The sequence below is a fragment of the Hippocampus zosterae genome, chromosome 1 (genome assembly GCF_025434085.1).
Source record: "Hippocampus zosterae strain Florida chromosome 1, ASM2543408v3, whole genome shotgun sequence".
Lineage (NCBI taxonomy): Eukaryota > Metazoa > Chordata > Actinopteri > Syngnathiformes > Syngnathidae > Hippocampus > Hippocampus zosterae.
This window is the reverse complement of record NC_067451.1, coordinates 29,739,735-29,980,234: the sequence shown is the minus strand read 5'-3', so window position 1 is coordinate 29,980,234 and position 240,500 is coordinate 29,739,735. Positions and strand designations below refer to the sequence as shown.

At 42.7% G+C, this 240,500-nt stretch overlaps 6 protein-coding genes, 2 long non-coding RNA genes and 1 other non-coding gene across 13 annotated transcripts; 6 read left to right on the top strand and 3 right to left on the bottom strand.

Moving 5' to 3' along the window:
• The first annotated feature begins 722 nt into the window (after positions 1-722).
• On the top strand, positions 723-5,485 carry LOC127608244 (uncharacterized). The gene is made up of 2 exons (XR_007964217.1): positions 723-1,074; positions 4,798-5,485. It is a non-coding gene; the product is annotated as an uncharacterized LOC127608244 (long non-coding RNA).
• Positions 5,486-16,748: 11,263 nt separating this feature from the next.
• On the bottom strand, positions 16,749-16,819 carry trnag-gcc (transfer RNA glycine (anticodon GCC)). The gene has a single exon. It is a non-coding gene; the product is annotated as a tRNA-Gly (tRNA).
• A 16,400-nt stretch (positions 16,820-33,219) lies between these two features.
• Positions 33,220-102,347, top strand: flt4 (fms related receptor tyrosine kinase 4). Of its 2 annotated transcripts, none has more exons than XM_052073136.1 (30): positions 33,220-33,506; positions 61,534-61,630; positions 63,002-63,276; positions 66,234-66,370; positions 66,454-66,619; positions 72,801-72,940; positions 73,040-73,211; positions 74,587-74,704; positions 74,863-75,047; positions 78,945-79,110; positions 82,384-82,519; positions 82,989-83,097; positions 83,910-84,260; positions 85,647-85,793; positions 88,218-88,349; positions 90,210-90,316; positions 90,699-90,834; positions 91,255-91,359; positions 93,392-93,505; positions 93,876-93,964; positions 94,052-94,214; positions 94,848-94,942; positions 96,445-96,567; positions 96,695-96,806; positions 97,020-97,119; positions 97,826-97,931; positions 98,007-98,131; positions 99,498-99,618; positions 100,059-100,144; positions 100,965-102,347. In XM_052073136.1, the coding sequence occupies exons 1-30, from the start codon at positions 33,449-33,451 to the stop codon at positions 101,182-101,184; spliced, it is 4,191 nt and encodes a 1,396-aa protein (XP_051929096.1). In that variant the 5' UTR covers positions 33,220-33,448; the 3' UTR covers positions 101,185-102,347. The 2 variants fall into 2 exon arrangements, with proteins under 2 accessions (XP_051929096.1, XP_051929087.1); XM_052073127.1 differs by having other exon boundaries at positions 99,495-99,618.
• LOC127608307 (uncharacterized) lies at positions 63,665-79,273 on the bottom strand. The gene is made up of 4 exons (XR_007964235.1): positions 78,995-79,273; positions 74,927-75,010; positions 65,681-65,802; positions 63,665-64,813 (listed from the first exon to the last, which is right to left on the bottom strand). It is a non-coding gene; the product is annotated as an uncharacterized LOC127608307 (long non-coding RNA).
• A 1,179-nt stretch (positions 102,348-103,526) lies between the features above and the next one.
• On the bottom strand, positions 103,527-130,404 carry ergic1 (endoplasmic reticulum-golgi intermediate compartment 1). Of its 2 annotated transcripts, XM_052076081.1 has the most exons (10): positions 130,239-130,404; positions 119,070-119,131; positions 114,099-114,171; positions 112,912-113,006; positions 110,931-111,055; positions 109,828-109,932; positions 109,676-109,736; positions 108,170-108,270; positions 107,451-107,573; positions 103,527-105,199 (listed from the first exon to the last, which is right to left on the bottom strand). In XM_052076081.1, exons 1-10 carry the CDS (start codon positions 130,256-130,258, stop codon positions 105,092-105,094), a joined length of 873 nt encoding a protein of 290 aa, XP_051932041.1. In that variant the 5' UTR covers positions 130,259-130,404; the 3' UTR covers positions 103,527-105,091. The 2 variants fall into 2 exon arrangements, with proteins under 2 accessions (XP_051932041.1, XP_051932049.1); XM_052076089.1 differs by lacking the exon at positions 119,070-119,131 and having other exon boundaries at positions 130,239-130,402.
• Positions 130,405-135,886: 5,482 nt separating this feature from the next.
• On the top strand, positions 135,887-138,744 carry dusp1 (dual specificity phosphatase 1). Its single transcript, XM_052075355.1, has 4 exons — positions 135,887-136,531; positions 136,753-136,898; positions 136,991-137,210; positions 137,724-138,744. Exons 1-4 carry the CDS (start codon positions 136,123-136,125, stop codon positions 138,077-138,079), a joined length of 1,131 nt encoding a protein of 376 aa, XP_051931315.1. The 5' UTR covers positions 135,887-136,122; the 3' UTR covers positions 138,080-138,744.
• An 11,415-nt stretch (positions 138,745-150,159) lies between these two features.
• neurl1b (neuralized E3 ubiquitin protein ligase 1B) lies at positions 150,160-198,551 on the top strand. Of its 3 annotated transcripts, none has more exons than XM_052074809.1 (6): positions 150,160-150,387; positions 184,624-184,865; positions 186,307-186,640; positions 194,360-195,094; positions 197,207-197,332; positions 197,716-198,551. In XM_052074809.1, exons 1-6 carry the CDS (start codon positions 150,288-150,290, stop codon positions 197,961-197,963), a joined length of 1,785 nt encoding a protein of 594 aa, XP_051930769.1. In that variant the 5' UTR covers positions 150,160-150,287; the 3' UTR covers positions 197,964-198,551. The 3 variants fall into 3 exon arrangements, with proteins under 3 accessions (XP_051930769.1, XP_051930785.1, XP_051930777.1); XM_052074817.1 differs by lacking the exon at positions 150,160-150,387 and adding an exon at positions 171,899-172,165; XM_052074825.1 differs by lacking the exons at positions 150,160-150,387; positions 184,624-184,865; positions 186,307-186,640 and adding an exon at positions 171,898-172,165.
• A 7,783-nt stretch (positions 198,552-206,334) lies between these two features.
• On the top strand, positions 206,335-221,491 carry mtnr1c (melatonin receptor 1C). Its single transcript, XM_052075718.1, has 2 exons — positions 206,335-207,068; positions 220,155-221,491. The coding sequence occupies exons 1-2, from the start codon at positions 206,876-206,878 to the stop codon at positions 221,018-221,020; spliced, it is 1,059 nt and encodes a 352-aa protein (XP_051931678.1). The 5' UTR covers positions 206,335-206,875; the 3' UTR covers positions 221,021-221,491.
• Positions 221,492-235,857: 14,366 nt separating this feature from the next.
• On the top strand, positions 235,858-239,244 carry vma21 (vacuolar ATPase assembly factor VMA21). Its single transcript, XM_052076909.1, has 3 exons — positions 235,858-236,012; positions 236,171-236,280; positions 238,521-239,244. The coding sequence occupies exons 1-3, from the start codon at positions 235,906-235,908 to the stop codon at positions 238,658-238,660; spliced, it is 357 nt and encodes a 118-aa protein (XP_051932869.1). The 5' UTR covers positions 235,858-235,905; the 3' UTR covers positions 238,661-239,244.
• Positions 239,245-240,500: the final 1,256 nt, after the last annotated feature.

Below are 240,500 nucleotides of genomic sequence, written 5' to 3'. Positions count from 1 at the left end.
GGCAGCGAGTAGGCTTGCCGAATGTTCAGTGGAAGGTCATTCCAGAGAGAGGGACCAGCAACAGAAAAGGCAGTCAAGAGGCGAGCAGCGGCATTCTGGACCAGCTGAAGGCGCTTAATGGAGGACTGGCTGACTCCAAAGTAAAGGGCATTGCAGTAATCGAGCCGGGATGTGACAAACGCTGGATGCACAAATAGCCCCCGAAAACCATACGATTAGCCCGCGAGCCTCTTCTAGAAACAGCTTACTAGTGATGGGACATTGTGATTTTATAGGACTGTTGTAGATTTGATCATTTGAAAATGTTAACACTGGCACAGATTTCTAGAAATAGTGTTGCATGTTGATATTGATCAATTTCGTAATTATTGTGTGAAATCATTCTCGTGATCAGTGTCTCATGAGGCTACTGGAACTCACAGCATAAAGTACTTGCACAAGTTTCTTAGCATTAAGTATTAGCGCAGGCCGACGCTCTTCATCATCCCAGCAACCAGCACTAAGTGGGTTGTGCAGCGATGGCACATTTGTGATGAGTTTTCCATCTCATCTGCTCATCATTGTACAGGAAATAAACGCAACGCCACATCAGTTTATAAGTCGTTTATCTGATCTTTACGTTTAACTCCATAAAGGGCAGCTACTTCCGTATGAGTCAAGCAAAACAACAAACTTTGGAACGGCTATAAAAATAAATCTATAACACTTTACAACAGGTGCCCGGTCCTCATTTTAGTCACATGGACTCCAGACGTTTAATCTGATGATAGGTTCATTTATTCGAGCTAAGGCCTCATCCTCATCTGTAATAGATGATGAGTCAATTATTGAAGCTTTTGTAAGTCATTCACACGGGCTTTTGGAACACTGAGAGTTTAGTATGCCGGTCATGCTTTCAAGCTTAACCCTGACACATTTCTCTTAATGGTTACTAAGAGTGGACATGTGGGCTCAAAGCTTTTACAAAGCTTTCTGCATCTGCCTTATCTGGAGAGTAAACAATTTGTCACCAGCGAGAGTGTTACACATCATTTGTTCTATTCACCTCCAACTATGAAGGAACATCCAGTCCAAGTAAGTTTTTTTCAAACTTTTAAGCAGCTCACATTTCATGCACCATATGATATTATTCTGACGCCAAGTGGGCCTTTGTAATTGCATTCGCTACCAGGAGGTATTGCTTGTTCTATGAAGTAAAAATTGCTTGATGAGTAGCCTGGTAGTGAAATAGACGAACATACATAGACAACTGTGTAAATTTTTAGTTATCCATCCTGGAGCTCAGGGAGAGAAACCTCTGCCAATTTTATCCTACATTCAACAGCACGTCGACCTCACAGTGCAGAGGTGCAGGATTCGCTTCAGACTCCGACCTCCCCATGTGGAGTTTGCATATTATTCCTGTACCTGCGCGGGTTTTTCCCCGGGTACTCCGGTTTCCTCCCAGATTCCAAAAACGTGCATGGCAGGTTAACGGGACACTCTAAATCAGTGGTTCTTAACCTGGGTTCGATCGAACCCCAGGGGTTCGGTGAGTCGGTCTCAGGGGTTCGACGGAGCCTCTGCCATGGAGGCTAAGACACACGCGACTCAACATGTTAATTAGTTATGACACGCCCACTTTACATTGCTTGTCCAATCAGTGCTGCGGGAAATTTTGTTCACTCTGGAGTCACTGTGTGAAAAAAACCCCAAAAACGTATACTTATCTCTTGAATTTTTATTTACTTTTTTCTGTTTTTAGTAAATGAATTTTTTAAATATCTTGAATTTGTTAAAAATACATATATTTATTATTCACTCATGAAGGGTTCGGTGAATGTGCATATTACCTGGTTGGGTTCGGTACCTCGAAAAAGGTTAAGAAACACTGCTGTAAATAGTCCCTAGGTGTGAGCGCAGATGGTTGTTCGACTATGTGTGCCCTGCGATTGGCTGACGACCGGTTCGGGGTGTCCCCTGCCTGCTGCCCAAAGACAGCTGTTATAGGCTCCAGCACCCGCTGCGACCCTTGTGAGGGCCAATCGCAGGGCACACAAAGACAACAAAACAACCATTCGCGCTCACACCTCGTGACATTTTAGAGTGTTCCGCCCTGCATCTTTTTGGAATGTGGGAGGAAACCGGAGATCCCGGAGAAAACCCATGCAAGCATGGGAAGAACATGGAAACTCCACACAGGAAGGCCGGAGCTGCAATTCAACCCTGGGCCTCTGCACTGTGAGGTGGACGAGCTAACCAGTCGTCCAGCGTTTCGCCCTATTTGTCCCCCAATAATTTCATTTTTTTTAGTTATTTCTGTTAAACATACACATTTTCGAATAAATGGCAAAAGGATAATAGAAAATCGACATTAATTGTCACGTTCCGTATTTGACAGCAGGGGGCAGGCGTTCTTGCTTGCCGCCTGCACACCTGCCACCCATTTGTAGGCGATTGCACCTGCTATATTTAGGCGCTCCGGCAGTCAACTCACTGCCGGAGTATTCCATGCCGTGCCATTGCTATTGCCTATTCCTTCTCGGTTAAAACATTGCCTTAAAGACTATTGACAATTTTTGCGTTCCTAGATATCCTCTCGTGAGTGATCATAGTATTTTGCCTAAATTTTCTCCTTGCCGTTTTTTTCCGCAAGCGTTTTCTGTTGCCTCGTTACAATTATTTCCTGGTTCTCTTTTAGACCAGCGTTTTCTGCTGTCCATTTGGACGGGGATTTTGTGTTGTAATAAATATCATTTTTGTGACAAAGTTCCTTTCTGTGTCTGCTATTTCGGTGATCCACTTATCTCTAATTTGTTGCGCACGAAGCGATTACTCTGTCGCTTCGGGCACAACGTGACATTAATTCATTCATTTAATGGAAAAATGCTATCTACTGTAGGTTTTTGTCATTGTTTTTTGGAAATTTTACATCTCAGAAGTACTCGTGGTGTCCACATTTGGTAACGATATTGGTGACTACTCAAGAGATGAGTACTCGCATTGGTATGTGTCTGGAAAAAAAAAGTATCGAACATTCCTACCTTTCACCCAACACGAGGAAACAAGGACAAGCTTGTCTGAATTGTTTTGTAATGCAACATTCTCCTTCTAGTCCAAGTAGCTTGTTATTTGCCCATTTATTATGCATTTCAATTTGACTCTGAACTCAGTAATCAGGTCATACACAAAATGTTATTTGGGATGTCTCACAGGAACCACAGCTCCCTCCAGGAACACATTTGATTTGCTTTTAAAATGAAAGTGCTCAGCACCATAGGCTAACCGAAAGTTACTTTTTGGAAAATAATTGGACCGGCAATTCCTTCCGGGCATCGTTTGACAAACCCTTTTCCCCTGTATAAATAAATACATGTGATGACATGGAGAGATTCCAACTTGGAATGAAGCAATAGACTGGCTAATGACTGTACATACAGTGACTGAAAATCTGGCCAATGAAGGCAAAGAGTTTCCATAGTCAAACCATGAAGCAAAGGGGGTTTTAAGTGAGGGAGAGTAGGCTGAGGAACAATCAGGCGGACTGATGCAATGACATCTCGTTTTAGAACTTCTGGGATAATTTGCTTGTGGCTCCCTAAAAACATGACTTTTCTGTCAAAAAAGAGGGCACCTCATTTTAATCCATCACGAACCGTCTGAGTAGGAGCCACTGACTCTTTAAGCTGTGTCACCGTTTGTGTATGAAAAGACGCACACATTAAAAAGCCGTCTCAGTACGTCCATTGCTACTGAAAATGGTTCAATATAAATACATGAAGTGCTATTTTTAGTTTCAGGATCACGCAGACGCATGCAAAATAACGGGTTGGCCTGATTGTTTCAAACTTTTGGTCGTATTTTTTTGCCCAAGGTCACCAACACTGATGTGTTTTTATGTTCTGATTCATGAGACGCAACTTTAACCTTTTAAGGTTGAAATGTGAGTGAAAAGAAAATGTTGTCGGAAATGTGGTCGGAAATAATAATACATTTTGTGCCAGAGTGCAATTTAGTAGCAACAAAGAGCGGGGTGATGTTGGAAAGACTGCTTTCTGGGGTTGGAGGGTCGTTTTGACATTTACACAGCCGAGGCTGTTGTATTCGTACCTTAAATGGATGACAAAATAAAATGAGCAAACATTCTCAGCATGCGTACAAGGAAAGGAAGTCATTCAATCTCATTGACTTGGTTTTATGAGTCCCAAGACCTGTAGATTGTTAACTTATGATAAATCAGAGAAGGAGGTGCCATCGATGGAAGTGGGACATAAATAAAGAGAGACTTTGACCGGCTTGAGGTCCGTTCCCCCCGCTAAAAAGATCTCATGAGAATTTGATAGCAGAATGACAGGTCATCCGGGACGGTTTTTTCTGAGCTCTTGCCTTTCTCACCCAGAGTTATCATTCCCGGTGTTCTTTGTATATTTGATGACACAGAAATGTTTGGCTGGCTTTGTATTGATTGGCAATCCACCTCAATTGATACTTACGATCATAAGCGCCGCCACAACTGACCTCTGAATGTATGCTGAGTCAATTTGCAAACGAAGCTGGCAGATCCCCTGGCTGCAAAATGGGATCTATGTCCCTGCGAGAATCGTTGTGATCTCTATCAGTCCTCCGAATTGTGGTCGGCGGGTTTTGAAAAAGTGCTGGTGCAGAACAATCCACTCCAACAAGGTCATTTTCAATCTTCTTTTGCTACCTCACACTACTTTGTACCACCGGTGGGATGAATCTTTGCAAAGCCAAAGTGAGTGCACGGATGCTGCTGCGTATGTACTCAGTATCTAATCGCGGTTTCTGTCTTTCCAGGGGTGGTGAGAATGATGTGAGTGCACAACGGTAATCTTCTGTGGACGTCTTCTCAGCACACGGCCACAAAACAAAGTGCATACACAGCTTGGCTAGTTCTTCCTGTCTTTCTGTCTGTTTCTGTTTGACGTGTGTGGACAAAGACTGAGCGAATGGAAATGTTGAAATGTCATTCAGGCTTCTTATGTGTCATGATTTGGTTTGAGACCAACAGGTGGCGCTGTAGGGCTTACCCTGCAGCTGCACACCTGTTGGTCGTTATGCCATTACGTAATTAGTGCTTTAAAAGGACTCCCAGCCCGACCACACATTGTCGGGTCATTGCTGCTGTTGGCTGCTGTCATGTTTGTTTATTGGTGTGTTCGCTGCTGTCATGTTTGTTCAGGTCTTGTTTCGGTTATTTGGTACTTTTTTGCTTCAGTCATGGTTATGTTTGATACCTTGGTGTCATTTTGTTTTCAGGACTTTGTTTGGGATTTAGTTTCCGCTGTTTTTATTCGATCTGTCAAGTTCAACCTGCTCCTCCCTCTTGCCTGCCTTTTGGGGTCCACTACCACCACGCAACGTGACAATATGGAACTGTCATAGGAGGGGAAACTTGACCTCGTTCCAGCCTCGACTTCCAAGACAGATGAGAGCTATTAGTTCTTTAGTCATTACAAAGAATTGATTAAAGGGACTGACTGTGTGTGAAGTTTTCTAATTGGATACTGGGTAAACAATTTCGTGGGATGTTTTAATTCCATCCCCCACTGTTTTTTCTTTCATTCTAAGGCCTGGCGGATAACGCTCGTTCCTACCGACTGCTGTCAGGCTGCTGAATAAAAATAACAACAGTAATTAATAATAATAATACTTAAATGATGTGGGCGGCCCGGTAGTCCAGTGGTTAGCACGTCGGCTTCACAGTGCAGAGGTACCGGGTTCGATTCCAGCTCCGGCCTCCCTGTGTGGAGTTTGCATGTTCTCCCCGGGCCTGCGTGGGTTTTCTCCGGGTGCTCCGGTTTCCTCCCACATTCCAAAAACATGCGTGGCAGGCTGATTGAACACTCGAAATTGTCCCTAAGTGTGAGTGTGAGTGTGAATGGTTGTTCGTTTCTGTGTGCCCTGCGATTGGCTGGCAACCGATTCAGGGTGTCCCCCGCCTACTGCCCGAAGACAGCTGGGATAGGCTCCAGCACCCCCCGCGACCCTAGTGAGGATCAAGCGGCTCGGAAGATGAATGAATGACTTAAATGATGTGAAGGACAATTGTAAATAGCACTACGATTTATCCATTTTGTTTTTATATTACACTTTATTGAACGGTGTTTGTTGTTTTTTTTTCTTCTTTTTTCTTTCTACCTACATTCTTGCTGCTGGAGGCTGTAAATTTCCCCAGTGTGGGACAAATAAAGGATATCTTAATGAGGAGTACATGTCCTTTCTCTGTCTTTCAGACTATATCAATCATCACGTTTATTTTGTTCAATCTATTTTCTCAACACAATGGTCAAGACTTTTGTTAACCGGTTGAGAGCAAAATGGTCAATGGAAAAGATGGATTCCGAATCATACTCAAAAGCAAATGTCATCCAACCTCTGTGAATCGTCCGAAGCCAACTCAAAACGGGACGCAGTTGTGTGTATGATTTCGTTGCGCACGTGAATGTTTTAATGACATGAATAATGTTGTCCTGAGCGACCTCTTTCGGAACCTGGAGGAATCAGGTCCTCTGTCAGTCCAGCAGAATTTTCTGTGTAGCATCTCCTGTCCATCACATTTGCTCTGCGTGAAGCGGATCTCATCTGTCAGTAGAATAGAATGTCCGTGGTGCGTCTTGACTACAAATCTCCAAAGAGGCTGTGGTAGCACCCCTCTTGTTTCTCTTTCTTTCTCCATATCGTGTGACTGCATGGAGATACACTGTGATAATAACGTGCCCCCCTTCTTTATTATCTGCAGTGTGTGCCTGAAATTCTGTAAAAATAGTTCCAATTTGGTTATTATTAAATGTGCCTTTAAAAAAATGAAAGCAAACAAATGGTCTTTGTGTCTTAATTTGAGGCAATGCAAGATGTTCATACAAAATTTACATACTTTTTTTGGTTGAACTTCAAACCACAACTGGCAGACGCACTGCAGGTCCTCACTCAAGTATTTTATTATACAGTACTAGCTGGTTCGCCGCCCTGCGGGCGGCTCATCAGCTAGTTCCTGCGGAAGGCTGGTAAGGTGGGCCTTTGGCCCACAAAATCAGAATCAGAATCAGAATCATCTTTATTGGCCAAGTATGTAGAACACACAAGAAATTTGTCTCCGGTATAACACGCTGCACTAGTATCATCGTAAACAACAAAATCATTGAACCATTTTAGAGTATACCAGTAGTTTTGTAGTACCATTTTGTGGTGCAAGAAGAGTGACTATGTCAGTGACTGTTTAAGGAGTTAATGGCTAGAGGGAAGAAGCTGTTTAAGTGTCTACTGGATTTGGTGCGCAGGGATCTGTAGCGTCTGCCTTGAGGGGAGTGGCTGAAAAAGGTGGTGGACAGGGTGCGGGGGATCCAGGAGGATTTTCCGTGCCCTTGTCTTGATTCTTGCAGTGTGCAAGTCCTCAAGAGTGGGTAGGGCGGTGCCAACGATTTTTTCTGCCGTCCTGATTGTCCGTTGAAGTCGGATTTTGTCCTTTTTTGTGGCGGCCCCAAACCAAACCATGATGGAAGAACACAGGATTGATTCGATGACTGCCGTGTAGAACTGTCGTAGCACCTCCTGTGGCAAGCCATGCTTCCTCAGCAGCCTCAGGAAGTACATCCGCTGCCGGGCCCTTTTCAGGATGGAGATGGTGTTGACTTCCCACTTCATGTCCTGGGAGACTGTGATTCCCAGGAACTTGAAGGTCTCGACGGTTGACCTAGGGCAGTTGGATAGTGTGAGGGGCAACTGAGGAGAAGAATGTTTCCTGAAGTCCACGATCATCTCTACAGTCTTGAGCATGTTCAGCCCGAGGTTGTGTCGGCCACACCAGAGCTCCAGCTGCTCCACTTGTTGGCGGTACGCAGACTCGTCGCCGTCTTTGATGAGACGATGACCGTGGTGTCGTCTGCGAACTTTATGAGTTTGACAGCTGGATCTGTTGAGGTGCAATCGTTTGTGTAGAGAGAGAAGAGCAGTGGCGAGAGGACACATCCCTGTGGGGCTCCAGTGCTGGTGGTGCGTATTGATGATGTTGTTGCTCCCAGTCTCACCTGTTGTGTCCGTCCCGTCAGGAAGCTGAGGATCCACTGGCAGATCGCAGGGGACACACCGAGGTGGAGTAGTTTGGGGGTGAGGAGTTCCGGGATGATGGTGTTGAACGCAGAGCTGAAATCCACAAACAGAATCCTTGCGTAGGTCCCTGTGCTGTCGAGGTGCTTGAGGATGTAGTGCAGACCTATGTTGACTGCGTCTTCCACAGACCTGTTTGCCCGGTAGGCAAACTGGAGAGGGTCCAGCAGGGGTCCAGTGACGTTCTTTAGGTGGTTCAGCAAAAGGCGTTCAAAGGACTTCATGACCACAGACGTCAGGGCGACAGGCCTATAGTCGTTCAGTTCCGATGTTGCCGATTTCTTGGGAACTGGGATGATGGTAGACTGTTTGAAGCAGGATGGGACCTCACACAGCTCCAGGGATCTGTTGAAGATCTGTGTGAAGACCGGAGCCAGCTGGTCAGCGCAGACTTTCAGGCAGGAGGGGGACACTTTGTCGGGCCCCGGAGCTTTCTTGATCTTTTGCTGCTTGAATAGCCGTCTCACGTCCTGTTCGTGGATCTGTAGTGGAGAAAAAGAGGGTGGGGGGGGGGGGGTTGTGGTAGAGGTGGGTGTGAGTGGGAAATGGGGGTGTCCTTTTCAAATCGGCAGAAAAACATGTTTAGTTCATTAGCAAGACCCTTATTGTTCACTGTTTGGGGGGATGGCATTCTATAGTTAGTGATTGCTTTCAGGCCATTCCATACAGATGCTGAGTCATTAGCAGAGAACTGGTTTTTCAGCCTCTCTGCATAGCTTCTCTTTGCGATGTTAATTTCCTTCGTCAATTGGTTTCGGGCATGTTTGTACAGTGCCCGATCTCCACTTCTAAATGCGGCCTCTTTCTCTTTCCTGAGTTGCCTGAGTTTGGGAGTAAACCATGGCTTGTTATTGTTGAACGAGCGGAAGGACTTCGTTGGTACACACATGTCCTCACAGAAACTGATGTATGATGTTACAGTGTCTGTGTATTCATCCAGTGTGCCCGTTGAAGTTTCAAAGACGCCCCAATCAGTGCAGTCTAAGCATTCTTGTAGAGCTAGCTTTGCTTCATCTGTCCATTTTTTCACAGTCTTAACAACCGGTTTAACACATTTGAGTTTCTGTCTGTATGTAGGTATTAAGTGGATTAAATTGTGGTCAGAAAGACCCAATGCTGCACGGGCGACCGATCGGTATGCATTTTTGATTGTTGTATAGCAGTGATCTAGAATGTTGCCTTCTCTGGTGAAACAGTCGATGTGCTGCTTATATCTGGGAAGTTCACGTTTAAGATGTGCTCTATTAAAATCGCCCAAAATGATCAGGGGTGACTCTGGGTATTTTAGTTCGAGTTTGTATACTTGTTCGGCTAGCGTTTGTATCGCCGTGTTAGCGTTAGCTTGTGGCGCAATGTAAACACCGACTAGTAAAAAGGAGGTGAACTCACGTGGCGAGTAGAATGGCTTGCAGTTTAAAGACAGCGACTCCAGGTCCGGGCTGCAGTGTGCGTCGAGCTTCGTGACATTAGTGCACCATTCTTCGTTGATATAGAAGCAAATCCCACCACCTTTCGATTTCCCTGATAGCTCCGTGTCGCGGTCGGCTCGGAGAAGGCGAAGCCGGGTAGATGTAGCGCGGGATCTGGATGGCGGTCACTGAGCCAGGTTTCAGTGAAGCAGAGCGCAGCAGAACGTGCAAATGTTTTGTTGGTCTTTGTGAGGAGAAGAAGTTCATCCATGTTGTTTGGCAGAGATCGTAGATTAGCAAGATGGATCGATGGGAGCAGGGTTCGAAATCCACGCTGCCGGAGCTTGACGAGCACGCCGGCTCGCTTCCCCCTCCGGCGGCGTTTCCATGCTGCGTACAGCGCAGCCGCTCCGCTCGCGATTAGCTCCGAAAAACCTTGTGGATTTTTGTGTACTGGTGAAAAAAGACCGAGCGTAGACTCCCCAATGCACAGCAACTTTTCCCTCGTGTAAGTAAGCCGCTCAGGGTCGCCAAAAACAAACGAAAATGACAAAAACAGGGATAATACTAGGGAGCGTGTGACCGAGGCTGCCATACCTGACACTTGCTGATGACGTTATCATCAGCAAGTGTTGTTGCTTGGTTCAACTTTTTGTTCATCTTCATTGCTTATCGCGAAAATAAATAAAGAGATGTTTAGCTCTACTAAATAACTAACAATTTCATTGCAATGCTTGTGGGTAGACAACATTTGTTCGCTAAGATGCCCGCGCGATCGTAGTGAGCCATTGCCTGAGCGGCGCAGTGGCGGTGCAGTGGCGGCGCAGTGGCGGCGCGCAGCGGCGCGGTGAAATAGGTACGTTTTGAAAAGGGACAGACGGAAGGACAGACCGCGTGCGGGACGACGCGCAATATATATATAGATTTGTGAAGGATTCAACGGTAAATGCTTTTAAACTCAAAGCATAACATTGAAAATTGCACAGCTTCCAGACATTTGGTACATACTGAACTTCAAAATACATTCGTCAAACGATCATCTTCAAAACAGTTCAACAGTCATCCTTTAAACACTTTGTATGGTTAGTTAAAATAAATAAATAAATAAATCACCATATCATTACTGGCCATGTGTGATCCTTATTGGTGCCCGTTGTTATAATGAAATGAACACTTTCATTTACTTTCAACTACTCTCTTTTCGTCAATGGACGCTACAGCTTCGTGTTTGCTTTCAAAACTTAGCTTGTAGCAGACGTGTGCACCTTTTCAGCATGAGGTCTCTGACCCACTGGTAAAAGGACACTTTGATCCTCTCCTCTTTCATCTATAACTGCTTCAGACAACAAAGTGTATGCAAAAAAGTGGTGAAGATTGCACGACTGTCTGTGTCCTATGTGTTGTGTTGTGTTATTTTTGTTATTTTGACTTCAAAATGGCGCCGCGAGAGTGGCTGTCTTTCCAGCAGCTCCTATATTTTGTTGTTCCACTTCTTCCTTTCATAACTATGCTGCTGTGAATTGGGAATTTCTCCATTGCGAGACTAATAAAGGTTTTCTTATCTTACTTAATGCTATCACTTACGAACAGAGTTAATGTACACAAATATAAAATATTCTATTGTCGCTGTGGAGCGAAGTGACTCTAGCCATCAATCAAATGTTATTATTATTATTGTAGCTGACTAAGTTTGTGAACTAGATCAATTAAAGTTCAATACAATACAATACAATACATGCTGATTTATATAGTGCTTTCACAACAGCAGCAGCTGTAACAAAGGGCTTAACAAAACAGTTAAAAACGTAAAATAATAAACACAACACATAACATAAAACTTGGACAGTCATGCAGTCCTAACCACTTTTCCGTCACACACTTTGTTGTTTAAAGCAGTTTTTGATGAAAGAGGAGAGAATCAAGGTGTCCTTTAACCAGTGGATCAGAGACGTCATGCTCAAAATGTGCACACGTCGGCTACAAGCTAAGTTTCAAAGTCAACAAGAAGCTGTAGCATCCACTGACGAAAAAAAGAGATTGGTTCACTTCTCCTGTCCCATGGAAATCCATTTCAATTCCAAGCGGCGACTCTCGGTTCCAAATACGCATCGGCGCTCTACGCCAACGCTCCTCTCTCCTCATCCTCAACTTCGGCAGCCATCCATCCCACCGCACCAACGCCGACTGTCCAACAGCGCCGACATCTCCACTGAACAAAATGCTGCCCATTACAGGCGCAAAAAACACAAGCGCCCCAGGACTGTCCAGCACCGACAGTCAATGGCGCCGACATTCCTCCCAATCAAAATCTGTGCTGGCACAGGTGTCCTGCCGAGAAGGCGCAACCACCAAGCACAGATACTTCTCCTTTGACGAATGCCGTGGCCAGAAAACGCTGAACACAGTCCATATCAGGTCCACATGATGAAACAACAATCAACATGTGACAAAACAAAAGACAAAAACAACAAAACAAGAACAAAAAAGCAAGGCTCTTGAAGAGCACTTGCCGAAGGCTGCCTACTCGGGCGCCATCTTGGAAATGACAATGCACATACATTGTGCATGCAAATATACATGTAAATGAGACACACACACATACATATTAAACAGGCAAATGTTTTTTTCAGCTTCACAAAACTGAGTGTCTGTGGATGCTCGTACAGTTTACTCTTTCTTTCTCTCGTCCCCTCGCGGTCTGGTGGGATGCCAACAATAAGCGCAAGAACTCACAAAAATCAGTTTACCCAAAATGTTAACATAATTCCGGTACCATGTTTGTCTTTCATGTCATTCCAAATCTGCAAAATTTTAGGCACAGTCACGTTGCAGTAAAGGGTGGAAGCGAAATCAAGCCAAGTCTGCCATCTAATGGTGAATGGTGATATTACAATATATGCGAATTAGAATATGGATGGATGTTAAAAAGGTTTCATCTTTGGTTTGATTCAATACAGTATTGTATTGTATACGTAATAATTGTAAAATGAGTACCGTATTTTCACGACTATTCGACGCATCGTACTAATGGCCGCAGTCTCATTAATGGGTGACATTTCTGTATTTTACACATACACAGGACGCACCGTACGAATGGCCGCAGTTTTACAGTGGTAAAACATACGCCAGCTTAAACATACGGCATGCATGCGCGCACTCTAACACGTTAGCTTGAAGCATACGGTAGCATGCCAAAACATACAGATAAGATAAAAACACGTTTTTAAAAAGGCAACGAAAGCAGAACTGAGTTCGGGTGTATTTTATTTAGCCATCGTACAATGTTCTCACGTTTTTCGATCAATCATTACCCAGAAATCCATCAAAGTCCTCATCCTCTGTATCAGAAGCAGAGGACTGCGCATCTCAGTTGTCATTGAACGCATCACATGCTAGTGTGAGTTGCTACGCATTGCCGAGCGGAAAGAAGGAGTAGCAACAGCAAAGTCAACATTTCTCTCGTGTGAAGCTTTCCCACATTTGAAAGTAAAGAACAGAGCGAAACATGGTGGCAGCGCGTGTGTGTGTAGAAAGAATTGAACAATTGTGCAAGTACCGTAATCAATCAAAAACGCCGCGTTCCTTCTCGTTGTTGCGTATTGTGGCGTAACTCGCTAAGCGCTGCCTCTCACTCTTTGTAAAGTTGTGTTTGCCACCGATCATCCATTGTTCCCATGCCGTTCGCAACTTTACTTTGAACGCCCGGTTGATGCCAATGTCCAGCGGTTGGAGTTCTTTAGTCAAGCCTCCGGGAATAACGGCAAGCTCAGAGTTCATTTGCTTGACTTGTTTTTTTTCACCGCTGCTGTGAGATGGGCACGCATGCCAAAAGCATAACCGGTGGCTTTAAGTTTGAACTGAGCTTCGTAGGCGTGTCTTTTTGTCAAATTTATTTTCAGGGGTTCTTAGAAACCAAAACCGGAGTTGTTTTGCAACAATGCACATTGCCACACTCTATACAAGTGTTGGTACTGGCTTCAGGCGTCCACTTACACGCCCACCCTTCACCATTGGCGGACTAGCTTGCCTGTCCTCTCTCTCCCTCTCCCTCTCCCTCTCTCTCTCCCTCTCCCTCTCCATATATGTATATATACACGCCCACCCTTCCCTGATTGGCCGACTTTCCGGCATGCCTGGCCACAGTCACTTCCGCCTTTTCTCTATATAAACAGCGTGTCGGCTGTCAGTCAGATTTTGGAACTCAGCGCATATAAAGGACGCTCCGCACCATAAGGCGTCCTGTCCATTTTGGAGAAAATGTAAGACTTTTAATGGCGCCTTATAGTCGTGAAAATACGGTACATCACTGATTACACTTACCACGGGTTCTTTTGTAACGTAACCCCCGCGATAAACGAGGGATTGCTGTCATTTGAAAATTACAATGTTTTCGAATCTGAAATCTGAAAGCCTCAATGTAGTAAAATACAGTAAAATAAAAGGCAAAAATAATGACTACTATTGTTGTTCATCATTTTAATATAAGTACCATTTAAAAAGTGACCACTATTGCTGTACATGTTTTAATATAAGTGCCTTGCATCGCAAAAAACAAAAACAAAAACATATAGTTATAAATGATCAAACACTGAATGAGTTGTTAATATAAATCATGTAAATAATATATATTTTGGGTAAAGAGTACTTTCATTAAAAAGCTATGAAATCATGTACTTACAACATTAAGTCAGCTTCACTTTTGGTTACGTTTGTACGCAACACGTGAACCTAGCCATGCCGCAAGTCTCAGGTGGTAGAGTGGTTGCCTCCCAAGCCAGAAGTTGTGGTTTCGATCCTCATCCCTTGTGAGCAAGTCTTTATGTCCTGACGCAAGATTCTGATCCCCCACGTTGTACTGATGCTGCCTCATCAGTTGGTAGAGATGCAAAAGCCCATTCACATGAAAATGATCCAAGTATCAAGTACAATTATCAAGTACAACATTATTGTCAAATGTGCTGTACAGCACAGATGACATTTCTTCCCTCTCACAACAAGAGGAGCCGCTGCGGGTGCCCGCGCCACCATCAAAAGAAAAATTCACATAAAATGACAAAATAACACAACACAACACAACACATAAGACAGAGACACTCGTGCAATCTTAACCACTTTCCTGCATACACTTTGTTGTCTGAAGGAGTTATAGATGAAAGAGGAGCAAATCAAAGTGTCCTTTTCACCAGTGGATCAAAGACGTCATGCTGAAATGTGCGCAAGTCTGCTACAAGCTAAGCTTGAAAGCAACAAGAAGCTGTAGCATTCATTATCAAAAAAGAGGTTGGCTCTCTTCTCTTGTCTCATGTAAATCCGCTTCAATTCCAAGCCGCGACTCCCAGTTCCACACACGCATCCGCGCTCTGCGCTGACGCTCCTTTCTTCTCGTCGTTGGCGCCTCATGCCATGCATCCATCCAGCCGCAGACTGTCCATCAGCACCGACCTTTCTGCTGAACAAAGCGGGGCTGTGAAAATGCTACCAACTTCAGGCGCAAGACACAAGTGCCCGGGGCTATCCAGCAGTGACAGTCAAATGGCGCTGACATTCTTCCTAATCAAAATATATCACAGATGTACCTATCTAATCAAAAATATACCATAGGTTTATCTCAATTTTAAAGAGTACATTAGTTCTGGGATGCCGTAAACGTGAGGTCAATTTTACTTTTTTTCTTTAAATATTTCATAGCTTTCAATTAAGGTACTCTTTACCCAAAATACATGATTAAATTTGAGCCAATAGACGTTGTTGTTTTTTGGGTAGATTTTTTTTTACCATGTGACTTATTACCTGATTGCATTTCAGATTGCTGTTGCCTATATTGTACATTGTAAGCAGAAAAAAAATATTGTTTATTTTGTAAAGGTGCAATACCTGTGCTATCTGCAGACTTATATAAGATTATTTACGTGCCTCCTCATCGTATTCTTTCATTGCTTGTAACAAATCACATAAAAAGAATCTCTCTCTCGCTCTATCACTCTCTCTCTCTCTCTCTCTCTCTCTCTCTCTCTCTCTCTCTCCCTCTCACACACACTCCTTCCAGCTTGGAGAAAGTGTTCCTCCACCACGGCTGAGACTGCAGCAACCACCAATGTACCAGTGTATCAGTGTGTTAAAAAAAAAACTGCATTCCAGAATTTTGTCCATCAGTTGGTGGTTTAAAGGTGAGCAAAAAAATAAAATAAAAACAACAACAACAACAAAAAAGCCTGCTGTTCAACATCAAGTATGAGAAGAGGTAAGAGTTAGAAGACGCAAATGAGACTGAGGAGGGGGTGAGCCATTCCACCTTGGAAGTCAATTCTTGTCCAAACAACGAAGAGAGAAAAAAACAGGCCATAAAACGGTGCAGGTGTTGTCCTTTTTGTGATCAAATGTTCACTATATGGTAAATAATCTTCAAAATGATAGCCCCCAGCCCCAAAAAAACCCTGAAGAATTGCATTTCCATATTTTTTCATTGACCAAGGGGGCGGCCCGGTAGTCCAGTGGCTAGCACGTCGGCTTCACAGTGCAGAGGTACCGGGTTCGATTCCAGCTCCGGCCTCCCTGTGTGGAGTTTGCATGTTCTCCCCGGGCCTGTGTGGGTTTTCTCCGGGTGCTCCGGTTTCCTCCCACATTCCAAAAATATGCATGGCAGGCTGATTGAACACTCTAAATTGTCCCTAGATGTGAGTGTGAGTGCGAATGGTTGTTCGTCTCTGTGTGCCCTGCGATTGGCTGGCAACCGATTCAGGGTGTCCCCTGCCTACTGCCCGGAGACGGCTGGGATAGGCTCCAGCACCCCCCGCGACCCTAGTGAGGATCAAGCGGTTAGGAAGATGAATGAATGAATGAATAATTTCATTGGAAGTTTGAGCTTTTTGTTGTTATCAAGACACGATGCAGGAAGGTCCCCAAGTCATACTTTTGGTATTCTGACAGCTATACCCAAAAGCACAGACATTGAAAACGCAGACTTTCCTGATTTTTCTTTGTATTGGCCTCCCCCATCCACCCATCCTCTGAACCGCTTAACCTCGTTTGGGTTGCTTGCGTGCTAGATTACTCTCTGCTGTCTGTGGGTGAGAGGTGGAGCACATACCATGAATTGGTTGGTAGTCCGTCTCAGGGCACCAAAAAAAAACCATTTAAGTCTACTGACAGCTTTAAGTGTCCAACGAAGCAACCATGCGTGTTTTGGGTATGTGGGAAGAAAACAAACTATTTGGAGGGAAAAGAAAATATCCTTGCATTGGCCGGGAATCGAACCCGGGCCTCCCGCGTGGCAGGCGAGAATTCTACCACTGAACCACCAATGCTTAACGCTAATATTCAAAAGAGTTCTTTAAGACTCATAGATATTTGCAGTTGTAGCCCCAGTTGTCGAAAGCGGAGCTGCTCTGCTAAACAATATCTCGTCGAACAAAACATTTATTTGCTTGTCGGATGCCAGTAGTTAAAAGAGCAAAAGCAGGATCAGCAGGCCAGCTTTCCCACTCTATAAGGCTAGGGGCGGGTTGCTGCATTGACGACTTCATCAGAGGGATTTTCAGACACAAAGCCAAGGTGGATACCACATAAAGGGGCACTTCTGCAGAACACTTAGCAGATAAGAATGCATGCGTCCCTCCATAATGGCTGTTGACAGTCTGCCATTGTACATATGTAATTATGTTTGTGGATGTAAATGACGCGTGCTTTGATGTGAACGATGGCAGCGTGAAAGCTCATATGTCATTCGAAACCTATAACTCATATCGTCATTCGTGTGTGCTTGAATTTACAAAAGTGGATTCATTTAACTGACAAAAGTGCTTTAAACACAGAAAGGGTGGATGGAAATGAAGACAGATTTCACAGTATGAACGGTACGTGCTCATGAGATAATGGCCAGGAAATACCGGACACTGCTTAAACATTCTCTCGTTTTTGACAACTGGCCGTGCAAGTCTACTTTCTTCTCACGTGTACGTTTGCAGAAGTGTTCTAAGCACTCGTGGAATAACATCAAAGTATTCATAGTCTTTGTATATTCTAGCCGCGCAGTAAAAAGTAAATCGAAGCTGCTTTGCGTGAGCTGCAAAAATGCCCCCCATCGGTGCTTAAAATAAGACGTGCAGTATTCCACAGGATTACTTCTTATAGATTGCTTGCATGCTGTTCAGAGCAATGCATTCTGGGGCGTCTTTTTTTTCTACAGTGGCCATCTTGGGGGGCGGGGGGGGGGGGGGTGGGTGGCATTGTCAAGTCAAGTCAACAGTATTTATAGAGCACTTTCAAACAGCCATCGCTGCATACAAAGTGCTGTACATGGAGCAATTGTTACACATGATGCATGCACACACAGTTGCGTACCCTCCTTGTTCCTCCATCCATCCATTTTCTCATCGTCTTTATCTTCACAAGAGTCGTGGGGCGTACTGGGGCGCATCCTAACTTTCTTCGGGCAGTAGGCACGGGACACCCTGAACTGGTTGCCAGCCATTCGCAGTCCTTGTTCCTCAACTTGCTAAATTACAGCATTTTCAAACTATTGAATACGACTTGCCAGATCTAAAACGCGCAATATCAGCAGAAAGTTACTTTTTGTGAATGAGCCATACACTGTAAAATGCAGTTTTTCCGCAGACAGACAGACATGTTTTAGTACCTGGTGTTAATGACATGCTCTGTCGGTCTGTGACACACCACCTGATGAGTAAACATCATTGGTGGATTACAACTATTCAGTAGGCAGATGGATACAGAGTGTAATCTTAAAAATCTTAACCGAGGAAGCCATAGCAACTGTTGTGTGTTGTTTATATTGTACTGGTTCTGTTGCTCTATTGCACATACCGTAACCACACAGTGCAGCCAGCTTTTTTTCCTTCTACAATAAATAAAGTTGTTGTTTGCACTTTATCTGTGCATTGATGAAAATACCGTATTGGCCCAAATATACGACGGCCCTGATTATAAGACGACCCCCTCTTTTTCAAGACTCAAGTTTGAAAAAAGCCTTTTTGAACACCCAATTAATTTTTATACAGAAAATAATTACAGTACATCGGAAACAAATGATTATAACAATATATTTGAGAGAAAAAGCATGTTATTTTGCCTCATTCAAATTTTAATATCTGAACATATGTAAACTAAAGTGCAATCACATTCGTAAATGAAAGGCTTCTGGTTTTTGAAATGTAAATTACATCATAACTTCTCCTCAGCTGCCGGTTAACCTGGCCAATCTTCGACCCACTTTTCTCCAGATTGTCGCTACGTTTCTCCATTTTCTGTTTTCTCTTGAATTATTTTCTTCTCTTTTTTTTCCTACCGCTATTTTTTTTTCTTTGTGCTACTGCTCTTTTTATTTTTATTCTTCGTGATAGGGGTTCACTTTGCCCTGGGGAGTCAAGTTCAGCATTTGCTTCAATGATATCTGGCGCTGTCTAGCGTCGTGAATGGGTATAACGTCTAGACCCCCGAATATAAGCCGACCCCCACTTTTTCAGTCTTATTTCAATGCAAAAAACATCGTCTTGTATTCGGGCCAATACGGTAATTACTCTATGTGGCGAGGAAGCGCCACGTTCGTTTGAAAGTTTGTGAACTTTCTCGGGTTTTGTCAAGTAGATGGTGAACGAAAAAAAATCCAAGATGATGCCTACTTGTCTTTTGCCTTATAGGGATGCGTAGCATATCACACCAGCAAACAGCTACTACTATACAACGATCATTAGCTTCCACCTTGAATTTTTTTTAAGGTGCAGCCATCCATCCAATAATTATCTGAAGCGTTCGTCCTCACGAGGGTTGCAGGAGTGCTGGAGATGATCCCAGCTGTCTTCAGGGCAGGCAAGGCACACATAGACTTACAACCATTCACATTCATCTCATGCATGTCCAGTACGTTCAAATCAATAATGAAAACAATTCAGAGGAGTGTACATGAAACTTTTATAAAACTTTGCATCTTTTCCCGGCATTCTTGACATGTTTAGAGATGATTTCGCAACTTAAATTGAAGGTGACACCATGGCCTTCTACTAATTAAAGAAATTCTGAGGGAGAGAAGAAGGTTGGAATTGAAGATTTCCAAATCAGAAAGGCAATCAACAGGATTTAACAAGTGAAGTGCAGCTTCCTGCTGTTCGCCAACTGGTTGAGTGGCAGAAACACTGAATGCTTAAAGAAGGTCAGAAAGAAATACTGTATGCCCCTTCCTGGTGGGCAGCAGAGTGCTTTGTGAAAATATTCCCTGTCATTAAATTGAACAAGCAGATGCAACTGGAATATTTGAATGTTTAGTTTTGGCATGTTGGTAAAACTACTCACGGTGTTTGAAGAATGCAGTATGTTGAGGAAAACTTTCATGAGTCATCTTCGTCCCCTCACGTTAAAAATAATAATCACACCGACGTGAACTCTTGTCACTATTTGAGCTGGCAGTCAATAATGTTTTTTTTTCTTTAATTGTCACCTCTGTCGCTCCCACAGATCAGGTACATTTTCATTTTGGTGTGATGACTAATGGGTTGCCTTTGGCATGTTTGCTTGCTGTCACACGAGTTTAATTTCCATCTCATTTCAGACCACAACAGTGGAATTTTTGATCAAGGAAAGAAAGACCAAATGCATTGTTACATCTGTGTATTTTCTGGAGCAGGGAGTCTTGTGAATGTGGACAGTGAGAAAGATGTTCCAGTCGCAGAAATCAGTTGATAACTTTTGCATGTGCTTTATTTAACCCAAATTACATCTGGACTGAGAACGGTCTTAGCGACCACAAAGCGAGTTAATTGCCACAAAGAAAATTGCTATGGGGTCACACCGAATGGGGTAGATGGACGACACAAATGAATTTATTGTTTCACTAGCTGGCGATACTTTCAATTTAGAAGGCCATTGTATAAAATATCATCAGTGCGGCAAGTTAATGGATTCTATCAGCTGAAAGGTCTCTCGCCATTAACTTTCAATGTGGAGACAGCGCGACCGTGCATTGTCAGCTTCTACGAGAAAACAGTGATGGCATCACCTTCCTCCAGTGTGCGAAATGTCCTTGCCCGCTTCTGGGAGGTAGAAGCAAGCCCATGTAAGACCAGCAGGCGTGGCAAAGTAATAGGTAGACAGCAAGGTTATTATAACGAATACTCGTGAAATAACTAAGAACTAAACTTGAACAAATATTTTCGTTACCAAAACAATTGTAACTGTGTTCAATGGCCATGCTCTGACCAACCCGCTGATGACCTTACCTGCTCACTTTTTTCACTAAAGGGCCAGGAGGCAAATCATTGCCCTCCTTCAGCCCCCTTGAGCCCCCTGGCCCAGCAGTCGCCTCTGCTACTCACCAGTTGCCCTTCCTGAATAATGAGGTCGCAATCAATATAAAGCTACTCCTTCTTTTATACCAATCAAAGCCTCTTATCACTGCTACGTGACAGTTCATAGATAAGAAGAATGTATTTGAAAGAAGTCTGAGGGCATTAAGAATATGTTGCTGCGATGCCGTTCACACAGACACACAAATTTTCGAACTTTTATGACATTGTGGGTCAATTATTTTGTATACGTGCTGTCCTGCAGGAATGTCCTCCTCTCCTTAGTGTGTGTGCGTGTGTGTGCGTGTGTGTGTGTGTGCGTGTGTGTGTGTGTGTGTGTGTGTGTGTGTGTGTGAATGAGGAGCAGCTGTCACCGTTAAGCCTTGCCTGATTGCCAATACGCAAGTGGTCAAGGAATGGGTCCTGATATTTTAAACAGCTGCGCTCTCTATCTTCTCTCCGGCCTTTCTACCACCGGAGAATGTCGGTTAGTTCTTAATTTGTGTATGGTCACTGTAACAAAGTGTTTTCCAACTGTTGGTTTTGTACTTTCTGGAGACTCTGTTGGCGTATCTCGAAAGCTGTCGGACAGCCATCGTTAATACCTGTAAGTATCTAGAAAGTCAAGTTGGTCAAGCAGAGCAGTTACAGTTGGGGGGAACCATTTTGGTGTCCCCCCCCCCCCCCCCCCGCTGTTTAGATTTAATGAAAGTGGGTTAGAATTGTTGTCTTTTATTCAACCTTTATTTTGTTTAAACAAGGTAGGGATTGTTTAGATTGTTTTCTTAATGTTGACTAAATCTCCCCCCCCCCAAGAGTAAAACTGCTCCATTAGGACTCGGGTCACTGGTCTTGCTGGCCTTTTCTGGGAGTGGGAAGACTGCGGGACCACTCGTGCATGTTACGTCCAAGGTTCCCCTCCACTGAGACAAAACACTAACACAGCAAAATCCAATGGACGAGTCAATCGAATGAGTTGCTGACCCCACGCACTTTGGAACAGATCAGTTGGTTTCACAGACACCTCATGACCAATCGTCGAGTAAGTCACATTGCGTGGGCTGCGATGTGTCAAGGCAAATCAGAATCTGGCATGAGACGCTACGTTTGTCTGCGTCACATCTGTCAAAATCGGGCTAGTTTCGTGTAGTCTGATTTCCGCTTCAGACTTTCCACTCTTCCCCCTGATAAAGTCCTTTGTGTTGGCGGTGTCTTTTGGCGCGTTATCTTGTTAGATGAAGCTTCTCCTGATTGTTTGGATTCATTTTTCTGTAAATTATTAGATAAAGCCATTTTGTAGACTTCAGAATTTATTCTGCTGCGACATCAAGACTTCAAAAGATGCCAACCACTAATCAGCAAAAAGAATCGACGTGATGTTTGAATAATGTTGCTCACTTCAAAAGTGGGTTGCTTCAAACACAAGGTCCTCTGTCTTGAGTCGTTTAACAAATCTAGCTGTACATACCATGAAATAAAAGCTGGCATTCTGAACTTGTGCCTCACCCAAATTTTTTGGTGTACAACAAAAAACAAAGGAATTGACTGTGCCGTTCGTAAACCTTTGGAAGGGACCATCAATGAAATTCCCAAACAAGTGCATTAAAGCTTGCGCCGGCACGAAAATCAGGATGCGGCAGTTTTTATGCTCGAGCGCAGATGGGCTGCCTATGAATAAAGAGCCCTATGTTTTAAGCTCCAATCTACATTTCATGCATTAGTGTGGTTCTTTGAGTTTATATTTGAAGAAAACACATTTTCATACTCCCTGATATATTTGTTTAGGATTTATGGCAGGGTTCACATTTTATTTTATTCATTTATTTTGATTTATGCCAAAGTGAAACATATTTTACTTCAGTTTGTAGTTGTCTTGTTTTTAGTAAATGTTTTGTTCTGAAAAATTTGTGTTTTCCATTTATCAGGTACAACTTGATTTTCGTCATGAGTTGTGCCGCAAAAATAGACGTTTAGAGGAACACGTTATTATGTTATTTACTTCTTCCTACTCCTTTGAACATATAACTGTGATGATGTCTGTTTTTATTTTTCTTCTTTTTACAATTTTTACTTGCCTTCACTTTTGTCAATCTGTTATTGTATTGTATGTGCTATATATGTTCCATAATCAAATGTCCAGGCACTGATGGACGCAGTGCTTTGTATTTATTTTGGAAAACAAATATTTGTTCTTTCATATTACAGAACAGAAACTACCAAATTAGAGGTGGAACAATTAATTGACAACGAATCAAATTAATCCTAAATATTTTTTTTATCACTACCTAATTAAATTTAAAACTGTCCATAACCTTTGAATTTAATCACAGCAGTACATATTTAAATTGTCTCCATAAAAGCAGCGATTGTTTTCTTTTTAAAATAACACTTGCTGCCATCTGTTTTTTTTTTCCCTTTGGAAAAACAATTGTCAATATTTTTGTTGATTTTCTGACGGCTATTACGGGCTAAACCTGTCACTGAATTGTAATTTGTGCTTTTTTGGGGGGGGGGGGTCATTTGAAAAGGATAGAAATTAAAACATGTTTAAATCTGATTGTTCAATTAATCACAAAAATAATCAACGGATTAATCGATTATGAAAAAAATCATTCGTCCCAGCCCTACAGCTGACATTGATCCTGTATATTGTAATGATGAGCCAACAATGATTGATCATGTTTTAATTTGACAAATTCATTGAACAGTTGTATACATTTTCTTATTTGAAAATGCCATCGCAGCTACAATAGCACTCAGAAGCGCGCCGACCTATGCCAAGGATTAACAATCCTACAGTGACCTGGTCCACTCTATGCGTCACTCCTACAAAATGTGTGATTGTTGTGAAGTTTTTGCATTAACTCGGGAACAAACCAACGAAATGTAATTTCCTATATATATTTTTAAGACTTGTGCTCCGCAGAGGGAATAATTCCATCCTTGAATCATTCCTCTGCAAGTGCACTCAAGTGACACTTTGTAGTTGTTTAAGCGGCGATGCATCTCTTTTCCTGATTCGTCCAGTTTGCATCTCAGGATTGATTTGTCATTTTGTACATATTGTTTCATTCATTGTGAGCACCTTTTGGTCATGCAAATTCATTAGGTACTGTATTGATAAAATACTGATGTGATTTGTGAAATTATTCATACCAGATTTGATTTGACTTCTCTCTCTATATGAAATTGAATATTTTCTTTTCCAAAAACATGTCTTCCTGGTAAAGAATGAAACGCCTGGAGTGGTGATTTAGTTGCTGCAGCTGCGAGACTAATTCCAACTAATCAATTAGGCACCATCAAAGCTTAAATCCATGAATGGGAAGTAAAATGAGTTGTAGAGCCGTTGGGCACTTGGATGAGAACTTTGGGATACACGGGCTCATCTCCTGACATTCAAACTACAAGCGTAAGTGCGCTCTTTGTCGTTATCTGCACACACACACACAAACACACCGGAGCGCTCGCGTCCTGTTTCCTCCCGCCGTGTGAAAGGTCAAGCAAACAGAGTGACAGCGGGGATGGCTCTGGGCCGCTTCACGAGGTCGCGGCCACGCAGCAGCAGGATGTCGCTGACTTCTCTGCTATGTTGACATGCACCGGGGTGATTTGTGCAGATTTCAAAAAGCCAGCGTTTGTTACATTATCGGGGCCTGTTAGTGCCCATGAAATGGCTCACTTGTCCATCTGTGAAGGCACCATAAATGCTGAAAAGGTGAATGCAGGTTTTGGAGCAACATGCTGCCATCCAGGTAATGCCTTTCTCTGAGATAGTTCTTGTTTCAGCAAAACAATGCCAAGCCACATTCAACACGGTTACCACAGCCCAGTCCAGTCTCCCACTTACTAAGCACAAAACGCTACGTCCGAAGCCCCAAACCTTTTGCGCTCCTAACGATTTACGTCCAGCGAGAATGGGGATACAGAATGACATTTTTCTCCATTTGAGTCCCCTCTCAAACTGTTTATCCTGTTTGATAAACAGATGATGACTATCGCTCAGATTGTTTTTCTTCACTACTTTTGTTTCTGAAGCTCACTTGGACAAGTCTAAGCTTGTCATTTGAAAAACCCATGAGTTGGGGCACTTGTGAGTCAAGGTACCACTTATTTAGCCAAATACATCTGCCGCACACGTCAGCGATTTGGCATTCAAATCTTCACATTCTCCAGCTTCCTCGCACATTCTAAAAACATGCGTGGTCGGTTAACTGAAGACTGTAAATCTTCCAAAGTTTTTCAATGTGAGTTTAAATGCTTGTTTGGCAACCAGTCCAGGGTTTACCCTTCCTCTGGTCCGAAGTCAGTTCGAAAGCTCCAGTTCCACCCGTGACTCGAATGAGAATCAGTCGCACCAAAAATGAAAGGACGGGGAGTAAGACAAACAGCAACAGTCAAACCTGCCAACTGCGCTTCCACATGCATCACTGAAATGTAGTCTTAAATCATGAAATCTCCACAGTCATCACTGCTGCAGTTTTTGTTGAAAAATAGGAGAAATACTGTTTACCTATTTTGTCGAGGTTCAGTGCCTTCCTCAAGGGTATCAGGATTGTTGGGAAAGCAAAGAACGTCCATTTCAACAACTACTGTTTGGCAGCATTCATGAAACGTGGATCATGAGCCTTGATTTCACCTTTAAAAAAACAAACAAACAAACAGACAAACCAAAAAACATCACAAAAGAGACTCAAACCTTTCCACAGAATGCCCATTGACGTGTGAGTTCACTTTCCAAAACCGCGCATGCTGGGTTAATTGATGGCTCTGATGTTTCCTCTCGGTGTCAAAGTGAGTGTGGATATGTTTGTCAGCCTGTGCCTCACAACTGGCTGGCGATCAGTCCACGGTATACCTGGCTTCTCGCTCTAAGTTAGCTGAGATAGATTCGAGCTTACCCACTACTCCAAGACAATGCCTTGCTCAGAGGCACTTCAACGGCAGTCAGCAAGCAGCACACCAACATCTTTTTCAAATTGAGATTTGCCTGTAGCAGGGTTGAATGTGTGCCTAATACGCCTCTTGCTTCAAGGTTTTGTTTGTTTGTTGTTTGTTTGTTTTCGTATTTTAGCGTTAAGGGCAAGAAAACCACCGTTGCATTCCTGGATAAACGGCACAGCAGTTGACCAACAGCCATGCCGAATGGTCACCTCAAAAGTGTGCCGCAGGGTCTCAGATGTAAACGTCAACCCCTCTAGTTGTGAGTCGTCTGGGCCTCAACGTTCCCTTCATGCGGAAATCACAACAATGTCTTCCATCTAAGAGGCTTCCCATGTTATTGTAATACAAGGTCTGACAATGGATGGTGTTTGGGGCCAGCACGTAAAAGGATATTCTGCAGGGCATGGATTTCTACTGCCGAAGCTGCGTGAACAATTCTCCTGCCAATCCCACCACAATGACTCATGCAGCAATTTGAAATCCACAAGTCCACAACAATCAGACATCAATCAATAGGTAAGTCTTCTGCCATGAGCTGTTTTAAAGTTGTCGGACACTTTGTATTCTGCATTACTATCACCGCAAGACAGGCATGGAACATGAGGTTAGTATAATTGATTTAGGAGCTTTTATCACAAGCTTGCGTTATCGCTATTAGGAGCTTCTTAGATGTCACTGTTGAATGTAGTCTGTTATCCTGTCCAAATTTGTATCTCTTAAGGACCCCGGAAGATGAATTCAGTGATTTGTTTGACATGATTCTGTTTTGGTTTACATTACATTTGGTTTTGTTTCACAGTTTTGTGTCCTCGTGGGCTTTTGTCTCCCTCATTTTGTTTTGGTTTCCACCTGTTTTTGACATCCGGGTCCCTTGTGCCAACCAATCAGCTCCCACAACCCTTTGTGACTGTGTTTCTTGTTGTGTCGTCAGTCTGCATGTATTTAGTTCCCTGGGTTCTGTCAGTCTTTGTTGGATCATTGTTGCTGTCACGTTGTTTTGTGTTTTTGTTATGGTTTTTGCCTGTTTATTTGTTGCTTTTCTTTCTTGTGTTTTTCAGGACTATTTCTGTTTTAGTTTTTCCAGTCTACCTCTGCAAGTGCTTTTTAAAAAATTTATTTATTTATTTATTTATTCACATTTGAGGTAGTGGCGGCCCGGTAGTCCAGTGGTTAGCACGTCGACTTCACAGTGCAGAGGTGCCGGGTTCAATTCCAGCTCCGGCCTCCCTGTGTGGAGTTTGCATGTTCTCCCCGGGCCTGCGTGGGTTTTCTCCGGGTGCTCCGGTTTCCTCCCACATTCCAAAAACATGCATGGCAGGCTGATTGAACGCTCTAAATCAGGGGTGTCAAACTCGGGCCCTGGAGGGCCGCTGTCCTGTGTGTTTCCAAGTCTCCCTGCTGCAACACACCAGATTCAAATGAACAGGTTCAATGTCAGGCTTCCGCAGAGCTTGCTGATGATCTGATCATTTGAATCAGGTGTGTTGCAACAGGGAGACTTGGAAAACATGCAGGACAGCGGCCCTCCAGGAACTGAGTTTGACACCCCTGCTCTAAATTGTCCCTCTGTGTTAGTGTGAGCGTGGATGGTTGTTCGTCTCTGTGTGCTCTACGATTGGCTGGCAACCGATTCAGGGTGTCCCCCGCCTCCTGCCTGAAGACAGCTGGGATAGGCTCCAGCACCCCCGCGACTCTAGTGTGGATAAAGAGGCTTTGAAAATGAATGAATGAGTGAATGTTTGAAGGTAATTGCTGAAAACATGCAAAGACTGAGACGTACATTGTGTATTACTGATTTGTGGAGATACAGTATACGCTAAGACCGATTTTCAGTTTAACACTATACTGAGCGGGGTAAAAGTGGCACCCAGGAATGCACATTGGTGTCTGGCTTGAGTTTCCCCTCCCCAACAGTAGAATCTGAGTATCATCGTTCTCATCAGCGGTGATTTAGCACAATCACAAAATGCAGTTCGCTAGGTAAGAAGGATGCACCCTAAAATGACATCACTTCACTTTGGAAAGGCCAACATCACGGCCCTGTTAGAGTGCCTCATCGTCGGCCATAAGTGTGCAAATGTCACACAGGGGATAAGGGAAGCTTTAGGAGGGGAAAAGAAAACTCGACCACCACGGAGGCTTTGAGCTGGCATGCCCCTTTAAGAGTGCCTCATTGTCAACTATGGGTTCGGTTTTGAAGCCTCATTTTATATACTTGACAATTTTATTTGATTTTATCAAATTAAGAAGACATACAGTATTTATTGTCATTTCACAGGGACCTTAACTCTCTAACTTCTCAGCCACTTTTTTGTGTCATTTATAACAAGCAGATAATCATTTCTTTTCACTCGATGTAGGTAAAATCTTTTTATCATGCACCTTCAGAGCAGATGCTTTATTGAAAGCCCAAACTTACTCACTTTGGATTGCTAGAGTTCTATATTGCCAGTATTTGAACACAGTTTTGCAAGACAGAAACGTGGCCAATATCTGTCCTGAGTCAGAATTCTTCAGAGGAAGAAAAACATTTCTGTTGTCATCATGAATCATTCTTGTCTTGGTAAATTATGACTGAGATTGCCTCTTTGGCTGGATTTACGTCTATATAAATCCACAAGTCCATTCTGCTGTATCATTCACCCTAATCGTGGTGCTTAAAGTCTAATATTAACTATCCTGAGGCACAAGGCTTGTCCAATTCGATTACTCCACTCAGATAACCCACTGTCAACCGCACACCACATAATTGTGAAATATAGGATTCTGCAGCAAAGAGCCAAATAGTTCCCTCCGGAAATATGTTAATATCTGACTGACCTGTGTGGAGCTCGACGAATGCATATTAATGCAGATGTTTCCCATTTATGCGAGGGATTTGGGCTAGCATGATTGCTCACATATAAATGTTGTGTTCCCTCCAAATGCTACCATAATGTCGATTGAAAGTGAAGATTTTTGCAAATCTGTTCATGAATAAACGCAACCAAAACTTGTCATCAATCATCATGCCACTATAATGAATGACGTTTTAGTGGGTGCCCTCATGCTTGTTGATGTTCGGATCCCATTTTTTTTTTTTTTTAGCTTTTTTATCGAAGTCTTACTTTTACAATCGGAAGTGTGACGTGTATTGTAACTGCATCCAAACAGATAGTGCGACCGTGTTTAAAATTGTACAGCGTCTGACGCACTTAAGAGCAAAAGTGCTTTGAACAGGAGAATACGCACAAAGCCAGATTTCACGGAGAATGTCCACATTGCAGAGTTATTCCACTAATAATGCAGACTTGGCACTGACCTAAGTCGATATGACAATATTCACAGCCAAAAAATGCAAAACCTCTCATGCACATGGCCATATATAGTCCGGTAAGAGCAGAAAGAACATTTCTTTGTCATGTGTGACTTTTGAAAGTGTTCAAGACAACCAAGACCCACCTGGTGGAATAATGTGAAATAGTAAAATAGAAGTCACAATCGAGAGCACTGTAGTTTGCTCGACTCAGAAAACGTCTGAGGCGCCATTTGTTTCACGCGGAAAGAAAAAGCAATGTAGAGGCTCTTGCAAAATTACACGTTGGTATTGCGTTTAAAACAGCGGAAATAGTGTGTTGGCACATCAAAAGTATATTATTAACAGTACCAGGTTGTGTTGAGCTCGGTGGAAGCAATAAAACGGAAGGTTGGTCTCTCAGTTGTCAGATGAGATTTGTTTGTTGCCACAATCTCAGCAAAGAAAAATGTTCTATATATAAAAGTGTGCTCGGAGTAGGATGGCATGATGCACGGTGCTGGATTGACCCACTGGCATGCATCACAGCGTAAGCCACTTGCCAGCATGAGCTACATCCTTCCTTTGCCTCTCGGCTGTGGATCCCTAATGTGTTTCCTGGCCTGGAGATGAGCCGGATGGAGTGTTGGCACCTCAAGGACGGATCCTTGACTCTTTAAGTTGTCTCTGAGGACCCTGCTGCATTATAAACTTTTGGAAATGACACAGCAGGGACCACCGCGGAGGCCCCGCGCAGCCGCTGCTGTTGTTTGTTCTCACTTTTTGCACGGATGGCTTGTCTGAATGCTGATGCGCGCAATGCAATATTCTATTGGACACTTGAGTGTTTTCCCAACTTTATGACATTATTGGTTTTATATTTGGGATGAGATTTGGTAATTCCCTGCCTAACGTTTTGTTAGGTAACTATCAAGGTGATTTAGTGTGTTTATCTTGCTCTGAAGCTACGGAGCCTGCCGGGGGAGAGCTGTGAACATTTTAATTACAACCATTCAATCTCAACATTGTGCTTTCAGGTCACAGAGGTGGCTCGCCATGAGGGACGGGGAGGAAGAACCACGCACAATGATCTCACGACTGCCTTTTACGCACTCCTGATATTAGTTTCTTTGTTCCCGTGGTTTAGTCTCTATCATTGACGATAACGGCATCATAAAATTGAGAAAGACAATCAGGCGTATACTGGGATTCTGTTTGAAAGCCTGACTTCAGTCTGGAGTCATGCAGCGATACTATTAGGCCAAAAGGATATGAAACTGGCGGACAAAAAAGAAGCGCATTCATTTTCTTCACTTACCATGCTGGGAATTAAACATTGATCTTACCGGTGTTCCGGTCAGTGGTAGAAATTGCTTAAGAAATGACACACCTGAAAGGCTGGGCACAGTAAGTGTATTCATCTTCAGCCTCCCTTGTTATGTTATGTGTTTATACAATCACATTTAACGGGCTCAACTTCCCTTCAGGGGACACAAAGTAATGACACAGCAGGGAGTGACCACCTTGCGTTTTTTTTTTCTCTTCTATGTCGGAACTCATTTGCATTCTAGAGACGTTGCGAAGTGGGTGAAGGAGATAGATTTTCTTGGTCTGAGCAAGAAAAACAACCTCTTCAATTCATTTTTGTTGTCCGGAATTCAGATTCAAAATTTTAAAAAAAATGAATCGCAGATATGTTGACCTGCGCAGATAAATTTCTGGATATTGGAAAGATTTAGTACCTTGGGGATTAATAACAGCTGACCTTAAAGTATGGGCGCACAGTGTGATTCATCTTGCATTTATTTGTGTCTTCTAAATGCCTGGGGTAACTCTGTATAAATGTCTGTTGACATTAGGAATGCTCAGCAATTATAAATTCCCCCAAAACACTTCTGGCGCAAGGGCAAGGACGTACGGTATAGCTGCCTCTGCCTAGGATGGGATGTTTCCCTAGCAATCATTTCTTTGTTAGAAAGTTATACAAAAGCAGTTATATCTTCTTTTTTTCTTTGCTTGGAGGAGGAGGATGTTAAAAAAAATGACCTTTTGTTGTTGGTTGCATAGCTGGATGAAGGTTTGTTCACTTCTTAAGGCGCACAAAATTTGGCCTTATCCATTCAATGCCTTCATGCACTTGTTTAACTCTGAGAAATGCTTCAAACGGAACTAAACCCAAGATGTTAAAACTTTTTGTCATAATGTCTTCAACTCCATGTACTAATCTTGAATGGAGTTTTCAAGAGTGAAAATAGGATCATTTGGTACAGACCTGATCAGGGGTATTGTACGTATGCCTTATTTGGGCCATATATAAACTTGTTTTTGCTGCTCTAAATCAGTTCTAGCCCAAGGTTTTTGCAGATCTGTGAAATTACTCGATACCACACCTACATACATACCAACTGTTGTTCAAAATGTCACCCAAATGGGTCCATTTTGCGAATTTGGACCACATTCTTGAGCACATCTGGCCCATATTTGGTCCAGTTAAATGATGTTACCCATATACCGAGTTGTGAGCCCATCTGGATTTCTTTTTGAAGATCTCCAACACATTAAGAAGTTGATGTACAACACTTTGACTCTTCGCTCCACTTGCTCTGGTGTTTTCCATCCTAGTCATCGCGTGCACAGGATGGAATGACTCCATCATTGTTCTCAACGATCTCTCAGCCGACACAATACAATCGTCCGCGAGCTGTATTAGCTGGCAAGATGCTACTCTCGCGTCAATGTCACTTCCAGACTCCGGCTGAATTGCATCCAGCATGATGCCGCCACACGCTGCCGAATTATTCAATTTAATTTGTATGCCAGAAATGCAATATTAATCAGAGAATCATTTTTAAAATTAGTTGTGGCACAAAGTTATCAATGTATTCTTGCGTGAAGAAATTGGGGTTTAGTTCCCCCTTAACAACAATTTTATTTCAGCAGTGGTTATATTTTTGAAGGACTTTTCAATTATTCTGTGTACATTTGTGTATGTGGCAGCACAGTACATCAAGGAATGACAACAAAACAATCTAATCCCAACCAAAAATCATCAGCGTAATAATTGGTGCTGATCCAAACACAGAATTGTCAATCTCTCCACAAACTTCATCATCCATCCATTTTCTGATCCGCTTATCCTCACAAGGGTCGTGAGCAGTCGGTAGGGTAAAGCCAATCACAGGGCACACAGAGACGAACAACCATCCACTCCCACACTCCCACAGAGGGACAATTTAGAGAGTTCCATTAAACTGCCATGCATGTCTTTGGAATGTTGGGAGAAACCGGAGTACCCGGAGAAAACCCACGCAGGCCTGGGGAGAACATGCAAACTCCACACAGGAAGGTCGGAGCCAGACTCGAACCCCACACCTCTGCAGTGTGAGGCCGACGTGCTCACCAGTCGGCCTCACGTAATCTTCAACCACAATTATATTCTATTGTCACTGGTGGGATGAAATGGAATACATACTGTACACTTCAAACAAATGCCGATGACAACAGCATGTAAAAAAGTAGTCTGTGAACAATGTGAGACCTTGAGCTGTTCAGGAGTAACATGGAAAGATGTCACCCAGGAAGCAAGATATTGGCCTCAATTGATTATGTGTTGCGTGTTGTGACAACCTAAAAACCACTGCGGCAAGAGTGATTCTATTTACTGTTGTTGTACAGGTGTATTTTTTTCATTTGCAATCATGAGCTACTTTGCATTTTTATTAGTCAATATAAAAACATGAACATGCCATGCATGCAATCATGTTTTTATTGTTTGGCTGTGTGGCCTTCTCAGGACCTGTATTATGCAAATTGATAAAAGGGGCAACGATTGAATTGTGTGTGTGTGTGTGTGTGTGTGTGTGTGTGTTGTTTGTCCTGGTTTCAAAACAATATTGTAAATAATGGACTTTTTTTATTATTATTATTATTTCACTTTCATTCAAATCTTTTTTTTTTTACTCAAATGAAAAAAAGACAACATGTACTTTTACCACATTAGAGTGACTAATACCGGTACTTAAATCCAATACATTTTGAATGTCGCACGCTTTAGTGTGTCACCATTATTGTACGCGTACGAGTTTGTGTCACGAGGAAAGGAAATGGAACTCATTCACCTCCTATGTATCCTTTCCACAAACCAGCTCCCAACACCCCCCGCCTCCCCAACATTTACAAACGCACACACACTTACAACTTTTGGTATCAGCCCAGTGTCCAGAACACACGCATCGCACGCGTCGCCGGGCCGCGTTTCACCTGACCGACTCCTCCGTGGACTCACAATAGCATCAGCCCACACAGCAGCTTTTTCTTTTTTTTCCCTCCCACACTTTTTAAAAAAAATACTATTTACAAGCACGTTATTTAGTGGAAACACCGTCCAACCTGTTGGTCTTGTGGAGCGGAGTTATTAAGAGATGAAGACATATTCGAAGTTTTTCTATCGCACGTGGATTGGAGTTGCTTACGCAGCAGGTGAGGAGATTTCGAGATCTAAATTTAGCTCGCTAAAAGTTGGGCGTGTAGAGAGGTAGATCGATAGATAAATAGACATGAAGGGGTTTTTTTGGGGGGGGGGGTCAACATGTTCCATAGCTGTGGTGCAAACCTGTTCCCTCATCACAATGAATTATGCATCAAAACGCAGGATACAGTATTTTGCACAACTGTAACGGAAAGGGCGCATTTATTGACACCTAACAATGGACTTTTTTTTAATACCGTCAAATTATTTATTTTATTTTTATATATTTTTTCAAATTGGTCAATTTTATTTGACTTGGCATGAAGGTGCAGAGTTGCTCCATCCTTCTTGTTTCACTTGTTCTGCATTTCCCGGTATCAGCACCTCAAGGCTTTAATTTGTTGTTCAAGTCCATTAATTACTTTTTGATATATTCAAAACTAGCAATGTAATGTAAGACAAATAACGTTTTGGATTTCATTTAGATGTAGATCCATGGCAAATCTGTTGCTGATCCACGGATCACTCTCTGTCAATGTGTAATACTAATAATGTGTAATACACAAAGCACAGGTCTCAATTTCAAGATTCATGCATGTATTTGCGGCCCTCCATGTCATTTTATTTGGTAACTGACTGCCGTTCATAAGTAGTTATGCATCAAAAAATATATACAATACTTATCAAATGCAAGCTTAATTATGTAATACAAGGTCCATACAATTAGGGTCACGTCACAGAACATTTGGTAAGACACAAGAAGTGTAACCGCCTCATGCTCTTGCCACACATGTAGTCCACCATCAAGCACAGTGCAGCTCAGCTTCTGGCTCTCCAATGTCATTGCTAGCACTATAATTTTTGCACAATGTCAAACTCGTTGCCTCACTTGAGACACCATCAGTGTGCGGAAAATCGTCACCATAAAAACTAGTACCGCACAAATGCCACTTTCAGTGGTGCTACATCAACAGCCTCTGCTGTACTTTTCATATCAAGCTAAAGCAATAACAAATACCGCTGATGTTTAGATAGATAGATAGATAGATAGATAGATCACAGTCTGAATATAGTTCAATTGCCACTCCTATGGCCAAACAATTAGCAAGAGGAAATCGCTGGTTGTTCAAAAACTGAACTTGTGCAAAACCAAATATGCTATACTGTATGCTTTAAATCAAACTCTCCTGCAGTGTGCTATGCATCAATAAAAGCAGTTCATTTAGCCCATTGTTTGCAAGAGTTTGTTAAATATGGTGGTCTATGCTATTGGTATTGTTGTTTCATGGACACCAAACACTGAGCATTCAAGGACCAAATTGTTTTTAAATGAATTATTTTTACATTTGAAATGTTTCACTGCCTTCATAGAAATATATTCAGTTGAAAATTTTAGACAATTACCAATTGTCCAAAGAAAATTACCTCTAAATGTCGAACAGATGGGAAGAATGACCACCACACTGTATCTGTTGTTTTCAAGCAGCATGGTGGACACCATAACTATTTAGCTGTTCTCTTTGCAAAATACGAAATGCCTGCAGCTGAACTTCATGCCTTTCAAATCCTGCCTACTCACGTGCAAGAATACATCCCCCCAAAAATAGTGCGTACAACTAGCATGAAAAAAAATGTAGCGATTTATTCTATGGCTCGATCTTTACCAATTGAACTTGACACCGTGCTTGGCATGTAGACTACTCAGCCGTTGCTGGATAACAAAAGAGTTATTTGTTATGTTAACACCATATTTTAAAGTAAAACCAGTGAGTTCTATTTTTCAAATACCGTAGTTTAATCTGAAGGGTAAAGTGAAGAACAGTTGTAAATTGCCTGAGGTAATTGTCTCTGTGGATTCAAAATGTAACGACCATAATGGGCATCATTAAACTCAATTAAACGTTATTGTTTTGCATTTAGATTCTGCCAGTTAATTGGTAACAAATACATTTGAAACCGATACATTCTAAGCGAATAAAGGGTCGTATTTACACGGTCGTGTTGTTATGTCACGTACAGTAAGTAGATGCAATGGCATCTGCAAATTTGGTTACAAAGAGTCAACTAGATTTTAGCCTCGTTAAAAGCAGCTCTAAGTCGCAGGCGCAGGTGATGTAACCTGATATGGTGTATTAGACGGAGGTGCAGGCAGACACAATTATCATTGTATGGTGGCTCACACCACATTTCATTCGGAAATATGACTACAGCGTGGGAGAGTCCCTCTAAATCATTGAAGAAATCAATCCATTGAATTCATTATAATCATGACAATTTTTTCCATTATTTGAATAGCATCCCCGGACAAGAGGAGGGACATAGACCAGTTCAAATAAATGAAATATAAAATATCGATGTGTTTCTATGCAATGCACTGTGTCAAATTTTCAGGATATTAAAAAAAAAAAAGATTTGCCAAAATTATTGTCCTGCGAAATTATACCCTGTGTAATGACATGAATAACTGGAATTACGTAAATAAGCAGTGAGTGTTTATTAGTTTTTTGTGTAATGTGTATGTTTTTGTTGTTGTTTTTTTTTACACATTGTTACCTTACTGTGTCGAATGGGACCGAAACCATACCCTTACCAAGCCACGACTCTTACATCTTGCATCATCTCGTGATTTTACATTTCAACGTTTTCAGTGTTCTAAACGACCCCCACAGGATGGCCATAACCACTTGTTTTCCCCATGGTGAAAACTATTTTGACACAGCTTGTTCCAAGCTTAAAATGCCAGCTGAATGAGCAATCCTGCAGTGTCCAAGCATTTTGCGAGGCACCAGGGGGAGGCACGATGTTCTCTTGTGTATTGCCCTTTTTTGATGTCTGCCCAATTGCATTGAGCGAGTTTATACCAGAGGAGTGCACTTCGAGTGCATGGAAGTCATGGTGTGAATACAGTGTCAGAGTGATGTAGATTGGATTGACGTGTGTAGGACGTACGGAGGGTCGGATCTGTCTGAGGATGTCACTTAGACTTGTCGTGTTCTGTGATTTGGCTGAAAAGTGTAGCTGAAATTCAATTTCAAAAAGCCCTGTCACTCAATGACTTTGTGATGTGGGAGTACAGCTGAGGTCATTTGATGTCTCGTTCAGAGACTTCATGCGCACGTTGGAGTCGTTCATCAATCATTACAGCAGAGCAGCTGTAGCTGAAGTTAATTCATATTAAGGACCACTTTCTTAAATCCCCACTCAACAATACATGAGTCATTTCACTAATTTGGGGCGTAAGTGTCGACAAAGCTCACGCCAAATGATGACATCTCTTAAAAAAGTGTGACCCCGCCCCCCCGCTTCGCATCACAATACAATGCATCTTGATTGATATAACGCTTTCACAATTGCTCCAGTTGCAACAGGGTGCTTTCCGGAACATTTAACATAAAGCAACAATAATATAACAGAACACATAACATAAAACATCAACAATAATACAATCGTAGCAACTATTCCAACGTACGCCTTGTTGTTTGAAGCAGTTATAGATGACAGAGAGAATTACAGTTCACGGTAACCTTCAAATTCAAATGTCCCAAGGGTCTTACAATTGTGAGTCCTGCACAATATTTTGTTAAAAAAATATTGTGTAGAAGTGTTGTACAGAAGCTTGAACATAAAACATAAACTGCAACAAATGGAATGAAAATTTGAATCATTAAGGCAGCAGTTTGATTTGCATCTCGTTGCACAGCGTACAAGTTGTGTGAAGTTGCCAATGAAAGAGAAGCCACAATGAGGGCATGAGGATGCTGAAATTGTAATCCCGTAATCACAGCGTGCATGATGTCACTTGTGTTTGCTGTGGGCGGTTTGAATGTAAACAAACTTGTGCAGTTTTTATGAACAGCTGTCAGCTTGTCCATTGGCGAGCAATACTTTTATCGTTGGCTCGCTAGGCGTTTTGGCGGACCAAGGTTTATTTGCACTTTGTATTACACGCCCTCGGTGAACCCGACAATTTGGGAACAGAAAACAAACTAATCATTCGTCCAGATGAAACCAGTTCTAAATTGTGGCGCAGGTTTAGGTTTTAAGGTTTTAAAGCGATTTGCGGTGGATTTGATCCAGATGCGGGCAAAAAGATTCTGCACTAGGCTGAAATGTGTGGTGGATGTCATCGTATTTCAGTCATGACATGAATGCGCGTAGAACCCTCTGAGTCAATGTAGAAATCAATTAATTGTCAAGAGGGGGCATCTCTTTCATCATCTCTCTAAGCAGTAGGTTATCATTTAGTTTTATAAAAAGCAAAGTTGTAATCTCATGTGATTACCCTTCAGATTTACTTTGACATACATCTTGATATTCAAATTATTGTCAAAGAAAGATGACATATTTCTTGAAGGGGCATCTTACCTCCCTCTCATCAAATTTGAATAATCAAAGAACATGTTTCAATCATGAACAAAATCATTCCATCCTCGTCATGGTCGGTGGCAAAAAACAACACTGCACTTCAGTCTTGATGAAACCTCTCCATCCATTTTCTATTGTGCCTGTTTATGGTGCTGGATGAGCTTGACTTTATGCAAGCTGACTTTATGCAAACGGATAAACAGTCAACAGCCATGGCCTTGGAACACATTCCTCTAGCCCTCTTAACGCTCCCATGTTCTTTCTCCCATACACATGCATGACATGAAAAGAAAAAAACAACGTTTGAATGTGGCACAAGTGTTTATGTAGTCACGGGCCTGGCTTCATTATTATCAGAGCGAGAGAGAGAGTGGGCATGGAGGTTGGTCATCGGGGGCCAACAAGAACTTATATCACTGAGACATAGTGACACGACGTTAAAACGCAAGTCAATTTTCAAGTAAATTAGTCCCTCGTTTTTGGCGGTTAATCTGTAAAAAAAGTGCGAAAAGTGAAAAACCGCGATGTAAGCTATCCTCACCACCCCACTCAACACTACGAATTTTCGTGTTTGTATGTGCATGTAATGTTTGCGTACCGTTAAATGTGAACTGGGTTTTCACGGCTGTTCCACAGTATGTTAGGACCTTGTGTTGGTGAAGGTCTGAGACTACAGACCGTTGGCAACATACCAGTTACACGTCACCTGCCTGATCATTGATGTTATTGCAGGCAAGAAACATCACAGGTACCAACATGTTTAAAATATGTCAACAGTATTTTTACTTTACATATTACAGACAGAGATGACAACAGTACATATATTTACTTTAATATTGAATCTTATCATAAAACCTTATACAGTAATTAACACTCATCAACATTTCCTTCTGAGAGAAGCAAAGAGGTTTGTGCTGGTGGCGTGCAAGGCGGCTCTAACTGACCCGTTACAGCAATGTGTCCTTATTGGTAGTGCCAATGGCTAACATGTTCTCACACAGCTGGGACGCAAGGGGTTGGAGGGCAGTTTAACTAATCAAAAATCAATAAATTATCTCTTCAAGAAAAAAAGCTCTGGCGAACACAACACTAAGCTACAATATGCGAGACAGTCAGCAGACTGACAAAGATGTGCAGCCAATCAGCTCATGGGATAAATTCACTAGTGCTCTTTGGTTGATGTCACGCCGGGAGCCAATCACGCGCGTTGTTTGGGTAGGCATGTAAAAAGCCTCTCAGTCAAGTTAGCTTTTTGTTCGACATGCAAGGAAACCTTTCTCGCCGCATCAACATGAAACGGGTCTTCCCGCAACATAGATGCCGATATGACTTTTTTTTCTAATATTGAAAAAGAAAAAGTGAAACACTGAATTTGCAAAACTTGAAGTGCAAAGTGGCGAGAGATCACTGTACAGTATCTCTCTATCGTGCCTCCCTGCCTTGCGTTTCGGAGATGTTACGACTATTTAAAATGCTGCGGAATTTCGTGCCTCGTAAAAAGCGCAACTTGGCCGGTGTAAAAGATGAAATTGCATTGAGTCTGGAGTTAATGACAGATCCGTCTCTGCTCGGCTTCCTCGTCTTTGTCAGAGTGTAATTAGCCATTGAATGATATTCTGATTAAAGAAGCAACGCACGTGAAGGAGCAGAGCTTTTCCACTGAAACAGAGATCATTTTGACTGTGTCAATGTTGCTTTAAGATGTTTTAAGTACGCATATTGCACCTCCACTTGATGGGATCATATCCGAAATGTGACTCTCGGTTGTAGGTGTCTGCAGTGGCCCACTTTTATGGTCGTCTCATTTCAGCCAACAACAACCAACGTTTCCTTCCGCCGATCTCACGAAACAGCCTCAGGACTGCATGAGGTCATGTCCTTGAATATTTTCTTCTGTCAGCCAGAGAATAAAACATAGGAGAGAGGAATTCTGCTGCCCCACATGAGAAGCTTGCCGCAATCCAAATAAATGGAGACCAGTACTTCATTCATCACGAGTGCCGAGCAGCAAGGCCTCTATGGGCATATACATGTCTGCTCAGTCACTTTCATATCAGGTTAGAGCACCAAAAGCCCAAACACGACTGAAGATGAGAGATAAGCTTTTTCAACTGTAGGAAGTCACATACAAGGCCAAAAATGTGTCTGTGTTGGTAGAAGATAGTTAATGGGAACCATCTGTGGCATTTTTTTCTTTCTGAGCTCCACTTGTTTTCTGCACATCTATCTATGCAAAGGCAGCGTCATTTTTCAAATGAAGCATTTCATTCGTTGTTTCATTCCTCAACGGGCGTGGATAAATTGGCATCACCCTTGAACTAGCATTTTTGTCATACCCTCCTTTATGGATAAATTACCTTTCGCAACACATCATGCAGGGTGCCGTTGTACCTCATTCATTTGATCACGTATTCCTTTTCCCTCCATCCATCCTTCCAGTCATCCATCCATTAATCATGTATCCCTTTTCCTTATATCCACCCATGGTTGTTTTAATCTGTCTTCATCACTTTTGGAGAAAAAAAAAATTACAGAAGAAATGATTAATTTTTCATGTTGCTTTTCTGTTTGAAATGCATCTAATCTTTCCATCCAATTTGCCTCATGACTTTGATTTTATACTCCGTAACGATCCATTTCATTCTCACTCATTCGCACAGAATGAACTTTTAATTAAAAGCAGGGCCGACACTAGCCATTTCGATGCCCTAAGCATAAATGCTTAGTGCTGCCCTCCCCCACCCCCTTGTGTTCCTCCTTGAATATATTGAAGCATTGATTTTCATAAATACAAGACAAAATATCCAGGGATATTGTACAGTGAAATATAGTTTTGAACCGTGGTACAAACATTTAAAGTTAATTATGTTGTTATGCCTGTATTTAAAATACAGTGAAACTCCTCTAGAATGAAACCTACATGGGCGAAAATACCCACGAATGTGAAAAAATCGTCATGCATTAACACCATTCCCATTCTACTGCCCCCCCCCCCCCCCCCATATGACGAAAAAAAAACCTTGTTGCGTTATACGAATTCATTTTCTCTGCTCCAGCCTCGCGACCACCACACTGGTTTACATAGTGAACGATGTTTATTTCGGTCACAGCTGCGAGTTTCCTGAACGCAACATGCTCTGCCATTGGCTTACCGAGCATCATCCTCGCCTCTGATTGGCCAAGAGGGACCTCACTGTCTATGTGTGTAGATACTGAGCTAGATCTGTAGAAGATAGAGTGGTATGCATTCGATTAGCTGCTCAGAGTAGATTGCTTATGGCTCGACGGGCATTCAAATAAACGAACGTTTCCTCGTGTTATCATGCTAAAAACATTACGCTAACTGGAGCGCTAATGAGAGAGAAGCGCTCCAATTAACGTCAGGTTTTTAGCCTTCGAGAGCTAACTATGGCCATTGAGGACTACGAAGCGTCCCGTGGCTGGCTTAAAAGTTCATTGCATGACATCAGCTGAGCAACGCTGTTTGGGTGGCGATCGAGGGGAGGTCGAGTTAGAGACAATGAGATGGTGGAAAGAAAAGACACCGGGTACAGGAAGTATTTGTTATTGTTAGATTCAGACGAGCATGGACGTTGCATTGCTAAAATGGCTACAAAACGGACCTTTGGATGTAAATCAGCTAAGACAAGAAGCGCTCTGATGCTGGAAGAGAGGGTAAAAGTGATGTAATTATAGAAAGACGGAGTAAGCAAAATAAAAGACAATATCCAAGAAATTGATGGAAGTGAAAGTGAATGCTGATTGTAAATTTTGCAATTTCTTTCTCTGTTTTTCTTTCTACACTGACAATATGAAGTGTCAAATAAGCGTGTGCTCATACTTATGCACTACAGTGATCCATCGCTACTTTGCGGTTTGTTTATCGCGGGTTCAGTGCATCGCAAATTTTTAAAATAAAAAAAGGATTTATTTATGTACTCATTGTATATGTTGCTCTGTGATTCGCTGTTGTTTCGCAGCTTCTCACGGACTGTTTGCGGACTTTAAAAAAATATATATATGTATATCTATATATTTATTGCGCGTCGTCCCGCACGCGGTCTGTCCTTCCGTCTGTCCCTTTTCAAAACGTACCTACTTCACCGCGCCGCTGGCGCCGCCACTGCGCCGCTCAGGCAGTGGCTCATTACGATCGCGCGGGCATCTTAGCGAAAAAACGTCTACCCACAAGCATTGCAATAAAATTGTTAGTTATTTAGTAGAGCTAAACATCTCTTTATTTTCGCGATAAGCAATGAAGATGAACAAAAAGTTGAACCAAGCAACAACACTTTTGTGGGCCGAACCAACACCTTACCAGCCTTCCGCAGGAACTAGCTGAGGGCGGCGAACCAGCTAGTACATATATATACACATATACATATACAGTATATACTGGATATATATATATATATTTTACCTGTTTATGTTGATTGGATTGGCTACTTTGCGGATTTTCGTTTATCGCGGGTGGTTTTGGTCCCCATTAACCGCGATAAACGAGGGATTACTGTTTATCGCACATACGTTTGTGAGTGCATGTACACATGTTTGTTTGTGTGTGTGTGTATGCTTACATCTGAGATCAAATCTGAGATCAAATTTGCTACAGTGAAAACCCCCCTATGTCAAAACTGTAGCTTTGTGTACCAGGACTGATAAGGCCCTATATAAATATTCTGGAAATAATGTGAAAACCGTGAATACGAAAGGGAGAACTCTCCACAGCCTGAAAATTGTCCCCCCCCCCCCCCTAAAATTAGAGATTCGCCAATAGATGCCGCCCTTGACCCATATACCTCTGGAAAATGTTGGCGTAGTCATTACATATGAAACAATTTTGTTTTGTAACATTCCATTTCATTTTCATAGTGTAATCAGTATGCAGGTCACCACTTTTCCACAACAGCGTTGTATAACGAAATTGCCACTAAAGGTAGGCCAAGATGTTCCTGCAGGAGATTAAACTTTTTTTTGCGTAAATAGGCCTGTTATTTTTGTATGACACATATTTATCAATATACTTTACAAACCTTCATTTATTTATTTACTAGCTCGATTTGTTTTATTTTTTTTTAATTTTAATATTATAATTTTTTTGTGGTGCCCCCCCACCTCCCTACTTTGGTGTATGATCAGCGTACACCGAGCGCCGTGCCTGAGTTAAGGTTTGCACAATTGGACACACGTGTCTGCATTGCTTACCATTTTTATGAGTCCACAACTTCACACGCGTTGTGTCGATGTCAATTAAAAATCTTGACAAACTCTACAACAGCTTGGGAATATATTCAAATCCAACCATCACATACCAAGGAATATTGTTCTGTCATCTTGAACTTCTATCGCTTGGCCATTCCACACACGTGCAAATGGAAACCGAATCCTAAACACGGGGACTGTTTTGTGAGCATTACAATGCTCCAAAGTACTATGTTGCTTGGCAACAAGCATCATTAGAAGACTCAGAATGAGAGCCACCTTTGCTATTGTGTTCCAATTGATTCCCAGTTGCAGGCAGCAGGGTGATTGTAATTTGGTGGCATACGCACACTTAACCTAACACACTTCTTGTCTCGTCATGTACAGATGCTTGGTATTCATAGGTAAGGGGTCACTGGGAAAATTTGGTGAAATGTCCCGCTTGCCTCCGTTTAGGCATTAAGCATGCTGTTGACCCAGCAGGCTTCACTTTGGCCTCTCTCCTTCACTTCAGTGCTACCCGCTTCAGTGATTTACCTCTCAGCAACAAAGACCTGTATATGTGAGCACAGTCTTGAGGAATTGGATAACTAGTGCACTTGAAAGTGCAACCTTTGGGGAGGTACTGCGGTTTGACAGTTTCGGGACCTTTGCAGCCATCACAGGAATGCTCATCTTTTGTATTTTCTGTACTCAAAGGGAAATTTTAACTGCCTCATCATTGAAATGTCATCATTCACACTCGATGCGTCCTCAGCAGGGGGACGGTGCTAAAAATGATGGAAGGCATAAATGGATCACAGCAGAGGAAGAGTGTTCCTGTGAGGCAGGTACAGGAAGAAAATAGGCCGGGATAGTGGATTTAAACATTGGAAGCTGAGCCAGATGGCTTGTCGTAGCATTCTTAATTTGGCACCCTTCCCCTGGCAGGATGTTGGAAAAACCAAACTGCCCCAAATGTGGAGAGGACAGGGACGTAGTGAATGTCATCCCCCTTCACACGCAAACAATGAAATCAAAGCCAGTCATGCCGACTCCTGGCTGGCCTTGTGTCCACACGACGGAGGAAGTGGGCCCTTTCTTTTCGGGGAGTCAGAGGGAGTACATTATAGCCCGACACCGGTTGACTTCGTATTCAGAGTGCGGGTCTGCTCTGTGGCCTACATGGCCTCCCGTTCCTCACCGGATGTGCAGAGTGCCCCAGTTTTGGTACTTGGCCACATTTCTCGTTACTGACATGAATGTTTAGCAGTCCTTGTCATTCTTGTAACGCGGAATGGGAAAGCTGTGAGCAAATCCATTCGGACAACTTGAATAGGGAACATGAGTGTCTAAGCCAATTCTGTCAATCCCGGAATGAGTTTTGGATTGTTGGTCAACCTGCTACCACATCAATATAAAAACAAATCGCTTAATGACTCCCATGATGCATCCTTACGCAATCTTGCTATTTTCCTGTTCCTGCCGTACAACTGCTCAGGGAGCAAACTACGGAGGAGCAAGGAAACAGGAGCGCGAACATCTTCGCCGTCCATGAAAAAGGGAAGTGGGAGATGCACAAATATGATAAAGAAAACAGGAAATTTGCTGGCCATGAAAAACAGAGCGCTACTTTTCACAGAAGCTTTCATGTGCCTTCCTCCGTTCCCATGAAGAGAAGCATTTGCTTCATGTGCACCATTGATGACGTCCGCCTTGCATTCGTCTGCCCGTCAAAAGGAGCTTTACATTTTTAACTGGCTTAGAGTGCCTTGTCGCAGCTTTTCTTTGCACATGCACATGTGGCTTATCTGTCATCAGCAGGTGTGTTGCCCCCCAACACACATACACACACCCACACACACATTGGTTTGAAGCTAGAGGTCAGTGCTCCTTGACGGAGAAAAACAAAATCACATGTACAGGAAAAAAAAAATGTGTTGACTTTTTCTTAGAGAATATGCAAACTCCACACAGGAAGGCCGGAGTCAGAATCGAGCCCTGCACCTCTGCACTGTGAAGTCAACGTGCTAACCAGTCGCTCACCATGTGTGGGTGCGTGTGTGTGTGTGTGTGTGGGAGTGTGTGTGTAGGTGTGTGTGTGTCTCTCTCTCTCTCTCTTTCTCTCTCTCTATGTATATACTGTATATATACACATACTGTATACAGTATGTAGTTTTATTTTTTTATTTTTTTTACTGCAACGCACTCTGTAATCAACATATTGATTTGTCCCCTGTGGATGGACAGTCCATTACTGTAGTACCCTACTATTAATAAAGTTTAAGATAAGCCTTTTGTTTTCCTTGAGAAACTCTGAAATTGTTGACTGGAAATATTGGTGAATGGGAGTTAAGAAAAACCATTTTGCTTTAATATCTGTGAAGGAAATGTTAATTTTCATAAGCCTCTTTTCATTTGGGGGATAAACCTCTTCGCGTGGTGTTGTTTTTAAAAATTCATTGACTTTTTGCTCCATTAAAAGGGGTGGGGGCTACAGAATGGGGGCAATATTTAAGATTAATTCCTTCTTTGTGTGTGTGCGAGCGTGCATCTTTTTTTTCATACAGGACTGTAAAGGCGAAAAGAGAGGATAACACACCACAGCGGGGTACAAATTACAGGCAGTCGCTATGCAAAGACAATTAAGCCGCCATGAATGATATACAGTATATGAATGAATGATATATACTGTATATATATATATATATATATATATATATTAGAGCTGTCAGTTTAGCGCATTTTTATTGGCATTAATTTAAATGAATTTTAACGGGGTTAAAATTTTTCTCGCGAGATTAACGCGGCACACGTCACAAGCGGATGTTACGTTGCTCTATAAATACACCAGAAACAAAACAACAAGCGCGCTGCAGAAGTCCACGCCCATGTCTGTTTTACCAGCCACGGCAGCCCGAGACACCAAAACCGGATACTTAAAGAGTTTACAAATGGAAAGTTTACTTTTACAAAGTTGCCAGATGGTTCCACTGACAAGACCAAAGTTACCTGTATGTTTTGCAGTCGTAAACTGAACTATCATCATAGCATGTCGAGTCTGAAATACCACTTAATGGCCAAGCACACATCTGATGTGAGTACTCCACCCCCTCGTCTCAGACAGACAGCTATGGATCATTTCAAAGTGAAGAAAATGGATGACACAACAAAGAACAAATTTGCTGAAGCCATAGCTAAATGTATGGCTACTGCAGCCAAGACTGTCGACATTGTCCAAAGCTCGACTCAAGCTGAAATCATTCGCATTGCATCGAACGACTCCACTACGGATTGCCAATGAGAGCCTCCATTACAAGCTATGTACAGAAATTGTATGTAGCGGAGAAGGCTAAGGTACACCAAGCGGGAGAAGACACTGTTTCGGGAGAGAAATAAGAGACGAGGTTGATGAGCCTCTGGTGAATAAAGAGCAGGTAGCCTGTCGAATACGATGTATGCCGCTGACACAATTGTTACTTGTTTGGAACTATTTTGTGTGGAAGGTTACAGTGTTCAGTCTCCATATAAATAAAGCGGGTGGAGCTTCTCTGTATTCGTCTGACAGTGACGGTGTGCTCAGGTACGTCGAGAGTTCAGCGTGCAGTGGTAGCGACCGAGCAAACACACCGAAAATAAAACGTCTCCAGTGTTGTTATCGAACCAAGTGTAGTCATCCGAAATGATGTCTGCACAAAACCGTAGAGAGACTTGCGCGCAAGAAGGACCAACAGAATCAACAAAGCCTGACTGCTGTGTTGAAAGCAAACTTGAGAAAAACGAAGTATGCAACCATGGCTTAAATCCACTATAGGCTGAGTACGAGTTGACCTTAGATGTGCACTTTATAATATATATTATATTGCTCTGTTTTGATTCCATAAAAAGAGCTGTTAAAGCAGCGGTTGTTGGCAAAATATTTGTTTTCACTGTTGTTGATGGACAGTAATATTGTGTGAGAGATTATGTGTGAATAACTGCTCCAAGTGAAAAATGTTCATGTAAAATTGAAAATTGAAATTGTTATTTCAGTAAATATTTGCATTTGACACATAGAAAACTGATTCATGATTCCATATTGATGAGAATATTAAAATGGGGAAAAATAGGACTAAAAAAATATAAAAGGAAATTCAGAAACGATAAAAAAATACATGTGTAATGACGATGATTTTTTTGTGAATTTGAGTTAATTATGACAGTTGCATTTTTAATTAGATAACATTTTTAATCGTTTGACAGCTCTAATATTTACATATATATGCATACACATAAGCACACACAAACACCTGCAAAATTTGCTGATTCACAATGTCTGCATATTTGCCTCAAGCTCAGACCCGGCTTTAAAACTGCAAATGTCATTCATGGCGGCTTAATTGTCTTTGCATAGCGACTGCCTGTAATTTGTACCCCGCTGTGGTGTGTTATCCTCTCTTTTCGCCTTTACAGTCCTGTATGATTGTAAGACCCCAAAAAACCCACAGGAATGAATCTTAAATATTGCCCCCATGTGGGCTACAACACTTTTAATGGAGCAAAATGTCAATGAACTTTTAAAAACAACACCACGCGAATAGAGGTTTATCCCCCAAATGACAAGAGGTTTATGAAAATTAACATTTCCTTCACATATATTAAAGCAAGGTGGCCCGGTAGTCCAGTGGTTAGCACGTCGGCTTCACAGTGCAGAGGTACCAGGTTCAATTCCAGCTCCGGCCTCCCTGTGTGGAGTTTGCATGTTCTTGCATGGGTTTTCTCCAGGTGCTCCGGTTTCCTCCACATTCCAAAAACATGCATGGAAGGCTGATTGAACACTCTAAATTGTCCCTAGGTGTGAGTGTGAGCGTGCATGGTTGTTCGTCTCTGTGTGCCCTGCGATTGGCTGGCAACTGGTTCAGGGTGTCCCCCGCCTCCTGCCCGATATATATATATATATTTTTATATTTATATATATATATATATATATATATATATATATATATATATATATATATATATATATATATATATATAAAATCATTCAGCTCGGGTCCTCTACCAGAGGCCAGGAAGCTTGAGGGTTCTGCGCAGTATCCTTGCTGTTCCCAGCACTGCACGTTTCTGGACTGAGATGTCCGATGTTGTTCCCGGGATCTGTTGCAACCACTCATCTAGTTTGGGGGTCACTGCCCCGAGTGCTCCGACCACTACAGGCACTACTGTCACCCTTACCTTCCAGGCTCTCTCCAGCTCTACTCTGAGCCCTTGGTATTTCTCGAGTTTCTCGTGTTCCTTCTTTCTGATGTTTCCATCACTTGGGACCGCTACATCCACTACAACTATCTTTTGCCCTTTATCTATGATCACGATATCTGATTGGTTCGCCATTACCATCTTGTCAGTATCTATCTATCTATCTATCTATCTATCTATCTATCTATCTATCTATCTATCTATCTATCTATCTATCTATCTATCTATCTATCTATCTATCTATCTATCTATCTATCTATCTATCTATCTATATCTATATCTATATCTATATCTATATCTATATATATATATACACACACACACACACACACATGTATATGACTATATATATATATATATATATATATATACAGGGGCGGCCCGGTAGTCCAGTGGTTAGCACGTCGGCTTCACAGTGCAGAGGTATCAGATTCCAGCTCCGGCCTCCCTGTGTGGAGTTTGCATGTTCTTCCCGGGCCTGCGTGGGTTTTCTCCGGGTGCTCCGGTTTCCTCCCACATTCCAAAAATATGCATGGCAGGCTGATTGAACACTCTAAATTGTCCCTAGGTGAGTGTGAGCGTGGATGGTTGTTCGTCTATGTGTGCCCTGCGATTGGCTGGCAACCAATTCAGGGTGTCCCCCGCCTATTGCCCGGAGACGGCTGGGATGGGCTCCAGCACCCCCCGCGACCCTAGTGAGGATCAAGCGGTACGGAAGATGAGATGAGATGAGATATATATACAGGATTATATCAACTAATTAGCTTCATTTCACTTTAAATCAAATTACAATTATTTATCTGGCTTCAGTTTGACAGCAACCAATTTGCACATTGTTCTCTGAAAACTCCTTTGAAACTGAAGCTGAAGCTAATGAGTCTGTTGCATTCTCAGCCTGATTGACATTAAAACCAAACATAAACTAAAGCAGGTTTTAATAAGGTATTCTGATTGAGCCACAATTAGTAATCGTCAAGCATGAACCACTTGTCTAAAACAAACCGTGCTGAATTAATATTGATTAATTAAAATGACCTCAATGTGCTTATTCTGGAGAGGGTTTGAAATAGGAATCTTGCGGTCACTTTTGCTCCCTCCCTGCTCTTCCTCTTTCTTTCTTGTGTCTTGTTCACACTCATGGCGGACATTGAGGCGCTCGAAGCGTCCGCTCCAGCAGATTCTACAAAGAAAAGATGTGTTTCGGGTTTTCGGCATTGTAAGTTAACCACTTACACAATTGTGCCGGATAACTACTGATGAAAAAGAAAGCATTGAATTTCTTATGTAGTCGGGGAGAGGTGACCCAAATGCGTCACTGAATGCTGATGTTGCCAAATTCCAGCTGTTGCTGAACCTAAACCCTTAATTCATAAGAATTACTGATTATGTGATGACATTACATATATGATGATGATGATGATGATTATAATCATGAAAACCTGATGTGCTAGACAAAAAAAAGTAAAATAGAAGTAATTTAGAAAAATGTACTTGAATCCCTGATCAAATATTCATTTTTATTTTTTTTGTTGCGCCATCTTCAAACCAGCGTGATCTATTTACAAGCATACAGTGCCTTTGAATTCACTATACAGGGTCTGTTTCTTGTGCGCCACATTTAAATGTGTTAACTTTTTCGAGAGATGTAACCTAAAGATATTCTTTTCTCTTTGAGTTCAGCTTCAAAAGTTTTCCAGGCCATTCAGGTTTGGGTTTTTTTTTGTTTTTTTCACACATCTTTGCTTGGTTGGTGTAGGTGAAGGCTACGTGCACATTACTTCCACGGAGAGAATGATTTTTCACAAGAGCACAACCACATATCTCAGGGGGAATGTCTGGACTTGGCAAGGAAATGTTTACTGAGGTTTTACTTTTTGTTCCCCTCCACCAATGATTTAATCATTCTTACGAGTGTGAAGTGATCACAGGATTTGAAAGATTGCATGTTTATCTCCATGCAAGCTTCGAGAATGCATGGGGGACGAGAGCATGAAGCTTGGTTATTTTTTGGCTCCTCACGACGTGTTTGATTTATAAAGTGGTTGTCAACAAACCTGCCATCATTCAGTTTTTAGGTAATCCTCCTGGAAAATCATGTGCTGCCAAAGCCCTCTGCAAATGCCGATTCAATCAAGGATCAGCTGTAATGGTTTGCAGAAGAAAATAACCGCACACCCCCATCATGCTCAACCTTTTTATGTACAGATTTTTAAAAAAGCCTTTAAAAAGCCTTACTAAATGCATGTGCAAACATCCGTCTCATCTTTTTTGCCAAACACTTCTCTGCATGCTTCTTCAAATTGGCCAGGTCAGCTACAGCCACTGGGCTGATCTCCTTTCTGAAGCTTTGCTAAAGCAGCAGTAAGAAATAATTAGTTCTGGTGATGTGTAATTTATTTTAATGCCACTGTCGAGACAAGGTTACATTTCATATATTGCTCTGACTTCTGCCACAATTTTTTTTTAAATACAGTTCTGTAGTTGGCCAAAATATTGATTAAAAAACAGACAATGATTGAATCCCTAAAATTGCAATATTACAATAAAAAATCCAATGAAGTTCCATGACAAAGTTGTAAAATTTGTGGAAAAACAACACCGTAGGGTTCACAGGATTAAATATTTCCTGAAATATTTCAAGAAAAAAAATATCCGAGACTAATAGACAAAACACAACAAAAATGTCAACTGCAGAATAAATTACAAGAGGAAAAAATGAAAATGAAACTACAATAAAGCTTTTATCTCACATGAAAGCATTTGTCATTTCTGACAGTAAAGACACGCTATCAGAAAATATATATTTTACAGTAATGTTACATATGACTTGCACTCACGTACTTTAGGCTGGAGATCAAATGTGAAAGTGTGAATTGTTCCCTTTAATAATTCTTCCTGGTTGAAAGGAAGTCTTGTCTCTGTTTTATGTCACCTGCCAATGGACGAAGAATGAAAATGACAGTAACTGTAATCGAACTTACGTTGGTAATGTTCCAGAGTTCATCAATTTGGATGACCCCGTTGAAATATATAATAGAATGAAATGAAAACTTTTTTTTCCAGATACATGTCAGGTGTATTGAAGGCTTAATTGTCCACTTGTGCCTGTGTGAATTCAGTAACCTGTGCAGTGTCGGTCATTATACTAATAGCAAAAAAAATTAAAATAAATGGAGAACGAGGGTCCGATTCCAGGAGATGAATTGTATTCAGACGGCTCGGTGCAGGGTTCGATTCCTGTGTGAAGTTTGAATGTTCTCCCCGTGCCTGCGTGGCTTTTCTCCAGGTACTCCGGTTTCCTCCCACATTCCCAAAACATGCAGGGCAGGTTAATGGGACACTCTAAATTGTCCCTCGGTGTGAGTGTGAGCACGGATGGTTGTTGGTCTATGTGTGCCCTGCGATTGGCTGACAACCGGTCAGGGTGTCCCGCGCCTAATGCCCATGACAGCTGGGATGGGCTCCAGCATTACCGCGACCCTCATGAGGATAAGCTGATCAGAACATGGATGGTTGGATAGATGGATTGTATTCAGGCAGAGACTGAGGAAGTGGAAGAAGACGGCTGGATGGACGGAGGCTGAGGGCAGTGAGAAAACTAATCCTTGCAACAAAGTGGGAGATGGGGAGAACACATGGCTGAACATAATTCATTTTGGTCGGCTTCTCAGAGAACAACCCGGGGTTGTTGACCTCATCCGTTTCTTAATACATTTTTCAATTCCACTAGCGGAAAAAAAAAGAAGAGAAAAGCATTAAGAACTTCCAGAACTGGCTGCAACTAAACAATGGCCCGTAAAAGTCTCATAGGCTGTGACCTTACTCTGAAATGACTCCTCCTTAATATCATCAGAATGATTTAAACAAAAGAGTGCTTTTTCAGTATTAGAACATTAATTAAAATATGGCATTTCAAGCGTTGACATTTTTTGCTCCTATTTAAAAACTGAATGTCCTGTTATCAACAGGTGCCATTATTCTCAGCATTACAGTAGTATATTTTTTTTGGGGGGGGGGGGGGGGGATAGCAGATATATTGGAAAGGACTTGTCCTTTCTTCGTGGTTCAACTTCGAAATTGTTTGCGTCCGCAAGTCAACAACTGAATCCGAGCCAAAATTGTCCATTGTGGACCCGGTCCACTCATGGGCATTTCAGATGAGAGGCAGAATCCATACTCCTGTCCACGTCTCAAACAGCAATTGCTTTAATGCTGATTCTTTCAAATTCAGAAAGCTCTCAACTCTTGAACGGGAATCATTTTTACACTCAAAATATGAACTGGTTCACTGGGCTTCAATGTTTCCCTTTTTTGAAAATGTTTTTATTACACATTTAATTTGGAATAAATAATAATAATTTGGATGAATGCCAGTGTTGTCACTTTGTGGTAGCTGTTGTATTTACTGACACTGCGATCGTCTAATTAGCGGTTGACTGCACCCTGTGAAGTTTGATCAAATAATGGGTAATTATGTAGCTTGAAATGTGACTTGCTCGTTTTGGTCTGTGGCCTCCTTTCCAAAGGAGTTACCTGGTTGTCTAATCTGCCACATTTTAGGAAAGCAAAAACAGCACTCTTAGGTTTATGTTCCAGCTAAAGTATTACTTGTTGGTATTCATTAGGGGTGTGTGTATTTTTGCATGTTACCTGTACATGGATTTAATCAGACACTATCAAGAGGGATCTTCAGTTCATCATTTTAATGTCATGTTAATGTCATTTCAGTGTTCTGAGTGACTTTGCAAGAGACCTTCCCTACTCTCAGTTCTTATATTAATCTCTCTCACAACACATTTTGGTGACCTTTATATTGAATTTTGTGATTCAATGCCATAATGTAACTCACAATGTTGTTCATGAATAAACATTTACATTTTTTCTTAAAGCGATGAGGACCAAACTCTGCTTTGCTCATCAATCCTTAAGAGCGGTGACATTTACGTTGAGTGTGGAAATGAATAAAATTGTCCATGTTTGGCCTTGAATAAAATGAATTATGAGCAGTCAGTGGTTGGACAAATTTAGGAGAAATTGCGTTCTATTAGGAATGATGAATCAAATTATTTCTTTTGAAAGCACTTGAATTCGGCACTCCACCTGCTGAAATCGCCCCTTGAAAAACGAGCTTGCGCACATTTGTCTTGAGCTACTCTGTATTAGGCATTTAGATGCACGTTTGAAACTGAAGATGAAGATTGAAACCGTAACTGTCAATCAACTGTTATTTTGTGAATGCAAACACTTTGTTTTTCTTCTTTCTTCTTTCTACCCACAATCTTACTGCTGTAGACTGTAAATTTATCCAGTGTGGGACAAATAAAGGATATCTTATCTTAAGTGCTGGCAAACAACACCAAGGATGTGTGAAAAATTTCAGAAAGTGTTGACAAGGCGAGTAATTTTCAAGATACTCCAAATGACTAAACATTGAGGACTGGTGTGTGCGTGTGTGTGTGTGTGTGTGTGTGTGTGTGTGTGTGCGTGTGTGTGTGTACGAATGGCATGATGGATGACCTTCTGCATTTTACACACTTTGTTCAACACAAAACGCATGATGGTTTTGCAAAATGTCCATCAGCGGTTGCAATGGAGCCACAAAAAAAAGAGACCTCATATTTACCTTATTTAAAGTTCTGCAAAGTCTCTTTGCTCTTAATTCAACTCAAAGTCACACCGGAAGCCAATGTCAGAGGTGCGCATATTCAAATGATAACGCAAAATTTTCCCCTACATAAGCCATCACCTTATCATGTTGGAGGGGTTTGTGTGTCCCAAAGATTCTAGGACTTAAGTTGTCTGAGGCTTTGTGCCCCTGTCGGGGCCATCCATGGCACACATGTCCTCGTGAGGGTGCGCAAAATGCAAAGCCCTTGATTTATGGCTCGACATACATTCCTCCCCTCACTTACCCTCTTTTGGTCACATCCCACAGCCCGTTAGCAAAAGAACAAGATCCCGCATAAAAACGGTCCGAATTAGTTTCTTACGCAAGGGTGTCTTGACTCTCCCTTCGAGAAGCTCGGTCATCCGGGAGGGGCTCAGAGTAGAGCCGCATTGAGAGGAGCCAGATGAGATGGCTCGGGCGTCTGATCAGGTTGCCTCCCGGACGCCTCGATTGGGCCAACTAGCTCGAGAGAAAGAAAGAGAGAGAATTGTGGGCTTCCTTGCTAAAGCTGCTGCCCATGGAGCCTCATCCAAAACAAGTGGGAGATAATGGAGGGATGGCTGGGTGCATAAGGCTAGTCCTGAGGAAGGGATTTTTTACAATGTGATGCCGTCTTTTCCTTCTGCTGTGGTTGCTATAAGTTCCGAACAGCAGAAGCTGAAGACTAAGCAAGAGTCTTTGCTTTTGTGTTCATGACCCGATGCTGGGCCTATCAGGGCATGCGAGTCGTTCATGGCATTTCATATAGACTCACAATTTGCATTCTGTCTGTCAGGGGACGATTTCACCACTGATTGGTTTGGGTATGCAAGCATTCATCACAAAAACTGTCATGTTGGGAGCTTATCATTCGGTTCACGTCTTCCGGAAGGAATAATAATGTCAACACTTGTGTATGTGCATTGGAATTTATTCAGAAATATTCAGCAAAGCTGTTTCATTTTTTGGTTGCTGGCTTGTCTGTACCCACTCACGTGGGCATTATTGGTAGCCTCTTGCTGCAAGAAAGAAAAAGATTCTTGAAATAACTAGAAACTGAGAAATGTAATGAGAATACTGGCAAGCACATTTTGCTTTGTGAGTTGAGATTTGGTAGTAGAGAGGTGTTCCTTTGCCACTGATAGATTTTAGGTTACTGTGTCACTTGCGGTATTCCCTGTTACTTTGCAGTTTTGGATTCAGCCTGTTTGGGATTAATCATCGTTTGCCTCAAGTTCTTTTTGTTTTCTGGAGGATCAAATATTTTGTCTATTTTCTGCCTGCACGCCTAGCTATTTTTGTTTGAATATTCCTTTATAAGCAAGCCAAATTTTAATTGAATTTATATATATTTTTTTAAAAACTTGACTTTTAGGCTTGAGGGAAAATGGTGCTCGTCACATCCCTCTTGGTGTTATACATGCTTTTTGCACCGTGTAAATTGGGAGGACTTTAAAGAAGTCTGTAAGGCTAAAGGGTACTAGAGTGTTGGGTGGAAATCATTAGGAAAATGACGAGTTAAGCCATTTGTTGCAGTAAAGCAGAAAATCCTCAAACAAAATAGGTTATGTCTAAAAATAGTATCCCCCTGGCACCATACACCCAAATTGCGTTATTACTTTTCCTGGGCTACAGTTAGAATCAACGCGATGTTTACACTGTCTTCCCAGCTGTCATTGCAGCCCCCTGGCAGGCGACAAAATGGGATAGTCATAAGATGAGCAAAAGATGATAAGCTGTGAGTGCCGTGGATGCGTGGCGAGATTTTTAAAGATAAAAACATTTGCCACGGCAGTCACCAGAAAAGAATCCTAGTCCGCCGTGGAAAAATGGGATAAACACAACAAAAGGTGACAGTATGTTACGGGGCATAAAAACTAAGGCAGTCCGCCGTGCGACCGGAAGCATAGGAATTCCTCAGCGTCTCACAGTATTTTTAAGTTGTGTCACATTCTGCTGCAATGTGAATGCACTGTCCACCGTCTATGCGAATAATAGGCATACACAGGCCCTAGATTTGTGAATCAGTTGTTGAGAGAAGTCAAGTCAAGTCAACAGTATTTATAGAGCACTTTCAAACAGCCATCGCTGCATACAAAGTGCTGTACATGGAGCAATTTAGCATGCACAATAAACGTAAGACAAATCGGTAATAACGGTGGTAGAAAACACCAAACAGTAAAACCAAGAACAAATCTAAGTCATGCTGAGTCGAATGCCAAAGAATACAAATGAGTCTTGAGGAGGGCTTTGAAGATGGGCAGCGAGGAGGCTTGCCGAATGTTCAGTGGGAGGTCATTCCAGAGAGAGGGACCAGCAACAAAGCAAGAAAACAAAGATGATCAAACATGAACAGACTGTTTTTCTTTTAGCTGCAGATTGTGCCGTCAAGGTGTGATGCAGACTCTCGTCATTCTATACTGCAACAAACATGGTCCAAAGCTGCCCGCATTCAGCCATAAGAAGCCTTGAGAGAGTGGCAAATAAATAAATCAAATGCAGACAGCAGCACAGTGTAACTTTGAGCCTCTGGGAGCCAGCACCCCTGTCACCATGCCCTTGTATCGATACCGTGAAAGACTTGTGAGTCGACTGCTACCAAGTAATTTGTCACAGGTTGCGGATTTCCTCAACAGAAGCGGATCCCATAAATGTAGACAATGATAAATCTTTTACACAAATTTATTAAAGTGCGACACAAGACCGACAAAGTCCAAACAATGACGCTCTCAGGTTTCCGAAAAGCTCTGAACAGAATTGGATTCCACAATGGTGAACTCGGAAAGAGTTGACAAAAAGGTTTGTTAAACAGGTTTGTTAAAAAGTTCAACAAAGAACACGAGACAGCCAAAAACGCTTGCAAAAGGTGACGAGTACAAAAACTGTGACTATAATTACAACGAAAAATTACTTGCAAAAGTAAGTGCAGAAATCCTGCCGTGAAGAAATACAAAGAGAGAGAACATGGAACGTCTAGAGCAGTGGTTGTTAACCTTGTTAGAGGTACCGAACCGCACCACTTCATATGCACGTTCACCGAACGCTTCATTAGTGAAAAATTTAAAAATTTTTTTTTTTTTTTACAAATTTAAGACATTAAAAAACACATGTATTAAAAACAGAAAAAAGTTAATAAAATGCCATGGCCTAAGTATATATCTATTTTTAAAATTGTATGTTGTAAAATGTATTGACTTACTATCACGAGTCACACGGTGACTACAGAGTGAACTAAATTTCCCGCAGCACTGATTGGATAAGCAATGTCATGTGATCATCAGGAACCAGTGATGGCCAAGTGGGCGTGTCATAATTAATTGACATGTTGAGTCGGGTGTGTCTTAACCTCCATGGGAGAGGCTCCGTCGAACATCTGAGACCGATTCATCGAACCCCTGCGGTTCGTTCGAACCCAGGTTAAGAACCACTGGTCTAGACGAATTCAACACTTGGTGGCAGTCGTGAGGAAACAAAATTTTCCGACAGACACATGAGCACATGGGAGTCCTTAAATAGTTGGCGGATTACATTGGCAGCAGGTGTGCAAACTGGAGGGATGGCCCTCCTCTGCCACTTGCTAGAGAAACACAAGAACACGATCATGACAGACACTGGTAACAATGAACTAGGAAAAACGCACAAAAGAAAAGTGCTTTCAAAAGGCAATGAAGACGATATAAACATTAATAGCTTGCCACAAAAGGAAAAACAAAAACCAATTACTAAGACAAAAAAACAGAACTGCCGTGAGACAAAAATATCAAGAACGTGTCTAGAGCACAGGTCCACATCCTTTTTTGCCCCACGGACCAGTTTCATGTCAGACAATATTTTCAGGGACCGGCTTTTAAAGCAGGATAGATACAACAATATATGATATGACCTGCAGGAAAAGTGTGGTATTTTTGAAAGATAAACCCGAATCATGACACCAGGAACGTCCTATCTGGCTGCAACATTCTCTGGTCGCTCTGGTAACATTTAATCATCCCTTCAAGATACGCCGCAAATAAAAAGTGCATAAAAAATACGACTCACCGTCTCCGCTTATTTTGCAGAGTAGGCTTGGTGCGTGTGAATCTCCTGTTGAGATAAAGCCGTATTTGAAATACGACTCCTGATACTGTCTATTAAATGTAGCCTTCTCTTTCTTGAAAGTCATAGGCTCCTCTTCTGTCTCCTGGCTGGGCCTTTTCCCCTTCCCGAAAAAAAAGAACTTTTCAAAGACGTTTGTTTTTTTATTAATTTTGCTAGCTCCTGGGTTTCATTTCCTATCACGTGACCGAGAAGCGTGCATTCAACTGCGTCAAGAGTAACATACTGTATACCAGGGGTGGCCATTACGTCGATCCTGATCTACCGGTAGATCTAAGCCAGGTCCCAAGTAGATGCCGGTAAGGGTAGATCCCGGGAGGTTAGTTGATTAAAAAGTAGATCTTCGGTCCAAAAAGTTTGGGCACCCCTGCTGTAGACTGATGTAACAGACAATCTGGTAATTTTCCAAAATAAAATATCTTTCAAATTCCGAAATGAATAAAACGGAAGGAATGTAAGTTATTTATTCTTTCTGTGCGGCACGGCACCAAATGACCTGCGGACCGGCAGTTGGGGACCCTTGGTCTAGAGGACTACATGACGCATGAACAACAACATCTAGAAAGTTCAGGCACTTGGTACGAGAGTGGTGAGCAAGGCTGGAATAATCCGACAACAGGTTGTCATCATGGCTGCTTTCAAAGGCAGGTGACGATGATGACGATGATGATGATGATGATGATGATGATGATGATGATGATGATGATCAGGTTCAGAGCTGGAGGAAACTGACTCCATCTCGCCTACTACAAGACCAAACAAAACAGAACCATATTATCAAGCAGACAACACAAGTTGGATTCTGGTAGTTCTAGTTAATGACTAACACAAATTTGAAGAGTTTTTTTTTTTATAGCGTGTGTGTGTGTGTTTTGTGGCAAGGAGGTAGTATTTTTTTTTTTTTTTTGCCAAGATGCTATTTGGCAGCATTTCTGATCTGAGGAACAGTACACAAAGCTTATGTGTTGTGGCAGTGTGCTGAAGGGACACTCTAGTGGGTGGCAAGTTCACGTCGGCCTCGAGAAATTAAGTTCGGCCGGCTTTTCTTGTCATCAGAAGGAGAGCAGCGGGAATTGCCTGTTGGGAGTTAAGTTGTGAAGGACTCATGGACACACCATTTGCCACTTGAAGGCTTTTGTGCTGAGTGGTCTTTTTGTGTACATTGGGAAGGACAAACTAGTACTCGAAGAATGACAATGGCAATTGCTGAGGTTAACCAATGTTTTTTAAAAGAATGCCACCGGAGATCTTAAATGATCTTATTTGTCCATCTGGTACATGTTAGCAGATAATGTCTTGGTTGTAGGTCAGAATTGAAGGCAAAGGCACCATTTTGGACAGCACAGTGGAATAGTGTTAGCACATCTGCCTTACAATTCTGAGCTTCAGGGTTGTGAGGCAGTTCATCGTGGCTTTTGCAGGGTTTTCTCCAGGTTCCCAGAATTCCTCCCACATTATTATTCCTGTTCTATTATGATTTGAAATGGAGAAAGAGAAACGGAATTCATCTGCATATGTAATGCAGGCCGGCAAGAGATTTGAATGTATTCAAAGGTTCTGCAAAATTTCACGGAAATTGTCGATATGGTTTTTGCTATTCTGGTCTTGGTATCAACAAACCAACCAGCAAATAGCAATCATAACAATGCCATCCATCCATCCATCCATCCATCCATCCATCCATCTTCTACCGCTTCTACAGTGCCTCTAGTCTTAATATGACGGTGACTTTAATTTTGCTGAACTTACTGCCTGGCGCGCATGTTCCTCTTCAATCTTCTTTGCGGTGTGAGGCAGTGGAGCCCTGGTTCTGTTGCCAAGGATACAACACACTGAGGAGTGGCATTAGAGGATTTTGGCCACGAATAATTGTTGGCCTTCAGCAGGAGGCTCCAACCTTTTAACACAATGAGAACTGTGACACAGCTACAACTTTATTGATCGAAAAAAATGGCCACATTTACTTGACCTGCAGATATCTACCCAAACATATTATGTGTTGCCTGTTTTGTAAAGTGTTCATTGTTAGAGTTTCTTGACGTCCACTTTCAAAACTGCATAGTCAAAGAAAACCCATTTTTGGCTGAAACAGCTAACTCAGCAGGAGTGGGTCAAGTTTTTCATCGAGCAAGGGGTTAAAACTGCCCAAACCGATGGGTTAAAGCTACCAAAAAACTGGTTACAAGGTTATCAGTATCACCGTGGTTAAAAAAAAAAAAGACGCATTTTACTATCAAAGTTTTCGAAGACGAAGCAGCCACTTTCCCCTCTCAGGAATTGTCACAGCATATCTATCTAGCGATCTAGCTGTCTATCTATCGGGATGCAGTACGGTTCAAGGGCAGTACATTTGAAAGTGTAGCGACTTGATCTGGCTCAATTTGATGCACTCACCTCTTTGAAATGAAAAATGATGTCCCGATCGAATTTGGTTTTCTTTACACACCTGATAATTCGTGTTCTCGTGGCGTCACGCTCCACCATTTTGGAGATTGACGTACTGTGTTGTAATGATTGAAAAGTCTTTACGCTGCTTTTTCTTTGACCAAACAAAGGGAAAGTAAAGCAGTGTTTCCTCACCAATACAAATGATCCCGTTGATCATTAACAGAGCCTAATGACGTTTTTATAAATATAAGGCTTGAGATTTTCCTTCCTTGTTCGTGGAGGAAACACATTGGATGAATGGATTTGCATCGGCATGTGACTCACCATATTTTTTGCAGTTGAATGATTGCCTGTCCTTTGATTTTCATTTCACCTTTTCTATTCAAATGTATGCAGCCGGTGACAAACAGTACCGGAATGCTTTTCCTTGTACGCAACTCAGCCCACATGGAGTAATAACATTCAAGGTCCGAGGAGTCAAGGGTATCTTTGTTACAGTGGTTGTGTGCGCGCTTATAAATGCTCAAGCAAAGATATTAGGGAACACCAAGTGTGAAATTAAACAAGGTGACACTATTGTTCCAAAAATGAGTTTGTGAGTGAGCCATTCTGAATTTAAATGTACTAATCACCCCCACATCGAGTTTCTCTGCCTATGACTTGGCAGCTTGGTTAGATGAAAACTTTTCACTCTCATGAAACAAAGTCAAACGGTTGCTAAGGTAATTATTAGTAGGCGCATAGATAAGCATTAGCTAGCAGTGTTAATTTCCGATAAGTGCCTTCTACTCGCTTGCTCAACGAAGTTGTCATTGTTTATTTACTCACAAAGCAACAGCTGCAAGACGATCTGCCTGATCTTTTCAAGGTGAAGAAGTCAGGAGTGCTGGTTGACCTTTTGAATGACCCATAATTTGTCTGTCTGGTTGCTTCTCAGCCAAAATCACGAGATTTCCTTACAGCTTGTAAATGTAACAAACAACTTGCCATCTGGGCTCATGCTCTTAAGTCACGTTCCAGATTACTGAAGTGTGTCTGACATTTGACAGCACTGCAGCCGTGCCATTAAAATTGCAGAGCCTGTCTGAAACATGAATCTAACAGAGGTTGCTTGTTCCCATCCACAGGTCTGGTGATCGGCTTTTCGATGATGCCGCCAATTCTCGACAGCTCCAGAGACGACCTTGTGATTCCGGTCCATCAAACCCTCACTATCACATGCAGGTATGTGTATGCTGTGCCTTGGGGGCAACAGTAGTTTTTTTTTTTTTTTTTAATTGCGTGATTTTTCTGTGACAGCTAATACGTTGGCTCCACAACAATGTAAAAAAACAAAAAAAGAGTGAATAGGTGCAATATTCACAGCATTTTTTTTCCATGCCTCATACAGAATCAAGCCTGGAAATAATTGTTCTCAGAAGTGCTAGCAGGCGACAAAATTCATCTTTCAATGATAGCCAATCACTTGCATAAAACGTGTCGAAAATGACTTGTCACTTCCATTGTCCACAGACATGACCATGTCCTCTTTTCAACAGAAAGAAAATTGCATGAATTGAAAAAAACAAACATGATTGTCAACACTGAAATCCTTTGTGAATTTGGCTCTAAGAGCATCACTGTTTTATCATCATTTGATATTTGCCATGCATACTGCTGCTAAGTTGTCAATCATTCGCAAGTTTTCTTTCACTGTATTGAAAATTGACCTCTGATGCATATTTTTTGCTCTTGGAATTTTTCCCAAGAGCAAAAAGACTCTTATTTGGTCTTTCTCGTGCAAAATGTCAGCATCTTCTGGGAAAGTATTCATTGTCAATCACATTTTTACAAAGAAAAATGATCCAAATAGTGACCCTCTCACAATGGCTGGAAAACAGCCCAAAGAATACGTTTATCTCCATTTGCAGACTTGTTTCCAGTCTTCATCATTAAGAACTGTCCGCAGATGTGGACATGCGTAGGTGGCGAGAGCGCTCACAGAGTGCCTGCAGGTTTAAACGTACTCATGTAACTCAATTTAATCCAGAGAACAAACTGGGATGTGTGAATCGTTGCGCAAAGGAAATTACAGGCTGTATCCGACAGGCTTCCACTCACACACGCAAACAATTTCAACTCTTATCGGTGTAAACCTTCGACATTTAGCAGGTTTTCACAACACTTCCATGCTGTTGAAATTAACATCCTGACTAACTTGTAGGGCCCGGTGGTCCAGTGGTTAGGGCGTCGACCTCACAGTGCAGAGGTGGTGGGTTTGATCTCGGCTCCAGCCTCCCTGTGTGGAGTTTGCATGTTCTATGTGGGGTTTTTTCCGGGGACTCCAGTTTCCTCCCACATTCCAAAAATATGCATGGCAGGCTGATTGAACACTCTAAATTGTCCCTAGGTGTGAGTGTGAGCGCGGATGGTTGTTCGTCTCTGTGTGCCCTGCGATTGGCTGGCAACCGGATCAGAGTGTCCCCCGCATACTGCCTGAAGACAGCTGGGATGGGCTTCAGCATGCCCGCGACCCTCGTGAGGAAAAGCGGATCAGAAAATGGATGGATGGACTCACTTGTACCTGTATATGAACTCTGTTTTTTCTCTCTTCAGGGGCCAACGCACACTAACTTGGGCCTGGCCTGATCGGTCTCTGGTGGAACGTAAGCTAAGCGAGCGCCACAGTCAGGCGCCTGTCACAGAGCCCCTGAGGGAGCGGGCGATCCTGGTCAGCGAGTGTCCAGGACAACGTGAGAGGCCATATTGCAAGAAGTTGCTCCTTACCGACGTGCAGGCCCGGGACACTGGCTACTATCGCTGCTATTACAAGGATGTGAAGGCCGTCATTGACGGCACTACGGCTGTGAGCACTTATGTCTTTGTCAGGGGTGAGTCATCATACACACACAATAATAGCTGACCACAAAACACTTATTCCCGTTTCCCACTTAATTAGCTTGTTACCATTTCACTCACAATTGATGCTATTTTTGGTACCCGTTCAGAAGTGATTCCAAGCGGACTAAGCCGTGACACAAATCACATATTCATTTTCCTTCTGTTCTCAGTCCAACCCCAAATAAAAGTGGACGTTTAAGAGGTAAAACATAGATTGTCCTCATTCACTTTGATTTTGTTTTTGTTTGTTTGTCAGCATATCTTGGTCTGTATGTGAAATAAACTCAACTCACTTAACCAGCAGCATTTTAGCAGATAGTGAACAATACATGAAAAAAGCTGTTGAAGTTGACTGTCACATTAAACAACCATAGCTTTGTCTCTTAGTCCGCTCGCATAATGTATACACTAACATATATGTGAACACAAATGGTGCAGCAGCAACATGTGCACTGAGAATATAATAGTACTCACATTTATGTATCCTTTATATCCATCCATAGATCCTTCATCTGCATAGAAACACTAATATTAGTGCTGTACTAAGGAACTGAGAGGTGTGTTGAAGTGTTATTAAAAACACCACTTGAGTTCTAGACAGGGTTCGCCATTACCTTCAGTACCCATTTACAGTTACTTTAACTGAGTGGCAAACAGTCAAGGGTAAGTGTTATAAAGCGGATGCATGGATGAAATCACTACTCTGTATTAAATACAACATTCTTTACACATTGAAGGTTGAAATGAATGTCCCCCGCTCCCCTAATACAGTTAGTACTACACACACACTGTTCATTTGAGGCTTATTAACAATTATTCATCGCATTTGAGACAGTGTAGAACTTAGCATCTGGGGAGAGAGGGAGAGCCAGCTCGGCTAACCATGATAAATATGGAAGGGCGTCCGTAAAACATATGCCAAAACTTAAAAAGTAATGAGCCTTAAAATTGGAGCGCTCTCATCCAAAAGACCAAATAGGGAAAAGCCGAAAAAAAGGTGATATGCAGTGCGCGCTTTTGAAAAAAAGATGGGTTTGGAGAAAACATCCTCTTCCCTGCGTTTGAACAGTCATTTTGTTTTTACTGCTGCTGCAATGAGTCGGCAGTTTCTCTTTTTCATCCCAAGTCGTTCTCTCACTGAAGAAGTCATTTCACCTTGTGCCAAAGATGGTCAGCCCAACCATCTGGGCTTGGTGTTTAGTTTCTCATTTTGTTGGGAATTTGGGGGCAAAAAACATCAGCTCTTCTACGAAAACACTTCTCCCATTCCAATATCATTTCAATTTCAAAGCCGCTTCGGCGTAATTAGAAGCGCGGTTGTTGACTTTGCATCAGTCAGACCCCAGAGACAAGCTCGATTAACCATTTATAAATTAGAAATTCACAGTGGTTGATAAACGTAAGCGTGGGCAGCTACATTCACATTTTGTATTAATTGGAGAGGTTCATGAGTATTTGATGAAAAACGCAACATGAAGCTTCAGGTGTCTACAAATTCATCTCCTCCTGGGACAGTTCTGGCAGAATCTACGAGAAGACAAATATGTCAGATATGATCAGGACTGAAAAAGGACTTTTACTGTGAACTCCCTTGGTTTCACATTGTGCCGTGTGGTATTGAAATTCATGGCTGCATCTTCAAATTGTTCTAACTCCAACCTCGACAAACCTCGTCAAATATGCCTGGCAGTCCCGTGTGAATCTGCACCTTGTTTGTTGCTCTATCTCTCCCTGTTTGTTCCTCTCTCTCTCTCTCTCTCTCTCTCTCTCTCTCTCTCTCTCTCTCTCTCTCTCTCTCTATCACACACACACTCAGTCCTGCTGGATTCTTCCTGACAGAATTAAGAATGAATATGAAAATTCTGATCATTTGTTCAGGAAAGTGAATGTGTGTGTTGGGTTGGCAGCTCTGACACTGCCATTGTTGTATTATAAATGTTTCAAGTTTAAAAAAAGTTGTTTTTTTAAGACATTGAAGACAAGATTCTGATGAATAAACATCAGTGTGTGTCTCTACAAATGGACATTGACATCTGGATTGTTTCGAATCATCTGATGTCACATCTTGACGTCCATTAGTTTGAATTGCATTGATGTTAGGAGACATCTAGAATGTCCCCTCGCCGTGCAGCTTTTAGTGGAACACTGGAAAATAGGGAAGAAGAAGAGGGAAGTGGCTAAGAGAAGCCAGTTCCAGCCTTGTGAATGCCTACTGACAAGGTGCCATAACAACTTACACACGTTGAACCTGGTGGGCTGATCAAAAGCAGATGAAGCCATCAATTACAGTTCGGTGAGGGGCGAGATGTGATGAGGCCGCATGCGAATGCAGTTAACTAGCTAGACGGTGGCCCTTTAACCTGTCTGTCCTGGAAAACATGCACCCACACTCACGCAAATTTGCTACATCCTCGCCTAATACCAGCTGTGATAGCCTCCGAAGAGTTGTCCCTACATCTCTTCAGTGGAGCCTTCTGCCACTCTTCAGTGTTGAGTGGGGCAATAACAGAAATGGCCTTGGAAGAGACGGCGAAATGAAAGAAAAAGTGAGGAGCTTTCAGCGATCATACACCATCCGAGGCAGGCGTGCAACAGCTCACGGCGCTGGCGGGAGAGCGTAAAGAGATAAGCGTGCTGTCGCGCAATCATGCTGCGACAATATGAGCATTTGCGACGATAACAGCTGTGGCGTAAATAGGTGACACAACATTATGGCCACATTAACTGCGAGGAAAGGGTATCAGGATGTTGGAAATTGAATGAAATATGTGGGTGGTATGCTGTGCACCTATGCATATCGAAGTAATATCGATAAATCTCCTGTATGGCTTGCCCTTTGGGGTCATTTAGAGGCTGCGATATATTTGGCTCACTGAAATTGCTGCCATTATCCCAGTTGCTATGAGGTTGACTCATTAATGACCTGCTGTTTTCCATCTGCATCCAGACCCCGAAAAGCCTTTCCTCAGGAGGGACGAGACTAGCAACAACAATCTGGAGACCATTTTTATCACACGCCACTCCACGGACGTCATCGTGCCGTGTCTGGTCACCGTGCCCGACCTCAATGTCACACTCTATGCGGTATGTAAAACGATGCAGATTTTTAGTTCTCTAATCAAAGCTTATTGAGCATTTAATAGCTTGTTATGCTTCTGTGATCGCAGTATCCCAACCCGCTGGACAAGAATGCGCTGACATGGGACAACAAGCGAGGCTGGTCCATTCCCAGACACGTCATCGACACCGTGCCGATGCTCATCGGGTTTTCGTGCGTGGCCGTCCTCGAAGGCAAAGAATACCACTCAGCGAACTACCTGATCCACACTACAGGTAAATAGGCAGAAAAGAGAGTGTGCATACTGGGTGAGGCAATTGAATATTAATGTAGGGAAACCAACTCGGATGGAGGTCAAGTGAAATCACCACCAGTCGACGATAGATAGCACGAAGATAACATTGTTCGGCGCGACTATTTGAATAAGAGCATTGATTGTTGGGTGGGCATCACGGAAGGTCCTTTTCATCAGGGGAAGTTACCTGCATTGGCGGGATTTGAAAAATGAACTAAGGATTCAGTGTTGGGGACGAAGCAAAGCGGAGGTCATTCGGTTCAAATGTTGGCACAAATGCAACAATCATGGCTAGCAATGGTCCGCGTATAAACTAGTTTGGACAAATAGTTTCCTTCTTTTGGATACAGCGCCACTATTAGTCACCGTGCATATCGTCCACTTAAGATAAACGATTCTGTCAAACAGACGACTCCATCTTCCCATTAAGAAAAGAATAGAATTACCTCGGTTTATTCAGGGACATTTATTAGCTGACTGCAGAGGTCATTGACAATCTGTTGCGAGCCAAAACAGGCACGTGCACAGTCTGTGAGGTGTGGAGTGTAACCTTCCATCCATCCATCCATTTTCCGATCCGCGTATCCTCACAAAGGTCGCGGGGCGTGCTGGAGCCTATCCCAGCTGTCTTAGGGCAGTAGCCGGGGGTACACCCTGAACTGCTTGCCAGCCAACCGCAGGGACTTTAACCTAATCTTTTAAAACATAATCTTTCAAAAATCCAATTCACACAAAAACTGAAAATCATGCTTCCTGGGTATGCTGTATTCAATTACTTTTTTTTCTGATGCCTGAAGAAACTATACAGCAGGCTTTTGTTGCAAAACTCCGCACACAAATAAGAAAACCTTTCACCAAAATTGAAAACATCATCGTTCTCTTGCAAAAGTAAATACGTCTTGCTTAACTCTTCAAACCTTTGTAGAAAATATATTTTTGTATCCAACAATTTATACAGGCCATCATATTAGTAAGAACACAATGTGCCAACTACACACAGATGGGAAGAATGAAAAACACATCTGGCTTTTGCTTTCTCTGTGTACAAAGTAGGCTATGTCAGGTTGAGGTCAGACATTTATCATAATACAGTATCATGGTTCTGTAAACACAGGGATCCAAATTTACAGTATTTTTATTCAAGGTGCGTGTTCCCCCCGTGCCTGCGTGGGTTTTCTCCGGGTACTCCCGTGTCCTCCCACATTCCAAAAACATGCATGACGGGCTGATTGAACACTCCAAATTGTCCCTAGGGGTGAGTGTGAGCACGGATGGTTGTTTGTCTATGTATGCCCTGCGATTGGCCGGCAACTGGTTCAGGGTGTCCTCGCCTACTGCCAGAAGATGGCTGGGATAATCCCTGTGAGGATAAGTGGATCGGAAAATGGATGGTTGGTGTTTATTGTACTTACTGTAAACACAAACACAAAGTAGTGTTTTTTTTCCCGTGACAAAACACACACATCAAAATCCTCCCCAGTAATTTCATTGAGGGATAGAGAGGGAAAAAAAACCCTCAGTCTCCATTGTGTCGTTCAAATTCCGACCTGGAAATATTGTCTTGAAACAAGGGGGATGCGGATGTGACAATCGTCAACGAGTGGGCTGAAACGTGAACACAGACCGAGGGTTGGTCCTCCTCCACGCCATCTTCACCTCCACGTCTTCCTTGGCCTCCTCTAATTCTCACTCTTTCTGCGCCCTGGATTGTACTCCTCACGACAGTTTACTTTTATTTTTGGACGGGTTGTAACTGGGAAAGTAAATTGCCTGTCCGTTTACATAATTGGCCAATAAATCGGATTCTGATTCTGTAAAAAGAGTGCTGGGCACTCGTGTGTGTTCCAAAATTACAACCGCACTACAAGGCAGCGTTTGTGCTTTTAGTTTCTCAAACTTTGTCAGTGGTTTTGCGACAGATATAAACATTTTTGGAAATTGTGCTTCAAGAATTACTGTTAGATGTTAAGCATTCCCCTCCCAAAAAAACACCAAACAACAACAAAAAACTGTTGTCAACACTGGAATTAAACTGAACTCCTTGAGTTGTCACCTTGACAGAGTTTGACTGCTGATGACACAAACAAAATTAGAACTAAAATAGAAATAAAATGGTGTTATAGAAAACTTGTCACTGCCTTTTGAAAGTCACAGAAAGCTGTGATGAGACGCAACAGCCCATGTGACAAAAAATAAATGATCTCATCATCAATTACTGTTTAGTCACCCGTAATTGTTTGCAAATTTGATTGTCCTTCAGATGTTTACAAGGGCTTGATCAGCATGATGCTTATATGGAGATGATGGACTGTCTCGGCAAGGGGGATTGTTGTGATGGTGGAAGACACTGAGGAACCTTTCTACATTTTACAGAAACGTGCGTCCTCAATTTAAAATCATCCAAAAATATATCAAAAGTACTGGTACAGGTGCACAACAATAGATTTCCAAATTGTGGACAATGCTAATATTGCGGTAGTTCACCGCACGTGAGTCAGGCAGTGTGAAATGTCCATCCATCCATTTTCTGATCCGCTTTATCCTCACAAGGGCCACGAGGCATGCTGGAGCCCATCCCAGCGGTCTTTGGGCAGTAGTCAGAGGACACCCAGAACTGATAGCCAGCCAATCACAGGGCACACAAAGACGAATAAGCATTGGCGCTCACAATCACACCAAGAGACAATTTGGAGTGTTCTATTAACCTGCCGTGCATGTTTTTGGAATGTGGGAGATGACCGGAGTACTCAGAGAAAACCCACGCAGGCACGGGGAGAAAAATGCAAAGCCCACACAGAGAGGCTGGAGCCGGAATCGAACCCTGCACTTCAGCACTGTGAGGTTGACGCGCTAATTATTCGACCACTGGGCCGCCGAGTGTGTAATTTATTAAGCATTTTAAAAGTATTAAACATTTGGGAACTTACTTTTCAGAAGGCCAGTTCATTTGCTTTCTATTACATTTATATTCAATTCAATTGAAATATTACAATAAAGACATTTACTGTTTATTAAATATCATGTATTGAGATGCACCTGTAACAAGGTCACTCAAGAGATACATTCATGACCTAAATCAAACATGCCCCGTTAAAGCCTTTACCTGTGCTCATTTCGTGTTGAATGAAAAGAAGCAGATGAAGCAGAAGAAAATATTGCCAATATTATGCATGAAGACGCTTACAGTCTTTTATAGGGTAGGACCTCCTCAAAATAATATGTCACATAAAATCAGTCACATAACGAAGGAACTATTGCTGATTTTATATTACACAGCTACAAAAACACAATTGATGCAATTCTACTACGGTCCAACAAATATGAGCGCAATTGTTGAATAAAGAAAATACTATAATTGTGCACACCAAGTAGTCCTTATTTCTGCCAGGTTCTTTTATTTTATGTCCACATTTCCCCCAAAAGTGACTCCCTTCTTTTATGGCACCATGTGTGCCACTATGTGCAGGCAATCAAAGGCAAAGAATAAATGAAATAAAGGAAAAATTGTGCTTTGAGCAGTGGTGGTTCGAGACTAATCTGAGTGGGCCTGGCTAGGACCAGCAATTTTGTCAGCAGGGTGCATTCAGGGTAATTCTGGCTAATGTTAGCTTACCGCAACACAAAACCAAGCACGCCTGCAACAGTGGCCTGTTATCATCAATGTTTATAAGGGGTGTTCACACGGCACACATTTGCTCCGGCGCTACACCGATGTATTTTGTTGCGATTAATTTTACACCGGAGCAAATTTTGTGGAGCGGTTACACGTACAAAGCCGCTGAGCGTGTTAGCACCGCCGCGGCGTCGGTGCAGCTCCACTTGCGGTCACACGACAGTTTCTGCAGTCGAGCAAAACGACAGAAAACAAAGACCTGTTGTGTTGGTTCTTTTTAAAACATACACAACTCAAGCAACTACCGGTACTGTACAGGCACGTCCTTCTCCTTCTCGGTCTCCGTGCCTTCTGCTCGAGAGTGACCGGCCCCGAAAACGTAAATCAACGAGGACTTCAATGATACGCAGAAAAGCAAACATATAATGTGCCAAACAGAAAATCAAGAGAGGAAATCATAAAATAAATTCTATGGGGAGCGGGGGGTTGTCAACACACAACAAAGGAACAAACGACACATCCTACAAAAGGAAAGATGACGTTTGGGGACTATTTCCCCCGCCTCCCGTTCTAGTTGAGATGGTATAACCCAAGTGGTGCCGCTACCAGCCATGTCTTGTGTCGTTATTAAACAAACACATGACAGAAGTGGGCACACAACAGGGCACAAAAGCAAGGCATTCTCGCCGTACGTAATAAACTCCCCTCATGGGTAGCGAGGCTACTCCCCCCTCGCAAACGAGCATTTGCTCCAGAGAAAATTGGAGAGTTCACACATGAAAATTTACATCGGTGCTGCTTCGCAAACGAGCATTTGCTCTGGAGCAAATTTGATCCACCTCAAAAATTTGCTCCAAAGCAAATGCTCGTTTGCGAAGCAGCGGTGTAAGCTGTTTTCCGGGGCTACGCCGGAGCTAATTTGCACATGTGAACACCACTATTGACTAGGCTGCTAAATTATTGTCTATTCCTCCCCTTCACTTCTTGTCTGTAGTTCAAAATGAGGGAAAAAAGCGACAATGTTGTAGTTTTGCATCATTGAGAACAATTAAAAAACTGACAAGGGATTGAGAGAGAGACAGCTGTTTTTGGTGTCATGGCTTCTTTTTTATATTGAAAGCTGAAATTTCGTGCTCTGGTGATTTTTTGATGTTGCAGAGCGATGTCACCTTGGGAAACCGAGCCCTTTTCTACAAAATACAAAAGCTCCAAATAGAATATTGATGTATGCGCGTTACTTCCAACTTTGGTCTCAGCAATTCTAGTCATTTCGAGAGTGTATCATCTTTTATCGTTCACAGTGTTACAGCAGCCCTGAGAACCCACACTAGTTTTGAGTAACTTCAGGGAGATCTCATGTTTGCTTTTTTTTTTCTTGATATGAGGTAAGGAAAGAAAAGCAAACTTTATGCAAACTTGTTCACCTTTCACTTCCGAGGGTGAACTGAAAGTCACAGCCATCTCGTTACCTCTGCGCCGCGTGTCCTTGATGCACAATTTTCCGGCCGGACGCACCGTCCCAAAATAATGTGCGTTTTTGGGACGCAAGGAAATTTCTCAGTCAAAAACAAAAACTACTGTAAATACTTTTTTCCAGCAACGATAGTAGTTTGATAATCGCCGCCACTGTTGTTTTGGTCTCACGTTAAGTAATCTCGTGTGATGAAATTTCCGTTCTCGGGAGACGAGATTGGCGAGATCGACCGTCATCTCGTTGAAAGCAGACGATTGCCAAGTCGTGTAACGTTAAAACAAGTATTGCGAACAAGTGTTGCGAAAGATTAGAGGAGCAGCTAAAGTTGGATAGTTTTTTTGCGATAACAAATTGACTTTGAGAAAGCCTTGTATTATTGGAAGCAGAATAAAGAGAGGAGAATTGATGAACTCAAAGACTGAATCATGGGATGAAATAAGAAGCTATTTCTCGGCAGATCTTGTATGCCTGTTTTACATTTTTGCAACATTTGTTTATAAGAAATAAACCTATTTTCAATGTATGTATATTGCTGTTGTATGTGTTATGATCATATGCAATTGAATAAGTAGACCATTTCAGAATTCGAAATTTGGGACTCTCTAACATGCAAAATGGGACTCATACTATTCTGATGAGCGAGTCCATGGGACTCGCAGGGCTCAAACTGTAAAATGATCACTGAAGTCATATCTGCTGCTGGCGGCCAAGAGCAACAGTCACATGAGTCAGGAGAGGGAAAATCGAGTAGGTCTCGAGCCTCAACCTTTATGGGCCATTAAAACAATCAGACAACCGCCGATTCCTGCACATGCAACAGCACGATAGAACCACATCGAGCAGTGTCTAAAGATATCTGACTGTGTGTCTTTTCTTTTCTATCGAAAATTCACAACATCCTCGTCATGTCAAAATAATCTGACAGATCAATGGAAGCACCGTGAGTTTGTGTTGAGTAGGATGGTTCTTCTGGTCCAAAGACAGCCATTTCCTTTGGTTGTGTGAGAAAGGAGAAAACTGCTGACGATGTCACTGTGACCTCCCTGCCTCCCTCCCTCGGTCTTTCCCGGACAGGAAGTCGGGTTTATGATGTCAAGCTGTTTCCCGAAGAGCCTGTGGAGATGATAGCGGGGGAGGCCCTCACGCTGAACTGCACAGTACAGGTGGAGTTCGACACTGGGGTGACCATCCAGTGGTCCTACCCAGGCAAACAGGTGAGCAGAAACTGCCAGAAAGGCAGTTGTCCTGTATCGGATCCCCAAGTTTCGGCAAGGACGTTCGGCAAAGATCACGCTTTTGTTTCCTCTGACCAGACCAACAACTCAGTGGACACTAAATACCATCGGGATGCACTGTCTCACGCCACAGAAGCAGTCAACGTCCTGACCATCCAAAGTGCTTCTACTACGGACTCTGGACCGTACACATGCAACGTCACAAGCGTGGACTCCACACAGACCAAAACAATGCAGGTCATAGTTCACGGTATGCAATGTTTACTGCTTTGTTTGTTTGTTTTGTATTATAGTTTCTTTTCTAGCAGGTATAAAGTATTGGGAATCACACAGACAAATGTTTTGATCATTACACAGGAAACAACAGTTTAACACCCTTGTGTCGCGAACTGTGTGGAGGTCACTATCGTTAATGAAATAAAATAAAACTGTGGTTTTAAAAATGACAACTAACTGAAACTACATTGAATGGTTTTAAAACTAACTAAAGCTAACAGGTAAAGCAAAACTATCCTTGGTTTTGGTCTTTTCTAAATCAAGGTATATTTAACTCATTCAGTACCAGCCATTTCTGGACCAAATATGAAAAGACGTTTAAAAACGTATTTGGGAGTGAATGAGTTAATTTGGTATTACAGTATGTCATACATGAGAAGATTTTCGAACTACAAAGTAAAAATAATAAAAACTAACAAACTATTCACTGTCAAACCTGCTCTAAAAACCAAATAACACTAATAACATTTAAAAAACAGAATCCAAAGGAAAGAAAAACTAACAACAGTGGAAACCGGCTATTTGCTGGGTATCGGGACCAAGCTGGCCAACTAATAGAAAACATCTATTTCAATATGTTTTAAAGGGGATACGATTCTATTTGATGCCCTCACATTCTTGAAATTATTATTTTTTTCCCTTTCAAACCATTTTATTTTGTTACACCCCGAATAGCGGCACTTGGACAAGGTACCGAAAGGTGTTGTAAATGTAACAGAATATGTTGACATAACAAACATGTAACATATCCACATCTAGATTGTAACTTGAGTGATGAAAATTTAACCTTACTGTCTACCCACTATTTCAGACAAAGTGCATACCACAATCAATCAGTCAATACTGTATATATGTATGTGTATATATATTCATTCATATATATTCATCTTCCGTACCGCTTGATCCTCACGAGGGTCGCGGGGGGTGCTGGAGCCTATCCCAGCTGCCCCGGGCAGTAGGCAGGGGACACCCTGAATCGGTTGCCAGCCAATCGCAGGGCACACAGAGACGAACAACCATCCGCACTCACATTCACCCCTAGGGGCAATTTAGAGCGTTCAATCAGCCTGCAACGCATGTTTGTGGGAGGAAACCGTAGTACCCGGAGAAAACCCACGCAGGCCCGGGGAGAACATGCAAACTCCACACAGGGAGGCCAGAGCTGGATTTGAACCCGGTACCTCTGCATTGTGAAGTCGACGTGCTAACCACTGGACTACCGGGCCATATATATATATATATATATATACACACACACACACACACACCGAGTTAACGACCAAAAAAGACTCTATCTTCACCACTCTTTATACCATACGCTGAGTAGAATATTGTGTCTTTTATCCCAGAAAAGCCGTTTATAAACCTGGACTACAGGAGTGGAGCGGTGGTGGAGGTGACATCTGCCCAGAAGTCATTCAAATTGCATGTGAATGTGTCTGCCTTCCCTACACCTGAAACACGATGGTAAGTTGAGGCCCCCTGTTGTGTCCATTAAGTCTAACCGCAGATACTAAAAGCACAATTAGGACTCCCCACCTTGAGATTTGCCCACTTAATTAGGGGCAGTGCACCTCAACTGGAGGCACTGGAGCAGCTGTGCTCTCTTATGTTGTGTATCAAAGGTACAGAGACGGAAAGCTCATTAACGAGCGGCCCGAGTTCAAGATGAGGCGTCTGAGAATTCACCTGAACCACGCCTTGGAGATCAAGGATGTCGGTCCCGGCGATGCTGGCCTCTACACGGTGGTGCTGAAGAACAATGCAGCGGCCCTGGAGAGGAGACTCAACATCACACTTGTTGTCAATGGTAACTGCTCCCCACACAGGGATATAGCCATGTGGTTATCTCTCAAAGCAGAACTCACTTAGACTTGTGGACTAATTGTCTTTCAAATTTGCCGAAATGGCGAGGGACCATAGAAACAGAATGGATTTGCAGTATGGGCATCATTCCCATTTGGAGAGGAGATTTCTTGGCAATTTTGTTTTGGATGGCTGAAGGGGCCATGAAAACATTCCCAATCCCGCTGAGAGAGGAACATTTCAGAAAGGGAAATCTCAAACAAAATTTGGACGTAAAAAGATAAACAAATAAAAGTGGTCTCTGCGAGAACAATATGTCCCAAAAGTCATCATTTTCTTCTTTCAAATAAATTACAGTACATCTCTCCCTGTTGAATTGGTGAAAGTCTTAACAAATTCTCTCTCTCTGTATATATACATATATATACTGCTCAAAAAAACAACAACGACCAAACAAACAAACAAAAAACTGTCACATTGTGCTGTTTAAATGTTCCCTTTATTTTTTTATTTTTTGGGGGGGGAGCAGTTTATATATATGTACCATAAACCGTGTGTGTGTGTGTGTGTGTGTGTGTGTGTGTGTGTGTGTGTGTGTGTGTGTGTGTATATATATATATATATATATATATATATATATCTGTGCAGATATATATATATATCTGTGCAGTATATATATATATATATATATATATATATATATATATATATATATATACACACACACACACACACACACAAAACACACTTTCGTGTCACTTTAAGTACGGAATGGGCATACCAATATAAAAAATTAAGTCAATGATTCTCTCTCTTTAATGATCCGTGAAAGAATTACTGCCGAAGCACAGTTCAGTTTTGTTTCACTTTTATCAGCAAATCCTCATCTCACCCCTTGGGTGGTGTCCGTCCCTCATTCAGCTCGGGTCCTCTACCAGAGGCCAGGAAGCTTGAGGGTTCTGTGCAGTATCCTTGCTGTTCCCAGCACTGCACGTTTCTGGACTGAGATGTCCGATGTTGCAACCACTGGTTGGTTTGTTGCAACCGGGATCTGTTGCAACCACTCATCTAGTTTGGGGGTCACTGCCCCGAGTGCTCCGACCACCACAGGCACGACTGTCACCTTTACCTTCCAGGCTCTCTCCAGCTCCTCTCTGAGCACTTGGTATTTCTCGAGTTTCTCATGTTCCTTCTTCCTGATGTTTCCATCACTTGGGACCGCTACATCCACTACAACGGCTTTCCTCTGTCCTTTATCTATGATCACGATATCTGGTTGGTTCGCCATTACCATCTTGTCAGTCTGGATCTGGAAGTCCCACAGGATCTTCGCTCTGTCATTCTCCACCACCTTCGGACGTGTTTCCCATTTTGACCTTGGGGTTTCCAGTCCATACTCCGCACAGATGTTTCGGTAGACTATGCCAGCCACCTGGTTATGGCATTCCATGTAGGCTTTCCCTGCCAGCATCTTACACCCTGCAGTTATGTGTTGGATTGTCTCAGGTGCCTCTTTGCACAACCTACACCTTGGGTCTTGTCTCGTGCGGTATATCTGGGCCTCAATGGCTCTGGTGCTCAGGATGAGTGCCTCTGTGCTGTCCTTCAGGCCAGCCCTCTCTAGCCACTGATAGGACTTCTTGAGATCAGCCACTTCAGTTATGGTCCGGTGGTACATCCCGTGTAGGGGCTTGTCCTCCCATGATGGTCCCTCTTCCAGCGCCTCATCTTCTGTTCCCCATTGTCTGAGACATTCGCTGAGTACGTCATCCGTTGGAGCCTTCTCCTTGATGTATTCATGGAGCTTGGATGTTTCATCCTGGACAGTGGCTCTCACACTCACTAGTCCCTGGCCTCCTTCCTTTCGGCTTGCGTACAGTCTCAGGGTGCTGGATTTGGAATGGAACCCTCCATGCATGGTTAGGAGCTTTCAGGTCTTAACGTCCGTGGTCTGAATCTCTTCCTTTGGCCACCTTATTATTCCTGCAGGGTATCTGATCACTGGCAGGGCATAGCTGTTTATTGCCCGGGTCTTATTCTTGCCATTGAGCTGGCTGGAGGTATTTGGCCGTAGCCGCTTTCCTTGTTGCCAGTTCGAGGTTGCCATTGGCTTGTGGTATACCAAGGTACTTGTAGCTGTCCTCAATGTCTGCATATATATATTACACACACACACACATACATATATATATATATATATATATATATATATATATATATATATATATATATATACACACACACACACACAAAACACACTTTCGTGTCACTTTAAGTACGGAATGGGCATACCAATATAAAAAATTAAGTCAATGATTCTCTCTCTTTAATGATCCGTGAAAGAATTACTGCCGAAGCACAGTTCAGTTTTGTTTCACTTTTATCAGCAAATTTTCGGTCTTCAATTATGACCAACAAAGGTGTACGGTAATCCACAAATGAGTTAAACTATTTTTTGACCAGTCTAATTCGAAACTTTTTGACTTTATGGCCATTCAACTTTAGATGTTGCACTTGACTTAGTTACCAAGCGGGAACAAATAATCCTGGATAAGCAGTGCAGAAAATGAATGACTGGACGGTTGTTGCTATTTTTCATTGCCCAAGAATATCCCTTGCACATAATTAAACACCTCCACAAAGAGGATATGGGTTGGTTTTTTTTTGTTTGTTGGTTTGCTTGTTTTTTTTTTGTCAGCAGATCACAGAAAATATGTCCAAACATTTTCCATGACAATTCGTACACTGACCGGTTTTGCAGAGGCCAAGGCAAAATGAATTATAGTTTCTCCCCATGTATCTATTTTGTAAAAGTGACACAGCCACAGAAATCGGTTTTGTTCTGCCTTGTAAGTTGACTTGCAGAGCCGTGAGAGTAATTCCACTACGTGCAGTGGGGTGTGAAGTTAACCACTCAGCTCTTCCACACTGTTTTGATGAAAGCAATTGTCACCGTTCAGGTGTTTTATGCAGCACACCAGACATTGCTGCTGACATGCGCTCAATCTTGGCAATAAATTGCTTTGCTGAATTCTGTATAAGAGGCACACAGGCTGTTATGACTTCTTAATCAAGCAACATCTCTGTGAAAAAGCTCCTGTTTCTCCGGTTTTATGGTTGAAAGTGATTCTGTGAATGTGGCTCCCTAAAATAAAATTCAGGCAAACACAGGTAGCCATGTATTTTTTGTTACAAACAAAAATGTCTGGTGTAGCATCGTAAAAGAGTGTTTGGTATGTCTGCCTGACAGTTCACTTACAGAACTGTATATTACAGAGCTGGCAATGATGGAAAAATCCATCCATCCATCCATTGTCAACATCACTTATCCTGAAGAGGGTCACAGGGGTTGCTGGAGCCTATTCCAGCTGAATTTGATTTTACACAGAGTTATGTTTCTTTCGTTTTAACTTTTGTTTTTTTTTTATTTCAGTTCGATTTTTTTCGTTTTTAGAACAGGTTCATTCATTTTTATGAATTCATGTTTTTTTCAAAATCTCTTCATTTTAGATTCGTTTTTCTTAATTTTTCATTAGTTTGATTTTTTTTTTAGATATGGAATATTTTCTGAGCCCCGGGGGTGGGGGGGGGCACCCAAAATCTTATCTGCTGTCAAATGACAAAGACGATAACAAATGACATTTTCACTCTAATGAGAGTTAGTTTTGGTATGTGTGATAAACGTATGATATAGGTTCCGTTTTTTTCTTCAGAACTTTCACATTTATTTCATTTCATTTTGTTTTTTCAATTTTAGTTTTAGTTATTTCGTTAGTTTTCATGTAACCTTGCTTCCCGACATTACGGTTTGCACTGTACCATTCTAACTGACACGCAAAGAACCAGTTACTGTAAATATGGCTGTTTTCTGAACGCTCCCCCCATTCTCCTCTTACCACAGTTGCTCCTCAGATAAACGAGAAAGAAGTGGCAGAACCGCCCAATCCTTACCCCAGCGGCAGCGGCCAGACGCTAACGTGTACCGCCTATGGCCTCCCAGCTCCCACGGTCAGCTGGCAGTGGAGGAAGTGGGGACCGTGTGTCCTCAACAGTACCAGCAACAGAGTGTAAGAGAAAACATCACCCTCACTCGGGCAGTTTTTACTCTCTATAATTGGTGTGGGAGCTGCAGTTTCGATCTGACCCACAGCAAAAAAAAATAAACAAAACAAAGTAGAGCGGGATGCAGCGCATCAAAGTGTGAGGGTGAGTGAAGAGGAGAGGATGAAGGCGGTTGCACAACGAGTGGAGGAGGAGGAGAAGAGAGAGACAAAAGCTGGAGTCTGTCTTTTTCTGCTCAGTAACATCATCCACTATCCAACAGTCCTCCTGCATTCTAACAGCACCACCACACCTATGCGAATGTGCTTGAATGGAAACCTCCCAAAGTTGTGTGCACTCACATTTGGCGGCTATAAATCACACACAGCCCAAATTTTCACACATCCACACACGTTTATTACCAAGCATATATTTCCCCGCCTTGGGCTTTTTCTCCCATTCTCCATCTGTACTCAATCCCTTGACATGAGCCAATAGTTCCTTTGCACCACCATGCATAGCAAATTGTCGGGCTTTTTCATATTCCTTTAACCCCAGGCCTTACGCTTGCTTTATTTTTGGAATATTAACGTCTGTTCCACGAAGGCTACAAGCTTCAGGCAATCATGGATATCTTCACCTTTTGTGTGTGTGTGTGTGGGGGGGGGGGGGGGGCGGGGGGGTTCGTCCTTATCGGTCACTTATTAAGCTCAAACATTTTCTCATAATTTCATGTACCTTCGCTATGTTTTTTAACCTTCTCTTCCATCCATCCATCCATCCATCCATGTTTTATGTTTTTTGACCTTCTCTTGAACTAAACAATTTCACTTTCTTTATTTTTACTGCAGTGGAGAAACATGATGAAATCCAGCCTTCTTTGGTCACGTTAGCTGGTCGGTTTTATTCCATAGATTCCAACACGGGTCAGTAGATTTATAATCAATTCAGTGATTTATAAACATGTTTTGAAAACAGGTATGTCTTCTTACTATGGAAAATATTTTGGAATGCGGCGGAGCGTTCAGCCTTTGCAAGAGAACTGTGCATGCATGTGTACATGCCGATTCAGTACACATAAAGTGAAATATATTTTCAAGATTATTAGTGGTGAAACTAATCATAATTAGTTGTTTTCCAGGGAAAGTTTGTATATGTGACCGCCATGTCGATCAAATCCTTTGATTGATGATCACAAAAAGCAATCACCCACGGCTTGTTCTTTGTAGCCTGCAGTCATTTCGAGACCGGCCTGTGTGCCCTTTGCTTAACACTGCACATAACAGACCAAAGCAGTAATTGAATCATAATATATGATTTTTCTGGATTGTCATTTTGAATTAATGGGATGAGAATTTGGAAACATTTTTGAAAATGTAAATAATCAATTAATCCCAAAAGGAATTGACAGATTAATTGATGATACAAATAGTCGTGAGTGAGTAGTTCTAAAATTGAAAAATATGCTGCTAATCCGTGTGATCGGTATCGCAATCAGCATCAGCTCTGCTCACTCATGGATGATTACTATAGGAAGTGCTGGTGTGAAACCCTGATCGGAACACCACTATGAATTAGAGTTTACAGCTAATGGGGAAAAAATTTAATTTACCGAGAAGGAATTACAATATTACATAAAAACAAAACAGTTTTTAGGGATTGAAATTAAGTGTCGAGTGGTTAGTGCGTTGACCTCACAGTGCAGAGGTTGTGGGTTCGAATACGGCTACGGCCTTCCTGTGTGGAGTTTGCATGTTCTCCCCGTGCCTGCGTGGGTTTTCTCCAGGCACTGCAGTTTCCTCCCACATTCCAAAAAACATTCATGGCAGGCTGATTGAACACTCCAAATGATCCCTGGGTGTAAGTGTGTACGCGGATTGTTATACATCTGTGCGTGCCCTGCAATGACTGGCAACTGGTTCAGGCTGTCCCCCGCCTACTGCCCGAAGACGGCTGGGATAAGCTCCAGCACCCCCCGCGACCCTTGTGAGGATAAGCTGATTTGAAAATAGAGTGTGTGTGTGTGTGTGTGTGTGTGTGTGTGTGTGTGTGTGTGTGTGTGTGTGTGTGTGTGTGTGTGTGTGTGTGTGTTTGAATGTTGTCGAGGTGATCATTTGAAAATCACTGGCAGAGATTTATATAAATATAGAAAGCATTGCATGTTGATGCTATCGGCTTCCAAACATGAATATCATTGATTATTAATCGCTTACGTCCATACTACCATGAGAAGGCCCGATCTTGTCCGATCTCGGAAGCTAAGCAGGGTCGGGCCTGGTTAGTACTTGGATGGGAGACCGGCGGGTGGCCCGGTAGTCCAGTGGTTAGCACGTCGGCTTCACAGTGCAGAGGTACCGGGTTCGATTCCAGCTACGGCCTCCCTGTGTGGAGTTTGCATGTTCTCCCCGGGCCTGCGTGGGTTTTCCCCGGGTGCTCCGGCTTCCTCCCACAACTCCAAAAACATGCATGGCAGGCTGATTGAACGCTCTAAATTGTCCCTAGGTGTGAGTGTGAGCGCGGAGGGTTGTTTGTCTCTGTGTGCCCTGCGATTGGCTGGCAACCGATTTAGGGTGTCCCCCGCCTACTGCCCGGAGACAGTTGGGATAGGCTCCAGCATCCCCCGCGACCCTCATGAGGATCAAGCGGTACGGAAGTTGAATGAATGAATGATTATTAATCATAGTGAATGACATATTATTCAAGGCAAATTGATCAAATGTGTTATTCAAGAAGTGGGTATCAAACTCGTAGCCCTTCGCATTAATCAAGTGCCAAAAAAGTAGTTCTCACGTTCAAAAAGGTTGGGGACCCCTGGTATAGACGGTATCTCACAAAATTATGTACATCCCTCACATTTTTGTCAAATCTTATTCTATCTTCAAGGGACAACACTTGTCAAATGAGTCAGTTTGCAGCTTGTATCACAGTTTAAATTGAATGTGCTCTTGCAATTGCGGCTAATAGCCACTGATGAAATGACATTGCTCCGTACGCCCCAGCCTACTACATGCATCATTCGATGAGTTTCTCAACAAATCTGGACCACTGCGAAGGTGAAGTTAAACAACACATCTCAGAAACAAATCACAAAAAAAAGGCTCCACAGGGTCTTTAATATGCCATTCATACATTGAATTTCCATCACTGATAAGCAACTTTTTTCCATGTGGGCAGAGTGGAAAGTGATGGTGAGATTCCGAAAGTATGTCTGGTTTGATATGGTTCTCATTTACCCCCACCGTCTCCCCTCTGCTCTGAATGTCAATGAGGGCAGATGCCGTCAATGTGTTTCTCCCCAGGGTCCGACCAGACAGGAAGGGCCGCGGTGACACGATCCCAGACTGTCAGGACTGGCAGGACATTTACTCGGAAGGGGCTGTGAATGAATTGGAGGCTATCGAAACAGCTGTTGAACTCGTGGATGGTCGACAAAAGGTTAAACAAGGCTGTCTAATTTTGACTTGTGACGCTTGTCACGGTACAAAATGTGATCATGTGAGACAGACAATGATTTACATAAGTAGTCTGATCCATGAACTTTGATGTTTTCGTACAAGCGTCCTGAATTTCTGAGCTCCATAACAAAATGTGTCAATCAAAACCCATTTCCACAGTAGAAATATTTAGAACGGCCTTCCTTTGCAGGCTTCCTGCAAGGCTTACACGTAAACACCCACATGTGCACGTTCTCACTTCTGCACAGAAGAGGAAATCGCCGCAGGAAAACAAAATGAAACTGAATGAAAAATGAAAATGAACTTACGCTCACACACCTCATGTTCAGTCATCGCTGACTGAAGTTGGCTTTGTGTAAACCTGACAAAACACAACCAACACAACTGTCTGCTTAAGAAAAGCACTTGACAGCCGGCTTCATCTCTCCTCCAACTTCTCTCACCCGCAGACAGTCAGCCGGCTGCAGATTCGCAACGCCAGTCAGTCTCTGCTGTACAAGTGCTCTGCGGAGAATAAAGTCGGCAAAGACGAACGGCTCATTTACTTCTACGTAACAAGTGAGTAGGCTGTGTCGAGCTAGCTTTTCCTGGCCTGAAATTCCCCACCGCGGCAACTGATAGATGCTGTCCGCTGTGGTGTTATTCGTACGTGTTTGAATTGTCACTATTTCTGATTTCTGCACCCATGACACTTGAAGTAACACCACATTTGTTTGTGCTTACATATCTTTGAAAGGCGGCCTTTTAAAAAATTCAATAGAAAAATCCTTTTCAGCCAAACAACACAGATGTATTATTCAGTAGGACACTGTTGCAAAAGCATCTTTCCTGTAATTGAAAAAGCCCCGTCTTATATCTTCAAAAAAAAAAAAAAGATAGGGGAAAAAAAACATTCTTTTGAAGTGTAAGAATGCTCACTTTTGATTGGCAGCTTTAGGTGTATTGAAGGCGTGAAGTGGTGTACAGCTGCGGTCACTCTGACATTGTTCAATGTTCCTAATGGCTCAGTGACGGAAAGTTTCTTTCATGCTCTATGTAATTCACAATGCTGTGGTTGGCCGAAGCGGGTGAAAAGTATTACTCAGACAGGATGGATATAAACTTCATTTGATCACTTAGATCCCTTTTTGGAAAAAAAAAAGTTGAATGTTTTGAGAAATTGGCATCGACGACATCAGTCAATGAATTATTATTATTATCAGTATTATTGTTGTTGTTGTTGTTGTTGTTATTTAAGGTGTTATTTATTTTGATAAATGTATCATTCAATAAATGGACCAATTATCCCATTTATTTGCATCGAAGCAAAAAGTCAATTTTAACTGTATTCACCCATTCATTAGATTTTTTTAATTCTTTGTCAAACACAGCCATCCCTGAGGGATTCAGCGTAAATGTGTATCCATCAGAGAATCCCCTGGAGCAAGACAAGGTGTCTTTGTGCTGCAGTGCCGACAATTACACCTATGAGCAGCTGCAATGGTATCGCCTGGACCCGCACGCCCTGCAGGGCAAGCCCCAGGAGCTGGACTGCAGAAGCGTGCACCTCTATGCCGTCGCCCTTGACGGAGAGCTTATCTTCCAGGAAGCGTCCAACAGCTGGGTCCTGGATTTCACCCTACCCGCTATACAGCTGCAAGATGAGGGTCACTATGTGTGTGAGGCTCAGAGCAGGCGGAGCGGCGAGAGGCATTGTCTGTTCAGATATATGTCTGTCAAAGGTGAGGGACAAAAGAGATGGAGCCGGCAGACTCAACCATCTCTGCGCGATATACCCAGATAGAAATAGCCAGATAGTCCTGAAATGCGCCCCGGAAAACACTCAACCCTCAGTGGACATGGCTTCCGAATGCACACTAATGCATCGAGCAGCCCACGCAAGTCCACATTCGCATAATGAAGAAAGTAACATCGACGTCACTGAAAGTTGAGCTAAGGTGCCGCAGGAAATAACACAATGTGGGCCTCTTTTGCATACTACTGTATTATCTAACTCGGGCACCTGCAAGATGAAATGTAATTCCCGGGATTTTCTTCACCTCTGCTCTCTCTGCCATTATATGTGGACAGGGAGGTATGTGTGAATAATTAGTTTTTCGTAATTAGGTACAGATGCAACAAACTGGCAGCCAAGCAATTAAAAGAGAGGATCATAAACCATCAACAACATGCTTCAAGCATTTTCACAATCCTGAACCCATGTTACGTAAACATGTATTCGATTCTAAAATTATTCTACCGGTACATAACTTGCTTCCACATAAAGATTCTCAATATCATTAGCGAGCACACTTGGCTGAATAACAAACACAAACTGACACGACTGTGACACTGAAAAATTTGCGAATATCCGGTTGCTCACGATATATATATAAATATATATATATATATATAATGTATATATATATAATGTGTGTGTGTGTATATATATATATATATGAGTGAAGGACAGCTTAAATTCTGGAAGGTTACACAATTTGTATTTATTTATTTATTATGATTTATTCACAGATTTTGTTGTTTTCCTTTCATTTGTTCAATATGTTTCCCCATACACTCCCATTTTTCATGGAAGTCCATCCATCCATCAATTTTCAGATCCGTTTATCCTCACAAGGGTCGTGGCGGGTGCTGGAGCCTATCCCAGCTGTCTTTGGGCAGTAGGCGCGGGGCACCCCGAACTGGTTGCCAGCCAACAACCTTTGGCACGCACACTTGCACCTCGGGGCTATTTAGTGTGCTTCATCAACCTGCCGTGTATGTTTTTGGAATGTGGGAGGAAACCGTAGTACTCGGAGAAAACCCACACAGGCACGGGAAGAACTTGCAATCTGCACACAGTAAGGCCGGAGCCGGGATCGAACCCACGACCTTTGCACTGTGAGATGGAGGTGCTAACTGGTCGATCAACATGCAGCCCCTCTTGGAAGTCATTTTTTAATCAAACAAGGACCCCCACTGTGGTCCAGGGTGGTCGCGGCCCACAGGTCGCCAGTTGCCTCCCCTGTATTTTGTACTTTGATCCCGTTTTTACATGACTGATACCATTTCACACATGGTATGACACATATACTCATCGTTTTTGATCCGTGTGCTTTCTTTTACAGGGCTGGAGGCACCTCGTTACAAACGCAGTCTCACCAACCAGACAGTGAATGTGACGGAATCCCTGCACATGGAGTGCGACGTGGAGGGAAGGCCCTTGCCGCACCTCTCCTGGTTCAAAGACAACCAGCCACTCCACCAAATGTCAGGTGAATGTGTGTGTGAACATGTCTGCTTTGTCCACGATGCTCGAGCTTTGTTGTTTTAATGACCCTTATGTCAGCATTCGCCTTCATTTCGGAAAACCGGTTCCACTTCTTTCGGTTCATATCCCAAAAGCAGTGGAATCGCTCAACTAGAACTTCACCAGAAAACTTTTAGAAAAACACCAATTAATTGTTGTTGGTCGGGATTTGTTTTGGAGTTTCAAAATAACTTTGTTCTCCAAATACATTTCATTGAGTGTCAGTTATACGTAGATTTTTGCTATTCACGGGCTGACCGAGTCTCTGAGTCGTGTGAATAGCGTGGGTCTACTGTACGTATTTATATATACAGTATATATGTATATATATACTGTATATGTATATCGCCATCCATTTTCATACCCGCATATCCTCACAATGGTCGCAGGGTGTTTATATTGAAAACTGTAAAACTAATACTAAAACTTATCAAAACTAAAATAAAAAAACTTTTTTTAAACATAAAAAATAACAAACACTTAAAATTGATTAAATCAGAATTTTAAAAAAACAAAAGTTAGTTTAAGTGTGAAACAAAAAAAAAAGCAACTAATGAAAAATCCAAATCTATTACAGCCTTGGTGACATATGGTTTCATGATAAAATGCTTACTTTGTCTTTGTACTTGCATAGCCTTTTAAAAAATTACTTAATAATGCCTGAACAGTAAACAATTTGGATTTATGGGGGAAAAGCATGTGGAATTGAAACACTTTGTCAGTCAACCTGTGTTACAGAACAAATTGTGTTAGAATTTTGAGGTGCCACCATCAATTCAAAAACAATTACAGCGAAACATTGAAGATGGATGGTGCAAGAAGAACCCGTTCAATTTATTGCACCAGAACCCTCCTGAATGGCAATGGAACTGTCCATGTTTTTGTCACCCATGACAAAAATATACCATTGTGTATATATATAAATCAGCAAATCTAAGGGAACACTACTGTAGGGAATGCATATTTTTACACAGCAGCTCAACACCCACCTGGGCAAGCTGCACACACTCTCGTGCCCCCACATTGTTTGACTTTGTATATTTTGGGACATTGCTAAGATCAAACTTTCCACTTAGGCCTAAAAGTTATACAACATTGTTCATTTTTACTCACGGTGTCTACCTGACAGGTGGGGCTTTTTTTGGTAATCCAGTCCCCCCACCATCCTCTCATGCAGTCATACAGCTGAATTATTATTTCAAACAAACCAAATTCAGACAGATGTGTACCATGCTTGAATGCATAGGCACACAAACACAACAATCCATGGAAGGAAGGGCTATAATTGAGCAAATAATGTGTGACTCCGGGGAATTGTTTCAACACACAAGTGGACGGTAGGATGTTGTGCTCACCATTACATGCAGGGGCGGAGCTACAGTACTTAGTGGCCAACGGTTGCCGCAGCCAGCCTGCCTGAGTAAATGTTGAGACTATTGAACTGCACACAGAATATGAAAATCTTTCACAACATTGAAATAGAGGATTCTTGTCGTGAGCATTAACCAGGGTTATTACATTCACACCTTAACACATAGTCAACGTGACCGAGAAGTCTTTGTTTATCATATCATCCACAGTCAATAGAGAGCACATTTATACCAACCCAGGTTCTTAACCTGGGTTCGATCAAACCTCAGGGGTTCGGTTAATCAGTCTCAGGGGTTCGACGGAGCCTCTGCCATGGAGGGTAAGACACATGCGACTCAACATGTTAATTAGTTATGACACGCCTGCTTGGCCATCACTGGCTGTAGTTGATCACATGACATTGCTTGTCCAATCAGTGCTGTGGGAAATTTAGTTCGCTTAGTAGTCAATGTGTGACTGTCGTGATAGTACGTCGTACAATTAAAAAAATAAAAAGTATACTTATCTCTGGAAATTTTATTGACTTTTTTCTGTTTTTAATATATGCATTTTTTTTATATCCTGAATTTGTAAAAAATATATACCGGTATATTTATTTTTCACTCATGAAGGGTTCAGTGAATGTGCATCTTAACTGGTTGGGTTTGTACCTCTTAAAAGGTTAAGAATCACTGTACCTGTCATACCCAACACTCAAAATGCAAGCAGGAGCAAATCTTTAAGACAAAAGCTAAATTTTGGAATTGTGAAGAATTAAGAGATTATTGTGTTCTTGTGCTTCTTCGATATCGTTTAAATAAATGAGCCTTCAATTGCTAGCCACCTAAAATTGTTTTTGCTTTTGTTATGAGTGTGTTGGGCTAGGTTCTGTGTGTATCTTATTTCCTGAGAATCTGACTATGGATGAGACGGCCCAATTTCGCGTGTTTGGTAGTGTTTGCGAAAGTAGCTAATGCAGAATCGTGTTACCCTGGCCAATGCACTGAAAAGGTGCCCCTGATTACTTGACACTTTGCAGGGATCCAACTGCAGGACTCAAACCGTACTCTCAGCATCCAGCGAGTTCGGGAGGAGGACGCTGGCCTTTACACCTGCACTGCCTGCAACCAGCGGGGCTGTGTGCACTCAACAGCTTCCATCCGCGTCATTGGTGAGACACACAAATACACAACCGCAATACGGAAACCTCCTCACTGCTGACGCACAGCATATGCACAGCTCGAAATTTTAATCAGTCACCTCTCACACTTCACCGCTGGAGGCCTGTTCACACCACGGCAATAAAGTCAAAGTTACTGACTGCTGAAGTAATTGTGTGGCCGAGATGAATAATTCAATAGGTGTGCAGTAGACTGCTTGATGGGTAATTGATCGCATTGATGATTTGCTCACTGGTACACCTTAAAGAGTTAATGGTAGGGTGTTAATAGAATGCAGATTATCAATTGACTGTATTGAAGTGGCACCCTCTAGAGTCAACGCCGTGTCATATCATAATAAGGTAATGTCTAAACCCAACAGTTGAACACAGTCCGTTCACGTAATGTTCCGTTTATTTAAAAATTGTCCGCTAATAAAAATATTGGAAATAGAATTCAGTCTGTTCCTGGGTCAAAATACCGCCATCATAAGTCATATAACATCTGTGGCTTATTGTGAGTTTGGACTGGTACTGCTTTGGTGGGGGTCATCATTTTTTTTCTTCATCCTTTTGCATTTGACGGCCATTAGTATTGTACTGTAAAAGCATACAAAGGCTCCTTCAAATGCAGGTCACGGATGCAAAATGTTTTTCTTTTCTATCCTGGAGGGTGCATTCTTCATGGGCATGCCTATCCTCGGTATAATGAATTATTCCAGCACAGCAGCACACATGGGCCTTCATTCAACATTCATCCATTTTCCGAACCGCTTAATCCTCACTAGGGTCGCGGGGGGTGCTGGAGCCTATCCCAGCTGTCTCCGGGCAGTAGGCGGGGGACACCCTGAATCGGTTGCCAGCCAATCGCAGGGCACACAGAAACGAACAACCATTCGCACTCACACTCAAACCTAGGGACAATTTAGTGTTCAATCAGCCTGCCATGCATATTTTTGGAATGTGGGAGGAAACCGGAGCACCCGGAGAAAACCCACGCAGGCCCGGGGAGAACATGCAAACTCCACACAGGGAGGCCGGAGCTGGAATCGAACCCGGTACCTCTGCACTGTGAAGCCCACGTGCTAACCACTGGACTACCGGGCCGCCTTTCATTCAACATAACACCGGATATGTTAAACCTCCTCAGACAGGAAAAAAAAACTTCTAATCCCTTTTAGATGATTTGACACTGGCATTCCATTGAGAAACACGTGACGCAAGCAAGAAAGAAGTCTGGATTGCTCTATTTAATAAAGAATGACACGGGGCTTTGAAGGCGTTGCCTCTGAAGATCCCAATGCTGGCTAAACCCAAAGCATCAAACCAGTATATGCTATTACAAATCACTGCTTGACGTCCATATTTTGTACATGTGAAAACATGTCCTCCTTTTGTCGGTTTGGCTGCACACATACAGTAACTGTATTCAACTTATTTGGAGACTTGAAACCAGAAGGTATGATTGACAGTCATTTATTGATGTCTGTCTTCATATGCTTCCACAATGTACACACTTCCTCCATCTATTTGGCAGCACTTTCAACGGAATGCCCAAGCCTACTTCTTATCTTACATGCGACATCCAGGTATGTATGATTAATCGGCATTTGATCACATCCATACATTTGTAGCAGTGTGTATGCATGCACTCCAAACCAGAAAACAGTACGATTAAGAGACTTCATTTGGCATGCATAGCCCCCCCAGCCCCCAATTTTTTTTAATTTTACTTTTAATTGGGGGAGGAGTGGGAGGAGCGATCAAGGTGGCCACTGTCAGATTGTTGTCACAGGCCACCAGTTGCCCATCCCTGCTTTACAGATTTCAAATGTTCCCGTCCTGAGATGTCTTTCCTCTCTTTCTGCTTAGGTTCCAGTGATAAAGCCAATGTGGAGATCATCATACTCATCGGAACCGGAGCGATTGCTGTGTTCTTCTGGGTCTTGCTCATCCTCATATTCTGCAATGTGAAACGGGTCAGACGCCCCTGCTTTCCGCCGTTGTGTTTCTGTCATTCTGTTTTTGTGGGACAGAATGAGGCTGACCGTTATAAACCTCTGACTCACCCATAAAAACGCCTCCTCTTTGATCGCTGTCGTTTACTCCGGTGGCTTCCAATGTCTCCTTGGAGTCCAATTACACTATTTGTAGCTATTAACCCTCAGAGCAAGGAGAAGCATGAAGACTCCCAAATTGCCTTTTATTTACTTTTTGCTCACTTTGTCACAAATGACATCACCTCACAGCTGCTCGGCAGCGGGATGGCGTCATCCATGGGAATACTCGGTCATGCCAGAATGACTCTCGTTGCATTTTTCATTTCCAGCTCACTGCAAATACATCATATCTTTTCCTCAGATTAACCCAGCAGACATTAAAACCGGCTATCTGTCAATCATTATGGACCCTTTGGAGGTGCCTTTGGATGAACAGTGTGAATATCTGCCCTATGACTCCTCCCAGTGGGAAATCCCCCGGGACCAACTCCGACTGGGTGAGTGGGATGAACGCAGATGTATGTTGGGATGATGACATTAACGGGTGGCAACGGCGCATGAGGGAAAACCAAGGCGAGACTACATGGACGAAACCAAATTGGTTTTCCATTTCTGTGAATTCTTAATGGGCAATTTTAGGTTGCCGACTGCCAAGAAAAGTGTGAATGTTTAATATTGCACTCGTTCCCTGCACGGGTCTTAAAAACACCTCGGAGGAAAAACGCATCTGCTCCGTGGCTGCAACTCATTGGAGCGTTCTGTTTTCCAAGCGCTGTTGTAATTTTTCTGGCTTCTCTGCCAGATGCATTTACATTTTGTAACTCCTTCATTGCCAAGCCATTTTCAAGGTGCTGAGATTGCTCCAGTAAATATCAACGGCTCTAAATATTGTGTCTGTTTGGTGTCCCTCGACATAGGAAAGGTTTTAGGCCACGGTGCCTTCGGCAAGGTAATTGAGGCCTCAATCTACGGAATCAGCAAGAGCGTACGTCTGGACACTGTGGCTGTCAAGATGCTGAAAGGTCAGATTCATTGTTTCATCTGCATCACTACATTCTCAGTTTTTGCATAGAGCGGGAAAAAAGGGCCATAGCACTTCATCTAGGTTGGGTTAGGCCAGCCCTAAATGTTTTTTCTTAAACTTTCTGATGTATTCGACAATTGGATGTTCCCAGCGAAGAGTTTGGTGTGCCAGACTATATTCACGTAAATGGATGGATACATATTGGGCTTTTGGGTGAAATTTAAGGACGAGCCTAAAATGCATTCAAACCTTTAGAGGTGAACTGAATGTGACCTTCACTAAGCTTTTGAATGCACGTATCCAAATGTTTCGGTACGTTTTGCACAAGTTGCTGTTCTCCAGCGAGGAGCTTAGCAGCAAAATTCACAACAGATGTTTGATACTTGAACCAACCAATAAATGTCTGGTATGGTTCAATGAGAGACGGTTTTTAAACAGCCGTCCTCATCATGCTGTTCACATTTTGGCATGATGAGACCAAGACGACACCTCGCAATAGATCAACGGTATCTTGCCAGATACGGCAAGATGTGGAAATAGATCAGAATGAGGGACCAGTGGGCCTCAGAGCTGTTCTCTGCTCAAAGTCGATTCACATCGAGCGGAAATGACCGCCAACGATGTGGGAGACGTCAAGAAGAGCGCCGTGCATCAGCCACTGTTGTCACCAATCGAGCTTTTGGTGGTGGCGATTTTACAGAGTAGGCACTTGTTTCCAGTCGGTACAGAACTGCCCTACACTTTGTGAATGGTACAGTGACGAGCCCATACTACCTGAAGAACATGATTTATCCAGTGATTGTACCCCTACATGAACAACACGGGCCTAATTTCATCTCCACGGACTACGACGCTACAACTCATCGAGGCCGCATCATCAGGGAACTGCTGTTGCAGACTGGAATGGCATCCGATGGAATGGCCTGTCCTTTCTCCTATTGAAAACCTGTGACATCAACTGAGTCGCCATGTTTAGGCTTGAAACTCTCTAGAGAATGTCAATGACCTGACGGCTGGCCTTCAAGAAGAGTAGGATGGCAGGGATACATCAGTCTTGGATGTAATATGCCTCAGTCAGTTGTGATCAGTAAAACTAATAACGGCAAGTGCTGTCGGGGATTTGACAACATTCTGCCTATTGAAAGGAGGAAGGAGGTGCTATGCAATTCAAAACAAGCAAACACAAGTAAACCAAAGGTTTCCGGCCAATGCAACATCATTCCACAAAGTAACGTGAAGCCAGACCTGACTGCGGGACAATAAAGTGTACCAAATATGGGGCTGGGCAATGGGCATATGAAAATGAAACGGTAAGTAAGTAAGTAAGTAAGTAAGTAAGTAAGTAAGTAAGTAAGTAAGTAAGTAAGTAAGTAAGTAAGTAAGTAAGTAAGTAAGTAAGTAAGTAAGTAAGTAAGTAAGTAAGTAAGTAAGTAAGTAAGTAAGTAAGTAAGTAAGTAAGTAAGTAAGTAAATAAATAAATAAATAAATAAAAAAACAATACAAACAGCTTCAACGGGGCTACACTGAAAACGTTTAAAAAGAAAACAAAACCTACTAATTCTCACTTAAACAGAAGCCTCACAAAAGAAAACCGTAGTCCACTTTATTAGGAATCAAAGTTGGGCTTTATGTACTTTTAGTCTTCATATGTAGGAAACAAAGTTTTCCTAATGGTATAACGCAGAGGAACTCTGATTGTTTCTTTTCAGGGAATTACTTTTTTTTTTCCAAAAGGATTTTCCACCAACCGAAGACACTCGATAAACAAGTGAAATGATTGCATTGCTTAGCATTTGCTGCTTGATGAGCAGGAGTAAAGTTTAATGGAACTTTGTTTCAACAAAATACCAGGACAGTGCGTGTCTTGATTATGTCATGTGACGCGTGCTGCTTGTGAAAGGCGTTGAAGTGTGGTGGACCCAGTTGCGTCAAACACGTTGACACGTTGGAGGATTGAGCACACTTTGCTTCTGAAAGCCTACATTCGATTTCAGATGCGGGGATGTTTACCTTCCATTCTGTTCTTTCAGACGGCGCCACGGCCAGCGAGCACAAGGCTTTAATGTCTGAGCTCAAGATCCTCATTCACATCGGCAACCATCTGAATGTCGTGAACCTGTTAGGAGCCTGCACCAAACCAAATGGTCAGTTTGAAGTGCATGAATGCACTGAATGCGCCCTGTGCTTTTCCTCTTTGTTGAAACAGATGTTTTGTCCTTGCGGAAACCCTTTACTGTTAGTTGTACCTTGGTTAGCTCACAGCAAAACTTCCTTTTTTGGTTAAGTGCATTCCTGTTGTTTCTCTCCAGTGCCATTTATGCTTAAAGCGCAAACAAGTCTTGTCAAGGATATTATATAACCATAGCAGGGGAGCACAGCAAAGATCTTGGGCTAATCCCGATATGGTGTCAAATTGGGTGTTAGATGTATTTTTTACTGGTTTGGAAAGCAAGACTAAAACTTGCACTGCATTTTCGAAAGACGACTGGGTCTCATTTGTGTTTGTCTGAACAGGCCCACTGATGGTGATTGTGGAATACTGCAAGTATGGGAATCTGTCCAACTTCCTGCGAGCAAAGAGAGAGTTTTTCCTCCCCTATAGGGTATCAAACCCCGCCGTCAATTATAAGGAGGCACTCGGGTGTGATTCCAACTGGTGAAATAAAGCTTTCGCTCATGACTCCATGTAGGATCGCTCTCCCAAAACTCAGAGCCAGGTTAGACGGATGATTGAAGCCGGTCAAACGGACCAAAGAACCCACCACCGTCCCCCCTTGCCACCCTTCCCCCCGCTCGTCGGCCTTCAGACGCCATCATCCAGCACGAACAGTCAGAAACCTGCTGTGGAGAAATGTGAGTCCCATTCGCGAAAAAAGAGCGCATTGCGTGTGCACACGAATGGGGCTTTCCATCCATCCATCCATCCATCCATTTTCTGATCCGCTTATCCTCACAAGGGTCGCGGGGGCGTGCTGAAGCCTATCCCAGCCCTCTTCGGGCAGTAGGCGGGGTAGACCCTGAACTGGGTGCCAGCCAGTCGCAAGGCACACATCGACGAACAACTATTTACACTCACACTCACACCTAGGGAAAATTTAGGTTGTTCCATTAGCCTGCCACGCATGTTTTTGGAATGTGGGAGGAAACCGAAGTACCCGGCGAAAACCCATGCAGCCACAGGGAGAACATCCAAACTGCAAACAGGAAGACCGGAGCCGGAATTGAACCCTGCACCTCTGTGCTGTTACTCCTTTTCCACCCAAAAAACTTGCTGCTCGCTCGGCGTCAGAGACTTGGCCCAACAAATAATTGGGGCCAACATTTTCAAGCAGGGCTCAAGCCAAAAGAAATAAGTGGTGTTAATCTGGGCACTGGCCTGGAACGAGGATGAGCACAAGCGCAGTGGAAAAGGAACATGTGAGGCCGACGTGCTAACCGGTCATAATGTGGCTTTCATCTTTGTTTTTCCTTTCCCTTTCCCCACAGTGGAGGATTTGTGGAAAACGCCTTTGACGATAGAAGATCTAATTTGCTTCAGTTTCCAAGTGGCCCGTGGGATGGAGTTCCTGGCATCTAGAAAGGTCCATTATCAGCACTGTAGCAATTAGTCTGTGAGCAGTGGTGATTTGTCTCTCGGGGTTGCTTTTGCGGGAAGTGGATTGTCGCCCAGATTATTACCAAGTTAAAGAACGACAGCAGGCATTCGTAAATGGTTATTCTTTTGAGCAAAAGAAAGCCATTTAAAGACAAATGCAGTCGATCTCAATGGTAAGAAGGAGCCCAAATACGGATCCCATGTGGTCTTAGTCAGTTGTGTCAGACATTACTGCATTATAAGATAAAATAAGATAAAATGAGATGAGATGAGATGAGATGAGATAAAATTAAGATTAGATAAGATAAGCTGTATTTGTCTCACAATGGATAGATTCCCAATTTACAGCAGCAAAAATTATGAAAGAGAAAAAGTCGAAGACAAACTCAATTCAACTCAATTGTATTTATAGAGCACTTTGAAAAAGCCATCGCTGCATACAAAGCGCTGTACATGCAGCAACTAACACATACAACAGGAAAGCAACAAAAATTATATACAGCACACGGTGATAGGAGCTGCTGTAAAGGCAGACTGACACTCTGATATTACATTGATGGATGGTAGTTTGGTCATATTCTCAACTTTATTTACAGAACAACCACAGTTGCATACAAAGCGCTGTACATAAAATAAAAATTAGAACACAGAATTAATAACATAAAGAGCACTTTAGCTTTTCATGTTTCAGAAAACAATGATCTGTAAACGTGGACTGCAGTCCTTAAGCCCTGAATTTATTTTAGGCACTATATAAAATCGAATATACATGTTTTTTGGGGGGAAAAAATAAGGCAGAGTGACCAGTTGAACTGGCGCTTATATATTTAGCGATCCAAATTGCAGCCGTTGCGATTTGAAAATTGCATTCTTCTACGTTGCTTTGTCGATTTGAATTCAGTGAACTGTTGGTGGCCACATAAAATGACTTGGAATTGACTCTGGCCCATGTGCCTAGAACTTGACATCAATGATGCGAAACAGTGTCGGGGGAAAGACAATCGCCATCAAGTTTGTTTAATGAACCAAGTTTCGACAGCAACGATTTTGGACTTTTGTTAGTTCTGGTTGTTTTCATCCCAGTTGATTTGGTCTTATGTGAGACGAGAGCAAATCATTAAAAAGACAGCTCGCTGTTTCGTTGAACCCCTTCAGATATTTTTGCTGAAAGTCTGACTTCAAAAGTATCACATGCATCCTATTCTAATTGCGCACACTGAATACATCATACGGAGGAGTTTTACACATCAAACAATTGTACTGTATGGCACTGACTATGTAGGTCGCAGTGGCTTTTTAATATGCTAAGCAAAGCAGCTGTGGGGGCTGCCAGACAAAGTCCAGTCCCACATATCACCGTGCACGCAAACAAAGTCAAACTAACAGATGATTAAATTCCCGTGTCAGAAACAATGTCGTACACGCATGCGTGTAGCAACAACATTTTGATGCACGCGTGCGTGTGCGTGTGCGTGCGTGCGTCTACAGTGTATTCACAGAGACCTGGCGGCCCGCAACATTCTGCTGTCAGAAAGCAACGTGGTGAAGATCTGTGACTTCGGGCTCGCCCGCGACATATACAAAGACCCCGACTACGTCAGAAAAGGCAACGTACGACATGTCGGCTTATGTCTTTGTTTTCAGAGTCAACAACATTGCAATTCACTCTTGTACAGGTGCGTTTTCTGCTTTTATGCGTCAGCTGGAATAGTTCTTTGGTTCTCTGACATCCTCACAGGCCCGACTGCCTCTCAAGTGGATGGCTCCAGAGAGTATCTTCGACAAAGTGTACACCAGCCAGAGCGACGTGTGGTCCTTTGGAGTGCTTCTCTGGGAAATCTTTTCACTTGGTACAAAAGCATTTTATAACGGCACATACTTGAAAAGAAAGGGGAGTTCAAACACAGTCTTTTCTGGCAGTGTGGGGTCGCCATTGAAATGTAAATCTCTCTGTCTGCACAGAGCAATTGGGGAATTATGTTGGATTTCGAGAAGTAGATGAAATCGTCATGCCTAATTTTTCATGCACCACTTTCTTTGTTTTATCTCGCTCGCTCTTCCAGGAGCCTCTCCATATCCGGGAGTACAAATTGATGAGGAGTTTTGCAAACGATTAAAAGATGGCGTCAGAATGAGAGCGCCAGAAACAGCCTCCCCTGAAATGTAAGATCCTTGTTCATGGTGGAAAAAGCATGACCGCGACCGACTTTGGCTCTTTAGCCTACCCAAATCCAATGTTCAACCCGATCGGACGGGTTAATTACGGATGCCAACATTTTACAAAATAATTGCTCTTCTTAAAAGAAACGTATTTTTTTTAATGAACCTTTTTTTTTTAACCCTTTCTATGAATGACCTGGCCCCTCTTTTTATTTTTAAAGTCAAATGTGGCTTTTGATCACAAATGTTGATCGACTTACCGTCACTTACAGTATACCTCCACTAGGAACAAAAAACAAACTAAAAATAGTTGTTAATCGATCATCATTTGCACTTGAGTGAAGAGTGTTAAATTAAGATATTGCTAATTTCCAAATAGACAGTGACATCACATTTCAATCATGTGCAACTGACGTACATGAAGAAATTAAGCACTCTTTTTTCAGCGTCCCCACCTTTATGCTGTTTCTATCATCAAAGTAGTTGGAGTATCACCTTGTGATGCAGCACGGTAGTCCACCACGCAACTAAGCAAAAATTCTTTGCTTTCCAACACTTGGGTTTCCATCGAAATGATATCAATAACTGACAACCCTAAAGAGAATACCTGTACTGTATTTCATTAGCGGATAAACAGTGCAGAGAACGGATGGATGGATAGTTGGGCGTTGAGCATTCTTTGTATGACTTTGCTGCCCTCTGCCGGTAGATACGGCATCATGTTGGCGTGCTGGCACGGAGAGCCCAAAGAGAGGCCCCAATTCCCCGCCCTGGTCCAAATCCTGGGAGACCTGCTGCAGGACAACAGTCTGGCTGTGAGATAAACCTGTTGAAGTAACAAATCCAGCGAGAGTGCTCCCTGATGTTCCTCATATCAATTTTGCTCCCAGGATGGGAAGGACTACATCCCTCTGAACCACTCGCAGAGCTCCGAAGATGACGGCTTTTCTCAAGCTTCATCACGGCCTCCATCTGAAGAGGAATTGAGGCTAGCCGGCAGCGCGCTGCCGACGAGGTACTTGTGCACGTCCATTTCTTGCTTGCTCTTACATGGTACTTCATGTAGTAATAATCGTCGGAGAATACCTTTAGATCGCTGTGTCTCAGATACAGCAAGAGCTTGTAGTGATAAACAAAAACTGCCCCATAGACCTGTGATTTCAGTGCTGCGCCATGAGAGATCCGCAGGTTCACTTTCATACAATTCATCCACCGCGAATAATGTGACATTATTCATCTTCGTATGCCGGCGACATGCAAAATGATTTTCCACGACATGGCAGACCAGGTCCAGTTAAGCTTTGTATCCTATTGCTATGCATACAACGGAAATAATTGCTTTGTCTTCAACTGTACGAGCCCAGATTTCACACAGAGTAAGTCAAATGTGTGAGTCAATTGAGATGAGCTCATCATCCTGTGTTTGATTTGTAAAAGATGTGCCTTGGCTCATAAAAGTTGGGAAACACTACCACGGGCAAATAAAAATCCATCCACACTAGTACACCAAAGTACGGGAATAGTCGGAAAGAACTTCACTTTTAATGTAATATCAACTGTGATAGGTCACTTCAAAGCCTGGATATAGAAGTCTTAACTTGACAGTTGAAATGGTGGGACCTGAAAGATTGGAAATTTGTCTTGGGCCAAAGTCAAGTACTGTTCGGTCATCCAGTCAGGGATGCTCAGACTTTGTTGTTGTCCTAACTGACAATTTACAGACAGCAGGTTGTCGCAGCAGCCACGGGGACAGGCAAACAAACCCGCTAAGGCACAGGGGGTCCACGGGTTAAGTGGTGTAGCATTTGCAGGAGTGACTGAAAAGAATCTGCCAACGAGTGTGTCATCCACAAAGCCTTAAGTATGGGAAAGCGGCTCACTGACCGATGGAGGCTTGACTGACAGATTGACACCTTTCGGAACGTTCATGGAATAACAGTTTTATAATTCCGTATTTATTTGCAACAATTTTTCATGACTTTTGATTTCAAATTCAATGCGTTAACAATACATACAGTATGCTCTAAGAATCAAATGCAGGTGTAATTGTTTACAGTACGGGAAACAATAACCTATGACGACAAAGAGTTGGACGCCATTTTTGTTAACAGGTCAACTTCCCTTGAGCTTTTTTTTTTTTGGCCTATAAAATCTTTCATTTCTCTATTATTTTCTTTTTTTTTCAATGGAATGACCTGACTGTTGGTCATTAAACTTAGAAGCCCTTGGGGACAGAATTGAGATCATTTAGCTGTTGATGACGTGTTCTCTGAGCGGAATAGGTCACCGGAGGTCTATTTTGAGTCTGAATTCGATGAAGTCTCATTGCGATGCGCTGTCACGTATTTGATGTGCTGACCTCTCGCTCGGCTTTCAAGCAGGTATTATAACTTTGTGCCCTTTGGTGGCTGCACGCTTGCGGGGCCCTCAAAGGCGTGCCAGCCGAGAGTGAAGACCTTTGAAGAGCTTCCTTTGGAGATTTACCCTCAGAAGAGCACTCAGGTGAGAAGTGACAGACTATTATTAGCAATATATACAGCGTATGGGCTGGGTTCTCCTTCAAAGTTCTTCACATTTTAAGGCGTTATTGCTCCACAGAAACGCACAGTGATTTGGAGTTGTATCAGACCGCTGCGCAGAAGGGATTCAAACCCATCTCGAAGGCAGACGAAACCATAAATCTTTGTCATCTTGGAATGTACAGCAAATAACTTTGAAATGAGTGTCATTTACCGAATATTGTGCAACATTACATTGGGGTTTTATTTAGAAATATTTATAAAATATCTATTTTTCATCTGCCATTTTCAATCAAAGCATATGTAGACAGGATCAAGAGTGAATCATCCAACTGAGAAAGAAAGTTGATTTTAGGAGCGTGACTGTTGTGCTTTTTCTGAGCTTAGCGGATCACAAGATATCATGTCACGTTATCTCTGCAGGATAACCAGACGGATAGCGGGATGGTTTTAGCCTCGGAGGAGTTAGAGAGACTTGAACACAGGCACAAGGGGGCTCTCGCAAAAAGGTGAATTAAACAACAGCTATTGTTGGAAAGTGCCCCCCCGGCATTGCGATTCTGATTTAATATGCAATTCGGGGTTTTTCAAGCTACTCTTCCCGTATTTTTTAACAAACACAAGCAAGAATGAATCTGTAATTTGTACTGTATCATATTGATTATGCATAAATGTTTCATAGGTCAGGCTTACGCTTACGCTAAACACGTGGATTACACTTCTTAAGCATTGAATTTATGTAGAATATATAAAATATACACATATGGGTGGTTCTCAGAAAGTATGGTTCACGAGTTTGACATGAGAACCCCAAAATGAAATTATTTCAAACCAGGTCAAAAGGATATCTGCTTTAAATCAAACCTTTGTGCAATGTGCTCTGAATAAATATACCGGTAGTTTGTAGTTATAGTTTGTTTGCAAGCGATTGTTGAATGGCATGGTACGCCATGGTTTCATAATGGAGCACATGGTACTTGAGCACCAGTTAGCACACAAGTTCAAAAATACCTATTTTAAATTAAGACTTTTTACAGTGCGGCCCGGTGGTCGACTGGTTAGCACGTCGGCCTCACAGCGTAGAGGTTGTGGGTTCGATTCCAGCTCCAGCGTTCCTGCGTGGAGTTTGCATGTTCTCCCCGTGCCTGCATGGCTTTTCTCCGGGTACTCGGGTTTCCTCCCACATTCCAAAAACATGCATGGCTAGTTAATGGAACACTCCCTCGGTGTTGTTGTATGATACACTGTAATAATCATAAAATGTAGATAGCAAGACAACTCTGACATGTTTTTGCTTACGTATTGCCCATTTTGGTGTTTCGCCTGCAGACGCATGAGCAGCAGCAGCAGCACGGAGCCTCTAACGGCTTCGCATGGTTGTTTTGGTCGCAACTTTGGCTCAACCAGCTCCACACATGCAAATTTCTTCAATCAGCTGTCGGGTCAGACCTTTTACAACAACGAGTATGGACACTTGTCTGAGGAGGGCTTCTGCGCCAGTGACTTCTTCTCGCCAAATGCGCCCTGCTTGGCCTCCTCCAATGTGTGACCTAGACACACATGTATGCCCAGGCAAATTAAAGGGGTTTAAAAAGAGTGGACAGCTCAAAGTGTTACATTGTAGCATGTCAGTGTAAATAATATATAAATACATGGTGAACTTTAACCTGGGTTGACGATGGACTTCAATTCATGTGCTTAACAGCACAGCAGCCACTGGGTGGCAGCATTATGACTACAAAACAAAATCAAAGTATTTTCTCAACACATTTACTAGATATGTTTTAGCTTTTGTATTCAAAGTGATTTATTTGTACAACTGTTACCTTTTATGGGAAGATATAAAGATTTTTATCTCCTCCCTTCTCTCTGTTTTCAAATCACCATTGCACATCTATCCGCTGAATTTTGACTCATGGGTGAGCCATAGCTGCACTCATCTGATTTGGTGGGAGGGGACGGAGCACCCTCGATTGGTTACCAGCCAGTCAGGGCACATAGACCCCAAATCCAACAACTTCAAATAAAATTCAGATGTTCGAGTATTCCTTTCCCGATTTTTTCGTTGTGACATCTTACAGCACTAGCCATGGTGGGCAAAGATATTCCACAGCTCATTCGAAGGTATCAGTCGGGAGAAGAATCGAAAATAATGTTCACTAGATTACATGCACCATTGAACACAAAGACCTAACCACCGAGTGGAGAAAAATATGGCACAACAATGACATGAACCAAAAACTTGACATTTTTCTTTCAGAATTGAGGCCAACCTGAACAGGTTCTAGCTGCTTCATACATTTGACAACAATCTGCTGTCTTTGTCATACATTTGGACTATTGGGTAGAATGGCAAGATGGAAGCTTTTTTTTTCCTAGCAAAATCATGCAAGCCCACCAAGATTTTGTAAAATCACACTTGAAATCTCCCCAATACTTTCTAGTCCAGGGGTGCCCAAACTTTTTGGATCGAAGATCTACTTTTCGATCAACTAACCTCACGGGATCTACCTTTACCGGCGCGCGCGCGCGCGCGCATACACACACACACACACACACACACACACACACACACGCACACACGCACGCACACACACACGCACACACACACACACACACACACACACACACACACACACACACACACACACACACACACACACACACACACACACACACACACACACACACACACACACACACACACACAAATTTAAGATTTACCTGCTTTATTTTTAAATCTTTTTTTAGTGAAAATCAGACTGATTAGTGTGCAGTGTATATTAACACAAAAAATATATTACTAACATGTACAAAGACACACAAATGGTTGTTTGTTTTTTTTCTTCTCGACACTCCTCAGATCTACTTGGGACCTGTCTTAGATCTACCGGTAGATCAGGATCTACCTAATGGGCACCCCTGTTCTAGTCTATGTAATCAAGGTTGAACTTTTTGGTCCCAAATCTAATGCAGACACAACACTGCACAAAATTATGCTTTTCTATCCCCTTCAGCTACAACTGGAGGCTTAGTTAAAGTGACGGGAATTTTCAATGGTTCAAAAACAGTCAGTGTTTGTACAAAACCTTCAGACATGTTTACAAAAAAAAAGGGGGAAATTGGGCAGGAAAAGCCCACTAGAAGAGCCGTGCTTTATTTGAGGCTGTTCTCGTATGCTTTTTCAATTACACTTTGTATTTCAATTAGGTTGAACCGGTTATAGAACCCATCAAAGGTGGGAGGGATTCATTTATTATCCATCCATCTTCTGATCCGCGGGGTGGGGGTTGGGGGGGTCTGGAGCCCATCCCAGCCGTTTCGGGCAGTAGACGGGGACACTGAACCGGTCGTCTGCACAATATTCTACAGATTTTTCACTTTGTCATGATGAGCTGTTGTGTGTAGAGTTTTGAGGAGAGGAAAATAATTTATAACAAGAAAAAAAAAGAGAAATGCATCTATAATGAGCTTGCGTTGTTGTTTGACAAGCTGAGTGATGATTCATCTTACATAGCAGGCGCATATGCAGCAAAGCTGTCATTTTGTGGAGGCAGCAGCGCGTTGAATATGTAGGAGGCCACCTGAGAATGAAATATGTCTGGTGAATAAAAAAAAGCAGTTGAGTCACACTTAAGTGGCTCTTATCAGCGCCACACGTACGCACAGTGACGGCTTATCAAGCTCTTACAAGCTGACATCACACATGACGACCTGAACTGTAAATGAGGTGGCCGGGAGCACGGTCCACCCCACGCACGTGCACGCACGCCAAATGAAGTTGCCCGTTTTCAGTTTGATGTACTCTGACACCTATTTCCGATGCTGTTTCTAATGTGTCACTTTTTAACCTGAATCGAACATCTCCGACATAACACGGACAAACAACACTTTGGCATCTGAGCTTTTATTATGAAATGAAACATCTAGTCTGTGTTCCAGACTACAAAAGTACCATATTGTGAATGGGACCTGAAATTTTGTTTTCTCAAAGAGATTACAGAGTTGACCAAAAAAAAAGGCAACAATAAATAGTACCTCGTTTCATCAAAATCAATGAAGTGTGACAGTAACTTCATTGGCACCTTTATCAAACACAAGAATCTGATACAAAATGGGAAATGGGTGACCTCAGTCTTTTTTTTGTTTGTTAGATAAGCGTTCCGTCAATGAATAGGAAGAAACAGACAGGACAGTACTTGTTTTTCACTTGAAACACTTGCAAATCTATGAATGAACATTACAATCATACAGAAAAGGGGGGAAAAGTCGTTTTTTTAAACAGGTAGCCCAAACCATTTAAAGCCCAACAGCTTTTATTTTGATGTGGAGACTTTCCATGTCCTTATGGAAGCAGGGGGAAAGGGTCACTTCAGCAAAGTCATTTTTGTTTTTTCCTTTGTACAGACATGTTTAAAACCTAAACATTGACTATTTAATTATCTGTGAAAGTTTTAACACACACATTTCTTAACAGTCCCCTTCATCACGCCATCATTATTTTATTAGGACTTTATTCTCAGAGAGCCTATGTTTGAGTTTTTCCTAATATTGAAACTTTATACTCATAGGTTAGGATTTTTTTATTTGAAACATTGCAAGTTCTTGAAAGATATGACTTCATACTTGTAAAACTGTTGAGGTTTAACGAGAAAAAAAAGAATTTCATAGTCCTTAATATTATTCTTTAATTGTTCTTGGTTTTTTTTTCTTTTTAAACTAAAACTAAAAATACAGCATAACATTATAGACAACAAGTTACCAAAACTGGTTTGAAATAAAAAGGGGGAAAAAAATGTTGGATGGCAGTCATGAACTGGTAAAAGCATCCAAAAAGGGCATTGGTATGTCAAGTGAAAATGTGTAAATACTGTGAAATTGACTGTGAAATGCAGTTTTCCATTTGTGAAATTTACCAACCCACTCATTTTTGGCAGTGGAACTTATTCTTAGAAGTTGCTGAAAAACTTGCCAAGTCACTGAATTTTTTTTCTTAGTTTGGGCAGGAGTATAATTGCAAATTTCCAATTGCTTGTAATTGCAGGTAAACACAGAACTGCTTCTTGTGGATGGCACGAATCAAAACATGGGATGCTTGTGGAAACTCGAAAAGCACAATCACATTTTACATTTAAATTTCATGTTATAAAAAAAAAAGTCTATATCTGTAGCTCACTTAGGCTGACGCCCGACTCATTCTAAAGTTGGCCAGAGGAGGCGGACATGTAATAGTCTGCATGAGCCACACTTCACCAGAGGAGACCGAGCCCGAGGGCAGCGTCGCTAACCGAGATGAGAGCCACTAGCCTGAACGTTAGATTAGGTGCTTTAAGCACCTTCACTCAGCACCAGGGTACATTCGCTACGAGCAGGATTGGATTGAGCTAACAGGCTATTTTGTACATATAAATAATAGCGTGAGGGTGGGTGGGGGGGGGGGCGTTTGAGGTTGGGTCCTAAGAGATTTTTCCAATCTGGATCTTCTTCCAGGCCTCTGATGCGGTAAAGATGCAGGAATCAATGATGCCCGCCACTGTAAACGTCCCTCCAACGATGGCACAGATCTGTACACAAAGTAGAGCTGACAAAATGAATCCAATCCAAATTGACACACTAGATTAGCTGAATGCAATTTTTCAAATCGCAAAGGCTTACAATTTAAAAAAAAAGTAAATAAGAAAAGTGAAAGAAAAAAAGGTTTGTTTTATTGTATGTATATTTGATACATATAATTGTGGAAATTGTGTCTAGATCCGCTGCCACGGTTAACTTGAGAAAGTAACTGAGTTACTTTACTGATTACTTGATTTGAAAAGAGGTCACAAAGTTAAAAGATTACAAGTTACATGATTAGTTACATTCAACAGGTGTCGACAACCTGGCTCAACTTAAAAGTGACAACCAGTTTGGCTAATACTTCATTGTGCATTTAAGAATAAAGTTCCTTTTCAATTAAAAACAAAAAACAACATTTTTGACTGGCCACACAAGATTATAAAATGTACCTTGTGAATGAACAGGCTACTTGTTCTTCCTGGACATATTAAATAAAAGTGTTTCTTGGCTTCACCTGACAACTATTTGACATATTGAACTTGAATAAAGCCAAGGCACAAACTTAACATTTAACATGTACATTGTTTAGAAATATAACAATTACATTTGGCGACCTCATAGAGTCACAGGCAGTTAATCGCTTTATCACTTGTTTGTGAATGCTAAAGTGTCAATGACAGTTCTGTTCAATTCTTCTCATCATGATCCACTGTAGTCCGATGATTCCGCTTAGAGAAATCAGTTGTGAGTGGAAAAATGTTTGTTTTCGAGGAACACGTCACTTGCTACAATGTCTTACTGACATCACTGGTGTAGATAAATTCAGTGTGTGAGCCGCGCAATATTTAACTTTTTGTCTCATTGTTTCATGAAACATGAAAAGTTGCAGGTGATAAAGCCAGATTTACTGGCATGATTGTCCCATTAGCATAACCCGAACCTATAAGACCAAAACCTTCACGGAGGCTAGAATAAATCTGATCGGGTTTGTCATGCAGAACAATTCCTTGCTTGTCTTTGTTAAAAAAAATACAATTAAAAAAAACACATAGCGACAGGACCTTGGAGAAAAAAAATAAAAACTATGCCCACATTAAATTGAAATATTGAGGGGGGGTGAGGAATCTCGATGAAATTCTTCAGAAAAAAAACCCGAGTGTTACACCATCTGTCAGCATGAAAATGCTTCTAACTGGCTAAACGATCCGTGTTGGGTGCAGTCAACACTCAGATGGAATGCAACCAAAGAGCCTCATACTTGACTCACAATTTGATGGAATGACTCACGAGTACACCGAGAGCCCACTCATTGCCTACTTTTAAGTTTGCTCAATTCACCACGATGCCAAAACAACACAAAGGGCCAATTAGGGCGGGACACATCATCTAAACGGCCAATTTCGCCTTGACCGCACTGTGTCACTCAGTCGGAAAAAATCCGGGTGATGCAATGAAAATGTAATCTGCTGCCAGAACATGAACAAAAGTCATTTCTCCTTTTTTGGGGAATAAAAGCAAATCAAAAACCCCACAATATTTGGGGATATGATACATGCCTCATTTCATTGGAAAATGAATAACATATTCTTCGAATGAATATTGTTGCTGTCCAACGCAAAAATATGGAATCGATTTTCTCTTAAATTCTTGAACTGATTACACAGAGGAGGAATGATTTATGTTCTTTTGATTTGGTAAAAATTAGTGAAAAGTATTCATACGGAACATAATAAAGAGCATCATTTGGACAGCAACGATAAGTTTGACAATAAAGTTGTATTCAAGTGTTCAAGTTAAATTAGAAAAAAAAAATAGTTCAATGCTTTCACTATGACAATGTAGAAACAGTTATTACAAAATAAATCATAAATGACATGCTCTTCATTGGACAGTAGTAATAGATGCAAAAAAAGTAAATAAATTAATGCATTTTTCATTTGACCAGAACATATAAATAATTCGTTAAAAACACATTGTTAATTGCTCAATGTTCGTTTTTTTTTTTTTAGAAGTATGCACGACACTCAAAATAGCAAAGATTTAGATTTTGATTCGTATTTGCACATTTTATGTACCGGTACCCAATACAAAAAACAGCAGCAAATATTTGAATTACAGAAGGAAGGAATGTTCCACTTTTCGCCATCGAATTGCTCTACCGCCCGTGGCAATCTTACCATTTACAGATATGTAAACATGTAAATAAAGTGCCATTGGGGTGAGTTTCCTGGTATGAAAGCCACAGTAAGGTTGACTCACACTGGTGATGAAGCGGTAAAGGGGCTGCCTCCTCTCTGTGTACTTGACTGTGATTGGACTGAGGTCGTATCGGAACCAGATGGCCGGGATGATCCTGCCCGTGTGGCTGTACGCAACATATTCCTGCAAAAAGAGCGGGTGGTACATATTAGCGTGCTGTGGTTCTTGAGAAGCGCTCTCACCAGCAGTGTTGTACATTTTGGAATCCACTGCCGATGGCGGGTAATTGCATCCTTATCTGGAGTCCTTTCTGAGTCATAACGGTATCGACTCACTCGCGATTCATTCAGAACCAGCCTTAATGCAAATCAGACATTGGAAGTGTGTTTTGGGTATGTCAAATGCCAAGACGTGACTGCTGTGGTACAATTTCCACACATTTCGCACACACTCCATCACTGAAAGTGATGAGCCCAAAGCGCAGTTTTCAGAAGTGGTAACAGTGAAGTCACGGGAACAAAACCTGCCGCAAATCTGTGAATAATTCATACCCTCAAAAAAGGGGTTGAAAGAGCATAGAGATGACGCAAGATGGCGTGATAAATGCAGGCAAATTGTAACGGCAAGGTAGACAACACGGGGTAGAAGTGGGAGCAAATCAGAAACAGACTTGCAAATGTTGTTCAAATGTTAAAGAAATAAATCAACAGCGAGTATGTGGGGGTTCGCTCCACGTGTTTTTTTTCTCCAAATAAATGAGAGGCAGAAGACGACAGTACCTTGTTGGCCACCGTGTACTGGTAGGAGAACCTCTGTTTGCCCGACAGATCTTCATAAACTGTTGGCACGATCTTCAGGATGTAGTCATGTGAGGCCAGAGCTGCAAGGGAGGGAAATAAATATCACATTTATTTGTTACGTGACATTTTCGTCAAGAGGCTTCTAGATGTGTAAATATATTTTTATAGGTAAAGTGTCTTGGGCTGTTTGAAATCATTTGCGTCAGTTATACCGCGGACGTCTAAGTGATCGTTTTGGGGTTTTTTTAATAGTATACAGGCAAGTTTGAATTTAGACTTGGACGCCATTAGTGAAGTCCAATGTGCCGCAGCATGGTGGGTAGCACCTAGGTCTGCTGGAAGAAATGCAGCGTGATCACCAGCAAGAGGACGAGGCAGAAAAGGTCCCCAACTGAGCTCCAGTTGTGTTATCGTAGCAATCGTTTGGCAGTTTCTAAGTACCAGAACATCAATGCTACTTGTTGTAGGCCCACCTATGTTGCTTCACATGCATGTTCGCAAGAAGCTAAAAATTTATGGTTTGGATAAACACTTTGGTATACCGTTTAATTGTCCTTTGTTTTATGTGCTAGCTTGATCGTAAACTTGAGCTGGGAAAGACAGGCAAACAGCTTAAAGCGAGCACAAGGACAAGCAGGCAGGCATGCGTGTGCAGTAAACAAAGAGGAGTCCTTCACCGTTCGAGATGGTGCAGGCTACGCAGGTGGCATTAAAAACCAACGCCGTGCCGAGAATTTTTAACCAGGTGGCAAACTATCTTAAGCGCTAGGGGGATGATTTGCACGACCTCTCAAAAGCGGCGCCATCTCCGGGCTAGGCGGTGGCGTGTTGGTCGTAATGTCAATAATGCGAGTGGAGGCCGCGGTCGTAAATTCAGCCGCCGAGACATCAGACCAAAGGATTGCTGTGTTCATCATGCGCGCAAGGTCGGAGGACAAATAAATCTCGGCCTTGACCGTGTGTGAATGAGCTCCCTTTCTGCTGTAGTTCCTGATTCTCGAAAGCACATTTTGTACCATCAAAAGACCATCCGGCATGGAAACTTTCACATCAAAAGTGGAATATCACTGGCTCAACCTATTTCATAGTATTGTCTGCAAACAATGTGTCTTAATTCGTTCAGGATTAACGTGAGATGCATGCCATTTGGTGTAGGCAAAGGCATGGTGGCCATTGGGAATTTCCCGAATGGCCGGTATATTTCCAGGAGCATCATTGCTGGAGTCCACAGCACCCAATAGGACCCAGCCTCATGGCCGTCACGGATATCCTTGACAAACCTCAGTCAGTCAGTGTCCACATTCTGTACATTTGGAGTCATCTTTATTTTGTCCGAGTACGAACAAGAGGTGTTTGCCCTCCTCCTAATGTCATCTATGATGAAATTTGGATCAGATTTGCATTCAGTCCGCCAGCGTTCCATCTCGCTGAATCACACGGTGTAATCGCACGCCGTGAACTGAGGTGCAGCGCGCAATTACGTACGATTCGATGCCAGTTTATCCGCTCCTCCTAAAGCATTGAAGGCGCCTTGGACTTTTTGCACCTGTGGGACCAACGAGAGATGGGGTAAGTTTGTCGATTTTGCTGGATGCTTCGCTTTTTACGTTTTGCGTCAGAAGTGTGCGATTCCCAACCTGAAGCTTCTCTCCAAATGCCAGCTTGTGGATCGTGTGAGTCATGTCGGGACTTTGGGGCTGGGCCGTGGCACTGTGTGTGGACACGTGGAAGTTTCCTGGCACCTGCTCACACAAGGGCACAAATAGAGTATGCAAATAGTGTCAACAGTCTCAGTGTGTCCACTCAGCTAAACCACAACACATTTACACTTGACGGCAATAAAAGTTCCACCTGTCTGCAATAAACACTTTGGGCTGACAGCATCAGAGAGAAAATAATTTTTGTGTTTATTCATGTGGTTATAGTTAACAGTGTTAAACCCGCATTTTATACTTACCAAGACGTATTTTTTCCAGAATATTTTGTCCAGGTCATATACTGAAATGGGCTAACCAAAATACAGTATTTGAAAGAGTGCCAACGGAGCAGTTTTACACCACCACAAACTAGGGCCTAAGCGACACCAATTCGGATAAGTGGCAGAATACGATTCCAATCTGCCAATTAATCGGATGATTAAACAAACAATATAATGAACAAAATAACTTTACGAATTATGGGCAGAACATTTGAATGTTTTACAATATTTTGTCCTTTGGGTTGGTTAAACATTACAACAGAAAGAAAAATCAGCAAAAACTGGCTGATGATTGCTATTCAATATCTTTGTCTCGCGCTATAAGGCCGATTCATCAGTCAGGCAACGACACGCACTATCCAAACAATAAAAATGTTGTCAAGCAATGGAAATGAATCTAATCGAAACTTTATTCTGAAAGTTATGAAATTATGAGAATATCGACTACTTTTGGTTGGTGTCTTTGTAAATTGTATGGTGATGAAACTGTGCAGGTGAAACAAATGTTGTGACATGAAAATGTAACGGATGTTAACAAACGAGTTAGCGCATTGGAAACAAGATGTCCCTAACCCACTGTGAAACAATCACGCCTGCAAAATACATTTTACAATTATTCCATGGAAGAACGTGTTAAATGGCCAACTACTGGGTTAATGATTGTAAACCCTGAGGAGAGAATGACGCATGAGACGCTGGGAATACAAGCTGCGCTTCGCAGGACACCGCAATGGTGTGCACGCGTGTGTGGCGAGACGTTACTTTGTTGATGGCGAACTCCCCTTCGAAGCGGCAACCGGCTCCGTGGTTGAGTGCAACCTTCATGGAGTTGTCAATGTGGCCGACTTCATGGCGCCCCATCTCATCTTGGATGTCCAAACCCACCACTGAAAACGGAGCAAGAAACAATGGCGGCGCGGCGTCAGCGTGCAGCTCCACTATCAAGTTCCCTTTTTTGTCATTTCGACTCAAACACTAATTCGACATACAGTCCCCTGAGTAACAAAGAGTACCTTATATCCTATCACAAGAAATGGATAACAGTTAATGAAAAAACGTTCATGTGGGATTTTGATCAAATGTGGTCCAAATACAATACAATCCTTCTTCATTCATACAGCGCTTTCACAACAGCTGATAGATGGAGAGGAAAGCAGATCTGGGAAATGGGCAGTTCAACTTAAAGTGTCCTTTAAGCATGAATGTAACGAAAATTAACTTATCATAAATAATTATAGCGTAAATGTCTTACACCCCCCGACCCCCTTCCCCATCTTAGTCATTTAATTTCTACATGAGCTTGCGGGGTTCATTTGAAAATGTATTTATTTCTGTACTACTGTACAGTTGAAAACAGAAGAAGAAACAAATAGTTCTATGGCCACCTCAACCATTTTTAATCCAAAACTGAAATGGCCCCTGACCCAAAAAGTTCCCCATCTGCGGTTGAAGGCGTTCGGAAAAGTCATTCAATTTCTCCATTCAAACCAATTGTTTTTCACCAACGAGCATTTTCCACTAAACTTTAGTTTTGTATCCAAACCTATAGTGATGACCGGTATCACATACTGAACTTGACCCATATAGCGTGGAAATGTTAGACTCTTTGACACTCTCTGTGTTACTCCGTCGTCACTAGCCACAACTTGTGTACCACCCCTGCAGGCTGTTGTGTGTTGGCAGACTCGAAGTGGGCTATTTTCAGCGCCTGGCTGTTTCGACTGCGCGCGTCGGTAGGATGTCCACTAAAGACCTCTGCATGCCGTCTGTCTGACCTTTGGAAGGCATGTTGGACGCCTATTTGCCGCGCTTTTTTGGACGGCGATCTCAAAATACAGCACAGAGATAAGAAGCGGTGTTTGTCCTTTTTAAGAGATTTAAACTTGCGAGAAGTGAATCCGGGGCAAGGAGATGATGATTACGACGTTGAGGTTATGACAGGCGGCTTCTGCTTTTCTACGGTCATGCAGCAAGATAGAGGTCAGTCAGCGGAGGGAGATGATGTCTCATTGCGGAAAAGCGACTAAAAGTGAAGGCGCTTTCCGTGATGACGTGGCTCTTCTTTAATGCATTTGTGATGGATGGTGACCTTTTAAGGAGCCTGGAAAATATACAACATATAACGTCTCAGGCAGAGAATCGCAGAGTCCAAGCTGACTGAACTGCTTGATTCTTCTTGCAAAAATAAATAAATAAAAAATAAACCCCACCATGAACTTTGATTAGGATTTCAGCCTGGCTTTTGTTTAGCGTGTCACGAGTGATCTTGTCAAAACACAAGGTCAACAGCTGTTTTCCCGCATGCCAAAAACCTCTTTTTTTTCCAGCAATCTGGACCCGATTTTTCACACTCTCTTTGATTCGAGTCATCATTTTGTGAGTCTGTGGGCGAGTTTTCTCGTTGCTTGTTTGATTCATGGCAGGCGGCATAGTTTGTCATGGCGGTCATGAAGGGAGAAAATAAACAGACGGCTCTTCGTCCTGACATCGCCAAAGGGGGAACCTCTTGATGTCAAAGGCAGACCTTGACCACGTGGCAGCGACACATCAAATGGGGGCAGATGAAGATATGAGTGCCACTAAGTGGGGGGCATGCCAAAACACAGGCCTCGATGAAATGGCATGGCAAAGACAAGAACGCCCAAGAGGCGATGCGACGGTGTGAAACGGACAGCATGCAAATCGAAGGTTTAGAAAATGGTGCGTGCGTGTGCGTGTGTGAATATATTGTGTTTATACTCACAATCACAGTGTAAGTTTGGCAAACTGATGTTTAAACTCACTTCTATCTTCCCACCACTGTCTTTATCGGGATCATCCACATACAGTTCATTTACACTAGGAATAGAAGAAGACAGACAGTTGGAGTCATTTTTTTTCACATTTTCTTTACGTACTTTACGCGTAAAACACACAACTTCTAGTTTTCTGTTACTACTCCAATCGATGTACACACGCATGAATAAAAATTCATTTTTCAATGAAATATCTGTCTTCTCTAATGCTTGCCGATGTTTTCTACGGACGGTCTTTCTAGTCGTTGCCTGTGGTCACTATGATTGCCTCCTGTTTTCCTGTGCCCAGTCTGCTTCAAGTCAATTGCCAATTCCCAAAGAAGATACACCGGAAGCTGTGTGAAGCAAGAAGACTGGCATTCCAAGTCGTAGGACTTGCACGTCACCATAGAACTTTCTTACTCGCTATCAAAATTCCATTGGTTTATTTCACTATTAGTAGCACCCAAATGATTTGGATTCTTGTACGTCTGTTCCAAACGTAGATCTGTGATGCAACTCTGCGCGTTGGTCATCTTCTTTGGTTGAGATGGAGTGCTGGATATTTTTCTTTTATATTTCTTTGACCTTTTGTTTTCAAACTTGTGCCACTGTTAAAATGTGACTTTCAAATCATCGCCTTGCGGTTAATAAGGTTTTTATTCAGGCTACAGTTGGCCTACATTTCCATTATTTCAAATGTATTTTTATCTAGAGACGATTAGACGTCAGAATCTTTTAGAATCGTTTTGAGTGAACAGTGAAGACAGCCTTTTCCAGTACAGAATAGTTTTGGCTCATCCACGCATCCATCGGCCGTTGCTGTCAAACCCATATTGTGAGGATTTTCGTCTCCCTCTAAGCGTCATTTCCGTATTGTTTGTCACACACGGCTTCCTGGCTTGCCTAATTACACATTGCCTCAGAGCACAGAAAGCCAATTTCCTGTGACAAAAACGCACTCCACTCAGCTCTGATGACACAAAGCATCAAAAGGCATTCGGCGACACCGCTGATGACGTTCCGCTTATGAGCATATTGGAGTGCCGGTTTTGGATGGGTGTAGCAACTAAGTGGCCAGCGTGTCAAGGCGTGTGTCGCAGCCTCCTGGGACGTGACAACATATACTTACAGAAACCCAGGCCGGGCAACCTACATTTCAGTGGCTATGAATCCTGTCAGCTCCGAGAGGAAGAGGAAGAGTATGACGACGCAGCACAGGATGGAAACTGCGGGCACAGGGGAACAGAGTGGAAATGAATATCCGCCCTATAAGACAGATGGCACTTCTTCAATGTCAATCTCAAATGACATCACTATTTTGAAGAGATGATGTAAACCAAATGAGCCCGTCTGCTCCACGAAGGAGACGAGGATGAGCTGCGGTGCTGAGATTAATGAAATCACAGAGGCTGTAAATAGTCTCCCTGAATAGCAGCTCGAATGGCGATGCTCATGCGAGCATGTAACCATTCTGTTGCACCATTTTTAGACGCCCTCCTCCGCCATCGCAACACGGCGCCAAGGAGGAGGTGAGCTCATAGAGTGCGGCAAAACGTCCATCTTGAAATTTCCCAAGAAGACGTAAATACTCGTGACTCACAAAATCCACCTGAAATATTTTACATTTCCACGGAACTTTGGAGCTCAAACTACTGTCATTGTAACATATTTGCACAAACAGTGGCCAGGGGCATTGCCAGGAGTTTCGTACCAATGCATCCAGAGACAAGGTAAACACCAGTTTGGCCTAAAGGTTTACTCTGGATGGTTCAAGTCTGTGATTCTCAACTCGTGGAACGGGAACCAAAAGTGGGTCATGGACAGCTAATGAAAATTGAAATGTATTTAGATTTTTTTTTTTTCTGTCCACTACGGAGGTGTACCCTCCAGTACATAGAACATGTTCAGGGACTGGAAATTATTTTCTTTATGATTTTCCAGCATAAGGAAAAAAAAACGAATTTTTGAAATTGTCAAAAGGAAAAATTTTGACAATGGAAATAATTTTTGGGAATGATGACAGGAGCAGAGACCATGTAGCTCGTTTTGACTGGATATTACCTCACATGTACAAATTGTAGTCACAAAAAAAAAATGCGTTGGATGATATATTTCTAAAATTCATAAAAAAAGGCGAATGGAGAATGACGCGGCGGTGTCCTTTGCCGTCTCCTTATGACGGCTCAGTATTCGGACATCAGTACACGCCAGTCCAAAATGGTAGCCAGCTTCAACTCTTCGTCCTTCCCAAATCCGATCTTCCACCCAAATCAATCTGCCGAGTCAAAATGAATCCAACCTCAAAACAAATAAAAGTAACCCAATTTGCTCAAAAGCCACAGCTACCAAGAAAGTGGGTTAGGAAAACAACCCAGCATTTTTAATATGTGTAAAAAGAAGGTTAAAAATACGAAGATAAGTGTTACATTGAAGTGTATGAACTAAGCCTGAGAAAAAGAGGCCAAATTTGCATTATGACTTCAATCCAGGACAGGGTTTTAGGTTATAATTCCATTGCGCAAAAGAGGTGAACCTATTTTTATACTTGGACGACAGGAAAGAATGTTAAAAAGTCCTGTTACAAAACATATTTAAATAAAAAAAGAAAATGGGGAAGAAGCCGATAGGGAAGAAGCTGACGCAGTTACACAACCGGTTGTAACCACAGCGGTCTGACCGCTGTGGTGAGAAGCCTTGGGCGGCAGGCTCTCACCCAGCAGGTGAGGCGCATTTACGTGGCAACCGTCTCTAAGGATCACAGTCACACGACCTTGAGGTTTGCAGGGCGTCACAGTCAAACTTGCGGCTGTTGGAGGATCTACTTTGTGTAATGTTTAACTGCCAAACAACAGTGCCGCAACGACACCGGAATCAGCAATTTAGCTTGGAATGAAGACTCCAAGAGCTTTACTTCCTGAGGTTATTGGAGGGGAGGAGGGGGAAAAAAAGTACGGGAGGAAAAAGTGACAAGTCCAGCAGTATAATTTGAGCTCATCCTTCCTTAGTGTTCACACATGGGATCACAGGAGGGGGGGATGTACATGACCGAGATCCCACAGAGTCCGACGCCATGCTGCGCGCTCCTGTAAACAGGCGCACCTTTCGACAGTTAGGCTGCCCGAGGCCTATTTTAAACACCAAACGAGAACAATGAGAGTTTTCTATCAGCTTGGGCAGGCCGAACAAATATTACGCATGACGTTGGGGGGCTCCGGAAAAAACACCACCGTGGTTGAAGACGGACGTACTGTATTGTTAAATGCAAAAGAATGTGGCGCTAAAACAGACCAACTAAAGCGTGCTAGGGTTCAAATATGTGGCCTTCTGTGATGTGAAGGGGGTCGTTTGGAGTTCCCTCCGAGAGGCCGCTCAGCCCAATATCCGCAAAAAGCCAGTGGCCTTTACGACCAGACAGTAGATGGCGACAGGAAGGGTGGTGACTGACTACTCGCATCCTTTTCCTCTGAGGTGGGAAACCAACATCTTTAACAGCCTCGCTCTACTCCCTGTCATCCAGAAAGGTGTTTGTAATCAGCAACATTGAAACATTATGTCATTTTGCCTGCGGAGACTGGCCGATTGTTGGACAATGCGCTTTCATCAGGTGACCGATGCGAGAAGATGACTGAGGAGCCCAAAGTGTGTCATGGAATCTTCTCAAGTGGTGAAAATTTTAAATGATTAGATGATGACTTACTGGTGACAAACGCATGACGTGGGAGGAAAAACATTCGGTATCCGAAGTGCCTGCGGCCATCTTTGACACTGTTGTCATTGTAGCTAACCAAATGGGTACAACGGCACGTGCATTCACTTCGCTATGGGCTTGAAGGGACTTGAATTGCAGCGGATCTCCGTGTACCACATTGTGCTTTAATTACTGTTCTTTAATAAGATGGAATTACTAAACTGGTTCTGTCAAACAAAGCTAGACGATGCAAAATACACACACGCACACACACACACCTAGCTTTAGCCTACGTTCACACAATCAAAAGCTCGTAGAAGAAACAAAACCAAAAAAAACTTGACGCTGGATTTTGACAAACTTTTGTGAATAAAGTCAAAACAAGCCCTGCTTTCAAACTTGAGGCACAAAAAATATGAAAGTCAGGCCAGTTTTTGGCAAGGCCACTCCTTGTCCTCCCACAGACAAAAAAAAGAACCCTCTTTGTCTTGTATGTGTTGGTTGAGTTTAGGTTTTCGTACAAAAAGCACAAATGCTACAACTGCGCTGTGGTCACACCAGCATTGTTTTGACGACGACATATTTGTAAAGGTTTGTTTTTCCTTTTATGTTTTCCATAACAGTGTCATTTTCAAATTACTTGCACATTTGCAAATATTTGCCTTTTCAGGCTTCAACCGGTGTTGTAGAGTGTCCAAAAAGACACCGTTTGCCTATTTTCAATACAAAGTGGTGAAGCCGAGAAACGACAAGGAAAGGAGAGGAAAGAAATGTCATCTGTGCTGTATGTTGCACATAGAGCATACTTGACAATAAAGTTGACTTGACAAAAGATCATTATGATGATGATTTTCAGTTCGTTCAGACGTTGGTAGACCAAGTAACATATTACTAAAGGCGTAACGACAACATAACTAGAGTTTGGATCGTTATGAGGGAGCGATAAGGGGCTGCTGTTCTCCCCGCTTTCTGTCTCCCGAACAGGGAGCGCAGGGGAACCTTAGGGAAGCGTATTGCTGCCACACCAGGACAAACAAAACACAACACTTATCATGTCAAAATTATCACGTGAAAAGTGCAAAACGTGACAAAGTTGGCCTCACGCAGGATTCCTCAACTTCTGTTGTTGGTTCAATCCTACAGCAGGACGCAGTGGCACTTGCTTCTGAATCCAATGGCACGAAACCTGGAGCTGCTGAGCCTTTTACGAAGTCGCGGTTTCCTCATACACGTGCAGCAATTTCATGTGAGTGTATCGTTACATTGCCCGTTTTTGACCAGCACGTTTTCACATTTTTACATGCTGATATTACCTTTTGTGATAGCTATCACCTTTCAACATGACAATTTTCACATTTTTACATGATACATTTTTTTCGGGGGGGGGGGGGGGGTCCCCTGGTGTGACAGCAATTCGATTTAATTGGCTAAAGATTTTCGTCACTCATCTTGTCAAAAAATGTTTTCACGAAAACGAAACAAAGTCATTCATTGATTAGATAATTACATTGATTGACAATTTTGTGACCAAATAAAAGCCGGATGAAAAACCAGAGTGACAAAATCCAATCAGATGAAGGAATATTACCATACGCGAGTAAGAGTAAAACGAACCGCTGCGACAATGCAACAGATGGGTGAAAGTAAGAAGAGAACCAATCAGAGGCCGACTGGAGCAGTGAACGGAACCCGGTCGGGTGCCGTAGCAGAGACTGCCTACTGCACTTCATTTCGATTAATGTTCAAACATGGTTACATTCATTGTAATTAATCTGGTGCAATCATGCGCATATTATTTATATTTATATTTTTGCTGTTGTTGGAAGGTTATTGATAGGTTTTAAGGTCAGGGTCATATAATTTCAACATTTTCTTGCGCTACACTTGTTATACTTTTCGGTATAAAAGTTTTAATGCATGCAGAAGGAAAACCTCAAACATATTATTTATTAATTTGGTTGACAGAAAATGTCATTTTCGTCGACTAGAAACAAAACTAAAACTAGAATACAATCAGATGACTCAATTATGACTCACGCTTGAATTCATTTTAGTCAAATGACTGTAACTAAAACTAAATTCAAATTTCTGGTACAAATCAACTTAGCACTCAGTGATTTCCACATCATTTAGCAGCGCTGTGTACTGCCACATAATAGCCCGGTTGCCATTTGTCCTTTCAATGTGTTTGAGCAAGGTGCAAAATGTGAATTTTGACTTGAAAACTGCAATGCGAATCCATTTTAATTTGAGCAGTGTATTACTATGATTATTATCAGTTTTATTGTTACTGGTCATAGTAGTAATAGTAGAATTTGGTCAGAGTGTGTCAAAGTTAAATTGAAAGCAATAACCATGCAGACCAGTCGACAACTATTTTGTCAGGAAAAGGGAATTCAAGCAAAAACAGAATGAAACTTCATGGGGTGCACTCACTGAAAGCGCCTGTGTACGTGGGCTGGGTGAGATCTTTGGGCACTTTCCTGTAGATGTCGAACCTGGGAAGAAATGGAGAGGAAAGAAAAGAGGGGTGCGAGGGGGAAAAAAAGAAGTTGAAAAGGTAAACATGAGCTGCTGAGAGAGGAAGGACATCATGTACCCGTCGGGCCGTGCGATATTATGGAAGAGTGCTGGAATGTTAGCAGTGGAACGTCGCCATTACTTATACAGGCCCAGACAGCCTGCCGCAACACACACCACCCAGCTGTTTGCACTACATTTTTGGCCTGACCTTAACGTGGCTCCCTGACACATAACATTACACAAGAAAGCACAAGACCAACAAAAAAATAAAACAAAATCACGATAAGCTCATGATACTTTGACCAAACCACGGAACGCATCAGGACACAGCCTCAGTGATAAATCACACGGAAAAGACAACAAATCTACAAAACAGAATATGGGAAGCAGCTGGAAAAGGGAAAGGACTTGCCGGAAAGCGACACGTGGTAGTTTGGTCTTTTTTCTTTTTGGTTTCGTTAGCAGGTTCCATTATTTTGTCCACAATTGTAGAGTTTGAATCTTGTTTAAATTATCTTTGTCAAACAAAGATGTCATTGTGCAACTGCTAAATGGGCTTGACACGATTTTGGAGTCGATTACTGAGCGGCGAGTTTAAAAAAACAAACAAACAAACACTAACCAATCACTGATTTGATTAGATGACCCAATCTATTGAAACAACTTTTTACTCGAGTCGGACTGGCTTGGCCCACGAATAGCCAAAATGATTACATAACTGACACCTATTGAAATGCATTGGGGGAAAAAAAGGAATTCGACACTCAATATTCTCCTCAAAGTTTTTCTTGATACTCCGTGAATAAACATTACACAAATATATGCAGTACAGTAATACCTAGTTTATCGCGGCTAATGGGGACCCAAAACCACCCGTGATAAATGAAAATCCGCAAAGTAGCGACCAATAAACATATACAGGTAAAAAAATAAAAATGAAAATTTAAGTCCGCAAAAAGTCCCCAAACGGCCCGCGAGAAGCTGCAAAACAACAGTGAGTAACTCCGAGTAACAGAGAGCAACATATACAGTACTGTACTCCACATATATATTTATTTATGAATATGTTTGAAAAAATCCGCGATGCACTGAAGCCGCGAAACACGAACCGCGAAATATCACTGTACATAAACAAGTTGCCTGTAATTAAATTGACATATTACGCAAGCTTGTGATCAGATCGGTTGATTTCAACTCACAGATCAATGATTGGCCCTCAAAATCCTGTTTTTGTCAAATCTATTTCTGAAAGTTCTATTTAATGTCAAAACTAATTATTATTACAGATATAGCTGGTCACATAAGAACGCTTTAGTTTCGCCGATGCATCACAGAGGACCAACATATGTAATTATCCACCTCTGCGGTAAATTGGACCAATACCATAAAAAAAGACCCCAAAATATGTATTACCACACAACTCATCACCATACAGTGACTCCTCTACTAATGTTGTTTAAGTCTATTTCAGGAGTGAAGCGGAGGGAAAATGTGCGACTTAACAACAGTACTATTTCAGTTCATGAGCTCACGCATATGTCCTTTTTGGGCTGCGATATATTTTTCAAGCCAAACGGCACAACTGACAGCACACAAGCGCTCACATACTCCTTCCTCATCTGCTGCCAAAACAGTCACATCTGTTGACATATCTTCCAGCCCGAGCTGCCAGTGAAATCATGACGGCTGAGGCAATGCAGGGTGGGGGAGGAAGTGGGAGGGAGGCGCTTCCTGTCCAGCCCGGACTCTGCTACTTCACTTGCCTCCCGCCATCAGCTCCCCCCTTTTTTGCTTTCTAGTAGGTATGCAACGATTCATCAAAAATACATTTAAACTGCTAAAACTCTGCATCGATGTTAAAAAATAAAAATATATATATATATATATATATATATATACACACACACACACATGTAAAAATCAATAAATATATTGATCACAAACTGATCTGATAGATTGTACATTTATTTCTTTTCCTATTTAATTCTGGCAAAAACAAAACAACACAAAAATGCAGTTAAACAGTCAAAAAGATTTGCTCATTTACGAAAAGTCACTGTTTAGAGCAAATACAAATTGCAGCTGTTGAAATGAAAACAGCTTTTGGTTATAAAATGAGTCATTCATTTTGTAAAAAAAAAAAGACCTCAGGAACTGAAAATTGAATCAAAGCATAGCTTCATCATTACATCCCTGCTTTCTATATAGGCAGGGTCCAAGTGAGGTTCAGCCTCTCAGTGAGTCCACTTCCACTGAGAACTGCCTGTACTTCGGGTCAGCGGAGGGCAAAGAGAAAGACTGCATGGGCTCGCTCATGAAGGGGGAGGACACTGCAGGAATCATTTCACAATTCCTGAACTGGCGGCCCGGTAGTCCAGTGGTTAGCACGTCGGCTTCACAGTGCAGAGGTACCGGGTTCGATTCCAGCTCTGGCCTCCCTGTGTGGAGTTTACATGTTCTCCCCGGACCTGGGTGCTCCAGTTTCCTCCCACATTCCCAAAACATGCATGGCAGGCTGATTGAACACTCTAAATTGTCCCTAGGTGTGAGTATGAGCGTGGATGGTTGTTCGTCTCTTTGTGCCCTGCGATTGGCTGGCAACCGATTCAGGGTGTCTCCCGCCTACTGCCCGGAGAAGGCCGGAGACCCCCCGCGACCCTAGTGAGGATCAAGCGGTTCTGAAGTTGAATGAATGAATGAATGAATTCTGGACTTAGAGAACAAACCAAGTCAGTTAGGATGAGCACTATCAGGGTTTTTCCTGCGTCCAAAATTGTGTCGCGGCCACCTCCAGCTAATTTTGTGCCGCCCCGAGCCAGGCCGATTGATATCGCTCAACAAAGCGTAAATCTCCAATTGTGCTGATTGAGCGATTGATATCTTTCCGTGGCGACTCCGTATTTTAACTGCAGTTGCAGCATTACTATGGAGGCGCTATTTCAACAGCAGTGCAGAGGAAAAACCTGAAGCAACAACCGAAAAACAGAAACGCACCGAATCGTGTTTTTTACTGGCTAGTCGGTGATATTGGTGTCCTGATTTTCCCTGGCCGCTGAAACAAGCAGGTGAATATTGCATCCAATCATGTCGTGTTTATTAAAATAAACGTTTCGTTCGTGTCAAAGTCATGTTTATGATTTTTAGCGTTGCACATATGGCAGGGGACCTCAAAAACCTTTGAAAAATCGACGTCGCCTCGGCGAAGGCCACATGAATCCATTTCCAATTAGGAGCACAACAGCAAAAAGCCAATGTGTACGTGATTGAAACATATCATTTTTTATTTTATTCTTTTTTGCATATTGTCTCAAAAACACAAAATAAAATGTAAAAAGGAAAATTTGAAGGAAAATAGAACCTACCCAAAAAAAAGGTTCTGTGTTCGAGAACCGGCACTTTTGATGTTGAGCCGCATTTCCACCAAGTTGCAACATTCAATTAATTTGAGTACAGCGTGCATTTTTTTGTGCGCAATTTGATGACAAAATAAGCCAAAATATCGGATCTAAAAGATAATCTATAGTCAGATCCGGCAGTAGGACCGATAAATTATAGATCTGTAAAAATGGGCAAAATACACGATAAGAATGCAAGCCAGATCAACGGTGACCTTATTTGGTCTGCACAGTGGTTAATTAAAAATGTAATGCTTTGGTGGGTCTTCTTCTTTTTCAGTCTTAAAATGTTATTATTACTGCAGACACGCCTTGAGCTGCCAATGTGGAGGACAAATATTTTCACAGGCTCATACGTTCAAACGTACCTGTGAGTATGTTCGAACATATTTAAATGCATTCAAACGTACCCGTGAGTACGTTTGAAAGTACTCACAAATACATTCGAACCCCACAGCACTATGGGGAAAAGCTAGGTTTATAGCATTTAGCCTACAAGTACATTGCAAGTGCATTTGAACATGCTTGTGAGTACGTGTGAGCGTATTTAATTACAGTTGAACGTATTTGTGAGTACGTTTGAACGAATTTGCCAGTCGAAATGTTTTTACTCCACCTTGGCAGCTCCACATTTCTGTACATTACCGACTTGAATAGGATTGAAAAGCTTTATGTGGAATGCTCAACCCAAGAAATTCAATGAGAACCAAGTTCTAGGTGACCACGGTTACGTGTGTGTCACAGCAATACATCTGCTTACGTTTCTGCTGATGTCTTTTTTTCTTTATCTCTCCACTCTCCTCTTACACATTTGTGTGTCTGAATTTCTCATGACGGCGATAAATATACGCGGAACATCGTGTGTGTCGGCCACACACTTCAGGGAGATCACACCCTTGATACGTTCATTCATTTCCTCTCCGGAGGACACTGTGTAAGCATGAATATTAATGGTGACTCGGAGAGGCCGTCCTTGGCTCTTGCAATTTCCTGAATTGCAGTTTGCACGTCTGCCTCGTTCCGTCACTTCTCTCTGCTCGCTCTCGTGTGCACCGCCTCAGTTGTGTGGTGATCAGTGAGGACATTGTGTACTGTCCAACTCTCTGCTGATCCCAACAAATGAAAACACAGCGTTGCTTCTTAAATAAGGAACCTTATCAAATGCTTCATACGAGGAAAATGAGTCAGTTACTTACACGTCCTGTGTCAGTAAAGTCAAGTGTTTTTTTATTTTTTTGCTCACACGTCTGGTGCTTATTAAGCATTTGTCTTGGACTGTGCACACATGATGCATCATTAAAAAGTAAGGTAGGACAATTCAACGAATTCCAATGCGATTTTCAAATCACAAAGGCTGCAATACAGTTGCGGAAAAAAATGATTCATTTTAATCGGTCAGTAGCCTTGAATTTTTTTTTTTATACAGTGTGCATTGTTTTGTTTTGGGGGGGTTTGCAAGATGGCGCCTGAGTAGTCAGCCGACGGCAGTGCTCTTCAAGAGCCTTGCTTTTTATTGTTTTTTTGTTGTTTTTGTGTTGTCATGCGGTGTTTGTTGTCAAGTCGTGTGGACCTGATGTGGACCGTTTTCAGCGGGGGGGGATCTGAAGGTGAATGGAGCACATACAGTATAAGGGACAAAATGTAGTACAGGTGGGATGCTTTAATACAACAAGCAAAACTCCCGTGATCACGCACTATTAAATGATGTAATCAAACTTGCGTACATCTTCATGAGGAAGCACACGCTTGATGGGGCTTGTGTGATCAGACATGCTTTGCGACACATCGTTCTGGGGAAGTGTTAATCGAAGTGTCAATCGATGGCGCAATTGAGAGTGAGGTGTGACACATGCGACTGAAACCGACACTAATTAATGGGTCAACGCAGGTCTGGTCCAGTGTTGCAATTGCAAGTTTTGGATGAGTCAGCGCAACAACTCAACAGGATTTGATTAACCCCCCCCCCCCCGCCCTCCCCATTGCACAACTGCTAAGTCACAACCAAAACTACACAACAGATTGTTAGACCAGCGGTCCCCAACCACCGGTTGCATTTGGTACCGGGCCGCACAATAAGAACTTACATTAATTCCATTGTATTTATTTTTTAATACGAAATATATTTTATTTTGAAAAACGACCCAATTCTCCGTTACATCCATCTTTGTTAGTCTTGACGCAGGTCAAACCACGCTTCTCCGTCACATGACTGATTACGCTAAAAACAACGCCAGAGCTTGCTAAATAAGTAAAATAAACTGCTGGACATCGCACATGATGGCGGCCTTAAAAGTACGTTCGAGACAACAACTCTGCCGGTGTTCTGGATTCAAGTTATGGCTGAATACTCTGAGATCACCACAATAGCACTGTTGCTATTTCCGACATGCTACCTGTGTGAGGAGGGGGTTTGTGCAGCAACGGCGACTAAAACAAAATTACGAAGTAGACTCGACATAAAGCACACACTTCAGGTGTCATTGTCTCCTATTACCTCGAGATGGGACTCCCCGGTTGCAGAAAATCAAGCTTGGGGCCAACACTGATTCAGCATTGTGGTGAGTTGACATTTTCATGCACTGCGAATTTGCACTGCCTCGTATTTTGAAGGCATTAAAAATTACCATAGTGATCAGAGTGTTGCGGCCAGATTAGACGCTCCTCGTGTTTATTATTATTATCTCTCGAAAACACCACAGTGTTCCTGCAGCTCTTACCATATTATTTTGTAGTATTTATCCGCCACATCTTAAATGCTGGTTCGTTGGGCAAACAAGGTTGGGGACCCCTGTGTTAGACTGCATTGCTTTACAGTTGCCCGATTTTGACAAGCGCAGTTATAAACTGCAGTGATATTTACAATAATAATTACATAGCAATTATATTGTTGTATTTATCGGTAAAATGTTCACGTTAAGTTTGATGAGTGATAATCAAGGAAACCACACTTTCTAAATGCTTAGTTTTGACTGAGGGCCGAAGGATTTTGAAACATAATGTACAGTCATTGAGAGTCTTTCTGTCAATATTGCGATTTAACATGCAATTTTTTTATTTCAAAGTCCTCTTCCTTTGTAGATTTTGGAAACAAACACAGGCAATAAATAAATTGGTATTACAATAACAAATGTCAAATATCATAATTGGTCATTGGTATTACAAGTTAGGCCCGTGCTAAATTAAAGGCAGATAAACCATGAATTAATACGAAAGAGCGTATTTACCTATGAGAGTTGCTACCTTAAACACTTTGACTTTCTTTTAAGCGTCCACTACGACAACTTGCAAAAATTCGGCCAAACGAGTCAAGTCAGTAAATCATACATCAGATTGCACCAATAATCCCAACAACTTTCTCAATTCAACTTCTCAGGTTGCAAGAAACAATTTGTATATGTGAGAACCGCACGCCTTAAGCACTGAATTTATACAGACACGATGTAAACAAATAATATACACATGTATAATAAAAAAAATAATAAAGCTGACCGACCGACTGAAATTACGTTTTATTGTTTGAAAAATTGCAGGTGGCGATTTGAAAATTGCATTCTTTTGCAATGTGAAGAAATTCAACATGTTGACTTTTGTCCAGACCGTTCAACAGTCAACACCCCACTGAAGGCATTTTAACAGCTGGAGGCAACAGTTCAAATGGAGACTTTGCCAAAGACAAATATGTACCTCCACCCAGGCTGCTGGTTCTCTGAAATACAAGTGTTGCTTATTCGTAGCTAATGCTGCAAGCTAATGCTAAACTTCACATCCAACAAACCTCAATGCAGATCTGCTCATCTTGCAGGAAGCTGCTACTGGCTAAGCCACATCCATCCATCCATCCATCTTCTACCGCTTATCCGGGGCCGGGTCGCGGGGGAAACAGCTTTAGCAGTGAAGCCCAGACTTCCCTCTCCCTAGCTACTTCTTCCAGCTCTCCCCTGGGTCTCCTCCTGGTGGGACATCCTCGGAGAACCTCACCAGGGAGGCGTTCAGGAGGCATCCGAATCAGATGCCCAAGCCACCTCATCTGGCTCCTCTCGATGTGCAGAAGAAGCGGCTCAACTCTGAGCCCCTCCCTGATGACGAGCTTCTCACCTTATCTCTAAGGGAGAGCCCGGACACCCTGCGGAGAAAGCTCATTTTGGCCGCTTGTATCTGGGATCTCGTTCTTTCGGTCACGACCCATAGTTCGTGACCATAGATGAGGGTTGGGACGTAGATCGACCGGTAAATTGAGAGCTTCGCCCTTTGGCTCAGCTCCTTCTTCACCACGACAGACCGATACAACGTCCGCATCACAGCAGACGCTGCACCGATCCGCCTGTCGATCTCTCGCTCCCTCCTCCCCTCACTCGTGAACAAGACCCCAAGATACTTAAACTCCTCCACTTGGGGCAAGATCTCTGCAATACCAAGGGCTACCAAAACGGACCCCCTCAACGCTTCGGCTGCGCCTAAAAATTCTGTCCATAAAGGTTATGAACAGAATCTGCAACAAAGGGCAGCCTTGGCGTAGTCCTACCCTCACTGGAAACTATTCCGACTTACTGCCGGCAATGCGAATCAAACTCTGACATCGGTGGTATAGTGACCGAACAGCCTGTATCAGGGGGTTCGGTATCCCATACCTAAGAAGCACCCCCCACAGAACTCCCCAAGGGACACGGTCAAACGCCTTCTCCAAGTCCACAAAACACATGTGGACTGGTTAGGCAAATTCCCACATACCGTCGAGGACCCTGCTAAGGGTGTAGAGCTGATCCACTGTTCCACGGCGGGACGAAAACCACACTGTTCCTCCTCAATCTGAGGCTCGACTTCCTGACGGACCCTCCTCTCCAGCCCCCCTGAATAGACCTACCAGGGAGGCTGAGGAGTGTGATCCCTCTGAAGTTGGAACACACCCTCCGGACCCCTTTTTAAAAAGAGGGACTACCACCCCGGTCTGCCAATCCAGAGGCACTCTCCCCGTTGACCACGCGATGTTGCAGAGGCGTGTCAACCAGGACAGACCCACAACATCCAGAGCCTTGAGGAACTCCGGGCGGATCTCATCCACCCCTGGGGCCTTGCCAATGAGGAGCTTTTTAACCACATCGGTGACTTCAACCACAGATATAGGAGAGCCCACCTCAGGGTCCTCAGACTCTGCTTCCTCCAAGGAAGACTTGTTGGTGGAGTTGAGGAGGTCTTCGAAGTACTCTGCCCACCGGTTCACAACGTCCCGAGTCGAAGTCAGCAGCGCCCCATCCCCACTGTACACAGTGTTAGTGGTGCACTGCTTCCCCCTCCTGAGACATCGGATGGTGGACCAGAATTTCCTCGAAGCCGTCCGGAAGTCGACTTCCATGGTCTTACCGAACTCTTCCCACGCCCGGGTTTTTGCCTCGGCGACCACCGAAGCTGTGTTCCGCTTGGCCAGTTGATACCCGTCAGCTGCCTCTGGGGTCCCACAGGCCATAAAGGCCCGATAGGACTCCTTCAGCTTGACGGCATCCCTTACTGCTGGTGTCCACCAGCGAGTACGGGGGTTGCCGCCACGACAGGCACCAACCACCTTACGACCACAACTCAGATTGGCCTCAACAATAGAGGCACGGAACGTGGTCCACTCGGACTCGGACTCAAAGTCCCCCGCCTCCCCCGGAACATGGGAAAAGCTCTGTCAGAGGTGGGAGTTGAAACACCTTCTGACAGGGGATTCCGCCAGACGCTCCCAACAAACCCTCACAATACGTTTGGGTGTGCCAGGACGGACCGGCATCTTCCCCCACCATCGGAGCCTAATCACCAACAGGTGGTGATCAGTTGACAGCTCCGCCCCTCTCTTCACCCGAGTGTCCAATACATGCGGCCGCAAATCCGATGACACAACCACAAAGTCGATCATCGAACTGCGGCCTAGGGTGTACTGGTGCCAAGTGCACATATGGACACCCTTATGTTTGAACAAGGTGTTCGTTATGGACAGTCCGTGATGAGCACAGAAGTCCAATAAAAAAACACCACTCGAGTTCTGATTGGGGGGGGGGGGGGGCGTTCCTCCCAATCACGCCCCTCCAGGTCTCAGTGTCATTGCCCACATGAGCATTGAAGTCCCCCAGTAGAACAAGGGAGTCCCCAGCAGGAGTACTCTCCAGCACACCCTCCTCAAGGACTCCAAAAAGGGTGGGTATGCTGAGCTGCTTTTTGGTACATATGCACAAACAACAGTCAACGCCCCGCTCGCATTGCACCCGACCCCTTTGACCCCTCCCACTGGTGGTGAGACCATGAGAAGGGGGACCCACGTTGCCTCTTCGGGCTGAGCCGGGCCGGGCCCCATGGGCGTCGGCCCGGCCACCAGGCGCTCGCCAACGAGCCCCACCGCCAGGCCTGGCTCCAGAGGGGGGCCCCGGTGGCCCGCGTCTGGGCAAGGGAGACCGAGTGCCATTGATTTTATTTCTCATAAGGGGCTTGTGAGCCGTGCTTTGTCTGGTCCCTCACCTAGGACCTGTTTGCCATGGGTGACCCTGCCAGGGGCATAAAGCCCCAGACAACTTAGCTCCTAGGATCATTGGGGCACACAAACCCCTCCACCACGGTAAGGTGACGGCTCACGGAGGGGGCCACATCCACCCATGGAAAGAAATTACGTTGAACCATGATACTATGATCACTTTTATTACTATTTCTCACAACAATTAGGAAACACAAAAATCATTTTTTATGGTTGTTCAAAATCTGGACCCAGAGAACACTCCAGAATTGAGTGGTCATTTATTTGAATGAAGTTAAGCTATATTCTCGTTCCGTGTGTATATTTCACGCGCTCATACTTGCACGCAGCTGTGTGCGCTTATCTTTGGTTTGTTAGTATTATTTGTTAGTATACAGCTAGTATTATTTCAGAGATATTCAGGCTCGGGGCAGTTGCTGTGTTCTCTTTGGTCATATTTATTATTTTATTATAACTCGCAGCACTTGAGTATATTTTTTCCTATGGGTGGGCTTATATACTGCAGAAAACAGGGGTCCCGTTACAATAATTCATGGGGGATCAGCAGGAACTGACATGTTAACATTGTGTGATTCTATTCATCTTTGCCAACACTGCAGCTCTGCTTACCTTTTGGCTTTCCTTTAAAAAATAAGAATAAAAAGTACAACTTTACAAAATAGCCCCCCCCCCCCCCCCCCCGCGAATAATTTTTAAAAAGTTAATCAATCCTGGGAAATAGGTATGAATTTCTTGACTAGAACAGATTTCTGTGCATTTGTGACAGTTTAAACAGCTTTGTAGGAGTGACCACTAAGTCTGTCTCTCGGGTATCAATGAAGAGGCCCTTGCAGCGTCAACAAACCGATACTTTGTTGCTGCAAAGCCATTAGTGTGTTCTTTGTGCCTGTTGCACTGTTTTGTGAATTGAATGCACAACGCATCACTCTGACGAACGAGAAATATGCAAAGGAGTCGAGCAGCGTTAGCGTGAGCCCTGAGGCTAGTAAAATATTTTTTTCCCCCGCCTGGTAAACCTATGGATGGTCATAAAGCATCTATGGAGCAACAAAACAACGTCACAGTGAAGCCTATTCATGCCAGACGTGACCACGGAAGAACTTTGAGTGGCTCATCGGTAGAGCTGCAGGGATGCGAGGTAAAAGCCTCACATCCGAGGCAAAATAGAAGCGGAAGTCGAGTACTCACCTCCTAACATCGAAAGGCATGATTCTGGCACAGGTAAAGGAAGGGTGGATTCGCGGACAACGCCAGAAACGATAGAGAGCACTAGAATCTTCTCTGAGCTACCGGTGGTTCATCGGTACCGGGGCTGACGTCAGCTTAGTACGCTTTGCACAACGTGATTGGTGGAGAGCTGCTTCCGGTTGGTTGTGATTCTCTTTCCCGTGGCAAAGAACGCTGGAATTAAGAATGAAATTAAATTAATACAATTTTCCTGGGTGCAATTAAATGTAAACATTGACTGTTCTGTCCGTTCAAATCAATGTTATCTGTAAAACAACAAAAAACGTGAACAAAATGAAATATAAAAATTAAATACAGTATTTGTATTGAATCTATATATATATATATATATATATATATATATCACTAGGGTCGCGGGGGGTGCTGGAGCCTATCCCAGCTGTCTTCGGGCAGTAGGCGGAGGACACCCTGAATCGGTTGCCAGCCAATCGCAGGGCACACAGAAACGAACATCCATTCGCGCACACACTCACACCTAGGGACAATTTAGAGTGTGCCGGTATATATATATATATATATATATATATATATATATATATATATATATATATATATATATATATATATATATATATATATATATATATATATATATATATATATATATATATATATATATATGTACACAGATATATATACTGTATATACTATATACAAATGGAGCTACAATCAGTCACCTCCTGCTAAGAGCGAAGGGGACATAGACTCCCTGATCCACACAACCGGGATCTACAGTAGCGACATCGGGATGTCATTCGGGCTTGAGAAATGTAGTCGGACGGTGACTAAGAGAGGAAAGGTAGTCCGCACTGAAGGGGTCTCACTCCCTGAAGGAACAATAGCAGACATTGAGGACAGCTACAAGTACCTCAGTATACCACAAGCCAATGGCAAACTCGAACTGGCAACAAGGAAAGCGGCTACGGTCAAATACCTCCAGCGAGTGAGGCAAGTCCTAAGAAGCCAGCTCAATGGCAAGAATAAGATCCGGGTAATAAACAGCTATGCCCTGCTCGTGATCAGATACCCTGCAGGAATAATAAGGTGGCCAAAGGAAGAGATTCAGACCACGGACGTTAAGACCCGAAAGCTCCTAACCATGCATGGAGGGTTCCATCCCAAATCCAGCACCCTGAGACTTTGTACATCTATAAATCTATTTGTATATTTACTTCTGTGTTTAAAATAGGTAAACCATATTTTTCAGACAAATTTTCAGAAATTTGTACTATTTTGCTTCTGTACCCCAAATGTTTTTTGTCATTCTATGACTAATCCCTGACACATACATGTTGGTGATTCGCCAGAAGTAGAATTTAAGACATCTGATTATGAACTGCAATTAATTTTATTTAATTTATTTTTTTATTTTAACATTTACTTCTTATGTAAGTGATATTGAAGCTGATATCCAAATGAAAATTACAATGAAAATAAAGAAGCAATAGAAATGTAAAAAAAACATATCAAAATAAGAATTAACCTACCTGTTCTCGTTTTGGCATGGCTGTGGTGCATGTTACTGATTTTGGAAAATAAATTATTCAATATCTCCACATACCCCCTGCAATGAATGTGTGCCCTGTGATTGGCTGGCAAGCAGTTCAGGGTGTACCGTACCCCACACAGTTGGAATAGGCTCCAGCATACCCCGCGGCCCTTGTGAGGATAAGCGGATCAGAAAATGGATTGATGGATAAGATACAACTTATTTCAATTGGAACATTGTATCAAAGCAAACACTAAATACAAACATATCACTGTTCATTTACCATTATTAAAGAATGGGCAGGTTTACATTTTACCACCTTACAAAACAGTAACAAAAAGTTCCCTCATGATGATCTGTATTGGTAAATTATGAGTCATTTCATCTTTTTTGGTTTTGGGGTGTGGGCTGTTTATGAATTTAAACACATTCCAGTCAGAAACACTGTCAGCTGTTTGTTATGGCCGTGTGTTTTCCCACGATTGCTCAGGGGTTGCCTATAGTGACAATGACAGTAAATGGGTAAAGATGATCGCAAGTGACAGCAAAAAAAAAGCTGTCGTCTCTTTCACTTCCCCTTCTGACTGAAGACTTCCAGACTGTAATTATTGGCATTGGACGCATCGCCCCTATTTTCAGGCCTTGGTCGAAACTCATTGGCTTGTTGTTATTGCAGGACAATATTTTACATAGACAATTTATACTGTTCGAATTTGTGATGTATGTCAAAGTACTGGACTGTTGTTGTATGGAGCTTAGACTTGTACAGTTGACCTCTTTTGCTGGTCAAATGTATTTGCTCACCTGACTCATCATGACTTGGTGGAAGACACAGTCTTTCTTTTAGGACAAAATGTTTCGATACAGACTACCTCCAGCCCCTCCTCCACTGGAAAGTGTATAACATTCCTACTCTATTGCATTTGGTTTGCTGTTGACTCATCTCACAGGAGCGTTAGGTTAAACTGGCTGCAGAGTTTTTGCACTCTGTTGTGATTAGTTACGTTTCTGCCCTTTTGGTTTCCCATCCACCCCTCACCCCCTTTCATAGAATACATCCATTATCCTTTCTTTCACCGAGGTAAAAGCCAGGTCATAATGGCATGGATGTGGATTCAGCGGGTTGATAGTCCTGCTCGGGTTTCTCTGGAGTGAGAATGAGGTCATAGCCTTAAGCAAATCTTTTGAAAAAGATAAGAAAAACTTGGCCCACAAACAGTCCAACAATATAATAGTATGCAAATCACTGGATTCATAGATATACAACTGGTGAGGCAACATGAGTTGAAATTCCAAAGCATACCCGAGAGGAGTGAAAAAACAAAAAAAGCACCCTGGCGTTTACGCTGTGAAGCTTCAAGTCACAAAAGAATCAAACACACCCTTTACCTGTTGTCAACAATGACCCTCCTACTTCCTTATGATGAGACAGCAGGGCTCATTCTGAGTCATCAGAGCAGTGAATGAAATGCGTTTCTCCGAGTGGCTGTCACCCAAACAAGAAATAATCATAATCTGGACCGTAATGTTACATTCCCCTGTTTCAGTTACTTCGCAACTGGCAGCTTGAAAAGGTCTCCATCTGCCGTTGTCTTCCTGGAAGACCTGTGTTTTGGTACACAGCATGTGGAAATTTACTGGACTTGAGATTTCTATACAGTGATTAACTTTTATGGTTTGCCTTCACTCTCGGGGCATTGAACATTATGTACCTCCGACTAATAAAAACAAAGAATAAATGTTTATGGCCCCTGTGCCAGATATTTACATATTATTTTCTTATTTGTCAACCCTTTGGTCAAGAGGCAAAACAGAAATGTAGTTACACTAACATCATGGAAAATTCATCAAATTCCTCATTTACTGGAGTACAGATAGTACCATCTAAATAAGGTATTCACTCTACAATCGTTGATGGGATACCATGACTGACAGTAAAACAAAGCAACAGTTGAAGAGGCCTACTATCGCAGAATCTTCACTTTAAAATGTTTAAGTATAATTTATAATTGTAGTAATTATATTTAATTGATGGGTGAAAAAAAATACAGCCGCAGCACAAAAATTGTTGATGATGTCGTGTTGTCAAATAAAATGAATTAGGCCAACTTGTACAGCATATTTTTCCTGAAAGCTAACGAAATACATGTGGCAGTATTTTAGCATTTGTTTATTGTCTTACACTTTACACAAAATTTATGATTTTAATGAGGAAATACTATCTCCCCAAAATGAATATGCATGCAGATGGAACGTCTTAAATGTAAAACCTTCCAACACAAACGTATTATTTATCCACATGAATGTGTAACTGTAATACTTGGCTTACACTAATATTAGACAACACACACATTCATTCGCAATCACCAATGGTTATTTTTGAAGAGTCACTGACAATGACTGTGTTCATGATAAGACGTCACCAACATGTGATCAAAATGACTAACCATCAACCGCTTAGGGGAGTCAACACCAATGGTGGGAAGTAACCAAATACTTTGTTATTGTGTATTGAAGTAGATTTTTCTGCTATCTGTACTTTGCTTTTGACTCTCATTCTCTACATTTGATCACAGATAGGCATATTACATTTTTCTAAATGATGTAACTCAAAAGAGGTAAAGTCACCTGCCGTGGAGCGCTTCTGTGCAGCGACATGGAGCAACATGAACTGGGGAGCATTAACGCTGGCAACAGATCTGGATGGGCAAAATATTCCTCATCCATGGTCTCATATAGGAGTCTTCATGAATGATTCGTGGTGATTTTGTTGTCATCCAAAGATTCTTGTCTAACCAGAAGAAACAAATACAGGCCGGACATATGTTTTCAGGTGTTATCATTACAAGGCTCATATGTGTAATATTATGCAACGTGTTTTTATCCACACACAATACAGAATGATTTATCATAAGTCATCAATAAGACATTGTAGACCACTGACAGTATTCTACATGGTCTTTCGTTTGCATTTATGTTTTTAAATCTTTTTTTTTTTTTGTAAATGTGCTTCAATGTCGCCAATATAAATTCAGCCTCCTGCCCGGAGACAGCTGGGATAGGCTCCAGCACCCCCCGCGACCCTAGTGAGGATCAAGCGGCCTCGGAAGATGAATGAATGAATGAATAATTTAATAAACGACTTTTGTTCTCTTTGCAGAAGAAACAAATACAGGCCGGACATATGTTTTCAGGTGTTATCATTACAAGGCTTATATGTGTAATATTATGCAACGTGTTTTTATCCACACACAATACAGAATGATTTATCATAAGTCATCAATAAGACATTGTAGACCACTGACATGGTCTTTCGTTTGCATTTATATGTTTTTAAATCTTTTTTTTTTGTAAATGTGCTTCAATGTCGCCAATATAAATTCAGTTAGTTAATTTAATAAACGACTTTTGTTCTCTTTGCTTTGCAAATGTCTTCAGCTGTTCTGTTTGTAAATGATTTTAGGTGAAGCTATATGAATGAAGTTCCCTTGCCTTATATTACACTGTAAGTTTAAATACTGATATAGTACAGTTGGAAGATATTTATGACTTATCAAATTCTATCTATCTATCTATCTATCTATCTATCTATCTATCTATCTATCTATCTATCTATCTATCTATCTATCTATCTATCTATCTATCTATCTATCTATCTATCTATCTATCTATCTATCTATCTATCTATCTATCTATCTATCTATCTATCTATCTATCTATCTATCTATCTATCTATTTTACCAGAGTTCAGCATTTTCTTAGTGGCATTTTCTGTATTTCTACGCAGCTCTTGAGTTACTACTGCCAAATTTGTCACATCTGATAAACACTACAAAGTGATGAAGAAATATTTGTCTCCGCTTGGTTCGTGGCCGCGCTGAGAAGGGACAGCTGGGAAATGAAGGCGGACGCGGACGACGTGTGCGTGCCTGAGACCGAAATGTTCCGAAAGCGTGCGCGCTCTCGTGTGGTGCAACTCAATGCAGGCGGGCGCGTGCCTTTGACGTCATGCAGCCTGGCAGGACGCCAGTTAAGGCGGTCTCGTGACGTTAGTGGTCTCCCAGTCACAATATGTGGCCGTATATAAAAATGTGCTTCACCGCGACTTCCACAGTCACTTTGCCGTGAACTACAGTTACAGGAGACACCAGGGAAGAATTTAGAGCGGCGGATACACTCAGAAGACTCTACGAGCACTTTACGTTTACATATTTTACTTAGGAGCACACGAGCATACTTTTTTTGCCGTCTGAAGTTTTCTTATTTTTTTTAATCGGAACAAATAAAGCGGAGACTACAACCAGCAGCTCTCCACCGCTTCAAACTTCAAGCTATATGTATTTGGATCTAACTTTTCTTTCCCGTTGCCCTACTATGGTCATAATGGAGGTGCCCACCATCGACTGTGCGTTCCTCCGTGGTCTGTTGGAGGCCGACGCTCCGGGCTGCCTGGTGCTGGACTGTCGCTCTTTCCTATCCTTCAACGGCTCCCATATCGTGGCCTCCACCAACGTCCGCTTCAGCACCATTGTGCGGAGACGAGCCAGGGGCGGCCTGGGACTCGAACATATTGTCCCTAACGAGGACACCAGGAGCCGGCTCCTCTCCGGCGAGTACAAATCGGTGGTACTTCTGGACGATCACAGTTGTGACTTAAGCCACGCCAAGAAAGACGGGACTTTGATGCTGGCTGTGGCAGCCCTGTGCCGGGACCCATGTGGTGCAAGTGTCTTCATCCTAAAAGGTAATAACACTGTGTCTCTCTCACATATGTTGTGTTTGTGTGTGTCTGTGGCAACAAATGTGGTTTACAGCTGTCACCATACCAGCTGGTGCTGCTGTAAACAAATCAGAAATAGACTCGGCCTCTGTTACAAAGCAGTTGTTCCCCTTTTTTGGGCTACGCGATTACAACGCCTTCAATTTGTTTAATTTTTTAAAATGTTGTTGTATTTTGGTCCTCAGGTGGATTTGACGCATTTTCTCAAGATTATCCAGACATGTGCACCAAGCCTTCTCCCTCACAGGGGCTCAGTTTACCTCTGAGCTCCAGCCACCCAGGAAGTGCAGACCCGAGCTGCAGTCCATGCAATACACCACTTTATGATCAGGTTTGTGTGGTTTATTTTTCTTCAAAACGATTGCGACAAAAAGTTTACTTTTCACCTCTCTGACTGACTGTGTTTACATGTCCTCTTCTTAGGGAGGTCCCGTTGAGATCTTGCCCTTCCTGTACCTCGGTAGCGCTTACCATGCTTCGCGAAAAGACATGCTGGACATGCTGGGGATTACGGCCCTGATAAACGTCTCTGCCAACTGCCCCAACCATTTTGAGGACTCCTTTTTGTACAAGAGCATCCCTGTGGAGGACAACCACAAAGCAGATATCAGCTCCTGGTTCAACGAGGCCATTGACTTTATCGGTTCGTATTTTTTGGACACTGCTTTCGTGCTCTGTTAATAGCAAAGTGAGTGTGAAGAGTGAAAAGAATAACACCCCATCCTTCACTCGTGGATTTAAATTTGAAAAAGTTCCCTCCAAAAACTGACCAGCTGGCTATGCAAGGGGCCCCTTGGTTACATCATCAGCCCCCCTGCCCAGACACACACTGCTTTTTAAATGAGTTGCCAGGCTGTGGCAGTAGTGGGTTCGGCTTGGCTCCGCGCCGAGCTTTTGTTGTGTCTTCACAAAAGACGATTTCTCCTCGCTCGCTGGCGGCCTTCCTCCAAAATCAATATGCTCAGGGGGGTGAGTTCCCCTTCTTTGTGTATATGGCCCACCCCCCGTTTAGGGATGACCCCCACAGGCCTGCACCCCCGCAGGGCCATTAACCGTGCTCCTGTGTCTTTATAGCAACTGTGAAGACCTGTTTCATGCATACATAAACAGTCCTTCTTGCAAAGTGCTAACTTTGCCACCTTTTTTCTTTGTGCAGATTCAGTTCGAAATAACGGCGGTCGTGTCTTCGTCCACTGTCAAGCGGGCATCTCCCGGTCGGCCACCATCTGCCTCGCCTACCTCATGCGCACAAACCGCGTCAAACTGGACGAGGCCTTCGAGTTTGTGAAGCAGCGCCGCAGCATCATCTCGCCCAACTTCAGCTTCATGGGGCAGCTCCTCCAGTTCGAGTCACAGGTGCTCGCCTCCTCTACCTGCTCGTCAGAGGCTGGAAGTCCGGTCATCGGCAGCGGCAGCACCGTTTTCAATTTCCCAGTGTCCATCCCGGTGCACTCGTCCGCCAGTCAGCTCTCCTTCCTCCACAGTCCCATCACTACCTCTCCCAGCTGCTGATGCAGAATGGGACGTAAACATCTAGACTCGAGCAACAACTTACAACTGGTGACTATTAAACAGTGGTGCTGGTATCACTGCAACAAACATAACCTTGTATCCCGACGTCAATTTAAGGACAGACGTGGCAGCTACCAACGAGCAGTATTGATGTGTAACTGCGCAGCGAAGCTGTTGGATGTTTGTGGAATGATTCTGCTGCGTGAAGGCAAATGCTTTTGATAATCACAATCATGACTTAATAACAAATCAGAGGGCTAACAGCAGTCTCAGGAAAGTTGATCTCACAAATGTCTCTATTTTGCTTCCTCGTTAAGGGATCCAAAACCTATGCTGACAAGTTACTGCTTCATTTGAAGAACAATGAATGTACCCCCTCTGCTTATTGTGGATGTGGCAGGCGAGGCCACTTTCAATGCAAATGTCTGCCTTTGCTCGATGTGACGATCCTGACATGATGGGGAAACTGACCATTAAATACCTCATGTTTCTGTACTGTGTACTGCAAGCCCTGGTGGGCGGGTAGTCTACAATGATTGCTATGTGACATATTTATTGAACTAAAGTAATATATTTCTCTAGTGTATCTATTTTTTTCAGATGTTCATTTCAATGTTTTTATACCACAGAATAAAAGTGATGCGACTTTGTACAATTAAAAGTGACTCTTTCATTGTGTTGTTTGTCCTTAATACTTCACAATAAACCATATCAATTCATAAGCTAAAGTATGCCAGACATAAAATATATAAGAGACTAATCGTGTGTGTGTGTGTGTGTGTGTATATATATAGAGTCATACCTCGGTTTTCGTAGCCTATGATTAGGGGGTAGTACATTATGCAGAAATAACATAAAAACAGTCAGATTTGCGTAAATCACAACAAACACGTCTGCTCACAAAGAACGCTTCACGAGGAAGCCGAAAGAAGTCAAGTGGAGTATTCGGGTTTGGTCGAAAACCGGTTTTCAACATCTTCTTGAGTGTGGTGCTCATGTGCAGAACTAAAACTGTAAGCGAGATGTTCTGAGAATTGCTTTTCTGAGAAGTATATACAATATCTTTAAAGCTGAGTTAGTTTTGCTCATTTTGTCTGACAGTTGAATTGTCCAGGAGAAAATGTGTATTTGGGATCAAAGAAAGCTATTAGCTATTGCATCTAAACATACTATCTATTTGATGATTGGACATTCATTCCAAGATTTTATTTTGTAAGATATCTGTTGCAAGCTTCATAGAAAATATATAATACTGTTAATACTGTCCATACATATAAATTAATATATGGACCAACTGCCTCTCTGTTCATGCAATGGAATCCTATCATTAGATTTTTTCTTCTCCCACAGAAGACACATGATGTCATGGCGTCTTCCATTGTTGGGGCCATACTCCCTCTGTATGAATCTGTGTGAGGCCTGGAGAGCGACAGGAGGCCTAAAGAATTGGCGAAGGAGCCCTCCTATGTTGCCACAATAGGAGCAGCTGCAAGGCGTTTGGGAAAAAGTGTGACCACTAAAGAGCATTGAGAGCTCAGTCGCGCGCCGCTCTCACATGCCAATGGCAGTAGAGGGGGGTGGTTTGTTGGGAACGGATCGGGGCCATTTGTGAAGGTGCCTCTGAAAGGGAAAGCAATATGTTTGGTTTGCAAATTAGCCAAAACATTGGCTGTGACTTCCAGTGGACTGTGAGAAAAAAGTGATTGGACCGCAAAGTCTTAAAGAACAAAACAGCCATCTGCACTCATTGGCGCTGGAGACGGATATAGCAGGGTCAACTTAGATCATATCAATCAAAACATACATGCATGAAACCAGCCCAGAAAGATAGGCTGAAAAGCCGCACCGTATGATGTCACAATGCCAGTCGCGATGTGTTATCGCAGTGATTCCCAAAGGCTGGTACTTGTAGTACTCGTGGTATGCAGGCTTCCTATGAAGAAGAATCACAAAATCAAATGGTCAAACGGTGTATATTATTACAGTGGTTGAAATGTTTTGGGGTTTATTTTCCATCCAGTACAGCACATTTGTTCAGTAAAGTTCAGTTGTAAAATAGCATAGCTAATACGGGCTGCCTCAAATCACACCTTGCCAAAATCTTTCGTAAACTTGGTGAGGTAAAGCAGTGATCCACATATAACACATTGGTCTTAAATATCGAATTTTGCCAGGATAGGACCGCATATATATCCACATTTGGGGATTCAAATCAAGAAAATCAATCAGTTTCAATAATAAGCAGAATACAACCACCTGTACTCTAAATGCAATTGCTCTTCACAACAGCACGTTTTTTTTGTGTGTATGTGAACAAGAGATGAAAAACGTCATTTTTAGTTAAAAAGAAAATAATCAATCTTGTGTAAACAGGCCCTGAATCCCTGCCATGTAAATAATCTTTGAGACAGAGCATCAGCCGTGTTGACGCCTCTGCGGGAAATGCTCATCCATGACCTCACCAGTTCCCTCAGACATGGGCGACATATGAGCAACCCCCCGCCCATAACCACCAGCCCGCCTGCCTTTTAGTGTCCCTTGAACTTCTTGTTGCATTTATTTGCCTGTGTGCGTGTGAAAGTCGTTAAATGAGTTTGAAAAAAAAAAAGCCTCTGTCAATAGTCAGGTCACGAGATTAAAGCATTGTCGTTATGTGGCTTGTGAAAGGGTCAAGGGGCTGTCAACAAGAGGTAGGATGCTTGGGTGCGAATCCTGCCAGTCACATCAAGAGGCAAACTACAGTACGTTTTGTTTCTCCTCGGCTGTGTTGTCTTTTCAGTCAGACACCGTAATGACATTTGCCATTGGAGTGGTTGTTTGATTTAGCGACAGAGACTCTGACTCAACCTCAAAGCCGTTTTAATTAACACCATGCAAAAGAAGTGCTTTGAAATGTGAAAGACCCCCGCTGCCATGGCAGGAAGTGAGCTCATGCAACTGCTCTTTTAACATCATCAAGTACTAAATTTGGCGGGGGGTGCTTCTTAAATCCACACAGTGCAGTTAATGCACTTAATAGTCACGGTAAAACAAATCACATGGCATAATTTGCAATGCGGCAATATTTACCGCAGGAAATTAGTCACGTTGTTGTTGCTCAGTGATGTCATGTGAATGTGACACATGGCCTGCCTGGAGGATTTTATATGAGATGGGATGGTGTGGATCATCATGTTCTCATGAGAATTTATAACATGTCGTCATCCAAATCATCGGGATTTATGTACACTGTATACAGAGAGGTTTGTTCCAAAATACTATTAAAAAAACATACATTTAAAAATGGCCAATCGTGTCATTCCATTTGTTGTGAACAGACTCTATTGTCTTGTGAACGTGTTCAGACAGAGATAAAACTAACGTTAAAAATTTAACAGCGAGCATAAATGTAATAATCTCATAAATAATAATTGATTCATGAGATTTCGGGAAAAAAGCAAGATGACAGTGTCCTTCGATCGCGAAAAAGTGCGCATGCTTCACTGAAAATAATGAATGTGTAGATTTTGAACAATAATTATTTAGAGGTTCGGGGATATCACTTTTGGAAGATGAATTGAAAAGCCACCTATTACATCCACAATTTTCAAAATTGTTAAAAATTCCAATAGTAAAGGGGGCTTTTTAAATTCATATCAATGCAAACAAAAGTCAGAAGTTGTTATGACAATTTTTTTTGTCCCCGTAATTATTAGCCAACACAGTCTCCGAGTTACAGTTTAATGAGAAACACACAAAGGGGACAAGGAAACACAAACAGACTCACTTAAAGTTAATTTGTTGCTCTTGTGCGATACATTGACTTTAAACTTTATTAACTTTCATGTATCCCGGAAACGAGAGTGGAGTGAACCTGGACGTGTGCCTCTCCAGCATTCAGCCAGTAGGTTGTTGTTACTTCTACATCCACCAAGTCATCAAGCACAATGACTTCAGCATGAAAACTCCAAAGGTTTGTTTTCTTTATGTATAGTCGACTACAGGGCCAACTCAACACAATATTCTTCAACAAGTTCACTTTACACAATGTCGGAACACTGTGGCTTGATGATTTTTTAAGTTATTTTCAATTGGTGGAGCTCTGGGATGCTTCAGCAGGGCAATCTTTTTTTCCAGTCAAACAGAGGGCTGTCAAATTAGAGTGCGCAATTGCATTGCAATGATATGGTTTTGTCAATTGTTCAAAGTCAAATGTTCAACTTGATTTTTTTTTTTAACCATTTTATTTTGTACTAACACCAAGTGTCCATTGACTTTTGGAAGGAATACCAGTCCCAGGGGCAAACAAAGCCCCCACTTGCCCCCAACTGTTGAATCTGAGTCACCATATACAGGGATCGAAAGTCCGAGGGTAAGTGTAAACGACAATGATCAGGCTCTGTAAACAAATTGCATAAACATACACTGACCAAAATGACCTAAAATATTGTCAAGTCAGATATTGGCAAGGTTAATTTCATAACAACAACTTGCTAGTCCAAATTGGTTTATCCAAAGGCATAACGCTTTTCACAAATACAAATCATCCATCAGAAGTGTGTTCTGCCATTACTTGTTAGGCAGTGAAGTACTTGACAACATCCAGAACATTTAACGTGCGTGCCGACCTTTCACACAGATGACGGTTTTCAGCAATCACATTGAAAAAGTAACAGCGCTGTTTTCCACTGCTTTTGCTTCGAGACCCGTTCTTAAACATTTGTGATTTCAGGCTCCAGTTGCAGTTGTCATGTCTTGCCTTAAATGATACCATTTTCAACAGTCTTGTGAAAACAGCCCTCGAGAATACTCTCTCACGACTGGGGTCAAATTCAAGGCCTGCGGGCTGGATCCAGCCCATCTCACTTGAAAATAATGCCGTTGGACTGGCAAAAATATTTGTGTCAAGACATCTCGTCTGGAAGCAGTGAATGTGTTCGCTGTTTTATTTATTTATTTTTTTGTGTAGTGCTGGAGAAAAGAAAATCAGTTCACTCGGCTAAGTTGACCACAAAATTGATTGACACAAATATTGCTGACTTAAAACCGGATTTACAACCTCTGGAACCAATGTTTGCCTGCTTTTGTGTTTACCGTACACCCATTTGTTGTTGACGGGCGGTCTGCCATGGAGCAAGACTCAAAAAGGAAGTTTCATGTAATGACTGCAAAGCGGAGCTGTTGGAGCTTTGGGAACAGGCTTAAGCCATCACAGTGTGTCCCATCACTTTTTTTTACAGGAGCAAATCATCTTCCACTATTCGTTGTGACCACATAAAATAATTTTGGTGCATGTTAAAGCTTCTTCAGCTCATTTAGCTTAGCATTGTTTGCTCTATTAACGTTGCTAAACAGTGATAGAGTGTGAGTGTAAAGCGATTACGTTAATGAGGCAAACTTGAACAAAAAATACAGAGCAGGCGAGTGTAAGAGTCACGTATGGATCTTTTATCTATTTATTTCTTTATTCATCGTCACATTCGCTGCCAGCAGGCCAACGGAGCAGCCTCAATGGCCATGAAAGTCATTTCACCTGGTCAGAGCACAACACCACAACTGTGACTTTGTGAAATCTTCTGTCTTCTGTGAAAATTAATATGAACATATTGCTTACTTATTAGTAAGTATAATACAATACATGCTGATTTATATAGCGCTTTCACAACAGCGGCAGCTGTAACAAAGCGCTTAACAAAACAAGTATCGTGTTTAATATACAGCAAGTTTGGAAAACTCGAGCGTGAATGATGGAATAATCGATAGGCTAAGCGATTCTAAAAGACAATTATGAAAAGTATAACAGAGGAAAAACAAGATATCTGTAAAATACAAAGAATCATGATCAAAGGCAGGGACTATTATGTAATTATGATTACGTCTAATATGTCATCCCTCCGAGGACAACCATAACTCCCCGTGGCCCAACAGGAAGGTGTTTAGGAGATTCCAGTGCAGATGATGTTGTCAAAACAGAATCCGTTTACATAGAAACAATGATAGCCAAGAGAATAATACGCATTACACCCTAGCAATGAGCTAGCTATGTCCTTTTGTCCTTGTGGAAATGTAACAAATACAAATGTCACAGAGGATATGTCATCATGTTTGTAAACATTCGTCAAGATACTTTGAGCTGGCAGAAATGTAATTGACTGCCGCTGATCTAACTGAAATGGAAAAAAACCCAAAACAGATAGATCCCAAAAGTTCTGTTTTCCGAGTCAGTCAATTGATCAACCTCAATGATCGTGTTCACTATGTCTGAATTTCTGTTTTGAATCAATTTAACTGTTGAAATGTAACTCCTGGCCAGCGTTCCTTCTCCCTTTAAAGAAAATTTCCTCCCCTCTCAATGGCCATAGGAAATAGAGGAAGGTCTTTGGTGAAGCCATTTTGCCTGTTCCTCTGATGATTTGGAAGTGTTTGTTCAATAATGGTTCTATAGGAGAAAGTTAAAGCTTTGTGTGATTTCAAAGTAAAATATCCTACAACAGTGCCGGGGTTGCGATTGCAGTTTTTAGTTACAGGTACATGCTCACACATTAATGAGCTTCCTTTTTCACAGAAGACCATATTCAACATGTGTACAGAAAATATTTTTTTCCCCAAAATGTCCCCTTTGAGACCAATTTTTAAGTTATTGCATTTATGTGTTTTTAGCCGTTGTTCCACAAACAAATTGTTTTTTTGTGCTTAAGAATTGAGTCATGATTAGTTCCAATTTGATGACCTCACTGGACCTTAAGACAGGATTAAATCTGTCATACAGTGAGGTGGACACACACAGGATATCCAAAAAGATTTCGTCCACACATGTCATGGCTAAATGCTCACCAGCAGCAAATCTGTAAGAAGATTACAACTGGGACAGGAAGGGCTCCTGCTTGTTGGAACCCGCTCAAACATGCACAAACAACAATTTGAAAACTTGAATTGAAAAAACGAAGTAATATAAACTAATACAAATTCTGTTACAGTAAATACATTGCATGAATAAATTACACATATGAAACAGGACAAGACGCTCACTGGGCGGAGATAATTTCTTTCACTGAACTTTAAGAGGTGGATTCATCCACATTTCTCAGCTAACCCTGTTTAACCCTGTTTTAAGAGAATTTGAGTTCTGCCAACTTCAATTTTTGTCTTCAGCGCTGTGCATGCAGTTCAGGCTGTTTTTTTTCCAGCTCCGTTTGAGGAGTCTTTCTCGAGCGAGGAGAGAACAGACTTGTAACAGATCTGATTGGGGCAGAAGAATTTCAGTTTGAATCTATGTGCTGTGATTGATATGATATGACCACGACAATGTTTTGTATGTTTGTTGTATGCATATTAAGTGGAGTTCTTGTAGGTTGAAATGCTGATGTTCTCAGGCAGACATAGATGACAGCATACGATATATGGTAGTCCATCCATTTGATTATGGTAAACTGTAAAACTAAAAACACAAAAACATTTACACGCATTGTATATTTAAATACAATGAATACTTTGATTTTAGATACAATGCCAGCTTAATACTAGCAATCAATGGACAGGCTAGTAAAAATTAGCATTAGACAGCATGAGAGGGCTTTACCTTCAAATAACAAATATTCACGCACAAACACTAACACACACACAGACAGGTAATATCACTGTAGTTGTCCAGTGTTTTTCCTCATCTCTGAAAATTATTACCGCTAAACACTTCTTCTCCTCTTTATCTTTATGAACGTAAATCTTAATGCATGCTCCACACTGCCCCTAACTATTTTTATGTATTTTTTAATATTACGATTATTTTAATAAATTGTTTTCTATCCATCCATCGATTCATTGGACACTCTCAACTGGTTGCTAAATGCGGGTCACACAGAGACGAACAATAATTCCCGCTCACACTCACACCTAGGGACAATTTTGAGTGTTCAATTAACATACCACACATGTTTTTGGAATGTGGGAGGAAACCGGAGTACGCGGAAAAACCCCACGCAGGTACGGGGAGAACATGCAAACTCCACACAGGAAGGCCGAGCCAGAATCGAACCCTGCACCTCTGCATTGTGAGGTAGACATGCTCACCAGTCGTCCACTGTGCTGCCCTATTTTTATTCTACTTGTTACTAATTTATTTTCTGGTTGTTAGGGGTTATGAGGTACATTTAAAGTTGAGTTTTAGTTGTTAATAAAGATTGTGGTACATTTTGAAACCATTGAATAACTGTTCATCAACGTGATTTCAATGTCAATGAAAATAATCATGAATATTATTATTTCCAGTCGCTAATGGTGTAGTCGTACACTCGCCGGACTCGGGTGCGGACAGTGTGGGATCGCTTCCCACTCAGTACTCTGGGCATGACTGGTTGTTTGTCTCAATATGTGCCCTACGAATGATTGGCAACCAGTTCAGGGTGTTGTCTTCCTTCCGCCCGAGATCAGCTGGGATAGGCTCCAGCAACGTCCCATGACCCTCTTCAGGATAAGCGGTGTTAAAAATGGGTGTATGGATGGATATTATTATTTCCATTATTGGCCAGCCCTTGCATGAACCAGAAAAATCTGGCCCAAATTGCGAGGCTCAGTTACAACAAAAACACTGAGAAGGTGCTGCTGAATGGGGAGTTCATGGCCCTTGAACCTTCAACCTTAGAAGACTGCGGTGCACAAATGCACACCAGTGGCGCATTGCAGCAGGTTTAGTGTGTCACACGTAACAGATAGAATATTTCCTGACGTCTTTCGCCACTGTTGTGAAACGCTTTCTTTTAGCAACATTCAAAAGCAAACGAAAGCAGACAACCTGCAGTTGCGTGACAAGGGCAGAGATAAGGCCAGATCTTTAACTCGATAGCCCAAAATATGAACAGGCCAGTGGAACGTCACAACATTACATGTCGTCATTGACTTGTTTTGACAAGAGACTGTGTAATGTAAGAAGAGTCACAATGTCAGCTTTTTATACACACATAGTGTTCCGCTATTCATCAACTCTACCATTGTATATATGTGTTTGAAGTTGTGCAGCTCTGCTACGTCTCACAACGGAGACCAAAATGGCAAAACAATGACATCAATCAGAACCCAGCGGATATTCCAGAGGCGGCCAACCAGTCGTAGACCCCATCGAGAGTCTTGTTTGCCTCTGCGACCCTGAAGACAAGCTTGTATTTTTCCACTGGCCACAGGCCGAGGGGTTGTGTTCACAAGCAGCAGGCAGATCCTGTGTGGGGCATTCGTGGAATGTCTGGCATCCTCTGGCGTCTTTGCCACTGCCTGCCCGCCGGCACTCTGATGTCACGGCCCCAAACATACGTAGGAGAGCAGATGTACATCGCAGGCTGCAGGCTAAAACAAATTAGACTCATGTTTTGACTGCACATTTGAAATGTTTACATGAAATCAACATTGGAATTCAATGATTGCAGTTATTTTGAAATACATAGAAGTCCAAAAGCAAAGAGAGCTCATCGATTCTTTTATTTTTTATTTTTTCCCCTTCGTTGAATCGGTGTTGACAGCTCTCACAACATAAAAACACCCTCTGTTCCACTCACCTTCTCGGTAATTTCAGAGTAGCGCCATACCTTTCAAAGCATAAATCCTACTTCACACGCCTGAGTGAAAGTACCAGACGTCCTGAGTACAAACTGTGAATTATGTCAGTTTGTGTGGAACAAAAGGCCTCTTTCATCAAAGCAAGCGAAGAGGAAGAAAGATTTCACGATGAGCACTCGATACCTTGTATGCTTGGGATTCTACATTATTGTGCATGACACTGGTTACGATTATGTACACAGGCTCCTTTTATCTCCTTTGGATTTTATCTCATTGTGAAAAATACATTTTGTCCTCACTGATGACAATTTTTACCAAACAATTTAGGTCACTAATGGTGTCCAGGTGTGCTCACCTGACTTGAGTTTCACTCCTACTATAACGTGATATACACAATACAGACAACTCAACTGTATTTATAGAACACTTTAAAACAACCACCAGTGTATACAAAGTGCTTTACACGGAACAAATATCATATATACAACAATAAACAATACAACAATAAATTAATAATGAAGACAGTAGAAAGCACAAAACAAGAAAACTAATATCAAGCCTCAGTCATGCTGAGTCAAAAGCCAAAGAACACAAATGAGTTTTGGGACAAGTTTTAAAGATGGGCAGCGAGGGGGGCTTGCCGAATGTTAGATAGACACACACAAACATTTCATGTTATGGACAATTTGTGCAGAAATCAAGTTAATTTCCAAACTGTCCTCTTACTATTTCCTGCAAGTGTACATTGAAATCGTGTTTTTATAAGGAACACATGAAATGTTAAACTTCTGATTTTACATCACATTTGGGGATACTCATTATGGTTGATCTCCAATCACACCTATATTTCAATTTACAGTATTTAAAATGCATGCACCATTACCATTAGGTCACCCACACCCACACTCACACACACACACACACGCGGCGCACGCTGTTTTTAGGATTGTTGTTGAGCGCCATCTCCTGTAAGGTGTGCTGCATTGCAACAACACAAGGCTCCACTATCATGCATTCCATTTCAGTGACAGGCAACACCTTCACAAATCACTAAAATTCACTTCATCTATGAACACTTGTCGCATTTATATTCACTGCAATATAAATCGCATTTAACATAACTTCTACTAGAGTACAGTACTTGTATTTTTGGCAGTGTAGATTCCCTTTGGCACCATGCTACCTCTCACAGGACAGTTTTGGTACAACAAAATACATCTGGTTTGGAGATTTGAAGGGTTAAAATAAGAAAACCTTTATTAGTCTCGGAATGGAGAAATTCCCGATTCACAGCAGCAAAGTTATGAAAGGAATAAGTAGAACAACAAAATATAGGGGCTGCTGGAAAGGCAGCCACTCACGCGGCGCCATTTGAAGTCAAAATAACAAAAATAACACAACACAACACAACACAACACAAAGGACACAGACGGTCCTGCAATCTTCACCACTTTTCTGTTCAATTCCAAGCCGCTACTCCCAGTTCCACATCCGCATCGGCGCTCCGCGCTCACGCTCCTTTCATCACGGATATCCTCGTGTGTGTGGTTTGATGGGTTGTTTCAAACTCGTTCCTCCCAAAGACATATTTACATGTCTTTTCACACTCCACACGTTCAACGACAGATACTTTTTTTCCCTTCAATTTTTCCAAGACTTAGGGTTAAAAAAAGGGGGTCTAGAATTGGCTGGTAATGAATGAGTTAAGGACACTGCATGTTATAAAAGTAAGAAAGCACAAGGGGATTTTTTTTCTGTCATGTGTTGGCTGTCATATTTTACATATTGATTAAGTCAGAGCTAATCAAATATAGATCCTTGCGCTTTGAAGGCTTGCCTTCAATGAATCATTTTCAATCAGTGAGTGTTACAAAGTTGAATCACATGAACTGCAGGTTTTTATCACATTTGAATGCAAGGTGAGTAAAAAGGGGATGAAAATGGCCTCGATAAACTGAAAGCTGCTGTTGGTCAAAAGAGTGTGAATTTGCTCAAACTCTTCCTGACCATTGATCCAGAATGTTAATAAGTAACACTGCTCTCAACAGGAATGTTACCTGAGCCAATTTTATACAACGGCTAACAGTAATTTCTATACTAACAAATAAAATGGATGATATCATACAAAGAAAACAAACCCTCAATGTGCTCATTGTACAGTAGACCAAATTTCCTTGTAATTTGACAGTTTACGGAATGTACACATCTTGATTTGCCACAATTTTATATATATATATATATATATATATATATATATATATATATATATATATATATGTATAGTGTGTGTATGTGTGTGTAATGTATGACATTTGCTAACTGTTTTATCTGTCAGTTCTGAAGTATATGTAATTTATTATTTCACTTTGACACACATCCAATTTGAAGACTGCACCACTGAAGCATAGATTTGCACACCACAAAAACAATAACAGAAGCCAGTCATGTCATGTCTTTTTTAACGGTCCGCACACACCCAGTTACACACCCACTCAGACACACGTGCCGACTTAACCTCTGAAGTTGGATTTCATTGGCTGGGACTGAGATAACAGAGACCACATGCTCATGTTGACATACCTTCAAATTTCAGGCGGGATTTGGTATAGTACGAGTAAATCCACACTTCTCATGAGTAGACGAACACAGGAAACGTGTCTTCAAACGTTTGCTGGAAGAATTCTGAATGAGACTCAAGATGGGAAAGAAACAACCTTCACTTTTTCATCTTATCAGTCTGTTATCGTTTTCCAACAGAAGAAAGGAGCAGAGACGCAGAGAAGGTGGTGAGTCAAGTCTTGCTACTTGTATGTGAACTTTGATTTGAATTCAAATCCTAATAGTACCGGTAAATGTGTAAAAATAAATTAAATTCATAATTTGTTGGCTGTATTTAGCATGTAAAAATGTAGGTTTGTGTCTGTGTGTGTGTGTATCTCTACGATGTTTTATCAAATTATTATTGAATTATTTAAAACATATATTTTCATTAAATATAGTTTACATTAATGACTTAGCCTAAAATTTCACCAAACTATTTAGGGTGGATTCCACTTGGCCTAATACATATACCTTTTTATTAAAAAAAAAAAAACCCAAAACATTCTTGTTCCATACACAGTGTACATAAAAAAGTGTAGACATGCCAGTTTGAATGGACATTTTTTTCTGATATAAAATTAAGATCAATATAAAGTGTGAAGTATGACCTTCATCAATCCATCCATTTGCTAATCTGCTGATCCTCTCGTGCGTCGTGGGCGTGCCGTAGCCTATCCTGGCTGAAGTAAAACATGTTCAACAACAAGAAAAAAAATAGAGAGTGAATTTAAAAATAAACAATTGCGACAATGTGGTTGCAAAATTCCACTTGGGGGTGCAGCCGCATTCAAAATCAACCAATCACTTTCAATCTCCTGTTAAATGGCAGTTAGCACGCACCAAGCTTGTGTGAAATGTGGTACTGAAACAATTAAAAGGTCAAGAAAAGCCTCCAAGACAGATGAACTTCATCTATGCTTATCAGAGACACATAAAATGGAGGCAGGTGTGTGTTGACTCCCATTTAACAGGAGCTTGAAATGTGAAACAGATACGTCACCAGTCATAAGTAGTGTGCATTGATTTTTTTTTTGTCAAATAGGTTGTACAAGTTTTCGTGCACATTACAGGTGGAAAAGTTTTGACAGTATTTGTGTTGGTCTCATTTTTCTTTGGGATTGCAAAAGCCTGTCAGTGGAACAGCTGCCCAATTTACCTTTTTGTAGGATTTTTCCTCATTTTCATCTTAACTCCTATTTTCAAAATCATACTTAAAACATTTCCAACAACAACAAAAAAACCTGTCCAACATTACAAAAATAATTTACGATATGTGGGCAGCCCAGTGGTCGATTGGTTTTGCGCGTCGGCCTCGTGATGCTGAGGTGCAGGGTTTGATTCCGGCTCCGGCCTGACTGTGTGAACGTTCTTTGTATGCTCCTCATTTCTGCATGGGTTTTCTCCGGGTATTCCGGTTTCCTCCCACATTTAAAAAAACATGCGCGGCAGGTTAATGGAACACTCGAAATTGTCCCTAATCGAGATTGTGTGAGTGGATGGTTGTTCGTCTATGTGGGCCATGCGATTGGCCGGGAACCGGTTCAGTGTGTCTCCCGCCTACTGCCCCAAGACAGCTGGGATGGGCTCCAGCACCCCTTGTGAGAATAAAGTGGATCGGAAAATGGATGGATGGATTTAGGATATGTATGACGTAAATGTTTTGGCTTCCCCCCAAAATGATGATGCAGTCAAATTAAAAACATTCTTTATCTGTTTTATGGTGAGCTGTGAATTTTTGCCACCACTGTTTTGATTCAGTTTGTATCTAATCCTGGTTGTGTTCTGAAGAGTACCAGTTCTATGGCAATTAAACATTGTTATTGTTAGTTGAGGACAGACAGGAAATGCCAGTCCTTCAAATGCGGTCGGTTGGAGTGTTGTGTCAACAAAGATGAAGTCATGGTTTTCCCAGACCCCAGCAGGGCAGGGCGATGAGAACAAGATGGAAAATGAGAGGCAGAAAGAAGGCCAAACAAAACATAAAAATAACACACGATGCACAATGTCTCAACAGTAAAGTCTGTGGAAGCTTCTTTTGCACTTGGATTAAATTTTCATCTGTGTTTCCTGTTCCAAATGAATTACAATTGTGTTTTGAAAAGAAACGATCAAGTGACCCAGTAGTGTCGAAAGTCTTAGGATTAAAAGTAACATTTGAGACGGTCCGAATGCCATTTAAAAATCAGGCTGCGTAAACCAGTCGCACATTTTTCAACTCAGAAAAAAATGTATTTCATCTTTAGAAACAAAAATGGGTTGCTCCACTATCTGCTCTTTTGTCAAGATGCGATTTGTAAAAATTTCACATTATGATCCTCAAGTAAACAGTCCTTTAAAGATTGTCAGCCTACGACAGCTTGCCTTTCATTTTCTGAAAGTGGGGAGATGATTCGGCTGCTCTCCGGCACAGGGGTAAATCTATTCTAGAGGGATACAGGGTGCTGTGCCACCCTAAAATCCAGAAAAATCCCCAACTGTTTGTCTGTAAAACGCACACACACACACACACACACACACACTCACACACACACACACACACGCGCGCGCACACGCACACGCACACACACACACGTGTATATGTATATACCCGGTATGTATATATAATAGATTTTTGAGAAAAAATATGTACCAAATTAGTTATTCCCCTTAACATTCTTGTTGAGCAGCCCTTTGTGCTTGGAATAAAAATGACAGGATGTGGTTATTTTGTTGTTTGCTTCAAAACCTGGTTTGTTGGTTTAGGATAGTGGATAGTGGATCTTTTTTTTTTTTTTTTACAAACATTGAAAAACTTATCCTCAAAAATGAAATAAGAGCAGGCATCTAGCATGTATTGCGTTAAAATAGCCTTTTTGTCATACATCTGGTTCGGAAGTGTGTGGTCCTGTGTTCACCCCCCGTAGCAGTGATGAAAAAAATGTGGCCTCCTCCAATATTTCGTGATATAACAAATAGATGCATGAAGTGTTTTTAGCATGTTTCATCAAGTACGGCTTAAGAATACTTCAGTGTGCTTTACATCCTGTGATTGTTCTATATGTAAACCTCAGAGGTAAACGTTTGAACGTCCTTTTATGTATTTAAATAGTAGACAAGGATATTGGGGCGGCCCGGTAGACCGTGATTAGCATGTCGACTTCACAGTGCAGAGGTACCGGGTTCGATTCAAGCTCCGGCCTCCCTGTGTGGAGTTTACATGTTTTCCCCGGGCCTGGGGGTTTCTCCGATTTCCTCCCGCATTCCAAAAACAGGCATGGCAGACTGATGGAACACTCTAAATTGTCCCGAGGCGTGAGTGTGAGTGTGGGCGCGGATGGTTGTTCATCTCTGTGTGCCCTGCGATTGGCTGGCAACCGATTCGGGGTGTCCCCTGGCGACTGCCCGAAGACAGCTGGGATAGGCTTCAGCACCGCCCGCGACCTGAGTGAGGATAAAGCGGTTCGGAAAATGAACAAGGATATTGTTTTTCTGAAGTGACCCAACCAATGTCATGTGATATTACATGAATGGCCTGGTGGGATTTCCACTGGGATGCGTGAATGCTCATTTTATCGTGATAAGAATCAGGTCTATTCAGGGCATTTCAACTTGAAAAGGAGACTCATGTGATGAGATCTCCGTTGTCTTTGTACCACAATGCAACACAAGTCTGTGCTGTTCTACCGTGTTGCTGAGCCTGCAGCCAAGGGCTACATCACTCTTGCCATGGCGAGAATGAGTTTGAGTTCAGGAGATGTTTGCAGTTAGAAAATCCTGCAAAGTTCCCTGGCAGTACACGTGGATCATTGTGTGAGACAATATGAAAACAGCACCTTTTATTCTTTTCTTCAGTGGCTGCGTATGTGGCCTGGAACGACAGGTCATGCCAGACCATGTGGAACATTTGTGCAGAACAGGAATTAGCGCTACCTAATATGTCATTGTGAAAACTGGGTATAAGGACCCACTGTTTCATATTCCCAAGATGCCTTGAGTCTTGAGGGATGACACAGTCGAATTGCAGACTAACCTTCAAGTCTCCATCATCATGAATGCTTCTTGTGTTGTTGTCAAAGGCTGCTTACATCGACTCGTGGTTGCTCAGAGTTGTGTGTGAGCGTCTGTGTGTGTGTGTGTGTGTGCATTTACATGTGATGAAGTTCTTGGGGTGGCAGTTAGAGTCAGCATGATCTTAACTTGACTAAAATGAGTTTGTGTGTGTGAAAAATGCCAGGCACATTTTGTTGGACCGAATCATATCATACGCTATGTATCGAGATACATATTGAATCATATTTCATTGAAGAGATGCATATCCCTAACACACACACACACACAAAATTAAGCAAATTCTCAAATGACTGCACTTAGATGTACAGCAATATTGAAATTCTGCAACACTGATTTACAATCACTCTAATCACTGGGAGTCTTGGCCAAGACATTTAAAATGAACCCATGCATGACATGAACTGACAAAGATCAAACCAAAAGCCATTTTGCGACTGTTATAGTTAGTTTTACTCAAGTCCACTTTATTTACAGAGCACCTTAAAACAACCACAGCAGCATATACATAAAGGGCTGTACAAGTAAAAATCGGACATAAAAACAAAGACAGTTCAAACAATAAATGAAAAACAAAAAACAGAACAAAACATTAAAAAAATGCTGAGTTAGATGCCAAATAATAAAAATGTGTTTTAAGAAATTTGTGAATGTTGCACATACAGCACATTTAATATCTAAAATAAAGTTGTACTTGACTTGACTTGACTTGAGACAAGTTTTAAAGACGGGCAAAGCTGGGGCTTGCCACACGTTTAGCGGGACATCATTCAAAAGAAAGGGACCAGCAACGGCAATAGCGCCATTTCCTCTGGGCCGGTATAGCATCTGGTCTACTGACCTGAGTTCATAGAGTTGGGGCGAGACCATTTCAAGATCTGAAAACAATTTAAGAATTAAAAAAAAAAACGCTAAAATGCACAGGGAGCCAGTAAAAGGAATTTATCTTTGCAATTTCTTTTGCAAACAAAAAAATGTAGCTTCAGATCGGGGGAGGGTTCCATTTAATTTTAATAACTATTTTTTTCAGTGTTTGTTTTATTTATTTCGTTTGTAATTGTTAAGGATAATCATCCACATTAGTCCACATTTACAAACAGGTGACCAGAGACTCAACTGGCCATATGTGGGCCACTGTCTGGAAAAATGCTATTATACAGACAGAGGAACAATTGCTCAAACAGGCTTCTTGAGAGAGAAGGACTGTCACTGTCCCGCTATGTGCAAATTCCTATTTTTAAGTTAAGGCCTGAAAGGTTGAATCATGAAAACAAGAAGCTTTGGGCATATCAACAAGAACTTTGGTCTCCTTCTGCATCTAACATCCCCCGAGAACATTACATAGACTTTAGGGCAGGAAGTTCTCATATTTACAAGCCCTTAAAATAGTCTCGTCACCCGGCACTCTCAGTATATCAGTGTCTTGTCCAAAGTGGGGGCCCCTGCAGAAGGTTCTCACACGTGTCACACGCCAATGTCAGGTCAAGAGAACCCGGGAGAGTTGGGAAGAGGTCTCAGGAATGAAAAGGAGGTGGGAACAACTTGAAGGAGAGGGAGAGAAAATAATGAGTAAGATAAAAGCGAGGGCTAATGTGATATGAAGAAGGGTTCCGGACATTGGTTGGGAACAAGAAAAAGGGCACAGATGGGAGGAAGCACTCAGCAGTATAGATGAGCTAACTGTGGACAGAGTATCTTTGAAACTGCTCTCAAGTCAGCCCCGGACTCTTCAAGTCATGCACAAGGGTTACGCAGCAGAATGTTTATGGTGCCTACATGTGAAAATGACATTCCATTGATGACCACTTGAGGCTACAAGTTACCTGTTCCTGGATCTGCTTGTTTACCTGCAGTGGAGCAGTGGAGCTGCAGAGTGTACAGTGGAACCTTTTAAAGAAACCAGCTCAGTTTACACGGTTCCCATTTGCTCACTTCCATCCGTGACAGGCTATCTTTGATGTCTGGTATGTCGTGCTGATACACTGAGTGAACCTTCAGATAGCAGATAGCAGATAGCTGATAGCAAGCAACACAACGGCAAAGATAGCGAAACGAGTGAAAATGTGAAGAAACTTGACCGGACTGTGCAAATGTTTTGGACTACAAAGTTGCAATGATCATATGTAAGGTTGCTTGGGTCTTGGGTTATGAAAATAAATCAGAAAAAAATGAATAATCTATTGAAGTGGGTAGCACAATATCTACGTGTATCAAACGCTGGGAAGCTGGCTTCCTGTTACCCAAGGTTGAGTTCGTTATTTTGACCCAGCAGATTGGGTTGATGACTGGATTTGGGTGGGCTGGAGAGTTGACTCTATTGCGTACTGAAATCGAAGTATATTTAACGTAACATTCTTAGAAAATATTGATGACAGCTGCATGGCCCAGGAAGGCCATGCAGCTGTCATAAACTGCACCGATAACCTGGTTTCCCATTTCTTGGTGGTGTCAACGCATCGGGAGGGGAGTTTTTAACTCTGTTGGATCAAAAACTTGTGTTGGGCATAAATAACCCAGTGTTGGCTCTGTTCCTTTTTCACTCAGCACTGAGTTAGCTATTTCTACTACTTTTGACCAATCAGTTTGAAGAGTGTAGTGGGACCTCAGCATCAAAACTTTTGTTAATAACATCTATGTAAAAAAAATAAAATAAAAATCATACTGTGGCCAAAATATCACCCATCCAACCATTTTCTATACCATTTACCTTGTTTATCTCACAGGTGAGCTGGAGGCTGTTACACAACAACCATTGATGACCAATTTAAAGTTGCCAATAAACCTCTAATGCATGTTTTTTGGAATGTGGACAGAAGCCAGAAAACTTGCATAAATTAACACAGAAACTGTTAACAATTGACGTTTAAAAAAAAACATCAACACAAAATAATTGCAAGATGCAAAACGGACCTTCCTCTCTTAAACTCAAAAGGGACATACCAAGTTGAACGTCTGTGTATGTCCTATTATTTACAGTACAATTCCACATGTGATCTACACTATAGGTGTATTTTTCTCAAATCGCATACATGTAAAATGTTCCAGACAGTCACTGGCTCATTGTTTCCACACCAGCCCCAATTGAGAGGAGGAAAAAAACAAAAACAAAGTGAAATTGGAAGCCAAATGATTCAGCTGACACATTTTGCCAGATAGCAGCTCCAAATAAGTCAAATCGCCAATTTTGATGAAAATAAAAAATAAAAATTCTGCCCTCTTACTGCCCCCTTTGAAGATGCTCGTGCTCATGTTGTCCTACATCAAAACTGGGTCAACCAAAAGCAGGCTATTTCACACGGAAAAACAAAGCAAGCTTTTGCTGCTTACTCTTCTTTGCTTTTCGGCTCACGTGGTGCTGCTGCAGGGCTGCACGTTGTCATCAGTCATGAGAGCTACTTCTCCATGGGAAACAATTATGGATACTTTTCTTCCCTCACCCTAACCCCCCACCTTCTCAAAAAAAAAGACATTGGAAAACACCAATGTGGTTTTGTCCCGTGCGCTGAAGCTTGCTTCTGTGAAAAGAATGCCACCATCAGCGAGAATACTAAGATCAGAAGACTAGGATTGTTGAGCCAGAAGGGGCAACTGCGTGAAGGTCATCCATCCATCCGCCAAGCACAGAGGAGGAGGACATCGGCTTCAAACAGCTCCATGGGAACGGTTTCCCTGGAGATGTCAACGGACAGAACCTGCTATCGCGGCCCACGCATGCATTCTAATCAGAAGTGAGGTGGCAGACATGCCTTACCTCAGGGCTCTTAGCATCACTGACATATTTATATTGAGGGTCGGGGGTGGGAGGGATCACATTTTAATCTTGTATATCATATGTCACAGTTATTTAGCTCTTTCAGCATGGTGTCTTCTCTCAAGTCTTCTTCTTGCTTATTTCTTTTGAACAAGCAATACATTGATTTGTAGCGCAATAAACAATATTGGATTTATTATACATAGATGACTGTTGAAGTCTTATAGGTTAAGCTTATGCTAAAATAAGGCAAATGAATGACAAATTCATATGAAAGACAGTTTATTTATCTACTTCAATTAGAGTTACTAAACTGAGCTAAAAGTAATTTACTGAACGCTTTGACTTGCAGTCTTCTAAGTGTTTACTACAACACAAAATTCTACCAAACGTTGATCATCAAACGTGCCTGTACAGTTAGCGCCGACAGTTTGAGCTTGAAAAGAATTCATATTTGCATGGGAAAATTGTGACAACAAATTTGAAGTCAACTAGTGCCAATGAATGCACACCTTTTTAGGCTCCAAGGTGTTTTTGTGTTTTCAAATTTGCGGGCCGATGAAACAACACTGAATATGAACGATAGTTTTTGTCTTTTGTTTGAACCAGCTTTTTGGAGGCCAAAAACGATGCAAGTTGGCAGCAATTTAGTACACCACTGGCACGATCAACTTAGTCCAATTATTTACATTTGGTAAAGATCAAAACCCCAAAAATCATAGACAAATAGTATTCAACAGACACTTTTAGGCATTCTCAGAACAATAGTATTGCTTCACAGAGTGCAGTGCGCAGTTGACCAGCCCATTAATCGGGCATGTGAGGCTTGCAGTTCACAAGAGGCGCGCCTGCCACGTGGCAGGTGCACACAAACTAAAAAATGTCCTCTCCCCTACCCCCATTATGTTTTGGTTGCGTCAGCAAATGTAGACCCCATGGCGACTAACACAGACTGCCTGTTGAGAATGCCTCCTAGTTATACATTGTAATTGATAATATGAGTATCTCTTTAGCCTTAAGCATTGATTGATTTGGTATTCATTTGTACTGTATATTTGTTATGTATTATAGATTTGTTAGCAGTCCAGGTCATGTGGCTTGGGCTTGATCTATGATGCCACTGTATGCAGCTGGGATATTTTATGATTGGATTGTAAATTTGATACGGGTGTGTGCCAGGGTTAGAGTTTTTGTTCTCTAATTGTAGTAAATTTTTTGTTGTGACTTTTTTTTAGTTAGTTTTATTTTGTTTTTAAAGCTTTTTAAAAAAAAGTTTGTCAGTTTTAATTTTTCCGCAAATGTTTCATTTTAGTTTAGCTTTTCTTAATTTTAGTATTAGTTTTAGTGTTTTATGTATGGGGTGTTTGTAAAAAAAAAAAAGTTAACATAGAATTGTGTGATCTAGTAAACTACAATTCTCAAAGGATTGATTGACCTTCCTCCTTTTGTACAGACAGACCAATTCTGAAATGAAGACATTTATTCATTCATTTCATCTTCCGAGCCGCTTCATCCTCACTAGGGTCGCGGGGGTGCTGGAGCCTATCCCAGCTGTCTTTGGGCAGTAGGAGGGGGACACCCTGAATCGGTTGCCAGCCAATCGCAGGGCACACAGAAACGAACAACCATTCGCACTCACACTCACACCTAGGGACAATTTAGAGTGTTCAATCAGCCTGCTACGCATGTTTTTGGAATGTGGGAGGAAACCGGAGCACCCGGAGAAAACCCACGCAGGCCCGGGGAGAACATGCAAACTCCACACAGGGAGGCCAGAGTTGGAATCGAACCCGGTACCTCTGCACTGTGAAGCCGACGTGCTAACCACTGGACTATCGGGCTGCCTGAAGACATTTTGTGACCTACAAAAGCTCTTGTATGATCTTAATTGCCCGAGACCAAAACAATGACATTTTCACTATAATAATAGATTTGTTTTATTTTGTTTTAAAAACACCAGATGCAGTTTCATTATTTTTTAAGCATTTTCCTTTAATTTGATTTTGTTAACAAAATGTTTTTTAAACATTTTATTTTATTTTCCGAGTTTCATTCATATTCAAAGCACATTTGCGTAGATCACCTGTTGCTTATATTTATATTCATTCATTCATTCATCTTCCGAGCCGCTTGATCCTCACTAGGGTCGCGGGGGGTGCTGGAGCCTATCCCAGCTGTCTCCGGGCAGTAGGCGGGGGACACCCTGAATCGGTTGCCAGCCAATCGCAGGGCACACAGAAACGAACAACCATTCGCACTCACACTCACACCGAAGGACAATTTAGAGTGTTCAATTAGCCTGCCACGCATGTTTTTGGAATGTGGGAGGAAACCGGAGCACCCGGAGAAAACCCACGCAAGCCCGGGGAGAACATGCAAACTCCACACAGGGAGGCCGGAGCTGGAATCGAACCCGGTACCTCTGCACTGTGAAGCCGACGTGCTAACCACTGGACTACCGGGCCGCCCCTTATATTTATATATATTGCAATATTTGACAGGAAAACTTGCATTGATCCTAACCTTGCCTTGATGTCTTTCTCGAATTCTCCTGAATGACCACACGAGGTTAAGAATACCAATAGTGTTTTAGGTCACGACTCCAAGCACTCATTGGGTCGCTAAACTCCCTCTGGTCAAGGTCAGGATCATATTAGGCGCCACTGTTGTCACTTTGTTACAATGTGTCAACAAAAATTACTCGTTGCACTGTTCTAAAAGCGAAACCTGTCGATGTGGGGTTTTCAAATACAAATCTTACACGGCTTTAAATATTTTTATAATGGATCACAGGTCTACCGAATGAGGTCGGTTAGGCCACGTGATAATATTGTGATATTTAAAACAAAATGCCATCTTAATTCGAAACAAAAATAGAAATACAATGTCATTTCTATTTCACGGCGGCCCGGTAGTCCAGTGGTTAGCACGTCGGCTTCACAGTGCAGAGGTACTGGGTTCGGTTCCAGCTCCAGCCTCCCTGTGTGGAGTTTGCATGTTCTCCCGGGGCCTGCGTGGGTTTTCTCCGGGTGCTCCGGTTTCCGCCCACATTCCAAAAACATGCGTGGCAGGCTGATTGAACACGTTAAATTGTCCTTAGGTGTGAGTGTGAGTGCGAATGGTTGTTTGTCTCTGTGTGCCCTGCGATTGGCTGGCAACCGATTCAGGGTGTCCTCGCCTACTGCCCGAAGACAGCTGGGATAGGCTCCAGCACCGCCCCCCCCCCCCCCCCCCCGCGAACCTAGTGAGGATCAAGCGGCTCGGAAGATGAATGAATTAATTTCTATTTCAAAAGCGGAACAAAACACAAAATCATCCCTGTCACCAATCCCAAGCAAAAAATATCATGAGGCAGTAAAGGGCATTTCTGTTTTTAAATATTAACACAAAGAAACACACTTTGCACATGTGCGTGTGTGTGTTGGGAGGGAGTAGCAACACAATATAGAGAGAACCCAAACAGGATAAATAATAGCAATAATCAAATAAATGTACTTACAAATTATATGCATGAAGGCTGCTGTTGCATTAGCAACATTTATACTTTCAATGTTGCACTGCTCCGCTTATGCTTTGATTGCCGACGTGTCAAATGTTACTTTCATTATATGCCACAAAAAATGGATAGCGGGCCACAAATGGCCCACGGCCCGGACTTTGGACACCATTGACCGAGTTGCCTTAAATGAAATATCTAATTGAGAACCATCAAGACTTACCTAAGTTTGAAGAGAATTGAGCACATGAAGGAGGAGCAACAAAGAGACGTGGCCCTTTTTCACCCCAGGAACATTACATCACAGGAACCCTTTTGAAAATAAAGTCCCTGGTAACTTTTCGGCGACAAGAAAAAAAACCCTGCTGGGGGGTGGCAAGATTCTCCAAAGGCGGGGACATTGTTTTTCAGCCACAACTTTGGAAAGGTTTACAGCAGTTTCTTTTTCTCAGTACTTTTTGCATTTTATTTTTTTGCATCGATGAGATGAAGAACTCGCAGAAAGCTACCACAGATGTGTACAGATATCGAGCAGTAGGCGTCGTTCGTGCAGACTGAAATGTTGGAGTCCAACACAAGGAATTTTGGCAGAAGAATTTTTCGACTGACTACCGTGTTTATTTGAGCCAGAAGCAATAAGAAATAAACTGCCCCACCACTGAACTTAAAACTGTCCCATTATGTTTGCTTGTGTTTGGATTTCACAAAAAAGAAAGCATTTCAACAAAATGAGTTTCTTGTGTATTCCTGAATTACCCATAACCCTGCCTTACGTTTATTAAATCATGTGATTTGTTTAGATAAGCTTAAGATGTACTTAATTTGCTGTAAAGTATGCTTCATAACAGGCCAAGTATAGTCTCACATATTAGAATACGTTATTCATGCCGAAATGGGAAAATCACATCACCGTTGCAGAAACTGTTGTGAGAATACAGAACAACAATACGGCAAAGAAACATATTGCTAAAAACTAATACACCATAAACCAGTGGTTCTTAACCTTGTTAGAGGTACTGAACCCAACCAATTCATATGCACATTCACTGAACCCTTCATTAGTGAAAAATACAAATCTGATTCAAGAATACAAATCATGCAGAAAGGACGCTGAGTCCCATCATGTTCTGTGATGCATGTGAATCCATGTGGTACAACTTTGTTTTTTCTTTTTTTCTTTTTTGCTCAACATAGCATGTATTAAAACATTCCGAAAAAAAAAAATCACACGACGTACTGTCACGACAGTCATATGTTGACAACTGAGCAAACAAAAATTCCCACAGCACTGATCGGACAAGCAATGTCATCATCTGCAGCCAGTGATAGCCAAGTGGGCGTGTCATAACTAATTGACATGTTGAGTTGGGTGTGGTTTAACCTTCGTGGCAGAGGCTTCGTCGACCCCCTGAGACCGATTCACCGAACCCAGGTTAAGAACCACTGTCATAAACTAAAAGCTGCTGGTGTTTTTGTTGGGAAAGAGCCAATATAGATTGATGTTGTTGGTATGAATATGTCAAGATAAAACATGCATCCAGCCCACTTACCATAATTTTAATACCTTCCATTTTATTAAGGCAGAATATTTTCTTCTGTTTTGAAATGGAGATGAAAAATGCGTAGCGTAACCTTGTAAATGTTAAAGCTTCACCAGAAGACTTATTCCTTGCTTGTGTGTTAAGCATGCTCGTTATGTTCAGTCATGTTTAAAAAAAAAACCTTGACATGTTCTGGATTTTCCTATTCTTTTGCAAGAGACTCGACAGCACTCAGGGCTGCGATTAGTGACAACAGAGGATTGATGTAATTTCCGCTGCATTAAGCATGTGACTGTGGAAGCACGTTAGAGTGGGAAAAAAAGAAGGAAAAAAGAAAAAAAGGTCAAGACCTCTTATAGTGAAATGGTCCTTTGATTTAAAAAGAAAAAAAATGAAGAATGACGTCCCGCATCCTTTTTATCAAGATTTTGATAGAAGAAGAAGAAAATGTCACTTGTTTTAAAAATTTTTTTCAAATGATGAAAATATTCGGTTTATTTTAACATGTCATTGTAAATGATCTCTAGACTGTATTTTGAAATATTTATGTTACTTTACATGATTTATACATTTAATTTACACAATCAAAGTCAACAGTTAGGATCCAGTAAGAATAGTTCAGTTAATCTTCTGTTTATTTGATTTATTTATTTATTTTGAAGATTCTCATCTTAAAGACATGAAGTTCCAGTATTGCATTGCTTATAATTACGGCTTTCTGGATAAAATACCAACGTTATGTTGTGAATTTATATGAATGAACTTTGATTTTGTCGTAGCATCTGAAGGTGCTTTGCATAAGCCTCAAAGCAGTGTTGTTCTAGGCTGAGAGTATTTCCTGCTTCCCCATCAGTGGTGCATCCGCTGCTCAGCTCACAGAACACCGAGACAATAGAACAGATGGAGGAAGAACACTGTTGGATGCATGCATCTGGCTTAAATGCATCGTTGGTCCATTTTTAGCACATCTCCCACTGACATAGGGGCCTAAAACAACATTGAAGACAAGCCTTGCTTCTGTTCCGTACTCCAGAACCAGAACACCACTTCAAGTGCAAAACACATTTCTAACAATGAGCAGTACGCATACAGAAGTTCAGATGGAACTTTGCTAAATTGCCTGTCGGACTAATGAAGTGTGTCCCCTCTTTTCTTTTCAACGCCTGACTGCTCACATTGTATTTCTGGGGTGGGGGCCACTGGATGTCATGTTACACAAGAACATGCTTTTAGACACATCGAGTGGAAACTCCGGATGTTCCCAACACGCCAGTGAATTAATGTGTTCACTCAGGCTTCCATAAGAATGCGGCGAAAATTTCCCTTCACTTCCAACAGGATATGGGGATCATGCGTCACACATATCCCTCCCTATTTTGCCACATTCGATGTCTTTGTCAGGTGTTTAGACATAGTCACAAGGATGACACCAATTGTTTAGATTTAGGAACATGCACGCACACATTTTACTAAAACACCTACCATGAATCATTGATGTAAAGTGGACCCAGGTTAAACAGAATCCATGATGGAAGACTGGTCAGGCTCTGGCTAATCATTCCCATGGCGATTAATAGAAATACTCCACTCCATGGTGAAACCATCGTCATTGTCAAAACTGTATGGCTATCTTTAAAGTATTGGTAAACAGCCATTAAAATCTCCAGAAATTACCTACTATACATACCATATTTTCCACAATATACAGTGCTTCAGATTATAAAGCGCACCTCCAATGAATGGCCTATTTTAAAACTGTTTTCATATAAATAGGGTACACGGTATGAAAAGGCGTATTGAATGGAAACCACAATAGTGGCGGCGGTTGCGTTTTGCATCCACGAGATATGGTAAAGGAATACAATACAACTTTATTATATGGTGCTTTCATAGCCGCTGCAGCTGTAACAAAGCACTTTACAGAACATTTATAATACTACGTCAAAGAAATCAGAATATTGATACATATATAATCCACATCGGGGTTTAAGGCTTTTCAGGAAATTGAATGATTTTTGGTGCGCCTTATAGTGCAGAAAATACAGCATCTGATGTAAATAGATAGATACATACTGTATATGTACTGCATAGCAAAAAAGTTAAGAGGCTGCCATGTTGTCTTCAATTTCTTGTTCATTGCAATGTTTGATGCCATTAAAGGTGTAGCAGGTGACTAACTGAAATGAACAGAAGCCATGGATTGCCTGAAAGCACAGTTTGACAATGGTAGCACAATGCGAATCAATGTAAAGTGATTTTGGTTCTTATCAAGAAAACCTTTGGAAAACATCTAAATCCACTGTTAAACTCAACACGGTTATTTTTGTTGTTATTAATATATTGCCCCCCCCCCCCCCCCCCAAAAAAAGGCTCAGTTCAACTAACTACCTTTAGTTGAACTGAGCGTTTAGAATCAACGGGAAACTGAAGAAACAAGGGTGGTCTCATATAATTTTTCAAAAGCTGTGCAAATCACCTCAGTCTAATCATAATCAACCCAGTGAATGGGTTGTGTTCATCACCCATATAATTTATCGCGATGCGATTGCTTAAACTTAATTTCAAGCCATCCTTTTTTCAACAGAACAAGTCTTTTTAATTGTTATGGCATTTTAAAATGACCTCAACCTGACATTGCACCCACGAAACACAACACACCATCTGCCGTGGTGTGTTGAGTCTCGTGATTAGAGGTTTTGGAAACTGGAACAATCTGCCATGGCACTGAGCACATGGCAATAAATCTAACCCCAATATTGCCCCAGTTAAAAGCAAATGATCCAGATGTGAATGCAGTGTGATAGAACAGGCTGCTCCAATGAAAATGTGACCCCAAAAAAATAAAAAAAATCTCTGACTGAACATAGCTATTGCTATGGCGCATGTGTGCTTCGCGCAGACGACCAGGTTCACCATGAAAATGATGTGACTCACTTCATCCATTAGAGCAATGCTTGGGTTTTGGAGAAAAGCATTTTTCTGACATTTAGAATCACTACATTAAAAAGTATTTCACTGCAATTTTCTGATCAGGAGTTCCGGCTGAGTGGCACGGTGGTTGAATGGTTAGCATGTCGGCCTGACAGTACATACTGTAGGTGCAGTGTTCGACTCCAGCTAAGGCCTTCCTGTGTGGAGTTTGCATGTTATACCCGTGCCCGCGTGGGTTTTCTTTGGGTATGCCGGTTCCCTCCCACATTCCAAAAACAATGGAGCACCCCAAATTGTCCCTTGAGAGTACTTGCGAGCGCTGAGAGTTGTTCTTCTCTGTGTGCCCTGCGATTGGCTGGCAACCGGTTCAGGGTGTACCCCATCTGGTGCCCAAAGACAGCTGGAATAAGCTGCAGCACGCCACGTGACCCTTGTGGCGATAAGCGGGTCAGAAAATGGATGGATGGATTGACGCTAAGTATGACGTAAATGTTTTGGCTTCCAACAAAAAATGATGATGCAGTCGAATTAAAAACATGGTTTATTTGTTTTATGGTGAGGTGGGAATTTTTTTCGACCAATGTTTTGATTCAGTGATGAAGATAAGAAGATTAGAGAATGGATGGATGGATGGCATTTCACACATGAGTTGTCGGTATTTCGAAAAGACATTTTGGGAATTTTTTGATTCTCCATAAATATGTATAAAAAAATTAACCTACTACTGAAATTAATAAAACCTAAAACAAACCCCCAAAACTTTGAAAACTGCTCTAAATACTAATTAAAGCTAACTAAATTTAAAATGTAGTTGAAACGAAGTTAAAAAAAAAACTATAGTGAAAAGTCCAAAATTGCTCTGAACTTGATTGCATATTATCACATGTAAATGCAGTTCGTCCCCATCTTCCAGGTCTTGTTTTTGTTTTGTTTTGTTTTCTGGGAGTGTAGGATTGTGCGTGTGAAATGCTAACACCAGTGTCTCATGGTGCATTATTTTAACATCTTTCTATGACTTTAAATTGGCCACGATGTGGCGTTTTCTGACCTCCCGGAGGCAACTTGACTGCCGTCATGCTGTCAAAGCAATCAGAGTGGCATATCTGTGCTTCCAGCAACCGGGGGCATCTGGATAGACTAAAGCGACGTCATATATAGACCACATTGCAGTCACCTCAGATCGTAAATGTACCAACCGCACCACGACTGTTGACAATTTGTGCATATCTTTAATAGAATGTTCACCAAACTGATCAACTACATCAGAATTGGCTGATATTTTGCATTCTATGTAAAATCACTGATCGACTTTAAACGTCACAATTTGCGCAATCTAGCTATGATGTCATTGATCGGATCCGTGAAATACGACATGGCAACAAACACAATTTAAACCAGGGCTGTTTTCCTATATTATATATATGAGCCTGAATTCTCGTCTGTTTTCACCCTCGTCTTGTGAGCGGAAAGACTTCGCGCCTGGAGGTGGAAGTTCTGCCTTTCGTGCCCTCGACCAACCAATCACAACAGAGTAGCATTAGTGTAGGTTCACCCTGGCCACTAGACGCCTGAAAATCTTCCTTCCACAACAACAAGAGCATCAAATGCAATCATTCCCGGGGTAGTTTTCAGGCAATTTCTTCAGTGTGAGGTGCAAACTTGTTAGCTTTGGCTTTACATCGCGGACTATTTATTTGTGCTGAGCGAGTGGGAATTCAACAAAACTTTGAGTGGAGGCCTGTTTTGCTGATTGTCTGGCACAGAACCACTTATGAAAACACACGTTATCACACACAAACGCGCAGACATTCTTGCCAATAAGGTTGACACATTTTCAACAAATGTCAAATATTTTTTCGGCATTCAGCAGTCTCCTTAACGATCATTTAATCTTTTCCTTTGGAGTAAGATCAACACAGCAGTTATTACACTCTCATCAACACAAGTGTGCATGTGTTCAGACAGCGAAGCATCATGGGGATCAGCACTTGTTTCTGTGGCTCTGCTGTGTTTACAGACAAGGCTTGATTGCAGAGCTCATTGCCTGCTCCGTATTCGCTTCCTGGGTTGATCCCCCGTTGCCGTAGCAGCTCCTTTTCTATCTCACGCCACAACGAGGGCGTGGGGGTGCTGGCAGATTTCAATTCTGCTCCGCTTCAACCCCAAACACCATTCAGCAAAGGTTCGTATAAGGAGCCACCATATCCTGCTCAAACAAACAGCGCTGACGAGGGCGAAACAAATGCTTTTGTTTGGTCGATATATTTAGATTCAAGCCGACTTCACCCAACTGGCATCTCTCACAGGCTGTTTGCCGTCAAGAAGAATAGGAACGTTGCAAGCATGTTGGCATCAGCTGAAACCTGCGGGGCTTTTCCCTCATTGTGCAAATATAAATATACTGCCTATGCGCAATGGAAAACAACATTCCCCCATTTAAGATCAGAAGATTTGCAGATTTGGACAGACGAGACAATAAAACATGATACTTGTTGTATGGGAAATTAACTGTCCAGACCCTCCCTTCACTGTTAGTCTGAGTCAGTCGTCCAAGCTCCACGGGCCATGACTCCTCAAAGAGCAGTCTGGTACAGAAGACAGGAAACAGCTTGAGAGAGGTCCAGCAGTCAAGGCCACGGGAGGGGTTGGAGGGAAAACGGGGATTTCCTTGTATGATCGCCCAGACTGTTATCAAAAGTGCACCGTCTTATATGTGGTGCAACTTATGAGCGCGATCACTGCTGTGGGATCTCCATGACTTTCAGGCATCCCATTTGTTAGGAACCCCTGGATTTAGGGCAGTTTGAAAGAGTCGACTGCAATTTCGACCTAGAATAGCACTCACTGGATATCAGACCAATCTCCAAACTCCAGTAATGCCCCAATGTTGGTGAACATTACGGGTTCGTTTGAAGGTTATTTCTAGTGCAGTGGTTTACGTAGCAGCCTTTCATACATCTAGCCTGGGCTCAATTACGGGACAATGCTTCATTCAATATTGGCCTCGGATTGAGTCATGATAGAACCTGCGAGCTACCCTGTGAACCTGAACAAGATAAACAGTCTGTGTGGGTAACGAATAACCTCGATGACTCTTCTTTACATATCGTACTTCCTCTTATGGGGCAGGGTTTTTTCGTTACTCAACTGTGAGTACCAGCCGTTTTTTGTCTGTATTTGTACAAATGCTCGTTTAAGTGTAGACAATGCTGTCTGTTGATATAATGTACATTTGTTAGTTTTGCATTAAAAGGAGAATAAAATGCCTAACTGGCTCACTCATACAAGTATTGTAGTCTCCCTTTGGAGAGTACCGATTAGTTTTTAATCTTCGGTTCATTAATACCGCGTGGTGCTGGAAAATAGTGATTCTTACCGCCTTCACTGTCACTGTCGACACATATTCTATGACAAACTCATCTTTAATTAGCAGTCAAGACAACTGTAGTGGCAAAGTTTCACATATTCTAATTTGCGGTGGTGACCACGTTGATGAGTATTTTGTCATTAAAAGTGCTGCAAAAGCATTGACAAGGGATCAACAAACATTCCTGCCCATGTGATAACATGGCATCTATGGTATGCTACCAATTTTTTGGTTTTTAATATCTCTGCACCATCAGTCCTCTGCCAAATGGCCACTGGCTGGGGAACACCTGCCTAAATTATTGACCAAAATAAAAAAGTCAAGAATAGTTTTCAACAGCTACGGTATACAAGCAGTATTTCTTCTACTTTGTAATGCATGCCATGTGTCACCATGCTGCCTCACATAGGTCAGTCTTGGAACTACAACAGAATTTTGCTTATGGGGGGAAGGACACTCAATTCCAGCCGCGATTGTAGTAGTGCACATGGGGGATGCACATGGAAGATGACCACAAATGCTGACAATGAAAAAACCAAAACAAAACCACCCCCACACAAAAAAGAGGAGGACTGTTCAGCGTCAGAGTTGTTATCACTGTGGTCATTTCAGTCTTTATGGAAGTGTTTGCCACCTGAAAGACTACGCAGCTTGGAATAGGAATCTCCCCATTTCCTGGTTCTTGGCCCAAACTTCAATGTCCTCATAACTTAAATGTGAGATGCAACTCATTTACAGGTAACAGTTTCCGCATAATGCTGCAGATGGAAAACTGTTGAAGCATTTTTTAAGATAGCCTTCATATTGAGCTTGTCAAGGTGCGTAAAAACACATAATGAATCCCAACTCAAACACAACTAAGCCTAATCACTTTTTACAGTACCTAATTAGAGTATGCAAGCCTGAAGAAACATGCGAATAATGAAAAACAATTTAAAATGTCAAAGTGAAACCGGCTAACTCTCCTAAAACTGACAGCAAACAAAAAGAGGTGGATGGAAAACAAAAGAAAAAAGACAAAGTAACAAACGAAAATCCCAAACTAAAACCCTCCAAAAAGCTAAACAGAAAATAACATTCATTCATTCATTCATTCATTCATCTTCCTAACCGCTTGATCCTCACTAGGGTCGCGGGGGGTGCTGGAGCCTATCCCAGCTGTCTTCGGGCAGTAGGCGGGGGACACCCTGAATCGGTTGCCAGCCAATCGCAGGGCACACAGAAACGAACAACCATTCGCACTCACACTCACACCTAGGGACAATTTAGAGTGTTCAATCAGCCTGCCATGCATATTTTTGGAATGTGGGAGGAAACCGGAGTACCCGGAGAAAACCCACGCAGAAAATAACAGCCACACTTAAAATCAAAAACTGCCCAAAAACTACCAATAGGACAAACAAGACAAGGATGACAATGTTATGACCCTGAATCCACATACAACAAATATATGATCACCTCACAATACACAATAAATGGAGAAATGACTCGTTTTGAAATCAGAAGGGAGTAAGAAAAGGTTCAACAAGTTTTAATTTATTTTAACAGTGGGATTGGTAACACAAAAGGCTTTGCAATATCTCAACATTATTAAAAGTGAAGACAATTAGCAATTTTGTATTTAGCCACAAACATGAAGTCAACACATATGATTTGCGTTTGTGGACCACCTGAAATTATGTGGAAGGCTGTATCTGACACCGAGGCTTCGAGTTTGACACCTATGCTGTAAAGCATGTCTATGTTAATAGGTACAATTCAAAAAAATAATTTCCATGTGCAGGGGCGACCCGGTAGTCCAGTGGTTAGCACCTCGATTTCACAGTGCAGAGGTACCGGGTTCAATTCCAGCTTCGGCCTCCCTGTGTGGAGTTTGCATGTTCTCCCCGGGCCTGCATGGGTTTTCTCCGGGTGCTCCGGTTTCCTCCCACGTTCCAAAAACATGCATGGCAGGTTGATTGAACACGCTAAAGTGTCCCTAGGTGTGAATGTGAGCGTGCATGGTTGTTCGTCTCTGTGTGCCCTGCGATTGGCTGGCTGCCGGTTCGGGGTGCCCCCCGCCTACTGCCCGAAGACAGCTGGAATGGGCTCCAACACCCCCCACTCCACTTTTATGTGAATCATTCTACGGGTTATTTGTTTGCATTTTCTGATATTGAAATACAGTGTTGAGGCTCAAAATACTCTTAATGTTACAGTATTTTACTAGAGTATTAAATCTACACTTTAGGATCACTGCCTTGGTTTTGATGAACACTTGGGCCTACTACAACACTGCATTTTAACACTGGTTATTCGAAGGGCACTTGGAGAACGGAATATTTTTGAGTTGGAACTCAGTGTAAAAAGTTTAAGAATCACTGCCTTAAAGTAACACCTTGTACAGTACATGAAAATATACCCAGCCCCCCACCCCCTTCCAGGAAATCGTTATCGAGCATTGAGTCTTGAACATTCAGTGTTGCTTTATTTTCGGGAATATTATTCCGCTTGCTGTGTTTTAAAAGTGGTGCGGAGCGTGGAAGGGAGACGCTCGTGAAGGGCGGGAGGGGGTGGGGGGGGGGGTATCTCTTGCGCCCCCGGAGGTGTCTGCCTACCTCACGTTCGCGCTCAAGACGCACGCACAGCGGCGGTTTTCATCGAAATTCACGCAGATTGTCGTCAGTTTGGAAAGAGAGAACAAGAGAGAGGGAGGGAGAAAGAGAGAGCGAGAGAGAGAGCGTGGGGATTCTGTACACATGGATGTGCAGGCGAACACTGCATTAATAATCTGGATTAATTTCACAGCCGGTGGACATAATGGGGAATACGACACCCAAACCGTTAATAGGTGAGCCTTGTGATGACTATTGTGTTCATGGAGAATGCGTGTGAAGGCGTGAGCGTGTGGTTTTGGTGCCATTTCCTCCACTTGAGCTCGCTCGGCTTTTGCAAATGAGCTGTGCATCACGGGGGCTCTGAGCATGATTCCAGTGGAGATCCCCGAGAGCCATTTTTACCTCACTGTAATCTTTTTTAATCATCTGTTGCACGTTAATGCGAAACAAATAATCACATTTGAGTGTTCCCAAAGTGAGCATTTGCAGCTGAGGGTCACGGCGGTGGTCATTTTAACGCCACTTTAAAGATGGAACAATTTTATTTGGAACTATTTGTTCAGTTCATTGTTGTACTATCCAAATGATCATGAGAAATTAGAAATCCTTGGTTTTAAAGGGATCATCTAATTTTTTAAATGTTATTTTACACACGATGGAGAGCAACGTGAATGTTGTCTCTAAAATTGTAGATTAACTACAACATGCATAAATGAAGAAATGATCCATAGGTATGAATGTGCTTTGCTGTTTGTAAAGCAAATTCATGTGACTGGTTCGTGACCAGTCCAGGGTTTACCCCTCCTCTCGACTGAAGTCAGTCGGGTTGGGTTCCAGATTGCCCATGACCCGAATGAAGACAAGCCTCACAGAAAATAAATGGAGATCCCACCCTCACATTTAATTACTGTATCTGGACTTAATTGTTTTTCAATTAATAAATGAGCACGAAGAAAAATCCTGACAGCTGTTTCAAATTGATTGTTGATCATTCATGCCATGTTTTGTCAGCAGACTAAGGTCATTTAGTGGAGCCCGGAGTTCAAAGCAAATATGCTGCATCAGCATTTAGGTGTTGTGCTGCATGCAAATGGCATAAGATGGCAGCAGAACATAAATTAGCGCCAAGTGTAAATGCTTTCCAATCCATATTTCCATTGTTAAGGTCTTTGAAAATATCTCTGTAAAACATTTTTGGGAAACTCATGTTTCTGCGCTGTATATTGTTTTACTAATTATAATCGACTCGTATTTATTTGGATCAGCACAGTGGTCGACTAGTTAGCACGTCCACGTCACAGTGCGGTGGTGCAGGGTTCGATTCTGGCTCTGGCCTTCCTGTGTAGAGCTTGCATGTTCTGCCTATGCCTATGTGGGTTTTCTCCGGGTACTCCAGTTTTCTCCCACATTCCAAAAACATGCACCGTAGGTTAAGTGAACACTCAAAATTGTCCCTAGGGCGTAATTGTGACTGCGGATGGCTGTTTGTTAATGTGTGCCCTGCGATTGGCTGTCAACCAGTTCATGCTGTACCCCGGCGCCTGCCCGAAGACAACTGGGATGGGCTCCAGCATGCCGGCAAACTTTGTGCGAATTAGCTCCTCAGATAATGGATGGATGAATAGTTTTTATTTGTCTCACTTGCTTTTAATGGTGTTAAAATATTAATTGAAAATTTTTTTGCCTTTAAATGCTGTTTTGTAACTATGTGACGCCAATTGAGCTACGTTGTGTATGAAATTTGTGATAAAATAAAGCTGGCTTGCCTTGCTTCGAAGTGTTGGAGACACACGTAGACAGACAACTAGTATTCACACTATCATTCCCACCTATTGGAGTCTTCAGTGAACCGAAGGCATGCCAACTGGACAGTAGTGAGCAAATTACAGTCAGCGCCTCACACCGGCATTTATCGGTGATTGACTTTCACGCACATACACCATAGTTTTGTGTCTATTGAGATACAGTATATTTACTTCCTTGTGTTATTTTTTTTCAGTTATGACATTTAAAAGTATATTACTTGATAATTGGCTCCTGATGCTTTGATTTACTGCCTGCTCCCTTCCCCGCCCCCACTCAGGCTAGATACAATGGGGTGACTGCTACCAGAACCCCGCCGACGCGTGGACTCAATTAGTCACTGTTCAGTGGGGAGGAGTATTCACCGCTTGCATGATACACACTATTTGTATTTATTCAAGTGTCGTCTTTTTATCCCACTATGGAATCTTAACAATCATTGTGATGAATACAGTCGTTTCAAAATGTTGCTTTTCGAGGCCTTTCAACGCAGATGCGTTCAAAAGACAATGAAATTCTTATTAAAACCATTAAAGATAATCGCACTTGTAAGTTACTATGCTGATAAGACACTATAGCCTAGAGAGGAAAGAGAATAAAAGCCCTGTTCAGAGTGTCTTGTGCTCGTTTTGGCCTACTGTATGATTGCAGTGTCTCTCCTGCTATATATCAGTGCATCTTTTGCCGCAATGCTATCTGGACATTTTTTTAACAGATTTTTCTTCCTGTTTATAGACCGTTAAACAAAGTATCACGCTGTGCCGCAAACATGTTGCAAAGCAGTAAGCTCTGCTGGAATACATGCAGCGTGACAGAAGAAGAAGATGACTAATGCTTCATTAACAAAATAATATTAACAGAGAGACAGTGCGACACAATAACCAAGATCAGCAAACCTAGCTAAGAATTACACTGATCCTGTTTGGACACAATGTATAAAACCCCTTCATGACCCAACAATTCCCAAAAAGTATTCAAGTTCCTCGTGATGAAAAGCTGATGGATGCGTTCTACACATGACTATCTCATGTCTCTGAAGAGGCGTATTTACAACTGAAGCACCCACTCAATGTGCAAGAAATGTTCACATCCCTCCAGAGCAGTGGTTTTCAACCTGGGTTCGATCAAACCCTAGGGTTTCGGTGAATCGGTCTCAGGGGTTCAATGGAGCCTCTGCCATGAAAGTTAAGACACACCCGACTCAACATGTCAAGTAGTTATGACACCCTGCTGCAGATGATTACATATGCACCGGTTGGGTTCGGTACCTCTAAGGTTAAGAAACCCTGCTCCAGAGCATGCAGGGCCACAAGACTCCTGGTACCGATGATCTGAAAAGAAAATTGTATAAAGTATACTGGTACATTTTAGCTCAAAACCTGTTTGATGTCTTTAACACTCTTGCCCAAAAAAGGGGAGAGATAAAAAAAATAAAATAAAATGGCACCGTGTGTAGCTCCACAACACGGACTACAATATCCTCTTGGCCATCTTGCCTGAGAGGAGCTCAGCCATGCGCGGCGCAATCCACCGGGATCAGGTGTACTGAAAATAGAATATTTGGTACAGAAGAAACATGTGCTATGTTACGTTTATATAAAATAATAATTAAATGTCACAGTGTTCATTACATGATGACATATTTTATCGAACGAACCACAGGCTACCCCATGTTGTCTGCTGGTACCATTTTTTTTCGGACAATGCACATTAATCAACAGAGCAAAAGGGCATCCTTGTTTGTACAGTGTGTTTTTTCATCTCACTCCTTCCGTCCACTTCCTCTGCGTGTACCTGCCCACCCCTGCCCTCTCTGCTTGCAGAGAGGGTGAAAAAGAATTGTGATTGATTCCTCAACTCTGTGAGCAGCCAATCGTATTGATACTGGCTTAGAAGTCCCCTAAAATAAAGAAAAAGATGAGCTCATTATCGGTGACAGCCACTATTCGCAGTTAGTGTCACCTTGACGTTTTGAAATCACGATACAACATCAAAACGATAATTGTCCCATGCCTGTGGGAGACCATGGCCGGATTTAGGTACAGCGGTGATCTAATTGCAAAGATCCAGGTGTCATACAAGGACATCGAAGGTGATGGGATCAACAGTGGCTTAAGTGCTCTATTCAGGTGCATAGAAGACTGTGACAGGATATGCACTGTCAGGGATGCATAAAAATAAAAATTACATTGTTTTATCTGTTTGAACTAATGATTTTGCAATAAAGGGAAGAACGTCAATGCGTTCGCATAAATAGATAAAAAGTTTTCTGTTATGTCCTCAGCCAAGGTGAACTTGGGAAAGATTGAAGGCCTTGCTGATGGGGAGTGGTTTGAAAGTGGCAGGAAAAAGATAATGACAAAATAATTCCTTACAGCAGCATTGACTGTCCTCTTTGGCCCCCCATCCGGTGTTTCATCACATACACACTTAGCCAAATAGTTTTTTTTTTTAATTCCAGCTCATCAAAAGGCACGTCACATAAACTCCAACCTTGTGTGGAAAGATGTAACAATTCAGACCTTGAGCACATGGTGGTGCTGTGTTTGTGACTGATTTCAAAATGTTAAAGGTTAGTGGCTTACACATGTTTATTTATTTATTTATATATTTTTAAATCAGGGTGTTTTTTTTTTTCATCCTGTGTTCTCGTTGAATGGCATAAGACTGATTTTTAGGTCGCTGTATCGGTTGCTCATATAGCCAGGACTGATGGGGGAGCTGTTCAGCTCAACATCAACATCAACGATAACAACAATCCATCCAGCCATCCATTTTCAACACCGCTTATCCTAAAGAGGGTCTTGGCGGTCGCTGGAGTAAATCCCAGCTGACTTCGGGCAAAGCTCAAATACAATACTTTACGAAAAGAAAAAAAGTCGATCCAGCGAGGCCAGCTCTCACTGATGCCCAGGATGTGAACTGACTGTTGCAGCCGTGTCAAACATACGGCCTGCGGGCCGGATACGGCCCGCAAAAAGGTTTGGTCAAGACTGCAGGATAATGTAAAAATGAAAAATGCATAAAAGACACGAAATTAATATTTTTAATAAGGTGCAATTCATGGGGTATCGACGAGGGGGAACACTGTTTTGATCGGAGTAAAAGACAACATTGTTTTGATCAGAGAATAAGACAACAGCAGCCGCAGTCTGTCACTGAGACATACCCAACACAACAGACGCTTTCAAGGACACGTGAATACTTTATTCTTTACACATTTAATAGCACTCTCCTCAGTTTGTAAGGTCTAGGAAAGGATTACATTTAGATTTTATATGCACTTGTAAAAAAATGGTAGGGCGGCCCGGTAGTCCAGTGGTTAGCACGTCGGCTTCACAGTGCAGAGGTACCGGGTTCGATTCCAGCTCCGGCCTCCCTGTGTGGAGTTTGCATGTTCTCCCCGGGCCTGCGTGGGTTTTCTCCGGGTGCTCCGGTTTCCTCCCACATTCCAAAAATATGCATGGCAGGCTGATTAAACACTCTAAATTGTCCCTAGGTGTGAGTGTGTGTGTGAGTGTGAATGGTTGTTCGTCTCTGTGTGCCCTGCGATTGGCTGGCAACCGATTCAGGGTGTCCCCCGCCTACTGCCCGGAGACAGCTGGGATAGGCTCCAGCAACCCCCGCGACCCTAGTGAGGATCAAGCGGTTAGGAAGATGAATGATGAATGTAAATGGTTTAAAAATTCTTTATAAATCTTGTTTAATCTTAAAGTGCATGACTATATTTTTCAGCACCAATTACTTGTTCAAGTTTTGTGCCTTTTTACAATCTGTGGGGTCAGTTACAATGCATATATGTGAATGATTAAAGTTAATCGCACATTTGTCTGAGGAAATCTAAGGAACTTCATGAAATGTTTTGTAAAAATCTGTTTATTAAATTCCAACATTTTCCTAATGTCTGTGTGCTTCTTTCGACCAAAACAAAGGAAAGACATTATTTTGGTTTTTTATAGCAGAGTATGGTAAAACTTGAATGGTCTCGTGAGGCCATATGTGGCCCACAATGTGAAATGAGTTTGACACCCCTGCTCTAGGCTATGCTAGGCTAGGCTAAAAAAAAAAATACTCCAAACAAAACATATTTTATAGCAATGGAATTTTGTAGCAAATTAGGAATGCAAAGTGGATTTTTTTTTATTTCATGCATTCACAGTCATTACTTTTTTTTCTGCATAAAGGCTGAATTGTTTCAAACAGCTGATTTTTATTACCCGCATGATATTTTACAGCTCATTTGATACAACATAAATTGACCCAAATCATTCTTGTTTGATTTCTGCCCCTTGCTAAATTCATTATAATATGATGTCTTCAGGCAATGCATTGTATGACAACACGATCAAAGATACAGCCTCTGAATAGTGGGAATCTTTCCTAGACTAGGAGGATACAATAAAACGGCCATTGAGTTTGTTTATGCTTCTGGCTAAGGATGTTGTTAGTATTTACACATCAATAAGATCAACACCAGCACGTGAAGACGGGACTTCTCTTGATGTGATTATATTTTGTCTCGTGCAATGTGACTTTCCAGTCTTGATTTGGTAAATATTCTTTTGCTACAAGTCCTATTTGGCTTTGGAAATATTTCTCCTCTTTAAGACCTTCAATTTCTGTCACTACTTTACTGTGTTTGCTTTTAAATATCAAGGATTACTATCGTAAACAATCGTCTTTGGACATGATTACCAAATATTCAATGCTTTAATCCTAATTTAGGATTCGGAACATATTTGATCCTTTGGGATTTAAGGGTAGCATTTGAGTAGCAGGATGTATAGGGGCCAAATTTGACCCCGTGGGTTCTCCAGCGTTACCAGTACTTGGAACAGAACTTCGGCAAAAAATGATTCTCTGAGGTTACTATGAGTCACGTGACCGCATTTGAGCGTTTTCATTATGGCTTGACAAATTGGTATATACTTAGTACATAAAACAAGTACAGTGTTACAGAACCCTAAACAATGTCACAAGAATTTAAAAAAAATGCTATTTGTAGTTGTGCTTACGGTTGGAAATACATACTACATATGTTTGGAGTGTTTGGACAAAAAGTTCTTTTGAATGCTGTGGGTTTCATGTTCAATGAGGTTGTTGAACGGTGCATCGTGTCAGTGTGGGAAAGGAAGTGTCGAAGACTGTGTGGACTCACACAACTGCCCTCTGCCCTCTGAAGCAGTGATTCCCAACCAGGGCGGCGTGGCATATAATGTGCCAAAAGAGATAGTCAGGGGTGCTGTGGAAAGTTGTCCAGTTCCACTTATTTTTGTCTGAAAATTCTTATTTAATTACAAATATTTCTTTGTTCATCTCTCTATGCCGCGGACATATAGTGACAGGCAGAACAATCGAAGGCTCTTACATTAGATGGTAGACAAAAAAAAACCCTTTGTATCCTCCTGTTGTCATTGATACAACCTTCATATAGCTTTCTCCTGAATTCGACAGACCTGGATTTCACACAAAAGTACAATCGCAAATAAATGGAGACAAAGCCATCATTGATTTTGTATTCATACTTTTTGTCAAATTGTTGTTTGGTGGTGTGCTGTCATGTTTTTCTAATGTAAACTACACGACTCTGCTTTGTAAAGTTTGAGAAAGGGACTGTGGTGGATCACGTGCACATTTGGGTAAAAAAATAACCCACTTATGGATCAAAAAGTTTGGTCAAAAGAATAATCCACAAAACAATACATTATTATTCTTAAAAAGGTGTGCGGTGTATGGGAGTGGTGATTCATTGACCCCATTTTTAGGGTAGTTCATTGGACTCAAAAAGTTGGGCCAAATGAACTCAAGTGGTGGGTGGCCCCTTTTTGTCTCAAAATAGGGTGATTTTTGACCCATCTGTTTTTAGAGTGCAGTTAATGTACTCAGTAAGACAGTAAGACAACTAATTCATGAGCGAAAAGATCAGAAATTAGCTTTGAATACTGGAGACATTTTTACAGAAAAATTCTCATGCGTTAAGATTTAAGAGTTAAGATTTTGCGCTGACCTGTTACCTTGAACTTCAGAAAAATTGCTACAGTGTGATTCACGGGATTCTGGTTAAGCTAGCGAGCCGCCGAACGGCGACGGCGAATCGGCAAGGGAGAGCACCAGCTAGCGAGCCACCGAACGACAGCGAACGGCGAGGGAGAGTACCAGCTAGCGAGCCACAGAACGGCGGGTTACCGGGCGACGGCGAATCGGCGAGGGAGAGCACCAGCTTGCGAGCCACCAAACGACGGCGAACGGCGAGGGAGAGTACCAGCTCGCTAGCCACCGAACGGCGAGCTACCGGGCGACGGCGAATCGGCGAGGGTGAGCACCAGCTAGCGAGCCACCGAACGACGGCGAACGGCGAGAGAGAGCACGAACCAACTCGCTCAACGGTGGAAGCCAAACGACCTATTGCTCGCCAAACGATCTGCTGCATGCTAAACCTGCTGCTAGCCAAACCACCCGCTGCTCGCCAAACCACTCTCTGCTAGCCAGACCACCCACTGCTAGCTAAAACACCAGTCGACCGACACCATACTTTACGCAAGCCTCCTCTTACCTCTACGTCCGGCTGCAGCAGCTGCATCCACCTTGCCAAAAAGATTGCTGAACTGGAGCAGAGAATCTCCACACTTCACTATATCCGAGATGCTGAGCTGCAGATGGACACAATCATCTTCGGTCCTGGACAACCAGAGTTGCCATCTTTCACCGACACAGCTGCTGCCGCCAAACCTGCTTCTCCCACATTTGACAAGACCACCACTCCTGATCCCGCACCCGAAGACTCCCTGCCACTCGTCGATCCAGATGACACCTGGGCACGACTGGGTGCCAAGCCCAGGTTCATGTCCAGCTCCACTCCCCACGAACCTGTGTCAGAAAATCCTGTCCACCCTTTCTCCTCCATTGCTCACCGCCGTTCTATCCCTCAGTTCACTCCGGCCCCGCAGCGCACTGTCCCTGGTCTACTCCCGCACACTTCCGCCTCCACTTCACCGCCACAGACTGAACCTGCGCCAGGATCCACTCTCCCTTCACCCACCCCTGCCTGTCCACTTCGCCCCCTTTTTCCTCCGACCACCCTGATTCTCAGATTCTTCAACGCAACAACACACTGCTTCCCCGGAGCCACTGTTCCCATCATCCTCGCAAAACTCCCCAGCCTGCTTCATCTACTCCCACCATCTGTCCATCGAATTATTGTACACGTAGGCTGCGTTGATGCATCCCACCGGCAGTCAGAAATCACCAAAGGTCACTTCAACAAACTTCTTCAGTTCCTTAACTCGACCGGGAAATCAATTTTCATTAGCGGCCCACTCTCTCCGCACCGTGGCATGGGCATTTTCAGCCGTATTCTTAACCTCCACACCTGGCTACAAACTGCCTGCAGGACACATAATGTGGGCTTCATTGACAATTTTGATATATTTTGGCGCCGTCCATCCCTTTTAAAGGCGGACGGTTTTCACCCCAACAAATTAGGCAGCAGAATACTGGCAGCAAATGTCCAGCATGCTAATACAAATACTAATCACAAATCACACACCTGCACCTTCCCCTTCCTCCACTTTACCAACACTTCAGCTTGCCATAGTCCCCTCTACAGGCCCCAGTTGTCACTGTCTCATCCTGATCCTGCTGCCATCTACCCCATTCAATCCATCATCACAGCCAGACACCCGCACTACTATGATAACAAGAGAAAATGTTTTAAAATATCAAATACCAACCTCCGCCCACTCCCCCAATCCACACTGTCACCCACACACCACAAAATCCTCAAACTGGCTCTATTTAACACCCGCTCACTCAACAACAAAGCACTCGTCTTACATGAATTCATTACTGACAATAACCTGGACTTCCTCTTTATCACCGAAACCTGGCACAAACACCTGGACTACTTCTCACTCAACCAAGCCACCCCACCTGGTTACACCTACATCGACAAGCCCCGCCTCACTGGCCGAGGTGGTGGGGTGGCATCAGTCCATAAAATAGAGTTTAAAATCAGCACTATATCCACCTCACCCACTGATGTGAATTTGAACACATCACCTTCAAATTCCCTGGTCGCTCCCCCCTGGTCATTGCTGTCATTTACCGTCCCCCAAAATTCAACCCATCCTTTTTATCAGACTTCTCAGATTTTGTCACACAGCTTTCACTTATCTCACCTTTCACTCTGCTCCTTGGCGACTTTAACTTCCACATCGACGATACCAACTGCAAACATGCCTCTGAATTTCTTGACCTTTTGGACTTCCTTAACTTCACTCAACATGTCAACTTCCCCACCCACACGCACGGTCACACTCTGGACTTGGTCTGTTCCACCAGTCTCACCATTGAAAAACTCTCTAGCACCAACCTCAACATTTCCGATCACCTGGCTATCACTCTGGACCTCCACCTCCCTACCCCCATTCCCAAGGTAAAGCCCACCCCATCATTCAGAAACCTCAAATCCGTTTCCCCAACTGACTTCTCTACCTCCGTCCTCAACCACTTGTCCATACTACCTCCTCCACTGTCCCATGACCCCACTGTTCTCACCAACTACTACAACAGCACTCTCTGCTCCTGTCTTAACCAACTCGCCCCCATCAAAACCAAATCTGTCTCCTTCACTCGCTCAGCCCCCTGGTACACCCCAGAACTCCGCAAACTTAAAACCCGAAAACGCCAGTTAGAAAGACTCTATAAAAAATCTGGTTTAACTGTTCATCTCCTCGCCTACACTGATCACCTTCAGTTATACAAGACCGCACTCAACTCCAGCCGTTCCACCTACTACTCCAACCTAATCCACACCGACTCCAACAACCAAAAGGCTCTCTTCTCCACCGTCAACAAACTCCTCAAACCCAGCGACAATATTTCAACCTCTTTCACCGTTGACAAATGCAACTCATTCCTATCCCACTTTCTATCCAAAATCGACATCCTCTACAGTTCACTCACCACCTCACCTGTCCCCCCTCCCTTCCTACCAGCATCCATCACTCCAACTACTTCACCTCTCTCTGAATTCACACCTGTCTCCATAGCCGAACTCACCAATATCATTTCAACAATGAACTCCTCCACCTGCACACTGGATCCCATCCCATCTTCCTTTGTGAAGCACTGCTTCCCCACCATCTCCCACCTCGTCATGAACATTGTCAACTCCTCCCTCAACTCTGCCTATGTGCCCTCCTCACTCAAACTGGCTGCCGTAACCCCCATCATCAAAAACCCGGACTCAACCCTGACATCATGAGCAACTTTCGACCCATCTCCAACCTTCCCTTTCTGTCCAAAGTCATAGAACGTGCCGTCACATCTCAAATTAAAACCTACCTAAACAACAACCAGCTTTTTGAACAATTTCAATCTGGATTCCGCACACAACACAGCACTGAAACAGCCCTCCTTAAAATCACCAATGACCTCCTCCTCGCCTCTGACTCCGGCCTACTCGCCATCCTCATCCTTCTTGACCTTACAGCTGCCTTTGACACCATCAACCATTCCATCCTACTCTCTCACCTACAATCCCTAAACATCACCGACAAAGTCCTTACCTGGCTACACTCTTATCTCACAGCCAGGAAACAATTCATACACATAAACAACTGCTCTTCCTACACTGCCCCACTGTCCCAAGGTGTCCCCCAGGGTTCTGTGCTTGGTCCACTTCTCTTCATTCTCTATCTTTTACCCCTCGGCCAAATCATATGTCATCATGGTCTCCAGTTCCACTGCTACGCTGATGATGTCCAATTGTACATATCCACCAAATCATTTACCCCAACAACCCACTCCACCCTGTCTAACTGTCTCTCAGATGTCAAATCCTGGTTGCAAACAAACTTTCTCACTCTTAACTGTACTAAATCTCAACTGCTTATAATCGGTCCTCGGTCCCTCACCCAAACAACCACCAACTTTACCCTCACTATAGATAACTTCACCCTGTCCCCCTCCTCTCACTGTTGCAACCTCGGGGTCCTTTTTGATAATAACCTCTCTTTCGATCAACACATCAACCAAACCACCAAAACTGCTTTCTTCCACCTCAAAAACATTGCTCGTCTCCGCCCATCACTTTCTTTCAACGCTGCTCAAACCCTCATCCACGCCTTCATCACCTCCCGCCTTGACTACTGCAATAGCATTCTCTATGGTACAACCTCCAAACTCCTCAATAAACTACAGTACATCCAGAATGCCACCGCCCGCCTACTCACCCACACCCGCACTCGTGATCACATCACCCCGTCCTTAAGAACCTCCACTGGCTCCCTGTTCCCCAGCGTATTCAATTTAAACTGCTGATACTCACCTATAAAGCCCTTCACAATCAGGCACCCTCCTATCTTTCCGACCTTCTTTACCGATACACTCCTTCCCGCAATCTCCGCTCCTCAAACACAAACCTCCTCGCCATCCCCGTGACCAAGCTCAAAACCTGGGGGGACCGAGCCATCTCTGTCGCCGCCCCCACCTTCTGGAACGCTCTACCACAACACATCCGCAACTGTACTGACCTCCAATCCTTCAAATCATCCCTAAAAACTCACCTGTTCCGCTATGCTTTTAATACCTTTTAATCTTTTTTACCAATTTTTCTTTTGTTCATCCAAATGAACTTTTGTAAATTATGTATGCTTGTTTTAAATGCACATTTTTATCCTGTGTTTTTATGCTCTTGTAAAGTGTCTTTGAGTGAGATGAAAAGCGCTTTCAAATAAGATGTATTATTATTACTGTTTAGGCTGCTTCTTTATCCAGCAGCTGCTGTCACCATATTATCATGGTTTGACCTTGTCGGAGTTAAAAAAAAAAAGTTAAATTCTATTTAAAGAACATCTTCTTTCTGCTTTTTACTCAAAATTTGCAGATGCAACTGTTCAAACCCGCCCAGTGGCTAGTAGCCAGTACTACACTTTGCCCAACAATGGGAGCGGGTTTGAGAGAAGATCAGCATATCCATTTAGCATCAGTATGGAGTCGCCCCGCTTTCACCCCCACGCCAAAGGCAAAAATATCAGGCTGGATGGACAGCTTCGACGCGCCACTCGCAAGAGCAGCTTCTGCAATGGAATCACCTTCAGTCACAAGCCCGTCCACCTCTACGAGAAGGTCAGTTTGCCTCCAAAAAGTTAATCATTGAATATTTAAAGTAGTCCTTTTCATCTAAACACATTTTTAGTCTTTGGCTTTCGACTCAGCATGAGACTCGGCATTGTTTTACTATTTGATTGTGTTTTTATGTTTTCCGTGAGCCATCACCTTAGTATGGTGTTGGGGTTTCTGTGTCTTAATGATCCTAGGAGCGAAGTCGTCTGGGGCTTTATGCCCCTGCGAGGGTCACCCACGGCAAACAGGCCCAACGTGAGGGACCAGACAAAGCATGGCTCAAAAGTCACCTTATGATGAATAAATATATAGAATTTGGTTTCCCTCAAGCTAAATCTGTTTTCCCCGTGACCCCCGGGTAAGTGGTAGAAAATGAATGGATGGATTACCGTTTTTATGTTATTCATTCATTTCATTAACTGTCTTTGTTATTACATGTATATGCCTGATTCTGATTTTTTATATGGCACATTGTATGCAGAATTGGTTGTTTTTAAAGTGCTTTATAAATAAAGTTAAGGTGGGTTGGAGATGACTCTCACTAACTTTCGGCTCAATAGACACATGTTAAATGGCAACTCTTTTTCCTCACTTCCTATTAGAATGTTGTGTGTCCCTCCAACTGATGTTGTTTTGGGGCTTTTTTTGCCCTGTTGCAATCAGAAATAGATTCATTTTGTGCATGTATCACACACACGAGTTGGCTATAGTGGAGATAACTTAACCTAGCTACAAGTATGTACAGTCCTACGGTCGAGTAAATGTCAACAGCACTGGCTGCAATGCCAGGTTTGTCTGTTTTTCTGTTAGTTCCAGAATTTTACGCCATTGGGCGCCATTAACAGACAAAAGACTTATGTGCTTCCGGGTGGCAGCCATGTTGGCATGGGTGACTTTCCCATCAAAAGCAATGTGCAGACAATGGACAGAGATGGGTAAGCCAGGTACAGAAAGTCAAAAGCTGAGCAGTAGCTGCTCCTGTGGCTAAAGCTAAATTGTGGCAGGGTTTTTACTTTCTCGACCTGGACGACACTTCTGTATGGTCATACGTGTAGGCCATGTGAGCACAAGCAAGAGAAACTTCAAATGTAATGGACAGCATTGATGTATCACCTATTCATAACTATGGCATTTTTTCTTGTTTTTTTACAAGGGCCATTATTGTACGCGTATCTCCACCATGCTATTTCTGATCCAGTCAAAAGTTGTTTTTTTGTGAAAAGCTTATCAATGGCATCGAATTGTAACAGAGGTGAAAAAAAGGAAGCGCTAAAATCATAACTCATAAAGGTGACAAGATGCGCGCCATTATCCTCTCTCAAGCACTAACATATATGGGTAGATATTAAAACTTTGGCGTGCTTTTAATATTTTCAGTGAGCATGCACACTGGTGTATCACTTATGTTCACTCACCCCTTACTCAGTCAATGTATCTGATTCAGGTGCGGCTTCGTCTCACGGACGTGCACACCGGCTGGAGCGGAGCACTACGATTTGGCTTCACCAGTCTGGACCCGAGCGACTTGACTATATCTGACATCCCCAAGTACGCTTGTCCAGATTTGGTGACGCGGCCCGGCTACTGGGCCAAGGCCCTTCCCGAGAGACTTGCCCTGAAGGACAGCGTGCTGGCGTACTGGGCCGATCGCCACGGGAGGGTCTTTTACAGTATCAACGATGGCGAGCCAATCCTCTTCCACTGCGGCCTCAGCATCGGCTGCCCACTCTGGGCCATCATCGATATCTACGGCATCACTCAGGAGGTCACGCTGCTTGGTAAATGTCACGTATGCCTGCTTCAACAAACTTCTTCGTCCAGAGCCAGTACACTTAGCAGCATTCATAACACTATTAAAATGATGCACGATACGAGTGCTGTCTCATCAATCCTACCTTATGAAGACCTTAAGATAATCAAATTGCATTCCTCCAATGACTTAAATTTGTCAACATGGACACCTCAATGTAATGCACTTCAACACTGATGATGTTCATGAGTATTCATAATTCTTGTCATTGTTCATTAGCATTCACTATACAGTAAATAATGAATACAAATAAATGTATAAATAAATATATGAACGTTAGAAAAAGCTTTTTACGATGATATATACTTTGCTTTAAGTACAAATTGTCTTATTTATATTATTAAAGAAAATTCTATCTACATTTAAACAGTTAATATTTCTAGAAGCTCAAACTATTTTTATTATTCTTTTATCCAGAGTAATTTTATCGCACAAAAAATAGTACAATTTATTACAGTATTATTAATAGACATTGGCGGAGATTAGATTATAACTAACTCTAAAATGACCTTTTCTTAAATGGGGGAAGTAAATTCTCCCCCCATTAAACACAATCTATTTTATCCATCCATCCGTTTTCAATAGCACTTACACGGCTCAGGGTTGCGGGGTGCTTGAGCCAATCCCAGCTGATATAGGACGGCAAGAATGCGGACTACATCCTGAACAGATTCCCAGCCAGTCACAGGGCAGATATAGAGATGAACAAGCATTTACATTCACATTCACACTTTCACTGAGTGGGAACCAAACCCGCTGTAAGGAGCGACGGCCCGGCGAAGTGAAGTGAAGTACTCGAAGAGCGGTGGTACACTGTTCTATTTCAGCAAACGTACGATCATTTATATACCAGCAAAGCGGACGTTAGTGTAAACAAACGTCCAGCCCACCCGGGGCTGTGATTGGTTGGTAGCGAGCGGCAGCGGGGGCCACCAATTGGCTGATCAGTCTCGCGGCGCGAAATTCAAATGTCGAAGTTCTCAGAGGGCATTTGTGGTTGCTACAAATACTCCCCTGTTAGAAAGTCCTTGGCAGGCTGAGTCCGAATTAGGATAGTGATGAAAGTTCATGGTTGGGCGTGCAGGCGGTCGGGCGGGCGGACGGCGCGTCCGGCTCGAGTGATGGTCAGCGGCGCGGGTTCGTCGTCGTCGTGGTAGGCCGGTTTCAGGCGGTCGATTGAGACCCAATCCTGTCGACCATGGATGTTGAGGCGGTAGGCCTTGTCGTTGCGTTGCTCCACGGCGTACGGGCCGCGGTATGGTCGAGTTAGAGGCGGGCGGTGGGCGTCGTTCCTTACGAAAACGTGAGTACAGGTTAACAGCGACTTCGGTACTCGTCTGCTGCGCTGGTCTTGGTAGGTCTGGAGTACGGGTCGGTACTTTCCGACGGTGCGTCGGAGATCGGCGAGATAGGCCGTGGAGTCGGCGGCGTCTTGGCTGGACGGGAAGAACTCCTCGGGAACGGCGATGGTTTCACCGAATACCATCTCGGCTGAGGAGACACCGAGACCTTCTTTCGGAGTCGTCCGCATTCCGAGAAGTACCCAGGGCAATTGGGCACTCCAGTCTGGTCCGGTGCAGCGGGCCATGAGCGCTGCCTTCAACGTGCGGTGAGTGCGCTCGGCCATTCCGTTGGCGGCGGGGTTGAAAGCAGTCGTATGGTGCACAGTCGTTCCCATGAGCTGACCAAGGGCGGTCCAGAGCTGTGACGTGAATGAAGAACCTCGGTCGGAGGTGATATCGTCAGGGACTCCGAATCTGCTGACCCAGCCTTGGAGAAGGGCGGCGGCGCAGTCTTGTGCAGTGGCTCCTTTCATTGGGATCGCCTCAGGCCATCGAGTCGACCGCTCGGTGGACGTGAAGAGATACTGGTAGCCGTCTGAAGGTGGCAGCGGTCCAACTATGTCGACGTGAAGATGGCCGAAGCGACGTCGGGGTAGTGGAAACTGGCCGATACCGGATTCTGTATGTTGGCCGATCTTACTGGCTTGGCATTGGAGGCAGTTGCGAGCCCAGGCTCGTACGTCTTTGTTGATTCCATGCCATACAAACTTCTCGGTCATCAGTTTGGCGGTTGATCTTCCAGACGGGTGTGATAAACCATGGATGATATCGAACATTTGACGTCGGAGCGTTTTCGGGATGAGTGGCCGAGGGCGTTGCCTGCTCACATCGCAGAGTAAGGTGCGTCCGTCGTCGCCAAACGGTACGTCTTCCCATCTCAGGCCTTTGACGGACTGACGATAGTCAGCGGTGCCCTTCTGATCAGCCACTTGGGCGTCGGCGATGGCTCCGTAGTCGACGCCAAGATGGACGGCGTTGATTTCCACTCGTGACAGGGCGTCGGCTACTGGATTATTTCACCAGGGACGTACTCTATCTCGCATCCGAATTCTGCGATGGCAGAGAGATGACGCTGCTGACGGGCGGACCACGGGTCCCCAGCTTTGGTGAAGGCGTGTACGAGGGGGCGGTGGTCGGTACGGATCTTGAACGGCGTTCCTTCCAGCAGGTGGCGGAAATGTCGCACAGCCAGGTATACGGCGAGAAGTTCGCGGTCGAACGTACTGTATCGGGTTTCAGGTTGGCGTAACTTCTGACTGAAGAATCCCAGAGGCTGCGGGATACCGTTGATGACCTGCTCCACCACACCTCCTACAGCAACGTTACTTGCGTCGGTCGTCAGTTGAAGCGGAGCCGCCGGCTTCGGGAATGTCAATGTCGCGGCCTTGGCGAGGGCGGCTTTCGTAGCTTCGAACGATTTGCTCTGGGCGGGGGTCCATTTCAGGTGTTTCGGGTTGCCGCTGAGCGCATCGTATAGCGGGGCCATGACGTGGGCGAGGCGAGGCAGGAAACGATGGTAATAGTTCACCATCCCAGTGAACTCTTGGAGAGCCTTGATCGTTTTCGGCGTAGGGAACTTGTGGATGGCGTTGACTTTAGCGGGCAGGGGGCGGACTCCGGAAACGTCGATCTCGTAACCGAGGAACTCTACTTTCGACGCGCCGAAAACGCACTTGTCTCGTCGTACTACCAAGCCGTTGTCGCGGAGCAGTTGGAGGACGTTTCGGACGTGGTCGTGATGTTCTGCCTTCGTCTTCGAAAGGATGAGGATGTCGTCGACATAACATACACAGTACGACAGTTCGCCGAGGATGCTGTCCATGAGGCGTTGAAAGGTGGTGCCGGAGTTGCGAAGACCGAACGTTGAGTAGTAGAAGACGTAGGAGCCGAACGGCGTGATGATCGCTGTTTTGGGGACGTCGGGCTCGTGGACGGGAACTTGAAAATAACCTTTCAAGAGGTCCAGTTTCGTGAAGTATCTGGCGCCGTCCAACTCGTTGGTGATGTCCGCGATGTTGGGTAGGGGATAGTGATCTGGTTCCGTCTTCACATTCAGCAGGCGGTAGTCTCCACACGGCCGCCATGAACCGTCAGTCTTTTTTACCATGTGCAGCGGTGATGCCCATGGACTGGATGCTTTCTTGCAGAGTCCCATCCTTTCCATTTCGGCGAAAGCTTGTTTGGCGGCCTTGAGTTTGTCGGGCGAGAGGCGTCGGAACTTGGAATAGACGTGTTGTCCTTTTGTCTCGATATGGTGGAAGATTCCGTGTTTCGCTGCTTCCACCGGCGTCTGGTGAAGTTCGGGTTTGAAGACGTTGGCGTACTCGGTTAGTAGGTGCTCGTATGGGTCGTTGGTTGTGATTGCACAGGCGTTGACGTTTTCTTGGACCCGGGCGACGAGGTCGGTGGACTGGAACGATTGGAGATCCAGCATTCTTCGGTTGCCGACATCGACCAGTAGGTTATGGTGCCCGAGGAAATCGGCTCCGAGCAGTGGTGTCCTCACGTCAGCGATAATGAAGTCCCAGGCGTATCGGCGGTTGGCGATCTTGATGTGGATGCGGCGGCATCCATACGTGGCGATGGGCGTACCATTGGCGGCCACGATTTTGACTTGGCATGGCTGGTTGTGACGTCGGTTTTGGTCTGTGGCGGGGTAGATGGAGCGGCATGCTCCAGTGTCGACCAGGAATTTGCGATTGGAGATGGCATCGGTGACGTAGAACCCCTGGTTCGGGTTGGCGATCGTGCAAACATAACTGTGATGAGGGCGCCACGCCGCCGGCGTTACTGTCGGCGGGTGGCCGTCGCGTTTTTTGAGAACTTGCAGTTCGGGAGGCAGTTTCTCGCGTCTCTGCCGAACTTGTCATGGTAGCTGCAAATACCAGACGGTAGCATGTAGCCGCGGGACCACTGGTTCTGGGGCGGAGCTTGACGTCAATCATGCGGTGGGCCTGGACGGTGGCGCACGGCATTGATGTCTGCGTCCACAATGGGCGGGGCTAGTGCGCTGCAGGCGGCGGCGACCGGCGTCGGCGACCGGCGTCGATTTCTCGGCGGCTCTGGTTGCGGTAATCAGGTCATCGGCTTTGGCGACTAGTGCGGACATTGATAGTGTATTGGCGTCGTGGAGGGCGGCGCGAACTGAGGACGGGATGGACTGTAGCCATAGTTCGCGCATGAGGTCGACTTTGCGAGGCTGGCCAGTAGACGGATCGGCGCCGGGTAGTCGGGCGAGTGACTGCATCTCGTTCCACAAACTGAGAGCTGTGCGGTCGCCTAGATCCTGACTGGGCATGGCGAGCAGTCGTTTGGCGCGGGCGCTGACGGTAAGAGTATACTCTTTCAGCAGGTGATCTTTCAACGAGTCGTATGTGATTTCGTCGTCTTGTTGGTCCAACCATGCCGAAACGTGCTGGAAAACGCCGTCGGGGACGGCTTCTAAGACGTAGTCCGCTTTTGTTCTCGGATATGTGACTTTCCGGAGGCGGAATTGTACTTCGACCCGGCGAAACCAGGAAACGGGTTCCTGAGTGCTGAAAGGCGGCAGTTTCACCGAGACGGCGTGGATTGTGAGGTTGTTGTCGGACGTCGTCTGCGGCGGTGGAGTTGTCGACATCTTGAGTCTCGAAGGTTGCGTGTTGAGAACGGCGAAGGGTCACCAGTTGTAAGGAGCGACGGCCCGGCGAAGTGAAGTACTCGAAGAGCGGTGGTACACTGTTCTATTTCAGCAAACGTACGATCATTTATATACCAGCAAAGCGGACGTTAGTGTAAACAAACGTCCAGCCCACCCGGGGCTGTGATTGGTTGGTAGCGAGCGGCAGCGGGGGCCGCTGATTGGCTGATCAGTCTCGCGACGCGAAATTCAAATGTCGGAGTTCTCAGAGGGCATTTGTGGTTGCTACACCGCGTTGCCACAAGTCAGGCGAGTGTAGCGCTACAATATCACTGACTGCGATCAATTTAATTTTCAACCAAAATATACAGAAAAGTGGGCCGGTAGTCGAGTGGTTAGCACGTCGACTTCACAGTGCAGAGGTATTCAATTCCAGCTCTGGCCTCCCTGTAGGGAGTTTGCATGTTCTCCCGGGCCTGCCTGGGTTTTTTCCGGGTCCTCCAGTTTCCTCCTACATTCCAAAAACATGTAGGCTGATTGAACACTCTAAATTGTCCCTAGGTGGGAGTGTGAGCGCAGATGGTTGTTCGTTTCTGTGTGCCCTGCGATTGGCTGGCAACCGGTTCAGTCAGGGTGTCCTCCGCCTACTGCCCGAAGACAGCTGGGATAGGCTCCAGCTGGGATAGGCTCCAGCACCTCCCGCAACCCTTGTGAGGATAAAGTGGTTTGGAAAGTGAATGAATGAATATACAGAAGAAACGTGTACCATATTAGTTTCTATAAATCAATACATTTAACTTTCGTCTTGCTCCCTTGCTCCCTTACTGCTCCTCCTGGGTGCATAGGAGCACCCTCCAAAAAAAAAAAAAAAAAATGCGGATGCAGTAAAACATGAGATGGGGCAACCAAGGCGAGTCATGTGTCTTTACGCTCCACAAAAAAAACAAATTGTTTACAAACAGGCAGCACGCTTCTCTCCTTCAACCTTTTCAAGCGTATCATCCTTTGAATCCGGAAACACATCTAATTATATTGTTGGGGAAGTGAACAGTGAACGTCAAGTGAAATTCATTTTTTTACGGCTACTCTGTGATCACTTCATGAGGAATGATGGCAAAGGAACGTGAGCATATTTTTGTTTTCCAGATACTTCAAACACATACTTAGACAACAAAAAAGGTCAACTTGACAGTCTGTGTAGGTCGAAAATGGCTTTGATGCTCGCTAAACCTCAGGGACCATATTTACATAGTGTCAATATCTACAGAGCTAATTTAAGAAGCTTCCAGAGAGGGCAGAGAGCAGCTGCGCTGCTCAGTTCCAATGTCAACTTTAGGTAGGAGCATCATTGAGTGAGCAACAACATATAGGCGATATCAAGCCTCCATTTTGTTGAACCTCTCTCACTCTTAATGGCTCCTTCAGCAGACTTTTACCATTTCTTTACCGCGCTTTCTTTGGGCCCCTTTGTGTTTCCTTTTATTCCCACCACCGCCTGCCTTGCAGTTCCCTCCCTTACTGTGTTTATATTCAGTCTGACAGGAGCTATGGCCATGTTTGGTCAAGGCGGCAGATCCCAGGAGCTTTGGTGAGGGGCCAGTGCGCTCATCTGCTCTACGCCATCACTAGAAATAGTTATAAAGGAATGGACCATAAATCAAATCAGACACGACTAGTGCCAGATTAGTTTACGACACTTGTATAATGAAACCTTTTCAATGCCGCAGTGTAGTGAGTTGATCATAGGGAAGGAAAGTCATGAAAACGGGAACAATTGCCCATGACTCATGTTCTGTTATTTGTATTGAACTAGAAAAAGGCCCTGCTCATTATGCAACCTGCATTACGTCAGACTATGCAAAGTCAACATTCTAAATGTACACGAACAAAATTTTTAAAGTTACATAAATCTTCATAGTTCAAAATGCTGCCATGCAAAACCTCAGCTCGATGAGCATCAATCAATAAAGGTGAGCTTTTTCTTGGGCTTTTTGGGACAAATATTCAAAAAGGAGAGCCATGTCGCTAATTTGCTTGTTGCTGGCTGCCACCGGACCCTCAATTACCAATTTTGATGTTAGCACGCACACTTTTGATTGGAAATGGCAACTGAGCAGATTGGATCTTTGGAACTTCAGGAAAATGTATTCAGAGACAAAGAACGTGAGATGAGACTAAGCATATGCCCCGGCGGCAGACTGACATTAAAAGTTAGTTTACAATGTTTGAATGAAGATCATAATAATGATTTGTCAGACAGAGTGTAATAAAGGTACAGCGGTGTTGTTTTTAGCTGTGTATTGAATTATAGAGATCGAGTGACATTCTTATCAACAAAAGTAGTGCATTCAGTGTCCTCCACATTCTAATGGACTATATTTGAGTGAGAGTCAAACAGGTTTATCATAGATTTAAATGTTGCCAATGCAATTTAGTTGCTGATTTTAAAATGAGTCCGTTGGAATTTGCTGACGGGTCTACGAGGAAATTGCCACATTGTGTCGGATTACCAAAGCGTGGTATCGTATCGTCACTTAAAGTTGTTGTTTTAACTTCTTTTCACACTTGCAGTCCAATGAGCAATGTCAAAAAGAAAGTAGACTGAAAATCCAAAAGGGTCCTCGGTGACACACGCAGATCACATTTTTAGTCTAAGAGCAAGTTTTACGTTACAACATGAAGTGTCCTGTTATGATCAAGTCATGCATTTCTTCTCCCCATACAGAAAGCACGTTTGCCGAGAGCGTTGGATCAAGCTGCCTGAGCGCGGCCCGCCTGAGTGCCTATCTGCCCCAGAGCAGCCACGACTCGGCCAATTACAGCAACAATCAACTGGAGAACAACCAGGCTGCCGCTGCCAAGATGGCCAACATCCAGCTCAATACTTACACTCAGCTAATCCCTTGCTACTCTTCCAACACGTCCTCCGCCACCTCGGCCTCATCTGCCTCCACCGGATTCTCCAGGGTGATCCGCAACCTTCCTTCCCCGCTGGACGGCGACTTGCACTTTCACCCCACTCGCGGCTCCGACATCATACTGTCCGCAGACCGCTCGGCCGCCTGTATTCACTTTCTGGACAGCAGTCGGACTCTTGTGTTCAGTGATCGACCGCTACACACGGGAGAGACTTTATATGTCGAGGTTGGCCATTTGGGTCTGCCTTACTTCGGGGCACTCTTGTTTGGTTTGACGTCCTGTGACCCGGCGAGTCTGCACGCCGGGGACCTGCCGGCCGACCCCGAGGTTCTGCTGGACCGTAAGGAGTACTGGGTGGTGCATCGCGGCTTTCCCATGCCGTGCTCCGGGGACGTCCTCAGCTTCAGCCTGCTGCCCAGCGGAGAGGTGCACCATGGGGTGAACGGAGTGGGACGTGGCAGGCTGCTTTGCGTGGACTCTTCTCAGGCGCTGTGGGCCTTCTTCGCCCTGCATGGGGCTGTCAACAGACTTAGGATACTTGGTAAGTTTAGCGTATATAAAGCAAGCAAAGAGGGAAGCAGATAATGGGATTAATTTGGGCCCTAACACCGAGAAGAGTGATTCCCGACTATTTTGCCATGTCATACCTCATGGCACAATTGGTCTGAAATCAAATTTTCACAGCCAAGGTATGTTGTCCCCCTTGCTGCAGTATGCCATTGACGTGAACTGTGATGGGCAGAGAAATTCAACACTCCACTCAATGGCAGAGGATACACTTAACTAGTGTGTCCACCTGTTGCCATTCACTTTACAGAATAGCTCTCGTCAGTTAACAGGACCGGATTTCACACCGAACAAGTCAATAAAAACGAAAGTGAAATATATGCCCCGGCTAAAAGAAAAATCGGTTAAAAAACACCGAAGTAGAACACAAGCATTCCACTCGATTAGAACGAAACCTCCGGCAAGGTTGAACTGCACAGGAAGTGAAAAATTCATCCAGTCTTCTTTTTCTAAGAGTCCCTTTCCCTTTCTCCTTCAACAGCAGATAAATAAATGTCCCAAGTAAAATAAAGTCATAGAGCGCTATACAGTATATGTGTTTTTCTGTCTCTCCATTTCATAGGTACGAGGTGATTTTGTGGTACATCAAATCAATTATGGGACTGCATCCTTTGGGAGTTGGAGAAAACAATATCAGCTTGATTCAGTAAACAGTAAAACAGGAATATTCACAGAGGGTGGTTTAAGTCAAAAGATCAAACCCTTTCGGAGGGTCAGTTCCAATGTTTCCAATGGACTTTGTTTGCCCGACGACAATGTAGTGAGCAGACGTTTCGACAATCAGCAGCGGGCACAATGACCTGAACAAGGCCTAGTGAGATGGTAAACCTGAATTCAAAAGTCTCTTTTCTGCTGACAGCTAGTTTACCCCTCCAACAAAATCAACACGTGTCATGAAAGCATATTCAGAATGAAAAACAAACAAACCGATTACATTCAGTCATGGGTATTAACATTGTGATACTGGGGTAGGGGCAAGCTTCAATTGTGAATCAAACTGTGAAAATTAGATCTTGATCTGCCTTTCTACTCGGATTTGCACAGAGGGCGAGCGGTTCGGACATCTGTATTGTGTTTCTGTGTTTGAATCTCAGCCTGACATGAGCTCGTGTAGAACCCAAATGCACCACCTTGGACCACTGGAAGAGTTAAGATTTGATCACTAACAAGTAGCAACGCAGTTCACTTCAAAGTCTTTGAAATCCAGACAAAGATTTAAAGATTGGGAACACACATAGCAGGATGGGGAAAACCCACACTGGGTCGTTGTTGTAGCAAAACACAAAACAGCCATGGGGACGGGCAGGCATGCTAAGGGCAGAACTCATGGTCGGGGGCAGAAGAGATTACGGTACCAGGAGAATGACAAGGCAAGAAAGTCAGTGGGGAGAGAAGATCAATCCATGGAAAGTCTTGGATTGGTGCAGTGTGAACAATCCGGTAATGAGTCGGTGATCAAGAGAGCTTTCTGTGGCTGACGGGCAAAGGCAAAAACACTGGGAGAGCGCACCCTTGGTGTCAAACTGTGACTTGACTTTCCTCTGTGGACCTTATCAGTGTCCCACATTCTAAAAACATGCATGTTAGGTTGGTTGAATACTCTAAATTGTCCATGAAGTGCGCTTGTAAGTGAGAATGGTGGTTTGTTTATATGTTGTCCTGCAATCGGGTAGTGACCAGAGTTTTACCCAAAGTCAGAAAATGTATTCTATCAGCAAAAAGTCTGCACACGGGTTGCGCAAGCCTTAAATTGAAATACTGGGTCCAAACTTATTATGTTGTTCCAAACAATACGGAGTCCTTATGTGACGTTAACTTCACATTCAGTCATTTATGGCTGAGCAATCTCAGTTTTTAAAGCGCTCATTTTTCCGTGCGAGTGCCACAAACCTCCCTAAAATTCCCATCAAAATCATTAGCGTCAAATAAAAAGAAAAAAACCCTCCCAGTCTAACTTTGAGACATAATAAACAATATGAGCAATTTTACCAGTTCAAAAGCTGCGCTTGCATCAGGGGAAAAGCATGCACTTCCTATTCTGCATCTCGGCATACTTCTTCATTACTGTCTTTATCTTTGCGACCAGGAACGATACAGCCGAGTCCTCCCTCCACATCTCCCGGTACCTCCCAGAGCAGCAGTCCAGATGACAGCGATTCAGATCTGGCCTTCAGTGTCAACAGATCCTCCTCTGCGTCTGAATCCTCTCTGGGTGAGAACAACACACCTACGGTACATTATCTATTGCTGGGTAGGAAAGTGTATCAGCTATGGTGATGTTTAACTTTTAATCTCGTATGCAATTTTAAAATGTGAGACTCCACTGACTGTATGACCAGGAAAAAAATGGCATGTTCGTGTTTAGTGCTCCTACACTGTGTGGGGTACTTCAGATGACCAACACTTGCATCACACACACAACAATGTCCCCACTCGCAATCATTAATTTCGTCCTCCAAACCAGATGCCTGTCGTAGTACCAAGACTGATCTGTGAGAGGCAGCACAGTGCCATAGAGCATCCCCGATTTTTGGAAAGTACAAAGAAGAATTGGGAGCAGTATACGTACTAAACATTTTCTCTTTTTCTACATAGTGACTGCTCCCAGCTCCCCTCTCAGCCCTCCCGTCTCTCCCGGCTTGGCTGGCTCAGATTGGCCCTCTTGTGAAAAGAACGGGGAATGCACCATTTGCTTCGATCAAGAAGTGGACACGGTCATCTACACGTGCGGCCACATGTGCCTGTGCAACGACTGCGGACTGAAGCTCAAGAGGCAGATCAACGCCTGCTGCCCGATATGCAGGAGGCCCATCAAAGATGTGATCAAAACATATCGGCCATGATGACTTTTGGAATGGAAGCACTCTTCTCCCCTTTTCTCAGGCATGGTTGGATGCCAACTACAGATTAGCCATAAGAGGACATCATTGTGCCTATGGGATGTTGTATGTTAATCATCTCTGGAGGCGACAAACAAAGCTATGCTGTCTAATCATCATCTTAACAAAGAGACTGCATACTGCGCTTATATTTTTGGTAACGAGTGATGCGATGCATTATGTGCCAATGTTCTTTACCCATCATCAGTGTGCTTTCTCTTATGTTGCTAAATGTATTCCCCAAATGATAAATGTCTTTGTTGCAAATATTTTTATGCTTCAGCTGGAAAACACGGATAAGACTTTTAGTGCCTTAGATTAACATTTTGTCACATTTTGTGTTCAAGTGATAGGCTGACAATCCGGGCCATATGATTTAATGTGCACTACAATAAGGTTTGTGATGGACAAAGACCGATTTTCAGATATTAAAGGCACCCCGAAATGTGTAAGCGGTATGTGAATGGTAAATGAAGTCGTGTATAGAGAGGTTGTTGGAAATGTAGAGTCTGGTTTTGCACACTGAGAGAAAAATAAATCTGAGTTAATACATTTCAAACTGTTCTTTTTTCCAACATAAGACAGCACTATAAAAATGTATTCTTTTTCAATGTTGATGTTTTTATTGCAATCGGCATATTGATCATGCACTAAATTGAGTGCATTCATTATAAATTTTGAAATTACATGTAACACAAATGGTGGCTTGGTGATGAGTGGTTAGCGCATCCGCCTCACAGTTCTGCGGTCGTGGGTTCGAATTCAGGCTGTGGCCCTTCTGTGTGCATGTTCTCCCTGTGCTTGTGGGGGTTTCTTCCCACATTTCAAAAACATGCAATGTAGGTTCATAATAGACTTAATGTTTTGCCCAACATAACACACTATTCTGAGATAAAACTTTAACTCCCCCTTGTGGTTGTTAATGGCATCAGCAGTTTCCAGCTGCGGACCTTTTCAAACTGATCATGGGCTACCCAGGGCCCATTCTCGGGTGCTGAACTAACAGTCAGGCAAGACAAATGTCACTCTTTCGGACATCTTAATGCAACTTCATTCCGACATTTATGGAAAAGAAACAACACATTTTTGGGAACATCTTAGACTGAACCTTCCAACCTGACAAAGGTTTTTTAAATGTTGAGTCAAAACAAAAGAGGATTTAATTGGGATTCAAAACCAACATTATTGCAAGTGTCGGGCGGAATCGTTGTATACCTCCAAATCATCAATTTTCAGGAGACTACAAAATGTCACCTTTGTTCAACCATTAACAGTGCATCATCAAAGAAAACCGTTTTCAACATTTTAGATTGGTAGTTAATTTGTAAAAAAAAAACACCCACACACGTGTGGACTGAGTAATAGTAAAGGTGCAATTTACAAAATTGTCACATTAATTAAGAGGTTTTGGCAGCCATATTGTAATTTGACTCAATTCGAGGCAAAGGGAACTCATTTCGATGTTTTTTTTAAGTAAATCAGCTAGACTAACCTTACAACTAAAATGCAAAATACAGATTTTTGAATTCTTTGTTGACTTTAAGATGAGATGCAATGCACAACATGCAAGACACCTTACTTTATGTGAATACTTTTAATACCAAGAGAAAAAATCCTCTCTTTGCACCTCCTTCTCTCTCTCTGTTCTAATAGGAGTTAAGGGCCATGGGCTTTTATATGAACACTTACAAATGACACACATAACTTGAAAGCTTCTCTCAATTCATTTCAAACAGAGGGCAGCGGTGCTGTCTCTGTCTGGCCACGAGAGGCAATTTAGATTTGCCATTGATCTGAACATGCATGATTTTTGGGCAGCTGAGAGTATGGAGAGAATTGTCACACTGAAAGACCAGCGCAAAATCCAAACCCTGAACCTGAGAATTTTGAGGCAGATATCTTGACCACTGTTCATAGGAGATAACCAAATAAACCATTACATTTGAGCGGATTGCAAATATTTAAAAAGAAATGAATTAAAAACAAAAAAAAATTAAAATAAAAACAGTTCTTTTGACCTAGACTGTGTAAGTCGCATATCAATGAAAATGAACACAATTCTCTGTCTGGTAAGTAGAAGGAGTAGACGTGAACACTAACAACAAACTCTACTGATGTGTTCATCACATTCCTAACGCACCACCAGTCAAACCCTTTTCTTGTGTCATGAAATAATTGGTTTTATAAGTTATTCTTTTTACTTTCAAATTTACTGAGATTTTCGAGACACGCATTATCAATAAGTTAAGTGGTGTGAGTGTGTGTGTGTGTGTGTGTGTGTGTGTGTGTGTGTTGCTGAATCAGAGGTGTTTTTCTTTTTTGTGTGCAAAAAGCATTGTGCGGCGATGAGTGCGGTGTAGGGAAAACAGCTCGCAGAGAGTGATTAATAATTGTCAGGGATGACTCTTACTGTGAATTAAAGATGAAGCAAGAGTTGGATGAAGAGCTCGAATGGAAGAATACACTTTTGCGTGACTCCATTTCCGAGCATTTCAGCTGTAAGCAGGTAAAATTGGGTGTTTTGTTTTGCTCTTATGCTCGTGTTTAATACTGCTGGAATCATAGTTTTTCTTCTGCTCAACCTGTGCATTCATGTTCTTAATCTTACACCTTAAGAACACGTAGCAACTGTCACTGCACGTGGATGTCAGAAACAAAGCTAAAAACATGCTTTTTACAATCACCTGCTCTGCACTCTTGATTCAACACCTGCCTCTCCGACAACCATGAACATCAACAACCGCTGCCCTTAATTTATATATACAGAATGTAAAGCGTGTGTGTGTGTGTGTGTGTATATATATATTTTAATATATATATATATATATATATATATATATATATATATATATATATATATATATATATATATATATATATATATATATATATATATATATATATATATTTATATATTTATATATAGGGCGGCCCGGTAGTCCAGTGGTTAGCACGTCGGCTTCACGGTGCAGAGGTGCCGGGTTCGATTCCAGCTCCGGCCTCCCTGTGTGGAGTTTGCATGTTCTCCCCGGGCCTGCGTGGGTTTTCCCCTGGTGCTCCGGTTTCCTCACACATTCCAAAAAAATGTAGGCTGATTGAACACTCTAAATTGTCCCTAGGTGTGAGTGTGAGCGCGGATTGTTGTTCGTCTCTGTGTGCCCTGCGATTGGCTGGCAACCAATTCAGGGTGTCCCCCGCCTACTGCCCGGAGACAGCTGGGATAGGCTCCAGCACCCCCGCGACCTTAGTGAGGATCAAGCGGCTCGGAAGATGTATGAATGAATGAATGAATGAATATATATATATATATATATATATATATATATATATATATATATATATATATATATATATATATATATATATATATATATATATATATATATATATATATATATATATATATATATATATATATACACATACATATATATATATACGAGCCGGTGGTCCAGGGGTTTAGCGCGTCTATCTCACAGTGCAGAGGTAACAGGTTCAATTCCAGCTCCGGCCTCCATGTGTGGAGTTTGCATGTTCTCCTGGGCCTGCGTGGGGTTTCTCCGGTTTATCCCACATTCCAAAAACATGCATGACAGGCTGAATGAAGACTCTAAATTGTCCTTTGGTGCGAGTGTGAGCGTAGATGGTCGTTCGTCTCTGTGTGCCCTGCGATTGGCTGGCAACCAGTTCAGTGTGGGGTTAAATACCCAGCATTGGTTCTCTCCTTTTTGGAACCAGCACTGAGTTAACTATTTCACCGGTTATGGGTTCCTTTTGACTCCGAAGATTTCCGAGTGTGCAGTATAACAATAACAATCAGAAATGAGATATTATTCTGAGCATTAAAAATGCTTTGTCAGTTGTGCAAACGTAATTATTTATTGGACTCATTGGCATACAGGCCTTCAATCTACCCTTCGAGGCATGTGCAGAGGTCCAATGTGATTCATGTGAATTCATGCTTAATGCTTTTTTTTGGGATTACGCAGAAACATTATGGTTTTTGGTCTGCCTGTGAATGCATATTTGGCAAATCAAGAAAGCACTTTGAAAATTTCCCCAGTGTGGGACGAATAAAGGATATCTTATCTTATGAAAGTTGCCAGAAAAGTACCATGTCCTCAATCACGCCATTGTGAGGCTTGATTCATGTGTGATGGTTTATGATCCCTGAAAAATCAGAGTGTGCCTCTCAACAGTGGTGCCTTATAAATCGATGGGTGTGGGATTGTGTCTATGCCACTTTCTTTGTCTTCAGGCTTTTCAAAAAATAAAGACGTCGTTATCGGAGCAAGCATGCACTGTAGCCTGTCGCCCCACTCTTGGGATACAACCTGAAAGCCAGTCACTATGTGCCCATGAAGAAATTCAACGATTACTAACAGAGTTCTCTCCGCATTTTGACTCTTACGACCAGTCTTACCTTTTTACATGCACTCTGTTATGCATGCATTCTGGATGACCATGCAGCTGAACAGGACAGCGAAAAACAAAACAAAAAAAGCATCGCGCTGCTGCCTCGATAGACCTTCTAAATCAGGTTTCATCAAGCTTTTTGAAACCGAGAGCTACTGCATGGGTGTCAATGAATGTATCTCGACTTGGAACCAGGCCGCGGACTCCTGTTCAACTGCGATCGACGGGTTGGGCACTCCTGCTCTACACCATGTTGGTGACCCCTGTTCCCATGTCAAGAATGACAATGTAGGCAAAAGGCACTCATGACGACTGCCACAAATGTCAAAGATTCCACAAAGTAGGGAGAAGCGGGACCAACATTGGGGCGAACAGCCATTTGCAGACAAATTGTGAAAAGTGAAATTGAGATTATTATAGTACTGTAGTGAATGTATTAAATGAGTCTTGTTATAAAAATGGATCGGGAAATTGGACGGCATGAGATAAGCCTCTACATTTTGATTTATATGTGAGATCCTTACGTGGTAGGGGCTCCAGTTTTGGTTAGCAACAATGTGTAGGTGGGCTCAGCAGTAAACTCTTTGATATAGATGTGTGGACCACAATCTATGCACATAAACATTTTTGTTCTGATGGAAAAGGAGAAGCATTCATTTGAGGGAGGCATTCAATTGTTCGTTCTGTAATCGGTCTTACTTCTCATTCATCCAGTTGCACATTGCCAGGAAATGAAAATGTAAGAGCTCATTCACACATTGCTGGAGCAAGTGTGTAAGAATAATGGATAAACATCTTGCATGGATGATGGATAGGCTTTATGGCACCTTGGAAGGCTAAATGTGCGTGGCTGGAAGAAATCTTTTGCCTTTGGAAGTGCTTGGAAGCTGCAATCTACAGTATGTGATTGAAAGGCTTTTAACATAACAGCTCAGTGCTATTAGTCCTCCAGAAGCGAAATGAAACAGATATTTTGTGCTGAATAAACACAACATCAATGAATCTAAATGGACTGAACATTGGTATCGTTCTTCTCTTGGTGTTTCTGTTTAAAGACTGAAAGGAAATGAAATGTTTTGGCCACAAATTATTTTGACGTTAACGAGCACTGATGTCATATAGGCCTACCTTCATTACTGTTTTGAGTGGATCAATGAATAAACATACTAATTGCTATTTCTTTGAATTAATGTGGTGGTTATAATGTTTTCAGCTCAGTTTAAGGACACTATCCCTGATTAGGAAGGGACAGAGCCGACTCTTCCTATTCAGGAAACTGAGGTCTTTGGAGGTTCAGGGGTCACTCCTTAAGACTTTCTATAACTCGGTGGTGGCTTCGGCCATCCATTACGGCATTCTCTGCTGGTCAGGCAGCATCTCGGCCCGGGACAGAAAGAGACTGGACCGACTGGTCGGGAGGGCCAGTTCTGTCCTCGGCTGCTCCCTGGACACTCTGGAGGAGGTGGGCAACAGGAGGATGCTCGCTAAACTAAAGGTTATGATGGACAGTCCCTCCTACCCCCTCCAGCCTGCCCTGACATCACTAGGTAGCTCCTTCAGCCAGAGACTGTTACACCGCGCTGCAAGAAGGAGAGATACCACCGCTCTTTCCTACCGACTGTTGCCAGGCTGCTAAATAAACATATGTGAAAACCTGCAGCCATTGTAAATAGCACAGACACCTGTGTTTTCTATGCTATTACTAATTTATTATATTTATTCTACAAATATGTTGCGAATGCTTTATTTTACATTGCACTTCTATTGAACTGTGTACAGTTCTTTTCTGAAACATTTATCTTGTGCAATGAAACGCTTTATTTAATTTAGCTGCTGTAGACTGCAAATTTCCCCAGTGTGGTACAAATAAAGGTTTTATATATCTATATATATATATATATTGCGCGTCGTCCCGCACGCGGTCTGTCCTTCCGTCTGTCCCTTTTCAAAACGTACCTTCTATCTATATATATATTGCGCGTTGTCCCGCACGCGGTCTGTCCTTCTGTCTGTCCCTTTTCAAAACGTACCTTCTATCTATATATATATTGCGCGTCGTCCCGCACGCGGTCTGTCCTTCCGTCTGTCCCTTTTCAAAACGTACCTACTATCTATATATATATTGCGCGTTGTCCCGCACGCGGTCTGTCCTTCTGTCTGTCCCTTTTCAAAACGTACCTTCTATCTATATATATATTGCGCGTCGTCCCGCACGCGGTCTGTCCTTCCGTCTGTCCCTTTTCAAAACGTACCTACTTCACCGCGCCGCCACTGCGCCACTCAGGCAGTGGCTCACTATGATCGCGCGGGCATCTTAGCGAAAAAATGTTGTCTACCCACAAGCATTGCAATGAAATTGTTAGTTATTTAGTAGAGCTAAACATCTCTTTATTTTCGCGATAAGCAATGAAGATGAACAAAAAGTTGAACCAAGCAACAACACTTTTGTTCCCACCCACCTTACCAGCCTTCCGCAGGAACTAGCTGATGAGCCGCCCGGCTCCACCACCTTACCAGCCTTCCGCGGCGAACCAGCTAGTGTATATATATATATATATATATATATATATATATATATATATACACACACACACACACACACACACACACACACACACACGAGCGGCCCGGTGTTCACTGGTTAGTCGTGCAGAAGTACCAGGTTCAATTTCAGCTCATGCGTGTTCTCCCTGGGCCTGCGCGGGTTTTCTCCGGGTACTCCGGTTTCCTCCCACATTCCAAAAACATGCATGGCACTCTGATTGAACACTCAAAATTGTCCTTGTAATGATTTTTCACTGATCAAAATAGTTCTTTGTATTCGTAATATGAGTGTGTTGGGCATGATTTATATATATACAGTATATACTGTATGTACAGTAAATACTGTATACATACATTTTATTTCATGAAGCCATGAATGTGGATTGTATGAGAAGCAATGACTGCTCAGCCATGTTATTTTCTTGCTTTGGTGCGGACATAATGATTTTGGCAGACACTGACTGTTGGAAATGTCAAGTCAAGTCAACAGTATTTATAGAGCACTTTCAAACAGCCATCGCTGCATACAAAGTGCTGTACATGGATGTACTTTACTTGAAAAAAATGTTTTGGGGGAGTTCACACTCAGATTAGTTGACCGTCTTATGTTAAAATATGATATTTAAATGAAAAATAATATTGTCACAGAGTGTCAAATGAGTCATAAAAATGACTCTTGGGTGTGGGAGTGGCCAGTGAGATGGCCAGGGAGAGCGGAGAGGTGACTCTGGCCACCCCTGTTAATCATGTAGCTCCGCCCCTATTAAGAACCATCGAGTACAGTAGTCCATTCTTTTCGAACAGTGGTTATTATTGTGAAATATATGTAACTATTTGTTTCAGGAAAAAGTAATATTTCCTTCACATCTTTCCACCTTTGTCATCTTGTGTCATTTCCAGTTAAAAAGTTCAACATAAAAATCAGTTGAACTCAAAATATGGCCAGGGTATCAGTTGAAAGAGTATCTAAATGGCCTTCCGTGTTAGTTTGTGTCTCTTTAAAGTAAATGTAAAGTAAGCTACATCATATGTACTGTACTTCAATTTGACAACTACAAAGTGAATATTTTTCCACCATTGGTAACGCTAGAATGAATGATACAACTCTATGAATCCCTTTAGTTTGTGCTAATGGTAATAAATGTAGTGTATTTACTTCTAATCCGTGAAACCACTTCGTTTTATGGCAATCCCTCACACCTCCTCCCATTTTGGCAGTTATAAGAATTTCTTGCGGACACACGAAGGCGCCATTTGCTTGTTACATGCGGTGGAGATCAATAATCTCTGAATGTTTTTTTACACCGAATAATGAAATCGCCTCTTGACCTGCGAGATCTCATCGGTTGGGAGGGGGCTGGGGGGGGGGGGGGCATTAGGTGGGGGCTGCGTGGACCTGTCAGGACGCACAGCGCGACACACACGCATACTCTTGTAGTGAACGGCACTCACGAGTCATCTAGCTCAGAGAGCGTGAACACAAGTGCAGTCTTTATCCGGATTGTAGAAAAAGCCAACACGGGACTCAGGCTCCGTGTGCATGAGTGATGAGGCTCGATCGCATCCTTCCGTTACGTACCGGGGGTCTCATATGGCCCCTCTAAGCAACGTTTTTTGGTACCGTGGTGAACTGGGAGGACCTTCGGTGACACACGAGGACCACACGGACCCTTCTGTAGTATTTACCACTTCGACTGCCAACTTATTTCCCTTAATGGCCTCAAATTGTCGCTATTGCTGCTGTTCCAACAGTACACATGTCGGACCGTGCTTTTGGGTCCCGACGAGCAGGAAGTTACAGGCGCGACTCCGGCTACGTTTTATTTTATTTTTATTTTTTTAACTTTGATTGCTTTCAAGTCCCATTGAAACGCGGGAGCAACACTTCCACCATGGTCACCGTGCCCTGAAGGGAGATGGGTTTCGAGGGGAGGGAGCTGAACGGCTCAACTTGTTTGTCCGGGAATGAGAACGGCACCGGACTGAGCCCCTGGTCCGGACTGTCCACTGCGCTGGCCAGCGTGCTGATCTTTACGATCGTGGTCGACATCCTGGGCAACGTTCTCGTCATCCTGTCCGTGTACAGGAATAAAAAGCTTCGGAATGCAGGTGAGGGACTTGAAACAACCCCTAAGTGCTGAGTTCATGCAAGAAAGGAACAAACAAAGACATGAAAAGATTCTATGTACAGTATCTGTTTGAATTCCAGAAAAAAACATCCTATTTTCACTGCATTGTTTTATTTGTACACGTGTAAAGGATGCCACCAGCCAGCTCCGTTGCCGTTACACATGCATTACATAATAATAATACACAATTTGCACACATATAAACATTTTCTGGCCAGAATCTCCTTCGACCCAGTTCCGCCTTTTTTCAGGCCCTGAACTCCAAAATTACCATTTGTAGAACCAAATCCAGAGAATATCAAGTGGGATACATGAGCATAGATTCCCGGATATTATGATAGCTATTTGCAGCAATGGTTTGTGACCAGCTGCAATGACAACGCGACATTGTAGTACAATGTTAGCATGTCTGCCGCAGGGCTTTGAGGTTCTGTGTTTGCATCTCTCATGAGTCTGCATGATCTCATGCTTGCTTGGGTTTTCTCCAGGTGCTCTGGCTTAAGTACGCATGTTGAATTGACCGTTCACATAAACATGATTTTGAATGCTTGTGTATTTGTGCCGTGTGATTGGCTGGCGTCTTGCCTCTCACCAAAAGTCACCAAAGTCAGCTGGGTTAGGCTCCAGCTCACCTGATTGGAAAAGCTCAATGAAAGAATGGATTGAAATATATGAGGAAAATATAAAAGTCTGGTGAGATGAATTATAGTTATCTACAAAGAGGATTCCTTAACGTTATACTATTAAAGTCAAATACACTGGGCACTATAACATAGGCTTCTTATTGGCGGGGATGCTAGTCTAGAGGCCTTTCGATACACATGTGGATGAAAGCAAAATATTACATTGAAGAAGGAGATCAAACATTCGGACTGTTTGAGGTACATATTGTGATACTGCAGTGCTTCTCAAATAGTGGGGCGCGTAACCCCTGTGGGGGCGCGAGGCACCGTCAAGGGGGGGGGGGGGTGTTTGACCTCGCTTATTTATTTATTTATTTTTTTACTGTCCTAGAATTAAGTGCAATTGCACCTCCACTACATTAGAGGGCAGGGGCACTCTCATTGGCAGAGTGTGCGCAGGGAGCATTCGAAGGGAGGAAATATGACAGTAGTCACTGTGACTACGGCGGAGACGAGGAAAGACCGATGAGCTTACTGTGTCTAAAAACGTTGGCAGCGGACAGCATGAAACCAAATAAATTAAGGCGTCACTTAAAGACATCGCACCCCAATCACGCTGATCAGCCACTTGAGTTTTTTTTCGACGAAAACGTGCCCAATATTGCCAACAATCATCCCGCGTTGTGACTGCTACTTCAGTTAACTAAAATACAGGCCCCAGCTACACATTGAGCAGGAGCCGAGAGTTGCTGTGTCCTGCTTCAAACCTCGCTTCGAAAAGCTGTGCGTTGCAAAACGTGCTCATTGTAGCCATTAATCCAGACATCATCTTTGATTTTAAAAAAAGCACAAATTCTTTTATGTTTTTGTTTTGCAAGTTAAAGTTTTTTTTAAATATTGTGCTTCTGAGTTAATGTTGGTGATCAGTGTGAATGCATGATTATTTATTGATTTTATGTCATTTTATTTTTCAGTATTGTATGGTTTGACATGGCCAGTATAAAAATGTTTACAGTTTAATTAAGGATTTATTTTTATTTTTGAATTTCAGATGCACTTCAAATCTTTTCGTTCGTTAGAGTTAATAGAGCTATTATTTGTTTTAAGTTGGTTTGTTTACTTTTTTATTCTCTTATATGTAAATAAGGATACAGTGTTATGCAGAAGTGTACTTACAACAATTTCATGGACAAATGATACTATTTATAGTCGCGCGGGTGTGAGGGGCGCGAGACATGACAGAAAATAATTGAGAAGCAATGTGATACTGTAAACACATCAAATTTGAACATGTTCAAAAAATAACGCTTTGATTTTCAATATTTACCCACAAAATCTTTTATCCTGATTGGATACCTGCAGTTTCGCAGTTAGTTCACGAGTTGATATCAGATGTTAAAACTGTCAACTTGTGATGTTACAGTTTCTCACCTATACAGCTCGGTTGCACCTAAATCCTCTATTGAAATGCTCATAATATGACTTAGAAGTCACAGACAATCCTGTGCTTGACAGCCTGTTATCTTAAGTGAGTCCCTCTAGGTGTGATGGAGTTTCCGCAGCCTTGCCTGTCTTCTGTCAGATCTCTCCATAAATAATAACACTTCCCTTCCCTCCAGTTGGCTTTATCCTTGGTCCATCATCCCTGATAAATCACATCCTTCCTTGTATGAGGTCCTGTAGTACCAAGGTGATTCACTTCACACAACATTGTATCATTTTGTCATACACTTGAGGGGTCCCAGGAGCAGCGTGAAGGTGAGCAAGATGTTCATTAAAGCCACTTTAAAGCTATTTTTCATACTTCTGAGAAAATGCAGTCATCCAAATGACTCACTGTCAAGTTCAGAGTCGTAACTTCAGAGTAGTGACAGGAAGTATTCACCCTGACCTAGATGGTCAAAGTAGAATGACGATGTGGAGGGGAAAAAAAGTTTCCATCGACAGATATTATAAAAACAACGCATCCTACTCATACCTGTCAACCTCGGCTAATAGCTGCCCTTATAAATGATTCCGATTCCTCTGACAAAGCAACAAAAACCCGTACAACGGCTTACCGCGCATGCACGGTACGCACATCATGCTTTATCAATCCGACCGTACGCAGCGATGAAAATATACGATTGAGGATTACTTTTGCTGGTTTGCCGTGACAATAGTAGTGATCGACGAAAGCGTTGTCGTTGGCTACCAGCAGGTGAGACGATCTGGATTTGAGCCAAAACGGTCTTTGTGAGATCAGTTCACAATTGTTTTTTGTTTTTGCCCCGTATAAAAGTTGTAATACGCCACACATGATTTGAAATGATAAATAAACGTATAAAATACTGGGAAAACGTACAAGTTGACAGGTATGCCTACTTTACACAGAGTGGTCCAGGTCAGTTGAGGTCTTTTTTGTATTATTCTACCTTCATGGTGTCAGGTAACCCAGATTTGTTGTACTTTTGTTATGGTTGTATTGGCTGATTGCAATTGCTGCATTTGCTTCATAAATAGTAAACGTAACTAAAAGGAGGCCAAGTATAATCCTCAGTACAATACTTGGCACTGATTGGGTGATGCAGTTATTTGAAAATGTCGTCACTGGCAAGCTCCTTGTTTTGACCAGCTAAGTCCTGTTATCTCGATGATTGGCAGAGGAAAAGTTTGCTGGTATTCCACTTCATTCTCAGTGGCAAAATGCGAGGGCTAATTTTCTTTCAACCACTCAAAGATGCCTGGTGATCGGCTTGCCAGTCCAGGGTGAAGTCTGTTTTCACCTAAAGTCAGATGGGATATGTTGGAGCTCACAGCAAAGCTTGAAAAGGGGAAAAAGAGTTTGGAAATCAATCAATAGATCAAAGAAAGAACAGCATTGTTTTGACTGTGTGACAGATATTATGTTTTGAATGCAAAGAAACCAATGTGAATTGATGATGCATACGTCTCTTGATTTTTTGGCACATATCTTGACCTCCCCAAAAAGTTGTCGCAAATAAATAATTTAATTACATTTTATTAAGTTATTATGACATTGGAAAGTCTGTTTTTTTTCTTCTTTAAATTAAACCTCATTTGTAAAAAAATGCATCTGTGGAATGAGTACCACAATTTATAATTATGTAGCATTGTGCTGCACCTGTGTAAGATTTGCTAAACCTCCGCCATTTTTTTTTAAATGTGCCATTGCAACTGACTTTTGTCTATTGTTTTCTGAATAATTACGTTCAATTGACTCCTCTGAGGAAAAAAAAATCATGTGCGTGTGGTCACATATTCCACAGACACAATACTGTGAGCCCTGTCACGCACCACGGTGGGATGGCATTCAACTCCTCAACCAGGAGTTGTTCCAAGTCAGCTAATGTGTTTAGCTTGTGCCTCCAACACAAAAAGCATGCCTGAGTATTGGCTCACAGTTGAAAGACTGCACCATTCTTTCTGCTCAAAATTTCCTGAACCAAAACCATGACTCCACGGGGGCTAATGTTAACCTCTTGAAGGGTGGGGTTAGGCCCCTCACTGTGGAGCGATGAGATTACCAAAGGTTGCAATCTCCATTTTGCGCTGGATTGATATGATATTGCCTTCAGTGATGGAAAGCCTAATTTTTATAACGCGTTTCTTGACATCAGCAGAGAACATTTGATATTGGTACCAAGTGTACATACGTGATACCAATCCAAAACCACCCCTGAAACCTTGAATGGGCCCGAGTCAATCGCAGGGAACATAAACAAATATTTTATAACATTTAATCTGTTGAACAATTTAGAGCGTTGCGACCCGGTAGTCCAGTGGTTAGCACGTCGACTTCCGAGTGCGGAGTTCAATTCCAGCTCCGGCCTCCCTGTGTGGAGTTTGCATGTTCTCCCCGGGCCTGCATGGGTTTTCTCCAGGTACTCCGGTTTCCTCCCACATTATAAAAACATGCATAGCAGGCTGATTGAACACTCTAAATTGTCCCTAGGTGTGAGTGTGGGCGTGGATGCTTGTTCGTCCCTGTGTGCCCTGCGATTGGCTGGCAACCGATTCAGGGTGTCCCCCCGCCTACTGCCCGAAGACAGCTGGGATAGGCTCCAGCACCCCCTGCGACCCTAGTGGGGATAAAGCGGTTCGGAAAAAGGAATGAATGAATGAATGAATTTAGAGCCTTCAGCCTAACTAAGCTACAGCACTTGGAGAAAATTTCTACAAAGCAGAGGGAGAACAAGCAATGTCCACACATGGTTGTTGTTATAAATGTATGTTCTTGGATATATTTGTTATTATGCTGCTTTTAACGTCAAAGGTTCAATACTTAAAAGACAAGGTCGTTTGTACCGTGCCCTCACAGTGAAGGTGGAGGCTTGTGAGAAAGCCAATGACCAAGAGTCGGTGTTCGCACAGAGATGCTAATGAGGACATGAAAACCAGGCGTCAGTGTGTTGGGTCAGATAATGCTTGGAATAATGAGAGATTCCATGTTCAAATACATTACATAACAAGAAATGGTCCTGTATTCATGTGCCAAAAGCTAGTTGGCAAGAGGCATCGTAACAAGGGGGGGGGGGGGGACATTTTGATTATCGATTTTGCAAAAGCACACAGTTGGCTGGTCTCAGACAAGAGCGTCGCGGGTAAAAAGCCCTGTTGAGAAGTCTTGCTTTCATGCGGGTGGGTATGGTATCCGTTGGCCATGGCCACTGGACACCAAAACAAGCAGGAGTGACTGATGAGAGCAGTCATATGGTAGTTTACAGTCTTCTCATCTCATTGCCATGTGTGAGTCTCCAAAAATAAACAGGTAGATCGAGAATGGAGCAATAGATGGATCATGACATTCATCCGCAAAGGGAATTCAGTCCTGGGGTCTCTCTGCGGCTTTCCACTTTTCTTTCCCTTAAGTAAATGCCATTTGTAGCCCTGTCAGTGTCTCAACAATCTCGGGACTGTTGTTGAACTTATTTATAGCGTTGGCTTTTTCATATGAATGTTTAATTGTACAGATTTTCTTAAAGGCAAGCAAAGTCCTGGAACAAAGCTGTTGATGTTTCGTTCATCTCCTCTTAAAACACGTGTCAAACTCAAGGCCCGGGGTTGCCAAATCGGACCTGCCACATCATTTTATGTGGCCCGCAAAAGCAAATCAAAGAAGTCATAATGCTTGCAAAAATCGCGACCAAAATTCTCAAATTCTCATTTGTAATAAGTAAGAGTGATACTGTAAGCATTTTCTTGTTACCAAACCCAATACAGTCACTTAAACAAGCAGTGAATAAACATTTATTTTTGACTTCTTTATATGGTTTCAGTCAAAACGGCCTTCCAAGGAAAATGGTAACTAAAATGTGTCCCACGACAAAAATTTGTTCGACACCCCTGTCTTAAGAGGTGGATGTTTTTTTTGTTTGTTTGTTTGTTTTTATTTTGTTTCGCTTTGGGGTTGTTTTTGTTTGTATGTTTGTTTTTGGAGTTGGATTGGTGGGAGCGTTGGTGTCTTGTTCAAAGGCACCTTGGTCATGCGCACCTCTAAGAGCAAGTGATGCATATTTTCATCCACATTCGCTGCAGTAGGAGGAGCTATTTTTCTTTCTATCTATGATGTATTTTAGTTCATAAGTTTTATTATGAATCACAGTGTTGGGGTTTCCCCGAAGGGAAGATAGTTTCACCTTATTTTTTTCTCACTATTTGGGTCTGTTTGTGGAATAAATCTATTCCACCAATCTTTCTCCTTAGATCCTTGCCCATCTTTTTTTTCCACTCCCTCCTTCATTTCAGGTCAATGTTAATCTGCAAAGCAATTTTTGCCCTGTGATGCTTGACTGCTAAAGGCATCTCTTTCTCATACACTCACTTGCTTTAAAGATGAATGCTGCGCTCATTCTGCTCACTTTCATTGCCTGATGTTGTACACCTTCAACCATCCGTTTTCTATACTGCTTATCCTTGATAAGATTGTAGGGAGCTGGCCCTTTGACTTAAATGTCAGTGCTATTGATGACACTCTGGTCTCTTGAAACTTTTGGGACGCACTGCCGACCTGAGTCAAAGTCAAACACAATGTAATCTTCTTTTCAAATAGCACGGATCCATCACTTGACAGTCTTTAATGTTTGTTGTGCAAGCTAGACCCATCCCCATTTATCAAAACAGTTCAGCCCGCAGGCCAAGAGTTTGACACATATCATTTTTCATGCACATATAAACACACTTGAAACTACAAACCCGTCTGTATTCGCCATCCAAACAGCAATGACTGGTAGCACGTTGATTACAACTCCTAAAAGCCCACAATGATTTGGTACGCTTTGTGACATGTATCTAAAAAGTGAGGCCAGACAATCTTTTTCAACTAGCTCATCTACTGAGTAATCTGCATCTAAATAGGTTTCCTATCATGCATTTGTATTAGAACTGAACATTCAACAAAATAAAGGAACATATACGGTATACAGTCTATTAAAAACAAAGCCTGACGGCTGATCAAAATTAAAGTTCCCAAATTGCAGCCTTTCCCATTTCAAAATGTCATATGACTGCAATAAGAGATTGGTTTTTATTGGATGAATTGTCCAGCCCTCATTTGTAATATCAGGTGTTCTGAAGTGCCTAAATATAAGATGATTACTCCAAAGTGACTGTTGATAACGCGCACATGACACTGTGGCACTGCCAGCAGTGTTAACATTACAATGTCCCAGTGGGGTTAAACAGACTAAAAATACCCTCACAAAAAAGTGCTCAGAGAGGAGCAGAGCGAACAGATGGTGGAAAGAATGACTTGTGTTTGAACCCCCACGTCAGACCCTGCACTTCATGTAACTTTGGGGAGGTTGTGTTTTTATTTTTTAAGTCATATATTGCAGCTCATGCTGTTGTCATGAGCAAAACCTGAAAACTGGGGTGTCCCTGAGGGTTTGTGGAATCGGAGAGGGGGGGATCGAGTCATTGGCCTGACTGAGTCAAACCAAGCCAGATATCTTAAATTGAGAAGATGGCTCCCGGGGTAATGGCACTTCAGACGCCACGTTACATGGAATATAATTTCCACATACAGTAGCTAAATAAAAGATGACATTGTATTTATTTCTGATGAGATGAGCATGGAGGAAGCATCATAACAATCACACGATGTCATTCCACATACTAGAAGTGGTAGGGTGGAGAACATTTACTGTGCGTGAAACCGAGTTAACGCAGGACTGTCATTACTTTCCCATTGCAGTAGGAGTTGGATCCATGCCTACATTCCGTCACACATTTTCTGCAAAACGGAATGTCTCATTATGGAAATGTTTTTCAAGTGAACTGTTCAAGTTCAACCACATTTTTGCTGTAGACTTTAGAGGTATAGTTTAATACAGGGATGCCCATTACGTTGATCGCGATCGACCAGTAGATCAAGGACTGGTCCCAAGTCGATCCGAGGGGTGTCGAGGGAAAAAACCCAAACATTTGTGTCCCTGTGCATGTAAGTAATATTTTTTTGCTGTTAATGCACACTGCACCCTAATCATTCAATCAGTCTCACTTTCACAAAAAATATTTTAAAAATAAAATAAAACAGTCATCTTTAACCTACAGTGACATGAGACTGCGTCACCGAAAGTTGTTAGCGCTCAGCAGTCTGCAGTTGCAGCTTGTGATCAGAGTTGTTGCGCTAGATCTTTTATCACTATCATTATTCTCATTCAGAGTTTGTTTTGTACAATTCACCGAGGGGACGGGCAAAGAATGGGAATCTAGGAGGGCCCAGAGAAGCACTTTAAAACGGTACGTGTGAGCTACGATAGTTAACAGGCTATCGCTCATCTGGGCATGCGTGTGTACGTGTGTGCGTGCGTGCGTATGCATGATAACGGGTCGATCGCGGCAGGTTGGTTGATCGAAAAGTAGATCTTCGGTCAAAAAAGACACTCCTAGTTTAACATAACCTTGTTACAGTACACAGGGTTTAACGTTGGGTTCCATTATTGTACGGTTGCAACATAACCTCGCGACTCGATTACTGTAATTCCCTTCTGTTTGGTCTCCCTCAAAAAACCCTCCATAAGCTTCAGCTGGTCCAAAATTCAGCCGCCCGCATTATCACACTCACGCCATACATAAACCATATTACACCTGTCCTTCAACATCTCCACTGGCTCCCCATTCTACACCGCATTCAATATAAAATCCTGCTCCTCACATTCAAATCCATTCATGACCTAGCCCCTCCATACCTATCTGACCTCATCCATATTCCTACGCCTGTCCGCTCTCTTCGTTCCTCCTCCTCTGTCCTCCTCTCTGTCCCCCCTGCTCGCCTCGTCACCATGGGAAATAGAGCCTTCAGTCGCTCTGCTCCCCAGCTATGGAACTCACTCCCCGCTGACCTTCGTAATACAGCCTCATTAACACATTTCAAATCCCGCCTCAAAACACATCTGTTTCGACAAGCCTATTCACTCAGACCATAAAGCCATTATTTTTATTTATTTATTTTTGTTGTATTTTTTCTTATCTTATTTGATGTAGTTTTTAACATTGTACTCGTGATTTTAACTGCTTGTTGTAAGGTGTCCTTGAGTTTCTAGAAAGGCGCCCACAAATAAAATGTATTATTATTATTATTATAATCCAAACATTAACCTATCCTAGCCCAGTAGTAAAGTCATAATACATATTAGTATAAGTGTAACACTTCACACGCATAGCGTAATGGTACATTTATTTCCCTAAAAGAATCATGGGTCCAGTTCCCACTCAGTGACATTGTGAATGTGAGATTGAATAATTGTCTGACTCTATGGGCTCTATTTTCAGAGATGGCATATGTGGACTTGGGCTAATCTTGATTTTCATACAGGTGCAAGTCTTCTTTATTGTGCTTGGAAATTTTGTCAGACCGTGCTGTGCCATGCTTGGAGTTCTGGCGGACCAAGGACATGCACCCAGCAGGGTTTTCATAGTTTTGAAGGCTGTCACCAAGTGCCCACTTGACAGAGATGATCTGTGATCATCCACCCATGGAGGTCTGCTTGCAGTTTCTTACAAATTAATTTCGATCTCCTCCATGGATTCCAGCCATGTAGACCTTGCACGTCTTTGAAGGGAATGAGAAGATCCACTTCCAGTGGTTGAGAAGCAGGATGACCGTGTTCACGGCCACAAAAGCGCAAATGCCCATTTCTGTGTGTGTTTTTGTGAATTTAACAAAAGAAAGTAAACTCTACCTATGCGTACAGTTAGAACCGCGCTTTGCACGAGACTTGCATTGGGCACAAAGACAGCACGGATAGGCTCCAGCCATATCCCTGAATAGGAGAAACAGTACAGAAAATGGATAGATGGACAACAATGTCACGTTTTGCATGATGGAGGACCCCAAAACAAGCAGGAAGGGAGGCAGCAAGGTGGACTGACCAAGATGTACAAAAATCTATGACATAAACAGAACATGACAGGAGCACACAAACTCTCACACTACACTAAATACAAGCAAAGTGACGAGAAAACGAGAAACACCTGGAAAACACACAAAGGGTTGAGCGAGCTGATTGGTAAACACAAACACAAGGGACACGGATGACGAGAACAGGTGGTGACAAAAAGGGCACACGAGGGAACAAAACCAAATGTAACCTGAACAAAAACATACAAAATCAAAAAGAGGAAAAAAATAACAGTCAAGATAAAAGTATCACTTTTTTTTTCCACATGACGTTTACTTACAATGCTGCACAAACTGGATCATAAACATCTATGTCGGAACTTGAAAACAGAAGACCCCTTTATCCCCCAGACACACACCCCACTCTCCCATCTCCCAATCAGTTTTGCTTCTATTGGGCTATTGGCTGTAGTATGTGGAAATACAGCAGTTTTGATCAGGCCCCAAATGATAACATGGAATTTGCCACAAAAGTAAACTAAAGGTCATTTTCGATATATTGTTAGTGGTTCACATAAGTGACTTTTGTGCAGCTCGTGCGTGATACATTCCAACTGAATGTGGTCTGGATGGAGACAACAGTAAGGTGTTGCTGTCATTCAGTCATTGAAAAGGAACACTTGAATGCGCTTAGGTGTGTGGTGAGACCGAGGGACGAATATAAAACCGGAAAAAATTGGAGAATCGTGCAGCCATGCAAGCTGCCTCGTATTAAGTTTATCCTTCCATCTTTGTTTTTGTTGTGTCTACATTTCAGCGAGTTTTTATGTGCCATAAATATGGCAACATATGTAATCCATTAAGCATGCAAGCTTGTTGGCTGGAAGGGAGGGAATGAGTCACCTTATATTTCTGAAAGAGCTGCAAGTACAGCAGAAGACGCATTTGTGTATGTATGTATGTATGTATGTATGTATGTATGTATGTATGTATGTATGTATGTATGTATGTATGTATGTATGTATGTATGTATGTATGTATGTATGTATGTATGTATGTATGTATGTATGTATGTATGTATATACCTGTATATATATGACTTGTTTTGGTTTTATTCCAAAAAAAAAGGTCAGAGAGTATAAGGTGCTATTATTTTTGGGACCTATCGTGAAGCTGGATTTCAAAGTGAGCGCTGACTCTAGTAGTAAAATAGTAATGGTAAAAGCAAAAAGTATCAAAAGAGGCAAATGTTTTCATGACATTTTTATTAGTGACAAATGAGGACTAGTATTATCAGAGGAGGCCAATCCAGGTCCAGAAAGTAACGAGCTACCGTTGTTTTGGCTTTAGCCACAGGTGCTTTCAAACCGCTTGTTCAATTCTCGCTTATTTTACCCCCTAACCAACACTTAAATTTTCAACAGTACGGTCATAATAATCCCTACTAGCAAGGTCTCCAACTATTCCCTTACAAAAAAGTAGAAAATACGAAGTATGCTTTATCAGTATATTCGAGTATATAAAATGTACTTTTTCATACTAAATTGGAATCAATTTTAAAAAGTCTTAAAAGTATACGATCAGTATCTATCTGTATACTTTTCAGTATAAGACAAGTATATTACAAGTATGTATCCAAACAACCCGGTTTTCCAATCCAATTTGTCTAACTTAATGATGTTTCATTAATATTTAGAATTGGGGTTGTTCAATTTACCGAACAATTGATTGAGGTTATTTGCAAAGCAGGTGGACATCAAATACATTGACCAAAACAAACACAGGAAGATTATTTTGTGTGTGTGTGTGTGTGTGTGGGGGGGGGGGGGTGAGGGGGGGGGGGGTGACTCCTTATCATGCTATTTTTTGAAAGTACTGTAGATTGAATTGGCAGTCCAGTGTAAGAACTCCCTTATATATAGATATGTAATCGGAATAATTTTTACTTTATCTTTCTGGCTGAGATGATCCAGTGTCACACAGACTCCAGCTTTGACCTGAGGAGGACAGGATAATAAGACGCACGACAACACTAAAATCACAATCCATGTTTGTGCGGTGAATAAAGCTCGCCGTGCATGGCAGATGACGCACAGAGAACACGTTTACTCCACACAGGAAGCTCAAAGTCAAGATTCGAACCCAAACTGCAGAACTGTGAGGCAGAAGTGCGTTCCACACTTTGCCGCATGTAGGCAGTTCACATTATGTGAAGTGAATACTTGTACTCTTTCCTTTTTAAATTCTTGACACAATATTTTCTTCTCAAATTGATTCAAGTCCTATCAAAGCAGAGAAGGAAACACTTTCATCAGGACGAGCAATTTGAGATCCGACTCAAAATCCTGACTCGGTCTTCAAACTGCTGTTTTGCCCCTCAATTCATTTTATATGAATATGAAGACAATGTCTTCTCTCTATGTGGATTTTATGACTTGAAAATGCCCAATTAGTTTCTCTTTACAACATGTGATCTTCACAAGGTGGCAACTTCTTTTTGTGGAAATGTTTTGAGGGACTAGAAATCCCATTCTTCAGACAATGCTTTATTAAAACAATGCATCAAGCCATGTGTATGTGACGATGTTATTGAATGTCCTTGAACGTACACAGTATTTTATGTTAGGTGAATCCAAGACAGGTTTTTACTCTGGAATCAAGAAATCTTGCGTTGGACCATCAAGGCTTGGTTATAAACAAGACTGGGAGAGCCGCCCCCCACCTTGACTGCCCGAGACATTTTGAGGGCGATTAGGATTTGAGCATTTAAGACAGGCTTTTTAGTAAGAAGTGAAGACACAAACTGTATTGAAGAAGCAGAACGGCCAACGACTTGTTGGCCGTTCTTAGTCTTAGCTGTTGCTCTTACAGGAACGTTAAAGTCAAAGTAGCATTTGTTCACAGGCTTTAGGGTCAGTGGATGGCTGTTATCAGTTCAGGCTATGATCTTTTTGACCCAATTCCTTGGCAAAAGAAGTTTCAGAGGGCATAATAGACTCACTTGAATGAGGGGAAGTCACAGTTGGGCGTCCAGACTCACAGTTGGACGGAATCGGTCGCTGTCTGCTATGGGGTATTTATCTTCTGTTTTTTTCTTCAGGCAACATCTTTGTGGTGAGTCTGTCTGTTGCGGATCTGGTGGTGGCACTGTACCCCTACCCTCTAGTCCTGACAGCCATCTTCCATGATGACTGGACCATGGGGGACCTGCACTGTCAGGCAAGTGGCTTCATCATGGGCATCAGCGTCATCGGCTCCATCTTCAACATCACGGCTATTGCCATCAACCGCTACTGCTACATCTGTCACAGCCTGCAATACGACCGCGTGTTCAGCCTGAGGAACACCTGCTGCTACCTGGGGCTGACCTGGGCTTTCACCGCCATCGCCACGGTGCCCAATTTCTTTGTGGGCTCGCTGCAGTACGATCCCCGCATCTACTCCTGCACTTTCGCTCAGACTGTTAGCTCATACTACACCGTCTCAGTGGTGGTCATCCACTTCCTGATCCCACTACTGGTGGTGTCCTACTGCTACTTGAGGATATGGATCCGAGTGATCCAAGTGAAGCACCGGGTGAAACCGGAGCAAAGGGCCAAACTAAAACCAAGCGACGTGAGGAACTTTCTGACTATGTTTATGGTGTTTGTGCTGTTTGCAGTTTGCTGGGCGCCGTTGAACTTCATAGGCTTGGCGGTGGCAATAAACCCGGCGAAAGTCGCACCCAGCATTCCCCAGTGGCTCTTTGTCACCAGCTACTTCATGGCGTACTTCAACAGCTGCCTCAACGCCATCATATACGGACTACTCAACCAAAACTTTCGAAAAGAATACAAGACAATTATCCTTGCTGTGTGTGTCCCACGTTTGCTCCTGGTGGAAACCTCCCGATGTGCCACAGAGGGCCTCAAGAGCAAACCCTCAGTTGCTGCAACAGACAATAATATAGCGGAGATAAATGTATAAAAGAAATGTCATCCTGAGGAAAATCCGGAATGTTGTGTTCCACCAGTGCCTTTTGACACGGCATGTATCATTTCTAAGTAGTGCCTCCATCCATTTTCTATGGCACTTGTCCTGTTCACAGTCACAACACGGCGAACCAAAGAGGGATTCATCCCTGGACTGTTGGTCAGTTACGGATACGGTGTTTGTCGGAATGAATCCATTCCCTTACAGCATGTGCACCATTACATAAGCAGTGATGCATTTATATCACAATTTGCAGAGTTCAACTTCTTTTGCCAGCCTTCACCGCACCCAAAAAATTATAAGCTGTGCTGGCAGATTGCCCAAAGTCTGGAAAACAATGTCAGTTTTTGTTTTTTGTTTTAAGCCCATCCCTGCATTTCCATATCACGTGTGCTACTGCATCTCTTGGTCAGATCCATTGTGAACATGTCAGCAAATAAAAAAGAAAATAAACAAAAAAGAAAAGAGTGTGTGTTTTGGTCTTGAGATGCAGCATTAGTATTAATGAGGGGTGCTTCTCTTAAGTGCAATCCTTTATCCTTCCAATGTGGGATTCATTCACCACTTCGCTCAAATGCCAAGGATTACACACTTACTTGGAATGTAGTGGGCAAGAATATTAAAAGTGGGATGTGGAATGGCTGAATGTAATACTGCTGTAAAATCTATGCATATACTGGAGTTGTCAAAAACACCCTTTTTTCCCCACAGAGAATATGGACTTCATTAATAATAACACAGTTGGATTGTGTTGGGTCCAATCCACTAAAAAGTGTAATTCTATGTTTGAATTCGATATTTTGTATGGCATTTATGTTATCGTTCCAAATGAAATTGCTCGGGGTTTTACTTCAGACTCACCAAAAGTAAGAACAGATGCTCGACAAAGAATGCATAAAAATAAATACAAATTTACTAAACGTAATTATTAACAACCAGAAACAGAACACATGACTGACAAGGTGTCATTTCTCATGTACTTGCGAGCCCACTCACTAGTTACAAGTCCATGACCTTGTGCTGACCATTTACCTTGGACTTCAAGAGCTTTGCTTAAAAAACTTGCTTAAAGGAACATCCCTATCCGGACGGTAAACCAACAACAAAACAGTGTCCATCCATCATTTGGCAACAAATGGCCAGAAGGCTAGCAAACAGCAGAGTTGAAGAAGAAACAAAAGTTAATTAGAGGGAATATGCGAGGTGCCTTTCAGATGTTGAGACTTCAGGCAGCTGACAGCGACACAAAAGTAGCAACATTGCTGCTGGGCAGGTATGTTTATCACCTCTTCCATTTTTATTTACTGTACATCCCAAAAAATACAACTTTCGTCACAAAAAGAAATGTTCAAACCCTAAGAAAAGCTGGAGCTGCTTTCTGGTGGTGGCTGTAGGTCCCTCCACCACCGCCTGAATCTTGGACGGGTCGGCTTTTCGCTGCCCCTTTTCGATGATGAACCCTAGAAATTGAATAGAGTCCACATTTCTCTGCCTTGACAAATAACTTGTTCTCAAGCAGATGTAGCATGTTGCTGATGTTCCTCTAAAGAACGTGAACATATAAGAATGTTGTCCAGATAAACAAAAATCGTGAATTAAATCCCTCAATACATCAGGCTTTGGAATACTGTGGGGGCGTTAGTGAGACCAAGGGGCTTAACGATATATTCAAAGTAGCCCAGTGGTGTCTTGAAAGCAGGTTTCCACTCATCCCCCTCTCTGATTCTTACAAATCGTTAAGCGCTTCATGAATTGAGTTTCGAAAATGTGGTCGCAGGCTATAAAGGAACAAATGTAGACTCGAGTAGCAGAAGAGAATACTAGTTCTGACTGTTTTGTCATTTAGACCACGATAAGGTCATAAGTATTTGTCCTTCTTTTCGATAAAGAAGAAGCCAACTCCTGGACGCGAGGGAGCATGAGATATAATCTCGTAATGCACACATATTGCAGAGGTTCAATTCTGCACCGGCTTTCCTGTGTGGATTTTGCATATTCTCCCTGTGCCTGCGTGGGGTTTTCTCTGGGTACTCCGGTTGCCTCCCACATTTCAACAACACACGTGGCATGATAATGGAGCACTCTAAATAGTCCCGAGGTGTGATTGTGAGCGCAAATGATTGTTGGCCGATTTGTGTGCCCTGCGATTGGCTGGCAACCAGTTCAGGGTGTCCCCTGTCTACTGCTCGAAGACAGCTGGGATGGGCTCAGGCACACCCATGACCCATGAGGATAAAGCGGATCAGAAAATGGTTGGATAATTGGCTGCTGCATTTGCCGTTTCTGGCTCCAACGTTTTATTCAGTAGATGCTCTCAGTTGTGCACCTCTATCCATCGTTGAACATTTATCACAAAGCCAATCATGTAAAAATTGTTGCCCAAAATGATGGCAAGTGACAACATAGAAAATACAAAATAAATAACTAGGGTAATTCGTGCGAGACAAGGAGGAATTCTCCCACAAGCAAAAACGGACGCCTCCACACAATTACTACAAAATAAAAGAGTAATGAAGCATTCAATGATCTTGATGGCCTTGCGATGATGCAGCTCATCTTGGCACGCAAGCATTTCTCCAGCTCTCTCACACCATTGCATTTTACAGTAGCACAGATCTATGCAACTGCAGTCTCCTAATGGATTTGTGCAGTGGAGTTAGTGCTCCATGTGTTCTCATGCATATAATGCGTTCCTTCATGTCCCGATCGGCTTTGGGTCGCAATCGTAAAGGGAGGTTTTAGGTGTCATTGGTTCAAGGAGACAAATCAAAGCAGGAAATGAACATTATTTCATCATTTGTTTTGATTTATTTTGAGATGAGTTCATACAGGGTTGTGGGGATTTTGGGTGGCAGTGGTTAAAATAATTTAATGAATTCTTTCCATGGTCCTTGTTGCCTGAAAACAGCAAACAGATGTTATATTTTTCTATCAAAGTAAAAAAAAAACGGTCAGTGTCGACAGGTTACCAACAAAACTACCGGTACATAGATATGATGTCAGCGACTTCAATTATTTGACAAACATCAGAAAATGAAGAAAAAATTGGTGGAAAACCAAGATTAATAGAACACAAAGACTCAATCCATCCATCCATTTTCGTATCCACTCATACTCACAAGGGTCGCGAGGGGCGTGGGGTCGGGGTGGGGGGTGGGGGGTGCTGGAGCCTATCCCAGCCGTCTTCGGGCAGTAGGTGGGGGACACCCTGAACCGGTTGCCAGCCAATCGCAGGGCACACAGAGACGAACACCCATCCACGCTCACACTCACACCTAGTGACAATTTAGAGTGTTCAATCAGCCTGCCATGCATGTTTTTGGAGGTGTGGGAGGAAGCCGGAGTACCCATAGAAAACCCACGCAGGCCCGGGAGAACATGCAAACTCCACACAGGGAGGTCGGAGCTGGAATTGAGCCGGTACCTCTGCACTGTGAAGTCGACGTGCTAACCACTGGACTACCGGGCCATCCTATATAACAGAGCGTGAATATGACAAATGATAAATATATAAATAATTTAATTTTAAATCCTCCACTGCCAAATATTTGAAGGGATAAAAATAGGGATGAAGCTGAAAGTCAAACTACCCAAAACATTTTTGTCATCTATGATTCTGGTGCTTAAACCAGTTTGCTATTTGTTTTGTTTGTCCTTGTTTTGTTTGTTAATTTTGCCGTATTCTTTTTCAACATTGGTATCAAGGTACTTTTGCAGGTATAGAATCTAAGTTGGATTACTTTGTTTTTACGACCACAGTACTGCATATAGATAGATAGATAGATAGATAGATAGATAGATAGATAGATAGATAGATAGATAGATAGATAGATAGATAGATAGATAGATAGATAGATAGATAGATAGATAGATAGATAGATAGATAGATAGATAGATAGATAGATAGATAGATAGATAGATAGATAGATAGATAAAAAAAACCACACAGCCCTGGGGAGATCATGCAAACTCCACACAGGAATGCTGGAGCTGGAATTGAACCCGATACCTCTGTATTGGGAGGTCGACGCGCTAACCACTGGACAACCAGACCGCCCAGAGAAAGGTAGTCATCTTGCTAAACCATTTGGCAATAAGCTTTGAAACCTAGGAGGAAATCACCTGGACAACATTTTCAAAAGCACTTGTCCTCATGAGGGTTGCAACAACACACCTGTTTCAAATCATCAGCTCATCAGCAAACTCTGAAAAGCCCGATAACGATCCCGATCTTTTGAATCGGGCATGTTGGAGTAGGCACATCCAGGCTTGATCACAGTCGCCGTCCACATACTCGGGCAAACAACCATTTACAATTGTGAAGATTTTGTTCGACTCAACCGGTAGGAGTAGAAGCACCTGTGGCTGAAGCCAAACCGTGCTAAAGTCAAACTGTGCTTTCGACACAAGAGCTTTCACTCAACCAGGAGGAGTAGACGCACCTGTGGGCAGTGCCAAAGCGTGACGGGGTTTTTACCGTCTAGACCTGGATTTGCCACCTGTGCTAGTTTGTAATGTTCCACTCCTCTGGGGTTATTGACATGGACAAGCCTGCTGTTTCTGACTGACATCCTAAATGGCAAACGTCATCGTGGTACAACTTTGTCTCACAGTCCTTCACAAACAAAGTTTAAATTCGGTGGTGTATGCGCAGCTGCCTTTCTATTTATATTATGATTTTATCCGAAGTCGCTCAGGACATGTTTGAGCCAAACAACAGGTGTAGCATGCGTAGCCTTATTTGACTGCAAGCACAGAAGAAATGAAGAATGCAAAAGGGCATAGCTGAGGTTTCCACGCAGAAGGAACCATGGGAAATCCTACTCTCAAGGTCAGAGATGCCAAGCCAAGAGGGAAGCCAACCCATTATTGCATTTCCAATTCTATACACTCTAATTCCGTTGAGAACACGACCTCTTATTAAGCTCCTATTTTTGACGTGGTTGTTTTATTAAAATTTCTAATCCCTCCATAAAGGGGGTGATCATCTGGCGGGAGAGAGTTGCAGCTGCTTTTCTCAAAACTCAATGCAACAAACCATCGTGTGTCAGTGCATTTCACTTTTTTCAAGTGCTTACAAAGAAAATACCAAAGATGGTGAAGTGTCAAAATGAGACAATACAAGGTTATTATAGTTAACAAAATAACAAAAACTAAAATTGAAAATAACATTTCCATGAACAAAATAAAATACAAACAAAAATGCTTTAAAATGAATTAATAAATAAATATCCGGGACATTTTTGAGATGCGGGGCCAAAAGTTTTTAAAAAGGGTGGATTAAGCAAGGACACAAGTGGTTTTTTTTCATCCTTCCCTTTACGTGTCGGGAAGGCATAATAACATGGAGTAACAAGAGTGTATAATCTCTGTATTTTCTTAACAGTCTATTTATCAGCATCATCTCAACAGTATTTTTCTAGCAACACTATCACCTACTGTATGGTCAGAGAACATAAGAAAGTACCGACAGACAGGCATTTCTAACAATCAATCCAGCCGGTTAAGAAAGCTGGCTGTGTTGTTTGTCTCTCGGTACCTGCCAACAAAGATGCAAATGCCATTTGGTTGATGATCTGCAACAGCCAATCATGGTGTTAGTGAAAATAAGGCTTGATAGGCAGGCTTTTACACAATAAAAACATCAATGTTTGCATGTGAAAGTCCTGCACATTTTTCAAAGTGTGGCGTTGCGTAATGTGGCGAGACAGGATGTGTTTTGCATTTCATGGACGACGCGTTTCTCTCATGAAATGACATATCTTCGTAGTGAGTGCCTCAATGAAGAGGAAAACACCCTAAAATCCCTAATACTTGGGTGAGCATTCTCATATTTTCAGTGATTGCCTCTTTCGCGCGGTGTCATACACGGAGATGTGGACTGTAACGGAAGCACTTTAAAAGGACAAGGGACGGAGAATGACTATCATATGAATAAGGACGGAAGGCGGATGACGGAGGGGTACCCAGGTTGGGGACAGAGGACTGACCTGCAAAATGGGGTAATGTTATAATAATAAGAAGAAGTAGAAGTAGACGACTCCAAATACAACTCTCAGCTAATTCCTGTTGCACTATACTGCAGTGTTTTCCATTTATGTTGCTCTTTCCTATCATTTTGGACTGATGATTCATCAGTTGCCTGCTCTCAGTGTTGGCAACTTGTGTTTTGTTTGTGCCCTGTTCATCCGAAATGTGTTTTGAGGAACCGGCTGAGGGGCTGACTTGTGACGAAGAAGCCAACTGGAGCAGAAAGTGCCGCTCCACCAGGGAGATCAACATGGCCAGAAAAACAGTCAGTGCTCCATCTCTATCTATCTATCTATCTATCTATCTATCTATCTATCTATCTATCTATCTCTCTCTCTCTCTCTCTCTCTCTCTCTCTCTCTCTCTCTCTCTCTCTCTCTATCTATCTATCTATCTATATGCAGTACTGTGGTCGTAATACAAAGTAATCAAACTTAGCTTCTATAACTGCAAAAGTACTTTGATACCAATGTTGAAAAAGAATACGGAAAAATTAACAAACAAAAACAAGGACAAACAAAACAAATAGCAAACTGGTTTAAGCCCCAGAATCATAGATGACAAAAATGTTTTGGGTTGTTTGACTTTCAGCTTGGGCGGCCCGGTAGTCGAGTGGTTTGCACGTCGGCTTCACAGTGCAGAGGTACCGGGTTCGATTCCAGCTCCAGCCTCCCTGTGTGGAGTTTGCATGTTCTCCCCGGGCCTGCGTGGGTTTTCTCCGGGTGCTCCGGTTTCCTCCCACATTCCAAAAAAATAAAAATATGCATGGCAGGCTGATTGAACACTCTAAATTGTCCCTTGGTGTGAGTGTGAGTGTGGATGGTTGTTCGTCTCTGTGTGCCCTGCGATCGGCTGGCAACCAATTCAGGGTGTCCCCCGCCTAATGCCCGGAGACAGCTGGGATAGGCTCCAGCACCCCCCATGACCCTAGTGAGGATCAAGCGGTTAGGAAAATGAATGACTTTCAGCTTCATCCCTATTTTTATCCCTTCAAATATTTGGCAGTGGAGGATTTAAAATTAAATTATTTATATATTTATCATTTGTCATATTCACGCTCTGTTATATAGGATGGCCCGGTAGTCCAGTGGTTAGCACGTCGACTTCACAGTGCAGAGGTACCGGCTCAATTCCAGCTCCGACCTCCCTGTGTGGAGTTTGCATGTGCTCCCCGGGCCTGCGTGGGTTTTCTCCGGGTGCTCCGGTTTCCTCCCACATTCCAAAAAAATAAAAATATGCATGGCAGGCTGATTGAACACTCTAAATTGTCCCTTGGTGTGAGTGTGAGTGTGGATGGTTGTTCGTCTCTGTGTGCCCTGCGATCGGCTGGCAACCAATTCAGGGTGTCCCCCGCCTAATGCCCGGAGACAGCTGGGATAGGCTCCAGCACCCCCCATGACCCTAGTGAGGATCAAGCGGTTAGGAAAATGAATGACTTTCAGCTTCATCCCTATTTTTATCCCTTCAAATATTTGGCAGTGGAGGATTTAAAATTAAATTATTTATATATTTATCATTTGTCATATTCACGCTCTGTTATATAGGATGGCCCGGTAGTCCAGTGGTTAGCACGTCGACTTCACAGTGCAGAGGTACCGGCTCAATTCCAGCTCCGACCTCCCTGTGTGGAGTTTGCATGTGCTCCCCGGGCCTGCGTGGGTTTTCTCCGGGTGCTCCGGTTTCCTCCCACATTCCAAAAAAATAAAAATATGCATGGCAGGCTGATTGAACACTCTAAATTGTCCCTTGGTGTGAGTGTGAGTGTGGATGGTTGTTCGTCTCTGTGTGCCCTGCGATCGGCTGGCAACCAATTCAGGGTGTCCCCCGCCTAATGCCCGGAGACAGCTGGGATAGGCTCCAGCACCCCCCATGACCCTAGTGAGGATCAAGCGGTTAGGAAAATGAATGACTTTCAGCTTCATCCCTATTTTTATCCCTTCAAATATTTGGCAGTGGAGGATTTAAAATTAAATTATTTATATATTTATCATTTGTCATATTCACGCTCTGTTATATAGGGTGGCCCGGTAGTCCAGTGGTTAGCACGTCGACTTCACTGTGCAGAGGTACCGGCTCAATTCCAGCTCCGACCTCCCTGTGTGGAGTTTGCATGTTCTCCCGGGCCTGCGTGGGTTTTCTATGGGTACTCCGGTTTCCTTCCACGTTCCAAAAATATGCATGGCAGGCTAATTGAACACACTAAATTGTCCCTAGGTGTGAGTGTGAGTGCGCATGGTTGTTCGTCTCTGTGGCAACCTGTTCAGGGTGTCCCCTGCCTACTGCCCAAAGACTGCTGGGATAGGCTCCAGCACCCCCCGCGACCCTAGTGAGGATTAAGCGGTTCGGCATATGGATGGATGAATGGATGGATGCATGCTCTGTTATAATATTGTGTGCCATACAGCCATTCGTCTTAATGTATCTCCTGAGCTGGGGGCTGCTCCATTTGTGTTTGGGTAACACTTGTTTAGAAGTTTCACATTACCATCGCACCCATGCCAATTACCATTAGCATTAACCAAACTGACTTTCGTCCAACTAAATCAGTGGTGTCAAACTCATTTTTTGTCATGGGCCGCTTCGGAGTGACGGCTTCCCTCGGAGGGCAGGTGCAAAATCTCAACGTTATTTTTTACCCATGACAATTCGACATTTCGGTACAGATTTCAGCAAGAATCATGACACACATGATTTGCTCCCGCGGGCCACATAAAATTACTTGGGGGGGCTGGATCTGGCCCCAGGGCCTTGACTTTGACACCTTTGAAGTAAATGATACAACATTTTGGGGCTTCAATATACTGTAAAATGATTAATTCTCTTGGTTTGACGTGCCTGCTTCTTTCCGTGCTTGCTTGACGGGCATATATGTTGCTTACTTGCCGTGTGTAGTGAAGACATTGGCGGCCACTTGAATACATTGATTCTTTGGGCACATTGAGTTTCACCCTCTACGTCAAAAATGCCATTGTGTACAGCCAAACAGCTGTAGCAGTAAGTCTGGGAGAAGTTCTTCATGGACATTTCATCAGTAAGAAAATGTAAATTTACTCTAAATAAGGGATATCTCCAAGTGCTACTCAAAGATTTGTTTGCATCATGTTGTCAGAACCATCAACAATTCTGTTACGCACGAAACGGGAAAGGAACCGCATCGTATGTAACTGAAAAAACGACAATAAGTGGATCCCCGAAATAGACACTGAGAAGGGCTTTGTCACGAAATAATATTTATTATAAACAAAAACTCAGTCTAATTGAAAACAGAAAACGCTGGTTAATAACGAAAACCAGGAAATGATATAACGAGACAACGAAAAGCGCTTGCCAAAAACGGCAAGGGAAATTATTAGGCAAATACTATAATATTAACAAGGAGATGTTGAAGAATGTAACGATCAGCAATTGTACAAGAGTAGCGCTTTCAAAAATACATGAGCAACAGCAGTGGTACGGCATGGAATACTCCGGTAAGGAGTCGACAACCGGAGCGCCTAGATCAGGGGTGCCCAAACTTTTTGGACCGAAGATCTACTTTTCTATCAACTAACCTCCCCGGATCTACCCTTACCGGCACGAGTGCACACACACACACACAAAAACACACCCACACACACACACACACACACACACACAAACATGCCATGATGAGAAACAGACTGAAACTAAGGCATGCAATGCACTTTTGTAGCCTGTTAAGTATCATGGCTCACACGTACCATTTTAAAGTGCTATCCCAGGGCCCGCTTAGATTCCTATTCTTTGCCCAAAAACACACAAATGGTTGTTTGTTTGGTTTTTCTCCTCGACACTCCTCGGATCTACTTGGGATATGTCTTAGATCTACCGGTAGAGCAGGATCCACGTAATGGGCACCCCTGGCCTAGATATAGCAGGTGTAATCACAGACAAATAGGCAGCAGGTGTGCCACAGCAGAAATGAACGCCTGCCACCTGCTGCCAAATACGGAACATGACAACAATAAAATAAAAACAAAGATAAAATCCTCGGCAAAATGTCACAAAGATCTTCACAGTTTTAATGGTCGCAAACAGTTTTTCTTGTCAACATGCATGCGTTCCATACTTGCGTGTGAACTGCAATTGAGCATGTTGACTTTGAGTGAGAGGCGGGGTCTTTTTGCTTTCAGGTGTTGCCATGACATTGTTTCATGGCCATTTTTCTTTTTGTGGTAGCCAAGGAAAACTACACATTACAAACCTCCTTCTTCTATGCTTGGACCAAACCTCACACTTTGTATAAACCATAGTTTTGAGGTCCAACTATCATAGAAGCAAAAAATAAGCTTCTAATTGCTTCTAATATTTGCAATAAAATGTGGAAGGTGGTTCAAACGGATTTTTCTCTTATTAATATCTGATACTTGGACAGATTATGAAGTAAAGTCAGGATTCAGCCTTTATTGACCCCAAAATAATTTATTGTTGCCTTGTAATAACCTCCATTCTTAAATCGTTCATCAATCATTTGTCAATGCTTAAGAAATAAAGGGAACTAATAAATTCCTTCAGACTGATCTACATTTATCATACTGAGATGATGACACTGGAGTGGAGTTTATTGTCGAAACAAAAATTGGACCTGTTATTTTATCATGGAAAAGAATACGTATAAAGTGTACAATATCCGTTTCTTTTCCTTTTCCTTGCAAATACTCCACATGACAATCACAATGAGATGTAAACATTTGTATTAACCGCCAAAACATAGTTCAATTAAGTCAAGTACACTTGTCAATATTACCCTCAAAAATAATAATTTTGCTCATAGATTCCTCTAACACACACACACACACACACACACACACACACACACACACACACACACACACACACACACACACACAAAAATTGTTATAATGTTCATTCTCTAGAGTAGCCACTCATATATCTTGTCGCCCTCATCATTTACTACACACCCTATGAGTAAGATGAGACAGTAGCCTACTGTATTGTTACTTCAAGGCTGGCATCACTTACTGTCACGTCGCGTGCTCGCCGACAGGTGGCGGAGTTTTCCCTCCGCCTGTTCGGTGCACCTGCTTTCAATCTCGGACTGATTGCCCTCCTATATGAATGAGACTCCGGCAGTCCTCCCACTGCCGGAGAATTCCATACCGTGCCATTGATCTCTATCGCTAATCCCGTCGCTTGACTATTTCTCGCTGCCCTATTGCCTTACAGCCTCTACCTTCGCGCATTTCGTGTTGTGACCAAATTTGTTTATTCGTTACGATTCTTCTATTTCGGTAGTTCCTCGCCCTTTATTCGTTTCGCGAGCGTTTTCGGTTATCTTCCTTATTTTCCTGGTCCTTATTTGACCAGCGTTTTCCGTTACCGTTTTCCCTGTTCGGGCTCTTTTTGTTCTTTATTAAAACCCTTTATTTCTTACAAGATTATTTCGTTGTCTGCCTTTTCCGGGGATCCACCTCGTCTTTTTTCTGTTGTGCACGAGGCGATTCCTCATCGCCTCGGGCTCAACGTGACACTTACAGTTACACAATGTGATATCTATTCTTTCAGCCCAAAAAATGTCTGGTAAAATAGACCAATGTAGATGATTAATTGAATATACAACTTTTTCAGCTTGTTGACACAATGTGGGAGTACAGTATAGAAAACAGGGATGGACCTTAGATTAATCCCAAACACACACACACACTGTCAGAGATTTTCTCGGACAAAGTTAAAGAAATGACTCGGCACACAGGAAAATTGTCTTTAATATCGGCGGAAGTGGACCTCTGAGAGCGAACGACGGTTAGTTGCTCCGCGATCACACTCAAGCTCCCTTCCCGCCAATTCAGACTTTTATTGTAACATAAAAGGAAAACACTGCCCCCGATATTTGCATACCGCACCCCCGGTCCGGCCCCTCGGTAGTGATTGGTTACCTGTTTTAAACATTGAACCACCAGTACGTTAGCGCCTTTTCTGTCTGGTCTACATTGAATTAACATGTTGCAGACTTTGCGGATGGCCATTGTCGCCTGAGCGCGACGGGTGTTCTCAACTCGTCTTTTGTTGTTCAACTGCTGTTCCCGAATTATTCATTCCCCTTTTGTGACCGAGTTTCGCCCTCTCCCCCGTGATCGCATTGGCGTGCTAATTGTGGACTTCAACAGCCCTCCGGCCAGTTAGCCGGCGCCTTTATGCACAGGTGTTTGGGGGTGCGGGATACGCACCCAAACGTTTCGATGTGCCCACATTAAAATGAAACTTTAAACATGATACAGTTTTGCTCATAGATTCCTCTAGCACACACACACACACACACACACTCACATAATTTACAAACCCCCAAAATTGCCAATCCCAGCTGTCTTCGGACACTAGGCGAGTTATACAATGAACTGGTTGCCAGCCAATCGCAGGGTACACATAGACAAATAACCATTCATGCTCACAATCACACCTTGGGACAATTTCAGTGCCCAATCAACCTGCTATGAATGTGGGAGGAAACCAAAGTACCTGGAGAAAACCCACGCAGGCACCGGGAGAACATGCAAACTCCACACAGGAAGGCCGGAGCCGGAATCTAACCCTGCACCTCTGTACTGTGGGGCCGATGTGCCAACCAGCTGAGCACCGTGCTGCCCATGTGTATGTGTGTGCATGTAATGCAGGTGCACAAGATGTTATTTGGAAGGCTTTTGGTAAGAAAGTGCCAGATTAAAAGAAAAAAATGTCTCAGTCATGAATGATGTGCCATTTAGTAAAAATTAAAGCAAGTCAGCCTGCTCTTAGGCTTACTTTGAAGGTTGCTGACAAATCATACCTGCTGCGTGACAATGTTCATATATGCTCTGCTAAAATTATTATTATTTTTTTTTTTTCCAAAAATTGGTGAAGCCTAAGATGTACTGCAGGCTCTCCACATACATAAGACAACACCATCAAATCCAAGACCAATTCAGAAACACAATGACCAGAAATGATGGATTTTTATAGGACGATAACACAGGCTCACTTTGTGCCTCTGAATTATTCCACACATTTAAAGAATGAAAATCCTTTGAATGATCACTGAAGCAAAATGAATTTGTTTTCAGTGGGGTAAACCAAATTTTTGCAACAGGTTTTCTGAAGTAACAGGAATATCTAATGCAACATTTTATTTCATATTTATTTTACTATTTTATTTTATTATCGATTATTTTGTTATTTTATGTTAACTGTTGTGTAAGGTGATTTTTTTACAGCTGCAGCTGTAAAAGCACGATATAATTAAAGATGTATTGTATTGTATCGTAGTGATCGTAGTGTTACTGTTTATTCTGTATGTTAAATTGCTCCATGTACAGCACTTTGTATGCAGCGATGGCTGTTTGAAAGTGCTCTATAAATACTGTTGACTTGACTTGACTTGACTTGATATTTCACTATGATAAATAAAATGTTCAACTTCTTCAGAAGTTGACAGTTATTTACCGGTACTAAAAAACAAATCTTTTACAATGTAGTCCGATAGACCTCCTGAAACTGACCATTAAGCATTAAATTGGAATGTCATTGAATCAATACATGATTGGAATTCAGCTATTCATGGAAGCTACTATTTGCAGATGCAATATAGACCTCATGGGCGGCCCGATAGTCCAGTGGTTAGCACGTCGGCTTCACAGTGCAGACAAACCGGGTTCGATTCCAGCTCTGGCCTCCCTGTGTGGAGTTTCCATGTTCTCCCCGGGCCTGTGTGGGTTTTCTCCAGGTGCTCCGGTTTCCTCCCACATTCCAAAAACATGCATGGCAGGCTGATTGGACACTCGAAATTGTCCTGCGATTGGCTGGCAACTGATTCAGGGTGTCCCCGCCTACTGCCTGAAGACGGCTGGGATAGCCAGCACCCCCCGCGACCCTAGTGAGGATCAAGCGGTTCGGAAAATGGATGGATGGATGGAATATAGACCTCATTAGATTTTAGTTTTGTGCACACTATATCCTCTATATGAGGAATTATATGAGGAATTACAATTAACTGAGAAGGAAAAAGGTACTTAAAAGTAACTTATTTGTTATGGATAGCAAAGGTAATGGTGGCAGAGGATCCAAAGCGAAGGAGACGAGGGAAGGGGTGCATGGTTAAGTGGTCCATGGAGGAAAACGTGGAGCCAGGCTGGACAGAGAGGCAGGCACTGGAAAAAGACATACAAGGACAATTGAGTGTGCACAAAAGTACAAAAAAACTCTCCAAAATAAAAGCACAGAAGGAAGAGGGTCTGTGACCACACATCACATCACATTATTACTCTACAGTACACAGATGGTGATATTGTAAAGAAACATGTTACTTTCAAATGCATGCAACGAGTAATATGCAATAGGCTATATGACATTTTGTACCTAACACGGGTCCTTCATTCCTTTTTCTGCCCTTCCTCCTCACTTCTCATTGTACCTCTAACCAGTTTATCCTCTTTAGCGTCCAGCGTTGGCACATCAATGGCACTCACTACTAAAATCACTCTGAGACAGTCGTGCTCCACAATCTGATGTTCTGCATACAGTATCACTCTTGTACAGCTTTTATTCTTTCGGATGGTTTGTTTTAATGGGATTTCTTGTTTTCATTTGTTAGACAGTGACCTTGACTGCCCTAAAAGATGGCTACAAATAAAATGCTTTATTATTCTTCGTATTGCTATTTAGTTTTTACTCCTGAAAAAAAAGAATTATGATGTCTCTACATTTCAATCTTGTGACATTTTATAATTAAAAAAGGGACGGTCAAAAAAGTCCCGATGAAAAGCCGCCTCCCTTTTCTCGCGATACGAACGGAGATCTCAAGTGGTCATATGACAGTCCCGTGACTTGATGCGGAAGTAATGCAAAACAAGGAACAATCTTTGGCGTCGGCCATCTACTCAACAATGGACGGATCCATCAGCGCTTCGTCGGGCAACACGGAAGGACCCCCGTTTCATTTTAGAACGTAAGAAAAGTCACCCACTGGGTGTCCGTTCTGTAGCTAGCTTTGTGCGGCTGCAGTCTGTTATAACGTGACGGAAAATGTTTCAACGCAAGGGATGCCCCGAAAGGAGGGATTAAAGATGGCCCGTGTGCGTGTGCGTTTGTGTGGCTTCCTTGCAGGAATGAAGGCTCCTTGGTTTCAGCCCTCAAGACATTGCTGTTCTTCACCATACTTATGGTCACGCTACCGATTGGTTTGTACTTCGCTTCAAAGGCTTACATTTTCGAAGGTGAAATTATTTTCTGTTTTATGCCGTGTTGATGTCTCGGGTTTGTTTCGCCACTTTTCAAAACAAAACACCGTCCAAACAGCCAGCCTTTATTTAACACTGTGCACAATTTGAACATTCACACTGCGCTTCAATAAGACAAAAACAAGAAAAATAACCCTACACTTAAGTAATGTTGTAACAAAACGCTATTTTAGGTTAAATAGAAATTGTACCCAAGTAAGTGGTTAAAACATCCATCCATCCAATTTTTAATCCGCTAATCATCACAAGGGTCGCGGGTGTGCTGTAGCCTATCCCAGCTGTCTTCGGGCAGTAGGCTGGGTGCACCTTGAAATGGTTGCCAGTTAATTACAGGGCACACATAGGCGAACAACCATCCGCGTTCACTATCACACCAAGGGACAAAATAATAACAATAAATTCAAGGCATTGTTACATTCTGTAAAAGTTTAATCTTATATTTGATACTCCAATTGAGAATCACTTTTTTTAGAAACATTTTTCGTAAATAGTTTATGTAGTTGTACACAAGATAAAAGTTAGGGCTGTTTGCCTTTAAGGTGAAATTTATGGAAAATGTCAAAAGTTCCCGCTACGACCTTTGCGAACAAACTACGGCCCGCGGGCCGAATCAGGCCTGTTGATCTTTTTAATACGGCCCACTGAAGGTTGGTACACAATTAAGGTTTGATGGAAAGTCTTTTCATTTGGACTTGTAATGACAGGTATTTCAACGCCAGGTGGCGCAGTTACTTGAAGTTGCAGAGCACAGGGAAGGAGGGGTAGACGATATGGGAGCCCGAAGTAGCGCCAACTCAAGGAACTCCCGCTCGACACGACAATACAACACAATACAGAATAAGCATGTATATCGGAATAAGTGTGTGCGCGCCACTATTTTCTTTCGTTGGATCCAAAACGGCGACATGCAAGTGACTCTTTACTGCAGTGAGTGTTCCTGGAATTGCGAACATTTTTACGTCCTGCAGACGTCATGTGCCTGGTCATGTACGTCATGTGCCTGGAGTTGAGTGGCATTCACCATCCGGTTTCTCGGGGTATTGTTCACAATGTAGCAGTCATAAGCATGGGATTTGGCCAAAGGATGTCCACTTCTACATCTTTCTCCGACTCTTCCAGTCTCTTGGTATCTCTGTTCAGACCTGCTGATGACATGCTGTGACACTCTAAGCTCAGCGGCCACTTTCGTCTGAACATATCCTGTTTTAAGCATCACAATGCCAAGATATTGTTGATCTATTGTTAGGTGTCGACTTGGTCTCATCATGTCAAAATGTGAAAAGCATTGAGGATGACCGTTTAAACACCCGCTCGAAATGAAGCATGCGAGACATTTATTGGTTGGTTCAAGTATCAAACATCTGTTGTGAATTTTGCCGCTAAGCTCCTCATTGGATAACAGCAACTTGTGCAGAAAGTACTAAAACAGTCGGTCGGACATGTGCGTTCAAAAGCTTTGAGAAGATCACATTGAGTTCAGTTTAAACATTTTAGCCTGGTCCTGAAATTTCACCTGAAAGCCAAATATGTGAATAGTGTATGATAGAATTTTGGAGGTACAGAGGGATAGATGTCAAATGTTCCTGACAAAAACAATACCTGACAATAATGCAAATTTACACGCTTCAGAATGCATACATAGAGGAAGAGATAAAGCTACAATGCAAAGTTTTGGGAGTCATGTTTGAACGATACATGGGAACATCAAACTGTTAATTCCTATGGGGAAAATGTTTCCCAATCCATCTGATCCGCTTATCCTCACAACGGTCGCGGGGCGTGCTGGAGCCTATCCCAGCTGTCTTCAGGCATTAGGCGGAGGACCCCCTGAACTGGTTGTCAGCCAATCGCAGGGCACACAAAGACGATCGACCATCCCCACTCCCGCTCCCACCTAGGGACAATTTCGAGTGTTCATTCAGCCTGCCATGCATGTTTTTGGAATGTGGGAGGAAACTGGAGTACCCGGAGAAAATCCACGCATGCACGTGGAGAACATGCAAACTCCACAAAGGAAGGCTGGAGCCGGAATTGAACCCACGACCTCTGCACTGTGAGGTCGACGCGCTAACCACTCCACCCCGGGCCGTCCCAATCCAAACCAATTGGAGAAAATCATTCTCGATCTGAACAGAATTCTTGAACATGTCACAACTATCATAATAATTGTCTTCCACATTCCGCATGCATCAATCTCTTCTGCTTTCTCTTCTCAGGCTCAATGAAGATGTCAAATTCAGACAGCTACTTCTATGCCGCCATCGTCGCCGTGCTGGCCGTGCACGTGGTCTTGGCCTTGTTTGTTTACGTGGCCTGGAACGAAGGCACGCCCAAAGGGAAGGGCAAATACGATTAAGTATGATCGACGGTGACCAACAAACCTTTCGAAGGGATCTTCAGAGCGGCCCCTCCAGCACCACGAGCTCTACCCCGGCTCAACACCTATCATTTAATGAGAAAGTTCTGGTGTGCGTCGGCCTTGAACTTACTAAATGGAGCCTGTTGAACGTGCCGTTCTTGTGAAGACCCCTTTTGACTTCTTCTGTTAAAAGAGGGCAGCTTTTAAAATGTGTTTTTTTCCTCATTTGTCTTAACAGTCACAAGTCCGACATGTGGTAAAACATCTTCCATTCTGCTTTGTTGTGTACGTCACTGAGCCGTTTGATTCCCAAACTGTTGAACCATCGCAAACAATTTCAATCCCGAGTTCGTGACGCATACTTGCTCAATACTTGGTTGAGTTCAAATAAGTAATACACAAGTGAGGAATTTCAGTTGTCTTATTTTGTCACGATGTTTTAGCGTTGCATTTTTGTTCCTTTTCAGAGAAGTGTCTTGATGCTACGATCGTCGAATTGTCCAGCACTTCCGTGCGGCTGTTATTTTGTGATGTCAGTGTGAAATAGATCGGCGATCTGGTTGAATAAATGTGTGAAGTCGAATGTAGTCCTCTAGGTTTCATCGTGTTTCACTCGCTTTTATTATTTTGTTGTGAGCTGAGCTTCCCTTGCAGTTTTGGAGCAATCGCCTCTGGTTCACGTACATATCAAATGGATGAAATAATCCAAAGTGGGGGCTTCGTGGCAAAGTTTTTTGTTCTCATAAATGAGTGTCACCACTCAAATTGAATTCTGCAGCCAGATGCCTGGAAATATATTTGACACCGCATCAAATTGACAAAATTGAACCAAAACTAATTGGAGATCAATACATAAAAAACGAGCTAAATAGGAAAGTATGACAATGTCTGTTGAGTGTTGCAAGGACCGGTCTGTAGGTTGAAGTAACACATCTGGAGAGAGAAGACAGACGAGCTTTGTTTGTTAGGCTAAGATTGTCGAATCCGGAACGTGACAGATTGTCCTGTTAGTGGACGTTATCAAGAGTTTTCACCCGCATATTTACATGCACAGTTACACAACAACAGAAAAAAAAATCTTATCTGTAAGCCATCTATTTTTAAGAGTAGTGGTGAAAGATGAGTTTGAAATGCTGACTTTTTTTTGCATAATTGAATGGGTTCTGTTTGTAATTGAAATTCTAATAAAATTACTTCCATTTGGAAAATCAATGTCAAGGGAGTGGCATTGAGTGGCGCTGGTGTTTCGCTATTTGCAGTAGGGCACGATTTCGATCCACTGTGACAAACTGTAATTTACCCCAAATTGATGCCTGGTGCTCTGCAGCTGAGTAAATAAACAGCCCTTCGTTTAGGGACTTATTTAAAAATGCATAATAAAAATAAATAATTGCATCTCACCCTAACATTGCAACTGCAATTTTCAATGTGAGTTTCAATGTCCACTTCCCCATGTATAGTTTTTTTTAAACAAAAACGAGCAATACATTAATCTGTTTTACTATAAAAGAAATCCCCCATTTATGATACATAAATGCTTTGGTCTGAGACATTAGGTTCATGCAAAAATGAAGGCAAATGAACTGTGAATTACTATGAAATAATTTACTTTTGTTGAAGTTGGCAAATTATGATCCATTTTCTGACCCGCTTATCCTCACTCGGGTCCCGGCAAGTGCTGGAGCTTATCCCAGCTGTCTCTGGGCAGTAACCGGGGGACACCCTGAACCGGTGGCCAGCCAATCGCAGGGCACACAGAGACGAACAACCATCCACGCTCACGCTCGCACCGAGGGACAATTTCGAGTGTCCAATCAGCCCGCCGTGCATGTTTTTG

Coding starts and splice junctions, on each gene's coding strand:
- flt4 (XM_052073127.1), top strand. CDS start 33,449: ATGAAGACATATTCGAAGTTTTTCTATCGCACGTGGATTGGAGTTGCT. Junction 61,631..63,001: donor ACCCTCACTATCACATGCAG/GTATGTGTATGC, acceptor TTCTCTCTTCAG/GGGCCAACGCACACTAACTT. Junction 82,520..82,988: donor TCGTGGATGGTCGACAAAAG/GTTAAACAAGGC, acceptor TCTCACCCGCAG/ACAGTCAGCCGGCTGCAGAT.
- ergic1 (XM_052076081.1), bottom strand. CDS start 130,258: ATGCCTTTCGATGTTAGGAG. Junction 113,007..114,098: donor GGATTCATAGCCACTGAAAT/GTAGGTTGCCCG, acceptor TTCTATTCCTAG/TGTAAATGAACTGTATGTGG. Junction 111,056..112,911: donor GCCAAACTTACACTGTGATT/GTGAGTATAAAC, acceptor CTCCGTTTTCAG/TGGTGGGTTTGGACATCCAA.
- dusp1 (XM_052075355.1), top strand. CDS start 136,123: ATGTATTTGGATCTAACTTTTCTTTCCCGTTGCCCTACTATGGTCATA. Junction 136,532..136,752: donor AAGTGTCTTCATCCTAAAAG/GTAATAACACTG, acceptor TTTGGTCCTCAG/GTGGATTTGACGCATTTTCT. Junction 137,211..137,723: donor CGAGGCCATTGACTTTATCG/GTTCGTATTTTT, acceptor TTCTTTGTGCAG/ATTCAGTTCGAAATAACGGC.
- neurl1b (XM_052074809.1), top strand. CDS start 150,288: ATGAGACTCAAGATGGGAAAGAAACAACCTTCACTTTTTCATCTTATC. Junction 150,388..184,623: donor GCAGAGACGCAGAGAAGGTG/GTGAGTCAAGTC, acceptor CAAAATTTGCAG/ATGCAACTGTTCAAACCCGC. Junction 197,333..197,715: donor TGCGTCTGAATCCTCTCTGG/GTGAGAACAACA, acceptor TTTTCTACATAG/TGACTGCTCCCAGCTCCCCT.
- mtnr1c (XM_052075718.1), top strand. CDS start 206,876: ATGGGTTTCGAGGGGAGGGAGCTGAACGGCTCAACTTGTTTGTCCGGG. Junction 207,069..220,154: donor TAAAAAGCTTCGGAATGCAG/GTGAGGGACTTG, acceptor TTTTTTCTTCAG/GCAACATCTTTGTGGTGAGT.
- vma21 (XM_052076909.1), top strand. CDS start 235,906: ATGCAAAACAAGGAACAATCTTTGGCGTCGGCCATCTACTCAACAATG. Junction 236,013..236,170: donor CCCCCGTTTCATTTTAGAAC/GTAAGAAAAGTC, acceptor GCTTCCTTGCAG/GAATGAAGGCTCCTTGGTTT. Junction 236,281..238,520: donor AAAGGCTTACATTTTCGAAG/GTGAAATTATTT, acceptor TTCTCTTCTCAG/GCTCAATGAAGATGTCAAAT.